We start from the raw sequence: 235199 nt of genomic DNA, 5'->3' as shown, positions 1-235199 counted from the left end.
AAAGATGCCCTTTCGTTTGCCAAAGACCTCTCCCCATTTCCCACTATCTTTTCTTTTGCTTTTAAAATTATTTATACTTTGGGTTTCTCATAAGAGAAACCATGTAGTCTTTAAGCTTGTGATGCCTGGGTCAAATCCCCAGCACCACACAAAACAATTGTAAAGTGAAGCTTCATATTCATTGACAGGGCTGGGGATTTAGCTCAATGGTTCTGCTGCCTGCCTTGCAAGCGCAAGGTCCTGAGTTCGGTCCCCAGTACCCAAAAAAAATTTATTGATGTTTAATCCACTTCTTCTAAGTCAGTTTTGCCTGTGACGTGACTGGGAGGTCAAAGTATGTAAAATCAATACAACATTTGCAATTTTCTTTTTCTGCATAGTTTTTACTTTAATTTGATTCCCTGCTATTCAGGACCTAAAGGCCCATGACTCAATTTCTCCCTTTAAAAATAAATATGATGCTGGATGAGGGCCACACACCAAAGGTCCCAGCTACTGGGAGGCTGAGACAGGAGGATCCCCCTGCATCTCGTCAGATGCATAAGAGAAAAGGTAGGCAGCAAGGGGGGTTGCCGGGGTTAAGGAGGCAGCGCAGTCAGGGTCTGCGGTCCTCAGCTGGTGGATCCAGGTGGCTCAGCGAAGGGCCTGCGGTGGAGCTGTGCGGGCGGTGAGGCCGCAGCTCTGCTGGGCAGTGGACTGGTTTCGGGTCTTTGTAGGGCCCGGCGAGGACGTGGATAAAGGGGCCAGGCACAGGCCAGGATAAAGCCCTCCCGGTCTGTCTACCTCACGAGCTTGAAAATAACCAAACCCTGATGCACAGACCGCGGGCACAGATCCCACGTGCCCACCAGGGGACGGGGATGGGGACCAGGACAGGCCCATGAACCCACAGGTTTCCGGGCACGGGGCCTTGTGTGTCCTGGGATCCACACGGGGGCTGTGCCCTTGGGGATCCCCTGGCATGGGGTGTGGGTGCTGGCTGCGCTGGCCATCCAGGATGGGCACAGAGCAGCCTGGCTTTGGATTGTGACCTCGCTGAGTCACCCGGTAGGTCACTGTCACGAGTTAGCTCGCTAATGGGTTACTTGGGAGCCAGGACTCGGCTGTGAAGCCTTCCTGAGGCAGGTTGAGGCAGCCATGGGTGGGACCTCATTTCTGCGGATGGAGCAGGTGCAGCTGGAGGCCGCGTGGCAGGGAGGGTGGCACCCTAAGGGACAGGTGTGTCTGGCTTTTCCGGGAGACTGTGACACTGCGGGGGGGGGGGGGGCAGAACCTGGCCCTGTGAACGCGTCAGCATCGGGCCAGGGCGGGTGACCGTGACTTAGCCTCGCCTGATTGGTGGGACAGGCAGCGTGAGCCACAGGAGGACATCAATGCCCAGCCTCCCTCCTGCTCCCCGTGGGCCCTGCTGGGGTGACAGGCTCCTTGTCAGAGGCCCTGGGGTGCCACCAGGCAGTGGGGTGTCTTAGCCATTGTCACACCCCAGGGAGCCCCCTTCCCTGCAGCCAGGCCGGTGCCCTGCTGTCCATTCGTCCTTCAGTCACCTGCCTGCCCTCAAGGTCAAGGGCAAGACCCCCTCAGATTCTGTCCTTCTTGCTCGTTGCCTGGTGGGTCTATGACTAGCCAGGTCAGAATCCGGCTTATGATCGGTGCTACAAATCAGTCCTGGGTTCCCAGGACCCCCACGGAATTCAGGGGAGCCCCCAGCCCGGGAAGCTCCTCATTTACCTGTTCACTGCAAAGGCTGCAACTCAGGATGGCCAGGGGAGAGCTGCACCTGGTGAGGAGCAGGAAGAGTCCCACCTCCCTGGCCACCTCCCTCGGGGGTCTTTGTCATTAGGATGAGTCCTGAAACCCTTGGCCATTGGAGGTCGAGCCCAGGGCCCTGGTCTCCCCAGGGCCAGGCAGGCCGGAAGTTCCCATCCTCCAGGAAGTACCTTGTTGGCATAGACTAAGGTTGGAAGGACTTGTGAATAACTTAGGAAATTCCCAGCCTGTTCAGAGCTTTGGGCCAGCAATGGGGACAAAGTATATGTTTCTTATAAATCGCAGTATCAGCCAGGTGCATTTTCACAGTCAGAATGTCTAGGCCCAACTGAGTATGGTGGTGCACACCTGTAATCCCAGCATTCTGGAAAGCTGAGGTAGGAGGATTTCAAGTTCAAGTCCAGCCTAGGCAATTTCGTGACTTAGTGAGTCACTGTTTCAAAATAAAAAATAAGGGCTGAGGATGCAGCTTGGCATGAAGGCCCTGGGTTCAGTTCCCAATACTGCATACATTCACAGAATAGCCCCCCATATCCATGAGTGAAAAACAAACACTTAATGCTTATTAAAAAGTTGCAAGGAAAGCAGAAATAAAGGGCTGGGAGCATAGTTCAGTGGTAGATCACTTGCCCAGCATGTGCAAGGCCCTGGGTTTGATCCCAGCACTACAAAGCAAAACAAAACAAAAGGACCCATCTTTTTGCTGACCCAGTGCTGCTTTGTTCACCCATGCATTGTTTCCTATGCACTTCCCTCTAACAAGGACCTTCTCCTTCACATGGACAGCAAAGCCATCCAAATCAGGAAATTAATGTCCACGCCCTGCTAGTATCTTATCCGCATGCAGAGACCTGCCATGTTTTCCAGTCGCACGGGCTCATGGCTTGCATTTATTTTTTTGTTTGTTTGTTTTTTTTTTTTTAGTACCGGGGATTGAACTGGGGACCTTGCGCTTGCGAGTCAGGCACTGGAACCACTGAGCTAAATCCCCGCTTGCATTTGTTTTTATGTCTCCTTTATTTGCACAGTTTTTGTTAGCATTCCTGTTGCCGATACAAACTACCAAACACCCACAGTTTTGAAGAGGTTTCTTCTTGGCTCATGGTTTCAGTGAGTTCAGTCCGTGGTAGGCTGGGTCCAAGGCAGAAACAGCATGGTGGAAGGGAAAGTGCTCATGGTGGCCAACAAGTATAGAGAGAATGGAGCAGCTGGGGACAAGAATACACCCTTCTGATCATATCCCCAGTGACCCACCTCCAACCAGGCCCCAAGCCCAGCAGCATGGTCAGCTATGAATTTATCCATGGACTAATATGCTGATGATCCAGTCACTTTCCAAAAGGCCCCTCTCTGGAACTTCTCGGGGGCAGTTCAGATCTAAACCATTGCATGCACCTTTTATCTGTTCTCAGTCTTGGGTTGGAATCCTTCTCCAGTCTTTCCTGTCTCATGTGACATTGACACTGTTTTAGCTTGTTTGGTGGAATGTCCCTCAGTTTGTATGAATCTGTGTGTCCTCGTGATTTGATTCTAATCATGAATCTTTGGCAGGAAGCTTGCAGGAGTGAGGATGTGTTGTTCTTGCTGCTTCCAATCAGAAGGTTCATGATTTCACTTTGTCTCCTTACTGAAAAGTTTGCTTTCATAATTGATGCAAGTGCTGTCTGCCAGACTTCTCCACTATAATGTTATGGTTTTCCTTTTGCAAAAGTGAAGTATTTTGTGGAGAGGTGCTTGACTGGAATCAGAGAAATGATATGAACTCGTTATTTTTGATACTGCGGGTAGGTCTAGAAGTAGAGGTAGATATATAGAGTAAGTATATGAATGGTCTTCATGATGTCCCTAGCTCTGTGCACTGAGAGGACGATACCCACGTCGTAAAGAACCCAACCACCATCCAAATCCTGGATTCTAAATCTATTCTCTCCTGGGAATAACCAGTGCTTGTAGGACAAATGTCTGGGGTTAGGGAGAGTAAGATGTGCCTAGAACACTCAGATTATTTTTATTCTTATAGAATTACAGATTGCAATTAAGCAACAAAGACTCTGTCTAGTTTCCTCTCTCTCTCTCTTTATTTGCAACTCCTTTCTCCCACAGGGACAAACCTGGCTTGCATTATCTGCATTCTGCTTATTGGCCACACCCTGTGTGTGAGCCCCTCTCATTACTCGATGCCCCCTCCACAGTGCCATTCTTCTTGGGTTGGGCTCCAGCGCCTACTCCTTCACAGAGCAATGGATGGAAATACTTTAATATGTTAACAGTAGTTATCTCTTGTGGTGGGATTTGTGATTTTAAAATGTATATTTTGTAACTCTTATGACATAAGTTATTTAAATTTTAAAAAATTTAAAAGGACCCTGGTTAGCTTCAAAATAGTTGAAAGCTGCTGTTTGCCTGAGTAACTGGTTGTGCATTTTTCTTCTGCTAGGCAGGTTCTAGGGTGGAATGCTCGAGCTGGGTGTTGTGGTATCCACAACTGCTTAGGAGGCTGAGACAGGAGGGTCCAACGTTCAAGGCCAGCCTGGACAACTCAGGAAGACCGTGTCTCAGAATAAAAAAATAAAGAGAGCGAGGGATGTAGCTTGAATCCCAGTACTGGAAAAACAATAGATTAGATACTCCATGGCAAACCCTGGTGCTATTGTTTTTCAGCTGGATGATGAGGGATGAATTAATTAACCTCACTGCACCTTTGTTCTTTATTCTGTGAAATGGCATCTTACAGGCTTATTTAACAACTCAGGGCCTTACTGCTCATAAAGCCCAGGCACACAGCAAGCACCAACCGTGTTAGCTGCCGATGGCACTGCTGCTGCAGGGGAGGCCTGGCCTTCGGCAGGGTATTGCATGAGTCTCAGAGGAAGGAGATCACTGTCTGGTCACTCACTGGGTGTGGCGGGCAGCTGGCCTCCCCCGGGGCAGCAATTGAGGCAAAGGTGACAAACCACAGCAGGGGAGTGTTTGTTGTTCTCTCCTCTTGGACAGGATCCAAAGATCAGTTTCTTCCCCGACTCAGCAGCCTGGCACAAGGAGGCTGGGACTGGTGCCCACAGGACAAAGGACATATCTCTGTCTCTGAGTTGTGTCCAACCTGGGGATCTCTCTTGCTTTTTGCTCACTCATGCATTCATTCGGCTGTTCATCTTTGCATTTGTCTGGCTGTTCATTTCGCCTACATTTATTATTTGTCTGCCATGTGTTGGGTGCCGTCTCACACAGTATGCTAAAATCATTAAAATGAGACCAATAAAAATTAGTGGAATTAAAAAGGGACTTGAACAGATTATTCACAGTAGCTAAAAGGAGGGTGAATGGATGAACAAAATGCAGTGTGTGGACAGCAGAAGTGGGATACAAGCTACAGCAGAGATGGACCTTTAGAACATTACACTCTGGGAAATGAGCCACTCAGCAAAGGACAGAGACTGCTTAATTCCACTGATTTGAGGTGCAGGAATTAAACCCACACAGACAGAGTAAGGGGTGCTGGGTGGGGAAGGAGGCATGTGAGTGATTAATGGGTACCTCTTGGAGATTCGCTTATTTCTCTGGCCTTCCTTCCGTGTATGCATGAGGTACATATGCTATTAAACTTGTTTGCTTTTCTCTAGTTAATCTGGTTTTTGTTTTTTTTTGGTACCGGGGATCGAACTTGGGTCCTTGTGCTTTCGAGGCAGGTGCTGGAACCACTGAGCTAAATCCCCAGCCCTTACAGCTGTCTTTAATGTGAAGAAATTATGACTACAGCTTGAGATAATGGAAAAAAATATAGAAATTAAGTTCATGAAACAAGATTCACACTCAGGTTTAGCTTTTGCAGTTTATTTTCTTTTAAAGCTTATTTTGAAGACATCACCCAAGGAGATACACAAGCACATGAAAAGACACTCAGCAACTTAGTCATGAGGAAATGCAACTTAAAAGCATATAATAAGATACTGTGATGCACTGATGACAACGACTAAAATTAAAAAGATGGACAAGAGTGTTTCATACGGAGGAAGAAATGTGCATACATTCAGCCTCACAGGCAGGAGAGGGCTGGGATGGGGACTTCCTGGGGCTAGAACTCCGGGTATGGGGGCAATAGACTGAGAGAGAAAACTACAATCTTATCTCTAGATCTAATTGGCTTGTTTTTGTGACTCCTGAACAGAGGCACGCGCAGCTGTTCTACAGAACAGACCAAGAGCTCCCACTGGGCAGTTACAGAACAGTGGGCTTGGGAGGTGGGGACAAGGGAATAGAGCGATAGAAAACCCTGCCTGCTTTGCATCAGGTTGCGTATTTGTGTAGAGCGAGCAGAGGGCACTTCCTCATCATGCCTGTGTAGAGATTTAGCTAGTTGATTTTTGAAAATTTATTATGATTGATTGTTTTGATTTGTTGAGACAAGGTCTCGCTATGTAGCCCAGGCTGGCCTTGAACTTGCGATCTTTCTGCCTCGGCCTCCCACGTGTGGCCATTGTGAGGCATGAGGACACATGCCTGGCTTGAGACTTAGCCATTATTTCTCTGTATCCCGACAAGCACCTTGGTTTCTGGGTGCTGATGTGGAAACCCAGCAGGAGACCCTCTGTTGAGGTTTGGTCCCCTGGCCCAGTGGAGGCACTCAGGCAGACCAATGGCCCCTCGCATTTTATCTAAGACGCGGTTATTCTGTGTGCATTTTGTTTTTCTTTTTGAAACAAGGTCTTGCTATGCAGTCCAGGCTAGCCTTAACTCACTGTGTAGCCCAGGCTGGCCTCAAACTCACAGTGATCCTCCTGCCTCAGCCTTGAGAGTGCTGGGATTAAAGGTGTGCACCACCAGGCCCGGCCTCTGTGTGCATTTTGCTACCCGGGAAATGAGCAGAGAAGGAGACAGGTGGGCAGGAATGCAGGTGTCCCTGTCTGGAAGGGGTCTCTTCCTCTGTCGCTTCCTTCCCTCTTCTCAACACCCTGGAGAGTCAGGAAACTTGACCCCAGCTTTGCAGAGGGGACAGGAGGCTCTGAGCACCCAGCTGGTAGATGAACTGGGCCGTTGGGGCTAGGGGTCCTGTGTCCAAAGTCTGCCAGAGCATAGCTCCAGTGGAAACAAAGGCCATCCCGAAGAGCTCTTTCTCTCCACAGCTGGATTTCTCACCCTTGCTCTGGTCTGTCCCGAGACTGGCTTCTCTTGTGAGGACGCGGGGTGCCCAGAGGGTGAACCAGGTTGTGGCAGCCCCGGGGGGTCAGGAAAGGAAGGTGTCCTAAGGCAGAGGCAGATTCAACCACAGAACAGAAGAGGAAGAGCCCTGGGCCGGTCCCCAGCTGCAGAGGGGCTGATTACCCACCACCCCGCTCCTCCTTATGTAGGAAAGAGAATAGACAGGTCAGGGAAGCTCGGTGATCAGCAGGAGAACGTGGTGGGCTTGGAGAAAGTACAGCAGCCTGGAACAAAGCCCACGGAGTGCAGAACAGATAATGGATTGTAAATAATTCTCCATGGGATCAAGATAGAGGACGGTGGTGGGTGACAAAGCCAGGGCATGGACAGGCTTCCGCCTTTCTCCCCAGGATGCAGAGAACGCAGGCTTGCATGGTTAAGACCGGAGGTGACTGTGTTCCCTTCCCATCCGACCCAGGCAGGCGGGAGCAGGCGGGACAGCATGGGCGGGAGGACTGGAGGCTGAGCGGAGTCCAAGGCCACTGTGTGTGTCGGGCCCCGGGTCCCATCCCCAGCACGGAAAGCCCCAGTTGTGGGGTTGTCATGGGCCCCAGCAGCCCTGAGAACGTGAAGGGAGAGTAGGCGCTAACGGAGGAGCCAAGCTGGGAAGGGCGAGAAGAGGGCAGCCCTGAGTGCGACCAGGCACAGCACGGAGAGCGGAAGAGCTGAGCTCCAGCGTCCCCGGCGTCCGCGTGAGCTGCAGAGAGGCAGCAGTGCGGGGAGGGAGTCCAGGAGGGCGAGCTCCGTGTGTTTCACGGTGAGACCCTGCCTGCCAGGCGTCTGCTTGCTGCGGTTACCACGGAAACGCCAGACTCGCTCCAGCCCCTCTTGTTAAAGAGGATGAGACTTCGGGTCAGAGAGCTGAAGAGACTCCTGTCTTTCCTGTGGGCATCCTGGAAAAATATTATAGTCTAGGCATGGAGGTGCGTGACTGTAATAATTCCAGCTCCTGGGGGAGGCTGAGGCAGGAGGATGAAACTTTCGAGATCAGCCTGGGCAACTTAGGGAGACCCTGTCTCAAAATAAAATAAAAAAGGGTTGGGGATGTGGCTCAGCGCCCCCTAGGTTCAACTCCCAGTATTGCAATATATATATATATATATAATGCAGTAAAAGGCAGGTAATAACAGATAATATAAACCTTATCATTTACATTGTAACCATTTCTGAGTGGACAGCTCAGTGGCATTAAGCACATTTATATTGTGGTGCAGCCTTCACCACCATCCTCGGCTAGTGTCCCCTTCCGAATCCTTTTCTAAACTTGTCTAAAACTCCTCATTCTAGGCTGAGATCCACACGCAGGGACTAATTCCCATCCTTCCCCTCCTGCCCACAGCCCCTTCTGCGAAGTCAGACAGGGACTGTCCTCTGCGACTGGCTTCTTTCACGAGCAGCAGGTCCCCGGGCTCAGCCGTGGTGTAGCATGTGTCAGGCTGGGGGACATAAGGAGAGACCGCGCTTTGCGTATCCATTCATCTGTCCGTGGATATTGAGTGGCTTCCACCTTTCGGCTGTGGTGGACAATGCTGCTGTGTGCGTGGGCCCTGGAGCCAGCTTCATACACAGGTGCTGGTCTGAGGGCAGGAGGAGGACAGGCTGTTACAGGTCTTGAACAAGCAGAAAGAGGAGTGACATTTCTCTCTAAAAGTCAGCCGGAAGCCATCTTTGTCCCTGAGAGCTGTCAGCACATGTTATAGGGTCCTTTTGCTCCATTTTTTTTTTTTTAAAGACAGGATCTCACTGCATAGTTCAGACTGGCCTTGAGCTCACGATGTAGCCCAGGCTAGCCTTGAACTGGATGGAGGCAGTCCTCCTGCCTCAGCCTCCCGAGTGCTGGGGTTACAGGTGTGCACCACCACACCTGGCTCTTTTAGGACAATTTTGCAGTAGGGTTTTTCTGTGTGAATGTTTGTGTGTTTGAAAAATTCCTATGTTGAAACCTCACCCCTAAGATGGCTCTGGGAGTGGGAACTTTGCTCTGTTCTGAGCACCTCCAGTCTGAGTGCCTGTGGCTGGGGTGAGAATGACGGAGACAGAGTGGCTTTCATCTGCAGAGCACAGATTCGCTTCCCTGGGGAGGATTCTCCCGGGGACCCTCTGTGCTTCTCTGAAGCCCAAAGCCAGCTGCCTGGGTCTACCTTTTGCAAGAATGGAAGCTCCCAGTGACAGGGAGCCTGTTTTATGAACGAGTGCGCTGCTGCCTGTCACCCCGGAAGGCTCGTGGAGGGGGGGTCCTCCCTCCCACTGCATCCGCATGTGGCCCAAGGCAAGTCACCTTGTCTAGGGACAAGAAGGCACCTCGGGGTGAGGACGAGGCTGGGGGCTTCCCCTGGTGCTGCGGGTGACCTTGCCCTGTCACTTGTCCTTCCTGTTCCTCATGGCTCAGTGGGAGCAATCACAGCCGCGTGAGCCGACCCCCCCCCCCACTGAGTGTTTTGAGCATGAGCGTTCGGAGGGATCATGGGAAGACAAGTCTGTACCATGGACATCATTCTGTCCCCAGCCCTGAGCTGTCTTCAGGACACCAGTCCTGTGTCTTCCGGTCACTTTCCACCCATCAGGCCGCAGCACCTCCCTGCAGCAGCCGCCCCTCCCCACTTCCTGTTCCCTGCATCCCGCTTCTCTCAGTCTCCTGTGGTTGGTGTTTGAGCCCTGTGTAGCTCTTCCCTCCTCCTGGCCTCCCCTTCCTGCCCTCAGTCTGGCTGCTTCCTGCTGGTGTGGTCCTCCTTTCCTGTGCCACCCCCTAGTCAGTAATCCCTCCCTCTCATGTGACACTGCCAAAGCCATGACCATCGGCTGCTTCTGGACCTTTCTGCCCCTCCCTCCAGTGCTGCCACAGAGGTCCCCAAACGGGGCCCAGATCTCCTCAAGGAAAAGGAAAAGGAAAAGGACCTTCTCAAGGAAAAGGACCACAGCTGAGCCATCCACTTCAAAGCTCCCCACCCGCCTCTCCAGGCTGCCTCATGCCTGGTGGCTTTGGCCTGATGCTCCCCACTGGCCACACCCAGGGCCACGCCGCCTCCAGCTGGCCTGGCTGCTTACCTAGCTGAGTGTGCTCAGACACCTTCGCTCTGCCTCCTTGCATGATGCTCTCTCTGGCTTCAGCACCAACTCTCCCGTCCCAGTGTCCTGCTGGGTTGCTGTCTTTCCTTTGCTTTGCAATGTGGCTCAGAGGCCCCCCGGGCTGTTTCTGTGGAGAACACAGATTCCCATTCCTGTGCCTCACACTGGCTCAGAAGTGTTTGAGTTCCTTTCCTCCTGCCTGAATTCCTGAGGGCAGAGAAGACCATGTTGCCTCCACTCAGTAGCTGCTGGTCTGCGGGGTCCCTTGCTCTCCCATGAGGCACCTCTGCTGTCCCTCCCACCTTGCCCAGGACACCTGGGGCTGATTCTCTGCAAGTCCCAGAGCACGTCTGCAGGTCCCATGCTCAGCATGGCAGGGGCGACAGTGCTTGATGGCTTTGAGGTGGCCAGAACCTGCACCCACAGGCCTCAGTGCCTCGCTGCCCACTGGGAGCCGTGCGGGAATTCACAGAACCTCCTCCTCCCTCCTCCATGGCTCACAGCCGGAGGTCACGGCCGCCTCTGTCCTCAGCCAGCGCTTTTGCCAGGACTGCAGAGGGAGGGCGTGGCCATCTCAGAGTGCGGCCCTGGTCATCTCCAGTGCCACTAACCACAGGCCTCTTCAAGGAGGCGGCATGCGGGCCCTGGCTGCCTTGGCTTCCTGTCCCCAGGACTCTAACATCTCGGCTGGAGTTGGCCGCGGTGGAGGTTGCAAGGGATGTGCCCAGGGCTGTCCAGGACAGGTCAGCTTGGGACCTGCAGCTTCTCTTCCTCTGCCTTCCTCTCCGAAGGACTCACCATGGGAAGCACTTGGTGGAGCAGGCCGTGAGGTCTGGGTTTTTCTGGACGGCTCCGATTGCTGTTGCTTTATTCATTGAAATGGAGATGAACTGCTAAATGCAACAGTTAAATGTGATTTAAATTGTACATCTCTGTGCAGTTTTTCATGGAAACTTGCTAATTAAATCTTTTGCAGAGCTTGTCCTTGTGCTTTTGTGGGGGTGGCTGGGAGGCGAGGTGTCCCTGCTGGGGATGAAGCTTGCTCTTTCTGAGCAGCATCTGCGTCGCCTTTGAGACACTAAGCACAAGACGCCTGCCTTTGAATACACCCAAGGGTGGCCTTTGGAGCACTCCGTGGGCCCACTTAGCCATTTCTTCCCCTCTACTTCACCTCACCTTGACCCTCTTCCTGTTTCTTGATTCTGTCTTTCCACTTTGAGCTAAGACTTTGGGATTAGTCATGCTTTGTTTTTATTGGGTTTTTTTGTACCGGGGATCGAACTCAGGACCTTGCACTTTTGAGGCAGGTGGTGGAACCACTGAGCTAAATCTCCGGCCCTCGTCATGCTTTGTTTTTGGTACCAGGGACTGAACTCAGGACCTTGCACTTGTGAGGCAGGTGCCAGAACCACTGAGCTAAATCCCTGGCCCCATGCTTTTTAATTTTCTGTGATTTCAGGTAATCTGACAACAGGGACCTGCAAGAACTTCCAGGGCCAGCTCCTTCTGAAGAGGGAACAGCCAGCAAGGGCGTCTTCCCCAGGTGAGCCCAGTCACCAAGCTGTTACACAGGCTCATGTCCTGCCCGGTCCTCAGAGACCTGGGCTGGGGACCAGGCGACCAGTGACAGGTCCTGTACCCAGAGCCACTGGAGTTACCCGAGTGGCCCAGGCTTGCCCTGCCCGCCTGCCCTTTCTCACAAAAGCCACAGCAAACCCTCTTTATCCGTCTCCCCTGGCTCCCTCTGCTGCGTGGCCCAGCCTGGCGCTTCCCAGCGTGGCACTGTGTGATCCACCCAGCTTCTAGGGATGTGTGAGTGTGAAGACCGCCTCTGTGACCATCATTTACACACCCACGGGCCCTCCCACACTCGATGAAAACAAACGGAAGTGGCAAACCAGACACAAGCAGAGCTGGACATGGACTGGGAAGAGCAGTCACGTCCACGGTCTCCTGCATGCCGTCCTAGAAAGGGCCCCGTCCCCGCACGCCCTGCTGGCCCAGGGCTCCCACAGCCGAAGCAGCCCTGCTCTTGGGGACCTCCTCGCCTGTCTCATCTTTTGGTCTGATATAAGCTTTCTCAGTGACTTTCCCCATACAGCGAAAGAAGCAAGACTGGACCAAAGAGCACGAGAGCACGTGCCTGTGTCTCCTTCCATCCCCAGTCCCAGGAACGACAGAAAACAGATTTGTATGGCCAAGCCACCCACCCGCATCGCCCACACTGTAGTGCTCAGGGAATAATGTACCCCTGGATTAGCACCGGTACTTTTTCTTTGGTGGTGGTGGTTTTCGGATTGAACCTAGGGCTGTCACACTAAATTACAGCCCCAGCCCTTTACATTTTTTTCTTAGTTTGAGAAAGTTTCTCACTAAGTCACTAAATTGCCCCTGCTGGGCTTGAGCTTGCAGTTTTCCTTCCTCAGTCTCCTAGGGTGCTGAGATTACAGGCATGCACCACTATACCTGCTTTGGCCCTAGTTTTTGATAGAAAAAAGGTAAGTTTAAAGTTAAAGGATACCAGTAGAAAAATTGAATCATAATGGGGAATTCAGAATCACTAGTAGAGACATGTAATCTAGCAAAAATAAGAAAAATGAAATCAAGAACAAAAGAGCATGGTGAATATAAAACATAAAACAAAGTTAAGAGTAGATCTAAGTATACCAATAATCACAATAAATAAAACTGGGCTTAAATATTCTCTAAAAAGTCTTTCAGATTGGGTTAAGAAAGACTTCTCAAATCCAAGAATATTCAGTTTGTGGAAGACCTTTCTAAGACAAAATATTATAGAAGAATTGCAAATAAAACATGAAACAGAATTGTACAATCTACACATGTATTAAAACACATTCTACCCTGTAAATATACTCTGCAATATTATTAGTCTATTAAAACAAAGGCCATGGTGAGGCCTTGGGTTTGGTTCCCAGGACCACAAAAATAAATGAATTAAGAAGTAATTAGCTAAAATACAAATTTTACACCAGGGATTGAACTCGGGTCCTTGCGCATGTGAGGCAGACGACAGAACCATTGAGGTAAATCCCCGGCCCTAAAATACAAATTTTAAAAGTGTGAAAAAGATAGTTTAGGCAAATGTTAATTAAAATGTAGATACTTGTTTGCATCAGATAAAATAGAATTCCAAGGGAAAACTTTCATGAGAGAAGAGTTTCACTTTTTTAATTGTAAAGGGTACAATTTATGGGGGAGTAATAATAATATTGTAAATCTTTATGCCCCTAACAACATAGCTCTGAAGCAGTAAAAGCACACGCAGATAGCCATACAGAGAAATGTGTGAGTCCACAATCATAGTGGAAGGTTTTATAAATCCATAGTTTTCAGATATTGAGACATAAATCAAAGGTTAACTGAGAATATGATGGTTTGACATATTTTACATATTTTACAAATTATTATGTTTCACATTTTTTTTTTTTTGGTACCAGGGCTTGAACTTGGGACCCTGCGCTTTCAAGGCAGGCGCCAGAACCACTGAGCTAAATCCCCGGCCTTTTTTACAAATCATTATATGTAGAATTTTATACCCTACAAAAAGAGATTATACTATTTTTATACACTAAAGGTGCACATTGAATAAAAATTGGTCACCAGGTCACAAAGAAAATCTCAATTCCAAAAATGCAGGATGATCATAATAGCAAAGTGACTGTAAAAGGAAAAAATCAATGCAACTGTGCATATAGTGATTTAAGAATGAATCCAACACTTAGAAACAGCTGCTCTGGGAACAGAATTGGAGATGAGCATGGTATTTTTGCATTTAGCTATATGTATCAGGTGTTTCCTTGAATTTTGAAAAAAATGTTGTGTAACTTAAAAAATCTTTAAATAACAGGCAGGCATAAAAAGTAATAAATGGGCCATTCCACGCTCCTAGGGCAGAGAAGCTTAGCTGGTCCCAGCACCCGGAAGGAAGCTCCCCCACCGCCATTCCACCCTCCTAGGGCAGAGAAGCTGAGCTGGTCCCAGCGCCTTGAAGGAAGCTCCCCTGCTGCCATCCCAAGCTCCTAGGGGAGAGAAGGTGAGCCACGAGGGCACCAGAAGCACCCCCCCCCCCCGCCGTGGAAATGAGAAGACTCATAAACAAGCCTCAAAAACAGACTTCCAGATCACCTACAGCAACCCCAAAGGGAAATAAGATGGAACAATCTGATATTCAACCACCTGGACTCTCTGAACTGGCAACAAAGGAGGATCTGGGAAAAATGAAATCAGAAATAATTACTCAGATAACAGCAAAGATTGTGCTCACGGTGTAAGACATGATTAATAAATCTAGAGAGGACACAGATAAAAAAATAGAGGCTCTGAGGAACATGATGGAATCCCAACATAGGAAACAAATGGAATCCATAAAGCAGGTGCAAACAGATTTCCAGGAGATTAAAAACTCCATCGAAAGTCTGCGCAGCAGAATGAACCAATGTGAGGATAGAATTTCACATATAGAAGATAAGATTGCAATTAGTGACCAGGAAAAGAAAAATTGCTTTAAAATTGTGAGGGAACACGAGAAATCAATCCATCAGCTGCTAGATGATGCAAAGAAGAATAACAAAAGTAATAAATGAATATATAGAAACCTGTCATCTTCCAGTTCAAAAATACCCTAAAAATAATCGCAAAAATCAAGCTTATGCATAAAAGACAAAGCCTGGATATCTAGATACAAATATAGCCTCAAATGCACAGACTAGAAAATAATAAACAGAACACAAGAGAACTAAGCATTTAACTCATTTATTTGAAAAAGCCTTTTTTTTTTTGTACGAGAGATGGAACCTAGGTGTGCTTTACCACTGAGCTGGACCTTTATTTTTTTATTTTGATACAAGGTCTCACTAAATTGCCCAGGCTGGCCTTGAACTTGAGACCCTCCCGCCTCAGCCTTCCAAGTATCTGGTATTATAGGCATGCACCACCACATGCAGTTGAAAAGGGCTTTTTAAAATCCTCCAAAAGTTGGAGAGCCACCCTGGCCACCATCCTTGCCGTCTGAGGTCCCAACGCTACCTCAGGGCACCGAGGAGCAGCACAGCAGGGCACCAGGCGCACAAAGGCTCGCCTGAGACAGTCTGCTTGAGGACAGTGACCCCAAGGACTCATCCTTCACACTGAGACACATCATGGCCAAGCCAGACTCCATAGATGATGACAACCCAGAAACTGGCCAACCCTGTCAAGACGACCCGGAACCACCAGGATCTTCACAGGGAGCCCTTATGAATCACAAAAGGGGTCTTGCTCCTTGGAATAAACGAGAATTGCAGAAAGTGATGGAAAAGAGAAAAGGGGACCAAGTAACAAAGCAGAAGGAAGAGGAAGCACAAAAGAAATCTGAGTTGGAAATCGAACTGCTAAAGCGGCAGCAGAAGTTGCAGCACCTTGAACTTGAGAAGCAAAAACTGCAAGAAGAGCAAGAAAATACACCGGAGTTTGTGGAAGTGAAAGGCAATCTCAGGAGAACAGGTCAGGAGGCCTAGCCCAAGGCTGCCTGAGGCCCAGCATGTCCCCCTGTTGCCGTGAGAGATAGGTCTGGGTGCTTTTCGGCGCTGGTCCCAGGGACAGAGCCCGGAAGAGAATTCCAGCCAGCTCAGACGCTTGCCTAGAGAAGGGATTTGGTTTGGTTTTCCTGCAGTCTGGGTGAATAAATTGTCTATGACTGTTGCAGTTCCCATTCGCCAAACGAAGGACATTGACCAGCACTTAAGTTGGAGTAATGGACCTGTATTCAGAGATTTAAGCAGAACAAAACAACCAAGAAAAAGGAAGAGGACACTGGAATAAATTCTTGAGAGTCACACTACTCAGTTTTTCTTCCAATCCAAATTTCTTAGAGCACGGAGACATTTTCTTTGAAAAGCTGAAGAAAAGATGTTTAATTCTCGTGGTTATCTGTTAGATAACTTAGATTGCACAGAAATGCATTTAATCTGTTACATCCAATATTGGGAAATTTTATTTTGAGAATCTAAATTTTTCTTGCTGAATTTATACTTTCTCCCATGTTAGAATTAGCAGCAGGGAATGCTAACACTGATGTTGAGCACAGCCGTTACCTTGTTGGCACTGAACTCCAGAAACAGGGAAAGAAAGTTTAGGGATATGTGAGCCTCGTCTTCGTCCGTGTGTCTTGCTCCTCTGTGGGGCAGTGTGGGTGTGGTGGGGTTTGTCCCACACCCAGGAAGGGGCGGTGTGCAGGCTCGGTGTGCTTTGACAGCCAGTGGGGCGTCTCTGCAATTTCACTCTCAGACTGCTGAGCTGTCCTTCTGGGTGAAATGATTCCGCAGTCCTTTGGAAAGTGGACATAGTCTGCAGTTTCAGAAGTAGAGGGTCCAGAGGCTTTTACTCTGTCCAGGGACCAGTATAGGGGGACATTCCTGGGGAGCTTTAGGGCAAGATCTTACAGTGTTTGAACATTTTGATATCACTAGAATCCAAACTTTGCTAATTTCTGATTAATGGTCACATCTTTTTTTACTATTTTTCCTTGTGCAGAAAGACTTCTGCCATTCGCCCGGCCCAGTGCTGTTGAGAGAGTCGAGGTTGGTGACTACTGTATTGTTGCATCTCTCAGGAAAGCCAAGGAGCAGTGCGGGCTGCTTCATCTTCCTCACGCTGGCTAATGTGCTCCTCAGAGAGACATTCAAGCTACAAGGGAGCCCAGTTCTCATGCGAAAGTCATTTTATAGTGCTAGTGTCATGTTGGTGGATTTAGTATGTTCTTCATAGAGGCGGCTCGGCCAGTGAATTTTACATTGAAGACTCCGCTTATACTTCCTCTCGTGATGACAGAGAGCTGGACCGGGGCTTTGGAGCCCTTTGTTAGCACAGTAGACATTAGCTTTCTGTGCGAGATTTTAGTTTTAGCAGTTGACAGGCCCGTATGCAATCCTAATGTGAACACCATAAGAGTAAGTGGAGGCTGGAGAAATGTGTTAGTTGATTACATCCGAAATGGATTATTTGTCTCATCAGCAAGTATTATTTGAATAAAATACAAGATGCTTAAGATAAAATACTGCTCTATAATAGTTTGCTTTCAAAGATCGGAGAGGTGACTCTCACCATTCCTTTGAGAGAAGAAGTGCGGTAACTGACGATCTTGAAAGAACATGTCTGATTGTGTGTTCATTCAGCACTCTTTCTGTGTGTATGTGGACTGATGATGTGGTTAGTAAAGTAGAAATTTGCCCTGGCTCAAATTGTTTTATCTAACTGGACGTAGATCTGTGTCCTTGGAGCAATTCTGCCCTTGACCAAATTCTCAAGGGCCCATCCAGGCTCCCTGACAAGGATGAATCCTATTCCTAGAACTTCTGTAGAATTCATTCATCACCAAGAAAAAGTTAATTTAAAAAAGCATCCTCTCCCGATCACAGACAAATCTGCAGAGTTATCTGTGGTTACTACTATAAGTCCAGGCAGAAGATGACTTGTAAACAGCGGGAGTGGGGGCTGTGCTAAACAGCAGAGGTGTGGCCAGTGAGGCTCTTGAGGTCTGATTGGCTGGATCACAGGATGGAGCTCGGAAGGGAGCAGTCTCCTCCACACTGCTGTCCTGTCCAGACCTGTGGGCTCAGGAACATCTGTGCGGTCCTGTGCTCTGAGCCACATTTTGGGGGACAAAAATGGCTCCATTTTTCCACTCTGTGGTTTTCTTAAAATAGTTGAGTGAATTATAGTCTGATAGTAAAGTAGAGTTGCTTTATAAGCTGTGAAGTTGACTTTATTCTCCTACTATGGGAAATCTTGCCTTGTCTGAGTGTATATAATATATATAAAGGGAGCCTTAATGGATTTATTTCATAATTTAATATCTTTTGCATTTGGTCTTGTATAATTGTTTTATTTATTTATTTATTGGTACCGGGGATCGAACTCGGGTCCTTGCACTTGCACAGCAGGCGGCCAAACCACTGAGCTAAATCCCCGGCCCTGTATAATTATTTTTAATGGAAAGTATTACAGAATTGAGGGTGGAATTCTTAGAACCAAAGTTATTCTTAATAAAAATCACCACAAGCTTGGAAAAATAAAATAAAATCCTCCAAAAATTAAAAGAGATGTCAGGGCCGGGGATTTAGCTCAGTGGTTCTGGTGCCTTCCTCTCAAGTGCAAGGTCCTGAGTTTGATCCCTGGTACCAAAAAAAAAAAAAAAAAAAAAAGATGTCAATCCACAGTAAAAGGTGCAAACATTGCAAAGAGATGAGACTACTATTTGCTGTTACTGTACTTATCCACTATAAACATCCTAGAGAATCAACTTCTGTGCAGTCAATAGGAATAAAACAATGTGACTTTCTTGGTTCCTGATTTGGGTAGAAGTTGGTCCCTGCTGTGGACGGGGGTGGTACACGAAGTCACATATAATGTTGGTGGAGATGGAAGCCGCTCCGTGCTTGAGGCCAGTCCAGCAGAACTGACCAGTTCCAAACTCACAAGCACCTGCGCTTGTCACTGTTTTGAGCGATCCTTTCACACATGCGGGAAGAAACTGGAACGTCTGCGGCATTGTTGTTGAGGCAGGCAGCGGCACCACTGAGCTAAATCCCCAGCCCCTGCAGCGTTGTTGAAATCCTGGGAAATTGGGAGCCATCCAGCTGCGAGAGTGCTTGCCCTCGCGGCACGCCCGTTATCATCTATTTAAACTGCGGAATATCGCACAGAGTTGAAAAGTGCCGACAGAGACCCTAAAACACACGTGGGAACCATCTGTGGGTGGGCGCAGCTGCCGGCGGCCCCCTGCCTAATCCGATGCTGTCCCCGTGTGGCTGCGCGAGCCAAATACGGCCCGTGCCTTTCTCACTCCCGGGTGACCGGCGGCCCCTGAGGCCTCGATGCCTGCTGTGGGTTTCCGGGTGACTTCTGCTGTCCCCGGTCCTCCTCCGCTGCCTTCGGCGTGGACTCCTGCAGCCCCAGAGCCGCAGACTCGACTAAGGGTCCCCAGAACTGTCAAGACGGGCGCCACCCGATGTCACTGAACCCCAGGGCCGACTCTAGGACCTACCTGTTCCCGCATGCTCACCTGTGACTCAACTCAGACCCCCTTTGATGAAGTCTCTTTCAGTAAAAGTTTCTGGAGGCCCACATTGCTGACAGACCCAACAAGGCCTCTGGTCGCATTGCCTTTCACTTCTTTTAGTTCGATCGAGCTAGGGCAAGCGGTCTTCTACCACTGAGACCTACCTCCTGCCGCCTGCTCATTTGTTTTGGAAGGTTTAGATTTACAGGACAATTGAGTAATTGAGCAGACAGATAGGACAAACAGTTCCCCAATGCCACTCCCCTGATCATTTCCCCTATCATTTTTTTTCTTTTTGAGACAGGGTCTCACTGTGTAGTTCAGGCTGGGCTTGCACTCACTGTGTACCCCAGGCTGGCCTCAAACTCACAGCAATCCTCCTGCCTCAGCCTCCAGAGTGCTGGGATTACAGGCATGTGCCACTATACGCAGCTCCCCCTATAATTTTTTTGCATTGTTTTATTTTGTTTTTGAGGCATTGGGGATTGAACACAGGACCTTGTTTGTGCTAGGGAAGCACTCTACCCCTGAGAAACACGCCCACCCTGTTACTTATTTATTTATTTTGGGGGGGGCGGTGCTGGGGATTGAACTCAGGACCTTGCACTTGCAAGGCAGGCGCCGAAACCACTGAGCTAAATCCCTGGCCCCTTTGTTTATTTTTTTAGAGGGGTCTTGGTATGTTGCCCAGGCTGGCCTGGAACTCTGGGGGCAAACATCCTCTTGCCTCAACCTCCTGAGTACTTGGGACTCAGGCTGGCACCACTGTGCCTAGCCCTATAATTACCATCTTGCATCACGGTACATTTATGGGTCAATATTGACACATTATTATTAACTGAAGTTCACGGTGTATACTTTGGTTCACTGCTGGGTGTGGTGGCGCACACCTGTAATCTCAGCTGAAGGCTGGGGCAGGAGGATCACTGCAAGTTTGAGACCAGGCTGGGCTACATAGTGAGCTCAAGGGCAGCCTGAAGTACAGAGGGAGACCTTGTCTTAGAAAAAAGCATAGCAAAACCAAACCAAACATATATTTAGGTTTGTACTGTCTTACTCATGTTCTGTGAGTCTTGACAGATAGATGCACAGTGACATGTGGCCACCATTACAGTGGCGCAGAGTGGTTGCACTGCCCTAATACCCGCTGGGCGCCCCCTTCCTACTCCTCATTCTTGCTCTGCTGCCCCCATCAAAGCCCTGGCAACTGCTGACCCTCTTACTGTCGTCACAGTTGTGTGATATCCAGAGTCATAGCGTACTTCAGATGGGCTTCTTTTACTTAGCAATATGCACTCGAGTTTCGGCTTGTCTATTTAACTCTCTCTTAACCCCCCCCACCCCCATTCTTTCTGCAATGCTGGTGATTAAACTCAAGGCCTCATGCATGCCGGGCAAATGCTGTACCACTGAGCTGTACACCCAGCCCTTGCTTTTAAATTGTTTTATGTTGGGACAGTGTCTTGTTGAGTTGTGATCCTTCTGCCTCTGCCTGTGGGTAGTTGGGCCTCTATGTTTTTTCAGGGCTTGATAATTAATTCTATTTTTGTGTGTGGGCTGGATAACATTTTAATGTCAGGATGTGCTCTGGCTTATTTATCCATTTGCTTACTGAAGGACATCTGACTGCTTCTGGTTTTTGGTGATTATAAATAAACCTACTACAAACATCCATCTATAGTTTTTCTTTCTTTTTCTTCTGCTTCCCTCCATCCTTCCTTCCTTCCTTTCTCTCTTCCTTCCTTTTCTTTTCTTTTCTTTCTTTCTTTCTTTCTTTCTTTCTTTCTTTCTTTCTTTCTTTCTTTCTTTCTTTCTTTCTTTCTTTCTTTCTTTCTCTCTGTCTCTCGTTCTTCCTCCTTCCATCCTTCTTTCAGCTTCTCTTCTCTCTCTCTCCTTGCCTCCATTTCTCCCTCCTGTTATGGCTGTGTCCAGATGTCCCACCAAAAGCCTCATATGGCCGTAAATGGGGCTTTTTCAGAGGTGGCTGGATCTAGAGTGTGAGGCTGGGATTGATTCTTGGTGCAGTGCTAGGACCAAGGGTGCTAGCATTAAGGGTGTGAGTGCTGCCCATCCTAAGAAGTTTGGATAAGGTAAAAGGGGCAGGGAGATGCTGTTAAGGTGCTTGTTTCTTTTGCTACCTCCGCCTGCCATGAACTGTTTCTCCTCTGCAAGGCCCGTCTGCCATCCTGCCCTGCTTTGGACCCAGCCCATTATAGACTGACTTTACAAACTGTGAGCTAAATAAATCTTTCTCCCTTCAACTTTGGGTCTCCTGTTCTCATAGGAGAGCAGTCCCCTTTGGGTCCACTGCGAGAACTTTCCATGCTGCCCATGTGTTCCCAAAGTGCGCTAAGATTCATTACAGCTCTTACTCCAGGCCCTGTGAAAGTGCTAACGACTCTTTGAGATAAACCTCCAGGCCTTATCTCCTGTGGACTTGTCAACAGCCCCATCCATCTCGGGGAGAGGGCAGAAGTTGTATTCCCACTGGGGAAATGGGAGTAGTTAGATGAATGGCCTGGCTGCAAGACTGAGGTGGCAGAGCACTGGGACAGGCACTCAGGCCGTGGCTCTGCAAGGGTGGCCTCTCACTCCATAGCCCTGGGTGTCCTGCGAGGGAGGAAGCCACCCCTTCCTCCGGGTTCGCAGCGTGACCTGGAAGGCCATGCACACTCCCAGGCCCACATAGCCAAGCTGGGTTCTCTGTTACCGGGTGCAGGAGCTTGGTCTGTGTGCAGCTGGGACACGGGTTTTTACTAGGCCTGGTCAGTGGGCGGCAGAAATACCCAGCCGCGCTTTACCTTCCTGCCTGTCCCCTGTCTCCTTACCCAAGTCTGGCCGGCGGTGGCTCTGCCATCTGTTTCAGACCTTTCCCTCTCTCAGCCACCTCCCCTACATGGGTGGCGACAGCCAGAGTGACCTCTTGGTCAAGCAACTCTCCTGCCACTGCCTGTACCATGGACCCTGCACCTCATTTGCTTCCTGCCACCCACATTGGCCTTGTTCTGATCCTCCTACTGCCTGTGCCCATTCACACCACGGGCCTTTTGGACAGGCTGGGTTCTTCTGCGACAGTCCCTTGCCCTTGCTTCAGTTATTACTCAGTGTCCCTACGTGGGCTCCAGCGTGGCTTAGCCAGAATTCTGACTCCCAGCCTGCAAGAGCCCTCCCTAGACTGCACACGCTCTTTCTCCATAGAATACATGTCATGGTCCCAGTTTTATGTACAGCTGTGCTCTCTGTCCGGTGCTTGTTTCACAGTTAAACCCTGAGCTCCATGAGGGCAGAGATGTTTCCAGCTTTGCTCACCATTCTATCTTCAGTACATCATGCGGTGACGGACTTGGACCCAGTGCTCCATAAATACTTTTCACATGAGCACAAGACTCTGTGAATTGCTTCCCTCCAGGACTCGACCCAGGACTGATGCTCCTGCCTGCCTTCTTCTAAAGCTGACAAAGTAATACAGATGAGACATGGCTCGGAAATGTGGATGACTCAAGCAGAGGAAGCCCATTCAGCTCTGCCATGGAGTACGGCTTGGACTTTCTGGGAAAAGATCCAGGACAACGGAGAGGTGTTTCTTTCTCCCTGCACACAGCTCTGTCTGGAGAGCTGCTCGTGTTCTACAGGGTCACCACTTCCTTGGAGCTCAGGGAAAGCTGGGCTCTTCCCCCTTGTAAGGTGTGAATTCCTAACTCCGCTCCATGCGTGGTGGGAGGGATGCTCCTGAACTGGGTCTGCCTCTTTCAGACAGGGATCATATGGCCAGATGATGGCCAGAGGGGATTCCGTTTCTCCCAGGAGCTGGGAGCTGGTCTCATCCAGGACAGGATGTGTGATAGGAGAGCATCTGGACTGCAGAAGCATCAGCCCCAAATTTGGGAACAAATCCATCAAGGATGAGGGGAGGACTGAACTGAAGGGCCCTTTGGGTGGCCCCCACTCCACAGCCCCTTCTCTGAGAACCCCTAATGCAGAAGGGGTGGTGGAGACACCGCACAGTGACCGTGGCTTCCTGTGTGGGGAGGTGAGCAAGCCGACGTGCAGTGAGGGACAGGTAGGCTGAGGAGCAGGAAGACAAGAGACCATGTGGTCCCAGCAGGGTGAAGGGTGTAGCCCTTCTTCACCTCCCGACCTCCCGTTCCTGCTTCCTGTCCTGATGAGGCCCCCGCTGGGCTTGCGTTGTGATTCCAAGTTACCCCTGCTCCTCCCAACAGATTCTAACTTGTGCTTGACTGTGTTCCATGCGAGCAGAGACAGAGAAGGGAGAGGAGGAGAGATATGTTGAGAGGACTTCAGGTGAAGAAATGCCAGCTTCCCGACAGACCGGAAGTGGGTGAATGGAAAGACAGAGGGCTTGGCCATTGGCTGAAAACTCTTCATGCCTGGCACAGTGCTAGGAACCTCTCCAGGAACCTCTTGTAGAATGCAGCAGGTTTTATTATCATCAACTGACAGGTGAGGCAGCAGAGGCTCAGAGAGGTCTCACAATGCCCCCAGGCCACAGGAGTAGTAGGTGGTATGGAAATGGATCTGGAGCTGACTTTGGAAGCAAAGAGGTCAACTCCACAGGCTCCTGCCTAAAGGACTGACCAGCGGCTGAGAAGCGGGAGGAGGGCGACTTGGGGAAGCAGCACCATCTCCCTGTGCGGGGAAGCGGCTGCAGATCTGTCTCCTTCCAGGCTAAGCCCGGTCACCACTGTCCACGCTGCAGAATGGATCAGACACCTTGGCTCGGTGGAAAGTTCCTCCTCCGCCCTCAGCCTGGTCTCCTTTCCTCTTCTGAGACGACAGGGTGGGGGTGGAGGTGCAATGAGCACTGACGCCCTTCTGATCTTGTCCCTCAGGCCAGGGGAGGTTGGTGCTCAAGGTCATGGAGGGGTTGGCGCCTTGGGTCTGCGGGAGATCAGCAAGCATGGAGCAGGCAGAGGTGTAGGAAGGAGAGGAGGACGGAGGGGGAGCGGGTCTTTCTGGCTGTAGAGCAGCAGCTGCTCTGCTGTCCCCCACCCCCACCATGCTTTGTCTGCAGCCTCCTCCTTCAGGCTCCACATTGTCTCTGGGCTGGCTGATAGTGCTGGAAACTGCCCTTCCATATGCACAGCACACACATGGTTTCTATGGAAACATCTCGCAAGGAGGATGCCGGATCCCTCCCTCTCGGTGGCCTTGGATAAACAATGTATCCGATGTTTCTCAGAAGTTCAGAACCCTCCCTTTACCTTCTCTGACTGCTGTGTACAACCACCCTCCATACGAAAAGCAGCCGAAATGAAAAATTCGGTCCGTGCAGTCTTTAATATGTATATTAAAAGTCATTTGTGTTTATTTACTAAGCCAAGTGTGCATGTGCATACGTGTATGTGAGAGTCGCATCCCTCGAACCTGGAGTGGGGCTGCCAGGGGCCCTGTTGGGGGACACTGGCTTCGGTCTGGCACCTCACCTGTACCTGGGAGTGGGAGCAGGGTGCTCCCCAGCAAGGGGCTCATTTATTCATTCAGTCCACTGCCACAGTGTACGACCCCTACTCTGCCCAGGCCCTGTACCACCGGATGGGGACAGCAGGGACATACAAGGCACTCCAGCCTCACAAGGAAGACACAGTGGGCCCAATGGCAAGCGACAGGCAGATCCAGACCTCAGGCAGGAGGACCTCAGCCGGCTACGTCCCATTCACTTGCTCAGGTGTTCTTGTCGCCAGCCCTTCCCTTCCTCCCTGTGACGCCGAGTACTTGAGCACTGTTGTTAGAGGAGAACCACCTTTCTCTTCCAGGACCAACTGCTACGGATGGGACCCACCAGGGCCCGTTGTCAGCTGACTCTGCTGATGTTTTGGTATCAGAAGGCAGCACCATGAGTTTTGAATCAAGGGTCTGGGCACAAAACTATTCCTTCTGTCACTTGCTCCTTGGGTGGCCCCTGAATCCTGGTGTCCTCGAAATAATGTGGGAATACTGTGTCTTACAGGCCTATTGTGAGGGCTAAATGAAACAATATCCACAAGGTTCCTAGCTCCATGTTTTGAGGCAAGGGAAGAGTTAAGTTTCAGTCTCCTTCTCACTCACTTCTTACATTCCCATCCCCTTTCCTTGTGTTGCCAAGTATTTGCTGCCTGTGGTCGGGTGCTCCCTGGAGCCCAAGGCTACCTTGGAAACCCACCCTTCTAGTGGACCTTCTACCAGATGGATGATTTGGTGTGTCATGCATTCATGTGCCCCCTTGTCTGGGCCACGGGATCCCCAATCTCCCATTCCTTCTGTGTGTGTCTGTGAGGCTGTTTCCAGAGGAGGCTGGTGTCTCTGTGAGTGGACGGCAGTAGAGGGCCTTCCCCCGGGTGGGCACTGTCCAGGGTGCTTTGGGGTGAACAGAACAACAGGTAGAGGAAGGAGGAATTTACCCCTCTATTTTTTCTTGTGCTGCTGGAGCTGGGAAATCTCTCATCATCTCTTGCCCTCAGACAGGGATTTACAGCATTAGTTCCCTGGCTCTAAGGGCCTCACATTCAACTCAAACTGTTCCATCGCTCTCCTTGGGTCTCCTGATTGCCAATGGTAGATCTTTTGTGTCTTTAGGATGTGGCCAAAAATATGGCGATGCTGCTGCCAAGTTTTATCCAACAGAAATTCAGGCTCATAAAAAGATTATGGTCCTCATCAACCCTATTCCCTGAATCTGGCACTTCTAGCTTTTTCTGACTTCTAGCTTTTCCCGTCATATGGACATTCTGATTTCCCTTCCTTTGGGTTATATACCCAGGGGTAGAATTGCTGGATAGGTATTCCTATTTTCTTTTTCATGTGGTGCTACAGATTGAACGAAAGGCTCATGCATGCCAGGTAAGTGCTCTACTACTGAGCTACCTCCCTGGTCTGGTAGTTCTATTTTTATTTATTTTTTTGAGGAACCTCCATACTGTTTTACATAATAGTTGCTGTATCAATTTATATTCCCACCAACAATGTTCAAGGGTTCTCTTTTGTTATGGCTTGTGTCCAGATGACCCCACAGAGCCTCATGTGTTTTGGTTGATAGCCTGACCAGTCACCAGGAGATGGCTGGTCACCTGCTGAGGGGACTGCAGGGGATGAAAGAATAATATACAAAGAACAAAAAACAGAGAATAACAAATGATAGTGTATTACCTGGGAAGCCAGGAATTGATCTTTAGCTCTCTCCTGGGTAAAGACTCCCTGATCTTAGCTCTGTCATGGCTAGGATGATGGGCTCTGGATTAGTCAGTACTTATGGTTATACAACATAGCAAAGGGGTGTGAAGGCAGATGTAGGGAATAGCAGAACTAATGCACTAATGAGCCAGGCTGTAACAGGGAGTAACTATGTATACTTGTGAAGGACAGGTCTCAGTTAACAGGGCACCTGTGCTATCTTCCAGGTCATAGCTAAGGAGCCACCTGCATTATCTTAGCTAATATTTAATCTTGGAGAATGGCTGCACAGAGTCATGATTCCTCAGCTGCAGTGTTTCCTTGCTATTAGAGACGTCACAACCTCACCAATCATTAAGACCTCAGTTGTGACCATTGGCATAGGGAAGTTTATCTCTGTACATAAGGAGAAAGGCCAATTAGCAAATCACACTTAGGCCCTGGAGTGACTCATAATCTTAATCAATAGCCAATGAGCCAAATCAGTAATATCTAAAGCCCACTCATTTCGGTTTCAAGCTGGTTTCCTGCACTCATGCACTCATCAGTGGTACTTCTGGAAGGTGGCTGGATCTAGGGTGTGTGATACTGGGATTAAGGGTGGATGTGGATAGTGGAAGCCACACCCTGGGTGTGGGTCAAACCAATTAATAGGGTTGTAGCCTGGATGGAATACAAAGGGGCAGAAAAAGAGGAGGCTGCTGCTGCTTCCCTGCCTCCTGCCTACCATGCAATGGACTGTTTCTCCTCTAAAGCATCCCTCTGCTATGCTGCCCTGACTTGGAGCCAGCAAACTGAAACCTCTACAAACTGTGAGCTGAAATAAACCTTTCCTCCTTTAACTCGTGAGTGTCAGGTTTTTTGTCTCACCAATGAGAAAAGTAACTAAGACACCTTTTTCTAACATTCTCACCAATATTTATCTTTTATGTTTTCAATAGTAGCTATGCTAACAGGTGTGAGGCAATAGCTCATTGTGGTTTTAACTTGTATTTTCTGATAATTAGTGATGTTAAATTTTTTTTCATGTATTTGTTAGATCTTCTTTCAAGGAATGCCTATCCAGATCCTTTGCCCATTTTGTTGCTGTCACTTTCTCATGCAAGGTTGCTATATCATCCAGGCTGACTTTACTATGTGGCTTTGAACTCATAATCCTTCTACCTCAGGCTCCTGCATGCTGGGAATATGGGTGTGCACCACCTCACTTGGCTGCCCATTTTTCAAATTGTTATTTTTTATTTCTATTGAGTTGTTTGAGTTCCTTATATATGCTGGCTATTAATCCTTGGCCAATGTTTTTTTAAGGAAGGGTTTTTTTTGTTTGTTTTTTTTTGTTACTGGGGATCGTTGCACTTGTGAAGCAGGAAGCGAAACCACTGAGCTAAATCCCTGGCCCAAGGAAGGGGTTGTTTTGAGCAGTGCATCTGCATCTGCCAGGCTAGCCTCAGCCCCTAAACAAAAGTAAACAGCTCCAGATAGTGACCCATGCCTGTAATTCTACCACTCTTGGAGGCTGAGGCAGAAGGATTGCAAGTTTGAACCCAGCCTCAGCAATTTAGTGAGACCCTGCCTCAAAACAAAACATGAAAAATGGTCTGGGGATGTAGCTCAGTAAGAAGGCCCTGGGCTCAATCCCCAGTGCTTAAAACAAAACAAAAAAAGGAAACAGCCCCTGGTGGCTGGGGTCTTGTGCGGGATTGCCAGTCTGCACCCTGGCTGGCCGCCTGGCATGTGCAGCAGGCACCTGTGTGGCAGGAGCTCTTGTCAGTGTTGCTTTGGTGTGTGTCACTTCCTGTGCTCGGTGTGTCCGGGTCCCACCTCCTCAGCACAGTGGTTAGATCTCCAAAGCTGCAGATAATGTCTGCGCTACCATCCTGACAGAGCTGGCCATGCCACAGAGCACAGAGGAGGAGCCTTGGAACACTCTGCATTCAGCCTGAGTGGCTTCTCACGGCCCCCATGCTGTCCCCAGCATGTCCCCATGGGGCCCCTGAGCAGTGGCTGAAAGGCTCTGTCAGCACAGGCCACACCTTGCGTTTCTGACAGATGACTGCTTTCCTCTCCACCCCCTCTCCAATCACTCATTGTCCTTGTCACAAATTGAAGACAAAAGCCAAGCAGTGCTTAGCGAATCCCACGGGCCCACTCTTGACACCTCCCTCATAGAAAAGCGGCTGACAACTGGTTCCCATGGCAACAGGCTTTGCAATAATTTCTTGTGCAGTGCACCAGACCCCCACCTTTCTCTTCTTGGGAGGAATGGCCAGCCCTAAAAATGAGACAAGATGAGAGAAGGAGAGGACATTGAGACGAGAAGCTGGATGGAGTGCCTGGGAGTGGGCTGGGGGTCATCTCTCTGGCCCAGGGGACAGCGCTCAAGGTCCCTCTCCTCAGGGCTGCTCACTAAGGGGTTAAGATACACCAAACGGAAGTCTGCAAAAAGCTGACAGCAGCATCAACAGGCACTATTTAGAGTGCCGCCAAAGTGCAGAGCGCTCTAATTTTGGCACAGGGCCATGTTCACACATTGTACAGCGGCACCTGTCCCAAAGCTGCAGACTTTCTCTTCTTGGTCTGGGTTTTCTCATCACAGAGGAACTGGCCCTGCGCCTACCCCTTGTTCTCGTCCCCACTGAGAAAGGGACAGTGGGAGCCCAGGCTAGTTTTCTGCTGTGACTTGAATTGTATCTCCCTGGCCCCTCTGTTGAAGCCTTCACCTCCAGCACCACAGGGAGTGATGCTACTTGGAGACAAGGCCTTTGAAGAGATGACTGCAGTAAGGTGAGGCCCTGAGGGTGGCCCTGATCCAACTTGTATCCTTATAAGAAGAGATCAGGACAGACACACTGAGGCTTCACGTGCACACAGCAAAGACCAAGTGAGGACAGAGGCAGGAGGCAGCTGTCTGAGCCCAGCTGCCGTAACAAAACACCATCAACCAGATGGTTTATGTGCAAATTTATTTCTCAAACTCTCGCAGGCTGGGAAGTCCAAGGCACACGTGGTGGTGGACTCAGCATTTGCTAAGGACTGGTTTTCAGGTGCATAGATGGCACCTTCTTGCAGTATCCTCAGATGGGAGAGCCAAGAGAGCTCTATGGGGGTCTCTTTGGTAAGGGGGTGAATGCCAGTCCCAAGGCTCCTCCCTCGTGACCTGGTCACCTTCCAAGGCCCCACTTCCCAGTCCCAATCCAGCAGGGGTGAGGGTTTCAACACAGGAATCTGGGGAGGGACACAAAATTCTATCTACAGCAGGGCAAGGCAGGACAAGGGGCCTCTGGAGTAAAGAACTCTGCTGACATTTTCCTTGACCTTAGATATTTCCAGCCTCCAGATCTGCAGGGAAAGAGATCTCTGCTGTGGAGGCCCTCAGCATGCAGCATGCTGTCATGGTGGCTCGGGCTAACTAATACAGCCTCTCCCTGGCCACAGAGGGGCCGCTGGTCAGACCAAGGCTTGGACAGGCAGCCTGCAGCCACCTTGCCTCCCAGTCCTGTCCCAGGATGGTGGTACCACCCACAGTGCTGAACAGGCCCACAGCCCTTGCCTACTGACCTGTGATGCCCGTGTGACACATCCTCGGGTCTGTTCTGAATAGCCATCCATCCACTGTTTTTAGCAAAAGGTGTCTTAGTCACTTTCTCTTCACTAGGACAAAATATCTAACATTCACAACTTAAAGGAGGAGAGTTTTATTTGGCTCACAGTTTCCAGTGGGTTCAGTCCATGGTTGCTAGTTCCATGGCATCAGGGCTAGTTCCATGGCAGAGGAAAGCTGTTTATATTATGGTGACCAAGAGGCAAAGAGAGAGGGGAGGAGCCAGGGACAAGAACACACCCTTCCAATGACCCCTGCCTCCAACCAGGGCCATCTCCATGATCCAGCCATCTTACAAACAATGAGACTTTGGAGGAACATTCTTGAGCTAAACCTTAACAGGAGGCAAAGACAGGTCCGAGTGATGCCCCTAGTGAGGCCCAGGAGACATCAGCAGATGTGTTTTTACTTCCTCTACCCACCCACCTTTGCCATATTTTTAATGTATGTGCCATCCCACAATGGGATTCCCTGAGATTGAGATGTTATCTTGGTTCTCTTTGTGTCCCAACATTAGGAGGGTGCTGAGTAAATGTTTCTGAATAAATTAATGCATCATATTCTTGCCAAGATTTAGGAAGCTTCAGGACTTAAAGCTAAAAGAGGATTTGCTTGTCTTTTGCTCCTTTTTCCCCCCATGGTTAGGATGGGACTCAAGGCTTTGCACATGCTAGGCAAGTGCCACCATGCCTGGCTTGTTCTTAACATTCTTTTGTAGAGGGGGAGATAAAAGCATAAAAAGGGGAAGTGACTTCCCTGAGTCACACAGAGGCAAAAACAAGACAGAACACAAGGTCTCCTAAATCTTGGTTGGGGGGGCTTTCTGCTCTGCCACTCAGAAAACCAACACACAAGGAACTGTGTACAGACGCCCACCAGGAGAACATAGTTAAGTATATCCCTTTAGGGACGATATGCGAGTGTGAATGCACTTATTATGTTCAAAGGACATGGTGTCACCTAGTACACTTACAGGTATTTACCTCTTTCACCTCTTCAGGCCTTTGATTAAAAGTATCAGTGGTTCCCAGGGTCTACAGTTTCAAGAAAAGTCTGCTCATTGTAAGCATCTAATACATTTTTAGAAATGAATTAATGAATAAATAAAAGAAAAAATTAATTCCTTCCCTTTGCATTCAAAGCCCTCCACAATCTGTTCCCTCAATTTCCACACTCTCAGACTTAACCTTTTGCTTCAGCAGTGCCAGTTTCCTGTGAGAAATGTGCAGTTTGCCATTCTGCTCATGCTGTGACACCAGACTCACAATGTCCTTCTACCCCTCCCCAAGTTCCCTGCCTTTACTTTTGGTGCTGGGGATGGAACCCAGAGCCTGAGGCATGCTAAGCACACACCCTCCTGCTGAGCCACACCTCCAGCTCCCTTCTCTTCTTTATTTGCCCATCATGAAGTTGCTCTCATCTTCCAGCCTCACTGAAGTCTCCTTCTTTCTGCTTGGTGCACAGATACGAGCAAGGAGGATCTCGAGTCCAGCAGGAGGGAGGAAAAGGAATCTAAAGAGCATCCTTGATAGGGCTTCTGGTTAGGAAGAAAACCGAAGGGGCGGAAACAGGAGTGCAGCCTTTGCCAGGTGGGGAAGCTGTGAGCTCCGTTAAGTCACAAATGCTGTGGCTGAAATTCCTTGAGCACAGAGCGAGGCTGCAGACTAGATGGCTTTTAAGACACTTCTGGCCTTTTGCTGAGTGCTCATCCACCCCAAGAGCTCTGTCTCCTAGAAGAGGTCCCAGTCTTCCTCTCCCCCTCACTCGGGGAAGAGGCCGCCTTCCTGCCAAAGGCCACCTGTGCTCGGAACACTGCTCTCTGGAGCCTGTGAGCCTTGCCTCTCCTTTTTCTTGTTGTATTCCACTCTTCCTCTCCGAGGTTCTTTCTACCAGCCTTTAAGGTGCTATCTTTTTATCCCTTCCATCCAGGAAAGTGGATTTCCACCCTTGTGCATGATGGAATGGACTATCTAGGACCAAACTTTCCTTTCTGTTGAAAACATGAATAAATTAGACAAAATATATGGGCAAAACAGGCAGTGCAGTGATCCTGATAGAAAGGAGTAAGTGCCCTTGCTTGGTGCCTGGGGACACTTTCCCAGCTACTGAGCAGGAGGAGGCAGCCAAGCAGAGCCAGGGGTTTCCCTGAGGAACAGGGAGGTCAAGGTGGCTGCACTCACCAGGCAGAATACAGGACAGGAGGGAGCTGTGTGGAAAACTAGCTCCTGACATCAGCATAGCGGCTACTGGATTCTTTGGAAAGAATCAAGTGTCTCCAAGCAGTCGTGCCTGGTAAGATAAACCACGGCATCACCAGGCAAAGAAATCACAGAGGAGTATCCTCCTCTGAAAACAGAGGGCTCGGTGACATCTGAGTTATAATGAGCCAGAGAAACTTGTTTGAAAAAGCACTTGAATCATTGTGTAAAGACTCCAGAAGGGTCAGAGGTAGGGCTAAATCAGTCCTATTTGGTGCTCTCTGACAGAGCTTAAAAAACAAGCCTCGGGGTGGGGATTTAGCTCAGTGGTTCCGCTGCCTGCCTTGCAAGTGGAAGGACCCGAGTTCGATCCCCGGTACCAAAAACAAAACAAAAAACAAAAAACAAGCCTCAAAGTTTCAAGCTGTTTCACAAGTAATTTATTTGCCCACCCAAACTAACTTCAACACTCATTAAAAGAAAATAACAAAATCCAGACACTCAACAACCTCACATTTACAATTTCAGGGTTATGTAGTCAGTCCAACCATGGAAGTATAGACAACATATGTCTCTTAGCTCAAGAATCCATCTGGAATGACAAGGAGCACTTGGGCACAGGAGGGAGTGGGGTCACAGGGGTCAGGACTAGGACGACTCCCTGCCCTGATCCAGTCGGGGGGGGGCTGGCTTCTTAGAAGGCCATCCTGGGAGTGCTCTCCCACTTTAAGACAGCATTTCAATGAGCACAAATTTTCCTTGGATAAACTCGAGGATTCCTGGCTCACAGACAGACGGTAGGTGGGAGAGACATCTGCCCTGATCCTAGGCAATTAGACCACTGAAAGATTCTGCTGGTGGCACATAAAACCTAGAACCACTTGACAATATTCATCTCAGATCCCCATTCAGGACCCTTCTCTGTGTGGGCTTACTCTGTCCTTGCACTGGGCCACTGTCACTGTTCAGCCTCATCAGGACCACTCAGTGCACTGTGCCTGGGGGCGTGGGGCAGAGTGGTGCATACCACCAGGAAGAAGCGAATGTATCTGAGGCGGAAACATGATGGTGGTGAGCCAGGAGAAACAGTATTATGCTGCCTTCCAATCTCTCCCGTGGTGGGGGGCCAGGCAGCTTCCTATGTGGGGGTCACAAGGGCTGCAGAGTGCTGGGAGGAAGGCAGTTAAGGAAACGGTGGTGGGATACTCAGTCAACTCTAGTGACCTCAGCTGATTTGTCTAGGATGTTATGGAATGTCCAGAAGAAATGGTGGAGGTGCAGCATGGCGAGGAAGCAGGAGTAAAGCTGAGGCTTGCTGCCAGCTTTGCATTTCACTCGGGCAGAGAGCAGGACATGAAGCTGGGCAGGATGGCTGGTGCCAGTGTAGACATCTGGTGATGCCTGAGGCCTGAAGAGGCAGGAGGCTGAAGGCCTGGTCTGTAATTTGCACCAGAGACCCCTAGTGAAAAGCAATTTTGGCAGAGCTGTGTCATTCTTTGAGAGCTGTCTTCAAGGGTCAGGACCAGAGACCCAAGTATAGGATGAGACCCACCTCCTAGGAGGGTTGTGCCTGTGACCAGGAGGTAAGATAGGCTGGGTACCTCCAGACCCTCGTCTTTAATGGACTGGTCTGCCACGTGTATGGCCCAGTGAGGACTGCTCCCCTTTGCATTTTAGACAAGGGGGGAAGTAATTTCAAGATGCTCAAAGGGAAGAGGAAATTTTCCCCTGTACATCAACATAAGGAAAGCTGACTTCAGCCCAGGAAGAGAAGATCCTACCTGTAAGTCATTTCATCTGTGGCGGCTGGGGAATTTGTCTGGACAGTCATTTTCCTAAGGAAGTGAGCTGGAGGTCTCAGAGGAGGTGGCTTCCATCTGTCCCTGTGTATTTAAAAGGGCAATCGATGAGGGTGGGCTAAGCTCTCTCCAGTCCCTGGGGACACAGCCTAAGCATTATTTCAGCCTTTCAGGTTTTCTTGCCTAGAGGAGTTCAAGACCTTTTGGTTTTAGCCTGATTTTCTTTCTTCTTTTTTTTTGGTACCGGGGATCGAACTCAGGTCCTTGTGCTTGCGAGGCAGGCAGCGGAACCACTGAGCTAAATCCCTGGCCCATTGCCTGATTTTCTAGAAGCGTCTCCCAGAATACTTTTGAGTAGTGAAACTCCTTCTTCAAACAGCCAATACAGACTACAACATAGAAATAAGAAAAAAGAACTCAGGATTTTATTAGCATGGATTTATTTTATAACTTCACAATGGTAACATTTGACTTTGTAGAATGTCAATGAATGACAATAATGAGGTAATTTTCATGAACACAAAAGCATATGAAATCAGGGTACAATGGATGACAACCACATCACTCTGGTTAAACGCTATTGAGAAATATTCTCTAGAAAGGCAAATGATCACAAATGATACCTTATTTAAAATGCTTTTCTTATAATCTCACGGCATTCTTCCTTAAACGAACCTACACTCAGAGAGAATGTTATTTCAGAGTCAAGTCACTAACAACTGTCGACAGCTGCTGGAATACTTATTACAAATACAAAAGGCTGCAATGCTTTCTAATGCAAAGGGATCACAACTGGGCCAGAAGATAACATCTTCACTTGTTCCTTCACAACTGGAACAACAAGGAGAGCATGCATTAAACTGACAATAAACGTCACGAAAACCCCAAGAGCCTCCAAGTGTCGCCTCTCTTCTAAGTTCCAGACCTCAGCCAAGTTCTTGGAGGGTTATTATGCCATCTGATCCTAACAACCACGCTGTGCTCTCCCCACCCCATTTTCAGATGTGGAGACTGAGGGTTACAGAAGCGAGGCAATTTGTTTATAGTATCACAAATCTACCACAAGACTGTACATCAGCTGTATCAGAGCTTTGCCTAGCATGTAACTCGATGGTGCTCATTTGTGCTGTCCTACACACTTACTTAGCATGCAGGGCCCCGATTTAAACTCTTGACATGCTATAGCTCTCAAATCTATGGGCAATTAAAGGAAGTTTGGATAGGGTCACGGAGACCAGCAGGAAAGCTTTTTTCGAGGTCTACACAAAGTGGGTCAATCTGGAAACAAAAGCAAGCCTGCCGGTAAAGGCTGAGTGTTAACACTGGTTCATCAACATATTTGAGCCTATCTGTCGTTAGATATTGAAAGGGTGTAAAGCACATTTTGAAGATGGGACTGCTGAAAAATCTCTGCAAAACTTTGAGAACGCAACCTGAAAGCTACTAAGACGGTGGAGGATGAACCTGAGTCAGAGTCCTGGGCTTGTCTAGGCTGTGCCACATGATGTTTTGGTGTTGAGGAGACCACTGAACCCATCTGAGCTTCAGTGTCTTTCTCTTCATAATGAGCAAAAATAAAAGAATGCAAGCAAGAGGACAGATGCTGCACACATCCAATGACACTGTGAGAAATTCTTTACACGATGCAGACCCTCAGTACTTGTGAGGTTCTCTCCTCTTTGCACTGTTGCCACTCAAAACCTTCATCTCTAACCAGACCAGTCTGATGGCTACGTGCACAGGTGCCCTGCGTGTGCTGCTGTTCTCCGATGTACACCCTTTCTTGGAGGCCATCTCTGGGCCTCAGGCCTTCTGACAGTGGGGATGGGGCCACCTCACCTGTTATCTTCAGAGCCACCAGGTGCCATCAGAGCCCCACAGACTGGGGCAGGGGTGGTGTGCATGGTTAGGGGATGATCTGAAGGAACATACAAGCCAGATCCCCCACATGTGCTTCACAGTAGGGCTTGAGCTCCCATGCGAATCCACTGCTGCTGCTCACCTGGCAGGAGGCAGAGCTCAGGGGGTGACCCCAGTGGTGGGGAGCTGTTATACAGACAAAGCTTCACTCCCTTGCTGGCCCTTTGCCTCCTGCTGTGTAGCCAAGCTCCCCGCAGGTTCCTGGGACTTGGGGAGCCCTGATCTACACGACACCTAGCAGAAAGGTGGAGGAACACTTCCCAGGTGAGAGGAGGAGGAAACCTGGAGGAGGTGGTGTCTTACTCACCTACCTGTCCACGCCCTCCCTACACTTACGGTGCCCAGGCCAGCTTCTCACCTTGGCCAGAAGCTCCCTACAAGCCTGCCTACCCTGCAGGTTCACAATTTAGCTGTCCACGGTGGTCGGAGCTCTCTAACTTTTTGTATCATGTCCCATGTGCTCAGGGCTCAGCAGGAATTTGCTCATTTGAGACCCGTAAACCCACGTGGCAGGCCAAGCCACTTCATTTTTCAAACTCATCAGAAAAGCTATTTTTTTCTATTTTCCCTTCTGTTGTATGAGTACATTTTGGTCTATTTATTTAAAAGGGACCAGAAATACAGGTGTTTCAGATTTCTTTAGGCTTCCTAACATTTTTTTTTTTTGGTATCGGGGATCGAACTCTGGTCCTTATGCTTGCGAGGCAGGCAGCGGAACCACTGAGCTAAATACCCAGCCCCTTCTATCTAACATTTAGAATTTAATCTTTTATTTATTAACAACCTACTTAGGGTTTAAGAAACTCCAGGTATATTTTTTTCTTAGGAAAAAAAAAAAAAGCAAGATTTGGCTCAAATGCCTTCATTTCAATCTTGTACATTAAAGGAAACAAAAAAGACCGTAAAGGTCTTAGCCTAATCCAGTGAAGGTCCTCAGCCCGCTGGCTGGAGGAGGCCACTCCCAGCCCGCCTCAGTCCTCTCTCCCATTATCCCAGCGCCCACAGGCACCACCTTTCTGCGGCTCCCTGATATTCTCATTTTCAAAGGAGACCTCTTCCTCCTCTTCTTCCCGTATCACCTTCATCAGCTCCAGGAAGCTGGGCGGTCGCTCCTGGTCCTTCAGCTTCCTGAGGCGACACCAGAGGACATCGCTGAGGCTGGCCCCAGCCATGACCTGCTCCAGGCGGACCTGGTCTGAGATGTTCCTGGGGATCGCCCGCTTCTCCACGGCTCTCCGGAGCAGGGTTTCCACCCGAAGCACATAGGCCGAGACCTTCTCCCCTTCCTCCTGGCAGGTCTTCAGGTACCTCACCTGGGAGGACCTGCGGCTCTCCATGCTCCCGAACACCTGTCTGAAGGCCTCCAGACACTCCTCCACGCCGATGGCCGGGTTGTCGGCCTGGACTATGTGCATGAGGTCCAGGGCGGGGCCCCGCAGGCTCTCCATCAGCCACCTCTTCTTTTCGGCCTCCGTGACAGGCCATTCTTTGACTATCTCAGTGGCCTGTTCCAACCAGAGCTCAAAGGGCTCATCCTCTGGGGTGGGTGTGGCGCTCCCCGAGAAGACTCTCAGCTTCCGGTACCTCATGGGCAGCAGGGGCTGAGGGGCATGTGACATTGCCTGTCCCAACAAATGGGCTAAGAGCTCTGGCGAGATGCAGGGGACAGCAGCTGGAGACACTCCCTCATGCCCAAGGGCTCGGAACATCCCCGAGACTGTCTGGCCCTCTTTTTCTAGAAAGAGGTTCAGTCTTTCGAGAAATTTGGCATCCTGGTTAGGGGTCTTGAAGATCACTTTCCAGACACCCCCCTTTCCCTGCACCTCGCTGGGGATGCCCGAGACATCAGGGTCTTCCAGGAGCTCTAGCAAGACGGTGCTGGCGTTCTCCTGCTTCCGGACGATCTTCCCAAGCAGTCTGTACCGGCCCACGCACTTCAAGGCCTCCTGCAGGATGGCCTGGGTCTCGCCCTCCCCACAGTCCACCGGGATGCCTGTCACCATCAGCGACTTCTGAGCATCCACACCCATGACCCTGCACCAGTCCTCCAGCAATGCCACTGCCATGGTCCCAGACAGAGTGAGGCTGTCACGCTGGGGCACGGAGACACACGGCTAGCAGGGACCACGTCTTGGGGGAGCTTCTACACCCTAACCCCCGAGCACAGGTCCCTGCATGGCAGTCTTCTCAGAGTCTTCTGGCCCAATAACCTGTCCTTGCCCAGTGCCAGCCGCTCAGCACTTCTCGACTCCTCAGGCCCCTCGGTGGGTGGTGGGACTTGGCTCAGTTGTCACAGTGCCACTGCCCGTGGGTCCACAGTCCACGGCAGCCACGTGGTGGGGACCCTTCTCCAACGGCCAGCCACCCCACATCTCCTGGTCTGCGAGATGCCCTCCATTCTGATCCTGGAGAGAAGTCTTTCAGCAGGGCAGCTGGGCTCCTGGAGAAACAATGGTCAGTTTCACCACAGCCCTCCCGGGCCCCTGCTCTAGTTTGGGATGGACCTCAGGGTGCACCATGGGCTCTGGCACCCCCTCTCTCAGGCCCCTTCTCTGCTGACCATGACTTCTTTCCCCTGGAGACCCCTTGCAATCTTGTCTCCCTGTCATTTGTTCATGAAATCAGATGTAGCCAGATGCCTGTTTATGTGTTCCAGAATGTTCTGAGGGAGTCAAGGAGCTTAGATATGAGCGTCTAGCACAGGAAGACATCACTCACCTTCCACTAAGTGTGTATGAGTCTGAGCCTCAGTCAAGCCAAGCTGCCCTGTCACACAAGCAAGGATAACATAATTTCATTCCTAACATTCAGGGATGAAGATTAATGTGTGTACTACAAAATATGACAACCCAGTAAAGAAGGATGAAAAACCTAACAATCCTTCACAGTTTAATTATTTCTACTAAGAAAGATTGAGTTGTTTCATTTCTTTGATTTAAAAATAAACTGTGGTGGCCAGATGTGCTGATGCACACCCATTATCCCAGCATTGGAAGGCTGAAGCAGGAGGACTGCCATGAGTTTGAGAGCAGCCTGAACTACACAGTGAGACCCTGCCTCAAAAAAAAAAAAAGGAAGAGAAAAGAAATAAAAAATCAATTGTGATACATGCTGGTAATCCTGCTGCTCTGCAGGTTGAGGCAGGATACAAACTTCAGGGCCAGCCCGGAAAATTTAGTGAGACTCTGTCTCAAAATAAAAAATAAAAAAGGGCTGAAAGTGTAGCTCAGTGACAAAGTGCCTCTGGATATACTCTTTACACACGCACACACAAATCAATGGTGAGTCATTAAGACATTTAGAAATAACTTAATATAGGTGTAACAATTAGAAAAATAGGGCTGGATGTGGTGGTGCTCACAGGTAATCGCAGTACTCTATGAGACTGGGGCAGGAGGACTGCAAGTTTGAGCCAAGCCTGGTCAATGTAGTGACTCAATGAGGCCTTGTCTCAATATAAAAATATAAAAAGGAGTGGGGATATAGCTTAGCTCAAAGGCCCTCGAACCACAAATACATACAACTTTTCTTTTAAAAAGACATCACAGGGCCAAATAAGTCAAGTTTGGAATCATGAGTGAATCCCCCATGTTGCGTCTTTACAAGTGCTCAGCAGGTCATTTCCTTGGCCATGGATGTAAAGTTGCTGATACAGCACCTTCTTAGCCACTGAACTTCAATGGATTTGAGAAAAACAAAACAAAAAACAAAACAAAAGCCGCAAAAGGCAGGAGCACGGGTATCATGGAGCGAGAAGAAGAGTCCCTGAACAGTGATGGTCAGCAGGCCATGGGGAGGCCTTCCGGGCCTCTCAGCCGGCAATCCGGGCACTGTGAATCATCACGTACTGTGCATGCGCAGGACCAGGGCGCCATCAGGGAGGAGGGGATCTTAGAGAAGTGGTCTAGCTGTGCCTCCTCTTGGCGACCGGAAACGTTGTTATTCGTGCATGACTGACTGTACCTCCTAGTGAGTGTGGTGTGGGCTACAACTGTTTCCCCCTCGGCCTGAAAATCTGCATCTGTCCAATGGAGTCCAGAGTCACACAGCAGCTCCCAAGCCCTCCTGGGAGGTCCAGAGGATGTGGGGCTGCGGCTGACTTTTCCAGGGGGCCCTCCGGGTGGTCTCGGCCCCATTAGAGTAGAAGAAACTGAGATAAAAAGGCATTGAAGCTGGAGGAAGAAACACCTCCCACAGCTACCTTCGGAGAGTTCTGTCACCCAGAGGTGAGCCCACCTCCGTGGGGCCTCCAGTAGGACAGGGGAAGAGAGCCTTGATGCACAGCAGGACCGCAGACAGAGGTATGTGGGTATGGACAACTGTAGGTAAGAACTTTGTATTTTCTCACACGAAGGGGCCCATAGCACCAGGCTTGGGGCTGGAGGAGCCTCTCCCTTGTCCCCTGGGTTAGCTAGAACCTTGAGCTTGGGCAGCGCCCTGACCTCTTTCCTACATGGAAAGGCGCCGGGAAGCATGTGTCTCCATTGGCCTCTGGGTCAGGAAATAAGGTGACGCGCGCTCTGCGGTCGCAGGCGCCTGTCCGGCTTCTCAGCCCTGCCGGAGGTGGATTCGGCCCTCCTCAGGGGAGCTCATCTTCCACCTGGGTCTGGAGTCTTCCACATTTAACCCTCACTCAAAGCTCTCTCTCAAAACTGGGAGGGCGGTGGGCCCTCGCCTTTACTTCTCCCTGGGCGCTAGGTGACCAGGGGACTGGACTCTTGGTCACACTGCCATCCGCGAGCTCCTGGCCATGCCTTGCCCCTCTAGGGCCAAAGCCAGACGAGTTACTGAGCCCGCACGGACCTCCTGCCAAAAAACAGGCATAGTTTCTGCAGCTTTCGGCCCCGGTGGGAAGAGAGGCGGGGCGCCATGGGCCCGAGGCTGGGGCTGTTAGCGGACTGGATGTGGAGCTGGACAAGAGCAATGGAGGGCGGCAGAAATGTGTTCCCTACACAGATCAAAATGCCCCTCAGGAGCTACCGACCGGCTCAGCGACCCCAAGCCCTGGACGCCAAGTCCCCACGCACCCTACCCGGCGTGGCCCGAGGCAACTCGCCACACACAGCCCTCAGAACCCCGCCAGCGGCATCCGGCCACCCCCGAATCCCCGGGGCTCTGGCGCAGTGCGCAGCGGGGCGGGGTGCCAGGCGTCTTGCGGAGCCTGAAGGTTCAGGGAGTGGGCTTCGAGCTGCTTACACCCTCACCTTTTTCTGTTGGTGGTGGCGGGGAACACGCCAAATCATGACACTCGCGGACCCTTCCTGGGGCAGCGGTGCAGCTTGTCGCACGGAGACCTGGGGAATAATACAGAAGATGTTCGCCCTTTCTCTCCTAGGCGGTCGGGCACACCCGAGGCCTACGTCCCTCTGTGACCCCTCCGAGCCCCACGCCCCTCGGCCTCTCTCCCCGCCCCCCAACCAGGGCTGCACCCGCCGAGGACCCTCGGGGTCCACCCTGCTCCCCGGGCCCGGCAGGTGCGCGGCTGGAATGCAGCTTGGGTGCCCCGCGGATGAGCCTGCTGGTCCGCGCCGCCCGCAACCATCCCCGGGCCGGGTGTCCCGAAGCCCGACCCTTTGCCCAGCCAGCAGCTCGCACCTCGTGCGCCCCCGTCCCCGGCCCACCGCGCAGGCGAAGAGGTCCGCACCCCGCTCCCCGCGCGTGCTCACCCGGGCGCCGCCGGGGGACAGCCCGCCCAGCGCCGCGCATCCACCAGCCGGTGGTCTCCGCTTCACTTCCGGAGCGCGGCTCCCCTCCCCCGGCGCTTCGCCCCGCCCCGCCCCGCCGGCCCCGCCCCGCCCCGCCGCGCCCCTCCCGGCTCCCGCTGCCGCAGCGACCGCGCTAGCAGACCCAACTTTGCCGCTCGCCCAGCTCGCGCGTCGGCCGCGGGGGGCGTGGGCGGGAGGGGAGAGAGCGGGGTCAGGGGGAGGGACCGCCAGGGTGGGCCGCCGATCGCCAGCCCCGCTTCCTTCCTGTGCACCTTGAGGGGCGGCGCGGCGGCAGCGAGGGGTTTGTGCTCGGGGACAGGGAGCCTCGGGGGCCCGCGGGAGGACCGAAGGACGGACGCACGCCAAGGACCGTCCCCGAGCTTCCGCGCCATGGCCGAGAGGAAGCCATCCGGGAAGGCAGCAGAGGACGAAGAGGTCCCTGCCTTTTTCAAAAACCTGGGCTCGGGCAGCCCCAAGCCCCGGCAGAAATTCTGTGGCATGTTCTGCCCAGTGGAAGGGTCCTCGGAGAACAAGACCATCGATTTCGACTCGCTGTCAGTGGGCCGGGGCTCGGGGCAGGTGGTGGCTCAGCAGCGGGACGTCGCCCACCTGGGCCCCGACCCGCAGCCGCCCTTCTCCCGGCAGGGCCGGCGGGCCGGCGGGGAGCCATCTGTTGAATCCAGCCGGAAGGTGGAGATCCGGCGGGCCTCGGGCAAGGAAGCCCTGCAGAACATCCACGACCAGGTCGGTATGGGGCAAGGGTGGACGCCGGGGCCGGGGCGCGGGGTCGCCCCCTTCACGCCTTGCCCCTCGCGGAGAGTCGAGCACCCGCGTGTCCGCCCGCAGGCCCCGCCCGGGACGCGGCTCCGCATCTGCACGCGCCCTCCCCGCCCGCCCCTCTCGCGCAGGGTGCGGCGAGCCTCACGGTGGGCGGCCGTGCGCCCACAAAGGCTGCCCGCGACTCCCCGGCCTGAGAGCTGGGGGTGGGTGGAAAGGACAGGCTGATCCCCGGCTGGGAGCGTCGCGCTTGGGGCTTGAGAGGACCGCGCGTCCTTTCTTCTTAAATCCTCCTCCGGGGCGGCTTCGGATTGCAGCTGTGGCTGGTGCCCCACCCTTTTCTGATGCAGCCCGGGGCGCGTAGCGGAGGGGTTGCGGGAAGGCCCGCGGGCTCCCCGGGGGTCGGGAGGGGCTGGGGCTCCCGCGGCCGCTCGCCGTCCCGCCTCCGCGGGTGCTGTCCGCGCTCGCATCCTGAGCTCGGAGGTCAGGACCAAGGCCAGCGCCTCCCGGCCGCCTTGGAGAATCGCACCAGCCGCCGCCACTAGTGTTCCAGGCGTGGAAGAGCGAGGGAGGCCATGGAGTCACCCGAGGGAACCAAGTCGCCTAAATAGACCATGTGGAGAATAAAGTTGCGCTAAGCAGCTCTGCAAGGGCTTCCCGGAGCGCTCCTCCCGTCCTGTGGGGAGACACTTTGGGGGTGGGGGCAAAGTGGATATTATTCGAAGGGGTAGGGGGAAGAAAAGAAAAGAAAAAGGGAAAAAAACCGCCCCACATGGGAAGACTAAACCCCTTATATTGTGTTAATGAAGAGACAAAGAAGGCTACTTTGGTTAACCGTGACCTTAAAAAATGTCTAACGTTGTCTGGAAAATATGAACAGTGTGCATTTAAGTGCAGCAGTCAGCCTTCTCACACGTAATTTTTTCCATACCAGGGTGACCTTTGTACTTGTGCCGTGTTTTTTCACTGCCTTCATTTCTCAACTGATCATTTGCAGTGCATAATGTTTTAACCCTTGTCGGCTGTTTCTCTCCCACACCCATGGTGAAGATGAAAAATCAATCAATGAATGGTGATGCATTGCATACCTGTTGTGTGCCTTGCCTTCCAGGGCAGGGGGAAGGTTAGTCATGAAAAGTTCAAGAGGCCTCACATTAAAGGGTTTCTAGGGGAGTTTGGGGTGGTCTGCACATATTCACTGTGGAATCCCACCAGTTTTTATTACCATCCAGGGTGTATACACACCGTGAACGCATCAGAGATCAATTATGTGTTGTAATGGCTGGGGCACAATGTTACTGTTCACCAATATGGCACAGTTTTGTAGATTTTCACTTTCATGGGACCAATTATAGGAAAAATAGCCATTTGCTGCCATTTGCAAAAGGTGATGCAACTAATCACTTCATTTGAATCCCCTGTTCCATCCTGATTTATTGTATTTTATATTCATATATACTTATTCATATTTTTATTTAGTTATGAGGTAACTGGAAGAATCTTAACCCAAAAAACTTGCTTTGTTCCAAGCAGTCAGATAGTTGAAGTAGGTTTCTACTTCAGCATGTACCTCATGATGAAGCTGGGCGTGAAGTAGAGTGAGGGCCAAGATTGGAGAGCAGCATGGCCCTGTGAACAGCCTCATGTAAGGCAGGAGGTGTAGGTAATGTCCTGCGGGGAGCAGAAAACACCTGGAGCATAGGAAGAGAGCATATCGAGAGCGGCAGATCGGGGACAGGAGTTGAGAGAGGTTGCCCTATAATGATGGAGGTGAATTAAAACTGGAATTGGAGAGGTGTCATTTCACTAAGCTGCAAAACGTCTATTTTCTTGTCCATTTTGAAGCTTAGCTGTTTGATCATCATAGCTGCTTGTTTGAATACTCTAAATTGAATAGAAAAAATAATCAAGGTACATCATGTACTGGTACAGATTTCCTATGATGAATGTGACCATTATGTATATCTAAAATGTACCAATAAGCTTAATTAATTAAAAAATCTAAAGAAAAAAAAAAGAAACTCTAAATTGTAACTCTAGGGCACATGGAATGAGAGATTGGAAGAGAAAAATGCCCAACCAGAAACCAAAGTAGTTTTAGCTTTAGCAAACCTATGTTGGCTGCGCTTGTCTGGTTATTAGTAACAGAGGGTGCTTTGGCCTTTCTGCAGCCCTTCCTGACTCTGGATGTTCAATCCAGCATAATTGCATGAGGGGTGCACATATGGGACCTGGCCATTCATGATTAGGATCATTTACCTCGATTGGTGCATAGAATGTCTGAGTTTTTCTTGTCTATATAAGAGGGGAAAGGCGTGCTTGTGTGAATTGTATATAACAATGGTGATTTCCAAAAGCACAGTTGGGTCCACCATTTTTTTTTTTTTTTGAACCAGGGATCAAACTTGGGACCTTGCACTTTTGAGGCAGGTGGCAGAACCACTGAGCTAAATAAATCCCCAACTCTGGGTCCACCGTTTTGACTGAATTGAGTGGTCAATGCATAGTTTTCAGCTAATGAGCAAGATGGCCACCAGCATCCTTCAGATGCAGGTCCCTCAGAAGCCCTGGCACAAAGAGGTGGACTAGGCTGCTCTCTGGGGCCCTGGCTCGTGCCTTCTCTCCTCCCCTGAGCCTCACTTTGCAGCTGCTGCTAGGGTATGGTCAGAGTGGCTTTGCTCAGCTGTCACACTGAGGTCCTGCTGTTCCTCTAGCAAGGATTTGGGGAGGGAGAAGCAGATTCCTTAACCATGTGGCTCATGTGAGATGAGAGAGGTTGAGTGGATGCATTCAGAGGAATCCACGTGCACCAGAAAAGTTTAATCTGGGTTGCCAGGTTTTGGTGAAGGAAAAGAGCCATTTTAGCAGCTGTGAATGAGGAAACCTCTCTCGTAACCCTTTCTTTCCATGTGTCCTTGCAGGAGTCCACCTTGGGCTACAGCGAGGTTATATTGATTACTACCTGTGAAGGACTCTGAGCCCCTTGGAGTAGAGAGCAGATGGGCAGCTCTATTGGTGTATCAGTCAGGCTGCTATCACTGTAGGAAAATACCTGAGATGGGATGCTTATGAAGTAAAGAGAGGTTTGCGTCAGCTCACGGTTCTGTCAATTCAGGCTGAAGATCAGGCAGCTCTATGGGTTTGGACCTCTGGTATTGGTAGCACGTCACAGTGAGAAAGTATGAGAGGCAGGGAGAGAGAGAGAGAGGGAGAGAGAGAGGGGCACCAATTGCATCTTGAACTAGGAAGCGGAGAGAACAGAGAGACCAGGATCCCACAATCCCTTTGGGGCGCACATCCATAATGACCCAGGCACCTCCCCTGAGCCCCCCCCACCTTAAAGGTCCATAGAACATCCCAGTGCCGTCACCCTGAGCACCAAGCCTTTACGTATGAACCTCTGGGGACATTCGACATCCAGACCATAGAAGGTGGTCTGCTTTTCCTTGCCAGTGCCCAGGGGTCCTCAGGCTTGTATGCCTCAGAGGAGTTCCCCCCCTTCCACACTAGGCATAGTTTTGGCTGAGTCAGCAGCCCAGTGGGATATGGAATGATGCTCCCCAAGAGGACTTCCGGGTACTTCTCGCAGCAAACAAGCTGTGCAGGGTAGGGTGACCGGGAGGTGGTGCTCTTCTCTGGGGCAGGTGCCGGTGAGCTATGGTTTGAATGTGTCCCCTGCAACATAGTTTGGAAACCATGCCCAATGCGGTGGTATAGGGAATGGAGTCTTAGTAAGAGCTGCACCCTCACGCATGATCGGAGATGGCTCAAGGCCATGAGTTTTCTCGCACCGTGGGATGCCTTCCACTAAGTCTTGTAGCAAAACACATGGCCCCTTGATCTTAAACTTCCCAGGTTCCAGAGCCATGAGCCAAATAAATTTCTGTTCATTATACTGCATGTTACCTAGTCTCAGGGATTCGGTGATAGCAGCACAAAATGGATGACAGTTGCTAAGTCTGCAAAGTGCTTCCTAATATCCTTTCCATTCTGTGTCTCCATCCCCTGTCCCCATGTTGATTTTCTTCCAGCCCTGCATCCCCATACCATTCAATGCCATCCCCCCCCACCTCTTTGAGGTGCTCCTCCTAGATCTCTCTTGCTCTGAAAGACAACATGTTCTAAAATCATTCTCGTCCCCAGTGTTCACCCTTGTCCCATTCAAAATATCTTCCTTGTGTTATTCTTAGCTACAGAGAAATACCAGTGATTAAAAGGCATCAACCCCTTCTGTAAATAACCAATATGCAGGTTGTTCCGGAGAGTCTTGTTTGAGAAGAGTCTGTGAAACAAAGTGGATGTCTAGTTAGTGAGATGTGTGATGGAGATTTGGCTGGAAGCCTAGAACAATGGTAATCCCTTGATACTTTGGAGGCCATATTGGTTCAAAAGAGGTGGTGAGCATTTGTGTGTTCAGAATTCCAAAATTCTGGGACCCCTTGGAGTTCCTATGGAAGGAATCAGAGAAGAGTGATGTTGTAGAGGGGGAGAAATGATAATACATACTTACTGGTTGGTCCTAATTCCTCAGTTATTGAACTACTTATCTAATTGGTTAAAGTGGAAAAAACTTTTAATTGTACAATACACATTACATAAAATCTGCCATCCTGACCATTTTTAAGTGAACAGCTGACCTGTGTTGCGTGTTCACATTGTTATGCAGTCTCCAGAGCTTTCCCATCTCGCAAAACTGAAACTTGGTACCCGTTAGACACCCGCTCCCCACGTGCGCTTCCCCAAACCCGGGCAGTCAGCAGCCCTCTTCCCATCCCTATGGGTCTGACTACTCAAGGTCCTGTGTATGTGGAGGCATGCAGTATTTTGGCTCACTTCATTTGGCATAATGCCCTCTAATTTTATCCACATTGTAGCATTACAGAATTAATTAATTTATCTTTTCCTCTCTTTTGATTGGTATGGGGATGGAACCCAGAGGCATTTTATGACAAAACTGTGTCCCCAGCCCTTCAATTTTTTTGTTTTGAGACAGAGTCTCAGAGTTGCTCAGGCTGGCCTTGACCTTGTGGTCCTCCTGCCTTAGCCTCCTGAGTAGCTGGGATTACAGACATGGACCGCCATGCCTGGGTCTTTTTTTAAAAGGCTAAATAATATTTCTATAATTATTTAAATTATAACAAGTCGTTGATGACTTTAAAAACTTGCTCAGCCTAGTGTGTCGTGGCACATGCCTATAATCCCAGAACTCTGGGAGGCCAAGGTAGGAGGATCATAAGTTCGAATTCAGCCTGGGCAACTTAGCAGTTGACTGAGACTCTGTCTCAAAATTAAGGGGAAAAAAAGAGACTGAGAATGTAATTCAGTACAAAGGCTTGGGTTCAATCCCCAGTACCTCCCCCTACAATGTTGTTCAGTTAATAGGTTTGCAATTGATTCATTATGGGAGAAGCAGGAAGAATTATGTCTGGGATGGGATGGGGCTCTCCAGCCTTGTGCTGGACCTGGGTGGAGGAAAACTCCCACCAGCTACCGAGCTTCGGCCACCACTCCCATTGCAGTTCAAGAGGAAGAGGAGGATTGTCACTGGGCCGCCACCAGTGACATTTGGTCCTGACCCTTTGAACATTCCATAGATCACCAACTCCTGGCTCTGTGCCTTGGACATTAGGGCAGCGCAGTTTTCCAGCCCTGGTACAGGGCAGCCAGGTACCGTATTCTTCTAAGTCCATTGCTAGAAGGGAAGGGAAGCCTGAATTGATCATGCATTTAGATATACAGACCCTTGAACAGCGGAGCTGGAAAGCGACCAGAGGACCACTGAGTTGCTCGGATCTAGAAGTTAGGAAAGTGCCGCTCAGAAAACTGCTTCCTCCTCCCATGGGCCCCTCAGGTGATGAGGATGGGATGTCCTCAGGCCCAGAAACCCTTGCTGCTCTGTGGCGTCAGTTAAGTGTAAGACATGCTTCCCGTGCTAGAGTCTACGCTGGAGGGTGTGCAGGACACATTAGCTTGAAACCTCGCCCCAGCACCCTTTGGTGTAGGCACTGTTCCCTTTCTGTAAATAAGGAACTGAGATTTGGCGATGTTTACTGACGTAATTCCTAAGGTTTGACTGTTTAGCGTGTGAACTAGGATTTGAACTGAGGGTTCCTAGCCCAGACCCCTCTTTCTTCCAACTCATCCCTCTGTGGCTCAGTTCCGTGGCTTGGGATGAGGGATTGACCTAAAATACAATTTAGTTTCATAGACAGAGTATTTTGAATCCACTGGACTTGATATTTTTCTATGGGGGAAGCTCTGTGCTGAGTGCTTTCATTGTATTAATATTTAATTGACTCTATTAGGTAGGTGCTACTTTTGTTCTTATTTTGCAAAAGAAATATCTGAAGGAGCTGGATATGGTGGCACATGCCTGTTAGTTATCCCAGCCACTCAGGAGGCTGAGGTAAGAGGGTCGTATATTTAAGACATGTTCAGGGTGGTATGGGTGTAGATAGCACTTACTTCCTAGCATGTGCAAAGCCCTGGGTTCAACTCCTAGCACAGTAAAAATAATACATTTCTATATATCTATATATCTGAAGGTAAAATATACTTGCAAGGCAACTTGCTAATGAAATGGGAGAGGCAGAATTTGAATCCAGGGCTATGTGCCTACTACTATGGTCACGGTGATATATTGAGTTGCTTTCTGTATTATCTGTACTATTTCTTCTTATTTTATCTCCAAAGGGTTAACTATTGCAAAACAAAGCTCCAAGCACCTACTCTTTATTTTTGCTTTTCTTCAGGGTGCCCCTTGAAATCATTTATGAAGACTGTTGCTTTGTCTTTACAACTGTGCCCTGTCCTGCTGATATCCTGTCCATCATGATTTTAAACATGGGAGAACTCTTTAAATGTCTCCGGGACACATTGCTTTGACAGTATGAATGACATCCATTTCTGAGATTAGAGCAATGCGATGTCATGGTGATTTTTCCACTTGATGTAAATCATTGTCTATGTCAGTTTGGATCTTTGCCCTTTTTTTTTTTTTTGGTACCAGGGATCGAACTCAGGACCTTGCACTCGTGAGGCAGGCGTGGTGCCACTAAGCGAAACCCATAGCCATTCACTTTCTTGATGGTGTCTTTTAATGCACAAAACTTTCTAAATTCTAATGATGCTCAATGTATCTGTCTTTTCTTTTGTTTGTTTTTTTTTCAGTAGTTCTCCTAATGGGTTTGAGGAGGTATCCCACTGTGTGCTTTTGATCTGCAATTCGCTTATAATTAGTGATATTGGGCATCTTTTCATTTGCTTACTGTCCGTTTGTAGATCTTCTTTGGAGAAACATCTGTTCAAGTTCTTTGCCCATTTTGGGTTGGCTTTTTAATTTTATTTTATTGTTAAGTTGGAGTTTTTAAAAATATATGCTGAGAAGCCGGGCATGGTGGCACATATTTGTAATCCCAGCACTTGGGAGGCTGAGACAGGAGGACTGCCACAAGTTTGAGACCGGCCTGGGTGACATAGTGAGTTCAAGGCCAGCCTGAACTAATAGCGAGACCCTGTGTCCAAAAAAAAAGAAAAAAGAAAAAGAAAAAATATATGCTGAGTATTAAGTCCTGTTCACATAATTTGCAAATATTTTCTCCTGTTCCATAGGATGCCTTTCACTATTTATATCCTTTGGTGCACAGAAATTTTGATTTTTAGAACTAAGATCATGTTTATATTAGAGAACATCGATAAGCACATTTTTAAAAAGAAAGAAATCATGATAATCTTGCTACCTAAAAGTAAACACAGGTAGCGTTGTGTTGGGCTAGAATTTTCCAGTCTTTATACTTCCGTCAGAAGTGAGCGGGCACCTAGGGGCCTGGTGGTGTAGTGCAGCAGCACAGTTCCTGCCTACCACGTGTGAGGCCCCGGGTTCAATCCCAGCCTTGGGGGTTGTGGGGTGCATGGATGCTGTTCTTCTGCATTCTTATTTGGATATTATACTTTTTAGTGCTGTTTCCCGCATTCATAGGTGACAAGTACATTCACCTATTTGCCTGTTTTCGTGTATGTGTTTTCATATTTTGAACATTGATTTATAAAAATTTTGTATTAAAACTATAAAATTTAATGGGATCTGTTACAACTTTTTTTCTTTGTTTGCCTCTAATTTTTTATTTATTTATTTATTTATTTATTTATTTATTTATTTATTTATTTTTGCAGTACTGGGTGTCAAACTCAGGACCTTGCTCTTGCAAGGCAGGCATGGTGTCACTGAGCTAAATCCCTGTCCTGCCTCTAATTTTAAAATTTATTTTTTGACATCCAAATCTAAGTTTTATGTCGTTAAATCAATCCATCTTTTTGGACATGTTTTCTGTCTTAATTTGTCATTTTGAATTCAAGATTATATAATAATTGACCTATACAGTATTTTATCTTAAAGCCTTTTGGATTCTGTGTTTATTTACATTGCATCTGGTAATTAAGCTTTCTCTTTAACTTAAAATTTGAGTAAGTGTAAGTTTATTTTCCAAATACCTAGTTTTTCAAAAGGCATACCTTGAATAACTGATATTTTTAGCATTTATTGTTTTGTATGCTTTTTGGGGGGGCTGTACCAGGGATCGAACTCAGGACCTTACACTTACAAGGCAGGTTCAGTGCTGCTGAGCTAAATCCCTGGCCCCCTTGAAGGCATCTTGTGTGTACCTAGGTCTGCTTTCTGTTTTGCTTCATTGATCTCCTGGCCTAAACTCATGGTGGTTCAATACTGCTGCAGTTACTATAGATTTTTTATATCTTTCCTTTTAATCTTCTCCATCACTAAAATGTCTTTTCCATTAAAGGTATTTTCAGTTACATGAGTATGATGTTTATCAAAATTCTATTAAATTTATCTACTGAATTATTATAAAGCATATTTAAGTTCTCAAGCCTTTCTGCCTGTTTATATTATATCTTGCCATTTAATCAAATAATTTGTTTTGTTCGTGTGCGATTTCCTGTTAGATTGATTTTGTTGCTATTGTGAATGGGAAATTTCCCCATTATATTTAGTAATCTATATTGTGGGAGATTTGAATTTTATGTTAATTGGTAACAGGTCACTATAATGAACTCACTCTTGGTTTTAACAGTTTTTCATTCTCTTTGATGATTTTGTTATCCGTGGCTAATAACTTTGTGCAGTGTTTGGAAATGGAACCCAGGATCTTCTGCATGTTAGGCACATGTTCTACCACTGAGTTACCCCTCTTTTGGTTATACTGGGGATTGAACCAAGGACCTTTGCCCTGAGCTACATCCCCATTTCTTTTTAATTTTTAAATGTTGAGATTGAGCCTTGCTGAGTTGCCCAGGCTGGGCTTGAATTTGTGATCCTCCTGTCTCAGCCTCCCAATCAGAAGTGTGCACCACCGTGCCTGGGCTCTAGTGCAATTTTTTTTTTTTTTTGCAAGACCAGGGATCAAACTCAGGACCTTGCACTTTCAAGGCAGGCATGGTGCTGCTGAGCTAAATCCCCGGCCCTCTAGTGCAATTTTTACCAGTGCTTTTATTTATTATTTTCTTCCTAGTCTGGTGGTAATGTTAGATCTCCCTGCTTGATTTCTGACCTTAATGAGAATACCTCTACTCTGTCATAATTATTTGAGGAAGAGATTCTCTATCATGTTTTAATTAGCCAGTGTGTTGTCAGTGTCCCCAGGAACACATCTGTGGTTGCAAACTAGTTGGTTTCTTGTTGTAGTGAAGGAGAACACACCATAGGGAACTGGGAGGGGTCTGTAAGATGTCAAAGAGAGATTTGGACTTTGGTTGGGTGATTTTAGGGGTCTGAGGAGGAGAGTCCTTCTGGAGAAGGTGCTGCTGGAGAGTGGGGTAATTCAGTGATTGGGGATGGCAATAATTCTGTCGCTAGTAGGGGAGATGAGACTGAGGGTAAGGGTGTAATTTATTAAAGAATCAGTGATGGGCTGGGGATTTAGCTCAGTGGCACTGCTCCTGCCTTGCAAGCTCAAGGTCCTGAGTTTGATCCCTGGTACCAGAAAAAAAAAAAATCAGTGATTACTGATATTAGAGTAGGGGAAGTTTGGTATTTTGTGACATGAACATTGTACATACTATTCTACATGACTACGGAGTGGTCTGGCTTTTGTCTTGGTCCATCTGAAGCAAGAGTAGCCTTGTCTGATGCTGATGTTCTGTGAAATTGTTTCTGTTCAACAGGAGATCACCCATCCCTTCCTGTGCGAGACAGAGCAGCTCTTGGCAGCTACAGTCATACCCCAAATAATGACACTTTAGCCAGTGATGGATCGCACGGACGAAGGCGGTCCCATGTGATTATGATGGACTTGGGGAATTCTCTCACCTAGTATTTTTGCCGTGACTTTTCTATGTGTGGATGTGTTTAGATGCACAAATGCTCGCCTTTGTGTTACTGTTGCTTACTACATACAGTAACATGCTGCACAGGTTTGTAGCCCAAGGGCAGTAGGCTGGACAACCAGGTCTGTCACAGGCCATTCTGTCTGTGCGTTCACTCTGTGCTGTGTGTATCACTCCCTATGCTGTGCATACGAAGATGAAGCTGCCTAGCAAGGTGACGCTCAGAACGCAACCCTGTTTTTGAGCAGTATTTTGCTTAACTGTGTTTTGTGTCTTGATATTCTTTTAAAATCAGAGTTGATGAAACAGATTATACTCTCTAGTGTTTTATTTCTGTTTTGGAACTATCTTTCTATCTTCCCCTTGAGGATTCCAAATAGTTGCCTGAAAGTAATTTGTTCAGAGTGTTACCTCCTATTTCTCGTTCTGCAGGCATTTTTCATAAGCTCAGTTTTCCCCCTTTGTATCGATCTTTGATTCAGGTGAGACCACTTCAGAATCTATGCTTTCAGCTGAGAATTGTGCTGATTGTCATTTTTCCCACTCCCTGACGCCATGTAATAAGTGACTCCAGCATCAACTCCTTGTCTAATTCCCATTTTCTGGGCAGTGGTTTCAGATTTTGGCTTTCATATACCAGTCATGTTTCAAAAGTAAATTTGGGGAACAACTTAAGGATTGCCAATGTTTCATGTTGCCAAATAAAAACATTAAAGAGAATTACCATTTAGTATTACCTCATAAAATAAAGGCCATGTTAGCACCAAAATCATAAGAAGAAAATTAACTCCAGAATTAAAATATGCATAATTGTGCTTTATGATACATTAAAAGTATAGTCCTTAGTTTCCTCACTTTAGCTCAGATTGGAAAAGCTGTGCTTCAGGCAGCCTGGACCCTCTCCTCCATCTGTCCCCATCCCCTGTGGCTCTTGCATGGCTCCTTCCCGGGGGTTGGCATCTCTGTTAGGTACAGAGATGTGGCCCCTAGTAGACCAGTAGGGGCAACTGTTTAAAATGTAACTAGAAGGTAAGCCTTATGGTAATCCCAGCTACTCAGGAGGCTGAGGAAGGAGCCTCATGAGTTTGAACGCACAACTTAGTGAGAACCTGGCTCAAAGTAAAATTAAAAAGGCCAGGGAAATAGCTCGATGATAGAGTGCTTGCCTAAAATGTGCAAGGCCCTCAGTTCAGTCCCCAGACCACACACACACATATGCGCGCGAGCGCGCGCGTTCGCGCACACACACACACACACACACACACACAGAATGCACTTAGGATTTGTTTTAACCTAGTATGGTGAGACACATACATGGAAATGACTGTCCTGAGGGAAGAAGCTTTTACAATCATGGGTCCCTGGAATTAGGAGCCACAGTGCACCAGTCAGGGCTACATAGGAACGCACCAGGGTGATTTAGAGCAGAAGGGAGCGAGGGGAGAAGGCAGGCCAGAGCTTTGATTATAGTTTCTGCAAAAGAAGGGTAAGCAGGCTGAGGAAAGGCCAGAGCTCATGGTGCAGGCCTGTCATCCCAGCACACTGGGAAGCTAAGGCAGGGGGATCTCCAGTCTGAGCCCAGCTTGGGGAACTTAGCAATTTGGCAAGACCTTGTCTCAAAATAAAAAATAAAAATGGTCTGGGAAGGTTGCTAGGTTTGAGGGCCTTGGTTCAACCCCCAAATCTCCAGTACCACCTGAAAAGGAACAAAATGAACAAAAACTGTTTTGGAATGGCAGTTTGGGTAATTAGGGTGGGCCCTGGGGCACAGGGACTGGCCCAGTTGTCTCATATGTGACCCTGCTCAGGGCAGGTGGGCAGTGGCCTGGAGACCAAGTGCTTCCTGCAGTAGGTAGACGAGGGCATCGGTGTTGGGGTGCTGGTTCACACAGGATGGTGGTCTCCCAGGAATGTGGCTTCCTCTCTAGGAATTCCCCAACCCTTGGAGGAGCAGGCTTTCCTGGATCAGTGAGGCTGCAGGTGTCAAAGCATCAAGAGAACAGAAAATGAGAAGGCACAATTAATATGGCCACACTAACTGGTGGGACTAAGACCGTTACAAGGTTTTGAACCTTGCTGTTTTATAGAACTATTGGGCATTTTCATATTTTTATAATCATTAATGTCTAATTTGGTGCATCGTGTTTGGAGATGCTGGGCTGCATTGGCCTTTGAAATCTGCAATCTTTTAAAAACTTGATTCCCGCTGAGAGTTGTAACCACATCACTGAAACCAATAGAGCCCAAATCTATCCATTAAACTGTTGGAACTTTGAACTTTAATTATTCTTAAAATTTTTAAAATTTTTTTTTAAATTAATTTTATCGGTACATTTTATTGGTACATTTTAGGTATACAATTCGTTTACATTTATCATTGAGTGTTTGTACCGGTACATGATATATCTTGGTTCTTATTTTTTTCCCCATTACTTGTGCGCCCTTTACCTGCTCCGCCCTTCCCTATTTACATAGACATCATTTCCTTTTTTTTCTTTTCTCATAGTTTTTCCTTTCCCTCATTTCCTTTCCCCTTCCCCTCCCTTCACTCCTTTGTCTTTGGACCTTTTTTCCGATTTCAAATTATCAATTATTCATTTTAATCATTTTAACTCTTGTTTACACTTTCAGTTTCTCACACTGCAGAAACTATTCGGTATTTACACATGTGTGCCCTATTTATTTCACTTAAGAGTATGGCCTCGATATGCATCCATTTAGCTATAAATGACTCTAGTTTTTCAGTCTTTATGGCTGAGTAGTACTCCATTTTATAAAAAAACCACATTTTCTTTATCCAGTTTCCAGTTGGTGGGCACTTGGGCTGCTTCCAAGCTTTAGCTATTACAAACTGTGCCGCTATGAACATGGCTGCACATATATCACTGTGGTATGATTCTTTTAATTCTTTTGGGAAGATACCCAGCAGGGGAATAGCTGGGTCAAATGGGACCTCTAGCCCTAGTTCTTTGAGGTATCTCCATACTGACGTCCACAGTGGTTGCACCAGTCTGCACTCCCACCAACAATGGAGAAGGGTTCCTTTCTCCCCACAACCCCACCAGCATTTGTTATTTGTTAATTTCTTGATTGCAGCCATTCTTTCTGGGGTGAGGTGGAATCTTAGTGTTGTTTTCATCTGCATCTCTCAAATGATGAGCGATGTTGAACATTTTTTCATATATTTATTTGCTGCTTTTACTTCTTTGTCTGAGAAATGTCTGTTCATTTCAGATGCCCAGTTTTGAATTGGGTCTTTGAATTTGAGGGGTCTGATTTTTTTCAGTTCTTTATATATTCTAGATAGTAGTCCTTTGTCTGAGGTATAGCTGCTGAAATTTTTTTCTCATATTGTAGGTTGTCTGTTAGCTCTGTTGGTGGTTTCTTTTGCAGTGCAGAAGCTTTTTAATAAGATGAGATCCCAGTTGTTGATTCTTTCTGCTAGTTCCCGTGCTGCTGAGGTTTTGTTTATGAAGTCTTTTCCTATGCCAATGTCTTCAAGAGTTCTACCTAACTTATCTTCCAGCAAGTTTAGTGTTTCTGTCTTGATATTTAGATCTTTAATCCATTTCAATCTTAGTTTAGTGCATGGTGACAGATATGGGTCCAGTTTTAATCTTTGGCAGGTTGAAATCCAGTTTTTCCAACACCATTTATTAAATAGGCTATCTTTCCTCCAATGAGGGTGGTTGGCTCCTTTGTCAAAGATGAGGTGGCTGAGAATGTCCGGAGTTGTTTCTGCATCTTCTAATCTATTCCACTGGTCCTCAGGTCTGTTCCTTTGCTGGTACCATGCTGATTTTATCACAGTAGCTTTGTAGTAATAGTTTCAAGTTAGGGATTGTGATACCCCCAGCCATGTCTCTGTTGCTTAGAATTGCTTTAGCTATTCTAGGTCTCTTATGGTTCCAAATTAATTTTTGGATTGTTTTCTCTAGTTCTGTGAAGTATATTGTTGGAATTTCAGTTGGCATTGCATTGAATCTATGTAGTAGTTTTGGAAGTATGGCCATTTTCACTATATTGGTTCTTCCTACCCACAAGCAAGGGATGTCTTTCCACTTTCTTGTATCCTCTTTGATCTCTTTTTTCAGAGTGCTGTAGTTTTCAGTGTAGAAGTCTTTTGCTTCCTTTGTTAGATTGATTCCTAGATATTTCATTTTTTTGGATGCTATTCTTAAAGGAATTGTTTCCCTAATTTCTCTCTCAGTGAGTCTGTTATTTGTGTACAAAGAAGCTATTGTTTTTTGAGTGTTGACCTTGTATCCAGCTACTCTACTGAATCTGTCAATCAAGTCTAGAAGTCTTCTGGAAGAGTTTTTTGGATCTTCTATGTAAAGTATCATATCATCAGCAAATAATGACAGTTTAACCTCTTCTTTTCCTATCTTTATTCCTTTTATTTCTCTTTTCTAATTACTGTGGCTAATGTTTCCAGAACTGTACTGAACAGGAGTGGTGATAGTGGGGATCCTTGTCTTGTTCCTGATTTTAGCATGAAAGTTTTCAGTTTTTGACCATTTAGTATGATGTTGACTGTTGGTTTTTCATAGATAGCCTTAATCAGATTAAGAGAAAGACCTTCTATTCCAATGTTCTGTAGGGTTTTTATCATGAATGGGTGCTGGATTTTGTCAAATGCTTTTTCTGCATCTATTGAGATGATCATATGGTTTTTGTCCTTGACTCTGTTAATATGATGTATTACATTTATTGATTTGTGAATGTTGAACCATCCTTGCATTACTGGGATAAATCAAATTGGTCAGGGTGTATGATCTTCTTGATGACCCTCTGTATTCTGTTTGCCAGTATCTTGTTGAGGACTTTTGCATCTATGTTCATTAGGGAGATTGGCCTGTAGTTCTCTTTTTTGGTTGGGTCTTTCCCTGGTTTTGGAATCAAAGTAACACTTGCTTCCAGGAATGAATTTGGAAGTATTGTTTCCCTTTCAATTTCCTTGATGAGTTTAAAGAGTAATGGCGCTAGTTCTTCTTTAAATGTCTTGTAAAATTCAGCAGTGAATCCATCCTGACCTGGTCTTTTCTTTGTTGGTAAATATTTTATTACACTTTCAATTTCACTCATTGTTATTGAGGTGTTTAGAATTTCTATATCTTCTTCATTTAACTCTGGCAATTCATATGTATCTAGGAATCTGCCCATTTCTTCTGTGTTTTCCATTTTATTGGAGTAGAGGTTCTCAAAGTAGGTATTGATGATCCTTTGGATTTGCATTGGGTCTGTTGTGACTTCACCTTTTTCATTCTTTTTTTTTTTTTTTACCTTTTTCATTCTTAATTGCATGTATTTGTGCCTTTTCTTTCCTTTTTTGATAAGATTGGCTAAAGGTTTATCAATTTTATTTATTCTTTCAAAAAACCAACTCTTTGATTCATTGATTTTTTTTGTATTGTTCTTTTAGTCTCCATTGCATTGATTTCTGCCCTGATCTTTATAATTTCCTCTCTTGTACGAGCTTTGGATTCCTTATGGTCTTCTTTTTCTAGGAGCTTGAGGTTCTGCATTAGGTTATTTATCTGAGTTTTCTCTGTTTTCCTGATATGGGCATTCACAGCTATGAATTTCCCATGTAGAACTGCTTTCATTGTGTCCCATAGATTCCTGTATGTTGTACTGACATTTTCATTTACTTGTAGAAACTGTTTAATTTCTTCTTTAATTAGTTCTGTGACCCTTTGGTTGTTCAAGAGAGTGTTATTCAGTTTCCATGTGTTTGTTGGGGTTTTGCGGTTTCTTATGTTATTGATCTCCAATTTTATTGCACTGTGGTCTGATAATATACAGGGGGTAACTTCAATTCTTTTACATTTACTTAGACATGTCCTATGAGCTAGCATGTGGTCTATTCTGGAGAATGACCCATGTGCAGCTGAAAAGAATGTACATTCCGATTTTGTGGGGTGGAACACTCTGTAAACATCTATTAAGTCCATTTGTTCTGTAGCTTGATTCAGTTCTAGAATTTCCTTGTTAACTTTTCGTCTAGATGATCTGTCTATTTGTGATAGTGGGGTATTGAGGTCCCCCACTATGATTGTCTTACTGTTTATTTGGTTTTCCATGTCTATTAATATTTGTTTTGTATGGTTGGGGGCATTCGTATTTGGTGCATATATATTTATGATTGTCATCTCTTCCTCTTGGATTGTTCCCTTCACAAGGATGTAGTGACCATCTTTGTCTCTCTTAATTAGTTTTGGTTTGAAATCTACTTTGTCTACAAATAAGATTGCTACCCCTGCTTTCTTCTGGGTTCCTGTGGTGTAGAGAACTGTTTTCCATCCTTTTACTTTCAGTCTGTGAATTTCTTTTTGAGTTAGGTGTGTTTTTTGTATACAGCATATTGTTCCATTTTCCTTTTTAATCCATTCTGCCAGTCTATTTCTTTTGATTGGTGACTTGAGGCCATTAACATTGATGGTTATAATTGATAGATACTGATTTATCCTTGTGATGATGTTTTACTTTTGTTGGCTCTTTTATTTCTTATTTTTTCCCCCTTTCCCTTTAGTGTCTTACCTTTCCCGGTGGCTTCCCTCTGTTGGGCCTCATGGAGTTGTGGTCTTCATTGATTTTTTTCTAGGATATTGTTTGGAATTGCTTGTAGTGCTGATTTGGTGTTCATGAAATTTCTTAGGTGTTCTTTGTCATGGAAGTATCGAATTTCCCCATTGATTTTGAAAGATAATTTTGCAGGGTATAACAGTCTAGGTTGGAAGTTATTTTCTTTTGGGGCATGAAATACTTCACTCCAGGCTCTCCTTGATTTGAGGATTTGTGTTGAGAAGTCTGCTGTGATTCTGATGGGCTTTCCTTTGTAGGTGATTTGTTTCTTTTCTCTAACTGCTTGTAGAATTTTGTTTTTCTGTTGGGTTTCTGGGATCTTGACTATTATATGTCTAGATGTAGATTGTTTTTTGATCATGGCTAGTTGGAGTTCTATATGCCTCACTTATCTGTATGTCCAATTCTCTACCTCTGTCTGAGAAGTTTTCCACTATTACTTCTGTGAACAGTTTTTTTATGTCAATTGTGCTTTCGCCTGTTTTTTCATGGACTCCTATCAGTCTCATGTTATTCTTCTTTGCATTGTCTAGCAGTTGTTGGATTGATTTCTCGTGGACCCTTACCATTTTTAAGAAATCTCTGTTTTCATGGTCTCTAACCACGATTCTGTCTTCTATATCTGATATTCTATCTTCAGATTCCCTTAATCTGCTGTGGATATTTTCAGTGGAGTTTTTGATCTCCTGAATATCTGTTTGAATCTGTTTCATGGATTCCATTTCTTTCTTATGTTGGGCGATCATGGTTTCCATTTCTTTCTTATGCTGGATATTCATGGCTTCCAGCATGTTTCTGAGCTCATCTATTTTTTTTTTTGTACCGGGGATCGAACTCAGGCCCTTGCTCTTGGGAGCTAGGTGCGATGCCACTGAGCTAAATATCCAGCCCTCGCTCATCTATTTTTTTTATCTGTTTCTGTTCTAGATCCTTTAATCATGTCTTTCACTCTACTCACCATCTCTGTAGATAATCTGGGAGATTATTTCTGCTTTGAATTTTTCTAGAGCCTCATTCATCTGTTTTGTTACTTCCTGTGCTGTTGGTTCAGGGTATCCAGGTGGTTGGTTATGGGACTTTTCCATCTCATTTCCCTCAGGATTTACCCTTGGTGGGGTGGAAGTCTGAGTTTGTGCCTTCCTTAAATGTCTTCTCATTTTTGTTTTTGGTACTGTCCTTGGTTTATCTCCTGGGTTGATACTTTGAAATTGCTTATTGTAAGTATCTTTGTTGCTTGTAATTAGAATCCTTATGGAATGATTGCTTCTCAGAGGTGTCTTCCACATATAGCTGGTCTTTAAGTTTTGAGTCTCTAATGACTCTAAGGCCATCTCATTTTCCTTATACTAGGAAGGTTCATTGACTAGATCAATAACAACACCTTAGCCCAAGTGATACAATCAGCAACACCATTGCATCAAGTACATCTTCAAAAATGACATTTTGTGGTAGTTATTAATCTATCACCTTTAGCTGTGTGAATTAAATCAAGATCGAGGACCAACCCAACATGTAGTAAGTAAACTCTTCAATATAACAACTTTACCCTTTGGGATGGGGAGTTAGAAGGGGTTGGGGAGGGAAAGGCAGATGGGAAGGATAGGGGAAGGTTAGCAGTGTGGTCAGAGGACACAGGTGAGAAGGAAAAAGAGAATAATAGTAAAAGAAGAACTCTGAATGAGGACCAAAGCAGGGACAAAAAGGGAAGATGAACAATGTGGGGGAGTGAGACAGTGAGTGTAAGAGAGAGAGAAAGGAAAGAGAAAAGAAAGAAGAAAAGAAAAGAAAAAAGAGGAGAGAAAAACAGATATTTGCAAAGAGGAGGAAAAACATTAAAGATAAGAGGAGCAAAGGAAAAGAAAAGAGAAAACAAACTAATAATGCTAATTTTGGGGATAAAAATAACCATGAAGATGAAGGGCCTCCTTCAGGGCATGTCTCTGTTGTCACAGTAGACAACGTGGGTAGCAGTGTGCAGACATAAGTCAATGAGTCTCAGCAAGCTAGTGGCAGACCCGTGAGATTCAGGCAGATTTCTGGCTGCAAGTCCCAAGTTGAGCTCCCTGTCTTCCTGTAGGGTTGAACTCTGCAGAGTTGTACTGCAGGTTCCAGCTGCCCTTCCTATGAAGATAGTCCCAGTCCTGATGGGAGGTAAAGATGACTCCAACTCACCCAGTACAGTGGTCTGGTGGTCCGGTGTCCTCTGCGTCTTTGTAGTGTGGAACCAGGTGGCTGTACAGAGGAGCGGGGTTGCGGCGGGGGGGGGGGGGTCCAGTGGATTGCTGCTGGGGTGTGGGCTGATTTGGTGTGTTCTGCATGACTTGCAACATTGCTATGGCGTCTGCAGACCTGCCTGTCTGCAGCGGGCTGATTTGGCATTGAATTTTAATTATTCTTTACCAAAGAACTAAATGTCTTACAGTGTGTGTGTGATTATGTCAATGCTATTGATGAAGATGGCTAGAAAAATAATCAAACTGAAAAAAATTGTCACCTGCTGGGTTGGTCACTATATCTCCTTCCATGATAGGTAAGCCAGGCAGGCTCAGGTTTACCTCCTGACCATGAGTCTATCTTGTTACAGTGAACACTATAATTACTGCATTATTTTAACTACTGTGGATTGATAATAGCACATCAGCCAAAGGTCTCTTTGCAATGTTATTTCTTGTAATATCCTCTAATTAGTCTGTGGTATTTTTGGTCATATCCTAATTGGATGTGGACTCTGAATTCTCATGGAGCCTTCAGGCATTAAGTCCTGGACAGAATTAGCCAGGTTTAGGACCAGGTGAAACAATATGGAGACATTCTACAAACTTCTCAGGACCAGTAGGTTCTTTTTAGAGCTTTAGCATTTAATACTATCACCAGTTACTTCTTCCTTCCTTCAGGCCAGTTAGTTAGGTAAGATGTATTTCTGTGGGAGAAATCTGTCAAGTGTTGGGTCTCAAACTTGATTTCTTTAAATGTCACTGCAAAGTTGAGTGTTCAAAAAATTAGGATGAGATTCATAAGTTTTTGTGACCTTTGTTATTATACTACATGGTGGCTTTGAGCAAATTGGCTATTTCTTTTAGATCCATGTTGTGGTTTACATATGAAGTGTCTCCCAAAGATTTATGTATTGAGAGTTGAGCCCCAATACAGCAATGTGCAGAGGAGGGGCCTAAAGCAGTGGCCAGATCATGATGACTTTAACCTCATCAATGGATTAATCCATTTCTGGGTTCATAGCTGTATGAGCTAATAGACAGATGGAGGAAGTAGGTCATTGGAGGTGTGGTTTTGAAGGCTGTCCTGAGCCCCTCCCCTGCCTCCACTTCTCTTCCTGCTCTCTCTGCTTCCTGGCTGCCATGAGGTAAGCAGTTTTCTTCCACCATGCCCTTCTGCTGTGATGTTTCTGCTGTGGAGCCAGCTGACCATGACTTTTCTGAAACCTCTGAAACTTTGATCCAAAATAAACCTTTTCTCCTTTAAGGTGTATTTGTAAGGTATTTTGCCTCAGCAGCAGAAAAGTGACTAATGCAGTCTGCTTCCTCATTTGAAAAACAGGCATCAAAACAATGACGTGACAGAGTTACGTACTGTAAAGACAGGGATATTGTATGTAAAACACATGGCCTGAGTAGTGTGGATCAGGTGTGTCAGCTGAGATACTGTAAAAGGTATAGGAGGTAGAATTGTGTTTAATAAGAGGACTGTTTAATGAGGGCCATCAGATAGGTTTAAAAGCACTGCTGTGGGGTGCTGGGGTGGAAACTATTTTCTTTTAATTTATGGTTATGAAGTACAAATGGATATTTGATCCTGCTGTGATTTGATGTTTCTGCATGTGCCCAGGGTTTGTGTGCTGGAAGCTTGGTCCCCAGTATGGTAGTTTGAGGTGGTAGAACCTTCAGAGCTGTGGCCCATAGGAGGTAGTTAAGTCATTGGGGCCTTTGCCCTTGAGGGATTAAGGCAGACCCTATGGGAACTTGGTTAGTTTCCTAGAGAAGAGCTTGACTTCTGCCCTCGCTTTAGCTTCCTGTCTGGCTATGTGATGCCTCTTGCACTTGTGACTACCATGAAAGCTTTTATCATGAGGCCTTCACCAGAATCTAAACTGATGAGATTGCCCAATCATGAACTTCTAGCTTCCAAAACTGAGTGAAAAAATCTTTTTCTTTTATATATTACTCAGACTCAGGTGTTTTGTTATAGCAATGGAGAACAGATGAATACAAACTCTTCAAAGTAACGACAAATACTCCACATCTTCTCCTTTCCATTCAAATCTTGCAACATTCTTCCCATTGACCTTCTCCCAGTAGAAGACTCCATGTACTTGTGAGAATAGTGGGAAGCACAAAGGAACCCCTAATTTTCTCCCCACCAGACCCCTCACCCCTAGCACTGGTATTGTCTTTGGCTCTTTCTCACTGCTCACAGCAGAAGGAAGGCCCCTCTTCTCCCTGTGGCCATTCTTTATGTCATGGGTACTGTCATTTTCTATCTCCTGAAACTGTCTTCCCCACTGTCATTCTCTACCAGGCCAGTCCTTCTAGCTTTAAACAAAAAAATTCTGCTATAGCTATACTTTTCAGAGCAAACTTTTCTAAATACTTATCTTCCTTTCACTGTTTTAACAAATTTGACTTTATACCTATGACATGAGCAAAGCTTATTAAACACAGGGTAAGGCTCAAGCCCACTTTGACCACTTTTCCCTTCCTTATCCCTTCTCCTGACCAGAGATCAGATCAGTCCATTTCTTTGAATCTTTTCATCCTTTTTTTCTACAAAAAGCCAACCTTTGGTATCAGCCAAGAACTGGCTCCAGTAAAACCACCAGTAAAATCCATGGTTGCTTAAATCCCTTATGTGAAATGGCACAGTGTTGCATGAAACCTGTGGACATTTTCCTGTACACCTTCAGTCATCTCTAGATGAGTCAGAATACCTAGAACGATGGAAATGCTATGTGAATAGTTGTTCTAATGTATTGTTTAGGGAGTAATGACAAGAAAACAGTCTGCCTATCCATGTTCATTATAGATGCAGTGGCTTAGATCGAACTCCATGCTACTTGTCAGCAACAATGTGATCTTATTTTTCTGAATGTTTTCCATCTATAGTTGGTTGAATGCATGGTGTGAAACCTACAGATATGGAGGGCTGACTGTATTCACACACGCACACGCACACACATGCACATACACATGTATATGTATATCCATCCTTGGAGGAAATTTGTAGTATTAGTTTTGTGTGTGTTTTCATGAACGATAACAACCTATATCAGCAATTTGTCTTTTTCTTTTTTTGTTTCTGAGGTCTACTTAGCATATACAATATAAATTATAGCAGTTCATATAAACTTACATCCTTTTCCTTGCCGATGCTAATGATGATTGCTAAAATTTGTTAAGCCTGGCCACAGCTCAGGCACGTTCCTCTTGTTTTATCTCAGGCCTCTCAATAACCCTTGGAAGTTAAGTATTATTAATTCCATTTCCACGAGAAAACTGAGGTATAAAGACACTGGGAGACTTTTTTAAGGTTATGTGTTCAGCACATCATGAAGTAATGTTATAAAATCAGATGTGGTGCTTCAGATAATCTATGCTCTTCTTATGCTGTTCAGGGCTATGAAAATACCTAATGGCCTAGTAGCCATTTCTCTGTTGTCCACAGCTTTTCTTCATAGGGAACAATGCTGCCAGAACATCTTGTGCATGTTGCTTGTGCTTGTGTGTGAGAGTTTTTTCATGGCAGGCGCTGAGTCTAGACTTCTGGGTCATTGGGTGAGGATGTGTAATGTTATTACAGATACGGTCATGTTGTCCTTGAAAGGGACTGTCTGTCTGACGTGCCATGGAGGAGCACACTTGTCTCCCCGTGATTTCTTCTACCCTTGATATCAAACTGCAAATATTTGTCAGTCATGTGGTTAAAAATGGTCTCTGCTGATTTGCATTTGTTTTTCTCCCAGGGCTAGTGGGTAGGGTGTATCATATAGCTTTTGGTTGTTTATCGCCTTTCCGTTGTGAACTGCCTATTTATAATCTGCATCCATCTTTTGTGGGAACATTTGTCTTTTTCATGTTGGTTAATAAGAGTTTTGAATATATTTTGGATACCATGACTCTCTCTTCAGCCCATTCCAATATGGCTCTGTCGCTGCCAAACTAGTCAAGGCCACAGTGTCCTTTATGTAGTGAGTTCAATGCTTCCTTCCTCGTCAATGTCATAGCCGGGAACCTCAGGGTTTCTGAGCATGCCGTCTGTCACGGATCCAAGGGTATCTGGACTGGCCAAGGAGGAAACATGGTCAGGAGCTGGCAGTAGCATAAGATGATCTTCATCTGGGTGGCATGTGATAAGTTGCCTGGTAGCAAAAGTCCTTCACAGCAGGAGACCTTCCAGAGACAGCATGGGCCATCACCACAGGAGGGGAGGGAGCCAGGGAACTCCTGAGGAAGAGGGACATCACATGGAACAGGGTGGAGACCTGTGTCCAGGGGACGTCACACTGCAGGTGGGGATTCTGGGTCACCCAGCCCTGCAGGACCACAGCCTGGGGTCTGTCCCTGGGACATCACTCACCTCAGGCTAGCAGATGTGGGGCGCAGTCTGTATAGTGTGCAAAACAGGAAGACTCCAGATTCCCATTTGGCTGTATTTTTGAGCAGTTGGATATATAAAAATTTGAATTCGGTGTCAGGGATCCTGGGGCCAACAGTTCCAGTCTGTGTGGAGAAGAAAAACACAGGGCCACTGTAAGGGGGCATCTTTCCCCATGTCACACCCTCCTTTGGGACCATTCTTCTTAATTCCACAACATCATATCCCTGGTCCTCAGCCTCCCCCTCAGTCTTCATGGGTGACTTGGTCTCAGGATGCCCTTACATTCTTCTACATTATTGATCCCAAAGAGCCTTTGTTTATATGAGTCATATCTCTCCATACTGACCATACTTGAAATTAAGGCTGAGAATTTAAAAATATTTATTTATTTAGAAATAATAAACTCAATAATAATAAGAAACTCTAAATATCAATAAGAAGCCCAATAAATCAGTTCATTTAAATAACAGTAATCCAACTTAATATAAATAACATTTTTTTTTTTTTTGCTACCAGGGATCGAACTCAGGTCCTTGTGCTTGTGCAGCAGGTGGTGAAACCACTGAGCTAAATCCCTGGCCCATAAATAACATTTTTAAATGAAAAGTAGCCACAGAAACCTTCTGATACGTCAGTGTTATCTTCATCATCTTTAGATGTAGATAATACAACTGTGTTCAGAAATTAAGTCATTTACCCTCTTTTAAAGAGAGCTCTATCTTTAAATATAAAAAGTATTGTGAATGCATTTCAGAATAAAATATTTCAAACAATAAAAGTCTCAGATACAATTTTAAAATTTAGGAAGGATTTCAAAAATATAAAAAGGTTACAAAACAAGACAGTAAACCGTACTTAGCTTTCAGTTATATTTCCACCTAGGCTCAGGAAAACTTGGGATTTCAAAATACCTGTATACTGGAGGAGAATGAAACTAGGGATGCTAGGAGGTACACACGAGAGAGCCAGTTAGAAGAGCGAGTTCCTAAGGACAGAGTTAATCTCTGAATGCAGATGTTTAACCTATACCCACTACGTTAGCAAATTCTAGAGACCTTATGAATACATAAGATGTATTTCATGACTCGTGTTATGTTATCAAATACCATGTACCCTTTGGGAAATTCCACTATATAATTATGAAATTGGAGAAGACATCCCATCGTAGTATAATTATGATAAGAGTTTCACCTCCTGGGCCTCCCCTTAAGAACCCCTGTCGGAGTAAATGCCGTGGGACTCAGGCTAGGGCTCCAGTCTTCAGTCCAGCCTTGGCTTTAAATACCTATGCGAACAACTTGAGATTCCATCTCCAGCTCAGCTGCATCCACACACCTACACCACGCTTTCGTTTACATTTCTAATAGACATCTCAATGCTGATGTCCAAAGTAGAATCTTCTATTTTGCTCTTTACTTTTTTTTTTTTGTACTGGGGAACAAACTCGGATCCTCACACTTGCACAGCTGGCGACGAAACCACTGAGCTAAATCCCTGGCAGAATCTTCTAAATATATGTTAGTAGTGCCTATTAGTTTTACAAAATATTGGATTTCATTGTGGTATTTTCATACATGCACATATTTTGATCTTTCCCCATCCCCTCATTACCTTCTCCCACACCGCCTTCACCCGCTCTTCCCCCTTAGTCCCTTACTCTGTGTAATAATAGCCTCCATTCTACTTTCATGTCATCTTTTTTAGAGCCCATGTACTAGGCAAATGTGCAATACTTCTCTATCAGAGTGTGGCTTGATTCACTCAACATGATCTCTCAGTTCCATCCATTCTCCTGCCAGTGATATTATTTTGTTCTTCTTTGTGGCTGAATCTTACCCCATTGTGTAACCCCCGAGGCAAGTTTCATATCTTGGCTGCAGGGAATTGTGCCACAATAAACGTGGGCATGCAGGTGTCTCTGTGGTATACTGACTTTAATTCCTTTGGGTATATACCGCGGGGTGATACAGCTGGGTCATTTGGTAGCTCTATTTTTAGTTTTTTGAGGAACCTCTATACTAATTTTTATAGTGGCTCAACTAATTTACATTCCCATCAGCATCATAGAAGGCTTTATTTTGCCCCACATCCTGGTCAGGATTCATTTTTTTTGGTATTCTTCTTTGTTTTGTTTTTTGAAGGTCTCCATACATAGCCCAGACTGACCTTGAACTTGAGATCCTCCTACCTCAGCCTCTTGAGCTCTGGTAGAATAGTCAGGCACCACTGCTCCTGGCTGTCGTTGTGTTCTTGGTGATAACCATTCTAATCAGGGTGAGATGGAATCTCGTGTAGTTTTGATTTGCATTTCACTAATGGCTAAAGTTGTTGAACAGTTGTTTATATACTTATTGCCCATCTGTACTTCTTTTGAGACATCTATTCAGTTAATTTGCCCATTTGTTGATTAGACTATTTAGTTTTTTGTGTTTTAAAAAATTCTTTATGTATTTGAGATACTAATCCTCCTTTGGAAGAGTAGCTGGCAAACATTTTCTGAGGTTGTCTCTTACTCTGTTGGTCATTTCCCTTGGTGTGCAGAAACCTTTTAGTTTGATATAGTCCCATTTGTTGCTTCCTGCTATTATTTCCTGTGCTATAGGAGTCCTCGTCAGGAAGTCTTTGCCTTGGCATATGGCTTCAAATTCCCTGTTTTTCCCCAGCGATTTCAAAGTTTCAGGTCTTATACCAGGTCTGTGATCCATTTGAAATGATTTTTGTACAGAACAAGAGAGGAATCTACTCTTCTTTTTTTTCCCCTCCAGTACTGGGAATCAAACTTGGGACCTTGCACTTGCTAGGCAGGTGCCAGTACCACTGAGCTAAATCCCCGGCCCAAGAGGAATCTAGATTCAGTCTTCTGCATGTGGACATCCAATTTTTCCAGCACGATTTGTTAAGGAGGCTGTCTTTTCTCCAATGTATATATTTGACTCCTTTGTCAAGAATCAGAGGGCTGTAACTGTGTGGGTTTGTTTCCATGTCCTCTGTTTCATTGGTCTATGTGTTTATTTTTGTGCCAATACCATGCTGTTTTTCTTGCTATAGCTTTGTAGTATAATTTGAAATCAAGTATTGTGATGCCTCCAGCCTTGCTCCTTTTTGCCTAGGATTGCTTGGCTATTTTGGGTCCTTTTTCCCCCCTAGTACTGTGGATTGAACCCAAGGTCCTTTCACTGAGCTACATCCCTAGCCTCTTCCTTCTAAAAAATATATTGAGGTATCGAGGGCTGGGGATTTAGCTCAGTAGTTTCACCACCTGCCTTGCAAGTGCAAGTTCTGAGTTTGATCACCATTACAAAAAAAAGTATATATATATATATATATATATAGAGAGAGAGAGAGAGAGAGAGAGAGAGAGAGACACACACACACACACACACACACACACACACACACACACACACACACAGGATCTCACTCAGTGGCTCAGTTGCCCAAGCTGGACTCATACTTCCAGTCTTCTTGCCTCAGCCTCCCAGAGTGCTGGGATTATAGGCTTGCACCATCATGCCTAGCTATTTTGGGTATTTATGTTTCCATATGAATTTTAGAATTGTCTTTTCTAGTTCTGTGAAAAATATCATTGGAATTTTGATGGGTGTTGCACTGAATCTTTAGATTGCTTTTGGTAACATGGCCACTTTAGCAATACTTATTCTGTGGATCCATAAACGTGGGAGGTCTTTCCATCTTCTGTTGCCTTTTTTTCTTTCTTCAAAGTCCTATAATTTTCACTGTAGAGATCTTTCACCTCCTTGGTTGACTTCTGGTATGTATGTATGTATGTATGTACGTATATATGTATTTTGAAGCCATTATGAATGGAATTATTTTCCTGATGTCTTTCTCAGCTAGTTCCCTGTTGGTATATAGAAAAGCTATTGATTTTTTAATGTTGATTTTGTAGCCCATGTCTTAGTCACTTTTTTGTTTGCCAGGACAAAATATCCAACACTCATAGTTTATAGGAGGAGAGGTTTAGTTTAGCTCACAGTTTCAGTGGGTTCAGTCCATGGTCACCTGACTCCAAGGCAGAAACAGCATGGTAGAAGGGCCTGGTACAGGACAGCTGCTCACACCATGGCAGTCAGGAAGCAGAGAGGGAAAGTAGGATCCCTGGGCATGAATGTACACTCCCTGGCCATATGCCCAGTGACCACCTCCAACCAGGCCCCACCGCCTAACAGCACATTCAGCTGCTGAACTCATGAATGAATGAGTCTACTGATGAGTATAGTGCCCCCATGTTCCAATCCCCTTCCACGCACATGAGAATTTTGGATCTAAACTATAACATTATGAAAAGCAGAACTTCTGACTTTCCCCAAACACATTCATCCCCTGGCCTTTTTCCATGCATGGTACCACCTAGTCGATTTCACAAGTTGAAACTCACAAGACTCCTCCAGGTCCCACATCCCTTATATCCATTCCACCAGCAACTCTATAAGGCTTATCTACAAAACATCCCAGATTCCTTGGGTCCTCTCCACCCATCTCTGTTTTTGTCAGCATATCTCAAGTACCATCATGTTTCATCAGGACCTCAGGAGCAGCCTCCTGAGAGTTGCTTTTGGTTCCCTCTTTTATTGCTGTTATCCAGTTGATGCTTAGTGGCCACAGGGATACTTAACACATGCAACTTAGGTTGTGACAATCTTCTGTATTAGTTCTGGGTTGTCTCCTTGTGATTTGATGCCTAACTTCCTCTCCAACCCCATTCAGACCATTTGTCTCCTTCTCCTTGTCCTGTAGTCACTCGGGCTTCTATTCCTTGAAGCTGACCATGTCTTTCTTGTCATGCAGGTGTTGCATTCTCTCTTCCTTCTGTATGGATTGTCCTTTTCCCAGCTCTGTGCATGACTAGCTCCTTTTATTCCCAGTCACAATGTAAATGTCACCTTGACAACAAGATCTTCCTACAGAAAACCCCAAAGCAGTACCATCGGTTCAAATGTGATGGGAGCCACAAAACAAACCTCATATGTAACTATTAATCCTTCTAGTAGACACAAAAAGGAAATGTAAAAAGAAACACATGGAATTGATTTTAACTACATATTCCATTTAAACCAGTATGTCCAAGATATTATCAGTGTGGAATCAGTATAAAATTATTAATGACATCTTTTACATCTTCTGTGTGTGTGTGTTCATCCATACTAAGTCTTGGAAATGTGCTATGCCTTGTTGTTTACCTTTAGAATACTTGTAGGACCACTCTTACTAGACTGGCCACATGTCTAGTGGTAGAAGCCATATGTGGCCAGCAGAAACTATATTGGACAGTACAACCTTAAAGTGACTCTAGTCACTTTCAGGGTCATCTCTGTTTACTTGCTTCATTTCATAGGCATCATCATTTGATACTTTGGAGGAGTTAGAGTATGACTGTAAAGTGGATCAGCTTAGTTCAAATCTATTTTCTGCAGTGTGATCTGTGGAGACTTCCGGACCTTGGATTCCTTGTCTAAGGACCTAACATCTGGAGAGCCCGTATCTCGGAGTGTCATGGAGATGCCAAGTGTGTGCTCTATAGGAAGTCGACATCAGTGTCGGCTGTTGTTTATCTGTTTAATGTTGGTCTTCCTCCCCCGGAGTACACACTTCTTTTTCTTTTTCTTTTTTTTTTTGGTACAGGGGATCGAACTCGGGACCTTGTGCTTGTGAGGCAGGCGGCAGAACCACTGAGCTAAATCCCTGGCCCGATTACACACTTCTTCATGACAGAAGTGGTGTCTCTTTGGTTCATGTTTGAAATTCTGGTGCCTGGTCCACAGATAAGCCCCATATATTTTTGTTGGATGAATTGAATGGGTAGGTGGACAGGGAAAGTGGGGTTAGGGTTTCCAACATAGATTTCCTGGGTTGACTTTGAAGTAAGAGCAGAACTCTTGGGCATGGAGAGAAAGAGAGTGTAGCAGGCAAGAGGAAGAGAATGAAGGTAAGGCATGAGGGAAGCCATGTTATTGGTCAGGGGTTCTCTGGCTAAAGGTCAAATGTGAGGGAGCAGAAAGTGGAGGGCCACCCAAAATGAAGTTGAAGAAGTTTATGGAAGCCAGACTGCAAGCACCAGGAGACACACCAAGGTGTCTGAGTCTTTACTACACAGCTCATGCAGGGAATGTGCTCAGGGTGGCAATGTTTGCTTTCATTTATAACTTTTTATTTCCTCATACTTCTTCTTCTTTTTTTTTTTTTTGGTACCAGGGATTGAACTTGGGTCCTTGTGCCTGCACAGCAGGTGGCGAAACCACTGAGGTAAATCCCCGGCCCCTGTCATACATTTTTGAAAGACATTGTTTTGCTTTTCTTACACAGTCTTTCTGAAGTTTTTGTTTGCTTGTTTTGATGCTGGGTCTGGGACCTTGGGCCTTGCATGTGTTAAGCACATGCTCCACAACTGAGCTCCAGCTCCAGCCCCTGAGCTTTTATTATTCCAATGTTATGCAGAGCTTTTCCTTCTGCTCTGAAAGTTTGAACAGCATTAGGTTTACCTGGTCTGGGAGGGTGTGGTGAAACTCTCCAGCAGCGATCTCAGCAGAAATGATGCATCTAGATGATCTAGATGTCTGTCTGAAAAGGTGGCTCTGGCAGGAAGTGAGGTGTTTCTCAGCAGTGAGAAGAGTCTGGTGGCAGAATGATCCCTCGGTGCCTGTTGCCAACGTCAAGATGAGGAGTGAGGAGCCACGAAGTAGGAATGGCTGTGGAAATGGAGAGCTGGAAAGGGAGTAAAGCAACCTTGCAGACAGGTCTTAACAGGGCTCACTCATTCCAAAAGTGTTTAGTGAGTGTCTGCCAGATGCCAGACACGGTGCCAGGCTTTGGGGACATTTTAGTAAACAAAATAGACAGAAATCCTTGCTCTTGGTTAGCTACCCTATAATGGAAGAAGAGGAGGAGATAGCAGTAAGTGAAGTGCATAATGCATAAGTCTCCTGAAGACCAGGCTAGGTAATGATAACGACAATGCTCGGGCAAGAGGACAGGGTGTGGCACAGGAGTCACCTCATTATGCAGAGTGTTGGGCCCAGACTTGGGAGGCCTTGCAGGAGCTGGCTGGGGGGCTGTGTGGGGCAGGTTCTCTGGGCAGAGGCCAGCTGGGCACAGGCCCCAGGAAGAGCCTGCCTGGAGCTTGGGGGCCAGTGAGGCTGCAGCAGAATGGGCTTCGAGGGAAGAGGAGATGTGCCAGTCATTTTCCTCCTCACTGAGACACAATACCCAGCACCCACAACTTAAAGGGGGAAAGACTTACTTTGGCTCACGGTTTCAGAAGTTTCAGTCCATGGGTGTCAGGCTCAAACACAGGAACACCATGGTGGAAGGGCCTGGCGGAGGAGAGCTACTCTTGTCATAGTGGCCAAGAAGCAGAGAGAGAGGAGGGAGGAGCCAGGGCAGGAGATGCACCCTTTGAGGTCACTCCAGTGACCTCCCTCCAACCAGGCCCCACCTCCTAACAGCACATTTAGCACTAAACTCATTCCTAGGTTAATCCACTTATGGGTACGGCACCCCCATGATCCATTCACCTCCTAAAAGCCCTGCCTCTGAGCTCATGAGAACTTTGGCGGGCTTTCTGGACCTGAACCATAGCAACATGGTGTGAATAGCACTGCATGGCCAGGCTGGCTAAGGCTTTGCTGGCCATCTTAAACTGTTGGGTTTCATTCTGATAAAGATGGGGAGCCACTACACGATCCTGAGGAAGGAAGTGACACAGTGTGTCTGAAGTTTTCAAAGGGCTACTGTGGCTCATGGGAGCAATGGTAGAGACAGGAGGCTGGCAGGAGGCATCTGCAATATGTCGCATTTGAGTGAGGGACAGTGGTTGGGACCCAGTGGGAGGGTGGTGATGGGAGGAGGTACCTGGCCTCCAGACGGAGGAGCTGGTGAGAGACTCTGGGTTGGAGGGTGGCAAAAAAGCAGTTGGGGGAGTTGACAGTCTCTAGGTTTCCCACTTGGTTCCATTTCTCCTTTGAAATTCAAGACCAAATTTGGGGTGCAGCAGCAGAAGGAGGTTTTGAGAGAGCCAATAGCCTTAGTTGTGGACCTTCTGAGTGTGAGGTGCCTGGAGGACATTTATGTGGGAGTCACACACTGGCTTTGAGTGATTCCAAACCCAGGTCACTTCCAGAGTGGGAGCAGTGAAATATCGAACTCAGCATGATCCAAGCATGGAAGACAAAGTGTTTGCTGGTCTTGAAAACTGAAATGCCAAGGCCGAACACAAGCAAAGAGCCATCAGAATCTGCTTCAAGGACTATCTTTGTTTTGTGCTGTTACAACTGAATATTTGAGGCTAGGTAATTTATAAAGAAAAGCCATTTATTTCCTCATAGCTGTGGAGGCTGAATATCCAAGATCAAACTGCCAGCCTCTGGTGGGGCCTTTCTTGCTGTGTCCGCGTGTGGCAGAAGGGAGAAGCAAGCAACTTCGGGAAGCCCCTTCTACAGAGGCATTAATGCACCCCTGGGGACTGAGCCCTCAGGACCTAAACCCCTCCTTACCTCCCAGTGTTGTTGCACTGGGGATTACGTTGCCCACACATGAATTTTAGGGGACATATTGCAACCACAGCAAGGATAGAAAACGAAGTAAGGAAACAGAAGAAGAAACTGAGGAAGCAGAGGATGAGGACTTGAATGCAAGGTGTTCCAGCTGAATCCTGTGGAAGGGAAGCTGGGGGAGCTCAGGATGCTTAAGGAGACCCAACAGTGACAGCCCTGGCCAGCAGGGCCACTTTCCGACCCCTGAACACCAGCTGGGAGTGAGCTCAGAGGAGGCCTGGGGTTGGAGGTCAGTGAGTGAGCTCAGAGGAGGCCTGGGGTGGATGGGGTCACTCAGGGGCGGTGTGAGCCCTGGAAAGAATTCTTGTAACACAAGGGCAGGTGGAGAGATGGAGAAGAACGGCAGGGAGGATCTGCAGCAGAAGGGAGCAACAGCACAGGAGAGAGAGCTCTGATTTGTAGCCATCTAGAGCTGGGGGTGAGTCAGGTGTTTACCTGCGGGCCTTGGAGGTGACCCTGCTCTAGGCACCGCGTGTGAAAAATAGAGAGAACCCTGTTCCCCAGCGTCATTCAGCCCAGAGGGCTGGTGGAAGTCCAGGGCTTGGGATTAGCAGGTGCTCAATACATGGCTGTTGTATGTTAATCGATAATCGATACTTAAACATCAAGAAAGGGAGGAGAGAGAAGACATTTCAAGACGCAAGTGGTGCACTGTGTGCAAGGCAGAATGAGATGGCGTGGGAGGAAAGTGGAGGACCCCCTCCGGCTGTCGCCCCCCAGTGCTGGTCTTTGTTTGAGCGGTCCTGGGTGGGGGGTGGCAGCCACATACTATGAGCCAGGGGTGGGCGGGTGAGGTTGTCCAGTTCACACTCCCACCACCAATACAGAAAGGTTATTTTTTTCCCCATAAGCTCACCAGCATTTGTTATCATTTGATTTCTTGATGATGACCATTTTCTCTGGAGTAAGATGGAATTTCAGTGTTGTTTTAATTTGCATTTCTCTAATGCCCAATGAATGACGTTGAACATTTTTTCATGTGTTTATTGCCCATTTGTACTTCTTCTGAGAAATATCTATTAATTTCAGATGCTCATTTTTTTTGATTGGGTCTTTTTTATTTTTTGGGGGGGTCTTTTTTTATTTCTTTATATATTCTAGATTTTTTTTCCCATCCTGTAGGTTGTCTCTTCACTCTATTGGTTATTTCCTTTAAAGCCTATTACAGTTTACCCCTTTAAAGTACATAGTGGCTTTTGGTATTTTCACATTTTGTACAACCATCATTGTACACTGTTAGGACATTTTCATTGTTCCCAGAAGAAAGCCATTATTGCTCTCTGTGCCTTCACCCCAGCCTCTAACAGACACTGGTCTGCTTTTGCCTATGGATTTGTCCATTCTGGACATTTTGTATGGACTGTGTGGCCCTTTGAAGATTCATGTAGCATGTACCAGCTCTTTATTATGGCTAATGCTATTCCATCATCTGGATGTACAGGATGGTATCGCTTAAGGGACACCCTCGGAGAAGCATGTTGTTGGTGATTTTGTCACTGAGGGAATGTCATAGAGTGTAGTACACAAGTGGATATGGTGTAACCTACCGATCACGTAGGTCCTGAGGTCACAGTGAGCCAGACAACACAGGATTAAATTAAGCACAAGAGAAAATGTGATCAAGAGACAGAGTGAACAAACATGTATGAGGGAGCCGAGGCATAATAGGACACACTGTCGTACAGTCAAAGCAGCACACTTCTAAATAGTAAGCATAGTATAGTAAATATGTAAGCTGGTAACACAGCCATTTAGTATTGTCAATTACTATGCACCATATGTAAATGTATGTGTTATACTTTTACACAACAGGCAGTAGATACGTTTACACCAGCATCACCACAAACATGTGAGCAATGTATTGTCCTATGAGGTTACAACAACTACCATGTCATTAGGCGATTGGAATTTTCAGCTCCATTATAATCTAAAAGATCACTACCCTATATTTGGTCTGTCCTCAACCTAAATATCATTCTGCGGTGCATGAACATATTACTTGTTTAAAAGAAATCCATTCATCAGTTTACAGTTATTTGGGTTGTTTCCACTTTTCAGCTCCTGCTGTGACTGTTAATAGAGGAGTCTTGGTGTGGACATATGTTTTTATTTCTCTTAGTTATATACCAAGGGATAGAATTGCTGGGTCATTTGGTAACTCTGTGTTTAACTTTTTGAGGAGCTGCCAAACTGTTTCCCAAAGTAGCTGCACCATGATTACACTTCCAACAGCAGTGTCTAAGTGCACCGATTTCTCCACATCCGTTCCACTACTTGTTTTTGGCTGTCTTTTTCTTTCTTTCTTTTCAAAAAAATAGTACTGGGGTTTAAACCTGGGGCTGTGCATATGGTAGACAAGCATTCTGCCACTGAGCTACATTCCCAGCACTTTTGATTTTACTTTGAGACAGGCTTTTGCTTTGGATCCATTTTGAGTTAGTTTTTCCATGTGGTCAGGGTCTAATTTATTTTGTCCGTGAACATACAGTTGTCCTCATTCTGTTTGACTGGCAAAAATATCTTAGGGGATGGCAGGAAACTAAGACAAAATGCTGTCCACAGCCTTGAGGAGACACTGGTGCCTGACAGCTGCTTTGACAGAGAAGTCAGGGGACACAGTGTAAAATGCTCTGATGTTTAGGGAGGGAGCAGCATCCTGGAGATCGCAGATGGAACAAGGACAGTGGGACAGCAGGGGCTTGAAGGAAGCAAGGTGCTGATGAGTAAGGTCAGAGTCTTCTGGAGGGGCGCAGTGGGAAAGCAGGTTTGGTAAGAAGGGGAGGGTGGCACGAAAGGAATGGTAGAGTTCGAAAGTTGGGAAATGGAAACAAGTTGAGAAGTCCAAGTGCTTTGAAGGTCTGAGGAATGGAATGGGCTGCTCAGATTGGCGGGCCAGCCGGGTGTGGTGGTGCGTGCCTGTAATCCCAGCACTCTGGGAGGCTGAGGCAGAAGAATTGCAAGGTCAAGTCCAGCCTGGGCAATTCAGCAATTTAGACCCTGTCTCAAAATATAAAATAAAAGGGGAGGGATGTAGTTCAGTTTGAAGACCCATAGTTCAATCCTCAGTACAGCAGAAACAAAAAAAGATTGGAAGGAATAAAGGGACTAGTTATCAGCGTTGTCATTGACAACTGGAGTCTGAATCCTTACTGGGTTTTAGACACCGTGCTGAGCCCTTAGCTGGATCATCTCATTTAATCTTCACAAAGATTCACAGGGTAAAGCTGTGAGTCTGGAGCCAGCTGCCTGGCTCCGGGCTGCCAGTTACTGCTGCCCACCACCTGTGTGACTGTGGCCATCTTGCCCTTGCCGTGTAGGGTTGCAAATTTCAGCAAACAGAAATGCAGGACACCCAGTTAATTTTGAATTTTAGACAAGCGCCAAATAATTTTTTAGTTTAGTCTAATGATGTGCCATGCAATATTTGGGACATACTTATGCTTAAAAACCTTATTCTTTGCTTATTTATAACTCAAACTTCATTAGGTATCTTCCATATTATCTGACAACAGTATTTCTATGACTGTATTTCTGATTTAAGTTTCCTTATCATTTAAATTAGCATAAGAGAGAACAGTGTCTAAGCTGCCCCACTTTGGGCTGTTACAACAAACTACCATAAAGTGATGACATAAACAATTAACATTAATTTCTCCCAGTCCGGAGCCTGCCAGCATGGTGGGTGTGACAGGGCCATCTTCCAAGTTACAGACAGTGAACTTGTTTTTCTCCATGGCCAAAAGAGTATGTGCTAATTCCATGTTCTCTTTTCTTTCTCTCTATTTTATTTTTGGTATGTGTTTGCGATACATGGTATTTATATTCATTTTGGGGAATTGGTTATTCTCTTTTGTTATGAGGGCACTAATCCTATTCAAGGGGGCTCCACCCTCATGAAATAATGACCATCCCAAGTCCCTACCACTCAGTGCCATCACATTAGGGGTTGAATTTCATCACAGAAATTTTAGGGAGACACAGACGTCTCGTCCATGACAGTAGGCTCTTTGGGGGATTAAATCTGTAATACAGTCTTTGAGCATGAGCTGGCACAGGGTAAAAACTCAACTTTGTTATCTAGGAGTTCCTTTAGAATGTCTTGACAATTAAACTTTTTCCAGGTCCTTCTTGCTTCGAACAAACAATTGAATGAAACAAGCCAAAAACGTTGCCAAAAGTTGATTTGAAAAGTGAGGGGTAAAGAGGTAGGGGAGAAGCTGGCTCTGCAGTGCACACTTGGGTCAACCGAAAGAGGAAAAGAGAAAAAGAGCAAAGATAAAAGTACACCCTGGCCTGGGAGACACGGGGTGGGCTACCGCAAAGAGCCACCACCTCGGGCTCCTCCTGGTGTCTGTGTCCTTATCCGCCATCCGCATCTTGTGAGGATCCAAGAGCAGCTCTATGCACAGGGTCCCGAGCAGTGGAGTGGTGTAGACCTGGGGTCCAGCTGGGCCTCACTTTCCCAGCCGGCCCAAACTGTGCCTATGTCCCATCTCACTCGTACCTCTGAAGTTGTGTGGCCTTCTGCTCTGCCCTGAAGCCTGGTTTCATTCACAGAACACAAGTATGAAGATTGCATGGGAAGTGAAAAATCTACGGTGTTTGGGGCCCACTGATGCAAAATCCACTGCAGAGGTTGGCATGTTTGCTTCAGTGTCGGGGCATGTGGATCTGTTTTATGAATGGGTGTGGAAAGTAGTTATTTATTTAGATGAGCTAATCACGAAGAGATTATTAATTTGTTGACATTGCTTTGAAGTGAATGTGCCAGGACACAGGGCCTGCAGTCTGCGCCTGCAGCCACAGGACGGCCAGTTAGAGCACCTGTGCTCACCACTGCAGTGCTGTCCCAAGCTCACGTTGCCTTCTCCCGCTCCACAGCATCAGCTCTCTGGGTAAAGTGCTTTCACCCGTAGCTTATGAGGTGGGCCAGGCCTGAACAGTGGATTCACAAGGTGGGTCAGTTGTGTTTGTACGAAGAGGAATCTGGAATTAAGCCTAAAGGAGGCACAACACCAACCAGAGAGACATTTGCATGTAATAGAGACTGAGAAGGTCAGGATTGTGAGGCAGCTGTGTGCAGGAGAGAGGCAGTGGGAGAAAGGTGAGGAGAAGTCACGCCCTGACCTGGCCTGCCAGACTGGCTGGGAATGAGTTAGGGAATATCTAGTAAACTTGCTCTTTGCAACTGAGAAGTGTGTGAATGAAAATTGTAATGCATAATAAAGTTTTTTTATGAGATGTTTTTTGAAGCTGATTTTCTAATGAATGGCTTAAAGAAGTTTGTTTATAGTTTTTTTTTTTTTCTGCGGTACTGGAGGACTCAACACTGAGCTGCTGGGCTCAGTCTGGTGACCCTCTTGCCTCAGCCTACCACAGTGCTGGAATATAGGTGTGTTGCCACGTAATGGGCAGGTATAGTCTAGGTTCTTGTGTACAACAAGCCAAGAATTGCCAAGGGTACACCCGGTAGCAGGTGGTAAGCAGCTGCATTGATTGAAGATCATGAGAAGTTGGGGCCAGAGCAAGTCCATGGTGACAAAAGATACGACACAGACAGAAAAATGGTGCTGAGGTGAGAGGAAAGCTGTAACAGTGTACCCTGATTACAGCTCACAGAAGTGACCATAGCTGCAGTCCCCAATAAATCAGGCTCGTGGAATTCAAAGAATGAGCACCTCAACCCAGGTGCCTCCCTCTGAATATCTAGGTGTGATTGATGGAATGATTGAGTCATCCTAGGGATGAGTCATCCTAGGGACTCCCAACAGCCATGCCTATCCCAGAAGTCACTTGGATCTTAGTTACTGTAGGAGATGAAGTACGTATTTATGAACCCTTAATGAGATGGGAGGACGGTGGTGTGATGGAAGTTCAGGTTAGGAGATCCAACGGGCTTGTGGAGTCAGCGATCTCCTGGGGTTTTGTTACTCTATTTTCTACATCTCTTAGGACCTTGGAAGAACAATGACTGTAGGGTGCTTTGCAGAATTAAGTAAATGGATAGAAGGGGGCAACTCCCTCAGCCCCATTGTTTCTAACTGTACTAGGTGTGGGCCACCACACCCAGCTTACAGCCTGGAGGAATTAGAGGTAACTCCTACTGAGATGATTAGGCCATGGATAGTCTCATGATTCCCAGGATATTTGGATGATTAGGGCAGCCTCATCTGTTCTGGGAAAGACCAAAGCGTGGTCCTGGATCTGCCCTTTGCTCATTGGTGGAGGCCATGCTGGGCAGGCTGCTGTGGCTGCCACTGCATCAAGGCAGGTTCAGAGGTGCAGGATGATTCAGCATAGGGTCCCAAATGCCAGACACTTAGTATCATTTAGTTGATATTTTATAAAAATTGATTTGTGCCCTTTAAGCTTTAAAAACTATACATTTAAAACTTATTTAAAATTTATAGAAAAGTTACAGAAATGGTACCGAATTTCTGTGTATTTTTCATCCATTTTCCCTAACCGATGGCATTTACTACATCTATTTTATTGTTCTTTTCTCTCCTCCACCACCACACACCTATGTGTTTTCTTTGAATTGTATGAGGGTAAGTTGTAGATATGATTCTCCATTATCTCGTAACTCTTTAAGGTGTATTTCCTAAATCACAAGAACAATGTCCTTCATTACTAAAAGTAAAACCATCAAAATCAGAAAATTAACATTGATATAGTGCTACCTTCTGATCGTGTCTCCATTCAAGTTTCTCTGGTTGTCCAATAATGTCCTTAAATGGGTGTGATATCCACAAGAGGATTTGCATTTAGTTGTCACATCTTTTTGGTATCCTTCAATCTGGAAAAATTAATTTTTCCTTCATTTGCAAAACTCTGGCACTTAATGAAGATGACTGGTCACTTATTTTATAGACCATCTCTCCATTTGGATGTATCTGCTGTTCTTGCATGATTTATATATGTTTAAAAGATTATCACTAAGGTGATCCTGCATCTTCTCATGGAATATATCACAAGGTATATGATGCTCATTTGTTCTATTACAGAATGTAACTTTTTTTTTTTTTGGTATCGGGGATCAAACTTGGGTCCTGCTTGTGAGGAAGGTGGTGGAACCACTGAGCTAAATCCCTGGCCCACAGAACATAACTTTGATCTGTGAAAATAACAAAAAGAGGGCCAGGGATTTAGCTCAGTGGTTTCACCGCCTGCTGCACAAGCGCAAGGACCCAAGTTCAATCCCCGGTACCAAAAAAACCACAAAAAACCCCCCAAAACCAAAAGATCCTTACCAGGTGTCTTAGTTACTTTTCACTCATTGCTGAGAGAAAATACAAGACACTCAAAGCTGAAGAAAGAAAGGTTTATTTGGCTCATAGTTTGTAGAGGTTTCAGTCCATAGTTGCCTGGCTCCTAGGCAGGGTGGCATGGCACACAGAAATTGCAGAGGAGAAACAGTCCATGGTGGGGAGAAGGTAGCAAAGCAAGCAAGAGACCAGACAAGCCTCTTTCAGTCCTTTATATTGTATCCAGGCTACGGGGATTAGGGTGGTACCAAAGCAATCAGTGGAGTGATTTAGTAATCAGTCTTTAATCCTACCACCCTTAATCCTACCACCCTTAATCCTTGCATTGCATCATGAATCAGTCAAATACTCCAGATCCAGCCACCTCTGAAAAAGGCCCACCTATGGCCGCATGAGGCTTTGGGAGGACATCTAGACACAAGCCATAACGCTGGGGCAGAGAGACAGCAGGAAAATGGCAAACCAGGATGCTCATTACCCCAACACAAAAATAACAAAAAATGAACAAACAACTGCATATGGATAAAACTGGCTCCAGGAGAGTTCTGATATACAATAAGGAACTATACAGAAGCCAGGTGTAGTGGTGCACAGCTATAATCTCAGCCACTTGGGAGGTTGAGACAGAAGGATTACAAGTTCAAGGCCAGTCTGGAAACTTAGTGAGACCCCATCTCAAAATAAAAAAGGGCTGGGGTAATAGTTTAATGATAGCACAGTTGTCTTGCATGTGTGAGGTTCTGGGTTTGATCTCTAATACTAGAGTGTGTGTGTGTGTGTGTGTGTGATGGAGAACTACAGAAATCTGGTAGAGCACAAACACTAAGGATGACTACAGAGAAGGGCTCAGCAAGTGTTTAAATCCATGCCATCCCCTCCCCCAGCCAGCAGAGCTCAATGCCCATGTGCACCAAGAGGGAGCTCATTGGTGCAACCCTTCTGGCATTAGATAAAGGAGAAAAAAGAGTACCCTAGCAGCCCTTATCACCATGGAGACACCTACAACAGTTGCCTCTGAGGACTCCTACCATCTTTGCTGCCACTGAGCCCAGCTGATGGAGCTGGAGTCCACGGTGCTGTGCCTCTCCTGAGGAAAGAGCTCTACTGCACTTCAGCAGAGAGAAATCCACTTCTGTGTCCTCCCCTTTGGGCCTCCCTCGAGGGTCAGAGCTTCCATTTCCCTTTGCAGCCACATGTATGATGTAGACTCTAGCTTCATAGCCTTGTGTCTTGGACATGGGCATTCCCAGTACAGCAATTGTACCTGTTAACCCAACCTAGTGCCAAGAGGGATTTCCTTGACCATGACTTCCTTGTGTGGACAGAAAAGAGATCATGAGGACCCCGATATTTCTCACCATTACTATGGACATCTTTGGTCTTGGCCTCTGTCTTGCTGTCCTATCAGATGAAACTCACACAATACATCACTATCCCCTCCTCACAGCCATTGCTGCCACCATGAAACGTTGGGGTAGGAGCTACCACACCCCACACAGATGGCCTCCTCTCCACTGTAGATTAAGGTATTTCCCATCAAAGCCAGTCCATAAAGACTGATTTTTCCAATGCACAGACATCAATGATAAGAAATATGAAAAACTGGGCTGGGTCAGTGGTTCTGCCACCTGCCGGGCAAGTGCAAGGTCCCAAGTTTGATCCCCGGTATCAAAAAAGAAAAAAAAAAGCAAAGAAAAATCAAGGAAATCTGATAACACCAAAGGAACATACCATTTTTCCAGTAATTGATCCCAAAGTAAAGGAGACCTATATGTTGCCTGCAAAAGAATTCCAAATAGTTGTTTTAGGGAGGATGAATGAGCTATAAGAGAATGTAATTTAGACAGCTGAGATCAGGAAGACAATAAAAGGACAAAACAAGAAGTTCAGTGAAGAGATAGAAATCACTAAAAAAGCAGTAAAACCCAAACACATTTTGGAGCTAAAGAGTATAATGAATGGAATGAAAAAAATGTAACCAAGCCCTCCAACCACTGACTTGACCAAACACGAGAAACAATCTGTGAACTCAAAGACAGATAGTCTGAAATCGTCCAGTCAGAGGAGAAAAAGAAAAAAGAAAGAAAAAAAATGAGAAAACTTATGGGATTTATTGGACACCACCAAGGGAATCAGTGTGCGCACTATAGGAGTCTCAGAAGATGAAAGAGAAATAGAAGCAGAAAACTTGCAGAAATAATGACTGAAAAATTTCAAAATTGTGAGAGGGAAATGGACTTCTGGAAGCTTAATGATGTGCAAATAGAACAAGTCCAGAGAAATCTAACCCAGGCCATTGTTTAACCAAATTGTCAAAAGTCAAGGACAAATAGAGAATTTTGAAAGCAGCAAGGGAAAAGTGACTCGACACATACAAGGGAGTCTCCATAATACTTTCAGTGTCTTGATTTTTTGCAGCGGAAACACACCAGGTCAGAACAGAGTGGATATTACATTCAAAGTTCTGGAAGGTAAAAAAAACCCTACCAACTGAGAATAGTACACCAGACAAAGTTATCCATTAGAAATGAAGGGGAGCCGGGTGTGGTGGTGCATGCCTGTAATCCCAGCACTTGGGAGGCTGAGGCAGGAGGATCACTGCAAGTTTGAGGCCTGCCTGGGCTGCATAGTGAGTTCAGGGCCAGCCTGAACTACAAAGGGAGACCCTGACTCAAAAAAACAAAAAACAAAAACAAAAAAAATGATGGAGAGCTAAAAGCTGTGCTCTCTGAGGGAGTTCATCTGTAATACAGCTTTACAACTGGGGAAGCTGAAAAGTGAAAAGCAAAACAAACAGTGAAGAAGTTTGTCACCATTAGGCCTGCTTTAGGGAAGTGCTTTCTGAAGTTTTCATTTCATAGAAATAAAGAAATGTGCTGGATAGCAACACAAATGTGAGTCTCAGGGGTAAAAGTATATCGATTAATCTAACATTATATTGGGAGTGTGTGAATTTCTTTTACTCCCAATATGAAATTTAGATAAAGTTTTGTTAATGAGTACATAATATAAAGAAGCAATCTCTGTCTGCAAGAACACAAAGCATGTAGGTGACTGAAAGATTAGTATGTATACAGCTGAAGTTGTTATAACTTAAAATCGAAAGTTATTACTTCAAGGTATTTTACACAAGTATCAAGGTAACAACAGACAAAGGCCAGGTAATAGAGAGCTAGGAGTGTAGCTCAGTGATAGAGTACTTTTCTAGCATGTAGGAGACCTTGTGTTTAATCTCCATCACCAGAAATATAGCAAAGCCAAGCAAAATGAACAAATACATGTAGTGGTTTCACCAAAGAATGAAAAAAACACAAAGAAAATCAATATCAAAAATCATCAAACAAAATAAGAGAGGAAAACAGGAATAAAGCAATTGCAAGACAAATAGAAAAAAATTTAACAAAGCAAAAATACTTGGTCTTCTTTTGTCAGTGATTTCTGTAGCTGGTTTCTTTTTTTGGTACCAGGGATTGAACTCAGGACCTTGAGCTTGTGAGGAAGGCGGCGGCACCACTGAGCTAAATCCCCGGCCCCTTTCAGTAATTTCTTTAAATGAAAGTGGATTAAACTCATCAATCAAAAGACATAGAGTGGCTGATGGGTAATAAAACCAGGCTTGGTGATGTGCTCTCTATAAGAGACATACTTTGGGGGCCGAGGATTTAGCTCAGTGGTTCTGCTGCCTGCCTTGCAAGTGCAAGGTTCCAAGTTTGATCCCTGGTACCAAAAAGAAAAAAGAAAAAAAAATTTTGTCTACAAGAGACATACTTTCGGATTGAATACACACATGGACTGATAGTGAAGAGATGGAAAAGGGTATTTCATGAAAATAGTAACCAACAGCAGAAGTGGCTCTACTTAGACAAAATAGATGTTAACTGTAAAGTTGTCTCTAGAGACAAGGTCATTCTATAAAATGTCAACCCATCAATTGTAATGTATACTTGGTCAACATCAGAGCATCTAAAATTGTAAAGCAAATATTGGCAGGCCTGACATCACAAGCTGACAGCAATACATTAGTGGTGGGGAACTTAGTTATTGTCACTGGTAAGTACCTCACCTGTGGCAAGGGATGGACTATCCAGACAGAAAGTCCATGACAGCTAACTTGAACACTGTAAAGTGGACTTACATGACATATGCGTAACTTTCCACCCAGCAGCAGAGGAGCACACCCTCCTCTCAAGGGCACGTGAAAGATTCTCCAGGATACATCAGATCTTCGATCGCAAAGTGAGTCTTAACTAATTTAAGATGTTCAAAACCATTCCAGATACCTTTTCAACCATAATGGGATGGAATTAGAAGTCAATAATAACACATAGAAACTAAATAACACACTTTTGATCACGCACTGGGTCAAGGAAGAAATCAAAAGGGAATTTGAAAAGTATTTTAAAACAAACAAAAATGAAAGCACAATATACCAAAACCTAATGGCTATAGCAAAGGCAGTTATAAAAGAGAAGTTTATAACAATGAATGTCTATATTTGAAAAGAAAAAAGATCTCAAATAAACAACAATTTTATTACTCATGGGATTAGAAAAAGAACAAGATAAGCTCAAAGTTAGCAGAAGGAAGGAAATAGTGAAGATTAGAGTAGAAATAAATCAAATAGAGAACAACAAAAGAAAAAAAGAAAAAGAAAAATCGACAAGACCAAGAGTATTTTTTAAGAAGGCAGACAAAATGGGTAGACCCTTAGCTAGATTAATAAAAAGAGAGAAGACTCAAATAAAATCAGAAGTGAAAGAGGTGTTAACAGTGGACGTATCAGATGTAAAAAGGGTCACACAGAATATATTATATGAACAGTTACATGCCAACATGTTGGAGGACCTAGAAGAAATGTATACATTCCTAGAAACATGCAACCTACCAAAACGAAATCAGGAAGAAATAGAAAGCATTGGAAGACTAATAACAAACCAGAAGATTGTATCAGTAATAAAAAACCTCCCAACAAAGAAAGGTCCAGGGCCTGATGATTTCATGAGTGAATTCTAGTGCTCACTTCAGCCGCTCATATACTAAAATTCATGAGTGAATTCTGCCAAATATTCAAAGAAGACTTAACACCAATCCTTCTAACACTCTTCCAAAAACTAGAAGAGGAACGAACCCTTCCAAACTCATGAGGCCAGCTTCATCTTGATTAAAAAAAACAAAAAACCCACAGGCCAATATCCTTGATGGACATAGACATAAAATACTAGCAAATCCAATTCAACAGCACATTAAAAAGGATAATACTCTTTGACACAATAGGATTTGTCCAAGAGCTGCAAGGATGTCTCAGCAAATGCAAATCAATGTGTTACAACCATATAAACAGAATAAAAGCCAAAAGCAAATGACCATTTGAATAGGTGAAATGAAAAAGCATTTCACAAAGCCCAGCGCCCATTTAAGTTAGAAGTTTCAAGCAGTATATATAAGGGCCTTAGCACAATAACGACCATGTATGAAAAATCCACAGTGAGCACCATAATCAATGGAGGAAAACTGAAAGCTTCCCTGTCAAATCTGGTACAAAGCAAGGACGTTCATGTCACTGTTTCTTTTGAAAGTCCCAGCAAAATTAGCAATTAGATTGAAAGATTGAAAGGAGAAAAGCAAAACTATGTTCATAGACTACATGATCATGTACATATAATATCCTAAAGACTCAACAAGAATCTATTAAAACTAAAAAATGTTGTGGGATATAAAATCAACTTAGAAAAGACAATTTTGTTTCTATGCACAAACAATAAAATATCCACAAAGAAAATTAAGAAAAACAGTCTCATTTATCACAGCTACAAAACAATAAAACATGTGAGTATAAATTTAACCACGGAAGTGAAAGATTTGTATATTGAAGATTATAAAACACTGATGAAGAAAATGAAAGAATACACATAAATGGAGAGACAGTCTCTGTTCATGTATAAAAGAATGAATATTGTTTAAATATCCATCCTACCTAAACTGATACATGGATTCGATGCAGTCTGTAGCCAATCCCATTCACATTATTCACAGAAATAGAAAACAGTTTTAAAATTTATAAGGCACTGCCAAAGACCTTGACTGGACAAAGCAATTTTTTTTTTGAGACAGGGTCTTGCTCTGTGGTTCAGGCTATCCTCAAACTCACTATATGTCCCAGTCTGGCCTGGAACTCACAGTGATCCTCTTGTCTCAGCCTCCCAAGTGCTGGGATCACAGGCATGAGCCACTACACCCAGTGCTAGACAAAGCAATTTAGAGCAAGAAGGACAAAACTGGAGGTGACACACTTCTTGATTACAAAATACTGAGTATTCTAAGGCTACAGTAATAAGAACAGGGTGGTCCCGGCATAAAGAGACACACGGACCAAAGAACACAACAGAGTGGCCAAAATCCACAATCTGTGGTCTGCTGACCTTTGATGAGGGTGCCAAGGAGGCACAAAGAAGGGACAAGTGTGGCTTATGCTGTGGAGCAATAGGGACTCTCATTTATTTTCTGATGAGAGTGCAAAAGCTTTCAGCTTGGCAGTTTCTTATGAAACTGAACATACTCGCACCATGTGATTCAGGAGTCATGCTCTGTGCCGAGATGAAAATTAATCTGCACTCAGATTTTTTTTTTTGGTACCGGGGATCGAACTCAGGTCCTTTCACTTGCACAGCAAGCAGAGAAACCACTGAGCTAAATCCCTGGCCCTGTACTCAGATTTTTATAGCAGCATTGTTCTGTTTTTTTTTTTTTTGGTACCAGGGATTGAACTCAGGTCCTTGTGCTTGTGCAGCAGGCGGTGAAACCACTGAGCTAAATCCCCGGCCCCAACAGCATTGTTCTTAATTGGACAAACTTGAAAGCTACCAACATGTGCTTTAGCAGGGGCACGGACCAACCACGGCATATCTACATGATGGAATAGTAGTAAGTGATAACAAAATGAGCTATCAGCAGGACGTGGTGGTACACACCTGTCATCCCGGCACTCGGGAGGCTGAGGTACAAGGGTCATGAGTTCGAGGGCAGCCTGGACTACATAGTGAGACCTCATCTCAAAACAAAAACAGAAGCAAAAAAAAAAAAAGAGTGAGTCTAATGTGAGCAGTTTATAATAATGTACCAATATTGGCTCTCCAGCTGGCGATGATAATACATAAAGTATTCTGTAACTTGAATTTTTCATTTGGTAATATGCTGTGGAGATTTTTAAAAAATGAGCTACTGGAAGAAGAGGTAGAGGCACCAACGTTGGGTGTCACAGGGAGGTCACGTTGATAAAGTCAGTAGGGCGTCCTTCGGGTGACCAGTTTGGGGTTCTTTGCTGGAGCAGTGGACGGACTGAAGAGAGGGAGCCACTTGTAGTGAGTTGAGAAGCGAATGGGGTGGAAGTTGAGGGAAGAGGGCTGCGTGTGGATGGGAAGAGGGCAGTGGAGGGGAAGTAGCTGGTACCGTGGGAGTCCAGGGCCCGGCAGATGAGGACGGCTGGAGCATGACTCCAGGCTCAGGGAGGGAGAGGCTCAGAGCCTGAGGGCGGCTAGGAGAGAGCACGGCCTCTGGAATAAGTAGGCTGTCGTCCTGTGAGACTGCAGGGAAGAAGGGGTGGGAGTGAGAGTGTCTCGGGACTAGCTCTGCTGCCCTTTATTCCTTGATGGACACTTCCTCGAAAGCCCGACTGTGGTCCCTGAGGGAAGGCTGAGTAGCCCAGGAAGGATGGTGAGGGGCATGGTTCCCGCTGACAGTTGTGAGCGGGTGAGCACCTGGAGGGCGAGCAGCAGCAGGCTGGTGGGAGGCTCTTCTGAGATTCTGTCCTGATCGTGGCGGCAGGGTGAGATCTTGCTAGCCACTCTCAGCGGTCCTGGTGAAGGCACGGTGGGATTTGGGTTGCTCCAGGGCCGGCTGCAGGCCAAGAGTGACGGAAGGATGCTGCTGCAGAGCTTGTGCAGCACTGGAGAACATCCATCAAGGAGATCCAGCTGGGAATGAAGAAGGTGACTCAGCTGGTCTCAATGCTGTGGTGATGGATGAAGCCCAGTAGCTTCAAGAGTGAGGGGTTCGAGAAAAGGGCAGGCCAAGGTCACCAAGGTCAAGAAGGTGAAGGGAAGTCAGGGCGTGCACGTGTGTGCTTCGTACAAATCTAAAATTCAACCAGGACCCTGCTAGCAGTTAGGTACAAAAAATATTGCTGCTGTAACAAATAGCTGCCGAGGAGGCTGGGAATGTGGTCCAGTTGTGTCCTGGGAGAAGAGGAGAACACGGACTTTGGGGACAGCTAGCAGCCCCTGGTACTGTGAGAGCCGCAGAAAGAGGGACCCACGCAGGTGCTTGTCCCCGAGTGCATGCGCAGAAGAAGTGGCCAGGGCGGACAGTGTCCGGGGGCGGAGCTTTATAAAGTGACGGTACTGGGATGTCCAGAAATGACACTGTAGGGGCCAGCAGAGGACTCAGGCATAGATCCGACTTGAAGGCTGGGGTGTTACTTTCTGGCTGTCTGCTCTCTGTCCAGTTATTTAGCTTATGAGGCATCTTGTGGCCTCAGTCTTTTCACTGTCTTCACAGTGGTAAAGGCGATTGCCATGAACGTGCTCGGAGGGGAGCAGCAGTTTCCTAAAAGTCTTTTTCTTCTTTTACACCAGTCGAGAGAAAGCACTGCTCAGAAAGCCAGGTGAGGTCTGTGGTTGTCTGGAGAGGACCCTGGAGAGGACAGGTACCGTGTGTGTGTGGGGAAGGGTCCAGGCAAGTGACCGCTGCGAGCTGAAACCCAGCCCCCGTGGAGAGACCACAGAGGGTGCCTGGTGCCACGGGGGAACAGAAACTGGAGTTGCCCAGAGCTTCTGATTGGCCAAAAGAAGGTGGGAATGTGACCTTTCCATCAAAAGTCTCCTAACGTATTTCTTACAATTTTTTATTACTGTATGGTTGTAATACAAAAAGGATGGATCCATTGCGGGACATTGCCACATAGTCAAAAAGTCTCCTTGCTTTTAAATGTGGGATACAAATTAAAAGTCCATTGAAATCACTCTGAGGGTCAAACACAATGTGCCCCTGGGCTGCCCGGCCCCTGAGCTGCTCCTGCAGCGGTTGAGCTCCCCGCAGTCGAGGCCTCCGACAGATCTGGGCCGCCCAACACCACAGCTGTAGCCACAAGCAGCTATTTCAGTGAAAACTAGTTTCATTTATCTAACAGTTAACTGCAATGAAGAGAATTAAATACATCCTGCCCCCGTGGCCACCTGGGGCTAGCGGTCACTTGTGTGGACATTTCCCGCACTGCAGGAAGTTCCTTGCAAACCCCTGCACCTGGACGGGAGGGGCGTGAAAGAGAAGCAAAGTCGCATCCTGAGGCAGAACTCTTGCATCTTCTGGCTTCCGGCGGGAAGGACTGTGCGCTGCCCCAAAGGCTGGTTCTGCACCAGGACGGAGAGTGAAGGACTCTCACCAACTCTGCTGTGCATGCTGGGTGGGCTTTGGTTGGGCTGGGGAGCCCCAGCGTGTAGAGCAGGGTTCAGCAGAGCCCTGGGATGGGGAGCCAACAGGAGGCCTCTCTAGCTGGTAGGCAGTGGCCAGCATTCCGTGGGTGTCCACCTTTCCTCAGGAGCCCCACCCATGGGTGTCAGATCCCGGTCCCTGGAACCTGGGGTGTGGGGTAAGAGTTTCCATGCTCAAGAGGGGAATAGGCAGGAGCTGGGCTTTAGAGGGAGATGTTGGCAGGAGGTTTCTGGCTGATGGCGCTTGGCAGGGCCTAGGCCCAGACTGAAAATCACCAGGCCCATTCCCTCAGGGGGCCCTGGAGGAGACAGGAAGGGAGTGGCAATGTGGGGGAGAGAGCCTAGTTGCTGGCTATAAAATGCCAAATCCCTTCTCAGAGAAAAAATACCTAATACTAAATTTCTGACCACAGAGTTTTGAGACACTCACGTCCCCTTTGGACATTTTTAAAATTTATTTTGAGACAAGGTCTCACTCTGTAGCCCAGGCTGGCCTTGACCTCATAGTGATCCTTCTGCCTCAGCCTTGCCAGTGCTAGGATGATAGGTATGCGCCACCACATGCCAGCTGGCTACCTTCGACTTGACCGGAAACTGGACTGAGTGTGCTTGACAGGGTGGTGGTGGGGTTCATAGGATTGGGGTGAAGCTATAAACTGTGGCCCACAGGCAAACTGCCAAGCTTGACAGGAGGGGAAAGGAGCAAAAGATGAGGAGCAGGGACTGTAAGGAGGCGGGCCAGAGCCTCCTAGCAAGTTGAAGGGAAGGTTCTAAGTTTTGTGCCTTGGAAAATTGTGTTAGACTCAAGTTCTGAATGACCATATTTTATAGCAGGGACTTTTGTCCAAAGTGTTTATTCAGTGTCAATCCATGTGTCCATGTCCTCGTCCACCCACCCACTCACCTGTCCACCATCCACTCATCCATCATCTGTTGATCCCCCCATCCCCCCACCTAACCATCCATTTGGGAGTCCATTGTCCATCCATCTGTCCATCCATCTACCTACCCAGGAATGTGGTGATGCTGTGAGGTAGTGGCTGTGGATGGAGGGGGAGAGAAGAGGCCCTCGCTCGAAACCCAATGTCTCCAGCCCACAGGATTATGCTCTTCCTCTCGGTTCCTTCCCTTTAAGGTCCTTTCTGACTAATCTAACTTCATTAGGGGACAGGGGAGCTCTGAGCCCCATCCGGGTCTTCATTAGCTTGACATTGCCCTTTGGGGTAGAGTTTTGTTTAAAGGCCCTCAAATGAGATGGATAGTTGGCTCCCAGCACCAGTTACCTGTTTATTTTTCCACTGATTGTCTGCCCTGTTTTGTGTTCTAGTGAGGGTCCCACTCTGTGGCTCGGGGCGTCCTGGGTGTGCTCAGGAGTCGGGAGGGACCAGGCCCCGGCCACCCAGCGTGGGTGGAGGAGCACAGCCCGTCGGAGCTGGGACAGCCTCGGGTGCCCTCAGTGGGCGGCCGCTCTGGGCACACTCTTGTGGCACAGGAGGGGCCGGTGAGGAGCTCCAAGCGCTCCTCCCAGTCCCTTGGGAGCATGGTGACGGAACTTTTACTCGTTGAAAATAAGCAGTGGAAGGGCTGGGGATTTTGCTCAGTGGTTCCAGTGCCTGCCTTGCAAGAGCAAGGTCCCGAGTTCAATCCCCGGTAACAACAACGAAAAGAAAACAAGCAGTGGTGGGCAGCAAGGAAGGGGAGAAAGAAGACCAATTTGAACAGGGAAAATGCAGAATTTTGTTAAATTTCTTTTTTTTTGGCAGTCCTGGGGATTGAACCCAGGGCCTTTGCTCTGAACTGCAAGCCCAGCCCTTTCTTATTTTTTTATTTTGAGACAGGTTCTTGCTGCCTAGGCTGGGCTTGATCTTTCGATCCTCCTTCCTCAGCCTCCCAGAGTGCTGGGATACAGGCGTGCACCACCAGCTTGGCTAGTTTTGTGGAATCTTTCCCATATCTACAGCCTAAACTAATAAACTGCCCCACGGAGGCCTCGAGAGGACAAGAGCCACTGAGCTACCAAGTATTTCTGGGTGAAGGGCCGCTCTCCACTGTTCACGGCTGAGACTCAAGCTCCTGCGACCCCCAGTTCCCCGGGTTGTCCCAAACCCCGTTTGGCAGCCTTGCTGCAGTGGAAGCAGATTCAGACTTGGGAAGCCCTGGGGATGTGAACGTGCCTTTGTCGTGGTGGTGGCAGAGCACCAGCCTGCGCTGTGGCTGGGAAACGGGAACCCGATCACAGCTCCTGTGCCCAGACACCCAGGCAGAGCTGGGCTTCGGAACATTTAGCTGAAGGCTTGGAAAGGCTGGCTCAGTGGGAAAGGAACGGGCAGCTCTGCCTGGGCCTAGAGAACCTGCTCACAGGGCCTTATTCAGCGATGCATATTCTCCACATCTGGCATTTTAACCACCCGGGCTGAGCTGAGCCTGCCTGAAACCCCAGCACTCTGGAAGGCTGAGGAAGGAGGATCACGAGTGTGAGTCCAGCCTTGGCAGCTGGGCGACTTAGTGGCCCTAGTGAGACTCTGTGTCAAGATGAAACGTAACAAAGGCTTGGTAGCTCAGTGCAAGGGCCCTGGGTTCAGTCCTCAGAACAGTAAAGAAAAAACCCCCCACCTGAGCTGAGTCAGGATCAGGGTGGTTGGGACACATCAGCAAGGGCTTGGGGACCTTGGCTGGAGGTGGCAGGAGGAAACGGGCAGTGTGCTTAGAGTCCCACCCACCACCATGTGTGTACTCAGCTTCTGTTTACCAAGGGTGGGCTGAGAACAGGGCCGCTCACCGGCTTTGCATGGAGAGCAGAGACGGACTGAAAACACCAAGCACACAGAAAACACTCGCATGCAACTGTCGCCACTGGGAGCTGAGGCTGAGCTAGGGGACTGTGGAGGACGCAGGGGCTGCGGCTTCCCGGAGGCAGGCATGGAGGGGTGAGAAGGAGATAGCCTTGCCACCACGGGGAAAAGCGCGCCACTTCGAGGACAGGAAGAGGACCATGTGTCCCGGGTGGGGTGAGGGCGGAAGTGGCACAGGAGGAAGTGGATCCACTCGGCAGTTCCCATTATGCCCTTTTAGCCAGGAGGCGGCACATTGGGCATTCATCACTCGTTGAAATTGTGCTTTCTATCTGTCCTTGTCCCCATGACAAGAGGGCCTGGGCCACCAAGGGTTGGAAAATTGTGTGTGTGTGTGTGTGTTACTGGGGATTGAGCCCAGGGCCTTCACACTGAGCTACATCCCCAGCCTTTTAAAGTTTTCAGACAGGATCTCGCTAGGCTGATAAGTTGCCCATGCTGGGCTGAAACGTTGGATACTCCTGCTTCAGCCTCCCAGAGTCCTGGGATTCCAGGTGTGCACCACCACGTCCGGTGGATAATTGATTTCGGAGCCTGGATGAGGGTGTAGGTGGGAGTGAGGCAGGGCCAGGGGAGGGAGGAGGACAGGTCCCCTGTGCTTGTCTCTTGCACAAGGCAGGGTCTTGTAGACCAAATCCTGCCCCCTCTCCTTGCAAGCTGGGCTTGGGCTTGTGTTTTACTTTCCCTGCCTACAGAATACGGGCAGGAGGACTTACCCGGCAGGGCTGGGGAAGACTAAGAAAGATACGTTTATCGAACTTTTGGCAGGACTAAGGACTCAACCCAGGGTTTCACGCCTGCTAGGCAAGGACTGTACCTGAGCCCCACTGCCATCCACGAAGATGTGGTTAAGGGCCCAGAGCTGTGTCCGGTCTCAGCAGGTGTCCCCCAAATGCTAGTTCCCCGCTCCCAGAGCAGTACTTCACCACATCCAGCTGTTCCTGGAAGGGAGGCAGACACGTTGAAAGATAATGACGATGTCTGTCTTCCTTCATAAAAGGTTCCCACTCGGGAAAGGGGCCACTGCCGCTCTCTCGGGGCTGGCGGAAGTGCTGGGCAGGGCTGAAACCTTCCTTCTAGTTCGAGTTTTCCCAGCTTCCTCCTCCAGAGGGAATGGTGGGGCGGGCTGGGTCTGTGGCTCAGGGCCAAGCGACAGTTCCTGGGCCTCCCCACTGGAGACGAGGGTGGGGGCCGGACAGGGGCCACGCCACTAGGATGGTCAGACAGGTCTGGGAGAGGTGGGGCCCCAACCCTGTCCCGGCCGGATGGAGTCCAGGACATATTACATTTCGCATCGGCCACCAGAGGGCGGACTGCGGTAGGACGGCCTGACCAGGTGCCCCGGCTGCCGACGCCTCAGACCCCAGGAAAATCTGGAGCCACAGAGGATGCGCGGCAAGGCGGGGGACCCCCGCTGCCCAGCGGATTGGCGCGGGCGAGCCTCCTGTCCTGGTGCAGGGGGACGTCCGCAGGACCCTTTCGGAGTCCCGGCAGAGTCCCGCGGGCCTGCAGGCCGCACGCACGAGCGGCAGCTGTGTTGCCCGAAGGCACCCGCAGTGAGGCGTCCGAGTCGGTGCCCTTGGGTTTTCGCACAGAAGAGAACCTGCTCCTGGCCACTGCGTCTTCTCCGCAGGCTGCCGCGGAGCCTGGCCCTTGGCGGCCGACTGCAGCCCGGGCCGCTGTGGCTTTGTTTCCTTGGCCGCGCCAGGCTCTGTCCTTCGGTCAGCACTTTAGGTTGGGGAGTCACCCGCTCGCCGCGTTCTCAGCATCGCGCCCCACAGAGCTCGGGGCACCTGAGAAGCAGAAATGCTCACTCCGGCCTCCCCAAGGGGAAGACGAAACCAAGGCCCGCGGTGGGCCCGGCCGGGACACAGCTCGACGCTGAGGAACTGAAAGCAGCACCAGGGTTTCGGCCTGCGGCTCCCCACCCCAATTTCCCAGCAGCCTGTGTGAGGCAAACGTCCTACATCCCGATTTGGACTGGGCACACAGCGCTTGCCTGAATCCCAGCTCTCAGGGAGGTTGAGGCAGGGGGATCACAAGTTTGAGGGCAGCCTGGGACGTTTAGACCTTGTCTCAAAACAAACAAACAAGCAAAGAAGCAAACAAGCAAACGGCTGTGTGTATAGCTCAGTGTGAAGGTCCTGTGTTAAAATGCTAGTATTAAAAAAAAATCTCAATCGGGTGTTACCATTCCTCTATCCATCCACGCATCCGGCCGTTTTTAAACCCCCAGTCTTGCTGGTTTATAAGGGTAAGAGAGGAGAAAGACTTCTCATTTTGTGGGAGCTCAGACCTTGAAAGGATGGAAAATGATTCTCACTGAGGCACGGAACAGCGGAGCAATGCCGGGCGCAGGTAGGGTAACAGGAAGAGTGGTGGAATACAGTGTGCGCAAGGAATGACGGGAGCATGTGGTGCAGAATCCTGGCGGCTTGGAAGGCTGAGGCAGGATCACAAGTTCAAGGCCAGGCTAGGCAACTTAGCAAGATGCTGTCTCAATAAAATTAAAGGCTGGGATGAAACTCCGTGGTAGAGCACTTACCTAGCATGTAGGAGGCACTGGATTAAATCTCAGTACTGAAAAAAAGGAGAAAGGGAGCCCGGAGGAGATACCGATTTCAGAAATCAGTGGTGAGACAAAGTTTCTAGAGATGCTGTGTCTGCCTCTGGGGTCCACTTTGGGAGGGGACCGCAGTTTCCACCACCCAGGGACCACACCTGGAGGGCGCAGGACCCTTGCAGTTTCAAGGCTTTGGGGAGGAGGCACAGAGCTGCCAAGAAGGGAGAGCAAAGTGACAGTGCCCATCGGAAGTCTGCCGTGGGGATCTTTTGCATCAAAACTTGCAGCGGTGGTGATGTGCAGGAAGCTTGGTCCTGGTCACTGTGACAGCAGTGCTTCCTCCAGCACCAGAAGGAGGCTGCCAGCTGTGGCTGGGCAGGGTGCCAGTGGCAGGAGTGTGGCTCTCGGCTTCCAGAAGAGGGGGACCTCAGCTTCCTGGGTGCTGTGGGCGTGGGCCGTGATGCCTATGCAGCCCAAGCTTGAGCACCATACAATGAGTGATGAAAAATATCCTTAAAAGAACCACATAGTAATGTTAAAGGTTGCATTAGTGCTGGCTCTCCAGGGCCTGGTTACCACGGTGGGACACACCCGCTCTGGAGTCTTGATCTGAAAAAAGAAATAGACAAAGCACTATAATGGGAGGTGCATTGCAGTAGAGGGGACACAGCAAGGAGTGCTGGAGGCTTTAGGGGGCCTACTGCCTAGGCAGGGAACAGGAAGCCTGGTTTGAGAGGAAGTGTCCTGGGAGAGGGAGGGAGGGAAGGAGACAGCAGAGACTGGAAAGGGGATGTTTTACAGGCAGTGAGAGGTTTGCTGACTGTGGGCTCTGCTGAGCAGGGACAGGCTGGGAGCCAAGGCTGCAGAGGGGCCGAGGTCAGACCGAGAAGGCGCCTGGCCACAGCGTGCTCCTTGGCACCCAGACCCCCAGCACGGGCTGTGTTGCTGTTGCTTTGAGGACCCTCTCACTCAGCTACCACTTCCTCCTCTCTCCTGGTGCTGTTCGGGGTGACGGGCTTGGGGAGGGGCGGTGAATGTGTCTCTGTGTTGCTGTTTCCAGCTTGGCCTGGAGTTTTAAACATTCAGAAAGGTCACGCTGGAGAACAGGTTTGAATATCAGGTCCCCAGGTCATTTGTAACTTCACAAGAAATTCTCATTGCTTGTTTAGAATTTAGAAAAACGTAATTTATGTTAACAAATCTATCAGTGTAGAGGAAGTGAACAATTCTCTTCCCACACCCTTTTACTTTTCCGCATTGCACTGAGCTGTACCTATGGTAAGACATGCAGAATGCAGTTATTTTTCTTGGTCAATTAAACTGTTTGGTGCCTTCTGTGTGCCAAGTACTCTCAGGCTCCAGACAGAGCGGACAAATCAATTTAAACCTTGTATTTATGGGGAGAAACATCAATTATCGGCTAAGCACCATCTATCAGTGGCTTTAGAGATAAAATTGACAAAGATGAGGACTGAAAGCTCTTGGGAACTTTCATCACCAAACGAAATAGTCCTTGGGAAATTGGCAAATAACAAGATATATTAAAATCTATTAAGATGGAACAAATTAGGATCAGGAAAGAATAACAAGAATGTAAGCAAACAATATGATTAGGGACCACGTTGTTTTAAATCAATTAGAAACTCATTTTTGTCTTTCCAAGTGGTTTTTTCTGGGTTTTACAGGACTCGTTTTTAACCGGTAGGGCTGACGGCAAATACTCCGGGAGGTCAGCCCACCTCGCTCTCACACATCGGACAGGGGAGGGGAAAAGTGTGTGCTCTTTTCCACAGCCACAGCTAAGTCTGAGTGGAAAGGATTCGCAGAGGCGAAGCTTGCTGCGGGGATTTCACTTTACAGGAGGGAAGGATGAATTTCACAGCTCCCCTAGTGGACAGGGGAGCCAAGTGCACGGTCACCAGGATACAGGGCCGGAGGAGTCCCGAGTTCTTCTGTATTTATCTGGCTCATCTTCTTCGCTGAGCAGGTGTGAGCCAATTAAACAGATCCCCACCTGCATCGCCAGCCGGATGGCCCGGATTACGTAGGGATTGTTTGCATTGTTTGATCGCCTGCACAGGGCCACGAAGCCACGCCAGTCCAGATGGTTTAGTCCCGGTCCCTGCTGGAGAGCCTCCCAAGGCGTGGCCCACTGGGTCCGAACTGGACCTTGCGAAGAGCTGTAATTTACAGTATGCTTGACTGGCAAGGTCAGAGGTTCAACCGCTAGGGCCCCTCAGAGAGGCCCTGAATGGCGTTTACGGGTGACTAGACGCCTATGGGGGAGGCAGGCCTTTCGTGGTTTTAACTGGATCTGGAGGTGTCTTCAAGCCTGTTTCCCCTTCCTTTGGGACGTTAGCTCTCCTTTTGTTGCTCTTGCTTCTTCGCAGCGCATCTCCTCGCCTTCCGCTTGACCCTGCGGTGTGGGAGTCATTAGGACCGCAGAGCCCGTTTCCTCGGGCGTGGGAACCCCAGCAGCTTCGCCCCACAGCTCTGCAACCTGCGAAGTGCGCCCCGCGCCCGGGGGTCGGGGGGGCGTGGCTAAGGAGCTCGAGTAGGGCCCAGGATTGGGGGCCTCTGGGCCTCCGCAGCCGGTGTCCCCCACCAGGTCCCTGTACCCCGCGGGTACAAAGGGCGGCTCCGGGCCGGCCGGGAGGATGCTCTGCTGGCCCGGCCCGGCTTCCCGCTGCAGGCCGTACATTCCCGGCCCGCGGACGCTCCGTCCCCGCCCCCGCCGGCTGCAGGGCGGAGGCCGCGGCGCAGTCGCGCGCCAGCCGCCAGCGAAGCCATTGGCTCGGCGCAGTCACCCCACGCGGGGCGCAGCGGCGGCCTCCGCGGATTGGCGCGCGGCGGGCGTGCGCGCGCGAGCTGCCCCGAAGCCCCTTCGTCTCGGGGTTGCGCCCCCCTCTCCCCCGTCCGAACGACCGCCCGTCCATTGTCCCCGCGTCGCAGATGAGGCCTCTGGGGCCCCTGCCAGCCCAGATCCCTGCTGCCCAGGCCCAGAGAAAAGGCGCGAAAGGCGCGCACCCAGCTCGGGCGCACGCACCGACCGCCGCCCCCGGCCGCACACTGCAGCTCGTCGCGCCGGGCCGCCGCGCCCCGCCCCTCCCCGCCCGCCTCATTTGCATATCCCCGGTGGCGACCAATCAGTACGCGTCTCTTTCGAAGCGGATGGCTTTTGCCTAGAGGAAAGGGAGTGGCTGGCGGCGCATGCGCTGCGGTGGCCGACTTGAACTGAGGCTTTTATTGCTGTAGTTTATTTCCACCCCCTTCCCTCCTGTTCTCTCTCCCTCTGTCTCTTTCCTTTTTTTTCCGCCTTAGCCGGGGCTGTGTTGGAGGAGAGGAAGAAAGAGAGACAGAGGATTGCATTTATCCTTTACATTCCTGAAATCTGCTACTAGCAAGACCAGCGAAACGGTTGTACCTTTTTCAATCCTGCCCCCAAATCCCCCAAAACAAACAAAAAACAACCAAGTCTCCTTCTCGACATTTTTTTTTTTTTTGCATTAAAGCTGACCTCTTGGAATTAATTTTCTCCCTGGAGAGAGATGTCTTATCAGGGGAAGAAAAATATTCCACGCATCACGGTGAGTTTGTACTTGGGAAATCCGAGTTCGGCTGAGCCTTTTGTGGCACGGAACACTCGAGGAATTTTTTGTGGGGAGAGAGTGGGACCAACTTTTTTTCCTGTTGCAAGCGAAGGCGATGGTGGCGGGGGACGCAGTAGTGAGGAATTAGAAGGCTTGTAATCTGCAAGGCACTGGAGCAGGGGCGCGGGTGCGCGGAGCGGCCTGGGGCGCGCGCCGGGTGCGCCGCATCCTCTATTGTCGGCGCGCGGTGCTGCAGAGCCGGCCTCGGGGCGCGGGCAAATGGAGGCCGGGCTCGGGATCGCTCTCCGGGAGGCGAGGCTGGGCCGCCGCGGCCGCGCTGGGGCGCTAGGGCTGGATCCCCCGCGTGCCTTCCTCCCTCGCCGTCGGGGCTTTCTGGAGCCTTCCCCGACTCCCCGGGAGAGGAGCAGCGGGTGCAGCCCGCGGGCGTAGTGACAGCGCGGATGCGGGGAAGGGCAGGGTGCACCGGGATGCTGTGCCTGGAGGAAGGACCGGAGGCGGGGATGCTCAGAGTGCAGGGCGGGGGCTTTTTGTTGACCGGGGACCGGGTTTTGGGGCCCCCTCTGCTGTTCTCGCCCTCTGATTTGGGGCTGGGCCCTGGGAGGGATCTGAGCTCGCTTTCGGGCGTCTTTCCTGCCCCTTCCGCCACCAGGGAGGCGTCCGCGTTGGCGCATACAAAGCGTCTGGGCGGTGGGCGCCGGGGAGCGCGCCGAGCCCGGCTCCAGAGCTAATGGCGCAGCGCGCCGCGCGGAGCAGATGGCCCAGCCGGCCCCGGGCAGACAATAATCGCTGCAGCCCGAGGTGTCGCCGCTGTCTTGGGGCCTGGCATTGTTAGTGGGTACACCACAGGAAGACGTCCGTGCCGTGAATTCGCGATGCCTCCGAGCGGGGCGCCGGTTGTGCCTCCCCACCCTCTCTCCATCTTTTCCTGGAAAAATCTCCCCGGTCCTATTCTGACCATCCCCGAATGAAATCCGAGGGAGGGGGGGAGAGACGGCGGGGAATTCATTGTTATATAATGCTGTGCAGTCGCCACTGGCCAGCTGATTCCAGGGTGGAACCCAGCAGTCAAGAGGTGTTTCAGGGCTGGATTTGAGGGCGCGCTTTCGCTCTGGCTGAGTCTTTGGCTCCGGGCACCCTGCTTCCTCTCGGCGCTCAGGGACACACCCATCCGCAGGAGAGATGTGGGAGCAAAAGCACCGGGGAGGGGCGTGCTCGGATTTTCTAGGTGCTGCGAGGCTGTTCTACAGCAAGGGTGGGTACTGGCTTTTTCTTGAAGGAAAAAGACTCCAGACCTCAAAGGGCTGGGCACGGTGGACCCAACATTATGTGCTCCCTGCGCTGGAGGAAGGAGTCTCGGGAGTGGGGCTGGGGAGCAGATTTCCTGCAAGCAAAGATAATTTGCTGTCTTGAATGAACAGGGCAGTTTCGTTTTAACAGTATGGGAAGGGGAAAAAAATTAGGCAAATAAACAAGATCGATTTTTAAAATAGCGCCCCCTTCACCCTTAAAAAAATCTGTTTGCATTATCCTAGGACCTGTACATGATTTCCCTCCCTCCCCCACCATGGCCAGCATCTTATGTAAGAAGCCTTCTAGAAGGCACTGGAGTGAGCGGGACTGTGATGTTTCGCTTTTTCCTCGGCATGATGCTGTGTTGGGGATTCTTGGTACAGAAGTGACTGGAGCAGGTGTCTAATTTCCCATGTTATATAGAAGCTCCAGATGTGGGAGAAGAGGAGGGATCGTGGTAGGCTTTATCTCTCTCAGCCTCAGTTTCCAGGCACTAATAAGAATCCTGTTCCAGTCACCTCAGATTTTTTTCTGAGCCTGCTATGGCATGATACACCCGACAGGATTTTGTAAAAGTCCTTACATTGACCATACAAGGTGCAGGAATTGTAATTTACTTCCATTTGACTTTCCAGTGTCAGCATCAACATGAAAAACTCTATAGTGTACAAAATTAAAATGACCCGTTTTTCAGTATGTCAGAGAAACAATAAATAACTTCCTAAACCTAGCTGTGTTTACTTGTATGTAAATGCATCTTTCCCCTTGCTCTCTAGTAGCTTATATATTTTAAAGATTTTCTACAAATTTCTGTTAAATGTAAATAGCACTTGCTGAGAATATTGTTTTGTTACTGAGTTTTGGAGTTACCATTGTCAAGTGTCCTTTGAAATGTGTTGCATATTGAAAAGGGCAATATATGGCTCAGCCTCTTAAGCATAAATCCAGTTAGAAATAGTACAGGTGCCTATTTAGTACACACATCTCATCTGGAATACTGTATTTGAGATAGCCCGGAGTCACAATGTAGCATTTCTGTTACATTCTTGGCCCTAATATCCAGCTTTTTCTTTCTTTTTTTTTTTTTGCACTAGTATCATCAGTGAAAATATAAGTGCATCAGTCTATAGTGGTGTTAGATTTTAAATTTGCCATCTTATCTACTTTTTTTTAATCTTACCTACTTCTTGATAAAACTTTACCCGTTTCTTAGTTAATTAAAAATGGTATGTTTTTTTCTGTTCCTTCTCAACCCTGATACACTTGCTATGTCTAACCCCAATGATAAATGCAAATATACAGGGACATACGGTATTGAAACCTCATTAGGGTGGAACTAAGTGTGTTTGTGTAGCAGATCCCATGACAACAGACTTTTGGTCAATTTTTCCCCACATGAATCTTGCCAAGCCATGACTTTCCTACATGTTTTGTTTTTTTTTTAAATGAAGTTTAGCCAGAAGTCATTTAAAAAGTATTGTCTTCTTTATCCGTATGTTTCCACCGCTCTTGGGTGAGCCCTCTCCTACTATTTTGTTTTCAGATCCAAGGTCTATTAGGAAGAGGTGGTTCATGGGTTTAGGATGAGAACAGGTCGCTACATACAGGTTCACCTTTATGACCGAACCTTCCCCTTGGGCTTATTTCGACCGTAACTTTGGAGTAGTAAAAATGTGCCCTCAGCTCAGTTATTTTAGTACTGTGTTCCTCACAGGTCAGGTATGCATCCTGACCTTCCTCCCTCTTTGTTGCAGAGTGATCGTCTTCTGATCAAAGGTGGTAAAATCGTCAATGACGACCAGTCATTCTATGCAGACATCTACATGGAGGATGGGCTGATCAAGTAAGTGTGACTCGTTACGTACCGACGTGTGTCTATGTGACCCCGTGTTCCTGAACCTTAGCTACTGTTCGAACATGTCTCTCAGGCTTTCCTGACTCAGAGAGTGGCCAATTACATGCCATTTAAAGCCCATTTTGATGGGTGGTAATTAATGAATTCTAGAATTCAGATTTAGGGAATTCACAGTCAGTTCCTGCATACGCATTGCATTATGTATTATGTAATTCACTATTTTTAGCAGAGGTGACACAATATCTTCTTGTTGCCAGCTCAACTACTTGGTTTGCGATATGTTGACTATGTGAAAGGTTTCTGTAGAATGTAGTTGTTTGGGATGGATTGCCCCATCGAAGGACGCAAACACAGCCCCTTCTCTCAAGACAGCTCATCTGCTTTCTGAATCAGAAGGGGCCTGATTAAGTCCAAGTAGGAAGAACCACAGAAGTTTACCAAGTTAATTACCAAGTAACACAGACAAATTACTGCCTAATCCTGGGGGAATTTTAGGTTTCCTTCTCTAAGTGACAACCACCACAAATAAGGCTGCCCCTGTGTTTACTGTGTATGATGTTATGGGCAAGAAACAACAGGGCTATTATGAGTGTGGACCCTGGGAGTGTTAAAGGAGCTAAGCGTGTACCAGGGTCACCGTGCCCGTTCTACTGGGGCAGCTCGAAGGCTCTGGAGAAGCCACACATCTGCTTAAGGCACACACTGCAGCCAGTGACCTCTTTGAAATAAGCAGCATTCATCAAGTGCTAGCAGCAGTCGGGAGGAGTGGAAAACTGGAGGGGCTGTGACTGTTGCCTGGAAGCTCGCACCCTGATTTATGAACTTAAAATAGGTTTTAACATTTCCACATTTAATGGGTTCTCCATGTGTGTTTGCTGGTGACCGTCAGCCCCGGGCTCTCCAGTGGCGTGACTTTCATATTCCATTTCCACCCTGATCGTAAGCTGGCACGGTCCGATCTGGTCTAGGGGGGCAAAGGCTTTTGCGCTGTGTTCAGTTGGCACTCATTTGTCTTAGCACTTTCATCAGTTCCTCTCTGATTAATTTTCATTTTTTAAAAATTGGTAGAAAGATACAGTACAAATACTTGTAAAAACTTAGAAATGAATCACGTTCCCCAACATGATGAATATTTATTTTTCTGCTTGTATTGTCTAAATTGCTGGACACCTGCTTCCACATTTTAAAATTGTTGCACCTGGGCCCGGGATTTAGCTCAGTGGTTCCAGCACCTGCCTCTAAAGCTCAGGGTCCCGAGTTCGATCCCCGGTACCAAAAAACCCCCAAAATTGTTGCAATTATCATGTTCACTTTTCTCCCCAACCTTGTTTTATTCTCCTTCCACTTCCACCTCCACCCTTTCGGATGTTCCCTCTAGCAGAAAGGATGTGGTGAAGTTGAATGTTTAGAAAGTGCAGCCAAATTGATGCCGGATAATTAGCTGAACAGTGTATGTTAGAAGAAGGTTGAGTGACGTTTTGTCTGAATATTTCCGAGCCTGGGTATTGTCATTGAATGGGGCCTCTGGTGCCTTATGTAAGTTTTGTTTTCTGGTTTACTCGGCATCACCTGTTATTTGAGGGTGAGGAGTGGGGAACGCTTCTGCAAGGAATCACAGCAATCAGAAGTCCATGGCGTACAGCGGAGGACAGCTGGCAGCTTAGTGAGGGTAGCCGTCCCATCCTGTTGGATTCCCCACTTCTGTGACTGCCCTGATTTCCACTCTCTTTGCTTAGGCAAATAGGAGAAAACCTGATTGTGCCAGGAGGGGTGAAGACCATCGAGGCCCACTCTAGAATGGTGATCCCTGGAGGAATTGATGTCCACACTCGGTTCCAGATGCCCGACCAGGGAATGACGTCTGCTGATGACTTCTTCCAGGGGACCAAGGCGGCCCTGGCCGGGGGCACCACCATGATCAGTAAGAAGCTTCCGCACTCTCATTGCGGTGCTAAGGAATGGTGAAAAGGAATCTGCCCTGTTGATGCTTTATTCCAAAGGTTCATGCCTCAGCAGCAGTTTGACCTATTAAATAAGGGTCTGGATGGGTTAATCATTTGTCTAATCTCTTTATCCTTATCTCCTGTCAAAACTTTGAGTTCTGTAGTTGAACTTGAGAATACAGTTCTAGGGAATCTTGGCAGGATAAGAAGAATGGGTTCTTGTTTTTTCTACCCGAGGGCTTTTGTCTTCCATGACTCCCAAATGTGATTTGGTTGTGAAAACACAGCATTTGGAAGAGTCATCTTCAAAAGCATCAGTTTTGATATTTTCCTCCAAATGTTTGATTTTGATTTTTAAAAAAATTCCTAGGATGGGACTGCAGCTCAGTGCTAGAGTGCTTGCCTAGCACGAACAAAGCCCTGAGTTCAATCCCCAGTACCAGCAAAATAAATCCTAGGTGTGCTTCTCAGAATGAACATGGGATGTAGCAAAAGAAATATTGAACCAGGATCCTCCAGTCCACTGGTAGGAATGATTTCCAGCCTGGGTGGGATGTGAACTCATGTAGCTGTGCTTTGAGCCAGACCAGCTGCTGTTCGTCCTTTAGGGGTGAAAATTGATGGTTCCCATAGCTGGATGCCCTTCGTAGATTGCTTTATGTGCAGTCAAATCTGAAGTGTGGCCTCTGGACACAATGCCCTGGTTAAGAGCTTATTGTGAATGCTCGGCTTCCAGGGTGCCTTTTTGCAAAGGTCCTTCTGGATTTGAGGAGGTGGGCATGTTGCCCAATGGCCCACCAGATACGTGCTTTAGAAAATAGATTTTGTCCGGAGTGAAAGTCAGCATACCATCTGTCATTTGTGAAAAGCTAAGAGTTGGTTTCAGAAGAAGGCCAGTCAGGCAGAGTAGAAGGACCTTGGCTGTGTCTGCCTTTGAGAAGCCTGTCCTCCTGGTTGGCTTTCAGCCATGGTTGCCTTAGCTGGGGCTCAGGGCCTGTCTGGAAGCATCTTCCCTGTCTTATCTGAGCTGGGGGAGCAATACCTGCTGTCCCCCTCCAGTCAGAGTTCTCTTGCATATTAAATCACCCGCTCACTTCTGTCCTGGTCTTTGGTGTCTGACACACGGAAATAGCTTCCCCTGTCCAGTTTCCGCTTCCTCCTGACCACCTCCAAGTTGGGCTTCCCTACTTCTGTCTTGCTGCAGGCCTTGCTTCTAGCCTCATGGGTGCCTTCTCGGGGCCCTGCATGCACACCAGGGGCTGGGGCTAGGGCACACACCTGCACCTTTGCTGGTGGCTCAGGAGTGGGGATTTGCCCCCTGCCTGTGGGCAGCAGCCGAGGTGTCCTACACTGGGAGAAGCACAGATCACGTAAGTGACAGACTGGAAGGCCTCACTCTTGAGTTCAGATGGACGTCCTGGACCCCAGCATTAGTCACAGGGTCAGTAAGCCACAGTGGTATTTCCTGAGTGAGGGGTTGGTGATGTCTGTCTGTGGAGGAATTGCCCGGTGGGAGCCCTTGGAGAGGAGGCCACTTGCTGTGTGACCTTGGACAGGTCACCTCACTTCTCGGGCCTTAGCAGCTCACCTGCATCAGGAATGCCCACCCAGCTCCTCGTGGTGATGTGCCAAGTGCAGAGGGAGGTTTTGCCCCTTAATCCAGTGCACCCTGCTGGTGGGTACCGAAGGGCCCTGACCCTTGGGAGGCCCCATGAGTTGGTTTTCTCCTCCCTGGGATTCCTGCTTGTGCCCCTTTAACTCTTCACACTTGACCCGTGCTTCAGCCTGTTGCTTGCCTTCTTTCCAAGGCTGCGCTGTCCCCCTCTGTGCAGGGATGAGAGGCGCCCAGCGAGCTCTGTGCTGGCCCAGGGAGCCCGGAATAGGAGCAGATGACCCTGTGGCCAGAGCCTCAGGAAAGGGAGTGAGGAGTCCGCTGCCTGTCCTGCCTGCTCAGGCAGAATGCGATGGCATTTGGTGCGGCTCTTGATGCAGTCTGCTAGGCTGGAGAGGAGGGGATTAAAGGAGCAAACTGGAAGAAGGGAAGTAAGCAGAGGTGGCGGCCTGTGCTGGAGTTGCCATGCTTTGCACGCCATCCCTTTCATGGCCTGTGGAAAACACTAACTTCTCTTGCAAATAAACAACCTTTCCTGGGGGCAGGAGCAGTAATGAGACGATGTGGAAAATCAGGACGTCTTTCTCTCTTCTGCCTGCTTGCAGTACCTTCTGCTTTGCTTCAAGCCAGTGAGTGCCTGGGGCTTGTACAGACAAGGGGGCCTCGCAAAGGGGAAGCACTTAATGCAACTTCCATACGACCTGCCTGGGATGAGACTAGGTTCTTTTTTATGCATATTGAAGCCAAGGAGAAATGGGTAGGGTGTTTTGAACAGATTCAGGTTCAAACCTGATGTGCTGCTGCCTGAATAAGCACTGAATAAGTAAGTTGGTGTGAAGACAGTGTTCTCTTTTCCTCCTTACCGGCACCGGAGGCATCGTGAACCTGGCCCTTGTTGGCTGTTTCCCAGGTCACAGGGCGGGGGCTCCATTTCTGCCAGTGGAGGAGAATGCAGCTGAGAAAAGATGATACATCAGTGGCAGAAAATAATGTGGTTGCCACCACAGAGAGCCTGTCCCCGAGTGCTGCACTGTGGTGTGTTGTGAGGGAGCTGGAGCAGGGCAGGGATGGCTTGGGCCTTTCCTGCGGAGATGGGTGGGCAGAGACTCCAGGTGAAGCCCGCAGGCAGCATCCACGCTGGCCCAGGGGTTGCAGAGGTGGTGGGGATGGTATTCGGGGAACAAGTTCTGGGCTTTAGGGTCACAGAGCGCCCAGGAAGCAGGGAAGCAGTGACGTCCCTTTTGCCAGGGGGAGACTGAGGTCAGAGATGAGGGCAGTCCTTGCTGACCTTCACCCTGCGTGCCAGGGGAGGTGACAGTCACGGGACACAGCTGCAGCCCCAGCGCTGCCATCTCTGACCGTGCCACCTTCATCCCGGTGCCTTAGCTGCGGAAGGGGGAAGGTTGTCGCCAGGCCCGACTGTGGCTGCACTGGCCTGGTCCCTGGCCTGTAGGAAGCACGCAAAACTGGTAGTCACTGTCGCTCCATCTCGTGTGGAGGGCCTCCTCTTTGTGAGACATTTTGGTGCTCTCCTCCCCCGCCCAGCCAGAGGAAAGTGGCCCTGGCTCCCTGACAGCCTGACCTGGATGTTGGCCGAGACTATGGGTCCTCCAGGCATGCACAGTGTCCTGGTGTCCCTTGGGAGGTGCTATACATGGTGTCCTGGGGTCCCTTGGGAGGTGCCATACATAGTCGGCAACCTATTGAAGCAGAGACTGTGCTGGGGAGACCTGTGAATCTGTTTTTTAACCCGGTGCCTGTTCCAGACAATTATGAAGCTGTTGTTGGCACTTGGTGAGTACTGGAAATTTGAGGATAGACTCAGTTTTGCTTTCTTTCCCCCTTTTTTTCTCTTTGGTGTCCAAGTCGAAGACTTGCCTGTCCTTTTAAGATGTAGCCGAGGGAACATACATGTCTAGTGCTGGAATGAGGTGCTGCTTAGCTTAAGTCTAGAGCAATTTTGAATATGGACTGTGAGCTAGATCTGTGACAAGACGAAGAATATGAAAAAGAATGAGTTCTACACGCGTCCCTTCGGGAGTGGTTCCTAGGACCATCCCTCTCCCACCAGGGTACCAAAATCTGAGGATGTTCAGGTCCCTGAGGATGGATTCCCATCCTCCTGTGTGCTTGGAATACTCTCTAGATCACTTATAATCCCAGGTGTAAATCATCAGTGTACTGTATTACCGACTGTAATAGTGACAGGAAAAGCCTGTACATGTTTGGTAAAGAAACAAGGTTTTGTAAAAGTATTTTGGGTCCATGGTGAGTTGTACTGCACATGGAGAGGGCCGTCTGTATAGCTCTCAGGAGACCCAGGGACCAGGAGCCGCTCTCTTGAGTGCCATTTCTGGCGCCCTGAGCTCCAGGCTTCGCCTGAGGTGGCTCCCTGCAGCAGAGGTGGGGCTTGATCTTCACAAGCGGCCCTTGCTCCTGAGTGCTGGACTTGTTGCTTCTCTGGGTGCAGCTCCCTGGTTGTGCTTCAGGTATATTCGTCCTGCTATGAGGTGTGACCAAGACTATGGCAAATGTTTAAGTAAAAATCAAAATCGATTACAGTAAAAGACACATTGCCATTAATTCCCTTTAAAACATTCCTTTCGGCTTTGAATATACTTATTTCATCATTTTTGCCACTTTCTGAAGCCCTTCTGGAAGTCGTCCTTCGAGAGTGTCTGTTCATGGTCGCTTCGATGTCCTGAATCGGTTCAAAATGTTTACAGGAGTTTCTGCCAAATAAAAACACCACAGTGTGGCCTCATCATCTTATTCACTGCATCTGGCACTGTGCCACTTCTGGCTCTCACGTCAAAATCACCTTGAAAGGTGAACATTTTGAATCTATTCAGAGGCAGCCACCAAGGTGTAACTCAAGACACTCACAAAAGAGGACTTGCAGAGCTGCTGCAGAAAGTGCAGGAAGAATGGGCTAAGTATGCTCGAAGGAAGGGGTATTCTCAAGGGATTAGCAGCAGTGTCCCTTTGCTGCAATACATTGAAGAATGTTTTTTAGATTTGCCGTGTATTTTGTGCACACCTGTATGCCCAGGCAGACTCCCCTTCCTCTCCCGAGTGCCCATTCTGGAGGGCGCTGCCCTGTGTGGTGCTGGCTCAGACCTCAGAGCATTTCAACCCCACTTCGCTGTGCCTCACCAATTGGATTTCATCTGTGTTGCCTCTTGTACCTGTTCCTTTGCATCTTCCAGGTCTGCTCTTTTCTGGCTCTTACTGGAGTTCCGCTGCAGCCCCATAGGAATCTTGGCCCCTGTGGCAGGCGCGTTGTACACGCAGCTTTGCCCACACCACCTCCTTCCTCCAAAGCCATCATTGGCTCCCTCTTGCCTGGAGAATGCAGCCCAGTGTCAGCTCTGCACAATGCGTCCCAGGCCTGCAGCCCCAGCCCTGCAGCCCCAGCCTTGCCCCTCGTTGCCACCAGCCAGGGTACATCCCGGACTCTCCTCTGCCTGTGTGAATCCTCGTGGCCAGAGGTGGCTCAGCATACGTGGCTCCCAGCCCCTTCTCTGCACTTTGGCAAAGCTACACTTTTATCCCTGTGGCACACAGCCTCACACTGTGATTCAGTCCACACCTCTGTCCATTTTATTTTTGTGTTCCCCACTTACCCTACTCCCTGAGCAGTGTCTCACTGCTAGGAGGCATTAGTGCCTGGAGGTTGATGACTGAAGGACTGAATGAATGCATGAATGCTTCAGGAGACTTGTTTCCGGCCTGCTTCAGTGATGGCGGAGGACTCAGCCTTTTCTCTGACTTCCCTGTGGAGGAGGAGGCCTGGAGAAAGGCGTGGAGGCTTCCTAAGGGGACGTGGCTCAGGAGTGCCACTGTGGTACATCCACGGCTTGTCATTTCTTTATCCATGCGGCATCTGGGGTCGCTGCTGTCAGGACAGGCATGCATGTGTGAACACACACGCTGTCCTGTGAATGTGTCTGTAATGGATACTTTGATTATTCCCTGTGCAGCTTTCTTCTGACTAGGGTTAGCGAGTGTTTACAAAAACACCCGACCACATCAGACTAAAGTTTCCAAGTCCGGGCCCAAAGTCATAGCCACAGAATCTGCCTGTGGTCTGGCGATTCGAAAGCCACGTTATGCACCGGGCTGTCTGTGTGGGCTTCCTCTCTGCTCCTCCTCTGGTCTTCTGCACTGATGAGGTCACACGTTTCACCTAAGGACACAAACACTTCTAGTAGCGGATGCCGTGGGATGGGGCCAGCTCCCCGGTCATTGCATGAATCCCAGCGCTGAGTGGCTGGACTGGAAGATTCTGTCTGCTTGGTGGCATGGGGTGGGCCGATACCAGGTGCTATGCAGAATGGAGGAATGGAGCAGAGAGGAGGCCTCTCGAGACATAGCAGCACTTCCTGGAGGGCCAGCATAAACCTGTGCAAAGTGCTTTTCTCACGAAGGGGGCTGTGCTGGGCTTGACTATCCAGCCGGGTGGGCCAGTGGGGATGGGATCTGCAGGGACCCCCAGAAGCAGGGATGTTTCTGTGCAGGCCTCCACCTCCTGTCTCACGGACATTGTACCACCTCTTCCTCCTCCACTGCCCTCCTCCGTGGCCTGTGTTCCCCGAACTGCCTGGCTGGTCCTGGCCGGCGTCCATGCTGAGTGGTAGGGGGCGCCGGGTTTAGTAAGCGGGGCAGACCTGCTAGTCCCTTAGGAAAGCTGCTCACCACTCCGAGTTTTCCATGCTTTTGTTTAATATCTGCTCAAGAGAGGAACTAGGGTGGAGATGGGTTTCAGTTTCCGTGCTTAGGCCTGGGCTGCTTCGCTTCGATTTGTAGATGCGTCCATCACAGTAAGCTTTCAGGCTGCATTTTATTTATTTATTTATTTATTTGGATGCACTGGGGATGGAACCCCGAGCCTCACCTGCTAGGCAGGTGCTCTCCTGTGAAGTTGCACCCTGGCCCGCTGCCCTTGTTTGAAAATGAACGGGACAGTGCGCTGAAAGGGAACATGGGCTGTCTTAGGGGGTCACTGTCCTTGGCTCCGGCTCCAGATCACTGCATTAGGGGCCCTTTCTCCCATCTCCCTCTTTTTCTTCTTTGAGCAGACATTTCTGTTCCTTAAGAAATGATCACTTATTTAGGTGTGGTGTTGCATGCCTATAATCCCAGCACTTTGGGGAGACTGAGGCAGGAAGATTGCAGATTGGAGTTTTGCTTGGGTAACTTAACGAGAGCCTTTCTCAAAATAAATGCATAAATAATAAAAAGAGCTGGGGATGTAGCTCAGTGTAGAGTCCTTGGGTTCAATCCCTGGTGCTAAAAGAAAGAAAGAGCCACTTTCTTATTTCATTGGCTTTTGAGCGCCCTGTCTCTGACTTGCTGCTCTTGTTGGGTGAAACCATTTACTCAGATTCCTTGCTTTTAGCCAGCCCTAACTGCCATGGGTAATGCTAAAGGGGAATTACAGTGAGTAGAAATTAGAGTTCTTTCTGGTTAACCATTTGGGAGGCAGCTCTCTTTGAATGTGACTAAATGTTCCCCTAATGATAGAGAGGATGTAGCGGGAGCCCCTCCAGGGAAGGGAATTTTATAAGGAGCTTAGGCAGGCATTGAAAACCGTGACTGTGTGGTAGAATCCTCTGAGCATTTTAACAAAATACAGACACCAGGGCTCTGACCTATCGTCCTGGTATTGGTCATTTTGAGAGCTGCCAGGTGATAGCTGGTGTTAGGAATCCTGGGTCTCAGGGCTTGTCCAGCAGCTGGACTTCTGGTGAAACTGAATAAGCTCGAGCCAAGGCTCACCAAAGCCAGACGCCCTCTGCTCCTCCTTCTGTGCTCCTTCCTGTCTGGGGCTCGTGCTGCTGGTACCTGGGTTGGGTGGGTTTGATAATCAAGGGTCTTCCGGAAACTTACGAAGTGGGGTGGGGCTGAGTGAGTTGTCAGCAGATAGACCCTTCTCTTCCTGCTGCTGTCCTTGGCTCCTGGAATGCTGTGCCTGGCTGACCCCCTATCAGGCACTGGTTAGGACTTGGAGTAAGTGGGGCAGGCGGTGGTGAGCAGGAGAGGGCTGACGGCAGTGGGAGGCAGTGTGGAAGGCAGCGTGGCGCTGGAACGTGGACCGCTGTCCCCAGTCCCATGGGCCACCTGCTGTGCTAGTTCCCGGAGCAAACCCTGCTGTCTTTAGGTTGAATCAGTAGTGTTTATGACCTAATCTCCCTCTAATGATAGGGCAAGACTGGAATCCTTCCTTGTGGGGAGCTTGTGAGGAAGAAATCAAAAGACTCTGGTAATAACATAGAAGCATGGACTCAGGGCAACATTCAGATCTGCCCCAGCCCCTCTCTCGTGGCTGTGGGGATTCTTGGACTCACACTGCAGAGAATGAGAATGACAGTCACCCAGCAGGAGGGAGTGCCCGTGGACGAGACCTCAGTCTATTTGCCCGTTCTAGTGCTTTCTATTTGGACAGGATCATTCTGTTGTATGTTTATTATTTATTTATTTATTTATTTGGTACCGGGGATCGAACTGGGGACCTTCCGCTTGCGATGCAGGTGATGGCACCACTGAGCTAAATCCCCAGCCCTCTGTTGTATTTTTAGATGGTGATCTCCATACCTTTTAAAAGAGAGACAAGAGATTTATATTTCTTAGGGTTATATGCAGAGTAAGTGAGGTTTTATGTGCCACACCGTTTAAAAATGAGCATTGTGACACTTCACTGCGACACTTGTAGCCGTGTGACCGGTCTCTTTCATCTGTTTAATCTATTCATTCTATCTAATCTATACTGTTTTAGTTTGTTTGGGGCGTTATATACACAGGGTGGCTTGTAAACAACAGAAATTTATTTCTCACTGTTTGGGATGCAAGGAAGTCCCAGGTCAAGGAACAACAGCTCTGGTGTCTAGTGTGGACCCACTTTCTAGGTCACAGAGGGGCATCTTCTCACTGTGAACATGCATGGCATGGGGCGAGGGATCTCCCACTGATCCCATCATGGGGCTCCACCCTCAGGACCTGATCACCTCCAAGCCCTCCACATCCTGATATCCTCATCTTGGGGGCTAGGATTTCAACATAAGGACTTTTAGGAGGCAGAAGCATTCACTGTGCCGTCTAATTTAATATATATTCATCTATGTATTATACCTACATACTCTTTATATGGATGTCTGCGTAGATACGAGATGTGGCCATACCTCCTACCTCTCACCTCTAATCTGTTTAACCACTCATCTAGCTCCTATCAACGATCAGTCATCTGTCATTCATCTAATATCTGTCTAACCTCATCTCTCCAGTCTATTGATCCTTGGTTCATCTCTCCTATGCCAAGGATGTAGTTCACCACACACTATCTCATTCTTGATGGGCTGTGTCACCTCACTGTCACTTGAGAGCAGAGAGCGAGGTCAAGGCTTGTTTTGTTTCCAAGCCATGTAGAGGAGTGTGCATTATGAACACAGCAGGAAAAACAACTGTCAAAAATAACAAATCACTTTTCACCTCCCTGTCTCCCCAGTCATCTCTGGATAATTTGGGGCCTAAGTTTTCTTGATAGCACATCTGGCCCGGCAGGCACCAGGCAGTGCCACTGGGAAACAGCTTATCGAGTGAATACCTCTGGCTAGGTTTGAGTTCTCAGCCTGCTAGGGAATTCTCTCGGGAGGCCAGAGCTCTAATCATTTGTTGCTGCTCGATGCCTGAGTTCTTCGCAGCAGCCTCCTTGCTAGGGTTTGAGATGGTTTCCATTCCTTATGGAGCATCCTGTGCACAGCCATGGTCATTCCTCAGGCAGCCTTGGTGACAAATTCGCCAGTGGGTGTTCCGGCAAGGAAGCACTTAGTCACCCAGGGCCTGACAGCGGAGAGCGGGCTGGGGTGGGGCCTGCAGGATGCTGGGGACACGAGAGCTGGGGCTTCCTGCCTCATGGCATCAGCCCAGGGGACTCTGTGGACCCTCAGAGATGAAAGTGCTGGTTCCTGCCCTGCTCCTGGCCAGCTCCAGCAGAGGCAAACATGCCTTTTCCACTGACGGGCACATCGCAGGCTTCTTTCCTTCAGCTGGAAAGTTATTGTTACTTATTTATTCTGTACCTTAGCTCACTAGCAACACAAATCATGAGGCCTAATAAAGCAGGCAGAACAAAAATCGTGTCAAAGGAGAGTCAGGTCTGGAACTGGTATCCCCGAGGGGCTGGAGCCCAGGGTGGGGGCTTCATGTTTAGGAGGAAATGCAACTTTTGCCTCAGAGTTTTAAAGGGAAACCTGTCAGAAAGTCACAGCAAGGACACAGTACTGGCGGCAGGCTTCCATGTCATTTTACCACATCATGTGGGGCTTTGGCGCTGTTTGCAGGATGAGTTTCAGTGCTTCTCAGAATGGGTGCATCTCTGTGTCCCTCTAACATGGGTCTGGGACAGCAGTGCCTCAGGGTGGCCCAAGCCACCCAGATGCCGCCGTTCTGCCTCCGAGGGGCCTGAATTCAGTTTCTTTGTCCTCTGATAGGCTCTGAAGTGGGGTTGCCTGGTGATGCCCTCTGGACCCCTCCGCAGGGCAGGGCCAGGATCCTGTCCTAACTGATTCCATCCTTTTCTCAAGAGGGGGTGCGATCTGGGCCAATGGCACAGGCAGATCCCAGGGAGTACGGTTTACTTCTTAACAATTCACAGTGCCCACGAATGCTGCTGTGCCCAGCCCTGTGCTGGATGCTTTACAGAAACCCCGGACCCAGCCTCAAGTTTGCCTTCGGGCATCAGACTCTGTCCACCCTCAGCCACAGGAAGCTCCTGCCATGCAAGCTCCCCGCTGGCCTTCCATGCAGCCATCACTTCAGAAGTCCCTTTTCTGTGATGTGTGGGGAAAAGTAAACAGGCACTGAACACCGAGGGGAGAGGCTCCCTGTGACCAGCTTCATCGCTTGTGCCTGCTCTCCCAGCAGAAGCCTGGTGCAGTGACCTAGATTTCCCCTGCACCCTGTGGGCCATTTGGAGAGCAGTCAGGAGGAGAAACTGATGCAGTCCATGGGCCAGCTGAACTTAAGCCCTCTTCTGGGAGGCCTGGGTCCCTTTCCATGCTGGGCCAGATTGAGCCGATTTCGATCCTGCAGGTCACTTCCGGCATCTCTATCCTTGCCTGGGTCTCCTCTTTCCTCATTTCTTGGGTCACTTTGGGGTGGAGCCTCTTAGAGGTTCATAAGCCCAGCTGTCCCCATGTGTGGCTGAGAAACACCCCAGACACCCTGCATTTGGGCTGTGGGACAGGGAGGGAAATCAAACAGTGTCTCAGGGCTGGAGTTGTTATTTGCTGCATTGTTTTGCTCCTTGCTGGAGCTAATCCAGGATCCTCTCAGGAAACATGGGGTGTAATGGAAAGGATTTGAGGCCTTGATTTCTTGGGGACACATCTTCATGGAGCTGGGGAATCAGGTCTCAGCTCAGGCAAGTCGCCCCATGTTGGTCTTCATTTTCTCTGTTGTCAGGAGCTTTTCTTGCCTAATGGGGTCACTTCGAGGGCTGCGGGTGGCGGGGTACTGTAGTGGGGAGGGGCCATCAGCCCAGCTTTGCCTGTGCCGGCCAAAGCTTTGCTAATGACGCCTGGCACCTGGGATAGTGGAAGGTTTGTTTTGGGGTATTTGCAGGTTGGGACATTTGTTTTGTGGTGACTGACACCCTCAGCTCTCCTGTTTATCATCCACATCTTCTCTCACGTGTCTGTCTTTGGCAGTCAGTCCACTTGTTCAGTGTAGCTCTGAAATGCTGTTTTTTGCGGGGTGGGCATTGGTTGTTGTTGATGATGTTCAGAGAGAAATCATCACCACCACCTGATGTCTTTGCTTGCTCAGTGCATTTGGTCTTGTCTGTTGTAGAATTCTTGTCTTGATCCACTTTCTGTTCTTATAACCTAGTTCCACAGGCTGGGTAATTTACTAAGAACGGAGATTTATTTGGCTCCCAGTTCCAGAAGCTGGGAGGTCCTGGAACATGGTGCCAGCCTCTGATGAGGACCTGTTTGCTGCAGTGGAAGATGGCTCAGGGTGTCACAAGGCAGGGCAGAGCAGGCGTGCCAGCTCAGGTTTCTAGTCCTTTTATCGTCATCATCATCATTATTATTATTGTTACTTTTTGAGGTACTGAGGATTGAACCCAGGGCCTTTTTGCATTAAACTGCCTCCCCAACCCTATTTCATTTTTAATTTTGGGACAGACTCTTGCTAAATTGCCTAGGCTGGGCTCAAACCTAAGATCCTCAGGATTGTAAGGGTGTGCCATCATGCCCTACTTTCTTCTTATAAAGTTACTCAGGACCTGGTTTAATTTTAATCACCTCCCAAAGCCCCACCTCCAGATATCATTAACATACGAATTTGGAGGTTAAATTTCATATACGTGAACTTTGGGCAACTTTTTAAACTTCGGGGGACACATTTGAATCCTAGGAGTTCCGTGGAAAGCTTCCGTCTTTGGAAGACGAGGGTCCACTTTGCTGAGTTAATGCTTTAGATTTTGGAAGGTGGGTGCTGGGGGAGGGCGGTCAGTGTGCACCGTGTTGGGAGTCCCTTCGGATGCTGGTCCCGCCTCCTCCTCCTCCCTGTGGGGGACTCGAGTGTCTGGGCAGGTGGGGCACGCTTGCTCACTGGAGAAGGCTGAGGAAGGGGAGCTCTGCTTCCTGGCCCCTGGCCCTGTGACCACCTTCTGGGACCTCCTTTGGGCTTCCAGGTTCTCGGAAGGTCAGATGCTCAGGCCTCCAGACTCCAGCCTCTGTGCCCGGGTCTCCTTGCCTCTGGTCACTTTTCCTCGGTTGTTTTCCTGCTTCAGGCACTGGCTTGGCTCTTTTTTCTCTTCATTCTCTTTCTCTTTAGGGAAATTTGCAAGACAGCTTGTTCCTGCTTCTCCCTGGAATTTCCTAAGGGGTTTTTGAAGAGATACTGAGTCTTGTCAGTTTAGGGTTTCACCCTTTCCTCCCCTCCCCTGCACTTCTCACTTCTCTTTTCTTTCTGTGTAGGCTTCTGTGAACTAAGTTAATGCTTTTAACATTTCCCCTAAAACTAAGATATAACATATTATGCAGTTTACTTTTTAAAATGTACAATTGAGTGTTTTTTGTGTGTATTCACAAAGCTGTGCAGCCACTGCCACTGTCTCATTTCAGAGCGATCTCACCACCCTGCTATGGTAAATGCGTCCTCCATGTGTCTGAAACCCAGTCCCCAAGGCCAGTGGGAAAGGTGGGACCTCTCGGTCATGGGGCTTCCGTCCTCCTGAGGGACTTAATGCCCTAGACCTCGGAAAAGGCGGTGATTGAGGAATGGGTTCCGGTGAGGTGAGGGGGAAGCCCAGCCTCTCCTCCCACTCATAGTTCCAGGCAGACAAGGACGACCCAGCAGGAAGCCTGGCCAGACCTGCCCCCTTGACCTTGACCTGCCCAGGCTCCAGCACTGTAGGAAGTGAATCCCTGTTCTTCATAAATCGCCAGTCTCAGAACATGTTCTGTGATAGCAGTGGAAAGCAGACCAGGGCACATCCCAGAAAAGAAACCTGCACCATGTAGCAGCTACTTCCCATTCCTCTTCTACAGCAGGGAGTCTCTTTTCTGCCACTATAGGTTTGCTTATTCCAGACATTTCATATAACTAGAATCATAATACATAGATTTTTGTATCTAACTTCTTTCCTTTAGCATGTTATTTTTGAGGTTCACCTATGTTGTAATATGTCCTAATATTTCATTCTTTTTTAGGGCTGAATTATACAGCACAGGACAGATAACACCATATTCCATCCATCAGTCGATGGCGTTTGTGTTGTATGTACTTTGGGCTGTTGTGAATGAGTAATGTGCACTGTGGATAGTTCTTTCTGTGGACACTGCTCATTTCTCTTGGACGTGTGCCGGGGAGAGGAATTGTTGGCCTGGGGGTAGCTGTGTTTAGAGGAGCCTCCGGGTTCTCCCCTGAAGGGGGTCTCCGTGGTAGGACGTGGTCCTCTGCATCAGGCCACCCCACTGTCCCCTCCACGAGGGGCTTGGAATCCCTCGAGTGGACCTTAGCTGTGCACGCCCTTTGTGTCCATCCTGCACTCCCTGCCTCTGCCCGTCCTGCCCCCTTTCCCTTTGGTGTCCTGCACCTCCTGTGTTGCCAGCTCCTCCTCTGAGTTCATCTCTCCGAGCTTCCCTTGGCGTGAGGCCAGGTGACCTGATCCTCATGGCTGTGGGAAAGCAGACAAATTCAGGACCCGAGGAAGAGTCCCAGGCCACCCCTCCCCTGCAGCATGTTGGTGACTCCTGCTTGGAGGAGTGGAGGTGTTTTTGGCGATTGGGTGAAGACTGGCCAGGGAGTCAGTAGGCCGGGTTTGGACAGCGAGGTGTCGCTGCGTCCTGGAAAGGTGGCGAAAAGCCCATGAGTAGGCATCAAGGGCTGAAGGTCTAGTGGCCACGTTTCCACTGGGGTGGTCCTGGAGGACTTTCTGAAAGAGGGGTAGCAGACGCAACTGGGAAAAGAGGAGGTGAGGGGATGTAAGAGGGCCCCCCCTTCCGACCCCCGAGATGGACAGAGAGCGCAGAGCTGGGAACTCAGCACCCGCTGCTCCACGGGCTCCTGAGTTAGTTCTCAAGGACACGAATCATTATAAAGGCTGCCCTGACTTTGAATGGCTGCCTGGCTTCCTGTCTCGCCAGTGTGATCTCTCTCCCACCTATGTTCTGCCACGGCACCATCTGCTGTTAGGCAGGCCAGACCAGAAGCTGAACTGGTGGGCCTTCCCAGTCTTGGACCTTCAGACTCCAAAGCTGTGAGCTAAATAAACTTCCTTTCTCTATAAAGTTATCCAGTTACAGGCATTTTGTTATAGTAATGAAAAATTGATTAATTCAGAAATTATTAGCATTATTTAGTCTGCTTCAGTATTGAATATCTTAGATGTTTCTCAAAGGCATGATATTCCATTGTTGGAAATATGTAGAAATCACTGTCTTGCGGGGGATTTAGCTCAGTGGTTCTGCCGCCTGCCTCAAAGGCGCAAAGATCCGAGTTCAATCCTTGGTACAAAAAAAAAGAAAAATCACTGTCTTAAGTCTGTTTTGCATCACTGGTTCAACAGATGTGCACGATTATCACTGTTGTTTGCTGTTGTGCTGAAAGTCTTAGCCAGTGTCCCAAGACAAGAAAAATAAGAACTGAAAATATTAGAAAAGAGAAACAGAATTATTGCTATTTTACCTTAGTCAAAGGAATTGACTGAAGAAAATATCTGTTCTGAGTTTATTGAGATGGCCGGTTTAAAAATATGTTCTAGGGCTGGGCATTTAGCTCAGTGCTTCCCACACCTGTCTTGCAAGGGCAAGGTCCTGAGTTCGATCCCCAGTACCAAAAAAAAAAAATTATATATGTCCTAAAATTAATAGTTTTCCTGTATGCCACAAGTAACCAATGGGAAGATATAATTTAAAGATCTCACTTACAGTAGCAAAGTGAAATATAAAATTCCTAAGGATTACAAGAATATGTTCTTACAGATGGGATCCAAGAGAAGACTTCATGCATATTAAAAGGAAGGTTGTGTTAATGAGTAGGAAGACTTTGTAAGGAAACAAGTTCTTTGGAGATTATAAATTCAAAACCTCAAAAAGGTGGTTTCTTTTTGCTTTCGCTTTTGTATATTTAACCAAATGATTCTGATATTCAGGTAGGCTATTAGGGCTGGGGATTTGGCGCAGTGGTTCCGCCGCCTGCTTCAAACGCGGAAGGACCCAAGTTTGATTCCCGGTACCAAAAAAACCCCAAAAACCTGTTGTTTCAGGTAGGATCTTAACAGAGGATAGGAGCCAAGGACATGTTTTAAAAGATGACAGTGAAGAAGAGTAGGAGAGTGCAACTGGCTAGATACTAAAACAAACTGTAGAACGGTAATTAAACCAGTGTGATAGTTGTTCCAAAAGAGACATCTTCATCATGGCGATAAGGTATTGTGCATTTAGGGTATGAAAACAGTAGCAGTCCATACCCGTAGTGAAATGATAAAATAGCCACAGAATTATGCTGGATTTATTAAGTGTTTGAAAAACAAAGAAAACTAAGCTTACTTCCTAAGCACAATCCATCCCAGGTAGATTAAAGAATGAAAGTCAAACAGCAAATGAGAAGCGGTAAGAAGACAGACATGGAACCACCGAGCTTAGATCTTGCCAAAGGCAGAAATCTGAAAAAATGGAGACATTGAGTAATAGAAATTTTAAACATCATTACAGTTAAATAACGAAAAGAAAAACAAAGAGTAGGAAATTAGGGGTGCAATATTTAATACAGGGTTGACACATTTAAGTATAAAATCTTAACACATTACTAAAAAGATAAGTGGTATTAATAGGAAAAGCGAAAAAGGTATGAACAAGGTCTTCACAAAAAAGATGATTCTGGGCCAGGGATTTAGCTCAGTAGTTGCACTGCCTGTCTCACAAGCGGAAGGTCCCGAGTTCAATCTCTGGTACCCCTCCCCCCTCCCCCCAAAAGATGATTCTACTGTGAAGCTTAAAATCATTGTGAATTGAATGAGTAATAAAATATAAATGAAAGTCACACTGAGCCATTTTTATGTCCTGAACTTTCACATCTTAAAGGAGGTCAGGTAAGCTGGAAAAAAATGAACCAGTATGTTTGGGACTTCACTCTGTTTTATTGTTGGTGTTTTTATTTATTTATTTATTTTGGTATCGGGGATCAAACTAGGGACCTTTTGCTTTTGAGGCAGGCAGCAGCACCACTGAGCTAAATCCCCGGCCCCACTTCTGTTTTATATAGTTTCTGTCACATAAATTATGCTTGAGGCAAATACGATAAATCACTGATCACTGTCATTTCTGGGCACAAAAGAAAAGGAGTCACGTGAAAAGAAGCTGGGGGTGGCTGGCTTGTGAAGGGGCCCCTGTGACCTGCTGGTAGGCGTAGACATTGGTGTGGTCTTTGGGAGGACTGTAGGACAGTGTCTAACAGAAGCCTTCAAAATTAATAAACAGAGCCCAGCACAGGGCTGCACACCTGTTAATCCCAGCTACTTAGGAGGCTGAGGCAGGAGGATCGAAGGTTTGAGCTCAGCCCAGGCAACCTTGCAACTTAGTGAAAACCCGTTTCAAAAAAAAAAAAAGCTTTATGAAAATATAATTTCCATACCGTTCCACTATAGTGTTATTCTGTAAGAAAATATATTTGTTTATAAGTGGGTAGGGAAAGATATGTATAGAGATTCACGAACATACTGATAACATGCTAATCTTCGGATCATGGGATGGATCATGGAAGATTTTATTTTTCTCAACCCTTTCTAGTGTTCCAGCTTTGAGGCACTGTGGTGCTTTTGCACTTACAGGACTTTTCTAGAAAGAGTAGGTCCCCTGGCTGTGCTTTGCATCTCATCGCCGTCACCTGGAGGAGGGGGAGAGCATATTGTGAACGAGGGCTGGCGTTTACCTTGGGTGGGGTTTGTGTCACCCACACCCGCTGTCCTAGCGTGTTGTAAAGAGTAATTACAGCCTCCCTGTACAGCAGGTCCCTTATCAGGCCCCAACCCGGGTGTCCAGATACACTGGCTTTTATTCAGAGTCCTGGTAATCATCTGGGGACAAAAAAGACCATTGAGCCACGGTCTGCACTGGGAGGGGAAGCACTGGCTGGTACAGTGGCCTCGGTTCCGAATCTGGGCTGTCACAGCCTGTGCTGGGCTGTGTTCTTGAACCGAGTCCAGGTTCCTAGGAGGAAAACACCCATCCAATTCTGCTGGCTCTAAATTGAGCCTGGTCAACACATGACATCACCAGCCCTTCCTTCCCTTCTGGACCCGTTTGGAGGGGGTGCAGGAGGGATTGTGTAGCCCTGGAGGGGACAGATCCAGGGCGGACTTCTCGCTGTCTCTGAGTCTAGCTCCAGCCTGCATGGCTGATCTGATCCCCTCTTTTTTTTTTTTTTTGTGATACTGAAGATGGAACCCAGGGACACTGTACCACTGAGCTATATCCCCAGGCCTTTTAATTTGATTGTGAGACAGAGTTTCTCTGAGTTGTCCAGAGTGGCCTCAAGCTTGTGATCCTCCTGCCTCAGCCTCCCGAGTAGCTGGGATTAGGACTGTGTTCCTGGCTACCGGTCTGTTCTTGACTATGCAGGGAGACTGTCCCAGCAGTCTCTGTACAGGGCCAGGCACCAATTCCTGTGTGGACACATTAGTTATTATTTGCACTAGGTACTATAATTGTATACTATCCATCCATAAATGACATTCTCAAATAGAGGCGTGAGTGCACCACTTTTTTCCCTGGGGATTTTCACAGGATGATTGTAATCCGGTCCCAGGGTTTGTTTGCGATAGACCTCGGTAGAAATGTGAACATTGCCCCACTCACTGTGTTCCTGTCCTTGTCTGCGGCCTCTGAGCATGGGGAGCCCCGGACTTAGTTCTGCACGTGTCACGTGTAGGGACGAGGGTCCCACAGGGAAGCTGTCCTCAGGTTTATCTCCGATTCCCTTCCTAACACGGAAGCGGCGGGAAGGAAAGCAACTCAAAGCCAGCCTTTGCATGTGGAGGCCTTGTGGGGGGACTTTTCATTTTTTTTCTGCTGCTCTGCACAGCCCTGTAATCTCTTCTTGGCTAACCGGGACTCAGTCTGTGGTCCTGTAGCCCAGGGCAACCAGAAGCTGAGACAAACAGAGGAAATGTCATTGCTCACATATTTCTCCTGCCACCTCATCTGGCCGAGCTGCCGCCCGCCTTTCCTCAGAGCCCAGTTTGGTCGGGGAGGGCTTGGCCGAGTCCCCTGTGGAGCATCTTCAGGTTGTCACGGTCCCCAGCTTCCTGCCGTCCCTACCTCCCTTTGTGCTTTGTGTCATTTGTTCCTAGCCTGGAATTTATTTCTGACAGAGTCTGTGGTGAGAATTGGGAAGTCTCCTGTTTTCTTAAAGAAGCCCAAAGGCCCCAGGAAGTAGGGTAGAGACCTCGGCTCCAGTCTCCCTCATGCTGCACATTTGCACACTCACACACACACCCCTGTACCTTCGGACATGGAAAGCGTAAAACCAGGGTGTCCATCCCAGCCCAGGCAGCTGTATCCCCAGGTGGTTTTTGTTTTTGTTTTTGCTTTTATTGGACACAGGGTCTCACTGTGTAGCTCAGTCTGGCCTTGAACTCATTGTGTAGCCCACCTGGCCTTGAACTCAAGGACATACTCTTGCCTCGGCCTCCTGAGTGCTGGAATTACAGGCACGTGCCACCCTGCTGGCTTCCTTAGGGGTTTGTGGAGTGGGAATTGTTGCAACATTTTGAAAGCCTGCTGGAAACGGAGCTGATGTTTCAGGGTCTGTAGAAGCCTGAAGGATCAGGTTTGCTTCTGATGCTGATGAGGTGGCCTCTGTCAGTGAGGGTAGTTTCTTATCTGCTCAGATTGGCAGTTTGTTCCTGGTTTGCATTGGATTCTTCCTCAGGTGGGAAATGAGTGTGTTGGTCCCTAACGTGTGCCACTTGGAAGGAAGAATGTGTGCCTTGTGGGGACCAGGGGCGGGGTGCCAGGTGGGGAAGGTTCTGTTGATGTCTGTTGGGAGAGGGCCCTGTGCTTGCCATGTAGACTGGACAGGTTTTGTTGCTTGGGCCACAGTCAGCATTCTTCCAGAGACCATCCTGCTGCCGGGGACACACAGGCCCTGGCTTTCCTTGTGGCACCTGGGCCTCTCCTCAGTAGCGCCCTCTGCAGTTCCTCCCCATGCCATGTCCCTCCTCTGGGGAGCTCTGCCAAGCCCCACCCCACAGGCCTTCCCCTGCCACTGAGCCCTGCACTGGGGCAGCAGCAAACATCTCTATCCTTACGGCCACCTGTGTTGCTTTTTATCTGACGCAGGTGCAGACAGGACCTGCTGCCATGAGCCCTTGTAATACTCCTTCATAATGGCCCTGCCTGACAACGACATCCACTGGACAGATCCGAAAACTGAGGCCCAGAGTGGACAAGGGTCCTGAGGCTCCACAGCAGAGCTGGGCCGCAAGCTCAGGCATCTGACTCTAGAGTTCCTCCTTTGGGCTCCTATCCTGGGAAGGAGGCGGTGTTGCTTTTTTTTTTTTTTCAAATGGAGAAACAGGCACTGAAGGCTGAGCAACTTGCCCTGGGTGTTGGAATTAGTCAGCTGCAGGGACTGGTTCAAGCAAGCCAGGCGAGCCTTTGAGCGCAGCCCCAGTCCCGGGGTGAGGCGAGCGATTCCAGGGTCCAGGGCCCAGGCCCTGATCCCAGCGGCTCGGGGTGGACAGTTAGAGTGCTGGGGGCCGTTCTCACCCAGAGGGGACTTTCCTGGCTCCCAGCACTGTTTGGATGAGTGAGAGGGTATTTTAGCTTCTCAGGATGGTGCGGTTGGGCCCCTGTCGTGTGTGCTGGGCGTTTGAAACCACCGTGAGCCTGAGGGCCTGGAGTCCCTTCCTGGACCTCAGATGCCGAGGAATCCCAGGATTGAAATGCTGGCCAGAAGCCAAGCTTGTCTTTGTCCCAGCCGTGAGGGACATGGGATGCTGTCAGTCTGGCCTTTGTTCTGAATGCCCGTCTGATGATGGGAAACAGGAACCTTGCCCCACGCTCAGCCAAGGGTTTCAACATCCCTGCAGAAATTCCTTGTGGACCTGGAGCCGGAAGCTTCGCCTTGGAGTGACCTTGGCTGGGGCTTCACCTTGGCTCCTCTTGCCGTCTCCCTGTGCTGCAGTTCTGTCATCCTGCTTTGGGGATGGCATTTCTTATTGGGTGCATGTCTGTGAACATAAACCAGGAGCGGAGACAGAGCACGGGCTCTTTCTGTGCCTGCGTCAGGGGACTCAGAGGCCTTCAAAAGGCAGCCCCGCTGGGAACCACTCGAGAGGGGATCAGGCTGAATCAGAAGGTACCTGGGTGCTAGGACCGAGGTGGGGGAGGAGGCCCCTGGATTGTGGTCGTGTGGAACTGTCACTAGGAGCTGGCTGATCTGCTTTTGGAAAGTGGCCATTTATCTGAAACAAACAGCTTTGCAGAGGGGAAAGACTTGAATCTGTTTTACCCCTTTAAATAGTAGGCACATAAAATGGGTGCCAGCATTGTGTGGGGTGACATCCTGAGGTATTGCTGGTGACGGAGTAAAGTGGGGACACTTTTGGAACACATTGCCATCACCTGGCTTAAGAGCCATAGTCCACCCTGTAAGGCCAACTCCAAGGTGGTCTCCAGAGAAAACCACTTAATATAGTGGGCATGGTATGTGCGAGAATGTATTCAGGAGACCGTTATGTATACAAAGGGAAATTGTAAAACACTGCAGGTTCTTCCATAGGGAAATGGTTAGGAAAAATGATAGTGAATCCTCCCAAGAATAGCTCTTACTAAAAACTGAATTTTGAAGACTTAAGACAACATGCTATTAAGGAAAAAAACCCCACGTGATTAAAAGTGAGCATGCCCTGTAATTACACCCCCATAAAATATATGTACACGACAGATCTGGAAGGTAAAATAGAAAAAGACTAGGAGTTATTGTTAGGGTGGTGGGGTTATTGGTAATGTTTTCTCCTAATCAAAAGGAAAACAATAGTGAATTGCGATTCAAACCAAGATTTACATCTGCTATTGCTGCATCTGATTATGCAGCTTCTAGCAATGTTCGAACCTTCCTGGGACCCAGATTCTTCAGCAGTGAAATGATAGGTGGATTCAGGAGGCTTTGATATCCCCTCTGGCCCCACGTCCAGCCCATGCCCCTTGGTTGGCTCTGGGTGTCGAGTTCGTGGGACCCTGACCCCCTGCTGCCTGCAGATGGTGCAGGCCTTGAAGAGGAAGCGTTTAGGAGGCCAAACTCTTAACCTGATTCCCTAGGTGTATGTTCACCTACTCACTGGCTCCTCCCTGCTGCCCCATGGGCCAAGCTCATTTGCTGCCACCTAGGTGAACCTGGCCAAGTGCGGGTGTGGGAATGGAAAGTTGGGGTGGTTGCTTTTCCTAGCAGTGCAGAGAAAAGGGGTGGTCAGTGAAGGCTGGAAAACAAGGCAGTGTGTGTGGGAGCTTGTTGGTTGCCCGTGTATTGCCTCCGACCCCACCTGTGACACCAGAGTCATAAGCTGGCCCTGCTGGCTGGGTCGGAGCATCCAGCAAGGGAAGGTGTGTGGCGATACTCCTCAAAGGGCTCAGACACTGTGCCAGTGTGAGAGTGACGGGCAGCGGGTGGAATCCTCACGTGGTCCATGGTCCGTTCTCGTTGAAGGTTTTGGAGGACAGGTGGATCTGTTGCCCAAAGTGGGGAATGTGGCTGTGCCCAAGGCCATCTGTGAAGGCGGCCATGGGGTGCAAAGCCAGAGGTGGCTCTCCAGGGTCATCTTCAGAATCAGAAATCCCCGAGTTGGCAGTTGAGGCCTTCTCTCTGGCCCACGCCCAGCCTGTCTCCAGCTGGACCCCTGGGCTCCCGGATCACTGCAGCAGCCTGGAAGGACCGGGCTACCTCAGCCCAGCACACCCACAACACAGGAAGGAAGCCCGGGGTCAGTCAGTCTCGGTCTCCGTCTCCTCTCTGAGCTCAGTACCCGACACCTGCAACTTAAGGAGGAGAGGTTTATTTGGCCTCGTGGTTTGTGGAGGTCGTGATCCACAGTCAGCTGGCTCTGGGGCAGGAGGCAGGACGCGTGGTGGAAGCCTGGTGGGAGGAGAGCTGCTCACCTCCTGGCCACGGGGAGCTCAAGGGAGGGGGCGGAAGGGAGACACAGCTGCAGTGACCGCCTCTTCCAACTGACTGGATCTCACCTCCCAGGCAGCTCAACTGTGCCCTCTGTGATCCACTGACTTTTAAAGGCCCGGCCTTTGGGCTCTCCAGGCTTTGGGAAACATCCGGGTAAGAACCACGACAGAGGCAGGGGCCGCACTGTGGGCAGCTCTGGGCGCCCACTCCCGCCCGCGTGGCATTGCTCCCCGGCTGCAGGTGCCGATCACAGCATCTGCCTGGAGGCCCAGGCTGGCTCTGAGGAAGGCCGAAGGACAGAGGAAGGAGGAGGAAGGAGATCACGGAGAGGAAGGAAGAGTAAGAGTGAGATCAGCCTGCTGGGAAGACGCCCCCAGGACCTTCTGAGTAAACGTCAGAGCCCAAGCAGAACAGTGCAGGCTGGGAACCTTCCCGAAGGTTTGTGGGAGCCCAGGGTCATTCATCCAACTGCGTGTGAGTCTGCAGGGGTCTCAAAAGCAAACAACAAAAAAGTTAAATAAAATGAGGGTCTTTTAACTCCTGCAGACTCAAAAGGGCCTTATACCTGAGCTCTCCAGGGCAGCCTGTTTCTTTGTGCCGTAATGCTTTGCCAGTGTCCAATAAGCATAAAGATAGATGCAGAAGCCACTTGGGGCCTAGAGAAAGCATGTGGGGATTTCGAGCTGCAGTCGCCGAGCCCCGTAAACGGCCTGCTGAGTAAGAGCAGCCAGACGCACACGACTGTACATGAAAAGGCCCGTTCCTGTGAACTGCGAAGTCTAAGCAGATCCGCAGACAGGGTGTGGATTAGTGGTTGCTCGGGGCTGGGAATCGCTGGGGTAGCAGGGGATGGGGAGGGCCTGCTAATGGGGACAGGCTTGCTTTCTTCTAAAATTAGGTTGTGGTGTTGGCTGAACAGATCTGTGAATATACTCAAAACCGCTGCCTTGTGCCCTTAGCCAAGTAAATTTGAAAGTATGTGAACTGTGTCACAGTCAATCTGTTGAAAAAATGGAGGTGCCAGGCCGCGGATTTAGCTCTGGTTCCGCAGCCTGTCTCAAAAGCCCAAGGTCCCGAGTGAGTTCGATCCCCAGTACCAAAAAAAAAAATGGAGGTACCTTTGACAGTTTTTATGGGAGTACAGGTTGAAAATCCCTTACCTGAAATGCTCGGGACCAGATGAGTTTCAAATAGTGTTTCTAATTTTAGAATATCTTCATATACATAATGAGATTCTGTGGGGATGGACCCTAAGTCCAAACATGAAATTAATTTATGTTTCAAATGCCCCTTACATGCACAGACTGGAGGTAACTTTATACAATATTTTAACATGCCTACTTTTTTTTATGGTGGTGATGCTGGGGATCAAACCCAGGGCCTTCTCAATGAGCTACATTCCCATCCCTTTTTTATTCTTTTGTTTTGAGACAGGGTCTTGCTAAGTGATCCTCCTGCCTCAGCCTCCCAGAGGGGTGGGAGTGTGCCACCCCTCCCACCTGTGTGCCTGCATTTTGACAGTGGAATCTTCTGCTTGTGGAATCACGTTTCAGATTCTGAACATTTTGGATTGTGGATCAGCGGCGTGTAGTAGGGCTCTGGAAATAGCTGGTGGTGTTTTGACGACAGCAGTTCAGGCCCCTGCCCCAGGGCTGGGCAGGCTCATAGGCCTCCGGGTGCCACCATGGAGCCTGGGGAGAGAGGAAGTGACCCACGGGCAGTGGGCAGGTGCTTTGACCTGTGCTCTCCAAGGCCGATGGCCGAGCGCTCCCCAGCTCAGGGACAGCCGGCTCCCGAAGGTCCCCAGAGAGGTGGCCTTGCGTCCGGGCCCGCACTGCTCCCTCCGGAAGTTGGGTGACCCTCTGCCCCATTCCTGTGGAGCCGCGCTTCCCAGGGGTGCCTCAGTAGAAAAGGCTGTGGGAAAACAAGCACAGGCCCCTCCGGGACTTGTTTCCGAGTGTTGTTAGCTGCTGGGAGCCTCCTGCAGGGCTGGGCCTTGTCTGCCGGGAACCTGAGGGTGCGTTGGGTCTGAGTCCTCTCTGGTCCTTGGGGGTCCTCGGCAGTGTCCCTCCGTTGAGGTGGAGCCACAGCAGGTGCCTGCCTGAGGTTTGCAGAGGACATTCCTGGGGCGGGGGTGTGGGTGGGGGGAGCAAGTCTTACTGAGGAAATGACCTTTTCCCCATAAAACTAGAGGGCTGGGTGTAGCTCAGGGCTAGAGCCCCTGCCCAGCACGCATCAGCCTTGGGTTTCATCCCTCCCACCACCTGCCAAAAGTAATAATGAAAAATGAGAGAATAAAAGGGGAACTTTTATGACCAAATATTAAGATATACCAAGAGGCAATTGTATTTAATACTGGCGGAGATAAATGGAACAAAAGAAAACAGCTCAGGGAAAACCTGGCCTTCTCCCTCTATAATGTACTGTGTATATAAATTTAAAATATTTGTCTAATAATAGTAACATTTTTAGAGAGTTACCGTAAATCAACAAGGGGAAGAAGATTATTCAGGAGCTATGAGCATGGGATCTTAGCCTCAGTAGTCCTTGTCTTTCTTTGAGAAGTGATTTTTTTGTTTTTGAGACAGGGTCTCACTATGTAGTTCAGTCTGGCCTGGAACTCATAGTGATCTTCCTGCCTCAGCCTCCCGAGTGCTGGGATTACAGGTGTAATGCCTGGTTTACGTGATATTTTTTAAATTCCAAAGCAGTAGATTTGTGGAACATAGCAGGCTTCCTGATTTACATTGGCTGGGGAGCCTAGCTGTAGACCGAGCCATTGTACAAACGTGAGTGCTCTTTATCTTTGCACACATCCACACGCACATGCAGACATGCATGTGTTCAGTAGATACAGACATGGCTACGCAGGCACACGTGTAAACACACCCGCGTGAGGCTCCGTTCACTTCATGGCCCACTGTTGTTTTCCTTCTCTGTTATCATCTTTTAGTCCATTTTTTGCTTTATCAAATTTTATATTTTAAGTCTCTTTTTAATTCATTTGAAAACATCTTTGGGAGGAGGTAGCCTGTACATAAACAATATAATGTATAGGAAAAAGACTTACAAAAATGTGGCAGGTTTGAGTAGATGGACCACTGGGAGGGTGGTATTGATTGAATTGGATATGATATGAATTTTCTCTAAGATTTTCAGTAGTTTTGTAATTTTCTACTTAAAGCAAAATTGCACCATTCAGAAAAATCATTTTTAAGAAGGTGGTTTTCTCCCACACCCCAGGCCGTGCAGAGGGGGTGGTCTCTCTGTTTCCAGCACTGATGACAGGCAGGACAGGCAGAGCGGGCTGGCAGGGCTATGGGGTTGAGCGGGGCAGGTGGCTGTTTGTACCCACCGGGTCTGCAGCAGCAGATCCACCAGTTCTGGGTTCAGGCAACCCAGAGAGACATTGAAAATGTTCGCCAAAAAAAAATTCCTGGAAAGTTCCCCAAAGCAAAACTGAAATGTGCCTTGCATCCAGCACTCATGCTGGAGCCACACGAAGGGAGTGAGGCGTAGGCGTTGACTCAGGTGGCACGCGTAGTCCAGAGACAGGGTGAAGTCTGTGTGAGGGGCTGGGGTGTAGTTCAGCGGTGGGGTGTGTGTTTAGGGGCCCTGGCTCAATCCTCAGCACCCAGAAGTGCCCCTCCCAGGCCACAAAACAAACCCAGGGGGAAGTGTGTGGGTCCTGTGCAGACACCATGCCATTCACAGGAGGGATTTGAGCACCTGCGGAGTCCAAAGTCCTGGGGTGGCCGGTGGAGGTGACGGTGGGGTCTTGGAACTGGGGCTTCCCTGGGACCCAGATGTCTGGATCGCTTTTGGTTCTCCACCTGACCTTGCCCAGTGGAATGTGGGAGTGGAGAGGGAACATGCTTTCGTGTAGTTACGAAAGTTAGTGAGCTTTTCCGGTATCTGGACATCCAGTCCCTGCTGTGAGGAGGTTGCATCCTACTTGGAGGGAGTCAGAGTGCTGCTTACATGGAGACCATTGCAGCCCTGGGTGCAGAGCAGCGAGGCGTGGCTCTCCAGAGGGACTGGGGACCTGGACTTCGGCCCCTGCGGGACCTGTGGCCCCGAGGGACGTTCCAGAAGCCCCCTGGCTGCAGGGGAGGGTGGTTTGCCAGAGGGTGAGGAGGGAGTAGGGTGTGGCCAGGGACGTCCAAAATAAGTGCTGCAAAGTGGTGTTTTTGTGGTTGGGGGGAGCCTGGAGCTACAATTTCAAAAGCAAAATTGGAATTGTTTTCTCCATTTCTGCATTAGCATTTTACCAATGGGATAGCTTGCATTAAAAGTGTCCATCATTTTTGACAGTCATTACATGATGCTGTCAGATTCCAGATCTGTGTGTGCCTGTTTAATTACGTGGACAAATGTTTATGTTTTATACGAATACTTACAAGTACTTATAACCAAGTACTTAAAGTCAAAAGAAAATTTCTCTTAGATGGCCATAATGAAACATTTTTTAAAAACATCTTTAATTTTCACATAGCAATTGCACATTCTTACAGGGCGCAGTATGATACTCGGCATGTGTATACAGTTGGTAGTGCCCCACCAGGGTAGCTGGTGTATCAGATGGCTGCATTTCTGACATATTCAAAGCCAAGTTCAGCTGATTACAGTTGAGCAGTGTCTGCAAAATTTGATCCATTTCAGAAATCTGAGCTCACTAGCATTGTCTGCACTGGTGTTTTCTGATCTCAGAATTGCCTACCTGGGTGTAGAAAATCTAATATTTTATTTAGGAAGAAGGGCTCATTGTTTTAAGCGTCTGGAGTCCTGGGTTTTATCTTTATTATTGCAAGTGCTTGATTTACCCTTGGCAAATCATATCAGTTTGTATGTTAGTGCCTCCTATGAAGAAGATGGGTGATAGTAGTTCTGGTAAACTGTCTGCCATCATGGTAGCTGGGTGAGAGCTCTTCAAGACCGAGGAGAGATACTAATAGCACATGCAGAGGCCCTGTGGCCAGAGTGAGCAGGCTGATCTTGTAGCAACTGAAAGACAGTGGTGTAGCTGGATAGCAAAGTGCAATGTAGAGATGGCCAGGGTCACGCTGTGTAGGTAGGACCAGGGCCAAGCTGGTGGGATCTTGTAGACTTTCTTGGGGACTTAATCTTCACATGCAGTGCAAGGGAAGCCATTGGAGGATTTCAGTCAGGGAGCAATATCATGTTGACAGACATGCTGTCTCGTTTAATCCTCATAACGATCCTACGTGCAGGAATTCTTGTCCCCGGTTAAAGCAGGGTAGTGGAGACTCAAATAGTATAAGGGCTTCTTGGTCCTTTGTCGTTCGTATCCGCCTACCTCGATAATAATACAACAGCAGCTACAGTCTCAACACGCTTTGAACGCTTAAGATGAAAGGTTCTCCTTCAATTACAGAGTGGTATTATGCTGCGGCTCAAGGCAACTTGAGCGGCTGGAGAGGGTGGGGATGCCCCGGGCTTTGGAGAGGTCCAGTGTGCCTGGCCGCTGTCCAGCCTCTCGGGGCCTGGCTGTCTAGTGGGGCGGCTCACTGCACTATCAGCTCGAGGCAGAGTCTGGCTGCTCCCTGGAGCCATCTGACACTGCCATTGTCTGTAAGGACTCATTGTCCACCAAATGCACCCCGGGGACTTTGAGCTGGGAAATCAGATCGGCCCTGCATGCTTGGTTTCACGGGAGCTTCGACCAGGGCCAAGTTTCTGCTTTTGGACTCTGGGTTCTCGGAGGCTTAAGTGCATTCTTAGGACACTGGCTGGGGAGATCGCTGGCTCGTGATCTCCTTGGGGAACCCAAGAAGCCATTTGGGGGTTGAGGGAAGGGGGGACACCTGCCAGCCGTGGCCTGTGGGTTTCCTGTCACTGATGACAAGTGTCTGTTCCTCCCTAGTTGACCATGTTGTCCCGGAGCCTGGGACAAGCTTGCTGGCCGCCTTCGACCAGTGGAGGGAGTGGGCCGACAGCAAGTCCTGCTGCGACTACTCGCTGCATGTGGACATCACCGAGTGGCACAAGGGCATCCAGGAGGAGATGGAAGCGCTGGTGAAGGACCACGGTAGGTCACGCGGACAGGGCTCCCATTTCCGTTTCAGTCCATAAACGGGCAGTGCTCTGGGAGCCATGGCAAGGACAGAGAGCTTCGGGCTGCAGCTCCTGCTGACCCAGCGTGGTCATGTCGCCTTCATCCAGAGCAGGCCTGGCTTCTGCACCAGTTCTTGCTCCCAGCTGACCCATGTGAGGTACCTGGGCTGTCGAGCCAGTCTGGGAGCTGAGAGCGATGGAGACTCCAAGGGGGACAAGTGTCCCAGGGAGTCGCCTGAGCCATGAGGGCTGGGGCAGCCTCTTCCTGCAAACCCGGATGCACCCAGGATGGGAGGGAGGGTGAGGAGACACTTTGGAGATTACCGTGGTGGGGAGGCGGGTTGGGGGGGCGGGGGTGTGTCTCTTTGCTGTTGTGAAATCTCCAGGGACTGGAAAGATTCCCAGGGAGGCTGGCACAACCGTAACTACCACAAGGGGCCTCTAGGACTGTGGTCTAGAACCTGCCTCGCACCTTGGGATGTAGGTGGTGGAGCAAAGCATGTGGTCTTCGTGGGTCTCCTAGAGCTTGGCTGTGGGTGGGCTCCCTGCGGTCATTCACTTGTGACCTCACTGAATCTTGGCCTTCAAGGAAGCACCTATTGATTTAGGGTTCTGGGTCTCCAGGCTCAGAAGCACCTGTGCGGTGAGTAAATAGCAGGAGGGCCAGGTGTGGTGCACGCCTGTAATCTCAGCACTCAGGCTGAGGCAGGAGGGTCACTGAATTCAAGGCCAGCCTGGGCTATGTAGAGTTCAAGGCTAGCTTGGAATACAAAGTGAGACACTGTTTTAAGAAAACAAAAACATAAAAACAAAACGAAAGAAACAAACACCACCCCCCCAAAAAAACCCCTCTGGAATGTCTACAGATGTATGTAGATATGGTAGGTATCCATCCATACCATACACAAAGCTCGAGTATGAGAGGCTTCAGTCTCAGGTTTGTGTCTTTGCCCTTCCACAGATTAGCTCTGTGACCTTGGGCCCTTCACTGAAATTTCATGGGTCTCAAGTTTTAAGAAAAAATCTCTGCAATTAGGATATTGAACTTTAAGATGACTCCTAAGAGTCTTTTCAGCACAAAGCTTTACAAACAAGAAAATAGGCAACATTTTGACCTCCCTTTGGCGGATACCCAGGCTCCATTGGACTTAACCTTCAGTACTTAGAATGAATCTGCTCTGGTGCAGGCTGGAGGGTTACCATGGCAACTGTTGCCTGGTGAGGAGAGCAGGGCCAGGATGTCTGGGGGCATTTAATTCAGGCAGCTTCCAGCACCCCCAGGTGGCTTGAATTAAGCTCTAAGACTGTGAGGTTGTCAGGACGATTGTTTAAAATTGTGATGGATGTCAGAAGAGGATGTTTGGTCTGGTGCCTTGGGAGGCAAGAACTCTGGGACGCCAGGATGAGCACTGTGATACATCTGCTTGTTGAAGTAATGGGCCTTATTTAAAAAAAAAATGTTTCTGAAAAATCAGCATGGAGGGCAATAAGATTGCCAAAGAAATGATACTTATTACTGATCTCCATAGGCCCTTCTAATTCACTTTTTTAAAAAAATGAATGACGTGTTTTGGGGGCAGCCTTTTTTTATTTTTTTCAAGTAGCAGTGGTGAAATAGGCCTCATGCAACACTTAGCACTTTTATCCATTATAGCGCAGCATTAAATACAATCGTCTCCACCCTTGTCTCCAGAGTCTTCCTCAGTCTAAACTTTTCAGTGCCCTTGAAACAGTGATTTCCCTTCCCCTTAATCCCCAGCCCCAGGCAACCTCTCACTCCTTTCTGCCCTTTTGAATCTGACTGCTCTAAGTCCCTCAGGGAAGTGGATTTCTCCAATGTTTGTCTTTTTGTGAGTGGCTTGTTTCACTAGCACAAGGTCTACCTGTCTCACCCGTCGAATGTATCACAATTTCCTCGAGAGATGGGGAGACTCCATTGTGTATATCTCTGTATCCATCGTGAATGCTTGAGTTGCTTTTACCTTTTAGTTTTTGTGAGGAATACTGCTGTGAACATAGGTGGATAAATATCGTGGCTTTTAATTTTGATATCATTTTAAACTTACAGAAAAATTAAAAGAATACTAAAAATCATTCTCATGAACCTCTTTCTCAGATTTCTTGGTTGCTTCTATTTTACCCCATTTCCTTTATCATTCTTTGTCTCCGTCTGTCTTTCTGTCTCTTCTTCATTTCTATACACACACATACATACGCACACATGAATGCACACGCAGGGCATTATCCATTATCAGTTTCTTACTCCCTCCCAGATTATTTGGTTTGGAGCTAGCTATTAAAAGCTACATCTGCCTCTCTCTTTTGTCTGTCCCATAGGGGTAAATTCTTTCCTCGTGTACATGGCTTTCAAAGATCGCTTCCAGCTAACAGATTCCCAGGTAAGAGAGTCAGCCGTCTGAACAGGCTCACCACTGTTTGTCAGGTGGCCACTGCAGCTGTCTGGGAGAGCAGTCGCCACCGGATGTGCGTCCTCAGCTGCTTGGGACATGGCTGCTGGATTCAGTTAGCTGCAGTCAGCCTTTTGGGAGAGGGTGCTCCGAGGGCCTGTGCCCTAGCAGGTGCTGGATGTGCCCTGGAAACCTTTAGCTGGGGGACACAGGGCACTCAGCCTCCTCTTTGAACCTCGTGTAGTCCCCGAGCCTCCGGAGGGAGCTTCCTCTGCCGGAAGTGGCCAGGAACACTGCCTCGGGGCCTGCCTAACCCTAAAGGAAACAGCCGAGGGGCACCATTTCTCATCCCAGAAATGGAGCTGACAGGGAGAGTCGGCATTTCTGATCCCGCCTTGCTCTGTCTCAGATATATGAAGTCCTGAGTGTGATCCGGGATATTGGTGCCATAGCCCAGGTCCATGCGGAAAACGGCGACATCATTGCAGAGGTATGGGGCTTTCTTTTTTTTTTTTAGTACCGGGGATCGAACTTGGGACCTTGCACTTTCAAGACAGGTGGCGGAACCACTCAGCTAAATCCCCGGCCCTGGGGCTTTCTCCTTTCTTTGTCCCTGGAGGGTGGGACATAGCCTTGTGGAAGCTGGGTGACTTTGGTAGCTGACTGCCCCCCTGGGAAACCAGAGAGCCTGGTGTCCTCTGCGGGGCCTGGCTGCACATGGGGCACTCTTGGGACTCACGGCCGTTCCATTCTGTTCACTGTGACACAGCTGCCCCAGCACACCCAGGCTCCTGTGCTGTGGCCCAGGGCCAGGAGTGCAGTGGTTTTCAGGGCTCCAGGGGTAGCCGAGTGGTTTGGGGAGGTTCAATCCACCCTCAGAGGCAGCTAGCCCTTCTCAGGGAGCCCGGGCCCCGAGTGCCCAGCGGTGCCAGTCCCACCCTTTCCTCCGGTGGCTCTGCCCGGGTCCCCAGCCCTCAGAGCCCCCTGAAATCTGCCTGCCCTGACCGCCTGGCTGTGCTTGTGCATTTCAGGAACAGCAGCGGATCTTGGATCTGGGCATCACGGGCCCCGAGGGACACGTGCTGAGCCGGCCGGAGGAGGTGAGCACCGCAAATGGGCCGAGGGACTCCGTGTCCCTTGGCTCTGTGCCGAGGATGCAGAACCCACTTTGTGCCTCTTGAGAACGGGGCTGCTTTGGTGCAGACTGGGTCTCCCTGTGGCCGTGTGTGTGTGTGTGTGTGTGTGTGTGTGTGTGTGTGTGTGTGTCTACACAGGCAAAGCCAAGTGTTGGACTGAGCCCGGGGACAGGATGACCTCCCTCATGTAGCTGCACAGCTGTGTTCTCGGTGCCTGGCTGGGAAGACACACAGACCCTTCTTGAGTAGCATCCTGCAGCCTGGGTTTGGGGACCAAACCCCAAAACAGCCCACTGGGGACCAGAAAACTCTTCTGCGTCCCTCAAACACAGAAGGGAATTGTGCATTTTCCCAGCATAAGCCTGCTCAGGGCATGACGCAATCACCAGGGTTTGGTGGGTGGAATCTTAAATTGCAGAAGTCAGCACAGGGCCCTGGCTGGCACTGACAGCAGCCAGAGGATGTAGCTTTAAAATACTTTGCAGAAGTTGATCCTTAGTGAGGGGCTCTGGGCAGAAGAGCTGACTGAGGAGCGGCCTAGTAGCTCTGGGCGAAGGTGGAGGAGGGCGTCCTGGAAGTGCTCAGTCCTCTTCCTTTGCTGGAAAGAGGCGACAGAAGAGGGCGTGATGTGGAGGGCAGATTCTCAGGGCCTGGGTGGATGGAGGCGTAATGTTAGCTTTTTCCTTGCAGAAAGAGGTGAAGGGGCAGTGAAGTCTCAGAGCTTTAGAGCTGTCTGCAGAGCAAAACACACAAACAGGAAGTAAGCTGGCCTGGGCTTCCTGGAAAGGAGAGAGCTATCTGGGAGGCGTTGTTCTTCTTGCTCCTTTGACCAGAAAAATTAAAACCATTTGTACACCGCTCAGCCCTGGAGGCCTTCCTTGGAGCAGTTGTGGAGGGAATTCCAGAGTCCCAGTGGCCACTGTGAAGGCTCCTTCATCTGGGGAATGTGATTCTCAGCTGGTCAGGGGTGGGCACCTACTCTCTGTTGGGCACTAATGTGGGCCTTCCATGAATCCTTTCTCCCCTAGGCAGCCTGGTGAGGTGAGGAGGGGATGTGGGCTTGAAGGGCAGGCGAGGGAGATTCAGCTTCTGTCTCTAAGCTCTAGCTGCACTTCTCAGCTCCTGGTATTAATTTTCCAGTTTGCCAAGAGAGTTCTGTTGTGGGTTAAGCCCTGAGTGGGCGATAAAGAGAATAAAATATGGAACCACTCTGAGTGGACTTAGATGTCATAGCACAGAGAGGGAAGAGCCTGCAGTGCCTAGGGACAGCAGCTCATAACACGCGTTTAACTTCCAGAAGCTTTCCAGAACGTTCCAGACCTTTCCATAACCAGCATACTTATGGCCAACTTGTACTGAAACTTTGCAAAACATCCTCCTGCCACTGTATGTTTCCTTCCCACCCCACCAGTGAGTCCATCTGCTAGGGCTTCCTCTGGTTTTTAGCCAGGAAGATGGACCAGGACTGCAGGGTTCCAGAAGTCACCTACCCAAGATGGATGAGTGGTGGTCGGGCAGTGCCCTGCGGGGACAGTGTGAGGAGAGAAGTCACTGCCGAGAGGACTCACAAGGAGCAGTGGAGGAAGAGGCAGCTGGAAGTAGATGTGTAGGATAGAATGGGTGGGCCGGGAGCGAAGAACAGTGTCAGAGGCCATGTCTGAGAGGACAGTAGAGACTCAGGTGTGGTCATGGAGAATCAGTCCTTCGCTGAGCGGGGAATTCCCAGTCGGGCCTCACAGAATGAGGCGACTGCGGTGGGCTAGGAGCCGAGGGCGCGGTCTGCTGAGGACCTGCAGTGAGCTGACACTGCTGCGTGTCCCTGCATGGGTTACTTCCCTCTCGGCACTTTCTCTTGCCTCATCTTGAAAATCTGAAGGTGGACTAGGTGGTCTCCCAGTGTTTTTAATTTGATTTCTAAACTCTCACCCTGTTTTTGTAATATTTTATTTTATTTTTGGTTACTTGAGACAAGTACCACTGTGTACTTCATGCTGGCCTTGAATTCCCTGTGTAGCCCAGGCCTCGAACTCATGGTGATCTTCCTGCCTCAGCCTCCTGAGTGCTGGGATCACAGGTGTGCACGCCCAGCTTATTTTTCAAAATACTTTAAAGAAATATTACTTAAATCAGAGTTGAGCATTTTGGAAAATTGTGCTGTGTGTCGGAGATGTACACATCAGCACAGGTGAAATGCTCTGGGTGGAACATGGAGCGTTGAGGTTTAAGTGACTTCCTCTTCCGGGAGCTGATGTTTTAGCTCATCCTCTTGCTGGCTAGGGCAGGGGTGGGGTTTGAACTCCATCCCCAGTGAATGAGCAAATCCAGGCAGACCCCTGGAGCCCAGCTCTTCTCCCAAGTCCAGTCCCACAGGGGTGGAGCAGCCCCCAGTGAGGGGCTCGGGGCTCATGGTCCCCTTAATTAGAACACGGCCTGGGGCCTGCGCCTTACTCCTACTGAGCTATGACCCGTGCCCCTTTCGATGTCACCCTGCTCTCTGGGGACTCCTGAGGCTCCAGTGCTGGCAGGCAAGGAGAGGAGAGGGAGGGCCAGGAGGGTGGGTCCGTATCCATCCCAGGAATTAAAAACATTTGGGCGTTCCACGAGTGCTTTCTAGAGCCCTTGCCTTGCCTGTGCATTCCTGGACACCTCTCCTCATGGTGGGGGCTGGCTGAGTGGCCCCATGGGAGTGAAGCTGTCTCAGATCCCCTCAGTAGCTGACCCGGTAAGGCCTGGGTGAACCCGAGCCCCACCCCGCCGAGCCTTCCTGGAGACAGGGTAGCAAAGCTACTGGACAGGAGCTCTGATGTTCCTGTGAAGCCCTGGCCGGAAGTGCCCTTAATAAAGGGAAGGCATGTATTGTGTCTGCAGAAATCCCTTTTGAGCACCTGCTGTATAGCAGGCACTGTGGCCTCTCCTCTCCCCTCCAAGAATTCACACTGCAGCATCTTGCCTGGATTGGGCCAAGAGAGACACCAGAAATCTGGTGACTTTCTGAGCTCCACCATGGTACAGTTTCACTTGCCTTTCTAAAATCACGTGGCTGATTCCCCTGCAAGACGTAATTCCAGCCAGGGTGGCTTCCCTGACCGGCTGTTTAGCAGGTGTCACAGGTGGTACCCAGGGTCATACCAGGCTGTGACCGACACAGGCCTGGATGTGCACAGATGCTGCTGCCTGCCCGCTGCCCCAGCCCTGTGAGCTGTGAGTGTGCATTGTTTTGTGGGCAGTGTTGGCCTCCTTCATGAGCCTCCAGTAGCCCTGCCCAGAAGTTACATCCTGGAAAGTCTTGACTCAAGGCCGGGGAAGCAGAACGACAAATATCCCTGGTTGAGATCAGCCAGTGTCTGGGTGTGGTTGTTCTCCAACACCAGGAAAGGCTGAGCCTCATTCCTGTTCCAACCCGCATGCCTGGGTGCTGGTCCCCGGGCTTGAGGCGGGGCCTGAGAATCTGCATTTGTGACGGTCCCAGGCTGATGACCACACTTCCAGAAGGCTCCGGACGGAAGCACCCCATCGTTGCAAGCACCCAGTGTTGAGGGGTCCTGGTGCCACTCGGGCCCAGCAGTGTCGTGGGTGGAGGATCCAGATGGGGCTCTGGTTGGGCTGAATTTTCACGCACAGTTCTCCTTAGGTTGAGGCGGAAGCCGTGAATCGGTCCATCACCATCGCCAACCAGACCAACTGCCCGCTGTATGTCACCAAGGTGATGAGCAAGAGCGCAGCCGAAGTCATTGCCCAGGCCCGGAAGAAGGGTGAGGCCGCGGGCGGGTGTGGAGGGAGGGAGAGCCCCTTTCCACCCTGCGCCAAGTGCAAGTGCGTGCGACACTTTTGCCTTCTGGCCTTGGCCTAATTACAGCCCTACGGGGCAGGAGCTCCAGTTCCTCCCTTTGTCCCGAAGCTGCGCCCTTGTCCATGTCTCTTTAAAGCAGAAATACTATCAAGGCTGGTGCCCCCCATAGAAAGGTTGGATTTAATTGTGCAGTGTAATTAAGCTCTGCATTAACATGGAGATCCCATCAGTTTCCAGTGGCCACTCCTGGGCAGGGTTATTTTGCAAAGCGGATCTACCCTCTGTGGTTGGAGGTGCTGTCTTCCACGATGAGTGGGAGAGCCCTGTGCAGGTACCTTTTACCCCAGGTTTGGGAGCTCGGGTTACTGCCCGTCAGTGTCGGGATGCATTCAGGGTGCAGCTGGGTCTTGCTTGTCTCTGGGGGTGGGTCGAGCTGGTCCTTGGGAACCAATTCATTAAGTGCAGCTCCTGTTGCTTCCTGAGGCCCCTTTTGTGGAGGGCCTCATCCATTAGGGATGTGACAGAGCCCTCTGTTACCTGCTGCATGAATTCAGCCAGTCAGTGCATGCTTTACGCTTAGGAGTTGGTGCCACTGTGGAAAACCTGCCAGCTACAGTTGGCCTTGATGCGAGGGTCATAGCCTGATCTGAAATGAACATTCTGAAAGGGATCCTTCTTAAGCTGGGCGTGGTGGTGCACACATGCAATCCCAGCAGTTTGGAAGCTGAGGCGGGAGGATCGCCACAAGTTCAAGGCCAGTCTGAACTACACAGTGAGACCCTGTTTTAAAAAACAAAACAGTAAATAAACAGAGGGCTCCTTCTTGCTTTCTTCTATTCTCCCTATTATGTCTCTGTGCCTCTTTGCCTCTGAGTCCCTTCTTCTCTGTCTCTATTTCCCTCTGGATTTCTAGTTTTCCTTCTCTTGTCTCAGTGGCCCCCCCCCCCCCATTCTCTGTGTCTCCCTCTGCCCTCATCTCAGTGCGGCACTTCAGCCCGCAGAGCTGTCTGTCCTCTGGGATGTGATCTGCACAGAGCCCAGAGGGCAGTGGATCTTTTCCCTGGTGGGTGACTCGGTACAGGCCCAGAGTAAGTTGCTCAGGGACCTTGGAGCCGCTCATCCCCCGGATGGTGGCTGCGGGACAGCCCCCAGTTCTGGCCTGTTGTTCTGAGCTCCCTGGGACTCCAGGGCTTTGCCTCAAGTGGTTGCCGTGCTGTTCTTGGGGCCCTGCCCTCTCCTGGCTGCTCTCGGGAATTGTCTTTTCCGAGTAAGGGAGCGGGGTGGGGATTCAGCTCAGTGGTTTCGCTGCCTGCTGTGCAGGCACAAGGACCCAAGTTTGATCCCGGGTACCAAAAACAAACAAACCAAGTAAGAAAGCATCGCCTGAAAGAACAGAATCTGCTCGGGATGAGCTGTGAGCTGTTTTCCAGGAGACCAAGGGTGGTGACACAGTCTGTGGGGCCTCGGCACCCAGGTGGCTTTGCCTCTGACTCGGTGGCTCGGTGGGCAGGTGCGGGGAGCAGCCTCAGCGCTCAGCACCCCATCACAGCCCTGCTGGCGGCTTCCATGGAGATGGCTGGCCTAGTGTCTGGAGAGGGGCAGCAGGATTGTGTCTTCGCCAGTCACTGTATTCAGATGGTGAGATTCGTGTGTCAGACAAACATTTTAATTAATTTTGAATTGAGGCCTGGCTGGCCCAGGTGTCCCCAGAGTCGGGCCCTCGCCTGTCTGAGGAGGAGGGGTCATCCCGCTGGCTGTGTGGAGTGGTGGAGGTGACCCCCGCTGGGGCCCAAGCTTCCTGTGCAGGTGCGGAGCTGGGTACCAGGTCAGCGTCCACTTCCACTCCTGCACTCGGGCTGGGGCCCGGTGTTGCTCTCTGTCCTGTCACTTTCGGCCGTGCGTGTGTCTGGGAGGTGGGCGCCAGGGGGACCTTTTGACTCTTGTGCTCTCTTGCTGGTTGTCTACTTGTGCCCCACTGTGGTTTCCAGGGTGGATGTTGTAATTCGACTGTCACCCTCTGGCCCGTGAAAACCTTCCAAGTTAGGTATACTTGAGTTGCTAGAAAGGAATTTCAGTGTCTTTGGGACCAATAAGCAAGACTGGGAGCCCTAGCCAACCTCGCAGTTTCATCTGCCTAACAGTTCGGGAGGAAGCCCTGACAGGAATTTTTATATTAAACTTTGCAGCCAAGTAAACTGAAGCTCACAGCCAGGGAAGAGTGGATGTGGGACTTGGTCATTGGGTATCTAACTTCGGCCACAATCTTCACAGTAACGCGATGGGCCGCCCCACCTCGAGCTGGCTTAGTGATGGACAAGCCTGTTATCTTTGTGTCCTGGGTTTAGATCCTCCGCAGACCTGGTAGAAACTGGAGCCTGACACCCTGGAGGGGCCTGGGTCCTATGGAAGCAAGGATTCCCAGGGCACCAAGAGGGAAACAGTAGAAGGCTGTATTAAGAGTTTGTTCATGGGATCAACATCCTGTCTCCGATCAAACCCTGCTCCGTGGTGCACCAGCCACACTACCTGCTTATCACTTCAGGTCTCGTTTCCCATCTGCGAGGGGAAGGTAGTCATAGAGCCTCATCTCCTGGGGCGAGGATGATGTTGAAATGAGATAATGTGGACGAGCACCTGTCTCATAACTTACCAGGTAGCCTCATGATTAAAGAATGAAGGGCCGTCTTAACCTCGAGCTTGTTAGACAAATAGGGCAAGGACACCTGTGACCTAGGACATGGGTTTTCTGCTGAGGATTGTTTTTCTACACAGCAGAGAGCCTCTGAGGGGTCAGACCTCTGGAGAGAACTCAAAACATGTCTACAAATGTGGGCTGTTAAAGAATCAAAATTGGGGCCGGGGATTTAGCTCAGTGGTTTCCCTGCCTGCTGCGCAAGCGCAAGGACCCGAGTTTGATCCCCAGTACCAAAAAAAAAAAAAAAAAAAAGAATCAAAATCACACATCTATCATCCCAGCACTCTGGAGGGCTGAGGCAGGAGGATCATTAAGTTCGAGCCCTGCCTGGGCAACCCTAATGACTTAGTGAGACCCTGTGTCAAAATAAAAACTAGACAGCTGGGGATGTAGCTCTGTGTGAAGGCCCTGGGTCCAGCCCCCAGTGCCAGTCACACGAGGGGGTGGTCCGGGTCTCAGCGAGCCCACGCGCGTCTCCACCCACGGACCAGCGGCTTCCGTGTCTAAGACAGGCGATGTTAGGTGCTGGTGCATGTGAGATGAAGGTGCAGGTTTGTATGAGGACCATTTTCTGGTGCTGCTGACTCTGTATGACGGTGTCCTGTCTCTCCCGGGACACACACCGTCCCTGTCCTGTGCCCTGCAGCAGGACAGTGCGTCAGCTCACCTTGCAGATAAGGAAATGAAAACATAGCCAGGACCACACTTCCGCGGATGGTGCTTATTCCTGAGAACTGAGACAGTGGGCCACTGAATGGGCTCGATTCCTGGATGAGAAATGGAAATGCAGACATTGAATATCTTGCCCTGGATTGGTCAGCTGTGGGAAGTGGGAACCAGGAGCCCAGATTCCTGGCCATCCCCTCCTGCCCCTGAAAGATAGCGCTGGGATTCCCCCCCCAGGCGCTCCCCCAGACTGCATCGGCCCCCTGTGTGACGTCGGGTGGGAATGGTGGCCCCTGGGCAGTGGCTGCTGACCTTGCCGGGCAGGCCCCTCCTCCGCCCTCCTCACTCATTCCCAGGACCCAGAGGCAGAAACATCTAAATAGTTGTGGCTATAGTGCTCGCTTCGGCAGCACATATACTAAATAGTTGTGGATGCGGAGGACACTGGACCTGGGAACCCACTTTCTAGGGTCTATGTTCTACTGGGCAGCAGAGGTGCTTGGGTGCCATGGAAGACACAAGTTCCTGTGGGAATGAACCCTTAGTGTGGCTAATGGGGCATAGGGCAGCCTTGAACCTAGAACTGGGATGGAGACTGTTAGCTGGGTTGCTTGTGAGTGGCATAAAATCTCACCAAGTCCCCAGTAGAAAAACAGAAGCAATGGGAGAGAGAGAGAGAGAGAGAGAGAGAGAGAGAGAGAGAGAGAGAGAGAGAGAGAGAACGAGAAACCCAGGGGAGAGATGATCTATGGCCAGCTCTTCCCAGTCAGTGCCTTCATTGGAATAGCACAGATGGAGGTTGAGAATTCCATGTGGGTCCTAATCCAGCTGCTAACATGATTAGAACTAGGATTCAGTTTTAGTCATCTCAGTTCTACATTTGTAAGACATAAAGGGTGTCTTTTAGGGAATATGTAGAAAAACTGGGGTCATGTATGTGTTGCTTGACTTGGGAATTTGAACCCCTGAATTCCTCCTTTTCCCTCTTTGTCTAGTACCATTAGGAGCAATGAGCCACTTTCACTATATTCGTTAATTGGACACAAAATGTTTTACAGCATCAGTACACATTACCTAGAACCTTGCCTCTTAGAAGTACTTGTCTAGAGCCTGGTATGGTGGGACACACTTGTAATGCCAGTGCTCTGGGGGGCTGAGGCAGGGAGATTGCAAGTTTGATCCCAGCTTGGGCAACTTGTGACTTAGTGTGACTCCAAATTTAAAAATTAATAAAAAGGGCGAGGATGCAGTCCAGTGTGAAGGCCCTGGGTTCAGTTTCCAATTCTGCCAAAAAAGAAGGAGAAAAAGAACAGGAGGAGGAGGGGGAGGAGAAGGAAGATGTAGTAGTAATACTTGTTTGGGGGCATCCAGTAGTGATATTTTGTGTATCTCTATTACCAGATCAAGCAGGGACTATAAATGCTCCCTTTACCGGAAATAGAATCATTGGTGTCTTTGAATTGTATTTGATGAGAACAAATTCAGAAACCTTGGAACCAGTTCGGAAAGCTCATCCTTAAGATGCTGTTTCCCTGGAACCACTCTGGGTGCCAAAGCCTGTGGGATGGGTCCTCTGACAGATGGGAAGGGCGGTGTGTGTCTTTCTGTCCGTCCCCATTGGCTTTCCACTCTGCTGTTGTGGCTACACTTTGAGCTACATCTACAGGGTTTTCCCTTGTTCCTGCTTTGGCTTTGTCCCTCTGTTTTTCACTCATGGGAAATGACTAACTGTTGGACATTTCCAAGTCCCAGGCTTGTATCTGTTCTTCATGAATGTGCTTGGGCCCCCAGCTGCTTGTGAATAAACATCATGCCTTTCCCAGCTCTGCTGGCGAGCCTGCCAATGGCTGGTGTGGGGTCACAGCCTTCAGTTGAGATTTTCCCCGGAGAGGAAAATCATGCAGCTCTACCGGCCACCAAGAAAGCGTCAGCATTGTGTTTAGAGAAGTGCAGAAAGGCCAAGTAAGCCATTCTGTGGTCTATAATTATTAGGGGTAATTATTTCTGGCATGCAACTCCTTGGTGTCTGTGGCCTTTCTAGGCTTCCTCACATAAAAGGGAGACTCTGAGCCTGGGGGTGGGGGGTCCAGGCCACTGGTGATGGGGTTGCAGTCCGTGGGTGGAGCTGTACTCCCTGGAGGTAGAGACCTTGGACATGATGGTGAATGCTTGCCCTGCTGTTGGGGGCTGAAAAACAGAAATAAAGTCAAGACACAGAACAAGGAACTCTGAATCCATTAGGGAGTTTGAACAGAGCAAAGAAATGAGCTTCAAGATGACCTCATCCTTCTTGTGCCCACTTCTTCTGTCCCTGCCTCCCCCGTCTTGACTTGGACATAGGGCACAGGTCCTTTCTCATCCTTGGCCTAAGGAGGCAGGTTGTGGTCCACAGTAGTCTTGGAAGATCTGCCCCGGTTCTGGATTTGCCAGAAGCTGAAGGTTGAAGTCATTCTTCTGCAAGGCGCACAGAGGGAAAGGTTTCCATGCCCTTGTCACACAGCTGCCACCCTGCTCTGTGAGCTGAGCTTTGCAGGGAGAGATGCAGCTCTTCATTGAAGTCACTTGGCTGTTGCTAGGACAAAATATTTGACGTTCACAATTTGAGGAGCAGTTTGTTTGGCTCAGGCTTCCAGTGGGTTCAGTCCATGGTCAGGTGGCTCCAAGGCAGAAATGACATGGTGGGAGGGCCTGGTGGAGAACTGCTCACATCATGGCAGGCAGGAAGCAGAGAGAGAGAGAAGGGAGGAGCTGGGGACAAGAATGCACCCTTCCAGGTCACAGCTGAGTGACCCATCTCCACCCAGGTCCCACCTGCTAACAGCACATTTAGCCATGAACTCATGATTGGATGAGTCCGCTGATGTGTATAGTGCCCCACCTCTGAACTTAGGAGACTTGAACACTGCAGATCTTCCTGGCACCAGCTCTTCCTGGCACTCTGGATTCCAGAGGACTGGGAAGCAGATGTGGGAAGAGATTGCCGGGCACGTGAGGATACTTGTCTGCAGATCTTCACAGACCATCAAGCTGTTTGTTTGTTTGTTTGTTTTTTTCCTCCGAGCACCTTTGGTCTCATGAACTGTTTCACAGAGACAAACCAAGAAACCTGCAAGGGTTTGCATACTTCTTCTCGGACTTATCTGAACTTCACTTTTTAACTTTTCACCTCAGACCTGGCTGGGCCGGGAGAGTTGGACCTAACCAGACCTGTTGTCTGTGCCATCCCAGCACTGGGCACCAGTGAGCCTGTGAGAACCACTGCTCCCTGTGCCCTCACAGCTGTCTGTATCTCATCAAGGGCTTTGGCAGCAGCAAGGCCTTCTCATCAGGTGGTGTTTTCTGGTTTGGGGTGAGCTGTAGGGGCCGGTGCAGCCCCCCCTGGGCAGGCCTTGGGGTCAGGAGCCTGGGGGTCCCTTGCAGGCGTTCTGAGCGTTGGCCCTTTTTTTCTTGGGTGCTCCCCCTGGGCGGGCTTGTCTGGTCTCTGGAGCCCACCCTCCCGCCTGGGGACTGTCCCAGGCTGCCTGCCTGGCCTCCAACGCACCCTGGCTGAACAGCGAACAGCGGCTCCTTTGTGACATTCCTGAGGCAGGAGGGGGCAGCCCCGAGGAGCTGGCTCCCAGAGAAGCAGGCAGAGGGTGTGTGGCCACCACCAAGCGATAAGGCTTTGAAATGGCCATGGAGAGCAAAGGAAGCACATTCCTGGCTGAGACCTATTTGGGCTTGAGGGCCCTGTCTTTGGAGAAGAGGGAAGCTCAGCTGGGTGGCATGGAGTGGGGCTCAGCCTTGCGGCAGGGTCGGGGGAGGCTGGGGGAGGTGAATTCAGTGCCCTGAGATCTGATTCCAGCTCTGGTGCCTTCAATAAATTATGGGATCATTTAATCAATTTAACATGCGTTTATTGATTGCCTACTATGTGCAAGCAGATAATTGATCTTCAAGGTGTTGATGTAAAGTAGAGAGTGAAACATTCATACTGGGTGATTACTGGAGTGGAGGATGGTTCTCAGATAGATGGTGTGATGCCTGAGGTGTTTTGCACGATGTTAGAGCAGATCTGCTTTGGATAACGAGGGTGGTAAATGTTTCATTGAGGAGGTTTGTTTGTTAGTTTTTAAACCCTTGGAGGCAGAAGGGTTGCTTGGGAGGATCTTATGTGAGAATGACGTGAAAAGGTTCTCTTGCCCCAGAGATCACTCTGGGAGTGTCCTGGGAATGGATGGAGAGGTGGGGATGGCCGTTGGGAGTCATATAAGCTGGAATTCCAGTTGGGAGGCTCTGTTGGAGTGAGCTGCGAGAAATGGTAGAGCTTTAATGGTAGAGATTTAAGGGATTGAGTGATTTAAGAGGCTGAAGCATTGGTGTTCAATGGGTATAAATGGTTCCCAACTTTCTGGCTTTCTGTGAATGGACAGAAGAGATTTGGGCATCAGGGAGCTGCGTTCTTTGTTCGATGCTGTAGTTAGCTGAGGTTTCCAGAAACTGAAATCCCAGTAGTGTAAGTGCACAAGGCTGTGTCACACTAACAGTGTCATCTGTGGAACTGATGCTTGTCATGGTGGCACCCTTCACATGGGGAGCAGGCATCCAGGTGTCCTTTGGGCAGATCTGGGGGGCTATGTAGCTTGCAAAGCCAGATGAAACCCCTTGGGATTTCCTCTCATTGGCTTTTAGCCAGAATGAGACCCGGCCTGAAGGTCTGTCGAGTGTGAGCAGGGAGGGTGAGTGATGGGCCTAGGATTTAGCTCAGTGGCACTGTGCCTGCCTTGCAAGTTTAAGGTTCTCAGTTCAATCCCCATTACCACAAAAACAGAGAGGGCAGGTGCTCAACGGTATGGTCGAGTCTGTTGATCACCCCGAAAGATGTGTCTAGGTGGCCCTTGGGAGTGGGTGCATGGAAGCCATCTGAGCTGGAGATTCTCACTGAGGTTGGGGATCAGCAGCCAGGAGGCAGAAGCCTGAAGGTGTCTGGGACACGTAGGGAGATGTGTCAACTCCCAGGAGCAGTGGACACAGGGAAACTTGCAGGCGCATGCGTGGTGTGGGAACCCGACCTCGCCACGTCAGTCTCCTCACCTGTGAGGCCAGGCTGCATCTCCTCTGAGGGAATGGTGGGCCTGGACGTGCAGGTAGTGCCTCCCGGGAAGCCTGGCCTCCTTCCGCGTGGTGTCAGACTGAGCTTCCTGTGTTCCGGTTGTCAGGAACCGTGGTGTATGGTGAGCCTATCACCGCCAGCTTGGGGACAGATGGCTCCCACTACTGGAGCAAGAACTGGGCCAAGGCTGCAGCCTTTGTCACCTCCCCACCCCTGAGCCCCGATCCAACCACTCCAGACTTCCTGAACTCCTTGCTGTCGTGGTGAGTCCTGGCATCTTGTTCGCACTTTTCATTCTCCTTCTCAGACCGAGCTGACCTGGTAGGTGATGACGTGGTGGCCAAGGACTGACAGTAGACTCTTATTCAGCAAACTGGGACCACTCAACAAGAGCAAGGAATTATCCTTGTGTCACCGTCCTGGGAGGGAGGTCCCCGTACAGACCTGGACCATTGCGATAGTCAACCAAAGGGGATGAATGAGGTGTCAGAGGGCCCCGCTATCACTGGTGTGATGTCCCCCCCAAATGCCTCACAGAATAGGTCGAGGCACACAGTGTTATAATGAAGCTGCAGCAGTGTGTTGTGTGTTTCCTTCCAGTGGAGACCTCCAGGTCACTGGCAGTGCCCACTGTACCTTCAACACCGCCCAGAAGGCCGTAGGAAAGGACAACTTCACTCTGATTCCTGAGGGCACCAATGGCACCGAGGAGCGGATGTCTGTCATCTGGGATAAGGCTGTGGTAAGGAGCAGTGGCCTTAGCCTTCACCTGCCCCCTCCTCTGTGGGTGTGGGGCTCATACTGGCCTTGAAATGCCAGTGCACAAAGTTCTAGAAGCTAGCGCTTGTGTGGTGGGATTTCTTAGGTTTGGAGATCCACAGCCACTCCAACAGTCCTTTTCTCCTAAGTATTATACATAACTCATCCTTCTCATCTATAGAGACTTCAATATGAAGTGTGATCAGAACATATGACGAATATCTAAATTAAAAAAATTAACGGGTCGGGGATTTAGCTCAGTGCTTCTGGTGCCTGCCTCGCAAGTGCAATGTCCCGAGTTCGATCTCTGGTACCAAAAAAAAAAATTAACTTCAGTAAAAGACATGTTGACACTAACCCTTCTCAAAATAGTCCCCGTTGCTGTGGACACACTTATCCCATAGTTCTTGCCACTTTCTGAAGCAGTTCTGGAAGTCTTCCTTTATCAGTGTCTTTAGTTGGGCTGTCATGGCTGCTTCAATGTCCTGAACTGATTCAAAACTTTTATTTCAGTTTCTGTCAGATAAAAACATTACAGTGTGCCCTCATCCCACTCATTTACTGGATTTGGCATTGTGTGACTTCGTGCCCTTCCCCAAAGTTCAAATGACCGTGAAAGGTAAACATTTTGAGAGGATTCAGGACGTCAAGGCAGCCACGACAGTCCAAAAAAAAGACTTTCAGAATTACTTCAGAAGGTGGCAAGAATGAAGGGATAAATGTGTTCAAAGTGACAGGGAGCATTTTGAGAGGGATCCACTCATTCTTTCACTGTAATAAGTTAAAAAAATTAAACATTCACCATATTTTGTGATCATGCCCTGTATGATGCCTGTGTGTCAGGAAAAAGTTTCCGTAGCCACCTGGTGCCCCTCAATTAACTCCGGAAAATGGCACTCCGTTTCCTCAAGACAGTTTTTGAGGGCCGTCTGGATTTCGCATTTCTACCCCAAACAGGCATCTGATCTGCTCAGTTGAGACAGACCCTGACCCTGAGCCTTTTCATTTTAATATATAATAACTGGTTTCCTGTTGTTTAGTGATTTTAGGTTATGTAAATAAAAATCACCTTGTTTCAGATGTAACTATAATAGACAGTTTGGCGACTGTCTTTTCATTTTTCGCCAATGCACAAACATGTATGGTATGAGCAAGTTGTAAATAACATTAGCACCACACATACTATTTATTCTATGGCCTTTTTTAAAAAAAAACCAATATATCATGAAAAAGTTTCTTCTTTACATACTTGGTTTTTAACAGCAGGCGACTCCATCGTAATGCTCAACAATAATTCACCTGTAATCCTTTAGTTAAGCATTTACTTTGTTTCTAATTTTTTCACTGGGACGAGCAACCCTGTAGACACATCCTTAATTATGTTAGTAGGAGAAATTTCTAGAAGTAGCATTGCTGGGTCAAAGAGTGTATATATATATATTTTTTTGGTCCTGGGGATCAAACTTGGGACTTTGCACTTGTGAAGCCGGTGGCGGAACCACTGAGCTAAATCCTCGGCCCGAGTGTGTATATTTTTAAGGCTGCTATTATATATTGTTAAAAGCTCCTTCCAGAAAGATTGTACCATTTGCTGTGCCACCAACAATGTATGACACTCCCAGTTTCTTCTTCAGGTCTAAACAGGTATTATTATTATTATTATTGTTGTTATGAGCACAAAAATGAAGGATTGCTGAATTGATAAGTGCATTCTTAGTCTGATTGTTGGACACTTATTTTCTTCAGCTGCTGATGAGAATGATTATTTTTCCAAATGCCAACTGGCCATTTGTATCTTTTTTTCCTCTCTTTTCTGGGCTGTACTGGGGTTTTCCTCCCTCTTAATGCACGCTCATTTCCTTGGCCCTTTGTTCTACTGAATTTTTTTAGGAAAGGCGATTGGCCCCCTGTGCTGTATAACTGTGTACCGTACATGAGACACGAGACACGAGGTTGAGACTTGCAGCTGTCTAGACTAGAGCTGTAGATCTGTGCCTGGATTTTATCGAAGGAGACACTTAAGTTGTGTGTATCAATATGTGTCCCTTTTTATTGCTAGATAGTGTTGAGCCTTCACCTTTGTGACCCTTGCTGTGTTTGTGTGCACACGTGTGTGTGTGTGCATGTGTGTACATGCGTGTGTTCTTCAGGTCACTGGAAAGATGGATGAGAACCAGTTTGTGGCTGTGACCAGCACCAATGCAGCCAAAGTCTTCAACCTTTACCCCCGGAAAGGCCGCATCGCTGTGGGATCCGATGCAGACCTGGTCATCTGGGACCCCGACAGCATGAAGACCATCTCGGCCAAGACACACAACAGCGTAAGGCCTGCTCACCATGTGGACTCAGTCCACGTGCAATAGTCACCGAAAGAACAGAGGGAGGGAGAGTCCCAGGGCTTCTAGATAGACCTCGCTAGGATGGGAGTGAACTTCTCCTTGGTTGTAACATGCAGTTTGCTGAGAAGAAAAACACCTATTTCATTTCTTTGTTTTTCCCCCCATTAACTTTATTGGTCCATTTTAGGTACACGATAGAGTTACAGTCATCATCGGGATCTTGTACCATGACATGAGTCTCTTGGTTCTTATTTTTTTTCCCCTTCCCCTGCCCTCCCTTCACCCCCTCCACCCTTCCCTATTTGCAAAGACCTTGTTTCCATTTTTTTCCTCTTCTCATATTTTTTCCTTTCCCTTTTTTCCCTTCCCCTACCCCTCCCACTTCCCCTGCTCTTTTAGACCTTTTCTTCCTGTTACACAGTATCAGTTATACATTTTTTAAATTACAATATTAAGATCTAGGAGACATTACCACAGATTTTACAGAATTTAAAAGGATATAGAAAGCATATTACAAAAATCTTTTTTGAAATAAATTTGATAACTTCTAAGAAGTCACTTAGAAGACAAATTAATGAAACTGACTCTGGAGGAAATATCAAATTTGAATAGCACCTATTAAAGAAAGTATATTCCTAGCTTGAAAACCTACCTATATGACAACAGCAGGCTCATAAACATTTTAACGGATAAATTATATCAAACAACTAAAGTAGGAAAAAGAAGGAACACTTCTCCCCTCATTTTAGGAACTCAACATTGTGCTAATCCTAAAACTGGATAAAGATAATAGAAGAAAAAAGTATGAACATAGATAGAAATTTGTTTAACAAAACAATTGGAAGTCAGATCTAGCAGGATGTAGAAAGTGGTTTTGTTATAGGGATGCCAGTGTTGGTTCAGCATGGGAAGATCCACCCCCAAAAGTCATCGTTTTAACAGAGGAAAGGAGAAAGCCGTATGATCCCGTCAGTAGTTGGAGACTATTTCATTTCTTTAGTGAGGCTGGTAAGACTGTCACTCGGATCTGTTGTAGTAGCGCAGTCTCCCTGTCCTTGGACTTTCAGAGTCTCCAAAATGACACTGAGATGTCAGACGCTTCTAGAAGCCAGGTCCCATTCCATTTCTTGGTTTAGTGCAGCACCTCTCGTGGTGCTTGATGCAAGGGACCTGTGTAAGTTAGCTTTCTGTTACTGTCACAGAGTACCTGGGAGAGATCAGCTAAAAGGAGAAGGGTTTACTGGGGCTCACGGGTTCAGAGGTTGCAGTCCGTGGTCAGCCGGCTCCACTGTTCTCTGCTTGAGGCGAGGTAGAGCACCCTGTTGGAAGAGTATGGTAGAGGAAAGCTACTCACGTCACAGCAGCCGGGAGGCAGAGACAGAAGGGGAGACAGAGGAGGAGACCAGGGACCAGATAGAAGGTCCCATCCCTGTGACCCACTCTCTTCACTAGATCCCACCTCCTGTTTCCATCCCTCCCAATAATGCCATCCACTTACGATTAATCCTCTCGAGGAGGTGCGAATCCCCATGATCCAGTCACTTCCCAGGAGCCTGTCAGCAACCAAGGCTTCAATACAACAAGCCCTTTTCAGGAACATTTTGGATTCCAGTTATAACACAGCCTAAATAAAGCTGTCAAATGTCCAATCCTGAGAGGCCCACCAGGCCCTTTCATTTTTATAAGCCACGTTTTCTCATGTCCGGAAACTGTAATGACAGCTGCTCTCACTGTCCTAAAGGAACTGATCAACTTTGACTTCTCCCCACACAGAAGAAGTACCCTCGGCCCCTTGCTCATGATTTAAGGTCTGCTCCTGCCTCTAGATCTGGGCCCCAGAGCTTGGGGTGCAATGTCTTGTTAGTGTTTTAGGGTCCTTAGCTGAGTTTGAAGGGCTCAGCAAGATTTCTGGGTGTCCTGTGATTAAAGAAGAAGTGTTAGATATCACTGATTGCTCACAAAAACTGGTGTCCCTATAAAACCGAAAAAGCATGGACCAGGGGAGATCTCTGGAGAAGTGCTTTGTGTCCTGACTTCACTTGAATCTTGAAGTGAATTCTTTTTTGGGGGGTTACCAGGGATCAAACTTGGGACCTTGTGGGGCCGGGGATTTAGCTCAGTGGTTTAGCTGCCTGCTGCACAAGCTCAAGGACCCGAGTTCGATCCCCGGAACCAAAACAAAAAAACAAAAAAACTTGGGACCTTGTGCTTGTGAGGCAGGTGACAGCACCACTTAGCTAAATCCCAGCCCTTGAAACGAATTCTTAATGAATAGGGAGGATGTTTGGGATGAAATTTAAAGCAGAAAGCCAGCTCTATAATATGATTCAGACCACCCCCTTTCCCCCGAGATGGCCCGGGACAGCAAGGACAGATGCCACCCAAGTCACACAGTGCTGTGGGCAGGTTCTGGCATCTCCAGGACAGGACAGAGTCCTTTGCTGGGTCCAAATCCTCTTTCACTTGGACAGAGGGGCTTGGGCTGGGACGTGTCTGGCTCCCAACTTCTGTGGCACCTGTGGGTGGCAGTTTGTTGGTGGCTTCTCTGAAGGCTGGTCAGCTCCGTATTTATAGACTTTGGCCTCCTTCCGTGCTGGCAGCGTAGCCAGTGGCCACACCCACTTACAATGTTAGATCACTGCGCTCGGGGTCTGCAGCAATGTCCTTCTGGTGAACCCGCCTATTCAGATGCGTCTAACTTCGCATCTCCCTCCATCTGTCATTTGAGCTTCTCCATAAAGGGACTGATGTTATTATCCCCAGTGGGAAGATAAATAAATGGAGGTGTAGAGAGCTTAAGTGACCAGTCTAATGTTACATAGCGATTTTGCGGTTGGGCCGGAATTAGAACCTGAAATTGTTCAGGCTCTGCCCTGCCAGACTGCAGCTTCTTTCTTGGACGGGGCTGGGTGGATAAAGTGCTGCCCTCCCTTGCAAGGCCCCTTCCCCAGAGGTGGAGACAGGCAGACAGGGCTCGTGATGTACGGCACAGACCACCTAGCTGGAGCTAGGACTTGGGTTCTCCGTGTGGACGGCAGGGGGCAGGGCGAAGGAGCGAATGTTCTGGAAGGCAGCTTGGTCCCTCTCTGCCCCATCCAGACCTTTCCACGGCAGCGCCACTGCCCTGCTTCTCCCCGCTGACTCTAAGAATGTTGACAAAGGCAGGCATGGTGGTGGCGAATGTCTATAATCCTAGCTCTCTGGAAAGCAGAGGCAGGAGGATTGCACCATTGAGGTCAGCCTGGGCAATTTAGTGAGTCTTCTCAAAATTTAATAAAACAAACCAAGGGCCGAGGATTTAGCTCAGTGGTTCCGCCTGCCTCTTAAGCGGAAGGTCCCAAGTTCGATCCCCGGTACCAAAAATTAAAAATAAAAAAATAAAAAAAAATTAAAAAACAAACCAAAAGAGGTGGGGAAGTAGCTTGGTGAAGGCCCTGGTTTAATCCCCAGTACCCAGCCTGCTGTGTGCTTGCTTGGCTTGGTGGGGAAGTCACTGCTGATAGGAGGAGTCGTTTCCTTGACATTTGTGTAGCATTTACAAACACACACTCGCCCCACACCATTCCCCTGTGCCTTTGGAGTTGTAGGAAAGCATTCCGTGTTCTAGACAGGGAAAGCAGGACACAGAGAAATGGCTCGGGTGGCAAGGGGCCAGGGACCCTGGCCCTGGGGCCGGCAGGGGTGCTGCACACTGGTCAGGTGTGCCTTCTGAGGCTGACCTTATGTCTCCTCCCCAGGCGCTCGAGTACAACATCTTCGAAGGCGTGGAGTGCCGTGGCTCCCCACTGGTGGTCATCAGCCAGGGCAAGATTGTGCTGGAGGACGGAACCCTGCATGTCACAGAGGGCTCTGGGCGCTACATCCCCCGGAAGCCTTTCCCTGACTTTGTTTACAAGCGTATCAAGGCCAGGAGCAGGGTGAGTGGCTTTGCTCTTAGGGATTTTTGAAATCATGCACTGAGTTCAGTCCCACAAAGACTTGTTGTTATTAAGCACGTTGAGTCAGAATAAAGAGATATGCATGGGGAGGGGTGGCTGGAAGAATAAGAACCTGATCTTTTCATTTCTGGGACAAAGTAAGACTGAAGTAGGTGCTCTGATAAGGAGTATAAGGTGAGGGTTAGGAGAGGGAACCGTTGTTGAGTAGTCATGGAGGAAGGTGTCATGGGAGAGGGCATTTTGAGTTGGGTTTTAAAGGTTAAGTAGGAGATTGTCAAGTCGAAGAAGGAAGCTAAATGAACTAGGTAGAGAGAATGTCATAAGCATGGAAAATGTACAGTGCACTCGGGCCGTGGTGAACAGGTCCTACACACCAGCCCACGTGGACAAGGCTGCGATGGAGTGGTGAGAAAATTACAGGGAGCATGAGACTGGAGAGGAAGTTAGGGGCAGATCTTGAACCTGACAGCAGAACTCCCAGCATGCCTGGGTGATTCGGACCCGGGATCAGGTGGACTTCAGGGACAGGTCATAGTGTTCGCTCTCATGGAAGAATAACCAGTGGCCACGTAGTGGGGAGCTGGGCCTGCTGCCCTGCACTATGCCCTGGTTGTACCGGACACTGGGAGAGCCCTCTGTGCCCAGGAACGCGGGCCCGGGCGGTGTCCTCAGGCGCGGCCTGAGCGAGGGCGCTGTGTTTTGCAGCTGGCGGAGTTGAGAGGGGTCCCCCGCGGCCTGTACGACGGGCCCGTGTGCGAGGTGTCCGTGACGCCCAAGACGGTCACCCCAGCCTCCTCGGCGAAGACGTCTCCTGCCAAGCAGCAGGCCCCACCTGTGCGGAACCTGCACCAGTCTGGATTCAGCTTGTCTGGTGAGCGGGCCAAGGGCAGGGCCAGGACGCGCCTGTTACCCACACGTGCCCTTCCAGCACGTGGCCAGCGGGGCCCCAGAGCCTCGAGATCAGTTCATGTCACGCCCGTGCCATGATGCCCCATCGGTGGCGGGGATGGCTTTCATATGCTGTTGCCAGGCATGGTGGGTCCCGTCTGTAATTCCAGCCCAGGGGAGGCTGAGGCAGGAGGATCACCGCAAGTGTGAGGCCAGCCTGGGCTACATAGTGAGTTCAAGGCCAGCCCAGATTACTTAACGAGACCTTGTCTCAAACCAGAAGGGTGCTGTTGGAGCTCGGGGCGTGGAGTGTGGTAGCTCAGCTGTGGCTGTCTGGTCTCATCTGCATGACGGGTTTTACAGCGCGGCTCCCTGTCGGGCCTCTGGGAGGGCGGGAGAGTGGATCTCTGCGGAAGCTTAGAGCCTGGCCATTGGACGCCTTAGCCATTTGCTTGATGGAATATGTGCTTTGCCCTGTGAGAGGACGCGGCTCACATCTCGGGTCTCCGTCCTTCCACTCCCTGCCACCCCTCCCTTGGCTGTGACCGCCCCTTCTGTTCTCCCAGATAGGCACCAAGTTTGTGCTGTGTTAAACAGGGTTCATGAGGCGGGTTTTGCTTTTTCTTACCAGATCTACTGGTTTTTAGAAAGCTACCGTATGTGCCATTTTTGGGTTCCCCATTTTCAGAAAGTGTCATAAGAGTGAATTATAATTTTCTCATAAATTGAAATGGCCACCGTGGTATCCACACTCTCTTTTCTCTTTGGACCATTCGAATCGAAGGCTCACGTTGAGGGGGCCCCCTTATCTGAAAGGCAGAACCATTTTGGATTTTAAAAAATTCTGGAAATTTGAAAGTATTTCCCTCTGCACAGTGAAACATCTTGGATAGGACCCAAGCCTAAACACAGAATTTCTTTCTGCTTCACGCATACCTTATCCACCTAGACGGGGTGTTCCATACCGTAGTTCTAGTGCACCTGTGTTCCTGTGGTGACCCTGTCCCAGGAGTTCAGTTGCAGAATTTTCCACTCATGCCATCTTGATGCTCACAGAGTTTTAGGCTTCGGTTCTCATCCTGCGCTGCTGTTGCTTCTCCTTTTTCTCATGCAGAGGATGAGGGGAGCTGAGTGCCAGGGAGGGCAGTGTCTCGAGAAAGGCTGCACCTGTTTGACTAACAGAAGTGGAGACCAGATGGAGTCTGAAGCATAGGGGCTTTTGTTTGTGTTTTGGCAGTACTGGGAAGTGAACCCACGGCCATGCACGCGTGAGGCCGGTGCTTTCCCACTGAGCAGCCTCCACAGCCCATGAAATACAGCTTTAATCTGGCTTTATCAGTTAAGGAGCCCGCCGATCCCGAAGGGCCACATCTACCCCGTGATGCTCGGGCAACCATGGCCTATCTCCTTTCCCCAGTGTGAACATTTCCCGCGCTTCTGAGAAAAGGGCAGAGAATGCGCCTGGCCCTTCTTCCCCTGGGCCGGGTGGCCTGGGTTTCAAGCTGTGGATCCTCACGTCTCTCTCTCTCCACTTCCTCCTCTCCAGGCGCTCAGATTGATGACAACATCCCTCGCCGCACCACCCAGCGCATCGTGGCGCCCCCTGGTGGCCGTGCCAACATCACCAGCCTGGGCTAAGCTCTTGTGCCCACGGTCCGCTGGGGACAGGGATGGGACACCCGAGGACATTCTGAGACTTCCTTCTCCTTCTCCTCCTCCTCCTCCTTTTTTTTTTTTTAAAGAGCCTGTGATAGTTGCTGTGGGCAGCCAGTTCCTGGGGCTACCCCTGGGGTCCCACCCTCTGCCTCTCACCTGGAGTTACCGAATTCGCGCACCCACTTCCCCACCCACCCGTGAACACCACACCCACGCCTAGCACCCGCCCTGGCCCTGCACGGAGCTGCCTCCGACACAGAGGTGTGTGCGCCACAAACAGCAGGTCCGGGCTCCTCCGCTCCGCCCTCCGAGCCAGAGCCAGCATCTTCCTTGTCACGGGGAGGATACAGTGAATCGCCCTGAGCTGCCTTTTTGTCTTTGCTTTTTAAATTTTTAAGAAGGCTGTTTTTTCTCTTTCTTTTTTTTTTCCTGTGGGGCTGGGGGTGGGGTGGGAGAGAGTTTTTTCTTTTTAAATATTAAATTGGAAAGTGATTCAGTGTTAACACGGGGTTTGAACTGGACATCCTAATGATGCAATTAATTATGCAACCATCATGCTCTCCGAGTGGTTGGCAAAGTTGCTTCGTCCCTCCCGAGCGGCTCCCGAGCGGCTCCCGAGCGTCCCTCCCCTCCAGTCTTCTGAGTCAGCTGTTGTGAAAGGGCAGGTTCCCTCTTGGCCTGGGTTTTTGCAGTGGATTAGGTCTTTTGAGGATTCTCCTTGCCACGTTTCCACCCCTCTCTCTTGCTCTCTAGCTTTTTGGTTCATGAATATTTCAGATGGCCGCGTCTGCCTCCTGTTTCCCTGGCCCTCGCCGGAGGCTGGGTTTCTCCCTCCTTCCCCCGAGGTCTTTTCTGGTCGCCAGGTGTCCCGGGTCCCGGTCAGAACCCGCCGGAAGGAAGGACTTCCCTTGCCCGGCTGCCCCCACCCGTGTCTTCCCGGTCCTTGTCAGACTGGTGCTACCGCCCACGGTCACGAGTGGTGCGTGCGAGGTTGTCTCTTGCCAGGTACGGGATGGCTGGTTCTCACCCATGCCAGCCCCGGGCCAAGTCGGGCCTCGAGGCATGGGCACCCAAAGGGTGAGGCGGTGGCATGTTGAGTGCTTTTTGAAAGAGTCCGCCCAGGCCCGGGCAGGCAGTGCCCAGGCCCCATGAAGGATCTTTGGGTTCCGGAATATACCAAGGTTTCTCGCTGTGGGGAAAACACCATATTTTTATCTTGTCCAGTTATTTCAAAAGCGATAATGCAGTACAAGGTGGGCTTTACAAACTCAGAAATCCCTTGGGAAATTTGGCTGAACGTCCATGTTACTTTGCAAGAGAGGAAAAAAAATCTGTTTTATGACCCATGGGTCATGTCAGGGCCGATTGGGGAAAAAAATCTTCCAGGTGGAGTGTGTGGACAGTAGAGATCACAGGGGACCTTGGGCCGCGCCCCTCCCTCCTGCCTCAGTGACCCCTTTGTGCTGGCCGCCTGCTTTCTGCCCCTGCTGACCGCCTCGAGTTTCTCTCCAGACCCGTGTGCAGGTTCTCATGAGCAATGTCAGGTTTGCGGGCTTCTGTGAAACCAAATCGGCTTTTGTAAAGCGTGACATCAGAAAGTAGGTCATTGTCATTACTGTGACCCTTGTCTCTCCACACGTTTTTGCCTTTGGGGTTTGTGGTCGGGGTTTTGGTTTGTTGTTGTTGTTTATTTGTTATTTGAAAGGTAAATTGCACTTTTTTTTTAAAAAAAAGGAATTGGTTGACTTAATATATTTGCTTTTTTTTCTTCTCACCTATACTTAGAGGAAATTGGAACAAGTTGGAAAAGAAATTTTTGTTTCAATTCTAAGAAACACATGCAGCTCTTCAGTATTCGCTCCTCTTCCTGTCTTTCCCGTACTGGGCCATGGTAATTTTGGTTGTTTCGGTTATTTTCTTAAAAAAAAGAAACCACAATTCTAAACCCGAAGATTCCCGCAGGCTGTGTAAGCATGTTTACCTGTTGGCTTGCTTTGTGTATCTGTTAATGAATGTCATGTAAATGCTAAAATAAATGGACAGTGTCTCAGAACTGAGTAACTGCAGTGACTTGATGCTCTAAACCAGTGTAGGATTTAATACTAGGTGGCTTTTAACCCTTGAAATTGTGATTGTGACTCATGAGTGGAGGACCTTCCAGTGCTAAAGCTGATCATGTGTGTAACCAGAGAAGTTCTTTTGTTTTTTAGTTTTTGTTTTTTAGTTTTGTTTTTGTAACCACTCACTGTCTTAATGGCAAAATAATTATGGTAAAACAACAAGTCTCGTGTTTATCATTCCTTAAGAACTCTGTGTTATATTACCATGGAACGCCTAATAAAGCAAACTGTGGTTGTTTCCGGGCCGTGTCTGTATTGAGATGTCCCGGGGCGAATGCTTGGCTTCCAGAAATGTTTCCCCTCCAGAATGGGTCATGGGAAGCCCCGGGTTCACTTCTCTTTGGAGGCTGTCCAAATTCAGGAGTTTCCAGTCTGCCTCACAGGTTGCTGTGTGCCGTGACTGTGTAGACTTCAGCCTGGGCCTCTATGGTTGGGCTGCAAGCTCAAGTGTGAATCTGGAGAGCTTGAAAGTCACTCTTTAGGTGAGTGCCGTCTCCCCTCTGGGCTCTGGGCCTCTCCCTGCCTGCGGCTTGTTCGCCCTGCAGAAGCCTCAGGGTGCCTGGGTGCATGGAAGATAGAAGACAAGGTGTGTGGACTTTACCTGTGCCTCTACGGAGAGCTGGCAGGAAACCAGGCTGGGTGCTGGGTTTCACGGTCACCCTGTTCTCTGACACCAGCATTGCGTGAAGAGCACTGTGTGAAGACGTCCTTGCTTGGGCTCTGTGGGCTCATTCTAAGGGTGAAGTCATTTTCTCTCTCTCTCCCACTTCTTCCTCTGCCCAACCCCCTCCATGGCTGGGGAGCCCAGGGCTTAGTGCTGAGCTGCCCCCCAACCCCAACCCCTTCTCCCTTTTTGTTTTCTGTCCAACCCTGTCCAGACAGGATATGGGGTGATTTACAAAATATACACGATACGAGAATTTTTATAAACAGTGTTGGTGTGGAAGGAAAATAAGAGTAAGAAAAATAAGATAAGGCCCATGTGAATTAGTATACAGTGCTCTGACCCCGTGGGCTTGTTAGGGAGCTCTGTGTGCAACAGCATTGATAGTGTCCAAAGAGAAAGCAAGAAATGAGGTCTTCAGAAGAAATCCAGCAGATCTGCTCCTCATTTCCAGGGCAAAGTCCTGGGGCTGGCGCTGTGATGCAGTGAAATCAAATCTGTTCAGGAGAGCAGTGATGGACCTGCGACAAGAGATAAGACAGACCTCAGACCCACAGCACCTCCATCTCCTGTTCCCATCTGGGCTTGTCCGGCCCCCAGGTGGGCCTGGGGCACAGCCCAGCGTGTCCATCCTGTCCTGCCCAACCCCTGGCTCACGGCTGCCCGCTGGGAGGCCATGGTGCAGCCAAGCCTCAGCACAGCAGGGATGGCCTGGAAGGGGCATCCAGGCTGTGGCTGGGGGCCTCTCTGCTCCAGGGTGCAGGCGGGAGGGTGGGACTCGGGGGAGGGAGCAGGCAGCTGGTGGCCGTGGCTGAGCACGGGCCAGCCATGTCACTGCTGGTGTGGTTGACTCCAGACGCATTTTAGAGTGCACAGGAAAACTGAGCGGAAGCTTGGCTTTCAGGCCACGCTTTCTCACCTTGGCCTCGGTTGGAAGCCGGCTCAGGCACGTGTTCTGCGTGGAAAAGCAGAGCTATTCCTTCCCCACCCACTGAGACAGGAGTAATAAGCCTGGTTGGGGGTGCTGGTTAGGAGTTCCTTTCAGAAAGCCGTTACCCTCTGCAGAGCAGAGATGATGTCTTCGCTTATTTGGGGGTGAAGTGGGTGAGGGGGACTGGGGAATGGACCCAGGACCTTCACACTGAGCTACATCCTCAGGCCCTTTTTATTTTTAAGACAGGGTCTCATCAAGTCTCCCAAGTTGCCCAGATGGCCTCAAATTCGCAATTCTCTTGCCTCAGCCTCCCAGGGAGATGATATCTTCTGCCCAACTGAGTTCTTAGTTTAGGACCCGGGACTCAACTCCCAGCTCAATCCCCACCTTTCTTTGCCCTGTGGAAAAGGGCAGGCCTGGAATGGGGTGTGGCCAGTGCAGAGCAGTGTGCAGAAACAGCAACGGACAGAGCCCTAAGTGTCTCCTTCCGAGATGGAAACGATCAGTGATTGAAGACAGGATTGCCCGGGTCTGCGGTTGTTGTCAACAGCAACCTGCTGATTAACACTTCGACGATCACAGCTGCCATTCACCAGGTGAGCCGGGTGCTCTTCTAAGCGCTGCACACCTGTTAACTCAGCCCACCTTTGCAGCCACTCGGAACATCGTTTGTGCAGTGGGATGGGTAAGAACAGAAGCTCCGGGGATTAAGTACCTGGCTTAGAGACAGGCATTGAGTCTGCAGTCTGGAGCCCACGCACGCGGTCTCCACACTCCCTCGTTTATAAGGGAGGATTTTGTACCACAAGATGGCATTTGTCAAACACACATTGCAAAATATTTTTTTCTAAATCATGAGAAAAAATGATTTGAGTATATATAAGTGAATGTCAGAGGGGCCAGAAAATATTTTGTTAAAGACAAGTGAACATCTTTGAGACATCAAGAAATGATGCCCTTATTAAGTAAGATATGGACAGCAAGGTAAATAAAACAGTGGAAAAGCATTAAGCATCTCAGGTAGATCCAGAAGTGGAGGCAGGAGCTGAATCTCCTTGCTACATGGTGCTGTCCACCGACGACTCGAGTAGGAGAGGAGTTGGTTATTTGACAAGTAGAGCAGTGGTGTTTTAGCTGGCTTCGGCTCACCATCTCCAGGAGGGAACTCCTGTTTGCAGGGTGTGGGGAAAAAACAGATGAAGGGGCCAGAGGAGGTGGGCTCTAGTTAAGAAGAGACGAGGAAGCCCACACAATACAGAGCCAGGAGAAAAATGGCCCCGGGGGAGGACAAAATGTGTAAAGGGAAATTAGTAATTGGAGTGCATTGTTTTCCAGATAAGATTTGGGAGAGCTGTGTTGGTTTGGTGAAAAATTAGAAATGTGGATATACACAGATGTGTATAGAATTAATTTTTTAATGATTCCAAAGGAGTAAGTACAGTGTTGTCTGTGGCAGTGCTTTGGGAAGGGCCAGAGACCTAGGTGCGTGAACGCACGGTCATTTGAGGGAGATTTAGCTGCAGGTGCCACTAGAAGGGCGACAGGCAGGGGGCGCCCTTAGCAAAGGGGGTCGGGGGAAGCTGTGGCCTCGGCTTGGGGCTGGACACAGTGAGGGGCAGAGGCGGGCCCTGGAGGAGTTGAAGAAGGTCAGATGCTAGCTAGCGCTTAGCAAGTTTTATAGTTAAATAATTTATTACGTGGAGGTCACTCACGTGATTCGCGCTGGCAGCAGGGCCTGTCCTCACTAGCCTCACACAGCAGCCTTCACCCTCACGAGCTTCCGCCTCCCACACAGACCCGGGCCAGCTGGTTTGTGTAACCTGGCGGGGTGCAGGGCAGAGAGGGGAGCCCGTGACCTTGCCCCCGCCATGACCTTGACCGCGAGTAGCTGTTCTCAGCCTTCTTCGCGGCTCCCTCAGCTCTCGTCTACACACGGGACTGCGCTCGAGTTCTTAGATTTCCTGAACAGGTTTGGTTCCATCGAGGCACCCTCGCCGCAACTGCAGGAAAAAGGGGCGGGGCAGGGAGACTCACAGTCCCTCCCGGGGGACCAGATATGCAGCAGGCTGGACCCTGAGGCCTCCCTTTCTGGTGCCCATCGTCCCTGTTTTTTTCCTATCGTCGCAAAGCGTGGGCAAACTGATCTGCACCTCCAGAGGGCGGGGATCGCCCTGTCCCCAGAGGAAAACGCGCTGTTCTGCTAATTCGTGTACTGAGCTCCCTCTGCTGGAGGGAGGCACATCTTTTTCCTCTTTTTTTGGTGGTTTTGGGGATTGGACCCAGGACCTTCACACTGAGCTACATCCACAGCCCTTTTTAAAATTCTGAGACAAGTTCTCCTAACTTGCTAAGTGGCCCAGGGTAGGCTTGGATCTGTGATCCTCCTGCCTCAGCTTCCCAGAGTGTTGCAGGGGTTACAGATGTGCATCACCACTCGCAGCTTCTTCTTTATATTTAATCGGTAGAGCGTAGCCAAGGCCTGCTGCACTCCTGAGGGCTGGGGGAGCGCGGCCAGAGTCTGCTCACATGGTCATGGTATCTCACTCGCCCCACTCGGATGTGGGCCAATAGCTCTCAGCTTCGTTTCTCACTCTCAGGCCAGGGTCTTCATCCGCCCCCCCAGCACCCCCTTTTGGATGCCACACGCTGTCAGTCTCATGTCTTCCAGCCAGCAGCCTCCCCCCACACAGCCTCCCTCTGTACCCCACCAGGGCCCCGTGGGAGCCACCGTAACCCATACTGGTCACCTCAGTTTCCGCAAAGCCGTGTCCTCCACTTGTACCGAGGGGCCCCTCCTCACTCCACCAGCCGCAGCCTCTGTGGCAGTCTTAATCCAGAGACCAGGGATGCCCCACGGCAGCACAGGGCCTCCTAAGGACTGTCGATGATCACTCGCTGGAAATCCATGCCATGTGCCAAGCCATGGGGAACAAGAGGTGATGGCCCAGCCCCACCTGCCAGGTTGAATTTCGCCAGACCCAAGCACTGTCAAAGCGGCTGGGGAGACCTGGTGCGCTACCCTCATCCTGTTTCTTTCCCAGGTACCGCCCACCCAGGTGTCCCTCTGGGCATCTGTCCTCCTCCGCTCCTGACTCTTAGCCACCTCCCACCCCGAACCTCTCTCCCTGTATTTCACAATCAGTAAACCCTGCTCATATCCAATAGGCCCCTCACTTCACTGAATACCTTTCACTTCCTTGCCTTACACAAAGCCTGGTCTCTTTTCTAAGGAGAGAATCCCACTGGTCTACTCCACATCTCGGCCTCCACAGTCTTCAAGATGGGAGGGGGCTGAGAGCTTGTTCAAGCCTCCATTCTCTGGGTGTTAGTTTTGCATTGCTACAACAAATTGCCTAAGACAGCTGTCTCATAAAGACAAAAGGGTTTGCTGCCCATGGCTCTGGAGGTTCCAAGTCCAGGGTCAGGTGGCTGCATTTGCCTGGCCTCTGGTGAGGGCAGGAGTGGGCATATAGGAGCAGGTGTAGGAACAAAGGGTCACATCTTGAACCGGACAAAGCTCCTCTCCCAAAGCTTACATCATGAACCCATCAATGAATCAGTTCATTGATATTGTCGGAGCCCTCACGAGCCAATCACCTCTCAATGTTTCCACCTCATGGGAACCAAACCTTCAATACATGAGCTTTGGGAGGACATCTCAGATCCAAACCATAACGATCATATTTGCTATTATATGTAATCTAGAGGAAGTTCATGGGAAGATGTGAGCAGATTATACTGCAAATACAAATTTATATAAAGAACTTGAGCATCCAGAGGGTCCTGGTATCAGGAGATAACCAGGATGAGTGTGTATCTGATTTTAAAAAACTCTTCAACTTATCACAGGGTCTGGCTCACAGGAGGTATTTAAAATTGTTCTGGACTTAATTGAGCTAAATGCTGTAAGAAACAAACATTTATGTTCTTTCAGCAACATTTAAAAAATTGGCAGTACCTGGGCTTAGATGCCGGGGAAGAGAAAAGGAGAAAGAAAGCGAAGGTGATTCTATCCTCATATTTCCTTTGTGTCTTTTCTTATCATCCTTTCCCCCAACTGGCTTTACATTTCCAACTGTTTTCCCCAACCAGGAATGGTTGGTTACTTTGGAAAGTAAGATAATTGGAAGAATATTTGAAAGGAACTACACAATCCACTATGTACAGAGCTGCTCTGAGGCTGGCTGGTATGTCAGTAATATAACAGGAACTGTTTGAGTTGCAAAAATAATGATTTCTCCTCCCAGAGCCTCACATGCTAATTAGGAGTTTTTATTTCTCAAGTTTTCTTCATTCATTCTCCACTTTATCTAAATGAAATCTCCTTATTGTTCTCTAAACACACAAGTCTTCACTTCCGTTGTTCCATCCCATCCCCACATCCAGTGTGGGGGGGATCTTTTGGCAAAATAATGTTTCAGATTATGCTCTGAGAGATGATGTGCATTTTCCTCCTTGTCAGTTCTCTTCTCTGAAGAATGTAAAGATTTGCAGAAAGCACTACAAACCATGTTGTTCAATGTTATTTTCTAGCTCAAGCAGTGAGCTCTTGCACAAAGAATGAAGCTGAAGTTCTGAAGTTACAAGGTAGAAAAGGAGGTAATGGAGAAATCTTATAGAGGGATCCAGAAGAACCCTGCACTGAGGGAATAATCAGAAAATATTTGCACCAGGTATATTTATATTAGTTGACTCAATAGCACTGAGTTATTCCTTGTAACAGTCTATGACTTCTAAGACATTTGGGGCCCCAGTTACACATCTATATGTATTTCTCTGTCCTCACAATACTATTATTCTCCATTTTTCTGTTCATTTCAGTATCTAATGATTCTACTATTGGTAATAATTTTTAATACTACTAACAGTACATACAAAGTAGAAATTGTTAAGCCTATTTTATGGATGAAGAAACTGAGGTAGGAGAAGTTAAATAATGAGCCCAGCTTTCTATTTCTGAAAAATGGGAAAACTGAAAATCTGGGTATCACGGACTTTCTGCTTAGTATAGAGAGGAGGCAGAGACCAGTGGGTAGGAGCGTGAGCGTTGCAGCCAGGTGCATGGATGTGCATCTTCACTTAGCCATCTCCTAGCTGGGTATGTGGGCCAGTCACTGGAATTCTCTGGGCCTCAGTTTCTTCTCCTGTAAGGCAAATAATGATAGTCCATATCCATTGTTGTGAAGATACACTTGAAACAGTGCCAGGCCCATGGGGTGCCTAGAGGGTAGAGTGACTCTGACATCCAGGGCACCATTAGCTTTTCCTTCTGGGATCTCTTATGTAACCATAGCCAGTGTTGCTCTGTAGCTGCCTCCCAACCTTATTTTAAACGTGACTGTCAGCTTCTTAAGCAGAGAGTCATGCTTCATCTGTCCCCCATGGCATTAGCATAGTTTCTTGCACAACTACATGCTGCACTACAAAGCAGGCAGCATAGTGTTTAAAAGCAGAAATATTGGCACCTAATTAAGCAGGACTTGGATCCAGGTCTGTCTCTTGTTGGCTGGGAGCAGGTGACTTAACACTCAGTATCACAGCTCCTTTATCTGAAAATTGGTGAATTATTAGTATTTTCTACCTTGTGCAAGGGGTGAATTGAAAACTGCAGTGAATGCTTTAATTAGAAAACATTACATTAAAAGACACATTGCCGAGAACAATGAGATAATTGCGTTTGAAGCCAGGGGAAATATTTTGAGTATTTTAAAGGAGAATAATGGTAAGGTGTCTTTTACTGTAATAAACTATTTTATTTATTTAAACATTCAACATAGTTTTAGATTACCCCTTGTTGATCAAGCATTTATGGCAATTTCTGTCAAATAAAAATATTATGCTGTATCCTCCTCCTCTGTATTCACCAGATTTGGCACCATGTGACTCCTGGCTCTTCCCCAAAGTCAAAACGACCATGAAAAGTAAACGTTTGGAATCAATCTAGGACATTGAGGCAGCTATCACAGTGAAATCAGACACTCATGAAAAAAGACTCCCTGAACTGCCTCGGAAATTGGCAAGAACAGTGGACTAAGTGTGTTTAGAGTGAAGGGGGAGGGTTAGGAGGGGGATTAATGGCCACGTGTCTTTTACTATAAAACAATTTTGAAAATTCAAACATTCATCGAATCTTCTGCTCACAGCCTGAAAGTTTACAGTGAGGATGGAGGAAGAAACTGTACTTTGTTGTGACAGGCCTGGCTGAGGAGCAGCACCCTGCAAGCGCTGGCTCTTGTTCTTTCCTTCAATGGTGCTGTCTTGTCTGCCTTAGCAGACTGCAAGCTTCATAGAGCAAACAGCCATCTTCTGTCAGTGGGTACCACAGCAGCCGTCTGTTTTTCACTACGAAAATCCCGGTCAGGAGGCCGTCCCGTGTCTCTTTTCAAAGTGGCCACAGTGACCCCAGCTCCTTCCAGTCCCGGAAACCACTGTCCTCAACATGTGGCCTCCAGGGTTCGAAAAGAAGAGGAGAGGAAGATTCCAAGCCAAGCCTGAAAGTGGACACACAGTTTTTTGCTCACATACTGTTGCCAGAATTAATCTATGACTCACCTACATGGAGGCTTCTGTGTGCCTAGCAAGAGAAGGAAATGGTTTGGTTAATACAGCGTCGGCTCTGTCATCACAGGCAAGAGTGGATCCCTAAAGGAGAATTGGGGTGACAGAACTGGGAGGGGGTGGATGCTGAGCAGGAAGACACACCTGATGGGGGACCCTCCGGTAGCCACAGCTTGCTTCCAAGGCCCAAGTGTCCCTTCCCTAGATAACAATCATCACTTTCATCTCAAGAAAAATGGCTTCCCAAAGGGTGCAGTGCAGCCATTTATAGGAGCCTCCACGGATTCTGCCTGGATCTCAGAGCTGTCACGGACACAGGCCAGCTCCTGACACAATTGTCCTCTGTGTTTCCTTCCTCAGTTCCCTCCATCAAGGGCATATTTGGCATGGAGCAAAGCTCTATAGGTGACCGTTTGTGGAGTTTCCCCCAACCCAGGCGCCCAAGGGCCAGGCCAAGAGAGTAGAGAATGGATCACGTGAGGTCTCAGTGAGGAGGAAAAGGCAGCCTGTAAGCCGGTCGTTGGGACCAGTGCCATGACCAGCCATCAGCCACAACATGCACCGGCAGGAGGATGTGGCCACTGAGGGCTTGGAAAGACTTCCCAAGGGCTTCCTTCAGAAGCATTAAAAGTGAAAACAGAATTTTAAAAAGTGAAGTCTGACCTGCAGAGGAGTAGTTCGAGTCCTTGTGAGTCCTTGTGAATCTCGGGCCTGCTTGGTCTCCAGAGCTCTAATCTCATCTTGGAATTTAAACTTCTTACATAAGCTGCTTTGGAGCTAAGGTGACCAGAGGTCTTGCTTCTCTGGTCCCAGTCTTTGTGCCTCCTCTGTAGGTGTCTTAAAATCAGTTTTTAGGGATTCATTTGCCAATCGGATGTGGGGTTGATTATTGAAAAGCTATGATTCACACAGGAAGTCTTATTGCACTTCCTCTTCCTTGTCCCCAGCTCCTGTCTTCTCCACCCCATCCTGGACTCCGCATTCTGCCCCTCAGGTCCTACAGAGATAAACCGTCCCTTGCCTGGCCGCATTCCTGTCTTCTCTTGCCTTTCCCCTCTTTGGTGACAGTCAGACACCAAATAGTCTCTGCCCACAGTATTTGTTGGTTTGGAATGGCAGTTCGCACAGACTTCCAGTAGATGGCAGCAGTGGACGAGCCACGCAGGCGGGAGTTTCGGAACCTGGAAGCGGCGCGACCCGAAGTGGGCTCCCAGCAAGCCCGGGCTGCGTGCGCTTCCATCCGGTCTGGGTGACTCCAAGTGCGCAGTTATCTACAAACGTGAAGTTTGGGGTGTAGATTTAGCAAGTCACTGGACAGTTTGATTATTCGGACCCAGGCCACATTAAGATGCTCTTTCTATGAGAGGAAGATAACCCGGTTATCAAGGGGCCACGAGCAGACACCGTGAGAACTGGGCCCTTTACATCTGCACAGCGAGGGAGGCCTATGAAGGTGCTGTCCTTCCAGTGACCGGTCAAACTGGCCACACTTCCCTCCTGCCCAGCATAGGATGATGGGACAGTGGGATGTCACCCAGCACGCTGCGAGTCCCACGGCAGAGAGGCCGTCTGTTCACTTCCACATCCCAAGTCGGTCGAGGCGTTTTTGCAAGGTGGGACAGGCAGCACAGTCATTAGCGGCTTATATGCCATGGAGGCAAATTCATTTGTCTGTACAGATTCGGGAGTAGCACCCTAGGTGGATGGGACATAGGCCAACTCACTGTTTTCAAAAACTGTTTAAAAACAAATGTAATATAAACAAAATTTAAAAAAATATAAAAAACCAAACAAAATACATTTTGGTATACGCACATACATATATATTCATGTTCATCCCCCTAGCTGGTCCATTTTGTATATATTGTAAAGAAATATTTTTAGTCATATCATTTTTGAATGATTAGTTAGTATTCCATTCTACAGAAGCATAACTTATTTAACCAATTACCTAATCTTGGGTAGTTATATTGGTTTTCCTTTTTCTATTATAATTAATTATTACTGAGCACATTTGTCTATAAATCTTTTTGTTTGTTCATGATCATATCCTTAGTGCAAATTATTAGAACTTGAATTCTTCAGTCTTTGGTATGCATTGTCAAAATGATCTTCAGAAAATATATATGTGATTGTTCTCATATCCTTATCAACACGGAATATAATTTAAATATAATATTGGCCAATTTGGTAGACAAATGTATTCTGTTTTTGTGTTGCTTATACAGCATTTATTTGATTGTTGTTTCTTGTTTTTATTAGCCATTTGTGCTTCTTCTTTGTGAATGGTATATTCATATCAATGGTCCATTTAAACATTATAGTGACCAATTATCTTCTCACTGATTTATATGAACTCTTTGTATATGGGTTATAGTTATCTTTTCTTTTCTTTTTTTTTCCAGTACCGGGGATTGAACTCAGGACCTTGCACTTGCAAGGCAGACACATTGCCACTGAACTAAATCCCTGGCTGAGTTATCTTTTTTCTATAATGTATTTGCAAATATTCTCTGATTATCATTTGTTTCTTTAAAGTGTGCTAATTTTTAACAGCTTTATTGATGTATAATTGACACATAATAAACTATATACTTAAGGCATACAACTTGATAAGTTTTGACATGATACTTTTATGAAACCGTCGCCACAATGAAGGTAATGAAGATATTAATCACCCCCTGAAGTTTCATTGCACCCTATATCATTCCCCTCTCCAAGGTCCTTCAGCTCATCCCAGCCAACAGCTGATTTCTTTTCTGTTATTATTAATTAACTCGCATTTTTTAGAATTCTATGTAAATGGAATCATACAGTATTTAGGGTTCATTTTACCTAACTTCTCTTTTCATTTTAAATGATATATTTTATTGAAAATAGTTCATTTGAAATAGATTACTTAAAAAAACATGTCACTGCTAAAGTGTCAAATTTTCCATACAACGGTCATTTCAGCTTCAAACTCTAACGGCAGCAGCGCCTCCATTTTTCCGATTAACATTTGGCGGGAGTAGGGTCTCTACTGCCCTCTGGTGGTGACTCAGCACAGGCTTTGACTGAGGAAAGTTACAGAGCTGAAAGGCTGTAGATTTGAGGAGAGATGGGCAGCAGCAGCTTTCATTGCCTAGGAGGAAGGCATCAACTAGGGCTTTAATCCTGTAGGAAAACTGTTTTTCCAACTGACACTCAGCGAAAATCACAGCGAAAACTGTCTTTCTGAGTTTCACTCACTGCCCTCTTTAAAAAGCAAAAACCAGTCAATACAAATGGGAGAAACCATGTAAGAGAGACCCAAAGTAACTTAGGGTGTCATCTTATACCCCAGGAGGGTTAACAGGACCCTGACAATGACAAAGGAGCTTGGCATGCAAGAAAGGCTTTCTTTGTGATCTGATTCTTCACCCTGTCTTTATAAAAATGACACCACTACTCTAGATAATTTCAGGTCCACACTCCTGACAGCAGATGAGCTTTCTTCTGAAAGCACACATCAGCAGAGCCTGAGTTCATTCTCCAGACCAAAGACTTTGGACTTGAGGTCCTTCAGTTCTCCTTGTACCTCATGCGCCTGTCTATCACTGTTGTGGCCTCATCCAGGAGGGGAAGGTCCTGCTATGCCCGAGCATTCACTGCTGCCTTGTACAGAATTTGCTCCAAGGCTTTCCGTTTCTTTTGAAGAACTTTAATGTCTGTCTTAAAACCTTCCACTTCCAAGTCACGTCGATGCTCCAAGGCCTCATAGCGTTTTGTCAGTATCTGTAAACACTTCCCCATCTTGTTAGAGCAATCCCTGAAGATCTCTCTCCACACTCCCTCCTCCTCCCGAATCGGGGCAAGTTCTTCTTCTAAGGAAACACACTGCTCTTGGTCCATGCTGGACAGCTTCTTCTCTTGCATTAACTTATCCTTTAGGGACTTAATATATTTATTTTGGGTGTGATGACTGTCATGTGAAATGGAGAAAACTTTTCCAATTTTATCTCCTTCTCAGACTGCACCCTATGTTGCTTAGTCTTTGACATCCATGATCCTTTTCAAGCATCCATGACTTCTCTTTATTTTGGTTTTCCGATCTCGGTTGCAGAAAGTCTCTGATGCTCTCATACAGCAGTTCTTGGGTATAACAGACACTTTCGGTTGTCCTGATTTCTCCGGGGCTGAGCTTCCATTTCCTCCATGAGAACGCGCCTGTCCTCCACGAGCCCTTTGACTTGTTCTCTGGTGAGTCTGGCCTGCTCTTCCCACTGCGCCTGCACTGCTTGTAGGATGAGTGCTTGTGTGCCTCTTTGTTGATGCTCAGAACTGCCTTCCTTCTCTCTCACTGATGGCCTTTTTTTGCTTAATTTAGGACCTGGTTTGGAAGTAGAAGACTCACTTGGCTCATGCACATCCACACCCTGGGCACTGTTCTGGAGAACATCGACCTGAAACAGCACCTCAGGTCTTCAGGTCAACGCCTCCAGAACACTACCCAGGCGGCAGATGCGCGTAAACCGAATGAGTCCTCTCCTCTGATTTCTGCAGCCCCTGTCTGTCTTGGTTCTTCAACCTTCTCTAGCCATCCTCACCCTTTTGTTTGAGTCCAGTGGCCAGACCTGTGAGTTCATAGAGGTTTCAGTCTATAATCAGCTGACTTCAAGGCAGGGTGGCACAGGGGCAACAGTTCATGGTGGAAGAAGGCAGCAAAAGCAACAAGAACCTAACTTCTTTCTTTTTCATCTTATTTTCTTCTCTCAGTATAATTATTTCCATATTTATCTATGCTATCGTGTCAATCAATAGCTCATTTCTTGTACTTGCTGGGTAGTATTACATTGGATGGGACAGTTGTATAACCATTCACCTGTTGATAGTTATTTGGATTGTTTCGGGCTGTTGGTTATAATAATAGAAATAGCTATGGACACTCGGGCACAGTCTTTGTGGCATATGTGATTATGTCTTTGGACATATGCTTTTGCATATAAATAAATACCTAGGAGTGGAGAGGATAGATCGCCTATGGTAGAGGTGTGTTTAACTTAAAAAAGTTATCTGTTTTCCAAAATGTTTGTACCATTTTATATTTCCACCAGCAGTGTACGAGCTCTCTAGCTTCCTCTTCCTGTAACCAATGCTAACTGGGGTCAGTTTCTGTGATTTTTAATTTTCACATCCTTTATGATGAATATAGTTGAACATCTTTTCACATGCTTATTTGCCATCTCTATATTTCCTTTGGGACAAGTCTGCTCATGTCTTTTGTTTAGCTTTTAGTTAGGTCCTTTGTTTATTATTGATTTTGGAGAGTTTACAAAACTGGATCCAAGTTCTTCTCAGATATATTCCTTGAATATATTTCAATTGATTTTCTGGGTGGAATTTTATTCTCTTAAAAATATCTTTCTTTTTTTTTTGGCTTTGCAAAAGTTAATATGTATTCAAGCAGCTACCAAAATTAATTTCTTGGACTATTAGGTTGGCTCTTTTCTATTTCTGGTGCAGTCATTGTGGGAGCAACTATGTTCTGAGTCTTACAGGTCTCTCTGTTGCTTAGTTTGCTCTCCCCACTGGTTCTTTTCCCTGTCTCCCACTGTTTCACAGCATTTTCTTTTTTCTCTTTTGCTCAGTTCTTTGTAGTCTTTAGCTGTGGATGAAAATATCTTTCAAAGTACAGGAATTCTTCTTTTTGGTGAAGTCCAACTTAGCAATTTATTGTGTTATGACTTGTGGTTTTTGGTGTCATATCTAAAAAACCCTAGAGTGGCAAATGTTTTCTCCTATTTATTTTTTAGAAATTTTATAGCTTTATGTTGTACATTCAGTTCTAGATTCTACTTTAATTAAATTTTGTATCTCCTATGAAGCATACATGAAGGTTCTTTTTTTCCCATATGAATATCCAAGTGTTCTGGTACCATTTTGGAAAAAGATGATCATTTTTCCCCTAATTGATCTTTAAAATTTTTTTTTTTTTTTACGGTACCGGGGATCGAACTCAGGACTTTGCACTTGAGAGGCAGGCGTGGTGCCACTGAGCTAAATTGCTGACCCTGAATCTTTTAAAAAGTAATTGTCAACCTATTTCTGGTGTCTTTCTGAACTTTATGTCCTGTGTCATTGACTACCAGTATCAAATTGTCTTGGCAAGAAAATAGAGAATCAATTAGTTTTAGTCCTCAGACTTAGTTCTTTTTCCAAGTTGTTTTGTTATATATATATTTTTGGTACTAGGGATCAAACTCAGGACTCTGTGCTTGTGAGGCAGGCGCCAGAACCACTGAGCTAAATCCCTGGCCCCCATGTTTTGTCTATTCTAGATCCCTTGAATTACCATGTGAATTTTAGAATCAGTTTTCAGTTTTTAACTAAAAATGTCTGCTGGAATTTTGATTGAGATTGTTAACTCAGATCACTTTGGGAGCAAGTCAACATCTTAAAATACCGAGACTTCTGACTGATGAAAGTGGTATGTCTATATTTCCATTTGTAAAGAGATTTAAAGTTTCTTTTATCTAATTTTAAAAAATTATAATTTTATAAATTTTTAAAAAATAAAAATTATAGTGCAAGGACACAAATTCGATCCCCAGTACAAAAAAAATAAATAAAAATTATGATTTGTATAATTTTTTAAAATAAAAATTTTAACTTTAGAAGAGTTTTAAGGTTCTGGAAATGTTAAGAAAGTACAGAGATTTCCCATATATTTCACATCCATGTCTTATGTCACTAACACTTTATAAGTGTGCTTAATTTGTCACAATTAATGAACCAATATTGATATATTATTTTTAATCAAAGTCCATGTTGTTTTCCTGTTCCTTAGTTTTTACCTCATGTCTTCTTCTGAATTAGGATTTCATCCAGGATACTAAATTATGTTTAGTTATTATGTCTCTTCTTGGCTGTGGCAGTTTCTCCAAATTTCCCTGTTGTTGATGACCTTGACAATTTTGAGGAGTACTAGTCAGGTATTTTGTAAAATGCTCCTTAATTAGGAATTGTCTGATGTTTTCTCCATAATTAGACTGGGAATCTTGGTTGTGAGAAGAGAACCACAGAGATAAAACACCTTGCTTAACACATTGTATCATTTCATGCCACATCACACCTACATCCTAGCAACTTGGCTTATTGCTGTTGATGTGAACCTTGACCACCTGATGAAGTGATTTTCAGCGCTCTCTGTACAGTTACTTTTTTCTGTCTCTTTGCATAATATAGTTTTGGGGAGGAACCAGGAGCTCAGCTTTACTTCTTTGAGGGAGAGAAGGTAGCATATTTTGTAGTTTTGATACTATTCTAAATGATATTGCTTTATACATTTTAATTTTAATAGTTTCGTAGTGTTTAGGTTATAATTGATATTTGTATATTCATCTTGCAAATTTGATAATCTCACTTATTTGTTCTAGTAGCTTTTTGTAGATCCTGTTGAATTTTCTGCATAGATAATCTGGTTGTCTGCAAATAAAAACAATTTTATTCTTTCTTTCCAGTCCAGGTGTATTTATTTCTTTTCTGTGCTTTCTTACACTGGTTAGAATCCCTAGTAAAATAAAAGTAGAATGATAGCAGATATCCTTATCATATGCCTGATCTTAGGGAAAAAATATTTAGTCTTTAGCATTAAGTATATTGTTAGCTGCAAGTGTTTTATAGATATGATTTATAAAGGTGAGAAAGTTTTCTTCCATTCATTGTTTTCTGAGAATTTAAAAAGACTTTGAAACAGATGTTGGATTTTGCCAAATGCCTTTTGTCTATTGAGATGATCATATGTTTTCTATTTTGTAAATTTGTTAATTTAGTGGGTCCATAGATTAATTTTAAAATATTAAACCAACGTTGTATTTCTAGGATAAACCACCTTTGCTCATAATTTATTATTCTTGTTATGTCGTTTGGTTCAATTTGCTAAACTTATATTTAGAATTTTTACACCTATATTCATGAGGGGACACTGAGCTGAGTTTGCTTGTAATGTCTTTGGTTTAGTTTCAGTGTAAAGTTGACTTCAAATAATAATTTGGGTAGTGCTCCTCCCTTTTTAATTTTCTGAAAGAACTTATGTAACATTGGCATTATTTCATCCTTAAATGTCTAATTAATTAATCATTGACACCATCTAGGACTAGTGTTCTCTTTATGGGAAGATTTTTTTCATTAAAAGCATTCTTTAATTTTTATTTTAATGCACTACAAGTAGATATTACCATAAAGAAAATAAAAAGCACTCTTCTATGGAAAAATAAAACAAAACTTCATAACAAAATAGAGAATAACAATAGTCAATACATTGTGCATTATAATCTTAAAAGAATGTTATGTACATGGGCCAACTTTCCACAAGGAATGTGAACATTATATACTAAACACATGTACTAATAAACTAAAAAATGGCCAAAATGTTACTTAGAATACAAGTCATAGACAAAAAGTCTCTGTCTTATAAAGAAGAAACAAACAAATGAAAGCTCAAAACTTTCTCTTTGATGAACTAAGAGAAACTAGTAGGATAAATGAAACATACATTAAAATATTTTTGAAAAAATGGAATAGATAACTTGGGGAATTATTTGGAGTTCTCCCTAATTCCTATTTTTCTACCTTCTATTTTGTGGGAAGGTTTTAAAGCCACAAATTCAATATCTTTAATAGGCATAGGACTATTCACATTATATATTTCTTCTTAGTAAGCTTGGTAGTTTGTGACTTTCATGGAGTTTTTCCATTTTATTTCAGTTATTTGATTCATTGACATAAATTGTTAAGAATATTCCCTTAATAGCTCCTAATATCTGTGGAATTTATAATGATGATATCCTTTTTCTTTTTTGGTACTGGGGATTGAACTTGGGTCCTTGTGCTTGCGCAGCAGGCAAGGAAACTACTCAGCTAAATCCCCGGCCCCGCGATGATATCCTTTTATGCCCAGTGTTAGTGAGTTGTGTTCTCCCCCTTTCCCATCTGATTACAATAGATAGAAGCTTGTCAATTTCACTGATCTCCTCAAAGAACCAACTCAGCTCTTGGTTTGATGGATTTTTGCTACCATTTTACTGTTTTCTATGTAACTGATGCTTGTTATGGTTTAGATCTAAAATGTCTCCCCAAAGTCTCATGTGTTTGGAGGTGGGGCTTTGGGGGAGTGTGTGGATCATGAGGGCTCTCACTTCATTAAGTGGATTAATCCACTAATAAGGTCATAATTTAATGGTAATGTTAGAAGTTATTGGAAATTTAAGAGGAGGGGCCCAATTGAAGGGAGTAGGTTAGGTGGGTGTGACCTTGAGGACTATACCTGCATCTCATTCCTGGTCTCTTTCTCTTTAACTTGTTCCCTTTCTCTCTGCCTCCTGGCTTCCATGAGATGAACAGCTTTCCTCTGCCATACCCTTCTACCATGATGTTTCTTCCTCATCACAGGCCTATAAGCAATGGAGCCAGGCAACATGGCCTGAAACTTCTGACATCACAAGCCAAATCAAACCTTTTCTCCCTCTCGTTTTGTCACAGTGATGACAAGGTGACTGACACAATACTTCACTCTGATCTTTATGATTTCCTTTCTTCTATTTACATTGGGTTTAATTGCTTTTTGTTTTTTAATATTCTGAAATGGAATCTGCAGCATTTCTTCTTTTCCAATGAGGGCATTTAGTGCTATAAATCTCACCCTAGTTACTGCTTTGCTGTCTTCTTTACCCTGAGTTATGGGAAAGGGTGTCACTTACCTTCTGAGTGTGTGGAGCTTATCCAGAGTTTGTTCTGTGATTTCTTTCTAACTTAATTACTTTGTAATTAGAGAACACACTTGGTATGACTTAAATACACTTAAATTTATTGAGACTTGTTTTATGGGCCTAAATATGGCCTTCTTGGAACATGTTCTAAGTGCCCTTGTGAAGAGAATCCTGTGTTGGTGGATGGAGTGTTGTAAAAGTGGCAGTAGGGTAAATAGCTTTATAGAGTCATTCAAACGTCCTAATGTGTATGGTGATTACCTGTTGGCTTGATATATCAAACCATATATGTTAGCTGAGAACTACTTGACCTGAAATTTTATAACAATGTTATAGTGGACCCAGCAGTATTTTTATCTTGTTTTATGCACTGCTGGGAGACCATCACTACATTTCTCAAAGTGAAGTTTTGTAAAATACAATTCTGGCGAGCTGATCTGTGCGAACAGTGATGTACAGGTTCACATGGGTGTGAAATCCTTGGGGAGTTGGTATATGTGCTAGTGCATAAAAGTCTGCTTCACTTAGTTAATTAATCATTTCTCATATTTACTTATTTTAACACCATTTTTCATATGAACCTTACTAAGAAAATCTCTCAGAAATAAATTATTTGGAACATATTTTAAGATATACTTAGTAGATATACCTTCAGCTGTTGTGTCCAGACATTCTTTATCATGTTTAGAAAATATTTTTAAATTTTTATTTTAGTAAGAATCTTTTTTTCAAGAATAGATACCAAAATTTTAACAACTGTTATTGGGGTGATCATGTGGTTTTCTTTTTCATTTATGAAAGGGACAAATTATAGAACTGCACATGTATTACTTTCTAGCACAAAGCAGATATTAACATGCTAGACTTGTATTTAGAATTTTAGATCAATATTTATACTTGAGATAGGTTTAATGTTTTAAAAATGTGCATATTAGTTGTGCCATGTTTTGACACTCAGGGTAATGGCAGCTTGTTAAATTAATTGGAATTGTTTCCATTTGTTTCCATGCCATGGAGTAAGTTATAGTGTAAGAATTTTCTATTTGAAAGCTTTAAAAGACTTACTGATAAAACTGTCAGCTCCTAGAGCCATAATTAGGTTATAGGTATGTGCAATTAAGAGAATATTTAATTTATGTGTAAAGAGTGGAGGAGAGTTAATGCTTGACATGTTGAAGACATCTCCCAAAAATAATAGAGCCCCTTGACACTGATTATAAGAATACATGGGCCTCCTCTATTTTCTGACTTAGTTTTCCTTCACCAGGGAAATAAACACAGTTGGATCAGTTGTGGGTTTATGTACAGAATCTTTGTTTGGGACGATGAAAAAGTTCTGGAAATGGATGGTGGACATGGTTTTACAACACTGTGGTCTAACAATGCCAATGATGAATTGTTCATTTAAAAATGATGAAAATGGGAAGCTGAGGGAAGAGGATCTCAAGAATGAGCCCCTCCCAGACAACTTAGGAGACTCTGTCTCAAAAAAAAAGAGGAAGAAGAAAGAAAAGGGTTGGGAATATACCTGAAGCACCTCTGAATTTGATCCTGCAGAAGTGAAAAAAAGTTTAAAATAGTAAAATTTATGATATGTAAATGTTACATATCATATAAATATAAATGAATATAAAATTTATACATATAAATGAAAAGTAGCTAGAAAAAGAAAAGTTACAGAAGCAGTAAAAAGACTATTGGTGGCTAATGATTTAGGGGGATTGAGGGAGGAATGAAACGGTGGAACAGGGAATTTCTAGGGTAGTGAAACTATGGCTTATGATACTGTGATGGTGAGTATGTGACATATTTCATTTGTCAAAACTCAGAATTGTACAACACAAAGTGTGAACACTAAACTATGGACTTCAGTCAGTGATAATATATCAGTTTGGTTCATCAATTATAACAAGTATCCTGAATCATGAAAGATGTTAATTATAGGGGAAACGGGTGGGGCAGAGGAAGTCTATGGAAACTCTGTACTTTATGTTGAAATTTTCTGTAAACCTAAAACTACTTTGAAAAGTAAAATCTCCTAATTTTAAAAAAGAGCAGCCAAGGACAGAAACATGTTCAAAGAGAAGTATAGGAATGACAGCCGACTTCTGGTCAGGAACAATGGACTGTCCTCCAGAGGGCATTGGAGGAAAGTGCTGAAAGAAAATATCGTCAACCTAGAGGTCTTCACCAAGTACAACAACTTCACAAGTGAAGATGAAAACATGGACTTTTTCAGACATAAAAAGCTGGAAGAATGTCTCCCCTTTAATCCTACAGTACAAGAAATGTTAAAGTAAATCCTCTGGGCAGAGAGAAAATGATACCAGATGGAAATCCGGATGGCACTGTGAGGATGTCCGTGACGCTGTCTGAGTGTTGCCATTCCTGAACCCTAGGGGGGCGCTGCAGTGCTGAGGAGCCTGGTGGTCAGCCTTTCCCACTCCTTTTCCAAACGGGATTTGGTACCTCGAGTTTGCTAAGTCATTTATGTCATTCGTGTCATTTTGTCATTATGACAGACTCTTTGCTTTCTTGATTCCACATTCTTGGGGCAAGTGTCACCTCTCCCATTATTCCATTCACTGATACTCACATTATTCAGAACTGATGCTCACATTTCACCTGCCCTCGCAGACCAGAAACAAGTGAAATATAAGGGTGATACCAAAATACTAAAACTGAAAAATGATCAGAACATCCGTGAGTGAGCTGTGTGGTGATTTTTCAAATTTCATGTCCCTTGATTAAAGTAGAGGTCCAGTGCTTCTTTACTTCAATTTTTTTCTTGTCCTCATCGTGAATTTCTTTTCTTTTCTTTTTTCTTTTTTGGTACCGGGGATCGAACTCGAGTCCTTGCGCTTGCACAACAGGCGGCGAAACCACTGAGCTAAATCCCCGGCCGATCGTGAATTTCTTACAGGTCTGGAGATGGCCATGTTGATGTTCCCATCTCCCATCACAATGCAATTTGAGGTATTTAATAAGAATGCTCACATTTATGAGGTCACATTTGGGGGGTTAAGTATTTTGGATTGGAAATCTGCTTATGCACATGGCATGAGATGTTTATAGATCAGGAAACTGAAACACAGAGAGTTTAAATAATTTGCCTAAGTTTATCCAGCTGGAAAGTGGCTTTGCTGGGAGTTAAATCAGGCTGACTTTAAATCCTGTAGCCCTGAGTACTATCTACTTCAGTACCATCACATATGCTTTCTAATCAATGTTGGGAAAGAGGAGACCATGGTGACTTTATTAAAATTATCAAATGGATTTAATACAGTTTTTGAGTGCAGTTTTTTAAAAAAACTATGTTCATAAAGTTTTCAGTAGAGATGAAGAGGCAGCATTCTCCTTTTCCAGCAGGGGGCGCTTCTGACACACTCCACGGCTCTGGCTTTCTTAAACTTCTAACAGTGGAGGACAGGATGTGTGCGATTGTGTACTGAGGACAGCAGCCAACCTCACACCAGCAGTTTTCCATCTTCGAAAGATTCAAAGGTATCACATATGCACAGGGTGGTTACTTCCAAATGGTTTACAGAGACTCAGAAATGAAGGAATGCTGCTCTCTCCTGGGTTTTGTTTGTGACTTTTCTCAAGAAGAAAGTGGACAGGGGCAGGAACACAATCCCTCAGTGCTGATTCCTGTGTCCTAGGTGGGATGTCCCACAGGCACACTCTAGGGGAGGGAGTTTTCCCTGATCAGCCAGAAAGGATGGGATTTGGAAGCCTGGTTGTGTTGGAGACAGTAGAAGGCAGCTTTGGGATAACTGCTTTATTGGGTTTCTCTTTGTGTGTGGTTGTGTTTGACTTTGTCATATCTCCAGGCAGGTGGCCTGAAAAATTGGCTCCACAGAGAGTAGAGAAACACGAAAGAAGGAGCTGCAATACCAGAAGTACACACATGGAGACAAGATGGCAAGGAAATCTTTTCTGATAGTTTCTTTTCGATCCCAGAGTTTTGTTTTGTTTTTTTTTGTACCAGGGATTGAACTCAGGTCCTTGTGCTTTCAAGGCAGGCGGCGGAGCCACTGAGCTAAATCCCTGGCCCTCTGATAGTTTCTTTTAATGGCCTAACCACCACTTTATGGACTTGAGGGCATCTTTTTTTTTTTTTTTTGTACTGGGGATCAAACACAGGACCTTGTGCTTGATTGAGGGCATCTTATACAGAGAAAATGAATATCGAGGCAGTTTGGAAAGGCTTTAAAATTCCAGCACATAACTTTCAAAAGTTCTGGAAATTAAGAGGCAGTTTACAGCACAAATTCTCCAACCTCTTTTCATTGTGGAGGTTATCTGGCCTGTGCTTGAATTCCTCATGGTACCAGACACACTAAGGAGAAGGGAAGGCATCTCCTTCCATTTTGGATAACTCCGACCACTAGAAAGCAAGCTTACCTTTCATGTCTATCCACCGGTGTTAGATTTTTGGATGCTCATTGCTCATACTTATTGAGAGCAGGGAGCTGGGTTAGATCTTATTTTACATAGTCCTGAGGGCATCTCTATGGGTGCATTAGTCAGCTTGGGCCACCAGAATAAAGTAGCGTAGATTGGGCTGGTTCAACAATAGACATTTATTTTTTTATAGTTCTGGGGCTTGAAATCCAAGACCAGTCTTCTGGACAGTTCGGTTTCTGGTGAAGGCGGGCTTCCTGGCTTGCAGATGCTGACTTTGGTCTGTGCGGTCACACGGCTTTCCTGGGTGCGCACACATAAGCACCCACAAATGCACACATCGCTGGTGTCCCTTCTTTAAGGGGACTTATCCTGTTGGTTCAACACCCAATGATCTCATTTAACAATCATTACTTTCTCACACACCTCATCTCCAAATACAGCCATCTGGCAGTTGGGCTTCAATATAAGAATTTTTGAAGCACCGCAGCAGTCTGTAACAACAGGGTAAATATTCGTGTTGGTATTTTATGGAGAAGGAACCCTAAGGAACCAATTTATCATGCAATGAGTGTTGTGATTTGGAGTGAGAACATCTCTGCTGCTGATCTCCCCCTCACACCACACGGCCACAGGGTCTTTAGTTTGGAAATGGAAACCCAGTCCATCTTGGACACGAGACAACCTGTTGCCAAACCCTTGTGGTCCATACTTCGTCCAACCCAATTCATTTAGCAAAAGCGTGCGTTTTACTTCGGAGTGGGGTTGTAGCAAGAAGGGCTGTGGCCAAAGTAGTCAAGGGCCTGGAATATTAGTTTGCTAGGGCTGGAGTACCGTCTATTTTCTTCTTTTTTTTTTTTTGTACTGGGGATTGAACTCCGGTCCTTGCGCTTGCGCAGCAGGTGGCAAAACCACTGAGCTAAATCCCTGGCCCCCATTTTCTTATTTTTAAGTCTACTTTCTCAGAGTTCTGGAAGGCAGAGGTCTAAGATGACAGTGTCGTCAGGGTTGGTGTCCTCAGGCCTGCGCCTGTGCCTGGCTTTTTCTTCGGGTATCTTCACATGATCTGCCCTGTGTGTGTCTGTCCTAATCTCTTCTTCTTATAAGGGCATTGGTTACATTGGGTTAGGACCCATCTCAGTGACCTCGTTTTAATTTGATTACCTCTTTAAAGATTCTGTCTCCAATAAAATGTTGCTTTCTCTGAAACTTGCAATTATGTGTTTCCAGAAAACATTTTGTCTCTGTTAGATAGCATCTCCTCTCAGTCTTTTATTTGCTTTTCCTGCTAGCACTCACTTTCTGTGCCCCCCACCTGGCAGTTACCAGTGAGTTACATAAATTGACCTCCTTACCTATCATTACACAGGGGAGTAGCTTGCCCCGGGAACGCAGTGTCCTCTGCAAAGGTCATGGACTTACGAAACCACATCGGTTACAGGACTTCAGAAATACCGAAGAACAGCGATAGAGAAGCACCCAGGATCTCACACACCCAAAACAAGTGTTTTCACTTTGCCCATTGCTCTCATTTCTCAGTCCACTGCTTATACTATGTCTTCTTTCAATATCTGGGAAGGAGCCGGGTGTGGTGGAGCACACTCCTGTAATCCTAGCACAGGAGAGAGGCTGAGGCAGGAGGATCGCCCTGAGTTTGAGGCCAGCCTGAACTATATAGTGAGACCCTGTCTAAAAAAACCCCCCCAAACTTTAAAAACAAACAAACAAACAAACAAACAAACAAAAAATCCCCCAACCAACCAAACAAAACCCTGGGAGGATCCAGGCAGGCAAACACAAACTGAACTAGCTGTTTTAACAGAAATTTAGCACAGGGAACGGGCCATCTAGGGGTTGGAGAATTGAGAAAGCAGAAAAGGCAGGGGGAGGGGGAGATGGTCAGAAACCAGGAGCTGGGAGGGTCGCTGAGGAGCCGTCTGTGTCTGAGGAGGGGGGACTGTCGGGCTGCTTGGGCACCTGCATGTTGGTGGCATGTGACACTGGTTCTGCAGGTTTGGAAGGAAGCTAGAGACTGGAATAGCTTCTGCCACCACCGTGCAGGGCCCTGCTGGTGGTGCTGGCAGGAAGGAAAAGCAAGCAGACAAGAGCACAGTCTAGTCTTCTCTTCCAGCCATCCGCCCCCCCCCCCCACTGCCCACTGCTGGCAGAAGTTAACAGGAAGTCCACTGACAGGAGAAATGGAGTCCGGGAAGTCTTCTGATACCACACAGCAGAGTGTAGAGGTGCAGGGAGAAAATCGCTTAGTGTGACAGTTCACCTCATGGGGACTCAGCATCCACAGCCATGCTGGCCACACATGGCTTGCTATTTGGACTTCTGAAGCTTCTGTCTAGTCAGATGCAGCTATCTTTCATATAAATGAAGGCACCACGACTCACAAGCCTCACAGCATCCGCTCCCAGACTCAGTCCTGAAATCCATCTTGGATTCACTTTATTACTCTCCAAATTCACCTGTCATCCTTCTGGAATCTTCTATAACTTAAATAATGAGCCGTATTTAACTACTACCAACAGTCCTTATATAGGATCGAAAGGGAAATGTAAGGGAAAAAATAAGTCAATCATGCTATATACACAGGACAGGAAAGGAGAAAAAGATACCCAAGATGCTAGAATACTTGTTTCTTTGTTTATGGTGTCATAGTTGATATTTATAACTAATTTTTTCTGTGAAATTTCAGATAAGCAAGGAGAGACTAGAATGATCAATACTGTGTTAGAGTTGGAGAGATCAGAATGAACTCAGGTTAACTTAGATTTATAAACGGATGGATGGACAAGGAAACAGTGATAGAAATGTGCACATATACATGGGTTATACACATGCCACCCACTTTTGTCCACTGAGGAAAACCCTCAAAACAATAACACCCCAGTCACAGTCAGCACACTCAGTGCCCGGATTTGGATTTCTATCATCTTTCAATTAAAAAATTTTTAAAAAAATCGGAATTCTGTGGAGGAATGGTTGATTCTAGATCCAGAATTGAGAAAATACAAGATGAGCCTGGAGCATTCTTTAGGGCTAGAAAGCAAGGAAGTGCAAAATCAAAACACAAAACAAACAAACAAACAAAAAGAAAGAAAGATGGGAGGAAATCAGAGGAACACGGGAGCTGAGACAAAAGAGCTCCCTATGCGCAAAAGGGAACAATCTGAACATGAAGTAAATAAAGAATAAACTACAATTTGAACCAAAAAATAAATACTTTGAATCATATCCCCAAGTAAGGTTGAGTTTATACTGATATAAATAAGTGATTGAGAGAATAAATAAGTGAAGAAAAGAGACCACTCTTTCAAAGGACATTTGTGGGTGCTTCCCCTTAGCAGGAGGTAAGATCAGCTCTTTCTCTACCCTGCCCTTTGAAGTTGAGCAGGACTTACGGAATCACTTCTATTGAACACAGTACAGAAAGGAAAAAGCCCAGCCTTAACCAAGTGGTGGAGGGCAGCATCGCTATCGTGTGGCAGTTGTGTAGCCCCTGTGGTGATGTGACCAGAGCCACCTCACCTCAGAGGTGTTCTATCCAAAACATCATCCTGCAGGACACAGCATCGTGCGTCTCATCAGGAGACAAAGGTCCTCAAAATGCCTAGGATCAAAACTGACAAGATCATGAAAAACAAGGAAAGGCTGAGAAACAGAAAAGAATAAGAAGATGTGGCAACCAAATCTAGGAATCATACTCTGGGGTTGGATGCTCGAATAGAAAATAAAAAGGAATATTAATGGGGAAACTGCTGAATCCTGAAGAAAGCCTGGGCTGTAGCTCATAGTAATGACCAGTGTTGGTTTCTTGGTTTGGCAAATATACCACCGCACTGTGAGATGGTGACATTAGGGAAACTGGCCAAAGGGTTTAGGTATCCAGGCAGCCTCTCTACTCCGTTTGTTATGTTCCAATATAAGAAATTTATTTATACAAAATCTTTCTCTTTTCCTCAACCTAGCCCCTGAGCCAGTTGGGGTTCTTTATCTGTTATGCTTACTCAGATTTCTTTTTAAAATTTAAAATTTTTATCTGTATGTTTGCATTATCTAATGATTACATTCTGCAGGGGGAGTTGGTACAGGCACACAATGCATCTTCATTATTTTTTCATTTTCTTCCCCTCCTTCTCCCTCCATCGCTTGGTTCCTTTCCCCTTTTGCAAAAGATCTATCTCTCCACTTCCTATCACCTATCTTTTATTTTGCTCTTTATTTATATTTTGGGTTTCTCATATAAGAGAAACCATGTGATATTTAAGCTTGTGTGTCTGATTCAGTTCACTTAACATTGTGGTCTTAAGGTGCATCTGTTTTCCTACAAATGACTCATTTATCCTTCTTTATGGCAAAGTAATATTCTATTGTGTGTAAATGCCATATTTTCTTTATCCATTCATCTATTGATGGAGAAATAGACTGATTCTATGGTTTAGCTATTATCAGTTGTGCTGCTATAAATATGGATATACATGTATCACTGTAATATGGTGTTTTTAACTTTTGGAGGAAATCCCTAGAAAGCAAATAGCTGGGTCAAGTGGAATTTGTACTTTTAATTTTTTGAGGAATCTCTATACTGATTTTCATAATGGTTGTACTAGTTTACATTCCCACTAACAATGTAAGAGCGTTCCTTTTCCCCTGCAGCCTTACTAACATTTGTTATTATTTGATTCGTGATGATAGCCATTCTTTCTGGATAAGGTAGAATCTCAGTGTTGTTTTAATTTGGATTTCTCTAGTGGTCAGAGATGTTAAACATGTTTTCACGTATTTATTGGCCATTTGTATTTCTTCTGAGAAGTGTCTATTCATTTCAGTTGCCCATTTTTTGTTTGGGTCTTTCATTGTGGGCATTTCTATTTTTTTGAATTCTTTATATACTCTAGATATTAGTCCTCTGTCCAAAGAATAACTGTCAAATTTTTTTCCATTTTGTCAGTTGTATCCTCACTGTGTTTGTTGTTTCTGCTGTGCAGAAGTTTTAAAATTTGACATGGTCCCATCTGTTGATTCTTGATGTTATTTCTTATATAATTGGGGTTCTGTTCAGAAAATCTTTGCCTATGCCTATGTCTTCAAGAGTTCTACCTACTTTAATCTTCCATCAGATTAAGTGTTTCCAGGGTCATCAAAATCTTAATTCCCAAAGGGTGTGAATCTTCATTGGTCTTCTCTGTCTTAGTTGCTACAGTTTTCCATTAACTATTTCTATTGGATAGGAAAGGATGAAAGGAATCTCTGAGTATCCTTGAAACCACTGGATTCCTCTGCTCTCCTTTGCAAAGGCACAACCTAGTTACATGGAACCAGCATTAATTATGCCAGCTTGTACAGAAGTACCTTCTTTGACTGTTGATTCAGAGATACAAGGACCCCCAGAAGGCCCAGGGGTATCAGAATGGCCCTGTGGGACCATTTCTTCCTTGAGTACCAGTACCTCCAAACCTGCAAGGCTTAAGTATTGAACGATGGAAACCAGAAATGTGCAAGTGGATTGTTAGCTGAAATAGTGAAGGGATTTATCTTGTGCTTTACCCATTTACTCTTGGACTCAGATCTTTTGAGTATAATAGAAGACAGCAATGCTATATTAGTTGTTGCTGATTCAAAGTATGTAATGGCTTTTTTGAAATATAACCCAGTTTTCCCTTAATGGACATTATCAGGAGGCCATTCAACTGGACGCTAGGCTCTCTCAGACCTGCCCTTTCTGGGGATGGAGTCTTTGTGAGGACAAGTGGCCATCGGGATGGCTATGTGTCCATAATTTCACTTATTTGCTGAGAAATGAATTCCTTGGTCAGAAACAATATTGTGTAGGATGATGGTGAATAAATATTCTGTAAGTCCACAGACATTTGTACTGCTAGAAGCATTTCTATCCAGAAAGGTTGATGCATGTCTATTTCAGTGAGGTCAAATTTATGACCATTTTTTGTGGAAGAGGCCAAGGATAATATGTAACTACCAGGAAGCTCCTGGTCTTTGGGGCATGGTGCTGCAGTGCAGGTCCAATGCTGATCTCTGTTGTTGAGGGTTGTGAAGTGCTGGCATCTAGACCAGGCTTGGTGGAGAGCAGCCCATGTCAGGGGTGCATGGAGAGCACCATCCCCAATACCAAAGACTTTTTTAAAAGTTTAATTTTATTGGTACAATTTAGGTACACAATATAATGGCATTCATCATTGGAAATTTGCACCTTTACATAATCCATCTTGGTTCTTATTTTTTCCCCCTTCCCTTGCCCTCCCTTCAACCCCTCCAACCCTCCCTATTTACAAAGACTTTGTTTCCATTTTTCCATTTTCTCATATTAATTCCATTCCCTTCTTTCTTTTCCCCCACCCCTCCCACTTCCCCTTCCCCCTTTCCCCTTTTCTTCCTAATTCACATTATCTATTACACCTTTTAGTCCTGTTTACACTTTCAGTTTCTCACACTAGAGAAACTATTTGGTATTTACATATGTGTGTCCTATTTATTTCACTTAAGAGTATCACCTCAACGTGCATCCATTTAGCAATAAATGTCTCTAGTTTCTCATTCTTTATGGCGGAATAGCGCTCCATTTTCCAGTCTCCAGTTGATGGGTAATTGGGCTGCTTCAAAGTTTTAGCTATTACAAATTGTGCTGCTATGAACATGGGTGCACATATATCACTGTGGTATGATTCTTTTAATTCTTTGGGGGAAGATACCCAATAGGGAACAGCTGGGTCAAATGGGACTTCCAGTCCTAGTTCTTTGAGGTATCTCCATACTGATTTCCACAGTGCTTGCACCAGTCTGCACTCCCACCAGTAGTGGAGCAGGGTTGCTCTTTCCCCACAGACCTGGCAGCATTTGTTATTGGTTGATTTCATGATAACAGCCATTCTTTTTGGAGTGAGGTGGAATCTCAGCATTGTTTTCATCTGCATCTCTCGAATGACCAGTGATTTTGAGCATTTTTTTCATATGTTTATTTGCTATTTCTACTTCTTTGTCTGAGAAATGTTCATTTCAGATGCCCATTTTTGGATTGGACTTTAGATTTGGCAGGTCTGAGTTTTTAAAGTTCTTTATAGATTCAAGATAGTAGACCTTTGTCTGAGGAACAGCAGGCGAAAATTTTTTCCCACATTGTGGGTTGTCTCTTCACACTGCTGGTGGTTTCTCTTCCTGTGCAGAAGCTTTTTAATAAGAAGAGATCCCACTTGTTGATTGTTTGTGCTAGTTCACGGGCAACTGAGGTTTTGTTCATAAAATCTTTTCCTACACCAATGTCTTCAAGAGTTCTTCCTAACCTCTCTTCCAGCCGGTTTAGTGTTTCTGTTTTAATATTTAGATCTTTAATCCATTTCAATTTTAGTTTAATGCATGGTGAGAGATACAGGTCTAGTTCTAATCTTTCAGAGCCTCTTGCACATGCTGGCTGGCTGGGGCAGAGGCTGCCCATGTGCACTGATTGTCAAAAGCCTCTGCTGCAGTGGATGCCTGTGGTGAGCAGCAAAATGGGCACATAGATCTCCACGTCCTGGGCAAATTCTCACAAACCCAGTGCGTCATCCGCCCACTAGCCTCCCAATCTTGTTCTTTCTGAGCTCCTGACCAACTGCATGACTCTACCTGCTTCATGAAAATCAGCATAATTCTGTACCTCTGACCACCTCTCCAAGGCAGCAAAGCCTCGCTCCACCTTTTGGGGCATTCCTAATTGGGTCATAATCAGAAGCAGTCTGTTCCATGTCACCGTATTGCGCAGAATAATCTGACAATGACTCATTGACAATCTTGTGCATTTCCAACCTTATGAATCCCTGTGTCATGACAGGAGGCTTAGGCCACACTGTCACATGTTGTAGGATGGAACCAAAGTGCTGTGGCTGATGGTCGTCATGACTTAGAGTCTTCAGATGGGGTGTTTTATTGCTGATGTTTGCACAAGCACTCCTGGCTTCTCTTCGCTTTTTGATTAACTGAGTGTAGAGTTTCACTTACCACAATTTCTGTTTGTAAGAGCATTGATGTTTAAAAGAGAACTACCAGAGGCCAGGATCCTAAACGAGGTCCCTAAAGCAAGTAGCATAATAAAATAGGGTGTCAACCATCTTCTTAGGAAACATGATTCAGTGACTTGGAGGACCTGGAGATGGTTTTGGGGATGCAGATTGGGTGTGTTTTTTGTGTGTGTGTTTGTTTGGTACCAGGGATTGAACTCAGGACCTCGCGCTTGTGAGGTGGGCAGTGGCACCACTGAGCTAACTTGCAGGCCCTAATTTTCTTTTCTTTCTTTTTTTTTTGGTACTGGGGATCAAACTCAGGTCCCTGCACTTTTGAGACAGGTGGTGTAACCACTGAGCTAAATTCCTGGCTGGGTGTGAGGACTGAGCACCCCAGGGCCTTCATAAAGATTCGAAGGTACCTGCTGCGGCCTGTGTGATGTAGCGTGGGCCTGTCCACAGCTTCCTCGTTGAACTCTTCAGTGAAGTCCATGTTGGTTACTGAGCTGTGTATGAATGGCTTCCTTGGTGGGAATTCCAGCGTGCAGTCTAATCCTAGGCCATCAGATTATGCGAAAGCTTCTTCGAACTCTCTGTGGCCAGGCCAGAGCTCACCAAGAGTCGAATACTGTCTACATTTTACCACCCTCCAAACTTTTGCTTGGGAAGCAGCCCAAGTAGCAGGACACCTTGAGTGTTGGAACCTGAAGAAGAGAGCGACTCATGCTCTAGCCCTTGCATCTAACCCTAGGCAATGACAGAGATGTTAGGAAGCTCCTTTAATATCTCTTCTTGTGAAGGCAGAAGAGCTGGTCAGCATCCCAGCAGGGGGACAGCTGCACTTCTGTTAGGAAGCCCTTCCTTCATATCCTTGTTTGTTCCTGGAATTGGGCTTCGAGTCTGCGATGTCCCCACAGTGAGAGGGAGCCCTATCATGCGGCCCCACGGTTGGCATTCTGGCCCTCTTCAGTAGTGCCCCGCTGCCCTGCCCCAGCCTCTCCCCATAGTGTTCCTCAACCACACCATCTGTTCCCTCCCTAGAGTGGGTCGTCATCATTTATAATTTGTTATGGGTACCAGCATTCCTGTCCGTAGCAGGAGCCAGCAGGGAGTTACGGGTTTGGAGGCTTCTGGGGTGATGACAGTACCTGAACGTGAAATCTGTTCCTTGGCAAGAAGAAGGACGGCAGAGTATGTTTAGCTGACGTCCACCAAGCTGATGACTGATGACTAATCAGGTAGCGTGCTAATGCTTTCATCTTACTGTCCCATACACTTCGCCTTTACTAACTCAGCAGCCTTTCAGGAAGCAACTAGGGTCCATCCCACTCGAGCCCCTGAGAACAGTAGCCAGCCCTCCATACCTGTCCAAGTCTAGAGGCTGCTTTGAGGGTTCATTAGGACTGTAGGCAAAGAAAACATGCCCATGTCTTCATGTGAGAAGCCTCAATACTTGGAAAAGTACTTTTTAAAGGAGATTTGAACGCCATAGCCGGTGTGCACATTTCAAAGGCTGTAGTTCCAGAGTGTGGGAGCTGGCCTGAGCAAGGCAAGGCAACGTGTGGAAGCTCTTTTGAATGCTGCTATCCAGGGCAGCAAATGGCTTCCTCACACCTGCTGTGAGGCTCAAGATTAAAAACAAAAACATGTCATTTTGCTAGTGGGAAGCAAAGTAGTAGAGATCAACCAGAGAGGATCCCTTGAAGTTTAAAACAGAGAGCTGCCAGTGCCAATACTTTGATTTTCGTCCTTAGAAAATGATGGTGATATTTGCCTATTTCTGTCTATAATTGCTGAAGTTCCAAAGAAGTGCATTTTTCTTATAATAGCTCATACCCTGCTGTTAGCAGTTTGTTAGTGGAAATGGGCTCTCTGCGGGTAAAGGTAAGTGTTCTTTGCCACGACAATAAAGGAGACAATCCACCTGGCACGAGGTACTGTTCCACGTGGCTGATACTTTGGAAGCTGTGAAGCTCCTACTGCAAACCACAGCTTGTTTATGAGAACCGGAAGTTCAGTGGCCATCTGATCTCTATTCCACATCCCACAGGCTCTTGTGCTTACTTCCCATTTAAGCAATAAAGGAGACATTTGCAAGCATCTGTCAGAAAGTGATGCAGTTAGCAAATTGCAGTTCCCTAGTCATCTAACTCCCTTCCACTCAACAAACCATACAATTAACACAGGGGTGCTCGCTGACCATACAGAGTGTTGGCCTGGATTTAATGCAGTCTTGAGAAGACCTTTTCAATACCACAGTAGGTTTAATTTTTATTTTGCTTGCTAGAAAATTCATAGTCTTGTCACTTAGCTGTTGGTAGACTATAAAACTACAAGGAATGTGTGGATTCCTTGACATTTGGGGGAGGACTGCCAAAGGTGCAGAGCTTTGATCCTGATCCTCGGTGACAGGTCCATCTGCCCCCGCTTTGGAGTGCAATGGCTCATTTGCAAATGACTACTGTTTGGGTGCTAAACACGTCAAATGCCTGCTATTGGATTGTTTGCCTTTGTGAATGCCTAGGATTCACCAGCAGAACTCAAACTCTGGTTCTACAGATCACAGCCAGCATTTGTTGAGTGTCTGCGAGTCCCGGAGGAGTTCAAGTTAAAGTGACAAAGGACCAATGCCCATGACTTTGTCGGGGCAGCCTCTGCCTCACCCTTCCCGGGATGGATTCTTTGGGCTCAGGGAGGGTCTTCAGCACCAGTGTTGGGAAGTTCCTGTGCTTGGTGATGGATGCTGGTGAAATGCAACGGAATAAGCCCTGACTGCTTCCTGGACGCCATGCCTCTGACAGCACTGACTTCCTGGGGAGTAGATGTGGGGTCATGTATACATGTTAGCTGTGGGGAGAGAGCTCATCTTTGCCTCTCAGAGTGATCAGGATTGATGAGAGTTGAGTACATAGATGGGGCCATATTTGCTCTCTGGCTGCTTTCCCAAGGGTCAGGATGAATCCCGTGATCTTCCTGCGAGAACCAGCTAAATGCACAAGAGAGTGTGTTTTGCGGCATCAATAGCAAGGTCAGCAACCTTCTTCTGTCCATACATCGTATGAATGGGGAAATTTGGCCAAGTTTTTTATTTTCTTGGTAGGGGCAAAGGGTCTCACTAAGTATCCCAGGCTGGGCATGAATTCATGATGATCCTCCTGCCTTAGACTCCCAAGTGCTGAGATTACAGGCATACACTACCATGTCCAGTTTAGACAGGTTTTATGCTTACTCATGCCTGGCTCTCACTACTCACTACAATCTCACATCCTGAAAATCACAATCTCTGTACTGTAATCTTTTTAGCTGTGCCAAGGAAGGAGATGACGGTGAATGGGGTTTGGCCCTGGCCTGAGTGGTATGAGGCATCCAAATGGTGCTTTCACTTTCTAAGACTAGAACTGGGACACTGATCCTGCCTTTTGGTTCTTCTTTCTGAGAACTCATTCAAATTGCTTCCCATCCACTTCCTGTAAACAAATTAGTATCCTGATTGTGAGATTTGCACTGGCCGTAATAAAGTACTCATTACTCAATTGAAAGCAATTTAGCAACAGCTGTACAGGGTACAGCAGCGATCCCCAAAGTGTTCAGTACCAAACTGTATAAAATGTCAGGGGATCACACCAGCTACTTGCTTCAAGTTCTGTTTTTAAAAGCCAAGTAGAGCAGCAGTGTAGGTTCCTGAGCTGGAGGGAGAAAAAGGAATCAAAAGAGTCAATCGAGTGACATTTCCTGGCTTCTCTCAAAAAGAACAAGCTTTTATAGAAATGTCCAGCCATTGTTTTCAGTGTCTAGTGTATGAATTCAATCATGCGGATGTGGTAACATAGTCTCGCCTGAATTCTCATCAGCATCGCGTTCCATGCCTATTTCCTGGGACTAAATGATAGCAGGAGGTGAGCCTAAGGCAAAGGAATTGAAGGTTTTGCCATGCAACAGCCTTGGTACCAGTGATAACAAGGAGCCACAGAGCTGTATCCAAACGCTACATTTATTTTCTACTAATGGGTTTTGAATAATAACATTTAGTTCTTCACTACAGTTCAATGCTTGGACAGCAGCTATTCAGTCTGAATATAACTCTTGCAAACATTTTTGTGATATCACCTTGACATTGTGGTAGGTAAAATGTACTTAGGTTAGGTATTTAGCAACTCAAATCCCTGCACATCTAGGATTTACAGAGGCCAGCAGATATTTTGGTTTTTTATTTTTGGGTACCAGGGATCGAACTTGGGACCTTGTGCTTGCAAGGCAGGCACCGGAACCACTGAGCTAAATCCCTGGTCTGGCAGATATTTTGTATAGGGCTGATTTCAGTTCCAATCAGTGCCACATCTCAGCTCTCTAGAGAGTGTATCTTGAGGAAAACAATGCCAGCTGTTCATTGGGAATTTGCAAACAATCTTGTACTTGTGCTAAGTGGCTCATAGCAGTTGAAATGAAAGAGGAGAACAGTTGAACTTTTGAAAGTTATATGCTTTGCTTCTACTAAGTTTTTTAGGAATCTAGTCTCCCAAAATCTTGCAACTAGTACCTTTGGAATGTACTATTGGCATTAATAGTGTCTCTTTTTCATGTAGGCTTTCCTCAAATGTCTGCTAAACTTTGATTGCTTGTTTGTATCTAAATATGAGGGAATAAAAGGGCTGGTTTGGTTGAGAGAGGTGGCACAGGCCTGTAATCTCAGCACTCTGGGAGGCTGAGGTAGGAGGAAAACAAATTCAAGCTCAATCTGGGCAACTTAGTGAGACTCTGTTTCAAAATTGAAAGGAAGAAAGAAAGAAAGAAAGAAAGATGTAGCTCAGGGGAAAGGCCCTGGGTTCAATCCCCAGTACTGGGAAAAAAAAGTCCTATTTGGAACATTGTGAGGGCAGATGTGACTGCTGACTGAGTGCAGGGGAGGGAGCCAATCCTTTCCCAGGGCTCTTCATTGTCCTCTCCAGGCTGTAGGAAAGGAAGTGTTCATTTTGCAACAGAGCCTTCCGGTTTCTGTTTTGCCTTTCTATGTAGTGTGTGTGGGAGGAGCCTGTGGACTCCTAGTTCCTCTGCTTGGAAATGGGAGGGGCGTGGGTGCAGTGCTGACCTTTGAGGCACATGTAGCTATGTTGCCTACCCCCAGCCCATTCTCCCCACCTCTCTTGCAGTCTGAGCCAGAGTCTGCAGCTGGGTCTGTGGCCACACAGGCCCCTCTTTGCACCCCTGACTCCACACTTTGCTTCGTATTGTTTAGAGCTGCATTGAGATGTTTTATCTCCTACCAACCTTCTCCCATTCCCCTTGTAGAACTCAAAGGATTTGGCTCTAAGGCCATTAGTAACAGGATGGTGAGTTTCTCAGTCAGTAAAATGGAGGATTGATCATTCTGTGGAATCCTGGGTGATGGTTCTATGACATCAAGGAATCCTGCTGTTCATGACCAACCTAGTGCCACAATCTGTTTTTTGTTACTATAACAAAATATCCAAGAGCAGGTAAGAGAAGTTCATTCGGCCCACAGTTCTGGAGGTCAGGAAGTCCAAAAGCCTGGTACTGGCATCTGCTCAGCCTTGGATGAGGGCCCTCTTGCTGCATTGTAACTTGCCAGAGAGCATCGCATGGTGAATCGGATCAAGTATGCTCACTTAAGACTTTCCTTCTAAAGCAGTGAATGCCAACATGGGGACACCATTTTTGTTACTATCTCATCCTAATAACCTCTGAAAGGCTCTACTTCCAAGTACTATGAACACATGGACTTAAAGATTAAGTTTCCCACACATGAACTTTGGAGGACATAGTCTATGCACAGAACATAGTCCAGTCAAATCAGCTAGCGTATCTCACCGGAGTATGGATGAAATGGGAAGAATGGCACATGGGCGTTTATTTTGTTTCTATTATATTCCTATGGGTGGATTGTTTTCCACTAGATGTGCTATATAACAAAATATCATTTTAAAAATGTCTAGCTGGAATTGAAATGTTTCATTCATGTTGTGCTTTTTCTTTTAAATCAGTAGATAGCCACTAACAGAACCAAGTTATAAATTTAATGTTCTTTGAAGAAAATTAATTACTGTCATTTGTGTTCTGTACTTAAAACCAAGATTTGAATCAATTACCATTGCTGGATATGAGGACTATGAGATTAAGGGTTTTCTTTTTTAAAGTTAAAAGTGTATTCCTGGCCAATATTTTCTTTCATATGTTAATTAACTTAAAATATCTTTCAATAAAATCGTAAAAGGAATTACATATGGCCAAGAAATGTGTTAAAACATATTGAAGCTCATTAGTAATAAAATGCACATTAAAACTAACGAGGTATCTTTTGCCTATGGAATTAGCATCATTTTATATTAATCATAGCATTTGACATTTACAAGAGAACAGACTGGGAGTAGTAAAATTGAGAAGCCTTAATTATGAAAAGCTTTAATTATCCATATGATTGTCTCAAACAATTTTGCTTAGAGGAGCTAATCCTAACCAAAGAATCACTCATTTTTGAAAAAGATATAAATGAAAAATGTTATCATAGTCCTATTTATTTACCAAAAGTTGGGACCAACTAAATATTTAACAATAAGAAATTGATATAATTACTTGCTATATGTATAAATGGAAATCAACATAGCCAAAATAACGTTGGCTATTTAGTAACTGGAAAACCTTCACAATACATATCTACAAAAAAGATAAAATAATGGTGATAATATGATTTTATTTTTCATTCATTTAATGCTTCATTTGTGAAAAAATGGGGCAGTTGTGCAGGCAAAAAGGCAGGAATAAATTTTTATTAAAAATTTTATTAAAAAAAGGCTTTTAAAGGTCAATTTTAATGTGTAGAAATATGATCAGAAAATACAGAAAGTATTAATATACTTCTTTACCTCCTGCCCTCATGTTTGCTTATTTTTAACATCTTGCTTTAGTGTGGTACGTTTCTTACAACAGACAATTCGGTAGGTATCTGTTATTATTATTATTATTATTATTTTTTTTTTCATGAATAATCACATATATTTGGAAATGCATCATCAGGGATAATTCAAAGAATAAGCACATATGTAGCTTAATAAATACTGACAAATTTCCCTCCATACAGTTGAACCACTTTGCATTCCCAGGAACAGCATACGAGAGTGTTTTCCCAGCAGCCTAACCAATAGAAAATGTTGTCAAGCTTTTTAATTTTGGTTAAACTGCTAAGTACAAAATAATGCCCTGGTGTGTTTTAGTTTGATTTTCCCTTATCCTGAAGGAAATTAAACACTTTTCAGATATTTGAGGGAAATTTTCCCAGGTGCTCATTCCCAACCTACGTGTATTGTACTTTAAACTGAGCCTCACTGCATGCTCGGGGGGAAGAGCTCTAGACTCCACACATTTGTGCACAGGGGTAAGTATAACTCTCATCACTTCAGAAAAATAATTCTAGAAATTAGAGCCTCTTCTGTTTTTATTTCCAGCTCTGCTGGCTCAGAGGGCATCATTGTCCATTTGGTACACACTGTTTCTCACCTGCCTTGGTTCAGTATCTGTTATTATTAAAGCCCTTAGTTTACCTTAGGGCTTGCTCTTCATGTTGTAGAGTCTATGGACTTGATAAATGTGTAATGATGTGGGTACAACCACAACAGAGCACACAGAACAGTTTCACTGCCCACAAAATACCCTGTGCTCTACTTACTAACTTTCCCTCCCTCTCTGTCTGGTAACCACAGGTTTTTTTTTTTATCATTTCCAAAGTTTTGCCATTTCCAGAATGTCATGTACTTAAAAATCATTCAGTGTATAGCCTTTCAGACTGACTTAGCAATATGTACTTAGCTTTTCACCGTGTCTGTTTGTGGATCGATAGTTCATTTAACTGCTGAGTGCTAAAGTTTGTTGGGAGTGCTAAAGTTTGTTATCCATTTACCTACAGAAGGGTAACTTGGTTGTTTCCAAGGCTTGCAATTATGAGTAAAGCTGCTATAAATATTCAGGTACAGATTTTTGTGTGGACATAAGTTTTCAACTCACTTAGGTAAATGCCAAGGAGTATGGTTGTTGAATCAGCTGGTAAGAGTATGTTTGGTTTTGGCAAGCTGTCTTCCAAAGTGGCTGCACCATTTTTTATTCCCAATAGCAATGAATAAAATTTGTTATCTAACTACATCTTTGGCAGCATTTAGTGTTGTAGTATTTGAGATTTTAGCCATTCTAATGAGTGTGTGGTGATAGCTCACGGGTGGTTTGCAATTCCCTAATGATAGATGATGCAGAGCATCTTTTCATATGTGTATCATCTGTTTATCTACTTTGGTAAGGCAGCTCTGTTTATATTTGTCTACTTTTTAATTGGGTGCTTCTTTTCCTATAGTTGGGTTCTAAGCTTTCTTTGTCCATTTTGGCTACCAGTCCTCTATCATATATGTGTTTCACAAATTTTTTCTCTAATTCTATGTTTTGTCATTTCTTTTTCTGAATAATGTGTTTTACAGACCTGAAAATTTTAATTTTAATGAAGGGTAATTTATCACTTTTTTCTTCGTGGATTATGGTTTGGGTGCTATCTTTAAAAGTCATCACTAAACCATGGTTATTTACATTTTTTCTGATGTTCTCTTCAGGAGTTTTACAGCTTTGCATTTTACATTTAGGGTTGTGATTCATTTTACATTATTTCTTGTGAAAAGTGTAAGGCCTGTTTCTAGGTTCATTTTGCTGCCTGGAGATGTCCAGGGGTTCCAGCAAATATTGTTGAAAAGATGATCTTTTCTCCATTGTATTGCTTTAGGCCTCTCTCCAAGATCAGGAGCCTGTATTTGTGTCTGCTTGCTCTTTTTTCCCTTGATCTATTTATCTATTCCTTCACCAACACCATGCTGTTTTGATTGCTGTAGTTGCAGAGTAGATCTTGAGTGGAAGTCACAGTCCCATTTTGTTCTTCTTCAGTACTGTGCTGTCTACTCTGAGTCTTTTGTGCAGCCCTACAAACTTCAGACCCGGTGTGTCAACATCCACAAAACAACTTGCTGAGATTTGGATTGAAATTGCATCTAATCTATAGATCAAGTTGGGAGGAACTGACATCTTGACAATCTTGTCTTCTTATCTATGTACATGGAATATCTTTCAGTTATTTAGATCTTGATTACTTACACTAGAATTTTGTAATTTCTTCATACAAAGCTTTATATTTAAGCATGTCATATGCTAATGTAAATATTATTATGTTTTCAATTTCATATTCCAGTTGCTGGTAACAAACTTATTTTAACAAGTCGTAAGCATATTGGAGGGTTGTACAAGATACCTTCTGTCTTACCTATTGCATTTTTCTTAAAAATGTTTTCTGGCAGTTTAGTTGAGACCATGTGTCAAAGTTTCATTTTAATCTTTCTACAAAAGAAAAGGATTGGATATATTCTAAAAATTTAATTGGTAGGAAAAGGGGATGGTCAGACAATCATTTTGTTGAACTTTATATATTTGTCCAGCGAACTTATTGTCTCGTGGGCATGCTGTTACTGATCAGACCAAAATGAACCTGGAGCCGTTCCCATCCCAGTGATAGGTGGCTGCTAACTAGACCCTTGGCTGGCAGTTAGCACAGGGCATAGTTTCCCAGAACAAGTCTTAATCCCATTACAGTTTATCAGAAAATTGCATAAGTGTTGCAGAAATCTCAGAAAGAAATACACAGAGACACAGAATTCGCATAAAATAATAAAATTTCTTTTCAGGAGCGAGCGGGAATGCCAGAAACCAGTCTGGTCAGTATCCGAGTGCCCTTTGTTCAGCGTTTCCCTTTTTATATCCTTTTAAGCCATTATCTCATCCCTAGTGGTCTTTGATGTGTAAATACAATTCCAGTTCCTATTTACAAGCCACAGACACAAGATAGGCACATATACATTGTAAATTCACCCAGGCCTGGCAACTTTGTTAGGTTAATGAAGTTAGCAGTTAGAGTCAGATAATCCTCACCTTAAACAAGGAGTTACGGGAAAAGCAAATCTTAAAAGAACACATTACTTATTTTGCTTCTACAACTACCTTAATATTCAATCTATCAAGTTATCTACAACTTTTCCACATCATAAGCATTTCATGAGGACTATGAGTTTCCTTGCAGAATGTGAATTATACAGTACAAAAAATGATCCACTCCAGGCTGGGCTTGGGGCAGTTTCTTTTATACTATTTTTTTCATCCTAAAGGAGCTTGTCCTGGGGAGCTGTCAAGGAGTCCTTTCTCTCTCTTTGGATTCTTCTCTTCTTGCTTCCCCATGCCACTCTGCCTTCCTCTTCAGTGTTTAGATTCTTAGTGGTCTCTTGCTGGTGGTCATCCACCAGAAGGGTCAATGGGAGTAACAGTGACTTTGTGTAGCGAGATGAATGCATCACAGATGTGTTGCACACCTGCAATCCCAGCACTTGAGGATGAGGAGGAGGAGGAGGCAGAAGGACCATTGAGATTGAAGCCAGCCTGGGCTACATAGTGAGACCTTCTCTCAAAAACAAAAGCAACTGGAATAAATCCTGTACATATATTTACTAATTTAATCTCAAGAAGAGCCCATTTTAATCGAGGAGACTGGGGCACCAACAGGTCAGGTAGCTTGCCTACCATCACCCAGCTAATACGGGGTGGATCTGATCACAGTCTGGAGGCCTTCTTTTAATTGCTCTGCTGTAGAGAGGAGCCTCTATGTGACAAGCCTGTCTTTTCTTCATATGGAACATTTCTCTCCTGAACAAGGAAAATAAGGAAGATGAGAGTGAGAGGCTGCCAATCACTGATGCAAACTGAAGATGCTTGTGTCAGTCTGCTGTACAAAATGCCATGGATTGGGTGGCTTAAACCACAGAAACTGCTACCTCCCAGTTCTGAGGCTGGGGATCCAAGATCAAGTTTCCAGCGATCTGGTTCCTGGTAAGGGCTGCTTTTCTCCCTGACCGCACACAGGCCTCTTCTTTGTACTGGGAAAGGCGAGAGGGAGCTCCAGGGTGGTTTCCTGCTCTTATAAAGGAGCTAATCCCATGACGAAGGCTTCATCCTCATCTAAATTTAATCCCCTCTCACAGGTCCCACTGCCTAACATCTGCACACTGGAGGGAGATGGAGGGCTCCACATATGGATGTTGGGGGACACAGAAGCTTAGTCCTCACACCTTCACACAGGGCGTGTTCCAAGAACATTTGAGAACACAGCGACAGGGCTCACCTCTGTGCATTAGGACAGGAGGCATATTTTCACCTATCTGTATTTTGTTTTCAAAAGAATTTTTACTTTCATGAAAAGAAACATTTGATTAAAACAACATTTGCATAAAAGTGGATACACCTTGAGATCATAATGTTAAATGAAATAAATCAGATACACAAGTTTCAATATCACATGGCTTCTCTTCTATGAAAAACCCAAAGTATAAATAAAGAGCAAAATAAGAAACATAATAGGAAACAACAGGGAGATAGATCTTGTGCAGAAGGAAAGAGGCCCAAGAGATGGAAAGGGACACAAAAAGAATCGAGATGTGTTATGTTCATGTACCACTCCCCACAATGAAAGTAATCATTACGTACCACAAACACGTGCTAATAAAAATAAATATAAAATAAAAACTAAAACAACTTGCAGTTGAATAATTACCTCTGCATGTGCTTTGCTTTCTGCTTTGTATCGAGGTATGAACATTCTCTGTGAATCTGGGGTAAACAGTTCACAGCACACAGCACCCTCAGAACAAGTGGAGCCACACTGTGGCATTTAAGAGCTGCGGGCTTCTGGGCATTGCAAACCTCCTGAGCGCAGCTCGAAGCCCAGGCGAGGAGGTTTTCCGCGCAGGCGCAGAGCGTTACCATGGACAGCATCATGACCGTCCATCGTTCCCAGCTCACTTCGGGTCAAACCATAGATCATGCCCTTTCCTATTAGAGAACAAGCAGAAGAGGCCACTGGGAATTAGCAACTAAGAGCAACATAAATCACACTGGAAAACACCACCATTTCATCCATTTGCTGAAACATTTCTTCATCTCCCGTTTTCTCTGCTTTTTTGTAATTCCATCTTGTTGTTGTTATTGTTAACATTGGACTCACCTATGGAGGATGTCCTACTTTTTTTTTTTTTGGTACCGGGGATCGAACTCGGGTCCTTGTGCTTGAGGGGCAGGCGGTGGAACCACTGAGCTAAATCCCCTGCCCTGTCTTACATTTTTTAATGAATATAATAAGTTAAAGAAAAAAAACTATACAGTTAGGAAAGCTGCAACCGGAGTCCATATATAGCTAAAGAAAAAGAAAGCAGTATCTAAAGATAAAGAAAACAATGAGGAGGGTTCTGTGGGGAAGAATGGCAAGGAAGGGCTGGAGGTAGGGCCCCCAGACAGCCCACAAGCTGACAGTCTCTGTGTGGTACTGGCCTTGTTGTAGTGGTTGTGCCAGTCACCAAAGCACATGAACTCAGAGCACAGAAAGTGTGAGTCTTGGGCTGGGGATTTAGCTCAGTGGTTCCGGCGCCTGCCTCGCAAGCACAAGGTCCCAAGTTCGATCCCCGGTACCAAAAAAAAAAAAAAGAAAGTGTGAGTCTAATTCATTAGTGGTTAAGCCTACTTGATGGCACAAGAACTGTTTAAATCACTGGCAAATATAACTCAGTTCTGTGGACAAAACTCAGTCTAATCAGTTTCAGGGCCGTAACCTTACATATCCTGTGTTAAACGATTCTATGTAAGAATCCGGGTCCCATGCGTACTGGATGGAAATGAAAGGGCATTTCCACTGGAGGATCATTTACATGTTTAAAAGACTCTTGACTTAGTCACAATTTCATTTCTCTCTGGCTGCAATGCTAAGAGAAAGAGGAAATCTCAAGGGTTTTGCAGCCCTGCAACTCTGCTAATAGGGAATTGGATCTTGGAGGCTGGAGGAGTCCGATCACCAGGAGGAGAGGCGTTTGCAAGGCTCCTTCTCCAGAGTCTTTGGAGATCTTCATACAAAGTGAACGAGATTAGAAAGTAACCATGTATTCCTGTGCTATAGAATCAGGCCCCACCTGTCCACCTGGCTTTGGCGTCCACTAGCTCTGGTCCATCGCTCAGCTGGTTTGTGCTCCTATTGCTGGAGTTGCCCCACTGCCCTGCCTGCCTTCCACTTTCACTGGCCTTTCCAAATTCTCTCACAGGAAGTGAACACTTGTCCTTCTGGTTTCCTTGCTGAGATCCTACTGTCCTTCAGAAAGCATAGAATGCCCATCTTTATGCCATTTTCAAATCATTTTCATCTGTACCGTGACCTTATTACTCAGACCACAGCAGATCACATTGGGGGCTCATTACTCAGCAAAGTATTAGTTATTAGCTGGTTCATTTCTTCCTAGGAAATCATTATTGAACTTCTACAGTATGTTGTAGGTGCCAAAGTAGATTCAGGAATTGAAGAGAGGTCAGTTTTTTCCTCGAGGAGCTTAGGTTCTAACTGAGGAAGCATGCAAAATGAGATGCAGATGAAGTTATATAATATTCATAACAAGGAGTCTTCAGTTTTTAGGAAATTAGAGGAGCAAAAAATAATTCACTGGAAGATGTGGCATACTGATGTTTGGGTATTTTATTACGACTCCCCAGCTATCCAGTACAAAGTGTCATTTAGTACCTCATTGTGAACTTCTCAGTGCTAGTTAGAAAGTAATACTTTCATTGTAAAATATAGTACACATATGCAGGAGTATATAAAACATCAATATTGCTTAATGAACAATGAGGTGACATTTATGTAATCCAGGGTAAGAAATTGAGTATTCCTACATTGGCTGGAAAGTTTGAAATCTGTAGGGCTGGCCTGCAGGGTGGAGAATCAGGGGAGAGCTGATCCTAAAACTCATCTGGAGGTATTTAGGGGCAGAATTTCTTCCTTTGCCAGGGACTTCAGGCTCTTTCTCTTAAGACCTTCAACTGATTGGATAAGGCCCACCCATGGTATAGAAGGTAAATAGCTTTACTCAAGATCTACTCCACATCTGGAAAACCTCTTTCACTGCAAAGTTTAAAGTCATATTTTACTGAGTATCTGGGATTGGTGGCCTGGCCAAGTGGATACATAAAATCAATCCCTGTATAAATCATAATCCCTTTCCTTCTTTCTTTATTTTGCTGCATGGTTTTATTTTCTATATATGCATCTCTAAAATTAATGTACTTTTCCATGATTCTGGACTTTATATACATGGAATTGTTCAGAATGAATATTTTTGTGTATGACTGTCTTGTCCAACATTTCATTTTACAGATTCATCCATGTTACTGTGTGCTATAGTTCTTGTGTACTATAGTTCCTTTACTTTCACTACTGTACAGTAGTCCACTTTCTTTTCTTTTTGGGGCTATGATCGAGTGTAATGTTCCTATGACCATATCTTGGAGCATATAAGTATTTCCTTCTGTGGAAGCAATGACTTGGGCATGGAGTTTTTGGGCTGTAGGATGTATGAATCTCAAACTTTCTTAGATGATGCAACATGTTTTCTAAGTGGTTCAATTTCCCCCTCCATCAGCAGTGTGTGAGAGCGCCTCTCCCTCTCTTTTCTCTTTCCCTTCCTCTTCATCCTCATTTTTGCTTCTCTGTCTACCTCAAGTCAGGCTACTTCCTTATGCCCCTGCTATGGCTGGACTTGTGTGAGTGCCCCAGGGCCCGTTGGATGCTGGTCCCCATGTGCTGACGTGAGAGATTGTGTGGAATCCATGAGAAGAGGAGCCTAGCAGGAGGTCTTTAGGTGATTGTGAACCCTGCCCTGACCAGGGGTAAGGGAGGTCTTGTGGGCCCCCTGGACAGTTCCTGTGAGAGAGCTGCTGTGAGAGGCAAGCCTGAGCTCCCTGCTCACTCTGGCTTTCTGTCTTACAGGATCTCTCGCACACACATGTGCACACACACTCACACACACACTCCTGCTATGGTACCATCTGTTGTTAGGCCTCCTAGAGGCTGAACCAGTGTGGCTACCTGACCTTGGGCTTGTGATAAATACATCTCTCTTCTTTATGGAGTCACCCAGCACCAGCATTTTGTTGTTATAGTAACAACAAGTGGATGGATAGAAAACTTACTTTATCTAATTGCTTGGTGACACATTTATAGTACACAGTCATTAAATACACTTCAAAACTGATCCAGAGACTGAATTAGTGACTGAAATAGTTCTCATATCCATTAGGGTGATAACTTGAAGTAAAACATTATGCACTTAGCCAGTTTTTGGGGGGCGATGCAAACATTTTCAGACAGATTTATTCTGCTTGAGACTTGCCTAAGAGTAACGCATGTGTGTTTGTGAGAAAATGTTTGTAGAGAGTGTGTGTGGATTGTATATGTTTATGGAGAGATAGTATGTGTGCATGTGTGTGTTGTGAAGAGTGTGTGTGTTTGTGGAGAGAGAGTGTGTGTAGGGAGACTGTGTTTGTGGACAGAGTATGTTTTGTAGAGAGAGTCTGTTTGTGTGAAGTGTGTATTTGTGTATGTGGACAGTGTTTGTGGAGAGTGTGTTTATGTTTTGTTTGTGTTTATGAAGAGTGTGAGTATAAGAGAGTGCGTTTGTGGAGTTTGTGTTTGTAGAGTGTGTGTGTTGGTGGAGAGAGTATGAATGTCAGTGGAGACAGTGTGTGCTTGTGGAGAGTGTGTCCAGAGCGTGTGTGTTTGTGGAGGGTGTGCGTTTGTAGGGAGACAGTGTGTGGTGCTTCTTCGCATCTTGTGCACTCTAAGCAGTGCTAGCTGGGGCATCGCTTGTCCCTCCTCCTGCTCGCTGTCCCCACAGGGCCGCCTCCTCCTGAGGCTGCAGCTCCTCACCTAACTGCAGCCAGCTTCCCCTCCCCCACGGGTGCTCAGACAGCTTTTACTTCCTGGAAACTCTTTGATGCTGCTGTATCTGCTTAGTTCCCTTTAATTCATCTTCATCCTGCTTGCTCTGTGTGAACTTTGACCTGCACTAATCAACCTGACAAGTGATTTGAGCTGCTGTTGCTTAATTACTTTGCTTGAGTCTTAAAACCCATCAGCGACAATGTCTTAAAGGAGAGGTAGCCACAGGTGGGGAAGTTTTTGTGTAATGGGGACTTGGAGTTTCTTTTTTATTTCCGGTGAATTTATGATGTTATTTACTGTTGATTAAACCATTCTAACTTCCACTGAGTAAGGGACAGCAAGAAGAGTGGCTATCAGTCCTGTTCTGTATTTCTCTATTCTTGGGAGAGAGGAGAAGAAAACGTGTAAATAAACGCAACATGCTATGTGATGAGAATGTGGACATAAACCGGCATAGCTTCCACACTCAATACAATATTAATTTAGCACTTCATACAATATATACATATATTTTTTGGTACAGGGGATCGAACTCGGGTTCTTGCACTTGCACAGCAAGCAGCGAAACCACTGAGCTAAATCCCCGGCCCCTCCAATTCTAAATCTATACCTCTTGCCATACTCTGTATCTTAGCAAGAAGTATGAAGAAATAGCACTACATTACTGTGATTATTAAGATGTAAAGAATCAGTATTAACTGAATTAATTCAAAGAGTCAGCTGCTTGACATATTTTAAAAAATAAATCATCAAGTCTCATAACAACCATGTGAGATAAGTCTTATTAGCCCCATTTTTCTTCACAAGCAAATTCAGTGATGATATGCAATGTGTTACATATGAAGAAAATTCTATTAAGACACAGAGAAGTCAGTGCTAGTCAAATCTTGTTAATCTCCACTCTGTTCAATTTTATTGTTATTTTTATCCGGTCCTAGGCACATAGAATTGAGTTAGTCATAATCTTAGAATTATAATTCTTATCATTAGACCATACATTGTTTACTTTTATTTATGAGGTGTGATCACAAAATACAGTGGGTGTTTAAATTTAAAAAGTTACTATAGCAAAAGATACATTGTTGTTAATCCGCCTCAAAACACTGCCCCTTGTTGAACACCCTTGTTGTGTCACTCTCGCCACTTTGGGGCGCAGTTCTGGAAGTCCTCTCATGTGAATACCTTCAGTTGGGCTGTGTGGCTCCCTCTGGCTTGAATCCACCCAAAAGCTTCACCTTTCACGGTCACGTGACACTGGGGGTAGCCAGAAATCGCACAGTGCCAGGTCTGGTGAATACAGCGGAAGGGAGCCCGAGATGTTTTCATGAGCCTGTCTTTCTGTTGGGTGGCCCTCAGCAGCAGCATCTCCACATTTTTGATTGGAACTCAGAAAGACACTCAGGAAAGAGGACTCCAGAGCTGCTTTGGAAAGTGGCAAGAATGATGGGATAAGTGCGTTCAAAGTGAGAGTGAGTATTTTGATGGAGAATAACGGCCATGTCTTTTACTGTAATACTTTAAAAATTTTTGAACATTTAATGTAGGTTTTGATCAGCTCTTAAATGCATTTGACTATTTTTTTCTTTTTGTTTTTTCAAGTGATGAGCACTCCAAACCCCAGTCCACCAGATGAAAGCTAGAATCCTGACAATAACTACCTTGGGTAATATGGGTTTTACTTCTGCCTCCCTGGCCCTTGCAACCAGGGCAGCCACCATCCTGGGTCCTGTCCACCATGTCCTTGTATCCCTTTTGATATCATTTTATTGCATCTGTAAACATACCTACCTTTATTTTAACATAAAAAGCATACAAGGTAGTTGGTGTATTTAAAATTCTACTCTTTCCATTCAGTATTATTTTGCCAAGATTCATCTGTCTTGGGTTGTGTAGATCAGAAGTCCCCAGCCTTTTTGGTACCAAGAATTGGTTGCACGGAAGACAGTATTTCCATGGTTAGGATGAGGCAGAAGGTTTTGGGAAGATTCAAAGGAGCGCACAACTTAGATCCTTCAAATGTGCAGTTTACTGTGAGAATCTGGTACCACAGCTGATCTGACAGGAAGTGGAGGTCAGGCGGCAGTGTAAGCATGGCTATAAATATAGATGTAGCTTTGCCCATTTGCTCACCACTCACTTCCTACTATGAAGTCAGCTTCCTAACAGGCACTGACCAGTTCTGCGGTTCAGGGATTGGGTACTTCTGGTGTAGCTCATTCATTTTACCTACTACGTTGTAGCCACCATGTGACTATCTTAGTTTATCCACTGTCCAGTTGATTGGCAGTTGGATGGTCTCTGTAATTTTATGGTATTGCTGTGAGCATTCTAGTACGTGTCGTTTGCACATGAATACATTTTAGATCTTTCTCTAGTGCCTTTTCCTAGGAGTAGAATCTCTGAGTCATATAGTATATAAATATGCAGCTCTAGTGAGTCACACCAATCAGTTTTCAACATAGCTGCATAAACTTATACATCTGTTAGTAATCTATGTGAAATTCAGTGGTTCCACATGTTCTCCCACACTTGGCACTGTATGGCTTTTATACTTTTTAAATCACCAAACAGCTGCAAAATGACAACATATGATAATCTTGATCTACGTTTCCCCAACATGAAGATGTTGAGTATCTCCATGTTTGCTGGCTCTGTGTGTTTCTTCTGTGAAGTGTCTCTGTATTCTCCTTGTACAGATGAGAAAACTTGAGCTCCACAGGGTGAAGTCCCTTACTTGAAGTCACATAGCATCACATGGCAGACCTGGGCTTCAGACTCAGGTCTGTTTGTGTTCAAACGCTTGTTTCTCTACAAGCTGGTGCTGCTTCCTTACAGCACAGAAGTGCTTTAAGAAATATATCAGAAACAACTCACTCAAATAAGTGCTTTTTTCCCAGGACTCATTTTAGAAGTCTACCTCTTCCAATAATGAGGTCACTGTTTGCATAGTTGTAGTGCCTCCCTCCCCACTGAACACTATTAGCTGTATATAAAAAAAGTCTTTTTAAACTTTTATCATCTTTTTAAATGTCTAAATGATAGTCTCAGATCATTCATTCATTGTAGGAATCAAGAATATTCTGAGTGACTATTAGATGTCTCCAAATGTCAAATCCACTCTCAAAGGATGAATATTTACAGCCACTAAAAATATCCAAATATGCCTCATAGATTCATTTTAGATGTTTTCCAGCTGTGTCTCTTGAAGTCATAGGATCTGTGGACCTTCCGAAGAGTCCCCTAAGGGAAGAAGGAGCCGGGTGACCCATTTTAACTAACACTTTGTGTTTTCTCCATTGGGCTTGGATGCAATACTTACTTTGGAGAAAAAGAGTTGCTAAAAGTCAATTTATAAGATGGCTTCCTTGAGTCCCTAAGACCCTCTCCAGTACTTTCTACCCCCTGGCCTTGCTTTATAGGATTCACCCATTTAGGAAAATGTCTTGGCTGATCATGAACTCTATGCTCATGAGAATGTGAGCTCCATGAGGGCAACTTTGCTTTGCTCTTGCATTTCATCATTGGGAAGAGTGGTAAGGACGGAGTTGGTGTTTAGGAATTACGAAATGAAAGAAAGAATGCAAATTGCTGTCCAGAGTGACCACTGCTCTTCTTTTTCTAGGAGTGGGAACTGAACCCAGGGCCTCTATACTGAACTGTACCCCAGTCACTCCCCCCTTTATTTTGAGATAGATTCTTTATGTGGGAGTCAGAGACTAAAAGAACTCGCCAGCAGTACATTTTGGGGATTGCCATTTTATATGTGCTTCATCGACTCACAGCATCAGAGAGCCAGGTACTGGAAATTAAATTTGATTACATTTTAGCTTAACAGAATCACTTCAGATAAAAGCTTACTAGACTTGGAAATCGATCCTGGAGCTGAATATATCACCCTCTGCAACTGTACATTTGGAAATATCTGGAGAGAATTCAGGGCCAAGGACAGTCTACACACCTTGAATTTTGGTAAACACTGAGCCTAGGTGGATATCTGTTCTTTATTGAATAAGTCAACAGAAAACATTTCAGTGCAGGGCTTATAAAATCCTATGGCAAAAGGAAGGGGAGGAAACATCTTCCTGTAGATTCAGATGCTGAGGAATGTCTGCAACCACATACTGAAGAAGCAGAGGAACATTTTAGGTCATTTGCATATCAGCATGCAAGAAGATATGGCTTCACTGACAAAGGGCTCGGAATTTACAGAGGGAACAAGCTGTAATGAAAACATCAGACACCGAAACAAAAGGGCAGTTGGGAAATGAAGGAACCACTGTAAAGCAATTAAAAATGTAACAGCTGAGCTACAGTCTACACTGAAGGCAGGAGCTGCAGGGTGGGCATGAGAACAATGGATCCACTGAAGTGGTGAACACACGAGATCAGTTCTCCTGCAGCACCCAGGAAAAGTACAGACACTCTGACCCAGGGTGGTGTGGGAGTGGATAACAGCTGCTGAGCACAGAACCGGGATTTCAGATGTCTTCAAGGAGGAGACGGAACGACGGAAATGGAAGCAATAATCAAACATCTGATTGGGCCAATTTTCCTGAACTCACTCCAAAGAGGACGTATTTAGCACATTCTAGGAAAAATTGGTGACTGCTCTTTCTGTCCTGACTGCTCCTATTTTTGGGTCGTGATTAGGAGGCAGTGTGGTAGAGTGAGATCCTAGGCTGGCATCTTGAAACAGAGGTGTGTGACAGAGAAGGGGCCTGAGCCCAACCACATTCTCTCTGGTCTTTCTAGAAAGGTCCAACCAGGGACATCTTGTTACCTTTAAAATGCTACCTACAACTTAGGCCTATTCCTGACCAGTGGTTGGGAGTTTTAAGAAATCTACACATTAGTCAGGATTCACTAGAGAAACAGAACCAACAGTGTGGGTGAAGATGGGAAAACTTAGTGAATTTGGAAGATCCCAAATGACTCACAGGACCACTTCTGGGTATTGGGCTGGGACCTCAGAGATGCCAGGAACAGAGGTCCACACTGCCCATTAGGCAACGTATCTGCTGGAGAATCAAATCACAAAGCCCAATCTCCTATCCAGACTGTGGCAGGTGCCTCCTGATGGAGAGATCTTGGCCCCGGGAAAGGAACTCTGAGTTGCTGACAAAACAACTTTCCATGTCAGACAACCACGGCTCACGTGATTTGAACCTGGGCTGCACCCAGGAAATCTGGGGATCCTTAAACAATACAGACACCTGGCACCCACTCAGAAATTCTGAATTAGTGTAGATAGAGTTAGGCGTTGGGATTTCAAGTACAATCTAAACAGCAGCATTTAAGTTATGGGAGGTTTACCTCATGCATAGATTCTGGTAACCCCCACCACAAACAGATGCAGAGTAATTCCCACAACCTAAAGAGATCTCTGGTGCTGACCCTGTGAGCTTTTGTGGCTTTTTCCTTCAACAGGAACGAGGGTTGTTACCTTCTTAACTGAGTGGGAAGGAGCATCAGACAGAGACCCAAGGATGCTCTGGCAGGAGATCCAGAAGGGCCATGCAGTGAAGAAAGAAGAGAAATCATTTTAAAAGAGAAACAGGTGATGCAAATTATTGGAAAGCTAGTCCAGATAGAAATATCCAAAAATGGGATTGTTCTAAGACCTTAAAAATGGGGAACAAGACTTTTTTGGCAAAGAGTGGCCTGTGATGACACGCGAGAACCTCTAATGGCCGGACTTGCGGGTTTGCACATTGGGGAGGAAATAAGACACCATTCATTCAGCCACATGAGTTAGATTATGATTGCTGCCGGATGTCCTGAGGCAAAAACGGGGCTTGATGCACATGAAGAAGGCTTCCTTTTTGTGGCTCTTTTCTGAAAGATCATCACGGCATTAGGACCATTATTACCAGAGTGAGATTCTGATGAAGGTCTCGTCAACCTTGGAGCCATCTCGACGTGGTGGTATCTCACAAGCTCTGGGGATAAAACCTAGGGTCTTTGTAGCATTCCTCTGTGTCACGGGATTGGGGACACATTCTCCAGAGAGATGGCGCCTCATCTCCTTTGACGAGCTGACTTTGAAGGCAGGGTTGTCGTCAGCCCTCCTATGCCTCTCTCTGCTGGCTCCTCTGTGGACATTCCCCTCTTGCTGTCCAATTCCCCAGGCAGCACCGGGAAGCGCTTTGCAATTCAGAAACAGGTGGAGGGGACTGTAATTTTGAAGACGGTCCTGGAGCTTATCCAAGTCCACAGAGCTTAGGCAGATGCTCTTGAGGCTGAGTTTCATAGCTGAGTATCTCTAATGGAAGTAGAAGCCTCTGTGGGTAATGCTAGGAGGCCAGGAATATGAAAATTAAGCTTTGTAATTTAATTTAACTGCCTCTTTTGGATTTGCAGAATGTATCTGGGGATTCAGTGATGTTACAGTTTTGGATTCACCTAAAAATAGCCAGACTGTAGACCTGAGACCGCAGAAGGAATCTCTGGCGTCAAGGACACTGGTCTATTGATGGGAATAAGTTGTGCACACTTTTCCATGGGAATTGTAGGGTAATGATTGTGATTTTCACCAAGAGGTTTCGTGCTTGGGAGCCTAGTCATTCTGAAAATCTTCCGACTTCCTGTCCTGAGACTTTCCATTTGAGATTCAGTGGTTATTCTGGTATTATTCCTCCTTCATCAGGAAATAGAATTTCTTCTTTCTCTGTATGTATCTCACTGGACTGTAGTTCAAGTTGGATGACTTGAATTCATTTCCCTTTCAGTCCTCTTAATGGGGAAGTATTGGGCAATGAGTCATAGCTGAATTGGTTAGATTGATTAGGTTGTTTTAATAAGAGCCAGTCACTTGCTGTAGCAATGCCAGCCACCTTCCTGGTTGCTTAGCCATATACATGGTCAGTGGCAGGCTGGGGCACATGTGGATTCAGTTCATCAGCCTGAGACTTTCTGTTGTCCTAGTCTCTGAGATCTGACCACTTGTCTATCAAGAAGCCAGTGATATTGTATCCCTGTACATCCATGGTTGGGAATGGTTTGGGATTGAGACCAAAAGTCAGAGCAGGAAGGATGTTCTAAAATAGGGTTTGGAGTTTCTCAGTACAGGGACAGTTGGCATTTTACTTTTAACTCTCATCAATTGCAAGATGATAGCATACTAATATTAGTTATAAAAGTTATATGTTCAGCATGGAAATTTAAATAATATAGGAGTACAAGAAGTGAAAAGTAAATGCATAATCCCCCAATAAACAAAGACACACACATATTCCTTTAATTTGCTTTTCCACTTTATACATCTTAGATATACTTTCATGATACAGGGATGTTTCATTGTAACGAACATTACAGAGCACTTCATAGGATGGATTTACTTATCCTGATTTATTTCACCAACTGTCTCTTAATAGATTAGCAGGGGATTCATATTACATATAGTGTGGCAGTAAGTAGATGGAGCTTTGTGCACCAGTAGGACTTTGGGTATTGATTAAACACACAAGCACGGGATTTCTGTTCCTGCGCAGCACATTTTAAATTCTGATAGAGATTTGACAAGTTATTCTCCAAACTAATTGACATTAAAACATTTGTATTTCTCTGCATTTATGAATTAATCTTAAAAGGATAATGGCTCATTCATCTACAGAAGCAATAAACTGCTTAGAAATAGGAACATTAACAAGGCCATGTTCTGTCACAGTCCGCTCCACCTTGATGACCAGGCCCATGGGGTCATCTCCAACCTCAGGAATGACCCAGAGCCTGGCTCTGCCCATGGTCTGGCAGACTGAGAAGTCTCAGTCCCAACCTCAGGGAGAGGGGAGCAGGGAGGGAGGCTCAGGTGACAAGTGGGGTATTGGGAATCACAGACTTTGGAGTGTGAGCTGAGTCTTCACAGAGTGATCTTGTACAAGTTATTTAACCTTTTTAACTCCCATTTCCTTGGCTGTAGAGTGAGACTAATGGGACTATGTCGTAGCAGCATTGTTGTGAGGATTTCCCATGGCCACGTCCCGGGCTTTCCATCTCGAGCCTACAAAATGGGATTATATAAACTTTCCACCACTGACTTGCTTCCTGGGAACATTATTCCCCCCAGGTGTCCACCCTCTCCCCAGGCACTGACCTGGGACCCTCTAGAACCAGAGCCTCAGCTGTCCTGGTTCCAGGTTCCCCGTTTTGCCTTTGCAGTGTATGTGCTTTTTAATAAAGTCCATGGCATGACAGGGGATGTGCAGGCATGTGCTGCGTGTGGGAGCCTCTGAACTATGTTCTTCCCTTTAAGAGAATTTGGTAATTTGGAGCCGGAGGGGGATGACTGTTTAGTGTCAGAAATTTTCTTTGCATGTTTGACTCTGACGATCAGACTTGGAGGGCTGCAGAGTCCTGGAGCCTGGGAGCATAAGACTGCTCAAGGTCAAGTCTGGGACTTGATTTCTGTGCTTCTCCATGCTAGGAAGTTAGCCTGTGACCAGTTCATGAAATCTGACATGGAATGTTTTATGATGTGCTTGTTTCATTGAAACCAGCAGAAGACACAAAACTCCTGGGTCAGAGATGAGACTTTATTACTCAAGACACACACTTATTCTGAAATGATTATTTATTGTTTATCTGAAATGAAAGTTAACCTATGCATCCTGTACTTTCATTTGCTAAATTCAGCAAATTCAGGCAAGCGCTCTGCAAGAGCATCAGCATGTGTGTCAGTTGGCCATCAGGGCCTTGTCTAGATGTCCTTGGCACGTCCGGGAAGGTAGAGAGGATTCCGGAGACCTGTGGAGGCAGTGGCAGCAGCACTGTCAGGTGGCTGAGGAGCTTCAGGGCCAGTGGGCTTCTGGTGACCAGCTAAAGCCAGCAGCAGGTGTCTCCAGTAGCAGTGTCAATGCTTGGGGCAGTTCAGCCTCGAGTGTGTGCATGGGAATTCCGGACGAGAATCTTCTTTGCTCTTTTCTTTCCCAAGACTCCCCCATCCCATGACCTTCATCCTTTTGCCTTTCCAGGCCTTATAGAACTCTAACAACCAACTCCCTGTATCATATTTTCCTTTAATTATCTGGAGTGACGTCTATTTTCCAGGTTAGCCACTGGCAGATACAGGTAAAATGGCATATTCTTGATTTACAAGCCTATGAATTGTAGTCCGCTGCTCAGCATGTAATGGACGAATGAGAAATGGTTACTGAACATGCATTAATTTGTTGCTGAAGATTCATAGGTAGAGGCACAGGATAAAATTATCCTAAAATAAATGAGAATCCAAGGCACTGAGGGATGTCATAGGAAAAAAAATTTTTGAGCCAAGTATAAAAAAATGTAGTGTTAGGTAAGACATTTTGTGGGGCTCAGAGAAGAACGCAGTGGAAGATAGATTATTGTACTGAAAAAGTTTATTTTATTTTCAGTGCACTTCCACTCACAGCATTAATCATAGTATCTAAGCATTATTCTCATCTCTAAAGCTCAAGTGATGAAATGAAATATAGTATCCCATAGAAGAGTATTTGAGCAACGTAAGCATAAAATAAAAGTGGATATTCTGCAGTCGTGCATTCACTCTATTTATCACATGTCTGGTGTGAAGCACAGGCCTTCAGGTCTGTGTTGGGTTAAAGTGATTTCTAGATGGAGTACAGTAGCCTAAATGTAAGGGTTCTTGAGGGAATCAGAAACATTCCTTCTAGGATTTGTGAGTCCGATTTCTCAGTCTCCCTGAGCATAAATCATCGGCGCTGGTTGTGTCTGCTATGGGATATGGGCTGAGAAAACAGCAGGTCAGCTGCTACTTACACTGTTGCTTGATTTGATAATGAATATTGTTCCATTTCATTGCTTCTGTTTCAGGAGCTGCTGGAAAAAGAGTAGAACCTTTCATTATGAAGAGGGGACTCTGCAAAAGCAACTCAGTCCAACTCTAGCTGGAGCAAACCTGCTGGAAGACTTAACCAGTCCCAAGTCCCCCAGTCTCTGACTTTAGGGGTCTGTGATGCATTGTTCGTCAGTAGAGTTGGTGCCAACTGCTGCCTCTATGCATCTCTCTGTGATCAGTAATTCTATGAATCAGATTGACTGAGTCAAAGATTTATTCTGGATGAGTGGGTGAGAGAGCTTCTGGACGAGATCGGCATTTGAATCAGTGGAGTGTGGGAAGCTGATTCTGTCCCTAAGGTGATCACCACATCCAGAACAAAAAGGTCCAGCCAGAGGGAACTCTTCCTGTCAAACCAGCGGGCTGGGGCGTGGCTCTGTTTTTTGTTTCGTTTTTCTTTTTGGTACTGGGGATCGAACTCCAGACCTTACGCTTGCGAAGCAGGCGGCAGAACCACTGAACTAAATCCCCAGCCTGGGATGTGGCTTTTTTCTGGACTTGATTTGCTTCCCTATTCTCAGGCTTGGAGACTTGAATGGCAACTGTACAACAGCTTCTGGGGTGTCCAGCTTGCTGACTGCAGCTCCTGAGACTTCTCAGCCTCTATAATCATGTGAGCTAATTCCTAATATTCCTCCTCTTTCTCTGTATATATGTTATGGTGGTTTTATTTCTCTGAAGAAACCCAGTATGTTCTCTAAATTAAAGGAACAAAGCTTCCTTGCAGGAGAGGTGGGATGCCAGGAATTTAAGAAAAGATTGCCCTACAAAATACAGAGTGACAAAGTAGAAACATGAAAAGTTAAATCACAGTATGGCTTAAGCAACTGCTCAAAAAAAGTGTCAAAAGGCGAATAACAAATACTTTTCCTTCATGTTTTTTTTTTTTTGTTCCAGGCATCGAACTTGGGTCCTTGCGCTTGTGCAGCAGGCGGTGAAACCACTGAGCTAAATCCCGCCCGGCCCAATACTTTTCCTTCATGCAGATACCATCAGGCAGAAGAAGGGATTTAAGGTATATCACAAAGTAGATAAGAAAAACAGAGAGAAGACATTCTAAGGATGGATAGAGAGAGGAAATTGTAGCCTTGTAGTGGCAGGAAGTAGAATGTTCTGACCGAAGTATTGGCTCAATGTAAGGGAAAAAGGGAAATGAGATTGAAATGCAGCCAGAGATCAGATTGTAGAGGGCACTAAAAGCGAGGCGGAAGAGTCTGCAGTTAACTTTATGGGCTGTATATTGCTACGGAAGATTTGCTTTCCAAATGGTACTTGAGGAAAACTAATTGGGTGGGTATAGTGAGTTTAAAGATATTCCCCCCAAATACATGTCCAGAACCTCAGAATATGACCTTATTTGAAATAAGGGTCTGTGCAAATGGTATTCAATCAGGGATGATTAACATGGGTTCCAAATTCATGGACTAAGGGATGAACAGGTTAGTGGGTTAGGTCCAGAATAGGTCTGTAATAAAAGCCAGTGTATGGTTTAGATCCCCCTCCAAACCTCAGGTGTTTAGAAGGTGATGGATGGCAGGGTTATTATAGCTGATTTGCTGTTAGGAGGTGAGGTTGTGTTGGAAGAGCAGACCACTGGAAGTGTGACCTGGAAGAGTTTATCTCCTTCCCTGGCTCCTCTCTTTTCTCTTTGTTTCCTGTCCGCCATGAGATGAGCAACCTTCCTCTGCTCAGACCCTTCTACCATGTCACTGACCATGGACTGAACCTTTGAAAACATGAGCCAAAATAAACCTTCCCCCCTTTCAGTTGTGAGTGTCAGGTGCTTTGTCCCAGTCATGAGGAAAGTGATGAAGATAGCCAGTTTGATCCTGTCTCTTGCCATGTAATGCCCTATGCCACCAACAAGACAGCCATCACCATGTGCAGCCCCCTTGACCTTGACTAAGTATTTATTCTCTATAAATTATCTAGTTCATGGTATGCAGTTATAGCTACAAACAAAAAACCAGAGTAAGACAAACAATATTGGGTGGAACATTTTAAAAATTAGTCAAAATATTAGGTATCGTGAAGTCTAAATCCCAGTAGAAAATTTAAAAATTAAAAAGTATAGCTCAGTATTTCTTACTGTTTAATTAAATTTAGTGAGACGATTTCTTTGAGTGGATAAATCCTTATTTTGCATATTTTACTCCCTCCTCCTTTTAGTACCAACCATCCCCATGGCCATCGTGGAGGAACTGACTGAGGGCTTCTGATGAGTCATGATGATCTTAGTTAGGAAGTGACAGGGATCTTATCAGTGAAGGTGGCCCAGGCCAGTGACGGCAATGGTGACAGACACAGGCACTGCCTTCTGGAGGGCTAGACGTGTTGGAAACATTCACAGACACAATTTTGCTTCACTCCCCAGTGATCCTGGGAGGTGTAGTGCCACCTTCCTATTACAGAAGAAGATACCCAGGCCTTGCGAGGTTGAGGAACAGGTAGGGTGACACAGCTAGTAAAAGGACCTCCAGAAACTGAATCCAAGTTTGTCTGATCCTAAATCCGTACCCAAGTCTTAACCAGTACCCTATTCTCTCTGCTTCTGTGGGTGACCATGGAGTCATGGAGTTGCTGAGCTTAAGGCTGGAATTGCTACTAGAGATCATCTTGCTTAGGGAGGGGCTTCCTTGCATACCAGATCATCCCAGTGTGGTTTTGCCTGAGATCAGGATCCAGGTTTTTATCAATAAAGGCATTTTCTGTAGCACTTTAGCTTTGGAAAGGCAAAGATGATATGGTTCTGGGGGTTATGGTTGTTTTTATTTCTCTTTTAAAAGGAAAAAGCTGTCTAGGAAAATTAGAAGCATTTCAAAGGTCAAGGCTGAAGGTTGGTGGGAAGAGCAGGAGAGACTGATTTATGGGAATTGGAATAGAAAACATGGTATCAGAATGACAATGAGAGAACTGAAGCAATGTGGCTTGGCTGACTGTCTTCAAAGCTTGCTTGTGTGTGGGCCCTGGGTCGTGAGGGCTTATGAGAAGGATTCAGTCCTTTAAGAGGCTAGAGACTAGCACTTTCAAGAAGAATGAAACATTTAAAAACCATACTAGAAGGGAAATTAGGGGTTATTTGTCTAGTACTAGGCCGAGACCTCATTGGTTAGTTTTAGGTTAGCCCCAGTCAACAGGCGTTTTTGAGCTCTTGCTGTGTGCCAGGCACTGTGTTTGATGAGAGGATATGAAGAAATTCCCCCAGATATGGACTCCACCAGACCACACGCCGTTCATGTCAACCAAATACAGCCAGCCTTTCTGATCTATGGACTCTTCATTCATGGATTCAAGCAACTGCGGGTGAGAAACATTTGGAAAAAGACTATGTACTGGACATGTACAGGCTTTTTTCTTGCCACCACCCTCTCAACAATACAGCATAACAGGTCTTTATATCACATTTACACGGTGTTAGGCATTCTAAGTGATGTAGGGTTGACTTAAAGAGCACAGAAGTACAGGGTATATGCAAATACCATGTCATACATAAAGGACCTGAGCATCCTGAGATTTTATTATCTGTAGGGTGGGGGCATCTTCAAACGAATTGCTGAAGATTCCAAGGGATGGCTCATTCCAAAGCAGTTGCTGAATTCCAATTTAATAAGTGCTACACAAAGAAAGATAGGATGCTATCAGAATGTCTACAAAGAGGGTCTTGCCTGGCTTTGGGGTCTGGGCAGGGGCTAGTGATGCTTCAGCTGAGATGGGAAGATGAGTAGGGAGATTGGCAGGTGTGGAGAGAAGGAGCAGAGGGCAGCAGTGGGGGAGAGTATGGAGAAGGGGAAAGGAGCTCAGTTCAGCCAGGGCCAGTAAGGTTTTTCAATTTCACCCTAGGAGCAGTGAGACGTCATTGGAGGTCTTTAAGCAGTGAGAGACATGATTGATTTGGCAGGAGACCAAGGAGGAATTTGGGCCAAGTTCTTTTCAGTATTGATTATTTGTCACTTGCTCAGTCTTGTCCTTTTTACTTAAATGGCTTAGAATCCCAGCAGGGGCAGACAAAGTAGCCTGTAAGGTTCCTGGATGCTGGGCTGCCCCTTCTTCCAGATCCTTGCTAGCACCTGCCCAGTTGGGTATCAGAGCACCTGCCTAACACTTGCGATGTGTGCTGCAGAATTCCTCCAGGTCCTCTTATTTTTGGTGACTCTGTATAGGAAGAGAGTAGCCCTTGTAGGAGTAGCAGTAGGAGAGCTTCTCAAAGAGAGATCTGGTATTGCTGGGAATGAACAATCAGTTTTGGGGCCAGGGCAAAGTTAGTCAGGCACATGGCTTACCTGTGAGCAATTTCCAGTGAAGCAGGCAGATTCTATTCCTGAGTTGAATAGAAATCCAATTCAAAGGTCACAGTAGACTCAGCTCAAACAGAGAGCCCTTTAATTTTTAGGGTTTTAAGTTTAGAGATGGCTTAGCATTTATCACCCTTGTCTCTTTGTTCCATTTTATCCTGAGCCTTAATCCAGCCAACAGAGAGAAATAGATTTAGGTGGGCACTGCTGTGGAAGGAAAATTTAAAAATGGATGTTTGTGTTTTCAGTAAGTTATGATGTCTACCCAAGGATTTGAACTTCAAGAGTGGCATGGCTTTCTAGGGAGGCCTGACACAGACAACAGGTCCCTAGGCAGAGGTTGGGGGACCCTTCTGACAGCAGCAGCATGTAACTTAGAGGAACCGGGATTTATTGCCTCCTTAGAGATGTAACTGGAATGACCACCAGCAGTCACAGACAACTTTGTATGTATTCAGCTATTCATGTGTCTAGCGCCTTCATGGGTATTGTCTCACTGGCTCTGTCCCCAACCCTACCTACTGTCACCATCCTCATTTTACAGATGGGGAAACCAGGGCTAAGAGTGGATATGATGCTGCTAGGAAGGGCCAGAGTTGGGACACTAACTGAGCCAGTCTGGTGCCCAAGGCCACCTGTGTTCCAGTAGCATGAAGAACAGAGGCCTGGCCTTGTGGCGATCCATTCTGGAGAGCGCTTATTGATAATGGCAGGTGGAGACTATGTCATTCGAGCACACACTGAAGGTGGCTCTGAGGTATCAGAGGCACAGGGATTAAGAGGAAGATGGAGATTGAAAAATGGAACTTGAAAGGTTTTTCCATATTTGAAAGAGGCAGAATAAGGGATTCTCAGGAAGGGCCTGTGAACTAGAAGGGCCACAATTTACACCTACAAATTTAAAGTAATCATAACTATTTTAAAGTCCCCTTTATGGGAGGGGAGTTAGTTTCTCCAGTTGATGCCTCCCAGCCCCCGCCCCAACAACAACAAACAACAACAACAACAACAACAAAAACCCCAAGTTGAGGATGAATAAACTCTTTATTGTGTGGTGTCGCCAAATGAGTTTTAGTTCGTGTAAACCACTTGTTTAGATATGCTGGCAGTCTGGGGGAAAAGCAGCCATGTCCTCCCTGTCCTCCATCCATTCAGAGGAACACAGGTCCAACTCTGACTGGTACCAGAAATGGGTCGTCTCAGAGCCCACTTGGTGTGGGCTCTCCAGCCAGCTGTGGAGTGAGGACTTGTTTTGGGAGCTGTAGCAGGGTTCATATCTGGTTCTGAAATTGCTTCTGTTTTTCCAGTTTTGAGAGCAAAAGGGAATATGAAACTTTGGAAAAGTATGACGCACAGACTGCCCTTTGGAGTGCAGTTCTAGCACCAGGTGGCCTCCAGACCCAGGTGCTTGCTCGGTGCCTTCTGTAGGGTTGACAATGACAGCTTTAGGAGCTCTTCTGGCCCACGCTTTCTGACTTACATTAGAGGGATCAAGGGGGATTCATTTTGCAGGGCCTTGGTTTCTTTATGAGAACGAGGGCATTGAATTGATAGGAAGGTGAGTCTCAAATGTAAAATTTTACACGTGATGAGCTATTTTATATCTGGTGCACATGGAATTAGTTTGTCTGTTGAATTGAGAGGGATGAGACACCTGAGTAGAGTTGGAAATGAAAAATAAACCAACTGGCTTCTTGACTTGAAGTTTATTGTGAAATTGGGGTAAACCTGATTCAAATACTTCTGGGGATCATGGGAAAGACATCTATAAGAGTTCTGAAGACTGAAAGCCTACTTTGTTTCTTCCATGTGGATTCATAGAAGTAGTGGCCAGACTGAAACTCAGCCATTGGAATTTGCTGGAACAGAATCTTACAAAAGAAGAAATTCAGGGCTTTAATCACTCTACGTCAAACTAAATTCCAGACCACAAGAATTCTATATAACTCACAGATACCTAAAAGAAAAGCAAAATGTACAGGGAAAAGCTGGGGATGGGAGCAGGGGTAAGGCCACTGGGACACTCATGCTCCCAGCTGAAGCTGGACAAGGTGATACTCCTAGGGGAAATGTGTGTCCTTTACATGGCCTGCTTAGTGCCACATTTGTTTTTTTTTGCATTTTATTGGAAGTTTTGTGCTTCACAATGACCCCTTGCATGTCGTGCTGAAGTGCTGCCTACTTTCCAAACGAGGAAGGCTGTGATGTTCTTTACTGAGAGAATCCATAATGTGCTAGGTAAGTGTCACTTAGCCGTGAGTGGCAGCGCCATCACTGAGTTCAAAGTGAATGGATAAACAGCATAGAGATTAAAGAAGCTGCCTTTAGACAGGAACACCCACGGCAAAGCTATTTGCTATGGCCATGCAGCAATCCCAGAGCCACAGCATGGAGAGGTGAGAACTTGAGGACATGGTTTGATCATGAGGGCTCCGCCTCCAGAATGATTAGTGCCATCATTGTCACAGAAGTGGGCTCAGTGTCTCGGGCACCACATGCTCATAAAGGACAAGCTCAGCTCTCTTCTCGCTTCCTCTTCTTTCACCCCCTCTCAGCCTCTTGCTTTCTGCCATGGGCTGATGTGGAAGGAGAGCCCTTGGCAGATTCTGGTTCCTTGATATCGGACTTCCCAGCTTCCAGAAGGGTATGAAGTAAGTTTCTTTGCTTTATAAATTACTGAGCCTGTGATACTCTATTATAGCAAAACAAAACAGACTAGGACAGTTAGGTATTCATCAGATGACCACAAATTTGTAACCAGGAACTTAACCCTGTATTTCTTCCCCTAGGAGCAATGGCTCAGTGTTGGCCAACTCAGTGTTTGCAGTGCTTTTATAGAACATATGAAGTGTGATTAAAAACTATGATGTATGTTTCAATTTAAAAATTTATTACAAGCAAATACACATTGCCATTAATCCTTCTCATTTCAATGCTCCCCCTCGCTTTGAACACATGCACCCTGTAGTTCTTGCCACGTTCTGAAGCAGTTCAGGAAGTCCTCTTTTATCACTGTCTTTAGTTGTGCTATTGTGACTGCCTTAAAGTCCTGAACTGATGCAAAATATTCACCTCTCATGGTCATTCTGACTTTGAGGAAGAGCCAGAAATCACATAGGGCCAGACCCCATGAATAAGGTGGAAGAGGACACACTGTGATTTTTTATTATGATGACCCTGCCCCGTTTACTGCAGCAGCATTCACTGTATTTTTTTCATCATACCTCATAAAGACACTCATGAAAGAAGATTTCCAAAACTGCTTCAGAAAATGGCAAGAACAATGGGATAGGGCCGGGGATTTGGCTCAGTGGTTTCACCGCCTGCTGTGCAAGCGCAAGGACCGGAGTTCGATCCCCGGTACCAAAAAACAAAAACAAAAACAAAAACAAAAAAACAATGGGATAAATGTGTTCAAAGTGAAGGGAGGAGGTCTTTGGCGGAGATTAGTGGCAATGTGTCTTTTCTTGTAGTATATTTTTAAAGAATTGAAACATTCACCATAATTTTCAATCACCCCTTGTAAGCACTGTGGACGAGGAGGGTCAGTTGTGCACGCCTCCTCCTCTCTGGACCAATACCTTCAGTTTGCCCCGGAAGGCAGGTTAAGTTACCAAGCCTGTGCTGGGGAGCTGCACACTTGCCCCTTCCCACATCCAGCACACTGCGTACCTGCAGCCAGGCTTCCTGGGCTGAGGTCCAGGCTCAGCTCCCAAGGCTGTGAAGGGCACTTGCTGGCCCTGGGTGGGGCTTAAGTAGAGGGATTAGGGAAGCGACCACAGCAGGCCCTGGAAGCAATCTTGTGGCCGTCTGGGTGGGGCATTTTGGTCCAGGGATGTGGGAATGCTCTAGATGTCTGGGAGTGTGTCTCTCTGGTCTCATAGATTTCCTACCACTTCCAAACTGAGGCTTCTGTAGGTCCAGGACCTGGGCAGGGCCTCCTTTTGGCCCAGCTGAGGATTCTACTGTCTGTCTTCATGGATGTGAATCCCAAGGAAGCCAGAAAGTAATGTTTGCCCAGCAAGGTAATTTTCTTTCATTCTCTACTGAATGATTTCAAATGATTGCAGTCCAAAGAAGTGCATAGGGACCCATCCCCATGGCAGAGGCTCTTGTTTGTCTTACTTTGTTCTAGTATCTTCTTCGGTTGTTTACAGCCACACTGTAAGGACATGAGGCTGTCTCTTCTAAATATAGATGCGATTTCTTCTCACACCTCCATGTCCCCAGCTGATGACAGAGTCTCGAGCCCAACTAGGAGAGTCCCCTTTTCTCTTACTCAGTATTTGTTATAATATAACAGGATCTCTCCCACCCCTCGTGTGGGCAGCCAGCAGTGACTATATCAGCACCTCTCCCATCCACAGCTCACTGGGAGCAAGAGCATTAACTCTGGGGCTCATTTTGCAGTAATTAAAAAGAGTATTACTGAGATGAATGCTTGGAAGAGATTTTTCTGGAAGAAATTTCTGGAGAATTTCAATTCTGAGTCCTAAAACAGCCTTGCAGGAGCAACAAGCTTGGACGTGGCTGGAACAAGCTTGGGAGCTGCAGGAGGAATAGCTGGGCTAGAGCCCTCACTGGCTTCCTCAGCAGAAAGGGAGGGAGTCAGATCAGATCAGCTCACTCCTGGGAATGTGGGACCAGTTTAGGGGCTGCACAGTACCGCTGAGGACAGGAGCGCATTGAATGGCAGTGCTTTGGGAGCTGCAGATCAGTGCAGTGATGCCAAGCATCTGTCCAGGGGCTGTCCCACGCCTAAACTCCTGTCATGTTTTTAAAGCCAATCGCCCCTGGTTTTGGGATGTGAGAATACTGTCAACTGTGGGTAGTGAGGTGCTTTTGGAGAGGAACCGTATTAAACATTTTATTAAGGGCTTTATTATGCACAGTGGGGGATTTAAAACTCATGCTCTGATTTAGGGAAGCATTTGAATATTTTGCATTGCAGCAAGTTTCTCTTTCTTTGTTGCCTAGTAGAGGGGAAGAGGAAGCATGGCACTGGTATTCAAAGCTGGGAAACCACAAACAAGTACTGAATGGCACCACGCCTCAGTTTCCTCATCTGTAAAAGGGACACACAGTAGATTTTACAAGGTGGCTATGAAGGATAGGTGGGCAGCACTACAATTTGGATTTGAAAGGACCATGTGTTAAAGGCTCAGACCCCAGCCCATGGTGCTATTGGGAGGTGGAGGGACCTTTAAGAGGCGGGGCTTAGATACAGGAAGTGAGGTCATGGGGGTCATGGGGCATGAAGGAAATATTGAGACCTTGGGGCTCCTTCCTGTTTCTCTGATTCCCAGCCTCTGTGAGGTCAACAGGCTTCTCTGCAGTGTGCTCCTTCTTTGATGTACTGTGCTACCAAAGCAGTAGGGCCAGGCTGAGTGGTTTCATAGACTGACCCTTTGAAATCATGAGCCAAAATGAACCTTTCTTCCTTTTAAGTTGCTAATCTCAGGTATTCCGTCATAGTAAAAAGAAGCTGACCAACACAGCATATGTAAAGTGTCTGTCATAGAAAGATGTTAGCAGATACTTCGCAGATGTTGCTGACTGGTTGCCAACTCTGCCCAGCCCCCAGCTCCACCTTCGGCAGCTTCTTTCATCTCAGACATCTCCTGGTGGTAGTCCAGGGAGACAGTGCAGGGAGGCATCCTCTGCCCTTTGTGTTAGCATTCAGCCTCTGTACTGTTCTGGATTTTACTTCTGACCTGGCTTTGGGTCCTACCACTGTCTGCCCTGACACTGGCTTCCTGTGCGCCCTGTGGTGGCAAGAGTGGGACCCCTCCACCCCTCATCTTTTCTTCCATCCATTCCACAGAGTAGCTTAATCTGACTGGTAAACTTGGCTCAAAATGAACTGCAGGCTCAGGGAAAGACTCCCTCTGTCCTTCTGAGAGTGAATTTCTCCCAGGGAACAGCAGTTCCTTTCCACTCTTCCAGGCTGTGTCATTCTTTTTTTTTTTTTCCCCATTAATTTTATTGGTACATTTTAGGTATACAATACAGTTACATTCATCATTGGGACCTTCTACCATTACGAGTCTCTTGGTTCTTATTTTTTTCCCCCTTCCCCTGCCCTCCCTTCACCCCCTCCACCCTTCCCTATTTGCAAAGACTTTGTTTCCATTTTTTTCCTTTTCTCATATTTTTTCTTTTCCCTTCTTTCCTTTCCCCTACTCCTCCCACTTCCCCTGCTCCTTTAGATCTTTTCTTCCTATTACAAAATATCAGTTATACATTTTTAAAATTACAATATGAAGATCGAGGTGACATTACCACAGATTTTACAGAATTTAAAAGAGTATAGAAAGCATATTACAAAAATCTTTTTTGAAATAAATTTGACAACTTCTAAGAAGTCACTTAGAAGACAAATTAATGAAACTAATTCTGGAGGAAATATAAAATTTGAAAGCACCCATTAAAGCAAGTATATTCCTAGCTTGAAAACCTACCTATATGACAACAACAGGCTCATAAACATTTTAACTGATAAATTATATCAAAAAAATTAAAGCAGAAAAAAGAAGGAACACTTCTCCCCTCATTATAGGAGCTCAACATTGTGCTAATCCTAAAATTGGATAAAGATAATAGAAGAAAAAGGTATGAACATAGATAGAAATTTGTTTAACAAAACAAACTATTAGAAGTCAGGTCTGGCAAGATGTAGAAAGTGGTTTTGTTATAGGGATCGCAGTATTGGTTCAACATTGGAAGATCCACCCCCAAAAGTCATCATTTTAACAGAGGAAAGGAAAAAGCCATATGATCCTGTCACTAGTTGGAGAAAAAGTATTGGACCAAATTCTACAGCTGTTCATGGTAAAAGCTATCAGGAGACTAGAAGTAGAACAGAAACTTCTCAACAAATTAAAGACATGTACTCCATACTTCCAGTGAGAATGCCTTATATGAATGGAGAAGATACAATGCTTTCTCCTTAAGGTGGGGAACAAGGGCAGATATGCTTACTCTTTATCTGTCCATTAAACTTTGAAACCTAGTCCCCACCAAAATAGTCTGGCAATAAAATGACACAACTAAGATAGGATTGGCATGGCAGAAGCAAAATCTTTATATGTAGATGAAATGGTCACCTACAGAGAAAATACTAAGAAATCTCTAGGAACCCCTAGAACTTGTACTTGAGTTTAGCAGGATTAGAAAACACAAGGTATATATAAAAATTCAGGTCTGTGTATACTTGCTATAAATGAAGAACTGGATATTGAAATTTAAAAGTTATGTAGGAGTACAAAGGACCCAGAAAAGCCAAAAACAAAAACAAAAACAAAAACAAAACCGTGTTGGAAGACATTTAGCACCCAATTTTAAGACTTCTTCTAAAGCTACAGTAATCAAGGCAGTGTTGGTGTAAGGAAAGACATATAGATCATTGGAATAAAACAGAGAATCTAGAAATAGAGCCACACATATATGGTCCACTGAGTTTTGAAAGATTATTTAACATTAGCATTTTATAGAATATAAACTCAATTCAAGAGCCGAGGAAGAGATAGTGTCTTCAGCAAATGGCACTAGAACACCTGGTATCCGTATTTAAAAAATTAACCTCAACCTTTTTTTTCCATACATGAAAATAACTTGAAGGGATCTATGAACCTAAATATGAAAGCCTAATAGTATAAAACTTTAAGAAGAAATTATAGGGGAAAATATTTATGAATTCAGGGTAGGCAAGAACTACCTAGGATACAAAAAACATGATGTATAAAAGAAAAAATTGATAAATGAGATTCCATCAAAATTTAGAACTTTAAATGACATCATTAAAATGAAAAGTAGTCCTTAAACAGACCATATTTACAATACATATAAACTATGGCCAGAATATATAAAGAATTCTTAGAGCTCATTAATAGACAACCCAATTAAAATGTAGATGTAAGAAGATGATAAATAGCCACTACAGCCCAAGGAATGGTGTGCAACTCTAGAATCAGAAAAATACTAATCAGTACAATAATAAGATTGAATTATGCACTCATTAGGGAGATGAAGTCAAAAGTTTTAAAAGCCTTGTCATGACTTTTTCTTTTTGTTGGATTCTCCCCCTTTGCGTTTAATTTGTCAAGCCCAATGAATTCATTCTGCTGGGTTTCCCGGGGTTGTGATCTTCATTGTCTTTTCCTAGGGTACTGTCTAAAATTTTTTGGAGTGCCGGTTTGGTATTCATGAAGTTTCTGAGGTGCTCTTTGTCATGAAAGTATCTTATTTCTCCATCAATTTTGAAAGATAGTTTTGCAGGGTACATCAATCTGGGTTGGAGGCTGTTTTCCTTTAGGGCTTGAAATACATCACTCCAAGCTCTTCTTGCCTTGAGGGTTTGCATTGAGAAGTCTCCTGTGATTCTGATGGGCTTTCCTTTGTATGTGATTTGTTTCTTTTCTCTCACTGCTTGCAGAAGAATTTTGTTCTTCTGTTGGATTTCTGGAATCCTAACTATTATATGCCTATGTGTAAATTTTTTTTGATCAAGGCTAGCTGGAGTCCTATATACCTCACTTATCTGTATGTCAAGTTCTTTTCCCCTCCTTGGGAAGTTTTCTGCCATCATGTCTGTGAACAGTTTTTTTATGTCATCTGCACTCTCTCCTCTTTCTTCATTGACTCCAATCAGTCTTAGGTTATTCTTCTTTGCATCATCTAGCAGCTGCTGGATTGATTTCTCGTGTTCCCTTACAATTTTAAAGCAATTTTTCTTTTCCTCCTCACTAATTGCAATCTTATCTTCTATATGTGAAATTCTATCCTCACATTGGTTCATTCTGGTGCACAGACTTTCGATTGAGTTTTTAATCTCTTGGAAATCTGTTTGTATCTGTTTTATGGATTCCATTTGTTTCCTATGTTGGGATTCCATCATATTCCTGAGATCCTCTATTTTTTTATCTGTGTCCTCTCTAGATTTATTAATCATGTCTTGCACCATGAGCAAAACCTTTGCTGTTATCTGAGTAATTATTTCTGATTTCATTTTTCCCAGATCCTCTTTTGTTGCTAGTTCAGAGAGTCCAGGTGGTTGAGTATCAGAGTGTTCCATCTCGTTTCCCTTTGGGGTTGCTGTAGGTGATCCAGAAGTCTGTTTTTGAGGCTTGTTTTTGTGTCTTCTTATTTCCACGGGGCAGGGGTGTGCTTCTGGTGCCCACGGGGCTCACCTTCTCTGCCCTAGGAGCTTGGGATGGTGGCGGGGGAGCTTCCTTCTGGGTGCTGGGATCAGCTCAGCTTCTCTGCCCTAGGAACTTGGGATGGCAGTGGGGGAGCTTCCTTCCGGGTGCTGGGACTGGCTCACCTTCTCTGCCCTAGGAGCCTGAGATGGAGGCGGGGAGCTTCCTTCCGGGTGCTGGGACCAGCTGAGCTTCACTGCCCTAGGAGCCTGGTATGGCTGTCAAGGAGCTTCCTTCTGGGTGCTGGGACCAGCTCACCCTCTCTGTCCTAGGAGCCTGGGATGGAGGTGGGGAGCTTCCCTCTGGGTGCTGGGACTGGCTGAGCTTCCCAGGCTGTGTCGTTCTTGAGAGATTCCCCTGCCCCTGTTTCTGCTCTATGTACCCCGGAAATGTGCTGCTTGTAGGGCGGCCTCTCACAAAGCTCACTTGCTTAGGCACGTAAGTTGTGTCCTTCAACTCGCGCAGTTATTAGGGATAAAACTGAGAGTCTAATTTCCAGAGGCTTTGTGGTTAGAAAACTGGCCCTCAGAACCAAAATGAATGGGTTCAAGTCCTAGCTCTGCCACTTGCTGATGTGTAAATATCTATAACGTTGATGAGTTCGATTTCTTTTCTAGCCAAAGGGGAAGATAATAGAACATGCTTCATATTTCTGTTGGGAGGATGAAGTGAGTTAGTGTGTCTAAAACATTTGGAACAATGGCTGCCCTCAAAAATCTATAGGTAACAGTGTTAATTGACCATGTTTATTTGTTTATTCAGAATGTGATGGGGGTGGAGTGGGTGGTGGAGCCTGGGCCCACCAGGGGCCCATTCCTGGGTCCTACTTCTCCTCCGGCTCCCCTCTGGTGGCTCCCTCTTGGTTATCCCAGCTGCCCTCGCCGTCATGCTCATGAATTCTTGCTTGATACATGTGTTCACTTTCCTATTTTAAAACAGAGTATCTGCTGTGGTGGAGAAGAAGTGAGTTAAATGGAAATAGTGTATGTCACCTCCTCTGTCCTCCATTATGGTCCCTGCACCCATGGGCTGTGAGCAGTGGTGTGTATGCCCCTGTCTCTTTTGGCAGTCTTTCTAAACATCAGGTTGTTCTGGATTGGACTTCAGGAAATAGTGCTTGTAGACACACCACTGTTTGGTAATTATCTTTGGTCCTTGGCCTGGCTTTAGTAGGCATCATTAAAAGCTGAGCTCTTTGGAGAGACCACACCCCACCCCCCTGAGCCAGGTCCTTCCTAACTCCTGTCCCATTTGGAAAACTTTTTGTTGATGGTCACGGGCCAGGTGCCTATGAGAAAGTAAGGTAACTGCTGTTCCGGAAGAACGTGTAGGCCAACAGTGCTTAAACCTCACTCCAGCGGGTCCTATGGGGAAACCAGGGTGTGTATTAGGCTTTTATCCCACTCTCTGCATCATTTAAAAATTTGTCTGTTTTTCTTTGTTTGTTGGGCTTCCACTGAATTTATTCCGAAGGCCTTTCTGTAGTGGCTTGACCTTCCTGACTTGGATTTGGCCAACGTTATGACTGAGCTATGTGGCCAGTGCATGGCAATGGTCAGTCACCCGTGAACTCCACCAGCTGAGACCTCTGACACTGCCCTTCAGCCAGGGAGCCTCACCGTTTGCCTTTGAGAGGGACCTGCCCATGGTGAAGGCAAGTGCTATTTGCAGTAATAAGTAAACAAGGGAACTTTGAAGGGAGGTTCCATAAATTAACTCTCACGGCAATTTCAAAAGACTTCCAAAAATATGTTAGGCAGTGACAACACTGTTGAAATAAGTTTATGACTTAAAAATGTTAGAAACTCTAAAACAAGCTCTCAAAGTCAATATGTAGGACTTGTAACATTAAACTATAACTTTCCCAAAGACAGGAAATTGGACTTTGGTTTAATTTTGTAGCATGTTTGGTAAGCAAAGACTTAGGCATCCAAGAGCATCAGGAACTCACTGATTGCTCAGTTACTGAGCTGTAATAATGCATTGGGAGAACCAGTCAGAATGTCCGGCTCATTCTGTTTTTATAAAGATATTTAAAACCACCACATATTTGCATGTGCGCAGAATATTTCTGGAATATGTTTAGAATGAAGGCTTCATGGGGCAAATCTCTGCCTCCTCCTATTTCCTATTCATTAATGTGTCCTGAGATGCCACTAGGTGTAAAACAGATATTCAGGGGGATCCATACTGAGTGCATGAATGTGCACGCCATGGTGGTTTCCTCTAGGGAGGGTACTAGAGGTTGCTGGAACTATTACTTCTTGATTTATATCCACATGTGGCTTCTGCCTGGAGGAGAGCAGGAAGGAAGGATGTCCTCATCTCTCCTTGTATTTGTATTTTTGCCCATAGGGAAAGAATAAAAAACTTCCGCAGCTGGCCTTTGCCCTATGATTTCCCTTACCCCGATGCAAAGTGGAACTTGGCTGTTCCTGGTCCTCATATTCTTTTTTTATTCCTGCAGTACTGGAAATTGAACTCAGAGCCTTTGGCTGAGCAGCTACATCCCAACCCTTTTTCATTTTTTTATTTTGAGACATGGCCTTGCTGAGTTGTCCAGGCTGGGCTCGAACTTGTGATCTTTCAGCCTTAGCCTCCGGAGTGTTGGGATTACAGGCCTGCACCACCACCACCAGATATGGACCTCTTATTCTTCACAGGAAGGGCCCAGCTGCTCCTCCTTCATGCACCGTTGCCACTGCATCCTGACCAGGGCCTCACTTACAGGCAGCAAGGCTGTGTCTGTACCTTCAGCTTCTGCTTTCCTGCCAGCATCTTGCTCCTGGGGGTGGATGGAAGTGAGGGTGGGAGTTTGTCTTTCTCTCAGTCTGTTCAGGCTGTTTTAGCAAAACACCGCAAATTAGGTGGCTTATACACAACACAAATTTCTTTATTAAAGTTGCCAAGGCAGGGCACCAGCAGGTCTGGAGTCTGGTGAGGGTCTGCTTGCTGGTCTGCAGATGGGCTTCACATCACAGAAGGGGAGGGAGCTCTGTGCAGTCTCTTCTATAAGGCCACAACGCCTGCCCATTCACAAGGGCTTTGACCTGATTACTGTCCCAAGTACCCACCCCCGAATACCTTCAAATTGAACCTAGGTTTCAACACACAAATTTTGGAGGGACACAAAAACTCAGCTTATGACATTCCTCAAACCTGGACATTTTAGATTCAAGGAGGCCAGGTACGGAGATCCCGAGTGAGCTAAAACAGCTCAGCAGAGAAACCTGAGACTGGGAACACAGCTTTCCTGGGCTTTAATAAAAATCGCACCTCCACTCCCATTTAGCTCTTGTCCTTCTTGCAGAAGAGGGTGCAGGGTGGCAGGGGTTCAGGAACCCAGAGCTCATCCCAGTCTTATGACACCATAGTGCTTTTGTGTAACTAGGTTATATTCTTGTGCATATATTCTTTGGAAATAGATGTATGGATGAGAACATTGTAACAAGTGAGGTGTCAGTACAGGGATACTGGGTTTTCCCTCCACCTACACAACAGAGCCATTATTTTTCATAAATTCTGCTGGGAACAATTTGTATTTAGAACAGGAATGATGATAATAATTGGCTAGCAGAATGATTTGGCACTAAGAGGCTGTTTATCTGAGAAAACTGATCGGCAGAGTCATTAAATACTTCAGTGAAAATTGAAATGTAAAGGGACAGGATTATCACTCCAAAATCTTGTAAGTCTGAAAGAGAGATTAATTCAGTGGGATGGGCCGAGGGGGTCAGTGGTATATAATGTCTGCCACAGGGTGGTAATACTGCATCATGTGTCTGAGGAGAGTTGCTCCATGTAGGAACTAAGGATGTCTTTTGGATAATTTCTCACTGGTGGGACAAAAATACTTGGCACCCACAAGTTAAAGGAGGAAAAGATCATTTCAGCTCACAATCTGTAGAGGTTTCAGCTGGCTCCAAGGCAGAGGGACATGGCAGAGGGCATCACAGAGGAGAAACAGTCCATGCATGCAAGCAGGAGGCAGCGAAGCCGTGAACCTTCCTTTCCCTTTTATCTCTACCAGGCTACAAGCCTATTGGTTGGTGCCACCCATATCCAGGGTGGCCCTTCTCATCACCCACACCAAAACTAGGTTAAATCAGTCAGTGGGGGAATCCAGTTATCACACCCGTAATCTAGCACCACACACCCATGATCAAGCCACCTCCCAAAGCCCCACCTATGAATGTCTGAGGCTTTGGGGGGACATCTAGATACAAACCATAACAGTGTAGATGAAGACTTTGCTATCCTGAGATGCTTTGTGCTCATATGAACCAATAGGTTGTAAACAACATTCATGACAACAACTAACACTCACTGAACACTTGCTGTGAACCAAACATAAATTCTTTACCTGTGTCAGTCCCCTGGAGAAGCTACTATCACCCCATTTTACAGGCCAGTGTTTAGAAATGAACCCACAGAGGCGTAGGTTACACACTAATAAGGGGAGGGGTCTGCATTGTGCTGAAGGGGCTCACACAGTTGTGCACACCTCTTTCCAATTCCTCATTCAACACTACCATGCTGAGGAGTCCTTGGAAGGAATGGGCTCAAGGTGTGGCCCTGGGGTACACATTCAGATGAGGACTTCTAGGAAAGAACTCCTCTTGGACTATGGAGCTCATGACACCCTCTGATCCCCA

The 235199-nt window shown here is 46.8% G+C and overlaps 2 protein-coding genes, 3 long non-coding RNA genes and 2 pseudogenes across 15 annotated transcripts; 4 read left to right on the top strand and 3 right to left on the bottom strand.

The window, feature by feature from the left end:
- Positions 1–6125: 6125 nt before the first annotated feature.
- Positions 6126–41532, bottom strand: Pnma2 (PNMA family member 2). 9 transcript variants are annotated; one of them, XR_002396337.2, is made up of 6 exons: positions 41439–41532; positions 40977–41066; positions 33835–33936; positions 10828–10922; positions 10009–10236; positions 6126–8540 (listed from the first exon to the last, which is right to left on the bottom strand). XR_002396337.2 is itself a non-coding variant. In XM_004848372.4 (3 exons), exon 3 carries the CDS (start codon positions 37836–37838, stop codon positions 36744–36746), a length of 1095 nt encoding a protein of 364 aa, XP_004848429.1. In that variant the 5' UTR covers positions 37839–38212; positions 40977–41066; positions 41439–41532; the 3' UTR covers positions 34277–36743. The 9 variants fall into 9 exon arrangements, 3 of the variants coding, with proteins under 3 accessions (XP_004848429.1, XP_004848430.1, XP_004848431.1); XR_015453363.1 differs by having other exon boundaries at positions 10009–10156; XR_015453362.1 differs by lacking the exon at positions 10828–10922.
- LOC110350047 (uncharacterized) lies at positions 7762–17476 on the top strand. Its single transcript, XR_002396339.2, has 3 exons — positions 7762–7886; positions 11489–11572; positions 16561–17476. It is a non-coding gene; the product is annotated as an uncharacterized LOC110350047 (long non-coding RNA).
- Positions 14684–16513, top strand: LOC101705388 (protein FAM107B pseudogene; annotated as a pseudogene).
- Positions 41533–41732: 200 nt separating the features above from the next.
- On the top strand, positions 41733–161331 carry Dpysl2 (dihydropyrimidinase like 2). Of its 3 annotated transcripts, none has more exons than XM_004848375.4 (14): positions 41733–42221; positions 103186–103274; positions 105023–105207; positions 133414–133578; positions 135942–136003; positions 136422–136502; positions 137044–137112; positions 140780–140900; positions 149498–149654; positions 149992–150133; positions 152301–152471; positions 156227–156406; positions 157133–157298; positions 158862–161331. In XM_004848375.4, exons 1-14 carry the CDS (start codon positions 41868–41870, stop codon positions 158951–158953), a joined length of 2034 nt encoding a protein of 677 aa, XP_004848432.1. In that variant the 5' UTR covers positions 41733–41867; the 3' UTR covers positions 158954–161331. The 3 variants fall into 3 exon arrangements, with proteins under 3 accessions (XP_004848432.1, XP_004848433.1, XP_087072910.1); XM_004848376.3 differs by lacking the exon at positions 41733–42221 and adding an exon at positions 99728–100117; XM_087216784.1 differs by lacking the exon at positions 41733–42221 and adding an exon at positions 101372–101393.
- Positions 161332–162009: 678 nt separating this feature from the next.
- LOC101711525 (uncharacterized) lies at positions 162010–164852 on the bottom strand. Its single transcript, XR_205412.3, has 2 exons — positions 164402–164852; positions 162010–162276 (listed from the first exon to the last, which is right to left on the bottom strand). It is a non-coding gene; the product is annotated as an uncharacterized LOC101711525 (long non-coding RNA).
- Positions 164853–164863: 11 nt separating this feature from the next.
- LOC147826877 (uncharacterized) lies at positions 164864–171855 on the top strand. The gene is made up of 2 exons (XR_015453361.1): positions 164864–167362; positions 168557–171855. It is a non-coding gene; the product is annotated as an uncharacterized LOC147826877 (long non-coding RNA).
- Positions 171856–172737: 882 nt separating this feature from the next.
- On the bottom strand, positions 172738–203251 carry LOC101705770 (coiled-coil domain-containing protein 77-like; annotated as a pseudogene).
- Positions 203252–235199: the final 31948 nt, after the last annotated feature.

This window comes from Heterocephalus glaber, unplaced genomic scaffold, assembly GCF_053883595.1.
Source record: "Heterocephalus glaber isolate CG9 unplaced genomic scaffold, H.glaber_assembly_v1.0 deba00001460, whole genome shotgun sequence".
NCBI classification, from domain to species: Eukaryota; Metazoa; Chordata; class Mammalia; order Rodentia; family Bathyergidae; genus Heterocephalus; species Heterocephalus glaber.
This window is presented reverse-complemented; position numbering and strand designations above follow the sequence as displayed.

Coding starts and splice junctions, on each gene's coding strand:
- Dpysl2 (XM_004848375.4), top strand. CDS start 41,868: ATGGCCGAGAGGAAGCCATCCGGGAAGGCAGCAGAGGACGAAGAGGTC. Junction 105,208..133,413: donor CGGGGGCACCACCATGATCA/GTAAGAAGCTTC, acceptor GTTCCTCCCTAG/TTGACCATGTTGTCCCGGAG. Junction 149,655..149,991: donor CTGAACTCCTTGCTGTCGTG/GTGAGTCCTGGC, acceptor GTTTCCTTCCAG/TGGAGACCTCCAGGTCACTG.
- Pnma2 (XM_004848372.4), bottom strand. CDS start 37,838: ATGGCAGTGGCATTGCTGGAGGACTGGTGCAGGGTCATGGGTGTGGAT.